Source organism: Enoplosus armatus, chromosome 13, assembly GCF_043641665.1.
Source record: "Enoplosus armatus isolate fEnoArm2 chromosome 13, fEnoArm2.hap1, whole genome shotgun sequence".
NCBI classification, from domain to species: Eukaryota; Metazoa; Chordata; class Actinopteri; order Centrarchiformes; family Enoplosidae; genus Enoplosus; species Enoplosus armatus.
In genome coordinates, this window is record NC_092192.1 from 11,771,402 (window position 1) to 12,012,406 (window position 241,005).

Sequence of the window (241,005 nt, forward strand, 5' to 3'; positions counted from 1 at the left end):
TGTTGCCCGCTGGTTAGCTATAGACTGGTTAAGCAGTCTCAGTGTGTGTGTGTGTGTGTATGTGTGTATATGTGTGTGTGTGTTGTGGTTTCCCGGTTTAAGCAGCGTAATTATTCCGCCGTCATAAGAAACTGACAATGAGAGCTCTCAGTCTTGACATAACACTCCCCTCCTCTGGCAGAGCTCATTTTCATGCCCTGGCTCATTACAGTGATGGGCCTTTTAATGGAGGAGATTGGCATCACATTTCCACATCATATTCCTCAGCGAAAGGCCCCTTTGATCCATGCCATGATCATTAAGTAAAGCATTGTTATAGTACAAAGACTGGACGAACAATTTGACCTTCAGACAGCAGAATAATGAGAAATATAGATGGATAAATGACCTGTTAGTTGTTTTTAACTTGTAATCACTACGCCTCACATTTTGATGTAGGTTGTTGGTGTTTTCCCCTCCACATATTAAGTTATTTTGCAGTTTTCTTTCTCTGATGCCCCTGCAGTTTGGCCCTGATGATTTGGCCTCCTTGGAGTTCTGTTGGTTGTCTCATGTTGCTTTGAAAATTTTCCTCCGTTAAGTGCTGATTGACAGCCCTCTTTTAGAGTCAATAAATGCTGCTAATTTGCCTTTAACCTAACATGACCCATCTTTGTTGCAGTTTTTATGACTGTAACAAAATAACTGAATAGACCTTTTCCATGGCGAGTTTGCGTTATTTTGTCTGGCCTACACACTCATACAGTACATAACAGATGGAGATGGAGAAGGAGAGCGGACTACAGAGATATCAACGTACAATAGGGAACAGATAGTAGTTTAAGTTTAATCAGCCTGAGCTGCCAATAAAAGTTGCAAACAGCCAATTATCTAACTGTATTCTGATGATCATGATGTTGTGTTCTCCCACAATGTTCACTAATCTGGCTGGATAATCACTCACTCTCTCTAAATGTGCCATCAGTAACCAGATATCACTGATGAGACTCATTTGACTGGGATTCTTACATTTGGATTGAATCATGGTCAGTTAATCAGCATCAGCTTCTATTCCTGCACAAGGTGATGGGAAAATGCCTGTTCAACATGGATAAACCTCAGCAGATTAGGTTGCCTTTTCATCTCTTTATCTTCCTTGTTTCAGCTGTTTTTGAACTAACACTGTGAAGATTCTCTGCGCTCAGGGTGAGAGACAGTCTCAGCTGTGATCCCTCCCAACAGGGCTAACACCGCTGGATGAGGGTGCTGCTGAGAGACGTCCGTCCTCAGCTGGGAGGATTCTCCCGGATGGTGCAGTATTTTAGAGAGGTGATGCTCAAACCCCCAGCCCATCTGGCCTCAGCCTGTCACCGGCAATACATCACGCTAATGAAATGGCAGCAGCCCAGTGCTATCTGTCGTAAGCAATCTGCATCTGCTTAGGGACTGAACGGAAATGAGGAAGGGGGATAAAAGCGACAGAGGAAGACAGAGGGACTTTGTGTCCCCTGAGCAGGTGCCATGTTTGTGTTTGTGTTTTTGTGCGTGTGTGTGTGTTGGCTCAGTTGCTCCTCTCAGCACAACGTGAACAGATATCGATTCTATCTTGAGAGGAGAAAATGGCCACAGCAGGCCGCCTTATCTCCCATCTCGGCTGGAGCAAATAGGTGAGGATATTTCATTGCTTCTGCGGTAGAACAAAGTTCCAATACATCTTATCTGTCACAAAGATAATGACTCACTGTCCCTTGCCTTTTTTCATCCTTCTTTTTTTGTATTTGTTCTTCCCAGCCTGTGGCACTTCTTCTATTTCAGCTCCACACTGCCCAAAGCTGTGAAGTTTTACACAAACGATTAAGGTGGAAATGTGCTCTAAACACCTGAAGAACAGCATACGAAAAAGATCCAGTAGGAAAATGACTTCATTATCTTTGACTTCATGATCTCCTGTTGAGATAAGAGCATATGTTATTGAGGCATGATGTTTGCCCTGTAAATACCAAAACCAATTCCAACCAATTATTGTCTTTCATGTTATCAAAAATACATTTTCCAAGTGTAATTTTGGTATTGGCCCAAGAGATGTATTCAAAAGGATTTTGAATACACAAGATTTATAGATTTATAGATTTTAATTTCACATAGTTTTGAAGATTACACAACAGTTACATTTTATGTTTTTCACACACTTTAGCCTTTATTGTAGTTTTACATTGTTTGAATAACATTAGGTCTATTATAGCATAGAATCATACTCTCAGACTTGCATTGTATTATTCCACTGTTAATGGAAGTACCATTATCATTGCAACTTTAACTGAATCACATTTTGTTTAGTGGTAACAAAATCATAGAACAAGGTGTCCATGTTGTCTGACATGATAACCAAAAAAGATAATGCTGTTCCCTCCGTTGTGCCGTAACAGTAGTGTTTACATGCATTTTGGCTCTAGTAAACATCATGTTTGATGATTTGATTAGATTAATCTCAAAGCGGAGGTATTATGGCTTTTAAAGATGTTGGCAACTGGCAAATCAAAGTAATATTCCTATTGGCCAACACTTTTTCTGGGGGTAACTTGGATTACTGCTTGCTAATAAACTCTCTGGGGGGAAAAAGTGCCTCTTAATGTAGACTGCTCTTGATGTTTGTTTTCCTAAGATAAGCGTATGGTGATTTCCTTAATGATGCGTTGAAACATTCAGTCAACATATCTGGGCAAGAATTAAGATGCACTAAACTAAACTAGACTAAAATCCTACTAAAGTATACAAAGAAAACATATTTTAATAAGAGATGAAGCGTACTATTCTGGTCAAATGAGGGAGGAGGGTAAAACATTGTACAATGATAAACACACAAATGAAAAACATAGTGCACAAAAAGTGAAGGAGCCTTCCTTCAAATACAGCCGTCAAGAGAGTGTGTGAATGATGGCTGGCTGAAGGTTCAAGAAGCAGTCTTCTGACCAAAAGATTGCAAATTGGAATCCTTGATCCCCTGTAGCTCCACTGGAGCTGCTCAGCATCAGCAGCAGGAGCTCCTGGGTCCTCCCAAGTTACCGTACCTGACTCTTTAGTTTGCTGCCTGTAGGTCTTGCTGTGTCTAAGATGTAATAATAATTATTACATCATCATAACAATAATATTAATAATTTCAGGCAACTTGGCATCTAAACATCCACTTGGTTTGCAGGCAAAGAAAGATACATACTACTTTGAGTAAGAGTCACTTTGTTATGTTAATCAGTGGAATATTTCACTGCTTTGCAACATCTCCATCCCTGAGGAGTTTGAGTGAGCAATGGTTCTGTGGTAATTTGTAAAATAAGATATACCATATGTCATATGGTTAGTTATAAATGTATCCAAAGTTAGTCCTGTTATTTGACTTGTTGGGGTTGTAGCCTCATGATTAGATTCTGTGTCTATATGGTTTCATGATCTGACGAGCCCTAAAATGTTTAACATAACAACATGTCAAATGCCGCTTGATGTACTGCATATGGAAAACATCAGACCATTATCACTGAAGAGAAAGCCTGCCATCTGATGGACAATGTAGAACTTGCAGGCACTCAGCAAGTTACTCTTCATTCAGCCAAAACAATATGTATGTTTTTATTTTTCTCAAATGTCTTGTCTATTTTACACTTTTATTTAAATGAGTAAACCTTGTTTCTCCATGTACTCTCTATGTAGTGCCACATTACAACAACTTACTGTTTACAACTGCTTTTCATTATACAGTTAAACTAATGATGGACCTGTTGTGACTTTGGCTGTATATTTTCTCTTAAAAGGAAATTACAAGGCCACCCTGCACCATCACGTATTTTATATTATTATATATATTTCAGATACACTTACACTAAGCTTATAAGAAACTGGAGAAATCATCTCTATGTTATCTATTGTGGATGTCAGTGTGTTATCCACTATCGATCTTTGTTTTCTGCTGTGTTATCTGTACCTATCTTTGGGATAGAAAATCATTACAACCACACAGCTTCTGCAACAGCAAAGACAGCACAAGTACAGTAAATAATGCAGTTCACAGTGTAACCCCAGCTGAGGACAAAACTGAAAGGAAGGAATTTAGCCAGAAGCAGCATTGCTTTTATCCTTACTGTTTGTGGTGTGTATGTAAAAACTAAAAACTGGAAATACCTGCAGTCAAGCACAAGTTATCATCTCAAGGAGAAATTACAGATTTGTGAGCGTGAACAAATCCCAGGGAAATCTATGATAAACTGCTTAAATAATGACATCAAGTACAAATCTCAGACACAAATCTTGGAGCCGCTCCCAGTGATGGAAACGGAGACAAACAGTGACGACGCTCTAGATTTGTGAAACCGACAGGACACAAATATAAATACATAGCACTCCTCTAAAACAAGCAGCTGTTTTGCTGCCTGGTTTAATATTTATTTAATGTTTATTTGTATAGGGACAAGTATGTAGCATACAAATACAGCTTCCACATACTCTACTTTCTGTACTTTCCTAAAATATTGGCCACATGTTTATAAGCAACGTACCATAGGCAGTTGACTTGAGAGCAGACTCAGTACTGTCACCACTGGTGTCACCAACACTAGACCAGCCCATGACTCATCCCTTCTACTCTCTATACTCTAAACTTAAGCCCGTCTCGTCAGCACTTACTTCAAGTGTGACACTGACATTCTTGCCCAACGACTCACCAACAGTCCATACATCATTTCATGACATGGTGACAAAAGCTCTCTACAGTGTCTCGAAAGGGACTCATAATAATAACAACCACACCCAAAATTCTCCATGTTTCTGTGCTGTTGTGGAAACACCCCAAACACGTAGCTGATTTAAACACCGCCGAGTGAATGTTTCCTGTCGGAATCATATTCAAAACCAAAGGGAAGTCACTAACATTGTGGCAATATGTATAAGAAAGACAAACTATACTTAGAAAAAAGGAAAATAAATAAATAAACAGATCTAATTTAATTAAAATGAATTGATGAAGATAAAAAAAAATAGTCAGAGGTATGATCTTAGTGAAATCTGGTGTATTGTGTGCGTGTTCCAGCTGACAATCCAGGGAAGACACAAAGTTAAAATACCGTATTCAGATAAGTATCTGATGCATTTCAATGCTTTTTCTATTCAGATTCTTTACATAAGTAAGTGTCCACATCCGTAAGAGAGTGTAAAGTGATAAGTGTAAGATTGGCTTTTGCCAATTTGCCAAGAATTAATACAATAGATTTACAATGAACTGAAGTTTGTAGTTATTGAGAGAACAGTAGAAAAATATATCAACATCCTCAATGTAAATCTTTCTAAAAATGTCTCAGTATATGGACAGCTAATGAATAAGTGTTCTTATTGCAGGGGTCTGTGCTTAAATGTGAAAGACACCTTTTTTTTTTTAAACTTTATTGGTGAGGAAACAGTGATGTGGTGGTGTGCCAACCATATGTGCCAGTTGACTTCATAGTGAACAGCCCATTTAAATTTAAAAACAGCTGCTGGAGTAGACTTCCTGTTCAACAGTTCTCTTACAACCCTGTTATTAAATCTCTTATCCAATTAGTCTGTCTTCTGATAAGTGCAAGCTGTGGAAAGTTAGTGTATCCACGTGAGGCTCTGGCTCTTCACATTATGTCGACTTAAAGTAAAATATCACTTGTACTTGAGGTTCTCATTCAAAAGCGTTGTCAAAACAGAGTCCCTATTAGTATAAATAGGAAACTAATTCATTTTACTTCATTGTAGCTCAATGAGAGATTCCTGACGCACGACGTCGTCGACTGTCAGCTGTTGCGTTCGGGCACGTGATTGGACAGAGGGTCGTTCGGGGGAAACAGCTGATCAGTTTTCAAGGCAACCTGAAGAAAAGTCCCCCTCTGAACTGACCTCAGACATCCAGGGAGCTGCTTTACGTCGCTTGAACGGAGCCAGAGGTCGCTGTTTGTCTCCAAAGAAGCGACAAATAAGAAAGTTACTGGTGATTCCTCCGTTTAGGTCGTCAGTGGAATGCACAGGGTTTTTTCCCCCCACCTTCCTAATTTAACGTTAAACTGTAAACTGCGTTGATCCTGATCATGGTGAGTTTACAGGAACAGATGATAGCCTGTTTAAGTTGTGATACTGTGATACACTGAAGTGATGCACTTAGTTTGCAGTTTTAGTTTTTCTACCTGTCCGTCTTAGCTTGCGTGTCTGTGATTGGTGGACATTGATAAGTCCGTGTAACCATGGTAATGATGTTTCTGACACCTTCAGAATTTACTATACATCTGTCCACCACAGCTCAGTTGTTATTTAGATACTTTTCAGTGGTCAGGGAAGCCATAAAGTAACTACCTAATCAATATGACTGACATATACATTACTGCTGCTGATTTCCAATTATTTCTGTCAGGTGACCCTTCCTGTAAAGCTATGCTTTCTTGATTGTGTATTGCAGGGTGCATATATCTATGTGTTACTGTGAGTTATGTTTCTTTGTCAGATTGCTTCATTTGAATAGGCCTGAAGAGCTCAAACAATCCAGTATTTCACAATTAAACAAAATGATTGATTTCTTTTTCTTGTTCGCTATCATTTTGATTATCTTGGGACCTCTCAGATTCATTTTGCAACCCCTTTTGGGATCCTGAACCCCATGTTGGGAACCACAGGCCTACTATACATACAGGGAACTGACAAATACAACATATGGTCCACCTTTCAGGTGTATATGCAATGATTTACGTATCTTTTACACCATATTGGCCACCTTTTTTCTAACCTTATCTTTCCACATCTCCTTGTATAAAGATGAACTTCAACACAAATGCCCATTGCGGCAGCAAAGAAAATATTCAACCTTCAAGCAAAATAGAGGCCTTGCATGTCCAGCAGGCCAAGCAGCGCACAGTGCTCGGTGTGTTGTCAGAGAATGAGCAGCGTGGTCGATCCCTCAGCCAGGTAAGTGGGAGAGGCACAGAGGAGAGAATTAAATTTTGTGATTTTCAATTCAATTTCCTCTCACAGAACATTCACATTTCAACTGAATGTGGCAATCATGTTGGCTAATTTTTCTCCACAGGGAAGCCAATTTTCCAAACACAGTTCGATCTCAGACAGCTCCCAGCTCACCTTCCTCGGCTGTCCCTCCAGTTCCGGCTACGATGTGTATGTCGAAGAAGCTTGTGAAGTTGTTCTTGTTGCTTCTGGTCAAGAAGTGGTCTCAGACGGCTATTATCTAGATGCAGAAACTGCTGCCCTGCAAAATGAAGGTTTGAGACTCCTGCTGGAACTGAGTTCAAGTGAGTTTGACAAATACAAAAAACACCTACCATATAAGACGACATTTTTCTTGTTCTTTACGCAACTGCTTGTTTGCTCTTGTAGGTTCATGCCAGGATGCTTCTATGCAGTCTGAACAAGAAGAATCCCTGATGTTAGAGGAGGTGCTGTGTGTGTCCGAGTACTCAGAGGACATTCACCGGCACTTGAGGGAGAGTGAAGTGCGAAATTGTCTGAACTATAAGCACTAAATAATTTCTTTCACATTACTTTGTTTGGGCAGCATTAAACACATTGTAGTTATGAGGATTTGCTCCTGAATTCACTAGAAATACCTCATGATAACTGCTTTTGTTTCTAATGCCAGATGAAGTTCAGGCCAAGGCCAGGCTACTTAGAGAAACACCCAGAGATCACCAACGACATGCGGGTCATCCTGGTGGACTGGCTGGTGGAAGTCATTCAGGAGTACAAGCTTCGCTCTGAAACTCTGCACCTTGCTGTCAACTATTTGGATCGCTTTCTCTCCTGCACGGCATATGTGAAACGGGGCAAGCTGCAGCTGGTTGGCACAGCTGCATTACTGATTGCTGCGTAAGATTTGATACTTCTCCTGTCCAATCCAGTCATTGATTTGTCAAAAAACAAAAAAAAACATTACCTGTGGTGGTGGTGGTGAGAATCCACCTCATGGAGTAGCATTGACTCAATGATTGAAGGCAATTTACAACCTGACGTTGCCTGATCTGTCACCTTGTAGAAAATACGAGGAGATCTTCCCTCCTGAGCTGAATGAGTTTGTGTACATCACAGACAGTACCTACACTAAGAAGCAGTTGGTCCGAATGGAGCATGTTTTCCTGAGAGTGCTGGCTTTCAAGATGGCAGCCCCCACCACAAACCAGTTCCTCCGCCTTTTCATGTCCATCCACTCTGTCTGTGCCAAAATGGAGAACCTTGCCCTGGTGAGCAAAATAAATAACTCAAATGCCAGCCAGGTTATAGGTTCATGCCCACTGCCTTTTAAGTTAGTTTCCCATGTCCCCTGATCATATTTTTATTTTGTGATGTGTTTTCTTCTGCGTCTAGTATGTAGCAGAGTTAAGCCTGCTGGAAATTGATCTGTTCCTACAGTACACCCCATCCATAGTGGCAGCTGGAGCCTACTGCCTGGCCACCTACACTGTGAACAAATCTCTCTGGGTAAGCTTGTCCACATTGTTGTCGTGAGTCCCTTTTTATGAGAATTTCTCTAGGAATTAGCCAAAATATGACTTTTTAGGCTCTTTTTTTTTATACTTTAGCCCGATTCCCTACATGCCCTAACTGGTTATACCATGGCTGAAATTGTGCCCTGCATGACTGACCTCCACAAGCTATACATCAATGCAGAGAGTCGCCCTCAACAGGCCATCAGGGAAAAGTACAAGAGTTCAAAGTAAGGCATAAGTTATAGTTTTTTATGTATTTAAAAATATATAGATACATTGATACAACCTTACAAACAGCTTATGTAAACTACAGGCTTTTGTGATCTTGTATGTATAGTATATAGTTTGTCTGGGTTGTTAATACATCCAGGACACAATTTTACATCTCTAAATGGATGTCTTTTATCCCTCCTTCAACAGGTATTGTCATGTTTCATGGATCACTCCACCTGCTGCCTTGACTTTCCTATGAGTCACTGCTCCACCCTTCTTCTGACGCCTCTGCCAGAACAAAAACAAACGCAACAGATTTTACAGCCAATGCCATAGATGCCATCCTCCTCTGGGCACTTTACTTTAATACAATAAATTATTTAAAAATAAAACCTTAAACACACCTTTAATACTTGCAGGTGTTCATGCAAAATGTTTTCAACACGCATAAGTCATCAGTTGTAATATATACTTCTGTTTTGTTCAGAATGATGTTGTCTTTAAATCATGAATTACAGCATCTTCCATATGTTTTAGAGTGATTCTAAAATATATAAGTTTTAAGACCTATGTGAGCTTTATTTTTCATATTTAATGTCTCACTGTAATGCTACATGTAATGTCCCTGAGTGATTACGTTAATAGGAAATTAAATTACTGCGGTGTTTTAAGTGTTTATTTATCTCAGATTCCTTCCAAATAAATTTTTTTCAATTTAAATTATTACTATTTTAAGCGACGCGTAGCCCATGGATTTTATTTTGAAAGTGTTGGCCGGAAGCCATTTTTGCCACCGTGGTTGTTTGACGCTGGTGTGTAGCTGCGGGGGGTGAGCCAGATTAAAACAGTAAGAGAAGTGAACCCATTGATATGAGAAGACGTTTTCACATCTACGAAAGTACAGAACAACTGTCGAACACTGAAATAAGGACTCTCTGAAACCACATATTTATTGTTTTTCTTTCTTTCCCGAGATATTAAAGTTACAGGCTGTCAAGGTAAGCCACATTTAAATTGTTGGAACTGTATCATTTGTCACCTAATGGTCAGACATGATGTCTGAAAAGGTAACAGGCATTTCCTGAGACATTTGATACTGAGCTGAAGAATAAATGTGTAAACTGGTATTTTCAGTGTAAATCTCCTGTCTAGAGAGGACTTCTTAAGAACGCTCACAAGCAGGCTTGTTCAGGTAAAACCTGATGTGTTAGCTAGAACAACAATTACATGACAGAGATTTTTCACACAAGAACTCCTCTACTCTGCCGTCGGAGTACCTATGTCAGTAAGAATGCCACCAGCATTTCTTTTTGTTTCCTTGTAACAGGTAGGCTACACACTTCTCTCTTTCTCCCTGATCCCTCCATGCTTTACTCGTGTTTTTCTTTTATTTCTTATAGTCACAGCTGTCGCCCATCCAACTAACTTGAGTGTTAAATCCATAAATCTTAAAAACAAACTGTAGTCCACCGAACCCTAACTCAATATATAATATTTGTGTGTGGTAGAAATAACAATCTACAAATGTTTACTGTAAAAAACTCTCTTTGCCTCCATTCTGTCCTCTCTAGTCTCAGGATCTCGTCTACTCCTCAGTATGGCTGAGCATGCTGAGCTGCTGCTCATCAAGGACCAGTACGAGTTGGCGTTTCATTCTCTGAGCCGTGGCCTGGCCGCTGAAGAGGCCGGGAACAGATCGGAGGCCCTGGTGTATTACAGGAAAGGGCAACAGCACCTTACGCAAGGAATGGAGGTTCCCACTGGGGGGGAGAGGCAGCAAGGAGCGATTTGGGACACGGGCAGGCAGCTTCAGCAGAGGATGAGGGACACTCTGAGGACTGTCAACACCCACCTCTCTGACCTGGAGACCTCTCAGCTGACAACAGGATGCCAGAGGGGCCGCCTGTTGGTGAATTTTCCTCCCAATTTGTATCCAGACCTGGCACCAAACAGTCAGCCTCCCCAAAGCTCCCTCCACCATCTGTACCCCACCATACCTGCTACCACTCAGAGCACAACCCCAAATCCCAAACCCCCCCCTGTCAGGCCTCTTTCCCCTGCTGCTCCGCACACACATACACTCTCTGCAGCTGCTCCAGAATCTATAGCCATGGCTAACCCCGGGGACCAGCCTCCAGCATACACACCACAGCCAACAGTCGGCCACCGCAGTCTGGCTTATGGTCCGGCTGGAGGCGGCCTCTGCTCAGGAAATCAGACCGGAGCAGCAGCAGGAGGAGATGGAAACGAGCTGCTTTTCATCCCCTCTGGGGTGCAGATGTTTTTTGTGGCAGCAAATGGGCAGGTCAGCTCCCTGTCTTATCCAGGCTACCTTCGCATCTTCACATTTGACAGTCAGCACAAAGATTCTACTGCTGGAAGACCCTCAGCATTTCTACATGTAAGTATAGAGCGTGTTATAATAGGTATATGAATTAATAAGTATCTGTATGCGTGTGGGTCTGTTCGCACATCTTATGATAAAACGTGTCAAAACTGTGCTTTAATGTGACTTGATTTGGACGTGACATTTTTCTTCTGACCTTTACTTATTACTTTCAATAGCCATGAATCTGATGATTATTTTCTTAATGCATTGATTAGTTGTTTTGTCTATAAAACCTCAGAGAATGGTGTAAAATACCTGTCACAATTTCCCAGAGCTCGAGGTGATGTCTTGAAATGTTGACCAACAGACCGTAATACAAATATGTTCAATATATAATATGTTTACAATGATATAAAACGTGGACAAGCAGAAAATCCTGACCATTTTTGGCATTTTTGCTTGAAAAAGATCAATCAATTATCAAAATATTTGCAGATACATTTTCATTTTCAATCTGCTAATCGTTTAATTGACTAATTATTTCAGCTCTAAATGTAGTTACAATGTCCTAATTGCCTTTACAGTCTATCTGTAGAAGATGAGACTGATTGGCCAGATGCGAAAATACGACAGTGTTAAGAATATACTTGTGAGACTTAATATACTTGCGGCTTGAATTGGTAACATTGAGCTGTCCCTTTGCAAATCTATTGTATTCATGTTTCTCCACTGTGTCTATATTCTAAGAAATGGATCTCAGTTACTTTTCTCCATCTTTTTTTCTGCTTCTGACCCTGTGTGTGTCCTATTCATGTGGAGCCCTGACAACCTGCTTGTTCTGTGTGATGATATTTGTATTGAGTCAATATAAAACTTATAACAACAAATTACAATGATGTATTCTGGCGCCTCGACAAAGCGTGCATTATGCGGCGCTGCATGCTGCAGTGCAACCCATGACTCTGTTTCCCTCCGGACCAGGCCGGTGGGCTGCTCTCCTGTATTCTGGTCCTGCTTTGTTTCCCAGCAAGACAATGGTCCCATTAACAGATGACTCCGCGCTTCTGTTGTGCTGCTGGTCAGTCAGTGTCCTGCGCCCTCACAGGGGTCATTCTGTCAGGCGGCATACCAGTGGCCCGATGCAACAGCAAGTCTGTATCTGTATTATGTCTGTGTGGATGACTGACATAAGTCCTGATGGGGCTAAAATCCTGTAATGTGTCTTTGAGAGGGGAAAACATTGGGTCAAAAGGACCCCGGGACACTGTTGCTTGCTGGGAAATGACACTACATTTTCCTGCCTTGACAGAGAAACAGGCTGGCTTAATTGTTTGGACCTCACAAGAAACCACCTGTTACGTAATTGGGAAAATAACATTGGAGATGGTTTTTAGTTCACAGTAACAAATAAGGATTCAACAGAAGCCATCATGTCCTGCTTTTCTGTCTAATTTCAAAGGTCTGAGGTTATTGAGAACAGTGGAAGTGAAGTGGATGTCACCAGTTTTAATTTAAACCAACAACCTGATCAGTCGGAATGAATGCAGCCTTTTGTTATGATGGCACATGGGTGACCTCTGATCTAGGGGCCTTCATCATTCCCCACCTCCTCATTTTTGTGTCATTGTGTTTTCAAGGTGTGTGACTGGCTCTACCCTCTGACGGCGGACACTCCAGTGCTACTGGCTAACTCTGGGATCTTCATGTTCCCTGACTCCTTGGCAGAGACGCCTGGGTCCTATGTGGGCATAGTGTTGTCCTCCGAACTACCTGCTGCTGACCAAGAGACGTTTAGGGACCTCCTATCGCAGCTCGCTGAACTCAGGGTCCAGGTGAGTCTTTACTGCCGGTATGGAGCAAATGTAAGGATGGGTATTCATGTGGGTAGAGTCTATGCTTTGGAGCAACATGTTTAGGGTGTTTTTTCTGTGTTTGTAGAGAAAAGGAGGGTATTGAAATTAAACAGTAGTTGATAATTGCACACCCTCTTGTAGAATCCAGTGTCTCATAGCGTAAAAATCTGTTCCTTGTGTTTTAAAATTCCTGACTGTTACACAAAATAGTCATGTTATGTTGTTAAAAACATTCTTAGCCAGCTGAGTCATGGCTTACAGGAATGCTCGTTACCTGCTTGGGTCTATGAACATTTCAAAACCATCTTACTGTGTTTCCTTTCATGATAACTGTTTAGCATATGACTTAATGGATTTTCTTGACAGGGGCCAGAGGGGCCAGGGTCAGAGGTCATCAACCTGAGTGAGAAAATCCCCCTTGGTCCCCCAAAAGAGCAAACAGGCCTAACAGTGCCAACAGGGGAGAAGGACAAACCACCTCTTCCTGGATGGAGTGAGAAGATGGCACAAGGAATCTTGTCAGGTGTGTTTGGTGTTGTACACAGACTGTGTATACAGTAGATGTTCCTCTGTCTACCAAAATCACCACTAGAGGGCATTGTTCACCACTGCAGCAATCTCTCCGGAACAAGATTGAGTACTGCAAGGAAACCACCTTTTCATTTGCCTGTCGTAGATTTTTTCATCCAACATTTTTCTGGTTTTAGGAGCTACAAAGTTCAGTCAAGAGTTTGTAAAAGGAGCAGAGGCCACTGGTAGGGCCATTCATAAAGGAGCAGCCAAGATCCGGGACCACATCACACCTGAGGAAACTCCTTCAGAGGTCAACCCCCGTGTCACCAAAGGTCTGCATGTGGCTAAACAGGCCACCGGGGGTGCTGTGCGAGTCAGCCAGTTCTTGGGTAAGGACTTATATATAGTACGACTGGAACGACTAAAAATAATCCCACACAGGATATAAACATACTTACAAACAATACAAGGCCGCATGCCTGAAGAAAACTCTGATATATGCTTGATTTTCTGTCATTTCATTAGTCTCCTGTACTGTATATGAATATGGCTTTGTACCTATATGTGTGTGCTTCTACTTTACTCTCATGGTGTATATTTACAGTTAATGGAGTGAGTACGGTGGCAGGACACGTGGCAGAGAAGGTGGCGCCCCATGTGAAGAAACAGGGCGCTAAGCTGATCCCAGAGTCTATGAAGAAGAACAAAGATGGCCGTGCTTCCAACTTGGATGGAGCTAAGTTTGTGGCAGCCAGCAGTGTACAAGGTGGGTGCCAGTAACATGGACAATTCAGGATCAAGCACAAAGTTATACTATCACATATATCTTTGTACATTGTCCTACACTGTTGTCTATCTAACATAAAATCTCAAAATATTTTGAAATGTGTTAGCATTTTAAATATTTGCTTAAAGATGTGTGATCCAAGTAATTTGGAGTACTCAAATTTCTTTTTCATTTACATCCAAACCAGGTTTCTCTACGGTTTGGTCTAGTCTGGAGACCGGAGCAAAGCTTGTTGGCAAAAGTGTTACAGCAGAGACTGTCATGACTGTGAAGTACAAGTAAGTTCTCACATTTTCCATTTCCTCTCTTCTATATAGCGATTTTCTGATCATTAATAGACTATTGTAGATCTTGTTTCCAGCCTGTTTCTGAATCCATTTGGTCACTTTAAGCAACAGTACTGTGCCGCTTTCTTCTTGGTACGTTGGGAAACTGATCTGCTTTCACACCTGTTTCTTTTCAGATTTAGGGGCTTAGGGAATCTAATAAACATGTCCAGCAACATATGACTTCACGGGGGAGTAAAGGCAAAGGCTTGTGAACTAACAACTGACCCTGCTCAACCCTGTCATGTACGCTCTTTCATTAACCCAGATCGAGTCAGAAAGTAACCCCTTAATAAAACATATTCCAAATCTAACACAGCAGCTGACACAGAATTGTGTTTCATCAAACTGACATCCTTTAATTAATTCATATCTGTACATATAAAGTATGTGATTTGGGTTCTTTTTTGACCTGATGCAGTTTAAGTCTCTGTTATATGGGTGTCTTTCTGGGTCTTTCTACAGGTATGTTAACTACAGCTAAATGCTTGTGTTGGGTGGTGCTGCTCTTGCTGTTCATACTATCTGTAGCCCCTGGTTTGTTACTAATAAAACTGCTATAAAGTGAAAAGTGACTGTTTTTCTTGACCTTCGGTGTGTTGATGTGAATGACAACAGTAGGAATATCACACGTCACATTGCTCCAGCATTTAAATTCTGTACACACGCTCATTTATTTTATTACATCAAACCGTTCTTTTCTAACTCCGCCATATTATCCGTGGTGAAGGTATGGTGACGATGCAGGCCAAGCCACAGACACTGCTCTCAAGTCAGTGGTCAATGTTGGTGTGACTGCGTACAATGTTGACAATCTGGGCATCAAAGCCCTCCTGAAGACGACAGGCAAGGAGACAGCAAAGGTCATGGTCAAAAGGCCGGATGGACAGCCAGGAGAAACTGAAGGGAAGGAGGCGCAGAATCAAGAACATCAAACAAAGACAAATGGGAATGAAGTGCAGAAGAAAGAGGAGGAGGAGAAGAAAAAATAGGATGTTAATGCTTTGCTTGAAGGTCTCTGTCAGTTTGATGGATCAACTCCTCATTTGTATATTTATACAACAAAATAGGCCACTTATTTCTGGTGTGGATATGCAGTTGTATTATTTATGAATGTAAAAATAAGCAGGAAAAAGAAATTGGAGTTAGCCTAAAGCAAAGTGCTATTTTACTTCACAAGTTATTAAAATACTAAGTTATTTATATCTCTCAAGGTCAAGTGGTTACATTGTTATGTGTTATATGATTGTAAACTTTCACACAAAAGTACTTATTTTTTTGTATTTTAGCCTTTTCACAGCCTATATTTATGTGTATGTATTTTGGATAGATACAAAACATACAGTATCTATACCAGTAAATGGTAGACTTATAGATTGACCTCCTGTATGTTGAGATCTGTATGGAATTGTCCATAATAATGTAAAGCACAGATGTTGTACATAAACCCCCCCATAAACTGCACTTTTTAACTATGATTATTAGAAATGTATTTTTAAATGGGATGTTTCTTGAAAGGTGTTCTTATAGAAGGACAAAAGCAACAAAAATGTATGCAAAACCTGCTCTTTTTTTGCTTACACACAGACGTATGCCAACAGCATGTTGTTTTTCAGTTGTAATTAGATACTCTGCCAGATAAATCAACTGGCATTTATAGGCCGTTAATGTTAATGTTGAATTAAGAGCTAACGTTACACTCAGGAAGTCATTTTGCAGGCCTAATTAAGCGCGAAATTAGCTTCATAAAATGGCTGCATGCAAAATGACTGTATGTGAAGAATACGTAATTTATGAGTTATTTATTCGTGTACCGTCATATCAAACCGAGGAGAAGGTTTTATTTTCAAACCTCCCGCTAATTTGCGCCTGCGCCATCACGTCCGAGGCCACCTGAAAAAGCCGGAAGCTGCGGTCTCCATGGAAACCCTGAGGAACAAACTTTTCTTCAGTTGATGTCAATTTTTCAGAAACATGACTGGAGATAGCGACTACAGCAAATACGATTTGGCACGACTGCAGGCGGAACTTGAGCAAGAGAGGGAATTGAAGTAAGTTTGTTTGAACTAATTGTATTAACTTACTAAGTTATCAAGGAGATGAAATGTTGTTTTCCGCGGCAAAGATAGCATCGTCTGCCTCTTGATTCTAGAGAAATGCTTGAGGAGTCAGTGTCTGACTTGCGGAGCACCATGTGTGAACTGCAAGAAAGACTGCACAGTGTTGATGGGGAAGGTGAGGTATATTTTTAGAATATATCTGTAGTTATAGCGACCCAGGGTTAGCTTAACTGCTATCCACTGGTTTCTATCAGCCCAGTCACTCTTCACTGTTGTCTGTCATGTGACTATAGTGTGACAGTTTTTCTGTTTATTCTGAGGTACCAGGAAATGAGTGGAAGACACGGTATGAGTCACAGATAGAGCTAAACGGACAGTTGGAGAGACAGATGTCACTCATTCATGAGAGACTGGAGGACCTGAGTGGAAACCCCATGGGTAAGTTCACAGGCTAGTGCCCGCCTTTAAAGGGACTTATGCTGGAAGTACATTTGTTAGTTTTTATTGGACTCCATAAACTTAAATCAAGCTTTACACAAGAGTTAAACACCTCAGTATGGTTTACTTTCTCCACTCAAAGAGTGGTAGCATTGCAATACATCTTCAGTACTACATTTAAATGCCAAAACCACTAAAATCACATGTGTTGGTGACATATCAAGAATATAAACATACTATATGCACAGTCAAGTGTGGCATGGCACATAAGACCATTTAATTCACAATGTCCATGTGTGAAAGATATACTATAAATTGTGTGTTATTACATTTGAACGGCTGCTGTTTGACAGACACTTCTCACCATACTCAAGTATGGGATGTTAGAGCTTACCAACATCCCATGAACGCACCGCTGTCTCTTCAAGTCAATCAATTTGAACTGTATTAGTGTATAAGAATTGCTCAAGTAAGTTTGTATTTCAATGCATGCACAGGTAATGCTCACACACACTTTCTTGTTCTTCACAGATCGTTTGGCCTCCATCCGATCTTACGATGACATGCCAGTAGTGAGTGCAAACATGTTCATTATCTATTGAGCTTTTTCTTGATCTGTTTTGTCGTATTGGTGTCATTTAGTGAGTTTTACCAGCAGAGAGAGCCAGAGACACATAATGAGGAGAGAGAGAGAGAGAGAGAGAGAGAGAGAGAGAGAGAGGATTGTAATGCCAGCTGGTCTCCGTCCTCCAGTTGATGCAGGCTGAACAAACCACAGTTTAATCACAGCACTGTAATCACAGGATTACAAACCATGGGAGAGTAATACACACTAATTACAATGCTTTAACACTCACACACACATGAAGGCACACCACACGCTGAAAGGTTGCGCAATACAATCTAAATATGTGTGTCTGTGTGCCTTAAGGCAGAACTAACAGATGCTCATTAGTGTATCCGAGGAGTGACTGTAAGATTGTGGACAAACTGTGAGCGTGACACTAAGATAGACTGTGAGAAGAATATAGATTATTTTTAATTAGTGAAGTGACTAAATTAGGACAAGCAATACAAGAGCATGTCACAGTGTCTACAGCTCCAAAGAAAGACATTTCTCTGATACATTCTGTAGCATCAGTGCTCCTGTCTACTCAGATACCACAACTTATACTTTGAATGAAATGCACTTTGGGTTAGTAAATGTCCGCTGCTGTGAAGAAAAATGTCTGTGCTATTAAGATGCTTCACATCCAATGATTAGGATGATTAAAATATGCATAAATAAACAGAATGAATGCACACATTTATGTATTTGCCCACATTCAAATGCACATGTATAACCTAACCTAATTAACTGTTAATAAAATACTCAGCAACCGGCTGATCCACAAGCACCGCACTGATTTCTTAGAAATTTATATAATGCTGCGTCTTTAAAACACACTGCTTACGGTGTTATTCAGTAAAGCTGACTACAGTTGCTTATTTTGGGGCACAGGCAGAAGAAAGAAACTGTTCCAGAAACCAGATATATACCAAGTCTCACTGCTCTGCTCTGTGCTAGAAATCTCATGTAGCCTTACCATGTCCCAGCTCTAATGTGTTTATTTGGTTATTGAATAATACATGAGCCTAATCCATTTTCCTGCTCATGTTTTCTGCATGGACTATTCTGTTATTGTTTGATCCTTGTAGATATCACGGTGTAATTCTAGTACAAATTGATTTGTAATTAGACATCAGCAGTATGATACCTTCTTATAATTTGTAGCTTTGTTAGGAATGTTGCTAATTAATGGAAACACTTTGCGACAGGAAACACTGAGGCAGCGCCTGAAGCTCCTGACTGAGGAGAAGTCTGACCTCCAGAGTCAGCTGATGGACTGCCATCTAAGAATTGAACAGGAGGGAAAGGTGTGTTCTGGTCGACAGAGCACAATTAGAGGGATTTTGTGTTCAGTGTTGTTGAGGGTCACAATGTCTGCTGGTCTAATTTTATTATTTCTCAGACAAGCAGCTTTACATTTTTCCAGGTGATAAATATTTGAATAACAAATTACCATCATTAGCAAAGGATTGAAAAAGATTTGGCTGATATTTTTGTTTTGCATTCTTAATTTTTTTAACAACCTTTGCTACAAAATTGAACCCTAACCTTTGTCCTGTATTGCCACGACTCGGCCAGTATGCTCTTAGTTTAGCAGCTTGGTTCTTTGTTTATTGTTCTGCTCAACAAACAGCTAGATATTAGTTGAATAAAGGTTTAACACGCAGCATGTGCAGCCAGTAATCCACACTCTAATCTGTTGCTCATTAACACTGAAGACCTCCTGAAATACGCTCTAATACACAGGCAGCAAACACAGAACAAGCACTACACCCATGAGCAGACAGATTATTACTGACAGTTAGAACAAGTTTAGTCCGTGAATGGAAACATGTGACAATATGGCCCTCTGTTTCTTTCAAATATCAGGCATTTCATAAAACCAATGATGAGAGGCGGGCATACCTGTCAGAAATTGCTAAGGTAAGCATTCCATTTCATCCATGTTAACAGTAGGGCTCATAACTACTTGCAAGTCAAGCAAGTAGCTCTCAAACCAAACCTATTGACTGCTAATCAGTGAATATTAAATATATGCCACACTGAAGAATAGCTGTCATGGTTAAGTGCTAAAAAAGGACAATACAGTGTAGAGAGCCGACTGGTGTACTCTCTAGCTCTTCTCTTTCAGGCCTAGTATATGATTTCTCTCCTGTTATATAATAGGTGAGTCTCTGTTCAACCAAAAAAGTGAGTCAAGGACTTTCTGCCTTATGCTGCAACAAAACTCGTTCCTGCAGGGCTGAAATGAATACAGCTGCATGGAAACTCAACTGCATTTCTCTCTCAACATTTTCGAAACAAATCTTTACATTTTACATGTAGCATGTGACAGTGTGTGGCTGGCTCATGCCTGCTGTGAACACAAAGGCACAAACACAAATGTTTATGTGTCTTAAGTGCACTTAATAAGTCATTACTCATGAATTGTCCACTGCCACAGCTGTCCTCCACCCTTGAAGCCCAAAGAAGACAGTACTCCACCCAGCCACAGAGGGCACCAGAGAGCAAACAGAGAAGGTGAGTGAGGCCCAACACTTCCAGGTGATCAGAATCAGAATCAGAATCAGAAATACTTTATTGATCCCTGGGGGGGAATTGTGATGGCCACAATAATAATGCAGTCCATCATTATAAAACATATACACACTAATGACATACAGGACTAAAACAAGATACATGACACACAAATAACGGAACTAAAATAATCAAATTAAAAAGAGCAAAAGTATGTACAGGGCAAATAAAATGCAGAGTCAGTAAGTACATGACATAGTTACTGCTTTTAATCAAATGTTTAATTCGACTTTAAAGTTAATGTTAGGACTGCAACACTTTGAAGAGAGCTGCAAGAGCTGCATTGAATGCTACAACCAAAGGGAACAGTTTTGAAAGATATTCTGGGGTGCCCTCAGAATGAAGGGAGACAAAGTCATATAGCAGAGGAGAAACCAAAACATTTAACATTTAATGCACAAGACGCACTAAAATCAGTTTATTGACCCCCTATGTGACTACATACTACAAACAGTACATACTGTGAGTACATATTTTGGAATTTCTGTGTAAATCGATTTGATTCAATTTTGCAGTTAGTGTACTGATTTGATTTTCTGCTAATGAAGTAATCATGCTGGACAAAGTAACTCAGAATTAATAAATGAATACTTTCTGACATGTATCTTCTTAGACTATAATTGTTGCAGGATTTGAATTGAGAAATTCAGTGTTTATTTAAGCTCTCTGGAGCGCTTAACTCGACACAATAGAAAACACTGTGTATCTGCTACTTGTGTCCTCTAAACTGACTATATTTTCTGATTGCATAGAGAGAAGCAGACCAGCAGGAAGGCAGAGGCTGAGTCTAAGAAAGTAAAAGAAAGAGAAGAAGAGGGAGGAGGAGGACGTGTGAAAGGAGGAGGTGGTGGTGGTGGAGCAACAGCAGAGAGGAGAGAAGAGCAGAAATCCCAAAGGGGAAGCAGGTTACCCACCCTAAAGTACTACTTGAAACACAACCCCTAACCCAAACTTGATGTTATAGCCCTTTTTTGCTCTCTTCTGGGTATACTGGAATGATTGCAGTAGAAAAATTGCCATATACTTATATTTTCAGTGCAGTTCCTGTGTAGGTTTTCTACCCATGTGCTACAATCAGTATTGTAATTCAGTGTTTATTTTACAATTGACGGCAAATACAGTGTTACGCTAATGGTATAAAATGTCCCGTTTATAATGAAGTCTGGCATTATTATTTTCTTACATGTTTCTTTGTTCAAGTAGCTATGGGGAGAAATGTTTAAGAGGGAGGAACATTACAGGTTTTGAGTGTAGTGAGGTCATCTCCTAATGTGCCAGAAGCCTGCTGAGTCTGACATTTCTGGTGTCACTGCAATTTTTTTTTCTTCCAAAGCACCTCCTACGACTTGCGTTACGTAAGCAGCACCACAATCCACCACTCTCTCCGTATGTGGTTCATCTACAGTGCAACCAGTCACCCCCGTTCCACCCACTGACCGCCTTCATAAATGTAGGTGTAAGAAAACTGTATCCATATGAGTTGCAGTAGTGAATAGGAAAATTGCCAGAGGCTGTTTCAGTTTTGTGAAGAAGTGTGGAGGATGGGCTCAGTTCTTGTCGGCCATCAAAACATCTCATTACAAAAGACATGGTCTTATAGGCAAAACCAGCGTGAATTCATCATTTTGTCTTGTCCCTTTAGCTTTATATTCCTTGTTCACTGATTGGTCCATAAGTACAGTGACGTCATATTAATTAGCTCATGGATTGTGACCTAAAATTGGGTTTTTTGAGACAAAGACATTACAGGCAAAGAACAATTCATAAAGGTGAATTATGCATTACCCGTTCCACGACTTTATGTCCAAGAGCGGCAAGGCAGTGTGTTGTAGTGACAAGGGAACTGGCCTTTGACTAGAGGGGCAAAGATCAAGCCCCCGGTGTCAACAAGCATCAGACCAGCTGAACTGTTCTTTAGCATGGCACTGAATGCTCAACCACCTTCAGCTAGCTGTGAAGAACATTTCCTTGCGTGAATTAATAAAAATATTACAGTTTTATATATATTATTATTATATAGAGTACCACTCCCTTCAATGTGAAGATTTAGACAAGCCTTTCCAATGCTGGACATCAGATTGTAGTGAAGATACAGACAATGAATGATGGACATGAGGATGTTTTACATATTTGGATGTAACATTACATATTTGGATGTAATGTCTTAAAAATTCCATGATCCCACAGAGTCAGTCACTAACATATTGCTCCATTCATTCAATAAACCAACTCCAAAAAGTATCACCTGATGACATCATCAATCCAAAGCCTAATGCTCTAATTTCCAGCTCAAGGAGTCATTTGTTTGTGTTTGCTGGTATTGACTTTACTGTCTAAAATCATTGGTACAGCCCAGTGTGAATTCTGTTTTAGGGTGTATTTTCTCATATCTCTGATATGGTTGGCTGAGTTGGTGTACAGTCCTAAATGTGCTGCAGTGACAGGTTGTTTGTCTTAGATGAATGACTTAATTTAAAGATAGCCGGCCCATGTTGCCTTATGAAAGAGTGAGCACATTTACAGCGCACCACTCTCTCCCTCTTCCTCCTCCTCCTACTCCTCCTCTCTTTTTCTCTCTGTTTCATGCACTAGCTCATTTCAGTGCAACTCACTGCATCCTGCCCCATGAATCACACAGCCACAGAGTAATCACTTAGATGTCTATCTGCTGACAGGTGAAACATGGTGACAAATCACTACAGTATCTGTCAAAACACCATGAATCACACTGCTGCTGCCTGCCCATGCTAACTCGGTTAGCTCTTCTCTCTGTACCCACCGTGAGTATCCTGCAAACAATGTAGTGTATGTGCAAGTGCATATGTGTGTGTGTGTATAAGAGACTTGAGTTAGACTGTAAGATGTGTCAGACTGACATACTTACATGTACGGCTGTCCCTACTTTCACACACCATACTGTGTTGTGTGAAATTGTAGCATAAAGATGCAGTGATTACTGACAGAATGGAAAGAGTATCTTTGTACAGTAGCATCTGTCAACAGTCTGAGTGGGTGGGTTTTTAAATGTCTCTCCTGGGCGGTGAATTAAGACGGATTTAATTTTCAGAATTATTCCAGATGGGATCCGCCACAATATGAATAATGAGTCCATCTATCCACATCTTAATGAGCTCCAACTTTATGTTTATTATCATTCACTTCAAAGAGGCAGCAGAGATGTGCTAAATTGTGCTTTTTTCCTTGTGTTTTTTCGGTGTCTCTGAAACAACTTTTAGAGTCATGAGTCTCTGAGAGAAGATAAAACAAGTAATCTCTGTACTTTTTTTATGAGGGATAGCAGATCATAAAACTGTCCGATCCACAATAAATGCTCTGTGTTGTTTAATTCACAAATCAAATAAAATGTGCCCGCAACGACACTTTGATAGCCATAGTCACAAATGCCAAAATTCTCCATCTCTTTATATACAAGTCAATTGAATCTCAGGAAATTGCTTAGTCATGCTTCAGGAGCAAAGATGACCTCTATGAAGAATTGCACCCATTTTATGACTCGTATGGAGGCGATATTCCCAAGCCTATATTATTCTGATTTTATTGTGGCTGGTCAGTAATTAGTCAGCTGCAATGCTGATACAAATGTGGATGCAAATAAACTTTTATATACTGTATGCTCCATTACTTTGAAAGGTGCAGTAACTTCAGAGAATATTTCATTTTTGCTATTTGAATACAGGTGGACATTGACAAATATCAGATTTGATTTGCAAATTCTTAGGCATAAAGAATGGAAATGAGACCATGGTTGTACTTGTAAGTCCTTCACCGTGTCCTCCATCTTTCTTGCGCTGGTCTAAAGACAACCCACCCCGACAAGTGCCCTGTTTCCCCAGGATTAATTTAGGCAGGAACACCTTGTCAGGACCTCAGTTTGTGACGCACACTGGGTCCTTCTGTGTGTCTTCCCAAAAATAGAAAAATCTGTGCTTTTTCTGTCTGTCACACATTCTGATGCATTCATGCGCATGTAGTAAAACAAGCAGGTCAGTGCACGAAAGCCATCACGTACTGTATTTGATCATTAAAATATCTGAATAATTCATGTAAATTCTGGATTAAATGAAGTGGATGGTATTATGATATGTGACCTTTTAAAACAACCATTAAACAAACGTCACAAATATTACATAAGTGCCACTGTAAATACAATGATAGTAGGACAGTATTTTAAGAGACTGGGAAACTTTCACCGTCACTGGCACAGATACATGCTGGGTAACACGCACACACACACACACACACACACACACACACACACACACATATATATAGTTCATTGGGGAGTGGTGACGGAGCAGAAATGGGTGGTCTGTGGATGCCAGGATGTAGGTCAGTGGTCTTTATCTTTTCCATTGCTCGGAGAAACTATTTCCTCTTGTCGCATGCAAACAAACTTCAGAGCTTAGAAGCAAGCTTATGATAATGAGATAGTAGCATCCTCTCCAGCTCTCAGCTCCCTCCCTTCATGTTGCTTTATGGAGTCCTGTGTAACTCAAACATAATGTATTATAATCATTTAAACATGTAATTCCTTCGTGCACGAATTTAATAGGTGGAATTGAGTACAAATCATACTTGTCACACTGCATTTGAATCACTGTGAAAGCTGCTCTGCATAGTTTGAATCTTATAGTTTAGGTTTTAGCTGCCCAGATGCTTCTAAGGTTTTAAGAGGGTTTTAATGAGATGTGATTAACCCTTACACACCAAAATATATCTTATATTTCTTGTTTTAATGAAAATGTATATCACATATAGCACCTGAAATTAAATGAAAATGAATACATAGATCAGTTAAGGCATGAATTATGATTCTTGTAACTACTATGACCAGAGACTTTTCCAGAAATGTATTTTTTGTCATTGAAAGGTTAAAGAAAACAACGATTTTCCTTCTCTTAATTGAGCATCAAAGTGATGTGGCTTTAAAGGAAAAGCTCCTTAATCTCCATAAATGAGGGAAGATCGACCCCCCAGCTGTCTCGGTGGGGGACGACCAGCAGCACCCCCAGCACGGGTGAGAAGCGTGGGTCTGCATCCTAATGAGGGGTGGGGGCGCTGAATGAAAATCACGACAGAGTGACGTGGAGGAGGAGAGAGGAGGTGGGTGAGGAGAGAATGGGAGGGGAAGCAGCTGCTACCTAGTTCATTTCCAGTCCAGCCTCAGCTTCTTGCTCACTACGCACACGCACACACACACACACACACACACACAGACACACACACACACAAACACACACACACACACACACACTGGTGTTTTGGTGGTGGAGCACATCAACCGGACAACAAAGGGACTCACGGGGGGGGGGGCTCACTGCAGCCAGGATAGGATCACACGTTACCACCATCCAGTGTCAGCGACAGGATCACTGAACACTTTTTTTTCCACATCTACTGGGAAATAAAGCATCAGTCAGACTGGAGGTGACCGTCACAGAAGCGTTAACTGCTCTCGTGGGTAAGCTTGCCAATTATCAACTGATATAAAAGTGATTCGTTCTTTAATGTGTCATGTGCACCATTGTCTTAAAACACACTTCTCGTTGTTGGTGTTTCTTGTCACGCCTCCTGATCTCACAGAAAGTGAGACACATCGTCCATGTTTTAATCACTGTTTCATGATCATTATTTCTGTGCTGCTGTTTGTCCGGCTGCGCGCGGAGCTTCTGAATAATTATACCGAAGGGAAATTAATAAGCTATTATCGATTCGTGACTGGCGCTCTCTCTCTCTCCCTCCGTCCGTCTGCGCCTCAGAACAACTCTGACAGACAGTGTTGCGTCGTCATGAAGCACGCTGCCCGCTGCTCGGCTTAACAGCACTTAATCTGTCATTAGAGGGTTATTTTCAGACCGCGCACCAGCCACGGACACCGGCTGGCTTTATCAGCCGTCCAAGCCTCTCCTCGGTTGGTTCCTTCCTTCCTCTGCACCTCTTTGTTTTTGTTTATTTGCTTGGTAGTAAAAACTTTTCACCGCAGCCTTACCCCTCCTGTTTTTTGTCCCCCCCCTTCCCCTTCTCCAGACAGTACAGCCGTACTTGTGAGCCTCGGCAGCGAGATGGAGATGGAGCATTTCGACGAGCGGGACAAAGGTCAGAGGCACAGCCGGTCCAGTGCGAGGATGAACGGGGTGCTGAGTCCCACGCACAGCGCCCACTGCAGTCTGTACCGGACCCGTACATTGAAGACTCTGACCGAGGAGAAGAGAGCCAAGAAGGTCCGCTTCTATCGCAACGGAGACCGGTACTTCAACGGGATAGTGTATGCCATCTCTACGGACAGGTTCCGGACCTTTGACGCCCTGCTGGCGGACCTGACCCGCTCCCTGTCCGACAACGTCAATCTGCCCCAGGGCGTCAGGACCATCTACACCCTGGATGGCTCCAAGAAGATCACCACTATTGACCACCTGGTAGAAGGTGTGTATACAGCCTTTCAGCACACTTAGGGGACTACACTTAAATGTGCAGGTTTAAGTGGTCCCAGTGCCTTGCAGGACTGTTCCTCTCATCCACCTGGACTCGTGGCCATTTACAGGCTGGCTTGAAATGAGGCTCAACAAGACATGTTTTATGGACACTGTTCGATAAAAATGTCTAAGCAAACTGCAGATTATTATTATGAAGCTTATATCACTCATTTGATGGCCATATGGTGACGCAGACGTATGTTTCAGCTCAGATTAGCTCTCTCTTGATCTGTTTTACTCTCTAAGAAGTGACATGGGAAGAGCTATAAGTTGTTGTCATCATCTTTGGCTGATATAGGATATGAAAAATATAGATATATGAAAAGTAACAAGGAAAGCAAGTTGCAAAAGCTGTTGTTTGGTTAAGAGATGTTGTTTAGAACAAAGTAGCCAGCCGATACTTCCTTTCTTTACCTTTCCTCTCTGTATTCTTTCACATTCTTCCCCATTTTTGCTCTCTCTCAGTAGAGATTCTCATCTCTTTTGTTATCTCTAAAGCTCATCCAATTTCTCCAAAATGGTTTTGTAAGTAATCTCTCCTTGCTTTCCCCCCTCCTCCTCCCGAACCCCAACAGGCGACAGCTATGTGTGCAGCTCCATCGAAGCCTACAAAAAGTTGGATTACACAAAAAACGTGAACCCCAACTGGTCGGTGAATGTCAAGGCCTCGGCCGCGTCCTCCCGCGGGCCTCCTTCCCTGGGCAGCACCATGGCCGGGGCCCCCGAGAGCCGTGAAATCAAGGACTTCATACGTCCAAAGCTTGTGACAGTGGTGCGGAGCGGAGTGAAGCCCCGCAAAGCTGTGAGGATCCTGCTGAACAAGAAAACGGCCCATTCCTACGAACAAGTCCTGACCGATATCACCGATGCCATCAAGCTCGACTCTGGAGTGGTGAAGAAGATCTACACGCTGGAGGGCAAACTGGTGAGGAATCAAGAAACATCATCATTGCTATCAGCCATTTTAAAAGCCTTGTTAGTGTTGTGGAGGGCAACACACACCTTTTCATGGTATTAGAGGACATCAGACATATCTTTGACTTGGTTTTTATCATGGCAGGCTTTGTTAGCCCGCAAGGTAGCACTGTTTCAAAATGTTTCTAAAGCTTTCAGTCTAAATGCTGTCTCTGGTAATACAGTCAGTGGGAGCTGATGTTATGTTGCAGGTGTCACACATGATGAGTGGTTCCATTGAGAGAAATAGACCATACACTGAGATAAGAGAGAGAGTTGGACATGGTTTTATGTGCAATTGAAGGATCCAGCTATCCTTTCATGAAGGTGGCCGTTTTGCATTGGTGGTACTTGAAGAGGGAAGGTAAGGATCAACAGGCTGATGGAGGGATCAAAATGGCTAAATATTTCAGGACCACACTCTCATTTTTCTTTCATGAGCCTTTTTATGAATGAAGTGTTCCCGTTCACAGCCGGAGCTGTGGCGAGGAAGAGCGACACAAGAGACCGAAAGAGGTCGAGAGAAGGTAAAGATGAGAGAAATCTATGAATGGAGTCTGGGTTTCTCACCCACGCTGTAGCAATGCTTGCCAGAGCTTTGCCTCCGAACACAGAAATAAATCTTGGCCCCCTTGATAGTCCACCCACCCACTCAGCTCCCTCTCTCAGCTGTGGAGGGAGACGCTATAAAAAGAACACGCTTTAAAGCAGTGCTCTACACATACATATGTATGCATAGACAACGCACATATTCTCCACTACAGCACTAAAATGGGGGGGGGGGGGTCTTGTGTGTGTGGAAACGGCACTGAACTTGGCCTGCTTGAATGAGGTCAAACATGTTGATGTTTGAGCGTACTTGTCAAAGGCACAGAGAAAGACGACATCTCTGCCAGCACGTCAGGGTTTCAGGTTATATTTGTGACATCCTTCAGCTCTCTGGTCTCTTCCTTGTTTGTCTATCATGTCACCTCTCCATCTCTCATGTCATCCCCCATCATCGTTGTTTTCTGTCTGTCTGTCTGTCTGTCTGTCTGCTCCCCACTCTCCGCCCCTCTCTCGGTCATGTTGCAGCTCCGAGTTATTGAATGTAACGACACAGAACCGCTTTTCCCCTGGCAGTAGCATCAGAATGACACCATTATTTTGAAACAGATTGTGTTTGACGTCAAGGGCGTCCTGCCATTTTGTGTCGTACAGCCGTAATCATCTCCTAAATGGCCAATTTGTGACTCATTCTCATGAATGTGCTCTTTGCCCTCTGGGCTTTTCATTCTTAATTGCCTTTTTAGTACCCTGTGTTGCCATTTATGCCACTTCTAAAGCGTAATCTTCATGTGTTGGCACTGGCATGTCGTCCTGCCTCTGAAGCCATGCAGTCTATTTAATCATCCACTGTTAACCTCGTAGGAACTCAGTCCAGATTTCCTGATCTGACCTGCTGTTAGATCCCAGCACCAGCCAATAAAATCCCAGGATCAGGTTTTCCTTGAGAAACCTCCTGCTGGGGATTAAACTCACGCTTTTGCACAATGCCCACTAACTCAGTGGTTGCCATTAGTTACGGTTATCTTGGAGATTACACAATATATGCTGCTCTCACCCAGTTCACCCCTCTGAGATTGGAAGTAAGACTGGTATGGTCATGCTATTTTTAGACACGATATTGATTGGGCCTGTAGGCATGGTAACACGCTCACTGCCAAATTGGCTGGGCTGGGCTGAGTGCAGCACCAACTCCTTCTCGTTTTTATGTGTGATTGTGTATGCACGCGTGGGTTAATGCATGTGGGAGAGTTTGTGTTTGTGATTATTTTATTAAAAGAAAAGGGGAGAATGAGGGATTATAAAGCAAGATGGGAATTAATGATGAAGAAACCATAGAACCATGGAAAGTGGTTAGTAGACTGGATCTTTGCATTGGATTGAGAGTGTCCATGTGTGGTTCATGCATGATTGGAAATCCTGGACACGACCTGAACAGCCTCCTGTTTCTGAATTGGTGAAAGGTCTCAGAAAACAGTAGATAAGCTTGTAGCAAATGTAAACCCCCTATGAAATGTGGTTTATCCATGTTAACTTGTCTATTACACAGAGAATCAGGCTTAGTGTAAAATAAACCTCAATACCATAAGAGCAATATGAGAAGATCAAACCTCTTTTATGAAATAATAATGAATTAACAATTACATAAACTATGTCTAGATATTCATATGAATAAAAATAACATGGATGAGTGAAGGTGGGAGGGATAGGATGACTAGTGAACAAACTGTATGTTAATGATACTTATTATATTATTATACATTATTGAATATCAGCTTGCTAAAGGTAATTACCTGAGTGCGCACCAGGATAAGGTTACTTTAAGGGTTAAGTAGAGTACGTGTGTGTGTGCAGGTGCATGAGTGTGTGCGTACATGTTTTTGTGTGTGGGCTGCTGCCGTCAGCTGATCCATGTCAGTCATTGAGCCTACGGCAGAAGTAGGTTTCTGGGCCTTGCTGCCAGTTACGTTGAGTCCCGGCAGAACTGCAGAGCCTAGAGAGAGAGCATCTGATAACCGGAGTTAAGGCTCCTTCCCTTCATTAACCCCCGTAATGAGGCCAGAGACAGAGGGGCAGGATGTATGAGTACATCCCCACAGCCTTAGTCTTCCTCTCTTTCCCTTTCTCTCCATTCGTTCTCAAAGACTGCATCAGCCTACAAGATCGTTTACATGGATATGTTTTTACATAATTATTTTTAATTAATTTCATTATTTTTTCCAAAGTTTTTCCCCAAGTTCAATTCGGTTAAATACTGCGGCGAAAGTGTGCTGAGATGAATAATAAATTATGTTTTTGGTATCTGAAGTTGGGCTAAGAGTTCAGCTGGGAGTCTGTTTTCAGCTACAGTCTGCTGTCAGTCATTTATGTGTGTGTTTATGTGTATTTATATTTGCATTTGCGACTGATTGTGTACTAGGGCTTTTCAATACCATTGCCAATATGATAGCTGAGTTTCGGCATTGCAAACAGTATTGTTTTGGTTCATAACAATAAGAGTGTATTTCTGTCAAACTCTTTTTTTATTTTACAAAGGGAACCAAACTTAACAAATATTAAATGCTGTCTAAACACAAGCAGCCATGTAAGAACCTTGTCCAAATAAAATACAAAATATAAAATTATAAATGAATGCCACCTTTGGGCACTTGATGGTTTTTCATGCTCATTGCTACGAGCACATTTCAGTCGGACCAAAGAAGTGTTGGGGTTCAATACCCATCACTGTTACAGCATTTCCTATGTGGCAGCTTTCTGGGAGAACGGATAATAATGAGATGGGGATAGAGAGGAGACGACGTGTGACAGGCTGTGGACGAGTCTCTGTGAGCATCTGATATGTGCCACATACTCACTTTGCCCACTGGGAGCTTACTCTACTGTGATCGTTTTGGATATCGCATTTCTGTCTGTAATACGAGCAACTGAGTGAGAAAGAATATATCAAGTTCCGCCCCCACTGCTGTATTGATTCAGTCTCAGGTCTCACTGTACAGTCTCTGATAGGTGGTATTTTTAGCTGCATCCCCTCTCCTTTGGGGTTACCACTACTACATATTTCTCTGCAAGCTCTTCACCTTGGCCAGTTTCTATGATGATTTGATCTAGTTGCCTAGGAACCGGCCGACCTGATGTGATGTCAGACCGCAGCACGGCGAGATAGTGTCGCTGGATTGGTCTGATCAAGAAGATAGACGACCCGTAAGTCGCTTAAGACACGGACATGGCTGGCCTATTAATACATCTAATCTCTGTTTACACACACACAGACAGGGGCACGCACACTCACAGACACTGTCGGACCCCAGCTGCCGGCCTCGAGCCTCGCAAGGCTCGCGCATACTTAGGCACCGATAGTGACATCCACTCTTTTTAATGGACTCATCTAGATTTCTGCTCATGCATCGCTAGCCCTTAACTGCAGGCAATTATCAACCAGTGCATGAAGTGATGCCACTTAGTCATCTCTAAGGTTGGTTGCATTCTGTTTGTGAGTATCTCATTAATGAGCTCTTTTAGTGTGTATCTCAATGGGTCAGCGGGGGCCAGAGGTATGATTCCCCCATTGACCGTCCATGCTAAAAATACAGGGCTTACACAAAACAATGTAAGCACTTTCAATTCATCCAAATGCCAAAACTTTTTTTCCATTTAATTCCATAGTGGTGTCTATGCAGATAGTTTGGGTTTTATTTGCCCAGTTTCTTTTTTTTTTAGAAATTCCATTTATACTGGAAGGTATAAATACTCCAACGATTCAGTGCTGCACTTCCATGAAGTTAGGAGACTCACAAGAGACAGACAAAAAAAAAAGAATGGACTAAATCAAAGCAGCAGAGGCTGAGATACCCTGATGTTTTTCCAAAAACACTGGATCCTACAATTTCCATCATACAACCCAATAGCATCTTTCATTAGACCCCCCTGCCTCCTCCTGTAAATTCCCACTTGTTCAAAGTGTTCAAAGTCTCAAACCCATCATCATAACCAAATCACAATTGCAATTAACTGTGTGCATCATATCCTGTTGTGACTGCCGTTCTAGTTTTTAGCCATGCTAGTGGGATGGCTCTAGGGACTATTAGATGGACTGGCATGACATTTTGCACAGACATTAATGATCCCCAGAGGATGAATCCTACTGACTTGTGTTGGATTGGATGAACTTTATTTTCTTTGGTTTATGACTAAATACCTGCATATAATCAGCCTCAGCTGTACTTTGTGTTTGGTGCTAATTGGCAAACGTTAGCATGCTTGAACATGAAATGTTGAACGTCTTAACATCACCATGTTAGCATTATCATTGTTAGCATGTTAGCTTGCGTTTATCTAAGCACTGCTGTGCCCAAGCACAGCCTCACAGAGCGACTGGCATGGCCGTGGACTCGATTTCTTTTTTTTTTGTATGTGCATATTGTCTGTGTATGAAGTATGTTGACAGGAGTTTTGAGATTTCTCCTCTCGACATATCAAATCCGGACTGATGCAACGGAAAATTGTACCAATGAATTGACTTTTTTGGAGCTGCTTACTCTCTGCTGTCTCATGTTGCTTGGAAAACTCAAATACTGAAATGCTTATTGTAAACAACTTCAAGGTTCATGTCCTTTTCTGTGAAGCATTATTATTTTTGCATTTTATTGTCCACCCCTGCTATACATGGCGCTCTGGCATACTGTGGCATGTCTCCATGCTAACTAAACGGCCATGTTAGATAGAGGTTATATGTAGGAGAAGAGTGTGGATGAACGACTTGTTCTCTATCTGCAGTGCAGCTCTCACTTCTCAAACTGCATTGTTGGCCTGTTCTTCTTGTTGGCGAAGCTGAAGAGCTTTTAATATCCTTTTATCTTCCTCTTTTCTCTGCAGCCTCCTTCTTCTCTCTCTGTCTCCCATTTTCTTTTCTTTTCATCTTCTCTCCACCCATTACATTTTCTGCTTCTCTCTCTTGCTGCGTCACTCTTTCTCCTCTTATATAATGTTTAGTTTTCTTCCTTTCAACAAATTTGTTCTCTTCACGTCCGTCAGCCATCCATGCTTCCTCTGATCTTCTTTCACTCACCGTCCTTTGCTTCATTTTTCTCAGTCTGTCTGTCTCTTGCTGTCAACATGCCATTGTTTATATGGCTGTTTAGTCCTCATTTAATTAGCACACTCGGCATGCACCCCCAAATCCAAGAGCTACAACATATGGCATCACTCTCTGTCTCGTCCTCTCTCCTCCCTCTTCCCCTCTCTCTGTCTGTGTCCCTTTACCACACCATCCCACCTTCATTTTTCATTTCTTTTCTCAGTTTGTGTCTCACTTTTTCCTAGTTTGGTTCCCTCCCTGTCTCCAGTCTTCTCTTTGGCCTGTATCCAGCTCTGCAGAGACTATAGAAAGGGTGCTACAGCAACGTCACTTAAAATGATTGCGTATTATGAAGTGCAGGGATTATTGTTCTGCTCATACACAAAGCATTTAGCTGTTTTTTAATCTTTATTTGATGGATTGTATGTTGATGATGCCACTTTCTGTTCTGCATAGGAAGATTGTGGGAAGCAAAGTCCATCTGCTCCTTCTGATGTGCTGAGTCACAGTTACTCAGCACAGCATTGTGTGTGTGTTGGGGTGGGGTGGGGGGTATGTGTGTGTGTGATTGTGTCATGCACCTAGTATACAGTGTATTTGCAGTAAGTGACATATATGATAAATGGCTTGTAGAGCATTCCTCAGCAGAAATCTTATGATTAAACAGCAGTTTTTGTGGTTAAACAGGTTATTTAGGACATTCAGATTTTCATTTTGGATTGTTTTTCTGTCTGTGTATGTGTATGTTTCAGTCAGTTAGCTTGTGTGTCTGTTTACCACCCGAGAGGGATTGTGGCAGATCTGGATCTGCTGCCAAATTAGGATCGATGGCAGACATTTCCAGCACTGGCAGACGGTTGAGAACCTAGTCACACCACACACACACACACACACACACACACACACACACACACACACACACACACTAATGCACTTCCTGACTCACTCACTCTCTAATCTGCATTTGAAAGATTGTGTCCCAGCTTCGTACTTTTAGTTGCTTTTAGAGAGCAGGACCGTCACATCTCGACTGTCAGAGGTTTTTGTCTAATCATGACTCGGTGAGGGAGGCACAGAGAAGCCAGGTTGTAAACATTAGAAGGAACAATGCTTCTCTAAACTAACAGAAAGGCAAAAGGGTTTGTGCTTTGCTAACAAATGCCTTAGATGTTGCACCATTTAAGATTAGAATGTAATTTTCTGTAAACTGTGTACTCTGCCATTTTGAACTAATATACAATATATATATATATATATGTATACACACATTTCAGAGCTGACCTTTGTTTGATTCTTATTAGAGCTGAAATGATTAGTTGATGAATTGATTAGTCGATCGTCAGAAGATTAATCAACTATTTTGATAATCGATTAATCATTTGAGTAATTTAAGCAAAACTGCCAAAAGATTCTCTTCCAATTCTTACCTCAAATGTGAGTATTTGTTGGTCTACTTTGTCTTGGACTGTTGAAGGTTAATCAGCAGAATAAATGATAATAATTGTTAGTTGCAGTCCAAATTTTAGTCAGTTAACTGAACAGAAACAAGCATATTAACAAACTCACTCCCTCAGCCTCCTCCTGCTCCTGCTGTCTCCTCATACAGTATATTATGTACGTCTATAGAACCTGTGTACTTACAGGTTCAGCTCCTTAATTCAGCACACTCATAATATATTTGTATGCACACACACACACACATACGCTCACGCATGCACACTCATCCTTGAAAATGGCTTAAAGCCAACAGACTGAGGGGGGGGGAGCGATCAATAAAGGGGGAGAAGAAAGAAACGAGTGATCTGAGAAGAGAGAGTCGGATAAAAGCAAGACAGAGATAACTTGACAAATCAGATGTTGAGTGCAACACAAGAGATGAGGAGACCCTAAAAAAGGATTGGACGAGGGAATGGGAGTTGAGGCTGATGCCATGTTGCGTCAGATTTATGTCCTTATCGGAACAGCGCTGCATAATTCCTTATTTTTTACTTTGTCTCCCTTTAGACACATGAATGACAGGAAAACACTCTGAGAGAAACACAGATCCAGCTCCAAAAGAAAGTTTGCTCATCCCCCTGTGGAGCGCAGAAACTGTTACATAAGTTGTTATGCAACAGAGCAGCCAGCCAGGCAGTCTGCTGCACTGGTTTTGAGGTGAACGCAGTAACACCAGTACCTACTCAGCCGGCTGCACAGTTAATTGCCCTCACGTCACCGCTGCTCTCTTTTCCTCTGTTCCTCTGTCTTTTTAGCTCTTCCTGATTTCCCTCATTTCCCGACCCTTTCTGTCGTTTCCCATCCCCTACCAGCCTGATGAAACGGGGCTGTGTGCAGTGTGCTGATTGAGGGGTCATGCGGCGTGTGAATCCTCCCTCGGGGTGCAGATGGGTTTATCGTCCCCTCTTGCCTCTTTCAGATCGATTTCTGTCTACCTTTCCTCTTGTCAGGCTGTCTGTTTCTGTGTCTCCCTTCGGCCTGAGAGGAGATTATTTAAATTCTCTTAAAGAGTAAGGAAATGTATTTTGGCTGTTTCATTTTGAGAGTGACAATGAGAATTTTCTTCTGCAGATCTTTTGTCAAAAATGGGCTCATCATACAGTGACCATACAGTTCTTTAATGACGAGTCAATATACAAATACTGACCTGTTTTAAAACAAACCAATCTCTGCTAATTTCTATAAAATTACTGTCATTTAAGAATAGTAAACAATATGTTTCCCCATGACATGAAAGACCTGTCTTTGTAAATGAATGTCAGACCTATGTAGTTATATTGATCATGGTCCCACCCCTAGACCACGTAATGCATGCAGTTCTGAAGCACTGATGATACCTGTTGCAGCTCCATCACACTGCTGAGTAAATATTCAAGCTACGTCAGTCTCTTTCTTTTTTTCATTCCTTTGCCCCTTTTTAGTCGTTCGCCTCAGAGGCTCTGCATTTTTGCAACAAATGCTTTGCCCTTTCCGTTTCTGCCTCCCTTTATCTTGTATCAATACATCCATCTGTCACTCTGTAAGTCCACCTGTCTTTCAGTATCCGTCCGTCTGTCTGTCTGTCTCCTCAGTCTCTCTGTGGTAAGTGTTTCAGAGCAGCACAGCATGCCCTGCCGGCCAGATGCAGTGGATTCAGCACTGCGGACAGCTCCTCTGGGCTAATCTCCCCTGGCAGAGGACAGCGACAGCTCGTCCCTCCGAAATGTGGTGTTTCTGTGGGCAGGATAATGTTGACCTCACTGTGTCCTCTGTGTAACCACTGTGAGTCTATTGTGGCACAGGAGATTAGTGGTTGAGTCTCCAATCTCTCTTTCTGTTGTGTCTTTTTCTGGCTATGTAGCCGTCTGTTTGTTTGTTTCAGTCTCAGAGAAATGCCTCTGTTTCTTATCAGAGAAAGATTTGATTGATTAATTTATTATTATTATTATTATTATTATTGTTTAGCCTTTAAAATGTCAGAAAATAGTGAAGCGTGTCCATCACATGTTCCCAAAGCCAGTGGTAATGTCTTCAAATGTCTTGTTTTGTCTAACCAACAGTTTAGCACAATATAAATCAGAGAAAAGCAGCAAATCCTCACATTTGAGAAGCTGGAACCAGGAAATATTTAGAAATTTTTCCTTGATAAATGACTTAAATGATTATTAAAATTGTTGACGATTAAATTTTTGTTTGTCAACTAATCAATAAATTTTTGCAGCACTAATTGTAGCAAACTAACTCTCTGTTACTTATTTTCTAGAGGTAAATTCGCTTGCATGTGGCCTCACACGTTTACATATCAGTTACCTCTGATTGGCTGTCAGAAACTCCCACTAAAAGAGCCAGGAGCTGACAGATGAGTCCTCAAGTAGAACTGAAATCTGACGGAGAGACAGAAATAGCCGATCTAAATGAGCAGAGTGAGCAGTGTTGTCACTGATCATTTTCTCCCAGCAGCTGATTCACGCAGGGGCTGCTGGCGAGAACCACACAGAAACACAAAAAGCTAAGATTTCACTGTACAGTGCATTTTCATTGTGTCCCTGGAGGCTTTACTGTTACAGCTGTTGGTCTCTTCCCACACGTTTCCCCTCGAGTCCCCGAGCACCCAAACTAAAAATCTGCACAGTAGCTCCACAGTTATCCCTCATGACACACACCAAACTGAGACCCAGATTTAAAATGTCTTAATCTATCTGCCGCTGTGGTCGGCTCATTCAAATAAAACCACATGTGGTTTTAAGTCCCTGTGTGTTTCGCATGTTGATATTTGAGCTGTCATGTTGTAGACAAAATATTTTCATTCATTTAATTTTCATGTAAATCAGAAGTTATCCCTTTAACACATATACAACTGTTTCTCCCTTTTTCTGTTTGATCCACAACTTAAAATCCAGGTGGTTAATGTGTCTACATCATCGGGCTCTATCTAACAAATTTACATCTAGCTTGTGTAGCACCCTGTTTTTTTCTGGTGCGTGGAATGGTTCGTAAATCTCTCCCCATCATGTGGTTATTAAACAGTGCCACCATGTGGTGTCAGTGATCGTCTGTCTCAGTTGGTGATCCACCTTTGCAGCAATGTTGTGCAGTCTTGCAGCGCCATATCTGACCAAAAGCAGCTTGTTTCTTACGTGTGATTTGTGTTTAAGCTCAAAGAAACAAAGAAAGAAAGAAAGAAAGAGAAGAAGAGCAAACAAGGGAAAGAAAGAGAGAAGCACACACTCTAGTAGGTGTTTGGTGATTCTACACTAGGTGGCGTTGTCACAACATAAATGGGTTTACTGAGAACTATTCATAGTGAGCTATCATTTGTTGTGTAAGACATTTTTGTGTAAGACAGGAGGAGCTGATCACATTTACAAGACGGTACAATCCTTTGATCATGGAATCTTTTTGAACAAGCCTCTATATGTAATTCTTCTTTGTTCTGTTGTTGTAGTTTCTGGATATGGCATAAATATCAAACAAATGTCCTTTTCCCCTTTTGTCATGTATAGCACCATGATACAGTAGATAATAAACTATCCTGTCAGTCATGGTGGCAGTGGACAATAAGGGAAGGGGATTGCAGGGCCTAGCTCCTGCAGTCTTGATTTTGTTTTGCTCTAAATCAAAATAATGCTTCAATAAATCTATGATGGAAATTTAAAGATCCTTTTAAATGTGAATAAGTGCTTTGATCATCGTGACCCAGTCTTAGAGCTCCATTTCTTACTTTAATAAATATGTGTGAGAGGTGATTGCAGGGTTATGAAATTGCTAATTTCCACACTCCTCTGCTCTTTTCCCATCATCTTATTTTAGTCCCTCTTTTCCTCTGCCTCTCTGTTTGTTTCTTCCTGTCTTCCTGTCCTTGTTTTAGCAGCGGTGGATGTTGTGTAACCGCGCTGGTTCTCTGTGAGAGCCGAGCACCAGAGACATCAAAGCAGCTTGTTTTGTCATTGGGCTCAGAGAAGGGCTCAGAGCAGCAGTCAGGAATAGATCTCCTCCTCTGTTGCTCGTTTCCCTCTGTCTGCTCGCTTCCTCTCTAACTCGGGGGATTTGGCGAGTCGGTTTCATCCTCCACTGTTTTTGTTTTTGTTTTTTTTCATCTCTTTCCACCTTTACCAGCTTCCTCTCCTCTCCATCATTCATCGGTCCACCTGTCTCACAGAGCGTTTCAGCAGAGCTCCTCTTCTTCTCAGCACCATCTTTTTTGAAGATGTTGTATGAGTATTTCAATATTAACCAGGCCATGTGCCACTTGCGTGTGTTTGTGTGTGGATTTGTGTGAATGACACAGTTCTGTAGAGTATCGTGCCCATAGTACATCAAATATGAATGATGGAGCTCTCTATCATAGTGTGCACATCGTTCAGTCAGTGGCACGCACTAATGCCTAGGGGGCATTATCACCATGGCGACCATACTTTTTCACACCCCTCTCAGTATACACTATGTGTTTGCATGTTGCTCCATATTAGTTTACCCTCAGCTTAAAGGTGCCCTCAGAGGCTGCCCTACATGAAGACTGTCCCTGTTTCTCCTCACGTCTCCTTTCTGTCCTCATCAGTCTCATTATGTTTTGGTCTTTCCTACAGAACAGTTTCTATCTTGGGATGAGCAGCCTCATTCGAGCAAACCTCCTCTTGGTTGACTCCAGCAGCAGCAGCAGCAGTTCTGGCCTAAGGATGTGGTCAGACTGACTCACAGCAGCAAACACACATGCAGCTGCTCCCATCCAACAAAAATCCTCTTTGACAGGAGCAAAGCTTTTAGCAGGATGAGTGTCTTGTGAATAAAAAGCACGGGCCTTTCAAAAGAACACAAACTTCAAACTGATGAGTTTTATCCCGAAATGTAAAAGAAATCATTATCATTCCATTAGAGTTGAAATGCCTAGCAGATTAATCGATTAGTCCGATCAACTGAAAATTAATTGGCAACAAATTTGATAATTGAGTAATTATGTAAGCAAAAATGCCAAACATTTGCTGGTTCCAGCTTCTCAAATGTGGGTTATTTTTTCTTTTCTCTGTTTTATATCATTGTAAATTTAATACTTTTGGGTTTTGGACTGTTGGTCGGACAAAATGAGCTATTTACAAATGTCACCTAGGGCTCTGGGAAGTTGTGATTTTCACTATTTTCTGACATTTCAACAGTTAATTGATGAATTGAAAAAATAATGATCATAAATATTTGCCTTTTTTTGTAAAACTGAGATGCGTTGATACAACAACCTGAGACAATATTTATGTTTTTAAATTGTTTAATTAAACCTTTCCTTTTTAAAGAGAGACACATGCATAAGAATGAACATTTACAGCATGAACACAAGCACAAAAAGTATGAATGTCCGAAACAACAAAACAGGTAGTTTGTTGGAAGATTTTAAAACATTCCTGCTAATGCAACTTTCATTAATAAGTTAATAGTTTTGTCTTTAAAATAATGAGAAATGCCTGTCACTGTTCCCCAGAGCCCAAGGTGATCTTCAAATTGCTTAGAGCCAACGACAGCTAACGACGATATTAATTGCAATCTCGCAAAACTTTAAAAGTAAAATTGTTGTGCTGAGTGGACGCTCGACATTATACAACAGCAAGCAAAATAAAATTGGAATGAAGATGAAAATAATGTGAAATAAAAAACAGTACACTTAGAGGTAGAAGTGGCCACCCATCTGCGCTGACACACTGGGGAAATGTTCACTGCACCAACATCTGTATCACAGCCATCTTGTTAGGAAATGTAGCCACTCGCCCCTGAAATAATCACCAACACACTATCAGGGGATATCAGGGAACAAAGCAATATGCACTCTGTTATGAAGCTAGAATGATACCGCTTCCACACACACACGCGCGCGCATCCATGCGTGCCTGTGCAGAAACGTGTGTTTTCATGTGACGGGTGGCCAAATGTTGGCATACACACACACACACACACACACACACACACACACACACACACACAGACACTGGGCCTTGATTTGAAAAGTTAAATGAAAACGATCCATACTCCACAGAGAGTCTGTGTCTGAGATTAAACTTGTTTTTTGTCTCCCTGTTGGCTCATTTAGAGTCTGTGGGGGGTAAAGCAGGATGAATCCCACACACACACACACACACACACAAACACACACACACAGAATAGCCTCTTCGCTGTTTATTGGGTATTTTGTTGATAATGCTGTTATGTCAGCTGTGACTTTCTTTTGGGGTGTTGATCGGTGGCTAATAGGAATCTAAATGGATTCTTGGATGTTAATTGCCATGAAAATGCAATAACGGTAGCTTTGTGTTTATGTGTTAACTCCAGGCGGTGCTAGACATGCATGCAGCTTAAATTGTAATAGCTCTTAATAGGTTTTTGGTGGGAGATTTGTCATAGTGGATGAATGAACTATTGTCTTTTCCCGTAAATCCCTGTCTGACTGTACTGTTGCCAATCGTGAAATAATTTGGAATATTAATGGCTCGGGATTGAAATGTGATGGTTGGCCCGTGGGGTGTAATTAAAGTTGTTTGAGTAAATCATGCAGAGTTTAGATCAGATATGAAATTAGTTGTCAACGAAATCAAATAGAATATAATAAGCAGCAGCGTGATTCTTTTTGTCATAATAACACCCTATTGCTGTTTTCGTCCTAGCAGAGTAAGCCTGAGTTTACAGTTTAAAAAAGCAAATAACATCTGTCAAGTCAAGTCAACTTTATTTACATAGCCAATATCAGAAATCACAATTTGCCTTAAGGGGCTTTACAATCTGTACAGCATCAGCATCAGCATCAGCAACAGCCTCGATTCAAATGAGGGACCCCCCCCCCCCCAAACAAAACCCTTTAACAGGGAAAAAATGAAAAACCTCAGGAAGAGCGATAGAGGAGGGATTACTTTCCCAGGACAGACAGACATGCAATAGATGTCATGTTTACAGAACAGATTAACAACAGAAAGTCATAGTATGTACAATTATGAAGACAAAATGTAGATTGTAAAACATCTGAGCATCTGAGCCACACCACCTCCTCTCCACCATAGAGACCTGGCCACATAAACACAGAAGAACATTTACACAGAGAAGAGAAACAAACAAACACACAGAGGGAGAGAGAGCCATGATAACATGCAAACTAGGGAGAGAGGGAGAGAAGGGGTGAGGCTGAATCTTCCCTGGGACGAAGATCCAGATCAACAACTGGATGAGGCACCAACAGACAGAAGGAACACGTGAAGAGCTTAAGTTGAAGACCAAAAAATGTTTTTTCTTTAATGATCCAGTTCCTGTTGTGTTGCATTTAGTGACTCAGTGTTGTTAAATCTGTGCCTGTCAGCATGTCACTGTATGTTTGGTATTACCTTCACAGTATGGAGTCTGTCAAAGAATGACTGACTCATCAAGACAGCTTCTTCTTCTTCTTCTTCTTCTTCTTCTTCTTCTTCTTCTGTGAGTCAGATACAAACTTACTCAGCTCTGTACGTATTCAACAGTAATCTCTATTTTCAACTTCTCTCTGCCTCTCACACTGCTATTTTATCTCTCTGTAGCTCCGATATGCACTCTCCCTCTCTTGTCTCGCTTTCTTACTTTAGTTAGTTAGATAGTTAACTCATTACCATTCATAAGATGCTAGTCTTCAGGGAACAGACCGCCCACTTTTGCTTCTCTGGATGTCCGGTGCACGTGCCGCAGCGCATCAGCAAATTAGTGAGTCAGCAAGGTCTCATTATAGTCTCTGATAGACTGATAAACTGCAGAAACAACACAGCGCTGCAGCCCAGGGACATGTCAGGCATGCACACACATATTCACAGACACCAATGAGCTTGCATAAAAATAAAAACAAGCACGCACAAACAGAGACCCCTGGTGTTCCTTAATCCGTCTCCTGGGCCTCAGTGCATGCGCCTTTTCAGCCGAGCACAGGAAGGGAAAGTTTGCGAGCATGTGCAGTGCAGAGCAGTGTGTTAACTGTGTGAGTATGTGAGTGTCTTCTACAGTGTGCAGTGTATATGTGTACACAGTATCAGTAGCTTAGAAGTAAGGAACCTAGACCTAGTCCTTTAAAATGCTGCAGACCAGCTGGGAAATTGTTGTTGGGAGAAACCTCTTCTTTCCCTCAACAAATAGTTGCCCTTGAACAAGGCACTCAGCCTCTAACAGTAGAAAGCTGTCATTGCTCTTGGCAGCTGCCATCTGTGTAAGTGTTAAACATGGCTGAAAGTGAGTGAGTGTGCTCAATTGACTTGGATAATAAAGGATATGGAAAAATAATAATTGAACTCATCTGTGTGTTTCCAGGTGTCGTGTCTGCAAGACTTCTTTGGTGATGAGGACATTTTTGTGGCGTGTGGACCGGAGAAGTTCCGCTACCAAGATGACTTGATGCTGGATGAGAGTGGTGAGGCGACTGACCTTTCACATTTTGCCCCTCTTATGTTCTTCCTTTCCTTCCTCCCTGTGTTTTCTGATTGTTTACAAGTAGTTTTTTGTGTGTGTGCTATTTTCTAGGGCTGAGCAATTTCTCATTCAGTGAAATCACATTGTGATAAAAGAGGAGTTGTTGTGATGCATTATTCTGTTGTTTCAATAATTCTAAAAATGAGGGAATAATTAGTTTCACATTGCTAGTATTACATTGCCATGTACAACAATTTGACTCTTAAAAGGTCGTCCAACCAGAGCAACTTCTCCAATGATTAATCTACTCTACAGTACCCCTTGTAATTGACATAATTATAAAATCACTAATTTCACTATTAACTAAGAAATGTGATTATTTTTGAAACCTCATTTCCCTAAAACCCTTTTCAGGGAAGCTGCTACTTGATCCCATAGACATCAAATGTGAGCAGAACACAAAATGGCATCCCTCGTGGACAAGTTGTAAAAATATGTTCTTTTTTTATTATTAAATATTTTTCTTTAATAGACAAGTGTGTTTATGAGTACAGTGTGCTAGCAAATTATATAACTATATATCAAGGCCAAATCAATGTCCTACCTTCTGTTTGTTAGTCAGAATACGGCTCTTTCTCTTATAAATAAATGAAAAACATTTGTTAAAAGGACAATTATTTAGCTCTCTGTCTTTAATAACTGAATTGGTTTTTCATTGTGACATGAATTTTCCATGCCACGTTGTACAAGGGAGCTTTTTCTTTTCTGAGATGGAGATGCATTGTCAATGCCGAAATGAAAAACTGTCCAATCACGGCTTAAGTTGTGTTGCTCTGCTGGACAACAGAGACAAATGCAGTACACCTCTTTTTTTCTGCGTTGTGATTTGATTTTAATGTGGCATGGAAAAGTCATGTCACAATGAAAAAACAATTAATTTGTTAAAGACAAAGAGCCAAACATATTTTTCATTTAATTATGACACAGCAAATGCATATGTAAAGAGAAATACATACATTTTAAATCTTCCATACTCTCCTAGTTGACTTCAGTCGTCAATCATCAAGTCTGTCTCTGTGTTTTTCCTCATTCATCGTGTCCTTTCAGTTGCACAGAACCCCCTGTCCTCCCTGTATATGACACATCTCCCTGGTTCAGATGGCAGAGGACTGTGTAGGCTGTCCATTTCATTACGCTCTGTTGTCTCTTGCCACTCCTCCTCTCCTCTTGGAGGAGTGGGTCCGCTGCACAGAAACCATCCCCTAACCTATTGTACCATTGTTCATCTTCCTCTTCTCTGCCTGTCTCCCCACCGCGGTCTACTGAGGATACATTGTGTCCTCACTTCACCTGCACATCATCTGTGCTTCGCTGTCTGTCTCCCCCTTCTGCATCTCTGAAGACTCCTGCCATTTAGCGCTCATCTGTATTTTCACCCTCTCATCTCCCTGTCTCCTACATGAATGAGTGTGCACTGGCTTTTATTCAAAGGTTTATTCAATTCATTTGTTTCCCCTGTATCCCTTCATCCATTAAATAATATCCATCCCACCTGGGTCGCCAACCTCCACCTCTTTCCCCCTTTTGTCTCTCTTTCTCTGTTTCCTCCCTCTCTTCCCCACTACTCTCCTTTCATTTGCAAATAATAATGGCCAGCTGCTTCCATTAGCCAGTTTCTTTTTGGTAAGAAAGACCACAAAACAACCTCCTACATGCATCAAGGTTTAAAGAACATATTTCCAGGGTATCTGCATTTTCATTAGTTACTGATTGTCTCCATTAGAGATTTGTCGTATGAACCAGCTATAGGCAAGAAGTGAAGCTAAAATTATATAAGGCGATAAGGCCTGTCGCATCTCAAAAGCTCCTCCAAATGTCGCTGAGAAATGTGGCATTCTTTTTTTCTGAATTCAGAGGAGACAACAGACTGTATTTTTTATGGCTCTCAGCTTCCCATAATCCATTGTAATCCATTGCATGCTGGTCAGCTGTTAGTGGTGCATTCAGGGGCTCCTCGCCAACTCATAAAGTAAGAAAAATATCACATGACCTTGTCGTATTTGTTTTGAATTTGGCTTCCAGGCTACAAATTTCACTTCAACTTCAACTGGAATCAGTTTTCAAGGCTCAAAATATGCCACGTAGTTGCTAAAACATGCTAAACTTTAAATTAGTAACACCTATTTGAAATAGGTAGTTCAGAGGTTTCAAGATGTGGCGACCAACCGTCATCATCTAATCACTCCTCATTGTTTGCTGATTGGTCCAGTTTGTATCCGTCTCAGTGGATGATTTAGATTTAAAGCTTGATGAGAAAACTGAGATGTAATGTAATACAGTTGGGGACATCAGATATAACCCTGCTCTACTTATTTCATTGCAAAGGACAAAAAAGCCTATAATATTATATTGCGTGAAACCTGGTTTAATTAAGCTGCATATAATTTGGGTGAAATTAGGGTTACATTTGTAGTTAAAACATTTTAAATCAGACTTTCCATCTGAATAATCTAAATGCTGTTGTAATACACTGATTTTGGCCATGATCAAAAATATCAGCTCTGCCTAGTCTCCATATATATCTTTATTTTCTTTCTTAAAATGAACTATTCGTTCTGTTTTTGTTGCATTGAGGACATTGTACAGACTTACACTCAGCCATAGTATGTAAATGCCAGACAACAACCTTAAAACTGACCTTCACCAAAAGCAAAGTCTTAATTTTAACGCTAAAGTAAATGCGTAACCTTGTGGGGACAAGGACGTGAGTTTCGCCCCCCCCCCACACTATAATTTGTTCTCTATCCCAGAAGATGGAAAGCCCAATTTGACGCCTCCTCATACCCTGGGAGACAGAGAGCAAGAGGCAGAGGGCAGGAGGCACGAGGCAGAAATGTACAGATGGGAAAGCAGAGCGACAAACGAAACAGACAGTCGGAGTCAGAGCTGCAGACAACTTCGCCTCCTCTCAGCATCACTATAATTATCGCCTCTGCCTCAGCTCTGGCACACTGTCATCATGTTAACGCTCTGCATTGTACATTAATCACTGGGCCACAACGACTGCCACGCAAGCAAATAACACACACACACACAAGACGCACACATGGCAGACTGTGTATAATTTCCCCTTCCCGCTGGTCTATAATGGTAATGAGCTATAATGGGGCTGGGTTAATGAACAGGAGAGGAGCAAAGTTTTGGGGATGAAGGAGGCAGGGAGGGTGTGTGAGTGCCATCACATGGCTCATTTACCAGGACTGTGTGTCTGTAAAATATCAGACCTGCGTGAGTCATAGCTGTCTCTCCTGAAACACCACAATAATTGCATTTGGAAAGAGAGCCCAGTGAAGGTCAGGACTCATTTTTGCAGGGGACTTGAATGTAAAACCAATTACACCTGTGTAGCCACATTTAGTGGTTTGGTGTTTTCTTTGCATGACTTGAGGTCAAAATCAATGAAAACATTAAAAGAAAAGACAAAGTCTCACATAACTGATGTGTGTTTCAAAATGCTCAGTTGTTATTGTGTTAAAGCTTGTCATTTAGATGTGTGTGTAACAACAACAATGTCATGTCATAGTGTCACACTCAATATTCACTCCTCTAGTGCATCATTTTGTGTGTGTCTCTTCCTTCACATGTAGTTCCATTGCTGCCTTGTCTGGATTTTTGTCTTTGACTCTTTTTCTAAAACGTAAATAAGTTTTGGAGACTATTTGAGTGGATCAATAAATGAATATGAAGGAATTTTATTGTTTCTGAACACCTCTGTCTGTCTCGTCTTTGTGCTTGCAGAGTGTCGTGTGGTGAAGTCGGTGAATTATGGGAAGATGTCTGGCTCTCTATGCCGAAGCTCCCCCAGGACTGCCGTCCAATCACACCGCAGCAAGTCCCCTGCATCCGGTAAGACAGTAGAATAAGTTTATTTCTTTTTTTTTCCTCTTCCTTTTAATGAACCCATTTGTTAATGGAATTTGGCATGGTGTCATTGTCCTTTCAGATATCTAAGCTTGCATCTGTGTGTGTTTGTGCATGAAGAGTGTGTGCAGTGGCTCAAACCTGATGGACACAGCTGGGAGTTGTTTGTATCCTAATACTTCCTCATGTGATTGCTTAGTATTTTCTAGCTCATTACTCAATCAGCGTCGCAGCAAATGAAAACAGTATGAATAAACACTGCAATGAAATCAGAGCTCTGCGGAGTGTCTGGCAGTGTTTACTGTGTGTGTGTGTGTGCATGTGTGAGCTGTGTCTCGTTGCATGCAGAATATAAATTCAAATGAGAATGATATCATAAGGGAGTGGAGAAAAAAAGGCAAACAGGGATGAGAGAGGTAAAAAAAAAGGAAGTAGGGGAGCGGTGGTGAAGATAAGAGGGAAAGAAGAGGGTTGGTGACTCAATCCTGCAGCTCCCCACAAGCCGTTCTTCACCTGACATACTAATGAAATGTAATGAAATGGTGAGAGCTTGCACTGGTACCTGCTGCATTGTTTGTGCCCGATAATGATGCTTTTATGAATGTCTCAAAACAAAAAAAAACATTTGAGGCAACAACAAAGCACAAAATTGATCTCAAATAATACAGGGTATTAATTCTAACACCTGAATGCAGCTTTCATTCATGCACCAGTGTGTGTGTGTGTGTGTGTGTGTGTGTGTGTGTGTGTGTGTGTGTCTGGCTCAAAGCTCGTGAGGACTTGGTGATTAGTTAGGAGCTTTGACGGATATCAGGCCAATCTTTTCCTGCTTGCACAGCTTCAGCTCTGGCTGTGTGTAAAACGCCATGTTATGCAACAGCACACTTGACTTTTCATCCTCCCTGTTATTATTTTGTGATTTGAGTGCTCAGAGACCTAGTTTGGTTTGGCAATTTGGGTTCGATGGGTGATGCAACATGCAGAAACTCCCCAGAAAGAAGTCGTTCCACCTGCTGTTGATGCACACACGCATGCATAGACACGTTTTGTTTTGTTTCTTTTACCTCAAAACAGCCATGTAGCATTGCAGAATGAAACCAACAGTTGTTGTGTAGCTATAATATGTTGAGGAAAGGTGAGGCAGAGGGAAAAGAGGGGGAAGGGAGGAGAGAAACAGCTGGGGTGAACAGAGAAAGTTCTGGATGCTGATGGCTTGAAAACTTTGGGAAAAAAGGTTGTGAGAGTGAGTCATACGCTATCTGATCTCGTTGGCTGAAGCGAGTCTGGAATGAAGGTGTATACTAATGTGTGTCTGTCTGTGTGTGTGTGTGTGTGTGTGTGTGTGTGTGTGTGTGTGTGTGTGTGTGTGCGAGAGAGAGAGAGAGAAAACAAGAGACAGAGACAGTGGGGTGGAAAAAAAAAAGACTGACTCGTCTTGGTTGCCATGGAAACATAGCACAGTAGGCGCATGTAGCTACAGACACAATAGCCTGTGACAGCCATATATGGCAGTGACTTCCTGCGAAATGGCCTGCAGTGGAGAACGGAGCTGACTGACGCTCGGCCCTCGCTGGAACCCTGAGTCAGACCTTCCCGACGCTTTTCACTTCTGAGAAATGTTCCCCTTCTGGCGCCTGCTTCCGTTACTTAACATCATTAAATGCTCTGGCGCTGCTGTTGACTGCTTTGTACCGCACTGTATTCATGCCCTAAAAACATAATCAGTTTGTACCAGAAGAGTTTAGAATGGAGCGACAGGAGGAAATGAAAGACAACTGATCGATCTGTTGTTTGACCCTGACTGACGCTCTTAATGTTCACAGTCCGTATCATCTCAGTCGTTGTTGTTTTTGTTAATTGAAAAACACAACATGCCCCCTTCCCTTGAGGACAATTTTTCCAAGAATTATGCTAACAATCAACAACAGCTGATACTGTGTGCTGTACCACGTGGCGTATAGAGGTGCCCACTCTGTTGTTATTCAGTGTGTTCACAAGAAAGCCTTACTGGGGTCCAGTCTCACCACTGATACTGAAAGAAAGGCACATTTCAAAATGTATAGATTCACCGTGTTGCAGTGGTATTGTGATTCGATGTGACATTGACATGTGTGATTTATTACGTTTAATAATTGAGATTTAATATTTTAGAAACAATACAACAATTGTCAGAACTAGTGTGTTTCCTGAACAGTATCAAATCAAGCTATTGCTGAAATGATTAGTCAATAAATCAATTTACAGAAAATGAATCATCGTTTTAATAATGATTCATAATTTATTCATTTATTAGCAGAAAAATGCCAATCATTGATAGTTTGATCTCATCTGGAGTGTGTGTGTGTGTGTGTGTGTGTGTGTGTGTGACTTGCAGATCGATATCAAGCATTCTTGATGTTTTTGTTCATGTCCTCCGGGGTTAAACCTTGTGTTTGAGTGTGCACAGCTTTCTGACATCAAGGCTGAAATTATGGAAATGTGAGATGTCTGTCATCTTAATGTTGTCTCATGGACCTTTGGCCTTACAATGCACTGACAACACGAGCATCTGCTGCAAAAAAAGAAAGATACTCCCCTTAATTGATGACATGACATCTCCAGCTAGAACAGTGCAATCTGGTTTGCATCACTGTATTAGTTGTATTAAATATGATAATAGTGTAGGGCTGTAAGCCCATTAACTCTGCAGAATAATGCATTTAGATGGAAGTTGATTAATTATTCAAAATGTTATCTTATGGCTGCTTCCGTCAGTTATTTAATTGCAGCTAAACTCAAAACCTTTTTATCTGAGATCTTGGCAATGAAATTAAAAGTATGGGCACCGAAGAAGAAAGCTCTGTCTATTTATTGATATTTAGATACCTGCGCTAGTAGAATTTTATTATTTTTTATCCATACTTGTAGAGAGCACAGTAAATAACGCCATTAATTTCAAACCCTGCTGCTGGTCTTCAGCTGTTTTGAAAGCAGCTTTGAAATCCTGTATTAATTTTCCATTCAGCCAACACAGGCATTAGTAATATTTCTTATCACATCTAATAATCTGCACAGAGAAGATGTGATAGCGTGAATTATGTCTGAGACAGTGAAAGAGAGTGAGACGGGGAGAGCGAGAGACCATGTAACACAGTACATGTGCTGTCAAACACCACCTGGTGTCCCTCTGTGTGTCTGGCTGCTTCTTGGTGTGTGTGTGTGTTTGAATAAGTATTCGACCCTTTAATCAGACGCACCTAAATCATCATTGGTGCAGCCAAATGGTCACCAAAAGTCACGTGATTTGTTAAATGTGAGGTGGGGATAGGCGCTATAGATATGTCAGCTTAAAATAATGAATCAATAGCTTTACAAGTTGAAAGACCTTTCCTTACCCATCTCAACTCTGCATCATTTTTCAAAGGTGATATGATTTTTTTTATTCAAAGATTGAAAACCAGATTTACTGTGCGTTAAAATTATTAAAATATTTAACCTAAAAACTAAAATTTTACATAAATAGCCGTATCTGAAGAAAATGAATTATGTTAGTAAAAAGTAATCACAATCATTTAATGTGTAAAGTAGCTATTCTGACCATTTACTGCATAACAAAGTGACATATAAATAAAGGAAAACATTTCTGTTGCAAATTGAGGATAAAATCCAGAAACTTTTTTGTCTGTTTTTTTTATTGCTTTATTAGAATAGACGAACACATTGTCTCGTCTGGTCTGCTTCAAGAACATGAGCCTTCTGAGAAATATGCTGAATCAATTTAGAAACGCAGCAATAACAAAACAACTTATCTTGGCTGCTTCCCGACGGATGGCATTGAACCCTCCTTCCTTGTTCTTACTGAAAAACATCAAAGCAATAGAGACGTATGTGTTGTCGGTATGTTTGGTGTGTGAATCATACTCTCGGTCTAACGTGGTCGATGAATCATAGGTCTTCGTCTAATGCTTCTCATCATTACGCAGTAATCAAATATTCATTTTGATATAAACAAGGAGCATCAGATAATGAAAACGTGGCACTAAGATGCATCATGTTTTTATGAATTTCAACTGATTAAATCTCAAGATACAAATTACATCTTGACTTTTTCTGACCGACCATCAATGATTACACAACTGATTACATTTCAACTACTAAGCACAACATAATTCACCTTGCAATCAAGGTAACAAAGACATCTTGAAAGAAATGGCAGGTATGGAGGGTCTGATGTGGTGGGTGGTGGGTGGGCAGGTTGTTATGTGTCGGGCTGACATTGTCATCACTCAGGCTTCATTCTGATGATGATCTCACAACCCCAGCTGAGCGCCTATACACACAGACCCAAAATAATGTGAGAGAACAATTTGCACTCAGACATAGTTTCTCTCCCTGTCTCGCCATCTGTCTCACTGCTCTCCTCTGATGCCTCATGTCAGCTAAAATTAACAAAGAGCTGCAGATGGTGTCAGCAAGCATCACTTCTGATACTTCAGGGTCTCACCTTTTGTCACCGTATGACGTGAGGGGCTTTATGGTGAAGTGTGCAGGGCAGCCCACCCGCAAATAAAAAACCCAGCGTATCTCCAGAGGATCAGCTGCCGGCTGTGACACTCCCAACTGTGATCGCATGATGTCTGCAGCCTTCACCACCTTTCTTGCTTTATAAAACCTACTCATGAAGGGGTTCAAATGTATATTCTGAAAAAGAGCTAAGCACGGGGAGCGTGACAAATAACAGAGACCAAACCAAGTAACAGAGGCTGCAAGAAAAACAAATTCATAGCCAGAGTAGTATTGATATTTGCACTAAAGGCAAGATAATGACATGCCTCCAGGCAGCTTTGTGTTTATGAAACAGCTTATATTGACACTCTTATGTTGGCTACTTTCAACAGTCAGAAATTTGTGATTTGTTTGACTGTGTTTTGCCCATTTTATAGCTGCAATTGTCCCAAAACATGTGTTGTGAGGCATATTTCCCAGAATACCTTTTGACAGCCCTCATGCATGAACTTCCATATGTTATTAGCTGTTAAGAGCCATATGTGTTTGTCATTATTAATAATCCATTTTTACTACACAGTATGTGTATGATAAGATGTGGTTCTTTAAAATAAAGGTGTGATGATATACACATGATAAGAGATGTAAAGGGAAGAATGTGATTGGCCAGTCATTAAGACCCATTAATCCATTAAGGCTATTATGTAGGAAGTCTTTCCCAAGATGGAGAAGAAAAAAAAATCTTAAATAGAAACTCCTGTATACATGCATTGACCCATAAAGCTTGCCATAGTTACAGCTTTTGTTTTTTAGTATTTAGTTTTCTCGCACGACAAGATGCATTGCTACCACATAATATAATTGTGCTGGCAGTGTTTCTGCACTGTTTTATCATGTTTGTGTTGCATTATGTTGGATTTTTAGCCATGCTAGCGTCTTGGCTCTAGAGATGGAAATGTTGGTCTGTCAGTCAGTCCACCACTTTGGTCCAGACTGAAATATCTCAACTATTGGATTGTATGGATTGTCATGACATTTGGTTCTGGCATTCATGGTCCTCAGAGGATGAAACGTTGGTGATCCCTTAAAGGTATGGGACCTTTAAAGGATTGTAGAAAGTGAGATTTCCATGTCTTTTTTGATTGTAAAGCAGGTCTAGGTGCTGCAGAGATACTGTGAAAGTATCAAAACGCTCAGTCCACGGAGAAATGCACGCAGCCCGTATTCAGAAAATGTGCCTTTAAAACGAGCTTCCCTGAGGTTGTGATGTCACAACAATACAGTCACCGTGCTCAGCCATGCCCCCAACAGGTCATCTGCTCCAGGTACAGCACACCCACCAAGTACAGGGACGCTCATCCACCCGCTCAGTCAGTCTTAGAGTTATTCGGCCACTCTGCTCCGGACTACTCTTCAAGTTTTTGGGGGTTGTTCAGTCTGTCTAAAACGGCTTGTTTCAGACAGAGGGTGAACTGAGGGGCTGCGTGAAGGGCCAGTAGCAGATAAATGACGACTTTTTTAAACTGTGAATCATGCAAAGCTACTCTAGTGGTGTCCCAGAATAAAAATATAGAGCTGAAATGAGCATAATGTGGGACCTTTAACTTTTTATCTACAGCCACCATCAGGTTAAAGTTAAAGTTGACAAAACAAACGACATTCCCATCAGCCTTAGATGTACTTTGTGTTCAGCGTGCTAATTAGCAAATGTGAGCTAATAAGCGCCACAGTGCCCATTACAGCCTCAGAGAGCCGTTAGCATGGCTGGAGTCTCTTGTTGTTTTCTACTTTGGCATTGAAAAAGCATGAACTGACTCGTAGGTCTACATGTAAAAGCCAAATAAAAATAGAAATATAAGAACAACTGTTAGGCCACTAGTTACCTAATTTTAGATGCACATTCCACCATCATTGTAAGGCTATGTTTTTGTTTTGTTTTTTATATTACAGAATGCAGCCTATGTATCATCCAGCACACCACACAGCTGGCAACAGGCAGACACATGAGGTGCTTTTCCATATTCATGCCAGCACAGCTTGCTTGTAAAGTTTTGTGCAACCATAGCGTTTAACACAGCAGGTGTGAAAGAAAGCTGAAACACACCTCGTCTTTTGTGGCTGCATTGCATTCTGGTCAAATTGGTATCTTGCTTCTCAGCCGATCTCTTCGTGTATGTGATATGTTGACCGTCGATGGAAGATGAATCTCGAAAGAAAGCATTGCTTTACATTCATCTGGCAGATGCTTTGGTCTAATGCGACTTGCATTCCGAACACACACATTGGGAGCAGGATGGGGTTCATTGTCTTGCTCAAGGGCATATGCACATGTGAACAGGACCACCAACTGGCTCTAACACTATACAGCCTCTACTGTATACTCTAACTGCAGCAGTAGGAGCAGAGCATGCTGCTGCTTTAGCTGCTGCTTTGGGTGAACGTTCAGTTCAAAAATAGCTGCATTTGTTACTTGAGGATGTTTGGACAACGAACAATAGAGCCTCCAGAATCCAGCCAGCCCTCCATCCCAGTCTAGGCTACTTGAATGACTCCCCTCTATATGTTATATAGTCCTCATTCTCTCTATCTGCACTGATGTCTCCTTCTCCCAGTTTGTCTCCCGTTTTCTTGGCATGGAAGTAAAAAAGGCAACGCCAAAATATTATAAAAATTATAGATGTCATTTCTCTCTCTCTCTCTCTCTCTCTCTCTGCCTCTCTCTCTCTCTCTCTCTCTCTCTCTGTCTCTCTCCCTCTGCCTCTCTCTCTCTCTCTCTCTCTCTCTCTCTCTCTCTCTATCCCTCTGCTTCTCTCTCCCTCCCTCTCTCTCTCTCTCTCTATCCCTCTGCTTCTCTCTCTCTCTCTCTCTCTCTCTCTCTCTCTCTGTCTCTCTCCCTCTCTCCCGGTGCGCGTCAGAGTTTGCGCAGGCAGCCTCTCCGCCTCTCCGTGTAGTACAGCGCTGCTCCGTCTCTCCCATTCACCACAGTTTACTATCACACTCGGACGGAGCGCGTGCAGAGGTGCTGTCCCTCTTCTTCTTCCTCTTCCTCTTCTTCTGCTGCTGCTTCTTCTTCTTCTTCTCTTTACCGCGCTTTGGATTATCACTGTGTTTTTCATCATGCTGGAAGTGGAAGGTAGGAACCCGAAACCACATTTGATTCGGCTTTTCTTTTTTTAATGTAAACGGCGTTTGAACTTTATTTGTTCCTGCTCGGATCATATGTGGACATTTGCGGGTTGTCTTCGATTCGAATGTGACTTTGAATATCATTGACTTTGTGACGAAGTGTCCTGTTGTGCTTTTGTAGTATGAATTTGTTGAGAGATGTCTTTAAATGCTCGTGCTTGTCGTTGTGTAACTGGGAGGAGTGTCTGTCCGCGTGCGTAACGCTGATGCTGAATTTCATCAATGAACATGTCCAGGAATCGCTTAAACAACAGCAGTTTCTTTGTTTCATATTGAAAATCCGACTTGTGTAATGCAGTGGCAGCCTGTGCTATTTTGGTCTGCTGTTGGTTTTTTACCTGCTTTGTCTTGAATTAATTCAGAAAGTTCTTTGATCTCGGCAGGGGAATAAACATTATACAGAGAAGGCTGGACCACTTCGCTCCCACAGGTTTCACTTCTGTGCTGCACAGAGAGGGATAGTCTCTGAAAATGTGGTTAGGTGGAGATATTGTCTACACGCAGCAATACTTACCAAAAAAAAGGCTCAGACATGGCAGTCATTTATAAGATTATGATTTTAAAAATGTGGGGAACTGGCAGAAAACAATGAATCTTTTTTAAATTATACACTTTTAAATCTTTTTAATTGATTTTCCTCGAAATACTATGGAAGAGTCACATTATATATTTTACAAGTTCAACCATCCGGCTGATCTTCGAAGCTCCTGATCGTCCTCCTCTCATAAAAAATGCCACATACCTCCAGTTGGACTCACTGGGGTTGAATCTCTGTTGAAGAATAAGCATTTTTGTATCCTCCAGATACTGCAGTTTCTGAAGCCTGTAGTTCACTTAGGTCAAACTAGCTGTGTCTTGTTGCCAGGAGACAATCTCCCATGTTTTCAGTAAGATGAAAGACAGGCTCATGTTTTGTGTGCAGGTTCATGATGATACTGTTAGCCTTTTTTCTTTTTTGAATCTGGCTTTTGCTTGACCACACACTCGGGTGCAGTGTTGATTAATCCAATGTTCTTGTTTAATGAGGTGATGCCGCTGGGTTTTTGTGCTGCGCTGCAGCTGGAAAAGTGGACCGAGCTGAGGTCACAAGTGCACTGAATTAGAGGATCTGGTTGCAAATGAGGACAGCCTGGTGTTGTATGTTTCCCTCCAGCCATCAACCTGAAACCTGGAACATGCTGAAATTATTCGGTGCACATTTGTTTAAAGGCTCGTTTCAGGGAGATTTAGAGCAACATTATTTGTTTTTGGCTGAAGTAAAAACAAAATAGACCAGTGTGGACTTGAGTGCTCTTTTCCTCTCTCTCTTACTCCCCCTCTTATCCTCCTCCTCCTCCTCTGCCTCATTCATGTGAATGGATAGATGCTGAGGGTGGAAGTGTGGGCTCCTGCTAGACACTCAGAAATATAACTGTTCTAGAAAACATGCATTCACATTTTAAAGGATCATCTTTCAATATTTCTCTCCGTCTCTTCCACCCTGCTCCATTTTCTCTCTCTCTCGTTCCAGTGAACGGGACGCCGGCCAGTCAGCTGTCCACTCCTCATTCGGGGAAATCTGCCAGCCCCTCCCCGACCAGCCCGGGCAGCCTCAGCCAACGCCGGGTAAGACAAGAATACTTAGACACCCACACATACATACACACACACACGAAAAAGTCAGCCATAAAATTTAGTGGCACTAAATCTATAACACATTCCTTCTATGTTCTCAGGAAAAGGACAAAGCCGTGACTGAGCATAGGCCGACTACATCTTAGAGTCTCTAGAATACGAAGAAACCGCAACATCCCAACATCTTTAGTGTCTCAGACAGGGGGTGGGCGTTGACCTTTGACCTCACTCGGTGCCGATCTGGGATTTCCAAGAATGGCAGGCTCATGTTAGGATCCTCTAATGTTACAAACTCTTATTCAGTGTTAATAGTTTTCAAGGGCAGTTCCTCCTTTCACGCTGATTTTCTGTCACGTTCCCACATAAGCTGACCCATAGCTCTTTGTTCCTCGTGGATAACTCTATCTGCCTCTGGTAGCTAAACAATAAATGATGCTATCACTGACTTTTAGAGATCTGTTAGTCAGTAACTTGTGCAATATCTGATCTAAAGATGGGACTGATGATTGGCTTTGTGAGCGGAGTGGCCTGCTCCAATCTCTGTTTTTATTCTGCAAAAAATGGTTTGGATCCTCTGTTAGCCACAGAGCGGTATGTTGCATTGCATTTTAGCATTAAAAAAAGACCCAATCAGTACAGACTGCTGATCCAGGATTAGTTTTTTATCCATGTCCTTTTGTGAAAGGAATTTAGAAACACATTTTATACTAGTAAATCAGATTATTTCAGCCATCGTTTTTTTTGGGTGGGGGGGGGTTTGTCATGTATTCTGTTATTGGCCTGGGTTTTTTTTTTTTAATCCCTGTTTAAACATCTGAACTGCAGAATCATAATCTGTTTCCTGTTGGTAACAGGGGAGAAAGAGGAACTGTGATGCAAACACACTGTGTACACTGTAAAGCTGGTAGTGAAAGTACTTCTTTGCAGAGAGGGAGCATGCAACTCAAATGGAAAAACCTTGAATTCCACATTAGAGAGGCTGAGTTTGTGTGCAGCCCTCTTACATTCACATACGTGTAAACATACATTCATATGGGCTCCCACCTGCACGTGTCTTGTGTTTATACTGGCTGAGACCTGCTGCTGCATGTGTGTACCACTTTTCTACCCGACAGCAGGAGTGTGGCTATGATTTATTTTGTAATTATTAAGCTATTTACTGGTGCAGACACAAAGGGTTTTTTAGGGAAGAAAAGGCCAGAATGTGGTCAGAGTCAATACCTTTTTTTAATAGGAATTATTCACGTATGAGTGACCGTATACGCAAAAATTAGCATAGCATAAAGAATTCATTTCTAGGGCTCAGTAGCTTCAGTTTTGTGCTACATTTGATATGCCAGGACGAATTAATGGATGGCGGAAAGTCTGGCCCTTAGGCTCCTGAATCCATCAGTGATGAGGTTATATTGATGCGATATGAAGGTCAGCTGGGGCAACAGGAACAGACCAGATTTGGGTTGTAGCTACCGAGAACAGAACAAGGTGCACCGGAGCTTCCACAATCATCTGAATAATGGAAGTGGGTCACCATAGATTTCAGTGTTGAAAGGGAAAGAGGTTGGCGAGAGCACACATTTATAAACTCTCTCCCTTTACTTTCCATCTCTCTGAATGAATACATGCGGGGTGGTTAACGTAGACAATTGCAGTGCTCAGTTTCTGCTGCCCTCTTCTTTCCTCCCAGATAATTTCCACAGTTTGAGAGAGAGAGAGATCCCGAAAAAGTCGAGGGCTTACCAGATGTAATGAGGAAACGGGGGATGAAAATAAAATCCTCTCCACGCTCAACCACGCTGCCCGTCTTTTTGCTTCCGTCCACTTTTCTCATCAAACATTAGCCTTCACAAATTAGCTTTGTAGTGCGATGTGATACAGCGGTTAAATTCTAGTTGTAGAGTTTCACAAGTTGAGTGTGTATTTCTCAGCGAGAGATTATTCCTGTCTCTGTGCTTGCTGACACTCTGTACTAAGCCTGCAATGGCTTGGCTGGAAGGAAGGGAGGAAGCCTCACAGGCCATTATCTCTCCTCTCCACTCTGCAGCTTCACACTCTTCAGCTATATGACGGGGTAATTCTCTCCTCCTCTTCTTACTTCTTCTATCCGCCTTGTGAGCGTTTCTCACTCTGTCCCCCTCCCTCCCTGACAGTTTCTCATTTCTCTTTCACCCAATCTCTCACCCATTCTCACTTACCCCCACCCAAATGGCTCCCCCCCCCCTCTCTCACTTCCCCCATATGAAAGGGTATTAACTTCACAGGGAGTAAATTATATTCCGTCATTTCCCTTGTAGATGACTTCTAAGCTTCTTTAAGAAGTAGGCGCCAAGTTTCTGACACTATATTTGCAGATTTTCTCTTCTTCTGTGTCAGTTCTATCTGTGTAAACGTGCATGAATAATCATAAAAGAGCGCGCACACAAATTATTTTATTGTTATGCTTACAAGCAAGCATGAGCAATGCATAACTCAATTTAACACAACCATGACTCAGAAATGACCCTTTTCCTTAAAATGAAACCTGAATTTTAACATCTTAAAAGAAGATGGGGGCTCAAAAATTTCAGCCAGTAAAGCATTGAAAGCTCCCATGAATCCATTTCCTAAGCAGCCACAGAGCCTCGCTGACCTACTACAAGTACTGCATTTAAATAGTTCACCTCACTGGACCCTGCATTTAAACACTTAGAGGCACTTTGCTGCCTGATGTAGGTTGCTCGCACAGCTCAGACCATCACAACCTATTTCCCCGAGCAGAATATACAGACATAGCCTTGCACTGTGGCTTTTTTCCCTTCCCCTTTCACACATGCATAGCTGCAAGCACACAGACGTGCACACATCTTCATAGCGATTGCACAGAGAATCACTTCATGTTGGCTTCAAAAAAACACACTTTTATACATGAAATCGCCATTTGTGCACAGACAGCAGACAATTAGCTTGTCGCACACGTTATGTGTTTTATACATTTAGTGCACGCTAGTATGACCCATTTTTATGAATTAGCAACAGAAGCGTGAAAGAATAGTCTACATTCATGAAGTCATCCACCCCCTTCTCCTCCTTTGCACTTCTAATAGTCCTTTCAAGGCCACTTGCCTCTCTAAGAGCACCCTAACTTTCCATATTCTTATAGCTTTAATAATTTATATTAAAACTACAGACACGGGTGTCTGCGCAGACACACGCCCTGCATTTGTTTTCTGTCAATATCCTCTCTAAAGCACATACAGATGACTCGAATGAGCTGGCGAGGTCACAGCTCTTCAGTCTCTGCTCCATTAGATGTGAAAAACACAGACAGGGAAATAAATCATTAAAAAAAAAACAATACGCAGAGAGTAGTGACCGACAGATTGAAGGAAAGACAAACAGAAGGTCTATGATGCCAATACAACAGCTGTGATATCAGGTAGCTGTCTGTGTGACTGTATGAGAGAAAGAAAGTGTTAATTGTCAACCGTAGTATGTCACCTACATCCTCCTCTCACCACTGAGTCATTTGTGTCCATAATCCATTGAATTGCATGCTCCATCTCTCATTCTTATTGTCCATATTTTGTGTTGGGTGATTCATATTTAAATTATGTGTGTGAATGTGTGTGTGAGAGAGAGAGAGCAGACTGAAGGAGAACATGTGTATTATGAACTTGTTAATTATTGTCTCATCTCATCCATGTGAGTGTGTCGTTACTAAAGATCGTATTTGTTATTTGGCTGTATTACATTTCTTATTTCATGTTGTGTTGATGTCATTAGATGGCTTGTCCAGTTTATGTTCCTGTACCTGCCAAAAAAGACTGGCTGCAGCACATGAGGAAACTGTGGAAGATGCAAATGAAGCTTAAACATTGTTTCTGGAACATTTTATTCCTTCAAATGACTCAAATCCGGCTAATATTTACATATCTTTAATGCATCTAAAAATTGGTAACATTACATTTTGGAAAGGGCTTCGTTTACATACATGTAAGATATGAAAACGTGAAAAATAGTCTGTGTGCTCTACTCACAGGCAAGATTTGATAACCAGCTCCATCCTCTACATCTTGTGATTTTGTCATGTAAGGCTGCCAGCTCTTCTTGGCTCATTTGTTTCTGTTTGTATTTTCTTTGCTTAATGTATTAATATCCATTTGTTGATGTTATCATTAAATTCATTGTCATTTCATTTTCATTTTGTGCTTTTTGTTCTTCTTCTCATGCTCCTCATTTGTGTTCATCACATACAAAAACAAATACAGAGATCATTTCCAGTAGGTTGAGGATGATTATGATGATGATGACTGTCAGCGGTTCTCCTTTGTTAAACTTATGAGAGGAAATTACAACACAAACGCAGTCCCAGAGGTGTATTCATCTCCCCTGTCCCACTGCTTCTGTTCTGGATGGTTTTTTTCTTTTGGGTGAGGCAGTCCAAGTCTCCGTCCCATTTTTAAAATTTTCCCTGAAGCATTTAATCATGTTCACACGAAATTCCCCGGGATTGAAGTCCTTAAGGATCGTGATTAGAAACCTTCCCTGCGTCCAACTGGCAGAGCAGCGGGACAGAACCCCCAACAGTGTTGATCTCTTCCGATGAAGAGTCAAGTAGATTATGTTTCCTGTCTGTCTAGACACCAAAATAAGAGCCAAGAAATATTATCTCCTGTACCTTGTGTCCTTATGAGAGGCAGAGTAGGAACTTGGGACAAAACAAAGTACCCTGTTTCTATCAAATCTTATTAGATTTTTCCAGTGAAGCAAACACCAATAAATCCTGCTTCTGCTAGATATTGCGTGACAGTCAAAGTGACAAGAAATGCTGCCGGAGAAGAGGTTTGGCTCTCTCAGCCAGAGGGACAGAGAGAAAGAAGGCTTTAGGATGTGTGTGTTAATCAGATTCAAACAGTACTGAAGTTGGTTTTTGGTGCATTTTTAATGCTGAATTCGACAGTTTTCAACCACAGAATAAATCTGCTTCAGAGATGACGCTCCACGTTTAAAGTCAATCATTGACATCCTGTTTGATTCACATTTATGCACTGATCAGTATTCAGCCGCTGAGTGTTGCCCTTGCGGGTTTTAAGAGCAGTGGCTGCAGCCATGATGTAAAAGGTTTGTCAGTGTGTTTTTAGCGGTGTGAGTCATAGCCAGAGCAAAAGTGTAGAGATGTAGAGCTAGGAATAGTGTGTGTCGTATTGTGCAACAGGGAGAAAGCTGGATGGTCTAACAACAACAAGACAGTTCCTGCCAAATTTCATGATCAATATCAACCAGACCAGACTCCATACATCTTTCCTCCTGTCTCTTTGTTCCCCTATCTGTGTCTCTCTCTGTTTCTCTGTCTCTTTCTAACTCTGTCTGTCACTCCATCTGTCTCGTAGTGTTTTCACACAGGAAAGAGAGACACAATGTTCATAGAAGGTTGAACCCACCTCCCTGCCCGCAGACAGGAAATGGCCATATATAGGCTTCTGTCTCCACACTGGAAGTCTCATAAGCTGCCTCTCTCCTTCTCTGTGAGCAGTTTCCATAGCAACAGTATTTTGTTTCCCTCGGTGGCAGGAAGAGAGAGATAGGAGTGCAAAATGAGAAAGTGAGCAGAGGACAGGGCTGGACGTGAGATAAGGGCACAAGAGGGGTAAATATACGAGAAAATAAAAGAGCGGAAGGAGGATGTTTTGCAGATAAAGCACAGGAGGGTCATCGGCTTTATGATCATTAAGTGGGTTTTCTTGTTCCGGGATGAGTGCCCGACCAAAAACAACATTACATAAACCAAATTCGGCCTGACTCACAGCTACATTCACCTGGGTGACTTTCAGGTCACAGCAGCGGAGATGAGTAAAAGAGCTGACAGCTACTTGGGCAACGATTTAGGGCAGGGCAGCTCAGCTCTGTAAATAGTTTTCAGATCTAAGTCATTGCGATGGGTTGCCTTTTCCCCTCTCTGCCAGGACAGTGAGCTCTCCGGGCCGTAACACAGTCTGACTGGACACCACAGAAATTAGAGGTTCACATGAGGTGAAGGAACTGAAATCAAATGAAAACTACTTTTATTTTGTGGAATAGTCTGCACACACATGCTGGATTATTGCACACACATTTTCCTTCACATGGCCAAGATAAGATGTCTTTTTACATTGAATAGATCTGCACTGTTGTTTAAAACCTGCTTTGTAAAATCAAAATCATCAAAATCAGATTTGATTTGACACAAAAGTTTTAAGGAGTTTTGTTTCGTGATGTTTTACTACGCCATGATAATGTATTGTTCATATTCTTTGATGCCTAATTTGGCCTCCTTTTACACGTGACCCTGTTGCAAATGCTTGCTTGAAATAACAATGACCAGCGTCCATTAATTCAGCAACACTTTTTAGATCTCACCACCTCTAATGAGTCAGGACGGGTTGATGTGTGAATTACACTACGTGGAATGAATTCATCATGAGAGAGCATCAAAACATGCTACACCTGCAGTGAAATGAGAGATGAAAGAAAAATGTGTCATCAGCCAGACAACATTAGTCAGAGGTGGTCGCCAACAAACTGCTGATGCAGCACTCTCTTTGGGTTCAACAAATTCACGCGGAGATGGGCTCATGCATCACACACATAGCGTAGACCATTTACAGCTCAAACCGCACTTGTTAATAATTCACGTCGGCCAGGGGGCTCCGCTTGTAGTTGTGAGAAATTCCGATGGCGTCCACTTCCATCGCTGGCCAGGCTGCATGTGCCAGCTGCACATGTAGAGATTTATTCCAGCGCTGGAAACCCACAAACCACAAAGATTTTTCACTGCTGGTGTCCTCAGGACTGACTGTGAGGCAGGAGAGTTCGAGCAGAGGAGGAGGAGAGAGGAGACTGAGGAAAGTGAGGAAAGCGAGGAAAGATAGATGTTGAACACTTGAAAAATGCTTGTCAAATGAAGAGACAGACCATCCTGACGGGTGCCTGCTAAGACAAATGAAGCATAATGAAGTTGTCCAAATGTAGTACAAGAATTTGAAACCAACTACAGATTTTGGAGGAGAGGAAAACAGAAAGATGGACAGGGGTGGAGAGATTCTCATTTACAGTCCCGACTAGATCCTCGCTCCGCACCCTCGTTGCTTCCATGACAACCAGACAGAAGGTTAGGAGGTGGAGGACGTAATGAGTTTTTGTCTTTAGATAGATGCAGACACTGCATCTCAGCCACTCTCTCTCCCCTTAATGACCTCCTACTTACCAAGCAGATGAAAGGCAGTATTCATCCGCCTTTATTAGTGTCACCAAAACCTGTGTTTTTATGTTTTATTAACAGTGGCAGGGAGGAGTGAAGGGAAGGTGCAATTAGATTGGAATTACTTTCAAGTTCTGTGAATGGAGAGGAGCTTATTGGGATGCCGTCGTCTGTCCAACGGGGACACACGCAGGTGCTTTGCTGAATGAGTTACCGGTTTATATTCAGCTCAGTAGCTTAAGTAAATCTGTTCTAGCTCCTTTTTGTGAGCGCAGTGTACACATAGCACTGGGCAGCACAATGCAACAGACAGACGTGCAAACACAAAGACAGACTTAAGGATGTTCTGAGGAGGAGACCAGTTGTCCTTTTGTCTATTTTTGGACATACATATTTGTTTAGGCTGGAATTGCAGCAAAAGGGGCTGTTTCATTGAGTTTTGTTGTCAACTATTTTGGGTAATAATTCAGATTTAAATAATTAAATAACCCCCTCTTGCTTTCCTGCTCTCTGTCTCCCCCTCTCCCTCTCTGCAGGGGTCCCAGGGTTCTTCCACCTCTCTGTCTTCCACTAAAGTTTCCAGCTCAGTGGAAGATGGGGATGGACCTGTTACTGAAGGTGAGGAAAATGATTGTTAAAAGAATTTCCCAACTGACCATCAGTGGGCAAAGGTGACACACTTGCTAATATCATGTCTGTCTGAATCATGTTCATGACCTTTGATGCATCTCTCTCTCTCTCTCCCATCTCTTGTGCCTCTGCGTTCTTCTGATTCGTACATCCTGTTCTCATCAACTCGTTTTCTCACACCTTTCCCCTCCTCTGGTGTCATTCTTCACCTCTCGGACTCCATAAAACCCTACACTACATAAAACACTACAAACAATGACGTGCTGGTATATTGTGTAAAGGTTGGTTATGAGTTGGTGACTTTGTGAAGGAAAACTCAACTGAACTAAAGAAATACCAAGAAAGTTAATCAGCTCTTTTAAGTTGACTCACTGCACTCTTTATTTACTTTAAGACGACCCAGAACTTTCTCAAATGTTATAAATTAATTAATATTTAACTGAACATTGATTGCATATATTTTCATAACTGATAATGATTCTATGTTTAAATCTACTTATAATTATTTATATATATGTATATATATATGTATATGTAAAATTATACAATCTATATATTTCTAAGTATTTGTGCTATCTGTATTATTTGTTTTTTTATCAGCCCCTTTACAATTTCTTTACATTCATTTATTAATGTATTATTTATTTGTAAATGATTTTATTAATCCCATGTTTTTGTCCTGTTAAATATCAATTCATGAGTTGTTATTAGCCATTACAGTTGCTGCAGTACATGCTTTAACTTACCTGTATGAAATGAATCCTTATCAACCTGAAAAAGACTGGAGGAGTATAAACTGGTTTACATTCTCGAGACCCTCAGCTGCTCTAAACCTCGTGCTTCCTCCCTGCAGCTGAGGTTCTAGTTGATGAGGTTCCAGCTGTGCCGTCCTACATATCAGACCGCTACAAGGTGGGACGCATGTTAGGCGATGGGAACTTTGCAGTCGTCCGGGAATGTGTGGAGCTCTCCACAGGACGGGAGTACGCTCTGAAGATCATCAACAAGGGCAAATGCAGAGGCAAGGTAAACTGCAAACTGTGACTCCAAAGGCAAAAGGGAACTGTACAAGGCTACAAATACTCTTGCTTAGCTTAAATGTTACTCGTGTAGAAAAAAGAGTAGTTGTATTGAAAACTGCTCAAGTATATGTACAGAAGTAGCTATTTTGAAGATGACTACAAACCAGTTAACCTTTTCAATATCAATAAAATTAAGAAAAAACGACCTTGTTATAAGCTCTGTTTAATACATGTTTTCTGTAAATACATTCAGTTTTAGTTGCCTAATACATAAGATAATTTCATCAAACCATAAAAGAGCATTTAATCCTTTATATTATCCTAAAGGCAAAAAATTGCAAAATTGCGCAAGTATCAAGTGTATCTGTAATGAGTTATATCCACCTCTATCTAAAACCACCCAGTAGGTAGCAACTATCTTTAACTTCTCGCCTTGCAGCAGTGATAGCTAGATGTGTACTCCAGGGTGTGTCAGTACGCTGTGACATCACTGTTGGGTGTGGTTAAGTGTGCAACAGAGTACACTTCTGACCACACCCATTTGACCGCAACAAACTTTAAAGATTTCAACCAGAAAAACACAGCTTTTCAGCCTGGTGTTAAGTCACTCTTCATTCCTTTAATGCATTTGTGTCACTTGGCTATAAAATGTAAAATCCATTTCAATTCTTATTCCAGGAGCACATGATCCAGAATGAGGTGGCCATCCTCCGCAGGGTCAAACATCCAAATATCGTCCTGCTCATAGAGGAGGTGGACACTTACAGCGAACTCTATCTGGTCATGGAGCTGGTCAAGGTGCGTGGCCATGTTTGCATACTGTAATTACATGTTTATTTTGATGTGCTAGTCAGGCTGGGATATTTGGCCAAATTAAGATAATGGATGGATGTGTTCTCTATATATGTTGGTGATCATCATCTCCAATATGAGAGTGAGGAGCAGGGTGGCAGAAACAGCGACAGAGACAAAGCAGTGAAGCTAATGATGAATCCCAACCAGTCACACAGTGCGGGATCGAGAGAATCGGTCTGTGGCCTCGAGCGCTCGTGTGTTCACATTCTTTATTCTCTCCCGCTCCCCCTGAGTCGAGAAATGTTTGTGCATAATTCAGGAGCCAGGAATGTGATCCATCTGTTCGAGTTGTGGTGTAGAGTACTACAGAATAGAGATGAGAGGCAATCTGTGGAGGAAACGTGTGTACGTGTGAGCGTGTCCAAAGTAGGAGGATCGAGAGGAGGCTGTGGATGAATGAGGTGGAAAGAGTCACTTCAAGAATGACAGGGACTGAGAGAGGGAGAGACCCAGATGGATGCATTAAAAGGGGAAGGCAAAGGGTGAGAGCAGCGAGAGAGATGGTACAAAATGCAGCCAAAAATATGTTATACGCATAGTTTTGTGTCCTTTTGCCTGGTGCTGTTTTGGGCTAGGACTCTTCGTTTCTATCTGTTTCAGACCCATAAAGAAATGTTTTTTCGAAAATGGTGTGGAGGAACTTAACTGGCTTGTACAGAGGCCTCAACCCCCTTAAATACCTTTGGGATGCCATCTGTGAGCCAGGCTTTACCACCCAACATCACACTTTCGGAATGAGATGTTCAATAAGTGTAATGTCCAATGCGTCCACATACTTTTGACCACATAGTGGAAGTAGAGAAATGTAAATGCATTGCTGAGCCGTGGCATTCGACAGCTCTCATGTTTAAATAACTGTTGCTGTGCAGGTCGGACACTGACAGTGTGTCTGAGTCTGTGCTGAGACAGAGAGAGAGAGAGAGAGAGAGAGATTCAGCCCTATTTTAAGCCTCTGTTCTACTTAGTCCACTCAGGCAGAGAGACACAGAGAGGATGAGAAAGAGAGAGAGAGAGGGAGGTAAAAGGAGGGTGAGATTCATACAGAATGAAATATGTGAGAAACAGAGAAAAAGCCTGAGAGAAAAGTGGAGAAAGTGAATTAAATGAATATATTAAAATGAAAGGGAAATATTAAAGACAGGGGGAGGAGATGTTTCAACCAAGGTGAGGAATGAGGACGAAGTTTACCCCTCCAGCTGCGGAGCAATTGAAAAACCCTCTGCTACCAAAATCAACTTTCTAGCCGGAAAACTCTTTTCAGCAGAAAAGACGAGCAACTGTGAGCAGAGTGGAATCTGTCTGGTTCTGTGTGTGAAAACGCCAAACAAACCCCCGTGACATTGTTCCTAACACTGACAAGCCGCCTGTCCATCACCATTTGTCCACAGGGGGGAGATCTGTTCGATGCCATCACCTCAGCCAACAGATACACGGAGAGAGACGCCAGCGGCATGCTCTACAATCTGGCCAACGCCATCAAATACCTCCACAGCCTCAACATTGTGCACAGAGACATCAAACCAGAAAACCTGCTGGTGAGTTCACACAGTATACAGTGCAGTACTGTTTACATGCTCATGTAACTTGCCGCAGTATAGCCTCCTTCTTTCTCTCTCTTGTCCTCCCTCCTTTCTGAATGAGCAGTGAAGTAATATCACTCACTCTGGACTCTCACAGAGGAGAGAGATGACTCATCTCTGCTGCCCTCACACCTCCCGCACACTCCTTCTCCAGCCTCCCTCGTTTCTGCCTTCCCTCCCCTCCCTCCTCCTCCCTTCTGTCGACCTCGTCGTTATCTACTCCTCCTCTTCCCTCAACTGCTCTCTTCATCCCCTTCTTTACCCCTTTCCACCATCCCGAGTCACTCATTAGAAGTGATGGTCTGGCCAGACTCAGACTTTAATGTTCCACTGCAAAACTAGTTGAGTGGCCTCTGTTGCCACATTCGCCCCTGCTGCCATAAGACGGGGTCATAGCCTCCACTCTGTCTGCCCTTCTTTGTTCTCCAACTGTTTCAATTAAATTAGAAGTGCTGAGGTTGAGCACGCTGCCAAAAGAGAAATTCTAGCCTTCTGGGTGCTGGCTCATTGTCAATGAGCTTCACAAAGATGTCCTTTTTCTTTATCCTTAAATGTCCTGATATGGAAATGAATCTTAAGAAGCAACAAGAACATGCTATCAAATACTTTTATTTACACATCACAGTCTATTTACACATCCAGCTGACACAGAGCAACACTAGCATTTATGTGGAGTCATGTTTCTGTCCACCTGGCCAAAGTAAGGCCAATCTTCACTCTCCTTTTAGCTCTTTTTTTGGTCTCCAACTGCTGAAGGAAATATCTGGCTCTTTAGCTGCTGAATGATCCGCTGCGTGGGCCAGCTAATCGCTGTTTGATTTGGTGCTGGGTAGATAGTTTAGGTTTATCCGAGCTTTTTTGCTGAAAAAACACTCTGAGAGTTGTGAAAGTAAAGTTGTGGGCCATAAAACCAAAACAATGAGCTGAAAGACTCTGAAGTGGGTGATAATTCTCTGTGGGTTCATCACTAAAAGTAGCCCCTTTCACATACATTTAGTAATTTGGCCAATTGTTAATGCCAAAATATGGATTATAGCAGCTTTAAGATCATAGGTCTTTAAGGTTTGTTTGCAGTTATATTAAATTACTATAATTTTGTTCACCACCAATTACATACACAAACATTTACAGTACATTGAACTACTTCTTCACCGGTGCAATTGTTCATTGCAAGTCACTGGAAGTATAACACCACTATGTGTAGGATTTGAACATTTTCAGATTTTGGCACCCCACAGTGGTACTGTCAAAGAAGACACTGTAGTAGACAGCAATGCACACCGCCACCCCCCAATCCCCCCCACAGACTTCTTCCATCATCCCCGGGATTGGTACATTTTTCTACAAACAAAAAGGGAATAATTTGAAAGTTGCTATAATCACATCTGATCTCATTGCAGCCATTTAAGATCCTACTTTTAACAGCATTTGTTGTATGTGTATTTTCTATGTGCTCAGGTGTATGAGCATGCGGACGGCAGCAAAAGCCTGAAACTGGGGGACTTCGGTTTGGCGACTGTGGTGGACGGACCCCTCTACACTGTCTGCGGGACCCCGACATATGTAGCACCTGAAATCATCGCAGAAACAGGGTAAGAGCATCAGTGGCAGAGGTTACAGAGGAATGACACACAGCCACGGCCAATGTAGAAGTAATGTCTTAATGCAGTTAGGCTGCAGAAAAGTCTTTTGTATTCTTGCTAAGAAATGTACGAAAGGAACAATTCTGCTCTGCATGTGCACAATAAACTTGAACTTGAAGTCATCACATTTCTTTGTCTCTGTGCAGGTACGGCCTTAAGGTGGACATCTGGGCAGCTGGAGTCATCACCTACATCCTGCTGTGTGGTTTCCCACCCTTCCGAGGGTGAGTGAAATTCCACTATATCTTTACTTCTGTGAACTATGTTAATCAAAGCAGTATTTTATTTACATCGACACATTCACATGGAAATGTTTTGTTTGCAGGAGCAGCGACGATCAAGAACTGCTTTTTGATCAGATACTAATGGGGCAGTTAGAATTTCCTCTGCCGTACTGGGACAACGTGTCCGAGACAGCCAAGGTGAACATCTGTGTCTGTTTGTGTGTATTGTGAACAGATCCATGTGTTGTAGGAAGGTCACTTTATATAGCGGGAATAATAACTCACCCATGTTTGTTTGCTGCTGAAGGAGCTGATTCGATCCATGCTGGAAGTGGAGGTGGATCAGAGATACACTGCCCTCCAGGTGCTGGAGCACCCTTGGGTCACTGTAAGTACAACGTTAATTGAGCCCACTGGGTGCCTCACATTTAATGAGTTGCAGTATTTTTCCATAAACATTCACTCTTTATCCTCTCCTCCCTTGCTCGATACAGGATGAGGGTCTATGTGAGAATGATCATCAGTTGTCAGTAGCAGGGAAGATAAAGAAGCACTTCAACACTAGTCCGAAGGTCAACGACACCACTGCAGGAGTGTCAGTCATTTCTGTAAGTCTCACTTCCCACTAGAAGATACACTACCCATAAACCAACTGGTCTGACAGATTGTAGCTATCACACCAAGTTGAATTGGTTTATACACAGGTCTACAGTTTTTCAGACAGATACGACTTTCTGAAGTTTGTGTTTTGTGGTGTTTCTGTTTTTCAAATGAACTGGTGTTTAGATTGATAGATTGATGTGCTGGTTTCTCTTTGTGTCCAGTTGGATGACAGCTTTTCTATGCAGAGATCTGGGTCGTTGGATTTCTACCAGCACCCGGCCATGTACTGGATAAGGTACGCCAGGTTTCCATAGAAACACAAGCGGGTAGATGGTCGTAAACCAGCGAGAAATCAAAACCAACCAAAATAGTGTCTCTGAAATTGATGTCTCCCTCCTCCCTGCGGGCAGCCCTGCTGACTGGCTGCTGCTGTGCTGCTTTGACAGCTCCATGTTGTCCCTGCTCTGTGGTCTTTGTGCTTGGCTTTTTGCTCCTTTCCTTTCATCCCTCGCTCGCTGTGAACACAAATTTCACACCGTACATGCCTCGTTACCGTCTGTCTTTTGCCAAAGACTCTATGTTGTGTCACTGTATATCAGTCTCCTGGATTTCTGAATGTGTGAATAAGGAAGTTACCCTTAAAATGACCCTTGTGAATGTTCCTCCTAAATGTCTCTGTTGAACATGTACTACAATCATAACAAAGTAAACAAACTGATTGCTGCCGGTGGCTGAGGCTTTCACTGAGTAACAGTCACTTTTTGTTTACACATTTTCTTTGTGAATGCTGCCTTCCAAAGAAATAACCCTGTTTCTTTGTGTGTCGCCGTCAGTTTTAGAGATTTTTTGATTGATGTCGTGCTCCCTACCTGGCTGCCTCCTACTAACACCAGGGCTTGCAACTCCTGCTGTGTGACTTTATTGATTGACCGTTGATTTATGGAGGGCCGAGAGCTTCATGGTTATAAACGTTTATAGTTATGAATTCACTGGTTGATATTTACAGTGATTGGATGCTGACAAGAATTATTAACAGACTTGAATAAATGCATAACAAATGAATGCAATGATAAACACAACAATTGTCTGTGTTCATCTAGTGTTAAAAGGAGCTCATAAATAACAAAATGAAGCTATTAATATAATTAAAGATAGATTGCTAACATTAGCAACTTTAAGGCACTGGTCATACCAGACCATGTAACGCTGTGGGAGCAAAACCCCCAAGTGTATTGAACTGAGCAAAAGTGTGTTTTATTGCTCGTGGATTTAACTGGAAATGGAAAAGTGAATGCAGAAACAGTAGAATATAATTAGAAATAAAAATGCTAATTAAAAATGATTAAAAACCTGAGATGATGAATTGATTTATTTAGTTGTTTATTGACCTCTTTATTCATTTACTGTTTTTGCTTTTGTTAATCCCTCTTCTGATTCTCCAATTAAATATCAGTTACTAGGTAACTTAATGAACGTTTCCAAGGCTCTCCTGGTCCTCCATACTGGATTATCCACTGTGCTGCTGGATCCCTGCCTCTGAGGATCTAATCATAATGTTCTCCTGTTCCTCCCTCATTCAGGCCACCCCTCTTGATAAGGAGGGGCAGATTCTCAGACGAGGACGCCACCCGGATGTGAAGCCGCTGCTTTTGCAGATGATGCCGACGGTGACAACAGTAACAACATCAACAACAAAAACTCTACGGGCGGAGCCTCCCAGTTGCCTCCCTGGCCTGCCTGTGGCCCCTCCCTCTCTGACCCCTGACACTTGCTCTGACCCTTCCCCGAACCCCAGCCTCCCATCTGACTCTGATGACATCTCCATCAGCTCAGCCAGTACAGCCTGCTCCCCCAACTCGCCCTTCTAGAAAGGAGGCGGAGGGGAGGAGGAAGCGAGGAGGGAAAAATCCTCATCCAGCTCCTCCCTCTATGTGGAGGAGGAGGAAGAGGAGACGTTAGCTTCCCCACAGCCTCTCATCTAAGGCTGGGGGTGAACAGGGGAAAAACTGTGGAGGGAAAAACAAAAAAAATCAGAGAGAACTTTTAGCTTTCCTGAATCCATCTTTCCAAACCCCGGAGGAGAGATTGAACAAAGGGTGGATAGAGAAGAAAAGAGGGTAGAGAGGACGGGAGAAAGACTAAAGAGGCAACAAGAAACAGATCATGAGGAAAAGGGAAAAGGCTTTTCAGACTTTTCATTTAATTCTTTTTTAACGTTCTCTCATCTGAGCACATGTTGCAGAGCTCAAGGAGCGACAAAGGGCAACAGTATTGTTTACCCTTCAGTGATGATCCGGGCTCAACATGGAAACTTCCTTATGGTGGAGCAGCTCTACAAGGCAATATGAGAATATGGACCAATGTTCATGTTTTATTGAACCTTATTTATTCATTCTGCATTTTTTGATATGTATTTCCCTTTTTCATAAAGGATAACTTTTTGTCGACTTGTCCTAAGAGCTTGGTGGAAAGAAAAATAATGGGAAAAGTGTGTAGAAGTAGAGCTCAGAAGTTTTGAAGTAGGCTACCGTAGACTTGACGAACAGTGTAATGTGGGAGAATGAGAGCCACGGGATGTAGAGAGTTTTTCTTACAAATGTGTAAAAAATAGTGTTCATAAAGATAAATGACAGATCAAAGACAGCACTTGTGCTATAATTCTGTGCCCCACACAGTACTGGCGTTGCCTTCCTGTAATGTTGGATTGCAGTATTACAGTTTACGTTTTACACAGACTGCTATTAAGACAAAAATGGTGCATTTGATTCCTCCTTGTAATTGTGTTAACTGCTTCATTAATGACATCATGATACACAAAAATTCAGCAGCATTCGGGTGCTTGTGTAGCAAACTCAACATTTGAACCATTGTTTTCCTCCATGCGTACATTTTCACAATCATTCTGTACTGATTTCATATTAATCCTGATATTTTGTGATTCTCATGTACAGAAAGGAAGCCTTGTTTACACTTTTTTTCCCAACACTAAAGGCATATTTCATCCACATATTCCAGCAGTAAAGAAAGGTATAATTGTTGCAGCCCAGTTGTACCACTTGTATGGGTTTGGAGAAATGTTTTAGGTGGTAAATGCATACAATTAACAGTTTATGAGGGCTGCCTATTTGCACAAAGTACTGCCGTCTAGGTGCAGTCAAAAAGGTCTGAGAGAAAGACAGTATGGATGCCAGAGAACCAGCAGCACTCTTGGAAAGCAGTACAGTTAAAAGGATGTAAGAAGATTTATTTCAGCTCTGTACAACCTCATTCATGGCTTCATTTATTCAGATGAAAGCATGACACACATACAGTAGCCTATTCTTAGAAAAAATGGTTTCGTGATGAAGTATTGTTTATATGTTATGTAAATAACATAATTTCATTTATTTTGATAGTTCACAATACAGTATATTTCTTTACCAGTAGTAAGTCTATGAGAACTGTAAAAAAAACAAAAACAATCAGTCGTATATGTGTATCAGTCAGTCAGCAAAGAAAAAAATAACCTAGAGGAGATCATCAGGTCGAAAGGAAACAGTTGAGTTGAAGAAGACTATTTTGACCTGACGTTGTACCAGCTGGGTGAATCTACAAAGACAAATCTAGAGAAGAAGAAGAAGAGACCACTGTCTTTGCTTCTTGTCAGACACTGGGAATGATGTCATTTCCTGGTAAAGGGATTTTCCAGTAACTGATGCGAGAGAGGAGAAGCCAGAGGAGTGAGAGAAATTTCAGTTTTTTGGGGTTGTTATTTTTTTTTTACAGATGATCTCCCTGCAGTCATCACACTTGTCTGTAAGTTTCTGTATTTATTCTCATCATCACACATATACAGTAATGTGCCGCCATATTGACCAGATCAGTATGAATTTGTCGTGCTGTTGAAATCCACTCTCTCCAGCACATGGGCACATGTGGTTTACCAAAGTGCTCTCACAGCTGCACCAGTTTTAAAATCTGTTGCAATACCAATACCTGTACCTCTGTTCAACAATGGTCTATCAATAATAATAGTAATAATTAAAATATGTTTCAAAAATAAATTGTCTGTGTCTTTTGTAGAACTTTTATGTGAAGCTGTAAGATTTTAAAACCTATAGAGTCTATAGAAAAGAGAAAAGTCTATAGAGTTTAGTGGCCTTGCAGTCCTCTTGCTGACAGACATACAGTACACAACATGGACCATCAAGGATCTCAAAGTCTGAGTTTGCTGAATACAGATTTATTTAACTGCAAATATGTCCTATTAATTAAATGCACATCATCCCACAAAGGCTTTTTTGTGCTATTGTTAACTGTTTTTTTGCTGGGGTGGCACTTAACTAGAGTGGTACTTCATATGTTGTTATGAATCCCACGGCAGTTGTGGCCAGAGACGTGGGATCCAAAATGTTCTGTACTTGACACGGCAGGTGCTCAGCGTACAGGTGTTATAATAGAGTAGAGTGAACATTTTAAGGCCCATTTCTCCATGGAAATGTATTTTGGCTTGCATTAGAAAAAACTCCAGGGAAGCTGCATGTGGCATTAAAAACAGATAATAAAAACTTCTTTGTCCCTCTATGTCCTATACTTCCAGATGAAGGAAGGAAGGAATATAAGGAACTCTTCACTATATGCTTTACGGTTTTCTGCCTGTTACAGGGCATACTGGCTCTCAGACAGCTGTCTTTGTGATATTGCCAGCCATATTGCCAAACTCTGACAGTTTATTTCTATTCTTATCTGCAGGAACAACCAAGTGGAGACATTGTAGGTCTGCCAGCACTTTCTGTGACACTTTGGTAACTGTAAAGTATCTCTGCCTCCAGAAGAGCTGCCCACCTTTCTAAACTTTCAGCTCTCTCAAATGTTGCACTTCTCAAATCTTTTTGAGAATGTATCCAGTCATGTCCTTGTTTCAGTGGTGGCTGCTGGCACTGTGATGAGCCTAAACAACATGCTCGTCCTGCATCTGACCACTGCCTGAATAACCAATAAACACTAATAGATGTGTCGCTATTGGTTTGGTATTTATTGTTTGGGTTATAATAAGAGTAATTAAAACTCACCAATATAACGATGCATAATTTCTCCTGTCAGATTGTAAAACATTTTATTACCATTAAAACAGCCTATTATAAGGAGCATGCGTTTATCATTCTGACCACTAGGTAGCAGTCTAACACATGGAACCAATGCAGCGAAGAAGAAAATCCCCGTTACCGAAATGCAGCGAGAGCAGTGACAGGCTAAACCTGTGGAAGTGTCACGGTAGCCGGCTAGAAATCATAAGATTTATTTCCCAAATCACAGTGTATTTATGACATACCGCCTTCACAAAGCTGTTAAACGCATACTAATATAGGAAACTGGTTGGGCAAATGTCAACTAATAGCTGTATTAGCTAACTAAGGCAGCTAACGTGAGCTAAGTGCAAAGGGATGGTAGTTTGCTAGCTTGCTAGCTTGCTGCTGTTACCCTGTATTTGTTCACCGCAATCATGAGCGAAGATGACAATTCATCATCAGCAAATAAGGACAAAGAGTCGACTCTCCTGCTCACTAAAGACGGACAGAGGTACTACGTGAGTAAGAGCGGAGTAGTCGACAGCAGAAATGTGATAACGCCGCACGAACCAGAGAACAACGTCTCCTCCTACGACATGGACGATCCGGACGAGGAGAGCGACGTTCTGGACACCTCAGATCCCAGAGACAGCGCCGCCAGCCCGGAGGAGCTCAACGACGAGGAGACCTCGGAGGGTGACAACGCTCCCAAACAGTGCACCTATGAGGGATGCACGGAGACCACAACGCAGGTGGCCAAGCAGAGGAAACCGTGGATGTGCAAGAAACACCGCAACAAGATGTACAAAGACAAGTACAAGAAGAAGAAGAGCGACCAGGCCATGTCCAGTGGAAAACTTGATGTAAGAGTAAGCTCTTTTATACTTAGAGGCATTGATTTGACCGCGTCATGATATGGTGGAGACGTTTCATACAAACCCTTAAGTAGACTTTTGTTTCTACATGTCGATGACAGGAGGAGAACCTCACTATATATTGCAGTTTAACTTAACTTATTGGTGATGTGGTTCCCTGGCTCTGCTCTTCCACACTTGACTGAACCACAACACAAACAAAACTCCCCCAGTTAATTGTTTGCTTTTGTCTCTGTGTTTTTGTGCACATCAGGAAAACTCAGAGGAGCGGCCTGTGTCTGTGAACAAACAGCGTCTGGGTGCCATGGGGGACCGGCCAGCCAGACCCTCCCTGATAGAGCAGGTCCTCAACCAGAAAAGACTGGTAAGTCATAGCTGGTGAGATTGTGCCATGATGAAACTATAGGTGGAGACAAATTAAAGGTGGAAAAAACAACATAAAGCATCTTTGTAAGGGCCACCACGATGCTCCAGGACAGTTAGAGGTGCTTGCCATATGATTTACATAATTTTCATACTCATTTAAACTATTCAGTGACACAAACCATGCCAGGAAAATGAAAAAGAAAGCATCTGCATTTGTTACTTTTCCCCTCTCATTTATTCATGGGTTTATTTAATCTGTCATCCATCTGTTGTCTGGGAACCTTTAATGTTAGTGTTGCTCTACATTGTAGAGCATGGCTGAACAGTTGCAGATTACTTGCATGCATCTGCTATGTATCTAAAGGAACAGGTTTGACAGCCATTGTTTCTTGTGTCCTTCCACCCAGACTGGGAGACTGGGAGTTTTTAATATGTCAATAATCTTTGATACAAAGCCAGGAAAAGACGTTTGCTCTACAGAAATATTTGTTGTTGTATTGTGCTCTAAAATGTGGATGTGTGTGTCCTTCAGTCACTGCTCAGGAGTCCAGAGGTGATCAGCTTCCTGCAGCAGCAGCAGCAGCTCCTGGCCACACAGGGCCGCAGCCAATCACAGCAGCAGTTCCAGGGCTGCTGACGCCGGCCGGTCGATGCATTTGTGATATATAGAGAACACTGAAGGAACACTGGCACCTCATGCTGACATGGATGGTAACCGTACACTGTAATCATGAATTTTCCCAGCCAGACGGTCATGCAGAAGAAAGAATAACATGGTAATCAAGGAGTGGTGAGACTGGTGGACTAAACTAGATGAACTGATCTGAATCCCTCAAAAGGCGTGAATTTGTGAAGTAGCAGACTGACCATGTAATCAAACCGTGCTTTGTGCTGTTTAGGAAATATAATTTCCTAAATACAACATTTCTTTACATGTTTCCTTATTGTGGATTTCCTTTTTGGTTACTCTGCCAAATCCAATTCTCTCTCTGAGTTTTCTTTCATCATGTGGCAGTAATACTGAAGGCATTCAATTTTGTGTTTCAGTATTGCTATGTGATACTTTTCAAGCTGTTTTGATGAATTATTGATCTTCTCTGTGCTTTTAATGTTTTCTCTTGAACATGTGTTGTTACATGTGACAATCAATTGTGTAATGCATGTCTGTAGCCTCTTCTCCATCAGGTGGGGCTTTCAGGACTTGTTTTTTAACACAAGATTTACATTTATATCCCTGTTTATTTGAACTGTTGCACAGACAGTACATTTTAACTGCATCCAAAAAGGAACACAAATTCAGTTTGGTGGGATGAATATTGGTCATGCTGGCTCTGTTGCCTTTGTGTTGAGAAGTGGCAGCAAGTATGTAGCATGTACTGTATGTTGTTCCTGTGTTTTTCAGAGTAAAATTATGATGCCAACATTGAGAAATTTCTCATGCTGTGTGTTTATATTGCAACGTGATGGTTTGTTCTTTAACATGAGGAAAAATGTCTGTATAAATGCAAATCTTGTAAAAAAAAAAGTAAAGTAGATTCTTAAAGAAAAAACAACTTTAATGGAACAAGTAAAAAGCAACCAGTACATGAAGACATCAACACATGGAAATACAGTACATACTACCATAATAACATTTACAACACATAATAACACATAAACATAATAAGTCTTTGAGTACCTGCAAATATATCCCATTTGTTCTTGTTTTGGAGTGCAGTTAATGTCCCAGTGAAAACAGAGAATAAAGGCTTTATCATAGTCTTACTGAAATGAAGTAACGCTTGATCATTTAACTACATGAGCTGTAAATTAACTAAATAAAATTCAGTCAGTTGTGTGGCATGTTGTGACAATGCTGCAGGTAACAGATATCTTTGTTAATTAGTTTGAGATGTCAAGAGAGGGACCATAGGACAGAAAACCTGGACATGGCAGAACATTCAGAATCTATGACTACCTGTGTGAAGGACCAGCAGCACACACTGAAATGTGTGTGTGTGTGTGTGTGTGTGTGCGTTCATGTTATGACACTGAAGAGATAGGGTTGTGCGGAGAGCCCATCTGTGTGAGGACCTTGTCCAGCCACTGCAGGGGCCCGTGCAGATGTACCTCGATCCAGCAGGGGGTGCTGGTCACATCTTGACGGTGGTATTCAGCACCCCAGCCCTGAGGAGAAGACACAACCATAAATCTCAGCTGTGGCATGTTGTCAGTTCAGTTAGCTATTAAAATGAATGGGTGCTAAGTGAACAAGTGTATTCCCAACTTGTGTACAGTAGGATTTGACATGCTCAAGCACATTAAAGTCAAAATAACAGCATGTTAAGTTACAGTGAGAAACTTTAAAGAGGATATCCAGCCCTTCAGGTATCAAGCAGAAATGTGGGCAAAAGGATGATCATCAACTGCATTTCTGCTGCAACAGTGTCATGTATCCCCAAATATTTAATTTTACAAGAAAGCTTAGTACCTTAACAAAGCTCATGCGGATGGTACACATCTTAGTGAGCTCATAGACGACCTCAAAGCCGTGGTTAACAGACTGGGCGAGGAGCTGGGCAAACAGCTGGTTGTTAAAGATCTTGAGGCTGCAGCCGCTGGGGATCTTACACACGGTGGTGGCGTGGAAGCCGTGCTGGAAGTTACAGTTACGGCTCTGGACGAAGATGCTGCTGTCGCTAAGACACTCTGCGTACACCTCGCCGCCCACATAGTACAGGTGTAAACCTGAGAAGAAAATCAAATAGTCTTAAATGATAAAGAAAGAAAAAACAACCCATGTGGTGCAAATGCTAAAAATGTCACAGCATGTCATAAAAAAAAAGCTCTTTCATCCAAGAAAACATAGCAAACATATAATCAAAGATTTACATATTATTCACTTCATTGCAAACAGACCGAAAACGCTGTGTTTTTCTCATATTCTGCCAGAGGAAAACCACAAGGGCATCTATGCTTGTAAATGAGGAATGTCTGAGTAGTGTCAGCAGTGTCTGTGAATTAGGGACCGACTACCCTCAACCCTTTGTGTCACCCCTATCATTCAAAACCACACACATCCTCACAGTGCATGATTTACTGTAATCCAGAGGAGCTTGATGTCTGTCCAACAAGCGCAGGCTTTTACCATGAGAAAAAAAACCAGCTGAGAGACCAGCTGACTGTAAAGGCTGAAGTGATGTGATTGCTTACAAAAGTCACATGCACACACTGCTAATCTATGAAACAAATTGTGTGCGTTTTGCTTCCCCTCAGTATGTTCACTTAATGTATGTTGGGTACGGTCCACTTCAAACCCATTAAGAAATGGTTCCGTCGTTCAGCCTACCTTTGCCTATGTGCCTGCGCGTGTGTTCGATGGTGGAGTTGCGGTTGACATTGGAGAGCAGGCCGAGGCAGAAGCGGTTCTTGTTGTTGGACGGGTCTGTGAATCCATCCACCAAGACGCTGCGGGACGACGCGTGGAAAGTCTCCCCCACCCGGTTGTTGAGCTCGTAGTAAGCTACAGAACACCAGTACTCTGGTTCCTCGTAACACACGGGCCGTAAATCTAAACAGGAGCGCATCACGGATAAAATATTCTATATTACATGGTATATCTAATTTTAGATACTTTATCTCCGGTTGTGTGAACTTACCTCTGTGCGGCGCGGAAAATGTGAGTTTGATGGTTTCTGTGGAGTTGCTGGGCTTCACATCATCTTGAGGGCTCGTCTCCATCATGCTATACGGAGGTGGGGGAGTCTCAGCTGGAAAAGCACGTCGCAAACCGCAGGAAGAGGATGAATGGAAAAAGTAATAGATGTAGAGACATCATGCATACAGTCAGAATCTGCTTGCGTGACGGGTGTTTGAATATTTCACACAGACTCTAACACTTTAAGTGTCAGCTTGCTTGTTTTGATTCCCACCTGTGATGTGATACGGACTGCCGGGCTCTGCAGAGCTGTTGGGGGAGTTGGGGTAACTCTGTGAGGTGGGAGACTGGGCGAGGGAGGAAGAAGGGGAGGAGGAGAAGGGCAGCGGAGGGAAGGAGTCTGGGTAAGTGGCGTTCTGGGGCATCAGAGGCTCACTGTGCAGGGAGGCGTTCCTGAACTTTGCCAATAAACTGTGTTGAGGGTTGAACTCGCTGTGGCGAGGGACCAGAACTGGCGGCAGCACTGAGGGGAGACGAGAGAAAGGAAAGAAAAAGGTAACAGGGAGGGAACAGAGACAAAGACAGGCCCAGAGCAAGAGCCAGATGCTGTTATAAAAGATCATATTACTGCAAATCCTTTTGGCTTGGGAACACTTTATTAGATCAGACGTCCTGGAACCCACAAAAGCTTTACTATGATGATATTAAAATTCAACAATGACCTTATTTTGTACAGAAAATTTAGAAGATGTTCTCTTTGTGTACCTGGGGTCTCCACGCGCCTGTAGTGGTAGGGGTTGACACAGATGTCCTTCTGCTTGGAGCCAAAGGGGAACTCGCAGCACTCCAGGGCTTTCAGCTCGTGGTGGGACTGCAGGTCCGGCCAGCGCCACACCCTGCAGTAGATGACGTGGGGCAGACCCTTCCTGTGGGACACCTGCAGCCTCCCGTCCAGCGACCGAGGAATCGTCACGCACTTGCCTGAGGGATTCAAATCAAACAGCACGGACCTCAATACAGCCCGACGAAATGGGCAGATTGTGTTGTGTGTTTAAACTTCTGTTGTTTGAAGCCTCAATCATGATGAGACACATTTGTTACCATGGTGATGAGACAGATATGAGCACTCAGCACTTTGTCTTATATTTCTTAGAGTAAGAAAAGTATTTCTAATACACTTACTAACTCTTGTGCACTTTTAAAATGGAAGTCTGCAAGCTGTCCAACAGTGTTTACTACTGTATCTATGTTCAGCTAATTACTGGGATGATCATTGACTTAACCTGATGGTGCTGAATATGAATATAAACAATAAATACTGAGAGGCAGTGTACGTTACTCTAGATAAGATCATTTTTGAAACATAAATGATAAATCAGACAAGTATAATTTCACACTTCAAGTTTTTAGCAATAAGTTTTTCAGAACACCTCAAAGTAGTGGTTGGGCAGGTTTCTGGGTCTTGTGCAAGAACACATTGAGAAATGGCATCTGTCGCAATAAAACCTGTGACCTCACAGGTATGAACCATCCTCTTTACTGATGAGACCAGTGGTTCCCAACCAGACGATGGGATCACACCAGCCGTTTCTCCCTCTAATTGTTTAATTGGAATACTTTTTAGAGGCCCAGAGAAGTAGTAGAAGTATTATGTTTTTCAGAAAAGACAAAAGTAAATCATCTTAAGGCCTCTCAGGTTTATCTTGTGACCCCCTGGATGGGTTCGACCTCCAGATTGGGAATCACTGGACTACACTATAACTGGGTTAGGTTATGTTTGATGTTATACTCACTGGGCTGCCCAGGGCAGCTGAGGGCTCTCTCCAGCTCCTCCATTGCCCCTTTCGTCTTCTTTAGTTTCTTCACAAGAGAGTCCACTGCCTTTTCCGCCCACTTCTCCTCCTCATCCCCTTGTTTCCAGCCGAGCAGGCGCTTCACCGCTGGGCTGGTGAAGGAGAATAGGGACGTAATGGAGGCGGAGGAGTTCATTATGAGATGGATAAATGGGTGGCGAGATGAAGCGATGGGTACTGTGAAAGTGATTGAAGTTCCCTTGAGGAGCGAGGAGGCAAATAATGAGAAGCCAGTACAGAGGTAAGGATAAAAGAGGTAGTGCGATGAGTCTGTGTAAACAGAGGCTGTTTGTTGTATTCCACCGTTATATCCGAGCAGCGCTGGTGGAGGAGTTGAACTCCCGCCAGTGCAGCGCAAACTCTAAATCCCCTCTCTGTGTTGGCACAGAAGGCAGCTCTGGATTGGAAGCCTCCTGCAGGGAAGGTTATTCCTCACACAGTCAGAAATCCAGGTCAAGTTTCAATCATCTGGCAAGAGAAGTGAGAAATAGTATTAACAGTTAATTTAGCTGAAACAGTTGGAGAAAGACTTCAGACGTTAGGTAGAAAAGAGACCTTGGGATTTCATTGTAAGGGGAATTTAACCACTAAGGTGATAAGCTGGTCTGGAGTGAAATCAAAGACTGAACACCACATAAGCAAAACCTGCTCATATTTATCAATCTGGGCATTAGAGGTGGATTTCCATGATAATGAGGCAGCATCAGCAGGACACAGAGATACAGTGACCATGCCTGCACCAAACTGATCCCCCACAAGCTGAACAACAAGGTTATTATTCTCTATGGAGAAAATGAAATCCATATAACAAAACTGTCTCAGAAAGCAAGCAGGGCAAGATGGCCACGCTCATTTCTAGATTCACCAACAATGAGGAATGTCCTCTCTGGCCTCTGTTTCTATGATCATGCCACTGACGCCCAGGAGCCATACTGTCTGGCCAGAACACATCACAGGACAGGAGGGGGAGAGGGGGAGGGAGGGAGGCAGACAGAGAGAGAGAGAGAGAGAGAGAGCTGTCCTTGTTTTTGTGTTGGTCTCTTTCAGTCCATCTAACTAGAAATATATCGTCTATTACACTATATATATTTAAATAGTGCCGATCATCCTTTAGTGCGCATCACTCCAGCAGCACCATCTTACTGATAAACCACTCAAACTTCTTCTCGTATATTCATACAGTGTCAGACTCAAGTTTATAATGTTGATCTACCTGTTTTATCTCCGGTAGCAGAACATCCTGTTCCATCCATCATGTTTGACCCATGTGGCAGAAACGTTTTTGTGGTAAATAATTCTCGCATGTCAGATTATAGTCGCTCGTTGAGCTCTTTAAGCACGCCTGTTTGTTTACGCGCATCTCATGCAGATACAAAAAAACAAAAAAACAAACTCGTGGCAGGCAAAGAGTCTATAAAGGTGAATTTGAAGCTCTTGCAGCTTCTGGCTTGGACATCCTGTCATTCTAAAATACACAACAGAACCACATTAGAGTTTCTTCTTTAATCTTGGACAATAAGATGGACCTCGATAATACACACTGGTAATAAGCAGTGTGCATCAGCGTACCTACATTATGTCCTAAGCTTGTTGATAGAAATGAGAGCGACACTGGCTTCCCGCAGACAAACAGACAGCTGGGGGTTTACAATGACAGCAAAAGCGCACGAGCTCAATGCGGCATGGAGTCTGCCGCTGCTGCTTTATGGAGGCTGGCGTCACTCAGTCTGCAGGCTCAGATAGGCTAATTACCTAATGCTTTATCACCCCTTCCCCAAAAAAAAAAAAAGTAAACACGCCAGCTTCCTTTCACTACTACCACTACTACAACGAGTCATTTTGCAGATACAGAATCCATGTTCTGCCCGAACCTCTAAACTCGCACCTTGACGGTACAATATGTGATCAGAAGCTTTGGCACCCAAAATCATTCTTGTCATAGTTTGATAACAAGTCACAATTTCAACCACTCAATCAAGTACATGGAGCCTATCAAAGACAACCCTAATTACTATTTTTTTAAATAGCCTATCCTTACATTTGTGCTCAAAATAGTAGATCTATTGATTACTGATCTATACTCAGCTATAACATTTCTCTAACGCTGTCATGTCAATACATGGTAATATTAGAGTATTTCATCCAAAAAAAAGTTGCTCGACTGCTCCAGTGAGCACATGATTACGAGTATTTAACAACTACATAAAATATTTAACTGGGCAACAAATCCACAACAACATAGGATCTTTAAAAAAGCCGATTACAAAAATATACAATAGTTATTTATTCTCTCACCTCTGTTGTGATAACAAGTGCACCGCAGACGGCCGTGTGCGTGTGGAGGCTTCCCTGTCTGTAGAAGTTCAGGCCAGCACACTGTGGCAGCGAAGGTGTGTTCTGTCAGTATGTGTGTGTGTGTGTGTGTGTGTGTCTGTGTGTTCACGGTGAAGTGTCAGATTAGCGTCAATACACACTGCATCCAGTTGTAGCCTAGGTTTCAAAATAAAAGCGTAAACGAAAATAAGTATAGGTAGAGATGTTCATCCTATAAATACAAAAGGATAAAACAAGTTTAGTGTGATACCAAAAAGGCTAGACCACCAAGTGCATGTTTCTTTAAATACTTTTTATACTATAGAAACAATATAGTAAACTATGTATTATGAGCTTATATTATGGAGAAATTATTGGTTTTGTGAAATGTTGCAGTTAATATGGAGTCTAGAGAATAATTTACGATTTATCAATAGCTAAGTATAACCAAAATAACAGACTGACAAATCATTTTACAATCTATATTCTTTAGATTAATTATGCAATTATTATTGCTATATTTTACATACACAGTATGTATTAGCATGTCTTTAAGAAAAAGGTGTAAAATAAGCATTAACAGTTTCAAATACAATTCTGCTTTCCTATTAAATTTTTAGATTATATTGATTTTAAATTGAATCACAACGTAACTTTAAAACAACTTTTAATTTTTAACTGTTATCTGTGAATAAAATCAGTAAATCGCATATTTGATAATCAGATTTTTTGTTTTGTTTTGTTTTACCGAATTTCCGCTTTTATTGCGAAGGTACAGTCACACTAGCTTCCGGTGTTGTCCCGCAGTCAGCTGCGTGGTTGACGCAGGTCTGAAGAGCCCGGAGCCTCCACTCCTCCAGCAGCCCCAGCCGAGCGCCACACAGCCTCGGCGGCGTCAGCCTGGCTGGAACCGCAGCGCCTGCATGTAAGATCCCTCCGCCTTCCCCCTCCTGGAACTTTCCCATGATTTCAAGGATTTCAGATTCAGGCCCCGCAGCAGCACTTTGTATGCGCGTGCGTGTCTGTGCGTGCGTGCCACCTGAGCCAGCCCCCAGTCAGCCATGGTCTAACTAATGGAGACCAGGGGGACAAACAATCACACCTGTTTCCCTTTTCCAGACTATTCTAATGAATGGACGGACAAATGCTGTAGTAGTTTTGTAATGTTCTTATAGCGTTTTACAGTGTTTGTATTATACCTGTAGCATTCAGAAAGTTCATGTCTGTCGTTTGGTATTCCTCCGTCCTGATGTGACACGCGCCCCTTGAATGAGTTATTCTTTGCCTTTAAAGCAGGTTGCATCTGTTTGCCAGTGATGAGCAGCCTTCATTACAGGTGCTGGGAGCCTGTTTAAATTAGTTTACATTATATACTTGTTTATCTTTTATATTAGCGTGTTAAGTTAAATAGAAATTCCAGCTGGGACCTTGGACATTTTGCCATTAAGTAACTATTCGGCTATGATTACTTTGATGTGCACGCGCGCACACGCACACACACTGCACCTGTAGCCTAAACAATGCAACAGTAAAACATCGCCTGGAGGAGGGACTATGCGCAGTCTTCCACCGCGGATTCACTCATGTTGTGAAATCAAGCGTCGTGTTTTCCCCCTCTTAAAATCGAAGTTGTTTCATCATCTATTGTTGGGAGCCACACAGACGTCTTGCTCATTGCGGATGGACACGATCCTTCATTGGGAGTGCCGTGACTGGTCCAGTTAATGACGCAAGCCCGGCTGGCGACAGAGAGTCTACAAGTTTGACATTTTCAGTTTACAGCAACTGCTGCGGAACGTAACAATACACGAAGTGAAACCCACTCTGGGGACCCTGTCAAAAAAACCCTCATGATTTTATTTTTCCCCCCAACCACCAGGTGCATCATCAAAATGCAGCGCCAGGATAAGCCGCCGGTGTGCCACAAATAGGTAGTGATTATCAGAGCCAGGGATGTCCAAAATCTGGTCCGGGGAACCTCAGGGAAGCCGCGAGGAGTTACCAGGGTAAAACGATAAACAAACTGTTTGTTCAAGCTTTAGATATGAGCATAGGAAGAAAACAGCCAAACAGTGACTGGTTCAATCATGTGGTTAGCGTCCACCCCACCTGTAAAACATATGTTGGGAGTCATGCAACAAATATGCTGTCAGAGAAAGTGGGTTCAGGTCTTGCAGTTTACAGCAATATGTTTTTTGCATCACATAGAAGTCAAAGTGAAACCTCTTTTTCTCAGTTAAGGTAGGGTTTGAGATTAACATGACGAATAAATTCCTCCTTTTACTCGTCACCTTTTCACTGAAGAGCTGACTGCTGAGGGAGGACACTAGAAAAGAGCAGCCAGATTATGATTCAGTGGCTCTCTGTGTCTTGTCTGGCCGCAGAGGGCAGACAGACAGGCAGGAACAGGATGTGCTCCCCGGGGCTCCGGGAGGCCCCAGAGACATCCGCATCAGCGGGAAACCTAGACCTCAGGCTTGCATAAGAAAACAGCACTATGAAGAACTTCATTTGCTCAGACCGCAAAAACGCTTGCTGGACTCTTTCCAAATCCTCTTCATGTCCACATGATGTTTAAGAGACAGGCAAAATGGTTGGCTCTCTTTCATGTCGAGAAAAGGCCAAACTCATGTAATGCTGCCCTCCTACCCCCCATAAAATTTCATACTGCTGACCCCAGCTAACTTCATCTGAGGATTTCAGCTGTTAAATCTAATTTTATTCCAAATTAAATAAACTGTAAGTGGAGTCAGATCCTGCAGATTTCTAGTAATAATATTTCACAGATATTTCTTCTGAGCACAGTTCGCTCTGGAGGACGCCTGACAGAGACCCTGGTCCCCAATTTGGGAACTAGTGACCTAAGATGAAAGCACTCATGCATTGTCACACTGCGCGCATCTGTTATCTGTATCAATTTTGCAGTAAGATATCAAGCACAAAAAAGATTACATTAGCAGGGTGAGGCTTTGTGTGTAACCATGCAAAGAGACAGAAACTACTATAGAACACTACTGTAATACTACTTAACTATATTAAACAGTGTAAAAAGTCTTCAAGTTACGCTAGATCCTAATGCAAATGTTGAGCTCCATGAGAAATCAAAGGTTCGGTCCTGCTTTTTTACAAACAAGTAACACAAGTGAAAGTGCAAGTGACGTAAAGGAAAAAGACGTCAGACTTTACCAGCACATCTTCTTTAGCTCACTGGTCCAGAACTCTGCAGCAAGGAATTTAACGAATACAAAATGTGGATCACACAGTACACCAGTTTAAGCTCTATTGGTTTCCTGTCACATTATGATCGATTTCAAAAACCAACATACAAGGCATTACACGGTCATCATCTGTACTCTGGAGTAGTTGTGCCCTCTGACTGCTGGTGGGAGCCTCAGGTCTTTACTCCATGGATTTCTAGCTATTCCTACATAAAAGGTGGACAACTAGGTAATCGTGCTGTTGCCGATGTTGCTCCTCGACTCTCAAACAGCCTCCTGCAAAATCTCCGACAAGCCAAATTAGTGCACTTTTTAAAAAACAAGTTGAAAACCATTTCTTTTCTTTTTCTTGATTTTATAAGTTTATATTTTGTGGTTTGTGCATTTTACCTAATTGTTTTTATATACTGTTTTCTTTATCAGTTAGTTATTTCTCTTTTCTTCTTCCTGTTAAGCACGTTGTAACTTCTGTTTATTGTATAGTAGTAGGCCTACAACTAACGATCATTTTCCATTATTGACTTATCTGATATTGTCTTGATTATTTGATTGTTTGGTCTATAAAAACATCATAAAACAGTGAAAATGCCCATTACAATACCCTCACGCTCAAGGTGACAACATCAAATGTTGTTTTGTCCGACCAACAGTCCAAAACCCCAATATATTAATTTTACAGCAACATAAGACCAAAAAAAGCAACAAATTCTATCATTTGAGAACCTGGAATCATCAAATGTTTGGAATTTTGGTTTAATCGATGTAGCTGTAGATACTAGCTTAATAATGATTATCAAATCATTAATCATTGACATTTTTTTTTATTTTGTTTCAAGTCATCCAGCCCATCAACCCACAGCCATTTTTCCTCAAAAATACAACCCCTCCCTTTTGAAAGTCTCATATAATAACATTCATTCTTAGATCCTCCACATTTCACTACAAGTCTTTCTCACTTACAGCTGATTGGCCACAAAATAAACATGAAGTAACTTAGTACACGGATCAGTCATACAGACATTCTGTAAGCCGTGGCACCAGAAGTGTGCGTGTAACGGTGGCCATCACAAGCCAAAATCCAGATTTAAAAAACACAGGCAGGCATGAAGAACTCACAACTGTGTCATTACTTCACATCCAGTGACGTCTGGAAAGGAAAAGCATGTGATGTGCTGTACTCTTTGTTCTTGATTACAGTGAATGATGGACACAGTTGTTAATCCCACCTCATCCAAAGGTTTGATGGCCCTATCTCTCTCTCTCTATGATACCAGGGCTTGTCTGATTGGCTAGTCAGTCTTGTGTGGTGACTGCAGCGTCCAGGCTCCGGTGATGTAGCGCAGGCGAATGAAAATCAGGTCTCGTCCCATCTGCAGCCAGCTCCAAAACGGGACCAGCTTGGACCCTGGCAGAGCAAACGCACAGGCACTTAATTCCTCAAGTGATACTTTTATAGGACAGAAAATAGAAATATGCCAGTTTGCTGACATTTACTGCTGATAGGAAATGCAATAACTCCACCAGAAAAGACTTCATCACAGCAGCACCAAGTAGGCTTAGGTAAGCAGTTGAAAATACGTTTAATAAATTGAGAGACGTGTCGACAGGAAAGCAACACTCGCACAGTAAATATGTCAGTCAAAACACGGACAAATGAAGCAATCAAGGAAAGAAAACAGAAGAGATTAAAACAGACAACACGAACAGCTATAAACACCTACAATGTGCAATTATCAACACGATGTTACAATGAAAATAAGGAATAACTAGAAGAAATCTAAAAAATATCAAATCAGCCAATCACAGACCAACACATCCAACTGAGATATTTATAGAACAACAGATATGTGGCACAGTGAGAGGACACATGGCCCCACAGATTCCATGAAAAACCCACCTTCTATTTCAGTCCAGTTGACCGCCACCTCTGCTATGGGGATTTTAAAACACTGTGCAATATACAGGAGCTCCACGTCAAAAGCCCTGAAAGGAGAAAGATAAAAGTTTCATTAAAATGTATGTTTAATTGCTGCTTCAAGTAAGTACTGAAGTACTGAAAACTAGCATCAAAGCTCTGGTCAGATTTGTAGTATTGTTTACTAGTTCCCAACTTAAATCAATATGTTTAGGCAATCTTATTTATATAGCATATTTTATTACAAGACTGTAGTAGTTAGTGCTTGTGTTTAGAAAACACATTGCAGTGCGAGTCTTTACCATCGCTCCACATGGAGAGAGGAGAAGGTCTTGAGCGCAGCTTCACGTGTGAAAAGCTTGAATCCGCACTGTGTGTCCTTGATCCCTCTCACACAAAGGAACCACACCAGGAAGTGAAAGCCATACATAAGGAATGTACGAAACACAGATCGCTGTGGCAGAGACACAACAGTGGTTATTTAATGGTTAGGCGGACATATAGTCTGCAATACTCTGATCTCCAACAAGACAAAAAAGACAAACAGACACTGTTTACCTGAGCCACTGAGTCTTTCTCCAGGTGAGCCCTGGAACCACAGGAAATCGCCATGTTCTCCTGAATGTACAGACAGGCATGTTTAGGATGGCCACATACTAACCGCCTTCTATTGATACATGTATGTGAGGGAGAACGACAAAACATTAACACCGCCGCACCGGTTTAGGGCTGAGGTCATTAAGTCCAGCCTCCACTTTGTCAATGTCAGCAAACTTTGTGGCTCCGTCAGCATCTGCCATCAGAATGACTTTCCCTCTGGAGCTTAGAGTTCCCTTTAAGTGAGACAAAAAAACACATGTAAAATCAACACAAAGTCAATTCCACACGGTTGCTTTTGTGCTTCATTTAGACATTCTGTAGTTTGACATCTACAGTCTCACCATCCGCACAGCTCCTCCTTTCCCCCTGTTCTTTACCAGTGTCAGGACCCGCACTTTATCTGCCCCGTACTTCCTAGTGTACCGCAAAGCAACCTGGCAGGACATAACAACAGAGTTCAGTCACAAAACAAAGCTCTGTTGGTATTACTTTGAAATGTTGAGCTAAGCGAAAGTGAGCAGAGCAAGAATAGAATTCTTGGTAACATCTTCAAAAAATGGTTTAAAATGATCACCTCTGTGGTTTTGTCTTTGCTGCCATCGTCAACCACAATGACCTCATAGGTAAAAGAGGGGTGCTGTTTCTGCGGGAAGAAAATAACATGAGGGATTTGTTTCACAACAGGCACTTTTCAAGCTGAATGTCGCCACCTACTGGCCCCTTTGAGAATAACTGATCCAAACATAAGAGCTTTCTTTTTTGAGACAACCTCACTTTTCAGAGGATGACAAAACTTATAAAATAAAAAAACGAATCTTTGTAGATCATTCATTAAATCATTTTTTACTTTAATTATGTCCCTTTTATCAAACTACAATACAATTATGATTAAGATTTGGTTTAACACTGCCCATATAAGGCTGAGCACTTACCTGTCTGTTTTCCAAGTACTCCGTAGCTTCATCCAGCATCACAGGCACTGTAATGACACACAACCATAACACACATTAGCAACTATAACCTACTGCAGGTGCACAGTGACGGGAAGCCTGCGAGAACAGGATTATGAGATTTAAACTGCACCAACTAAATGTTTTACTAGTCAATTGTTGGTGAACAATTTGACATTCAATACAGAGTGAATTACAAATATTAGGTCCTTAAAACACACACTTGTAATGTATCTATCCCATACACTCTACATGTATCCAGTAAATGTGGAGTGTAATGCAATTGCATAGCTATTTCCCAACTGGGTTTACATTACTTTTTACAGTCTGCTGTGTCTGCTTTCAAGCAAAGCTGAACATCAACAGGTAAAGTCAGTCACTGCACAGAAGTCCACCCCCCCACTCACTTCGGAGCTCCTCGTTGTAGGCCGGGATCACCACAGAGAGCTCCCTGGAATGGGGATCGTGCAGGCTGGGGAAAAGCTCCTTCTCTCCTGTGGCTGTGAGGAAGTATTTCTCCTTCTCGTGGCGTGTCAGGTTCACCATGCCGGCAGTGACGTGTGCTATTATGAGCACCTGAATAGGAAGAAACATGAGAATGGCACTGTAGTTACTCTTGCTATCACATTATTTTAGGTTTTTAAAAACTTTACAACTTTATTTTTAAACAGAATGTATAGATATAGAGAGCTGTTTGAATATATTTAATATTTTAGAACATGTACTATGTACAGTATATAATCTACAATGTGCAATATCTCTGATAACTAAATCTGCATGTAAGAAATTCTACTAAAATCTGTAATGTAGCAGAGGCATAACAGTCTCGGTTGTTTCCATGATTTGGGGCAGGGCCAGAAATACTTTTAGTGTTTTCATTCAATTTTATGCCTTATGCCTTCTTTTTGTTACATGCTGTGGTGACAGCCTCTGACTCTGTCAGTGCTCCTCCTGCTGTCGTGCTTTTTTTCCCCTTGCAAGTTGCCTGCAGGTAGAGATGTGCAGAGCCATCTAACCTGATGTCTTGTAATGGGCAGGCTGGGCCTAGTTTATTTAGGCTGGCTCCTCATTCACTATCTCATCATCATCATCAACCTTTTGTTTTGATTATCTTAGATCACCGACTTTATGTTTTTCTTCTTGTCTTTTTTTGGACAAGTGTGTAACATAATATATGTCGTTGAAGTACAGAATCAAATTAAATATCAATTTTTTTCATTATGTAAATTATGCTAGGTTTTACAACTTTTGAGAATTTTGTTTTGATGTATTTAAGTCATGACTTACTCAATTTTAACATTTAACATTTTAGTGTTTAGGAACAAACGCTGACAGAGTCAGGGGAAGTTCAGTATAAATAAGGCTAAAAGTTCACAACTGGTCTCAGCATAATACATTGTTCAAGGGCTTCTTAAATGGAAAGAGTACACAGAGAAGGAAATGCACACTGTCACTGATACTGTCGATCAGTGGGTGGTTTTGTTTCACATTACAGATACACATTTTTAAACAAGCTACAGACCTCTGCCAACACAATATTAACTCAATATTAAAACTACTTACCACGATGAAACCTAGAGCTGCCAATGCGACCAAGCCTTGAACTATTTCACAGAGGAAATCCATCTTCCATAAGTTACCCTGCAGCCACTGACAGACCACCAGTCGAAGTGGCTAGCTTGCTTTCTCCTTGCTCTGCTTCGTGTCTTTTGCCGGCACTCTGACTTCCCAGGATATACAAGAAAATACAAGCTTACGAGATTGTTTAGAAGGTGGAAGCACTAAATAAGAGCTCTTATGTTTCCATTACTCTGTGGGCTGTTCAGTGAACTCCACTTCCAATCACAACTGAACACAACGGCGACGCGGAAGCGACAGCTTTTTCTCGACACATCATCAGTATGAGTCAAGAGAACACCGAGCAGTCCAGCGGCAGCCTGCAGTGACACACACACTGCCATCTAGTGGACAGGAGGGGAATTAACTGCAAAAACTCAATGATTGGTTGAAATACTAAAAGAGGAAGTCTCCTTATAAAGCACAAACACATTCGTTTTGAATGATCAATTATTAACAATTAATTAAGATAATAAAATGTGTAAAGCCTCCCTGGAAAATTGACAAAAATATTTAATTTCAATTTAAATAGGTTATATAGACTAAAACAGGTTTTCAAGACATTGTAGTCTTGATGGCTTTCATTTTTTGTCCAAGTGTTTCATAGTAATGTACGGAAGCCGAGTACGACCATGCTTGAGAAGAAAAATCTTGTTATCAAATTGTCATATAAAATTGTTTTATTCTTAAACTTGATAATTATGTGCCAATTATATGCCAAATTAATTATTTTGAAAAAGGGGGAAAAACATATGTTTGTGTATAAGAAACAACATAAAAGAGCCTGCATGTGGAAATTTGATTAATGAAGTGGGAGTTACTTACATCAAAATCGCATTTCATTCCCCGGCGCGTTTACTCCTACCGGCTACCGTAGTACGTACCCAAACCCACGTGGTTAATCAAAACATCATGGCGGCGGGGTTCAAGTAAGACTGATTAGACTGTAGCTATAAAACACTTTTTATAGGTTTTATTTTCTGTTATGAAATTAAGTTATCAGTAGCGCTGGATCAGATGTGACCATTGACTGCTTTTAGAAAAGTAAACCTTTAACAGCGCACTTCTTGCAGACCTGTTAGAGAGTTGTGTCCTGTTCTGCTCATCAGTGCTGTAGTTAGTTAATATATTGACAGCTTACGTATATCTGACTGCTGAATAGTTGGCTAGTACACAACAGAAGCAGTAACTAGCCAGTTTAAAGACGAATTTCTCACTGTCCTGTTGTCATTGGTCTGATCACCATAACCGACTTCTGAATTACAGGTTAATAATAAGCAGATCTGTCATTGCGGATACATGTATGTTTTAGTCTCTGTAAGCCAATAACTTCTTACCACTTCCTACCGTTCTTGTAAACGTGACCACTTCCAGGATTGCTGAGCCTCTGGAGTACCACAGGAGCTTTCTGGTCAGTGATGAAAACACAAAACTGATGTCCACATTCAGCCCACAGTTCACACAAGCTTGTTCTGCTGAGTGACTGGTTATGACTTCCTGTCAGTGTCTGCAGTTATATTTAATCATCTAACACTCAAACTTTTCCCCTTTTCAGAAAGAAAACTGTCGACCTGATGGCCGCGAGCTGTCAGAATTCAGACCCACAACGCTGAACATAGGTGAGACACAGCGCTGATTCTTACCTGCAGCATACATTATGTATTACTGTGTTTGTCTTTAGTCTACATGGGCTCATTGTCTCTGTCTGACTGCTCTGTTCAGGATCCATATCCACAGCAGATGGCTCAGCCCTGGTGAAGGTTGGAAACACCACGATTATCTGTGGGATCAAAGCGGTAAATGATCATGTACACAGCTGTTAAAAATCTTACTTCAATGAATCTGGACCAGGTAAACAAATGTCCTCTGATTTCTTGTGTTTCTTCATCTGCAGGAGCTGACAAACCCTACAGTGGAGGCACCTGGTAAAGGTTACATTGGTAAGTACAGTGTAAAGGTGTCAAGTGTTGATTTAAGGCAAGGCACAACAGGTGGATATGTATTAAATGTCATCAGTTCAGTAACTGTTTTGACATATTCGTATTTACTCTGTCAAAGTTTCTTCTTTAAAATGAGTGGGTTTAATAGCTGGCAATTTATTGTTTGTTTTGTCAGGTATAAAAGTCTGGGGAAAAAATGTTTGGATTATTGTAACATTTTATGAATATACAGTAGATGTGAAAATCTCAAAATTGACATTTCCTGGCCTCAACTTGAGTAGATATCGAAACTAGTACATATACTTCGGTAACAGGTCAGTAAACTAACGCTATGTTGTGGGCAGTTTACATTGCCCAAAACCACACAAACAATCACTGACGACAGCACCCTTTCCTCCTGTGTCAGTGCCCAACGTGGACCTGCCGCCTCTGTGCTCCTCTCGGTTTCGGCCGGGTCCACCGGGAGAACAGGCACAGGCTGCCAGCCAGTTCATCGCTGATGTAATTGAAAGGTGTGACGGACTCTAATACACATTTCGTAGTTTTCATTCACAGCACCGTCAGATGTGTTAACTCTCCTAATGCCTGCCACTGCTTTGACTGACCCAAGTTTGTTTTATATGGGTGTTGCAGCTCTGAAGTGATACAAACAGAGGACCTGTGCATTGACAGAGGAAAGGTAAATCATACACTGGTGCTGTGAGATTGTGATTGTTGTAAATGTTGGGTCATTGGTCCTGATTGTGCCGATTCTGGTTGTAGCTCTGCTGGGTGCTCTACTGTGACATAATGTGTCTCGACTACGATGGGAACGTGCTGGATGCTTGTATCATTGCCCTGCTGGCGGCCCTGATGAACAGTATGTGCTGTCAAAAACTGTAGAGATATATCTGTTTTGTAAGCTGTTTTTTTACTATATTAACTTCAGTTTCCCTGCTCCCCACAGCTCAACTCCCAGAGGTCACCATCAACACCGAGACGTGTACACCAGAGGTGAATTTAGAAGAGAGACATGGGCTGCATATTCACAAACATCCAGTTGCTGCCACTTTTTGTGTCTTCGATGAGTAAGTGAACGATAATAACAATATTCTGTGTTCCTTAAGTGTGAGGTGCTTCTTTTGTAACCCTGGCCTGCTCTCTGCGCAGCTCCATACTGATCGTAGACCCCACAGCCGAGGAGGAGAGTCTGTCGACTGCTCAGCTCACTGTGGTGACGGATGAGGAAGATCGACTGTGCGCTGTACACAAACCAGGTCAGAAACAGTCTGTAATGATTCGCCTCTCCCTGTGTAGCTAATACCCTGTTCGAATCCAATTTCTTATTGATTACACAAAAGGACAACTCATTAGAAACTCATTGTCAAACATGCAGGGCTGAAGAAACCGATCTACCCTCCAGTTTTTTTGTTTAAAAATACAAAGGTTGTATTTGAATTTCTACAATTACTCCAGTTAATCTTGGGATTTATTATACAGTTCAGCTGTATTTTTAGTCAGACATATAAAAAAAAAAGACTAAATCATAGGTAAATAGCAGCCAATACAGGTTAAAAAGCAAAGTAAAGCTGTTATCTAAGTAGAATTTATTGTCCACTTTCAATAATTAGTATCAATTTAAATGTATTGGAAACCTTTTATAGACTAGATTCCCACTACTTTCTATTTCTGTTAAAGGTTATTGGCATTTCTCTAGATTTATATGAAGTAAATGACACACAAAAATCACACACCAAAGAATTCAGAGTTTTGGAGGTAGCAGTGTGGTCAAGCTATTCTCACTAACATCTTTAAACACAATGTGATGTATTTACTATGAAATTTAGTTTTGCAGGTTTTTTTGTTGTTAGCCAGTTTGTTGTTTCACAGTAGACTATTACTGACGTTTTAGCTCAACTGAAACATTAGAGTCAGTGTTGGCGTCATACATTTTGCATGAACCTAGCTTTAACTTTTGTGTGATCAGTAAAATGAGAGAGAGTCTACCTGTACTGCTCTGAGGATTGCATCCCAGTTACAACCGTAAAACTGACAAGCAGTGCATGAATGGAAGCTCCTGCAGAATGTGGGCATAAAAAAAACCATATAAACTATTCTATAGGTTTGAATGGAAAGAAAACAAACATCGCTGCTAACAATCTTCCCCTCAGGTGGGACGTCACTGTCGGGAGAGAAGCTGCAGGAGTGTATCAGCAGAGCAACAGCGCGACAGAGAGAGATCCAGAAACTCATTGACAAAGTCATACATAGTGTGAAGCCAGCAAAATAAAGAGCCTCAGACAATGCTTTTTTTATCTAAAAGCTGTATTTTCCACTGTCAATATATATTCTTCTTTTTTTTTTTTAATAACAATAAAACTGCTGACAAAGACTGCTTAAAAAATTATTTCTCAGTGTCCAGAAATGTCTCACACACACACTCGGTCTCGTAAGAATACGCTCATGGCTCCTGAACTCATTAAAAGGAAATGCCTTTTCAAAATGTGCTGTACAAAAGCAGGTACACCGTCTTGCATGTTGATCTTGAGTCCCCGGTCGAGCCCTGCGCCGAGATGGCTAACTGAAGAAAGACTTCCAACAGACTGAGAGGTAGAGAGCTGCCCCCAGGCACTACTCCAAGATCAAATTTGCATTTTCACATGTAATGGTTATATGGAGGATTTGGTGTCAATAAGCTCAGCTGGGATCCGTGCTTAAAGGGCAGTTTCTACCGGGGTCAACCAAGCAGAGGCAGGCTCATGAGGAATCCTCTGAGAATGTGCGTTCATGATCCTCTCAGTTCACAGGGCCCCCATAGAGATACGTCTTCCTGAAGGGGTGATGTGAAAGCCCACTACCTACGAGAACCATCTTTTTCTGTTTCATCAAAAAAATATCACTACGGTTCTTTAAGTGTAGGGGCTCCCAGTTCTAAAAACCCAATCCTCAATGGTGGACACAGTTTTGGTTCTCCAAAACCGCTGACAACCATTACATACAAATTTGTCAGCTAGAAAAAGACACAGAAAGGACAAAAAGTCTTTTTTTGTCTGCAGTCTCCACAGTGAGGCAGACAAAGAGCACAGCATGGATCATTCACGTCCTCGTGTAGCTGGGGGAAGGGGTTTTTAGTGTGATTTTAGTCTGTCATGTCTTAGGGAGGGGCTGTGGCATGCTCCTCTTCCTCTTACTTCTTGGTTGGCTGGCGGTATGTTGCCGTGGCGCTCCCCCCTGAGGAGCTGCTGCTCCCATAGCCATTTGCTGCTGCTGCATTTGGTGCTGCAAGAATTGCAACTGTCAAGTACAGGAGAAAGGTGAGAAACAAAAACATATCAGTGTGTTACTACAAGCAACATAATGCATGTGTTTGGTCAGTGGATCTAAAAGGTATGTGTAAGCATCTGCAGCATGGTACATTCACTGGCACCAGTGTTGAGAAGACTCCCTCACTGAGACTGGAATCAAATTATATCTTAGATTACCAGCAGAATGCTTTGTGTCATGTAAGTTGCATGGGTTAGTGAAGCTGAGCTAAAGCCTGCTACGACATACAGGAGGAGTGTGCGGAGAAACACAGAAGAGTGGTTAATGGGTTGCAGAGGGGAGGGAGAAGAAGGAAGAGATACAGATTCAGGGCAGGTCGGGGTGTGTTGGGGAGTGAGGCAGGATACAGTCAAGCAGCACCAGTGGCGTTCTGGAGACACAAATTATTGGCTGTGATCCTGGCAAAAACAGACATGCAGCTTAGCAACCGTGCTTTCTGCTCAGAGTAAGTCAGCAACTTCAACTGGGCAAAAAATAAAAATCTTTTAACCCCTTACCATTCATGCTTACAGTGTAAAAGCCTATCACCCCTAATCTGTCATGAAGCAGTCAGCAACATTTCAACAGTAGGAACCCCATGACAGTATTTCAGATCCTGTCGCTAAATGCCTTGTAAGAACATGCCTCCCAGCTCGACACGCTGTTAGTTGCTGCCATTGGAAGTGCCACAAGCTCTGGTGTGTGGGTTTGCTGGGAGCACTGGGACTGCTGTGATTTTTGTCAAACAACATATTAACCAAACATACAACACAAGATGGAGTGAATGGTGTGGATCTACAACAGAGAAAAAAAAAAAGGCTTCTGATGGAAATCAGACCTGGGATGACATAGTTTGACAACTATTCATTAGAAGTAAAACAAAAGTAGTATAAAGAATATATTCCCATTGTTTAAGTTTTTTAACTGTATAAAAAAGCTAAATTTAAGAAAACATTTACACTACAATATGTTTTCATTAGTCTTGCATGGTTGGTTGTACCAAAGGTTTTCAAATGTTCCAATCTCAAAATATACTTTCACTACTTTGACATACAGAACACAATTGTTTTGTAAAATCCATTTAAATTTTACCCAGGTCTGATGAAAATGCTAAAGTTATGTGTAAAGAAATGTGTATGTAGATGTTAAAGTTGCTGTATTACTTGGATCTGTGGCTGGTGCTGCTGCTGAAGCCTTGGAGAAGGCAGCGGGGGCCCAGACCCGTCCAGCCCACAGCCCAACTGGGACAGCACTAAGGGGTGGGGGGGGGGGGGAGGGGTAGGAGGGAGAGAGGGAGCCCCAGAGGGAAGGGTGTGACGGCAAGAGGGAGAGAAGCAGAGGAAGGAATGGAGTAAAGTATGAAGAGAGAAAATGCACATACAGGCAAAAAGGGGGGCATTGACGAGTGGTTTCAGTGATGCGTAACCACACACAAGGAAAGAGATGACAAAAAGAGGGAACGTTGCAGGGAGTGCCAACAGCACAGGTAAATGGCCGTGTGCAAGGACATTTTGAGTGGATTATGGGCAAATAGCATGAATGGAGTGGAAAGGTGTGAGTGAGCAGGGCAGGTTCAGGAGGACAGGAGGACAGCACAGGAGGGAAAGAAATAAGGGTGGGGGCAAAAAACAACAGAGGGAAAATAAAAAAAGAGAATGTAGCAGAGAAGAAGGGGAAGTTGAGACTCTCCTGTCAGTTGTTACATGCTCCAGAGAGAGGAACAATGGCTAACTACAGTAAAATGACCATGTTTAGTTACAGACCATGAGTCCGAATGTACAGTAGTTACAATAATGAATACATTAGTAAATCTTATTATTAGTACTAGTTAGTGGCATGGTGTCAATTTGTTTTGATACAGGTTAAGGGACTGAACAAAGAGAAATGTTCTGTGTGGGTTTAATGTGTATTTGTGTGTCTGTGTGCATGTGGGTTGTACCTGCGGCCTGTGGAGACATGAAGCCTCCAACTCCCAGGTTGATGACGGCTGTTTGCTGGTTTCCTAAACTTTGATCTGAGCCCTGGTCACCCTGCAAAGAAAGTCAAGGGCAACACAAGACAGTGAGGTCATCACAGACAACTGCCACCCACACATCACGGCCATCACAAAACCATACGACTACATAGACTTGAGCAGTAATGTTTGCAGTGCCTCACCACAACATTCAACACTTTATTTAACAGTATTGCATAGCACAAAAAAAGTTTTAAATTATAACTTCCACATTGCTCCTGCTCCTATATGTGCAAGCACATCACGTTCTATTTTAATTTCAAACCTTTTTACCTACCCTCTGAGCACACCACTATCTTTTTAGACTCAAAGTTACAGAGGACTTTACCATGCAAGACACTGCTGAAACATTGTTCAAAGGAAACAAAGTAAAAGACAAAAAGAAGATGAGATATGCACAAAATCAGAAGTAAAAAGACAAATAATACTATCAAAACTATGTTTTAAAAAGAGGTTTTAAAAGATGATACTGATTTTGCTAGTTCTCATCTGAGGGTCCAGAACAGCGAGGGTCCAGTCATTAGGTGGTTATGAAGTGTTTTGGCAGCGGTTACAGCTTCTCCTGCAACATTTTCTTGTATATGTCAGTATCACCTCAGCACTGCTGGATTCTGGGCTTTTCTCCCATTGTTTCTTGCAGATTTGTTCAAACTTGCTCTTGTATGATGAAGAGTGTCTCAGCAGCCGTCATGAAGTCATTCCACAGATTTTCCACCGTGGCTAAAGTCTGGGCTTCGGCTGGGTTACCAGAGCAGTTTCAAATGATTATTCTAAAGTGTCTTGGATGTCTGGCCACTCTGCCATGTTGCCTTTGGTTTCGTCACAGGGTCCTTGGCTCATTTATCACCTTCCTAACCTAGGTTGCTCAGTTTTGTTGACAACAGAGTCTTGGTAATTACAAATGTTTAAGTTTCCCTATGAAATAAATTGCTTTTCTTTTGTGAACTCCAAACACTTCAGAAATGTGGTCAAATGTTCCCAAGATGTATTCCTCCGGACACTTCATAGTTAAGTTTCTGTTTTGACATGCTATCGTGTGCCATCTCCCAACCTCTGAATGAGGGAATCACCAGATTATATTGATATGATTCGACTGACTGTGTGTGTGTGTGCGTGTGTGTGTGTGTGTGTGTGCGCGTGTGTGTGTCTCACCGTCTCCCCCTGCTGTTGAGGACTGGAGGTGGCCGACTGACTCTGCTGTGGGGAGAACTGAGACAGCTGCTGCTGCTGCAGAGAGTTAAAGATGAGAGGACCAGTGGGGATCTGGAGACGTATAACACAAACACACACACCAACAAACAACAGACGAGGATGGAAGGGTCGGAGATGGAAAGAGGACAGGCAGAGGGAAAGGAATGATGCACATGTAAGCAAAAAGGGACAAGAGCAGAGGGAAACGGGAGAATTAACAAAACAATCAAACAACACAACGTGACGAAAGGTGTTCACTACATGGTGTATGCAGTGAGGTGCAGGAAAATTAATTGAGCTTTGCAATTGATTCACACACAGCTCAACACTATTCCAGGTGTGGTGACACAGGTGCAGGGTCAGGACAGTCGCTATGGCAAACAAATACTCAGTGCATGCTGCAAACAGTGTTAGAGTCATACCTGCAGTAAGTTCAGTGGTCTCAACCCAGCACTGCTGTTCAGGCCAAAAGGACTCCCTGGAACACAAATTAGAGTTACATTCAGCAGACAGAATAGTACATACAAACAGAGAAATGAACTTCTGGACTTTTTCCATTTGACCCACTGGATGTGAACATACAATAGCTAAAAGAATCAAGATAATAAATAAAGTCTCTTAAGTATAAAGTCACATGTTTGATTCCTGGAGCAGCCAGTGTGTTTTCTACCCTCTCAAAATGTCCTTGAGCAATATAGTGAATCCTACTTTCTTCCTCGTGAGTTGCAAATAGCTGATTGTACTGTAGGATCCCGTTTGGTAAAATGGGGTCCTAGTGATTCCCCCCTCTACAGTGAGGTCAGAGATCAAGGTCAGCATCCCTGGAGCTGGAATACACTATTATACTCAAGGACATGTCAACAGGTTAGATGTGGGGAGTTCATTTGGAGGGTAGTCTCCACCTTGCTGCCCTGTTTGTCTGCAGGTCATACAGAGACTGACTGCCAATAACTGATTATGGTAATACAGAAGGGGACATGATATTGAAATTTCTTACCAGTCTGTGCTGCTGACTGCATAGTGGGCATCAGCCCTCCAGGAGGCAGGATTCCACTCAGGTTAAGGCCTGGACCCAGCATGGGGTTGGAGCCACTCATCAAGGTCTGAGGACTGCTACACAAACAGTCGAGGGTCGTCATGAAACGTGACAGTGACCAGCAAGAAACAGTGTGGCATCAGAGACTCTTTTCTTACCAGACGGAGCTGACCACGTTGATGAAGTTGAGCCCTGCCGGGTTGGCCATGACCTGCGACGAGGTGGTTCCCGTGGTGATGGACGTACCCATGGTGGGTAGGGGAATGGTCATGACGGGCAGGGGCTGGCTTAGAGCCAGTTGCTGCTGGGTGAAGGGCGTGAGGAGGGCGGGCTGCGACTGGCTCTGAACCATGGGAGGGTCTGAAGGGGTAGGGGTCAGCGAGAGAGGAGCAGAGAGGGAGTCGGCAGGGTGCGGGGTCGAGCATGGCGTGTTGGTGGGTGTGGGAGTGGATGGCTTGGGGGTCCCCGATCCTTTAGCACGTCAAAACAGACAAAACAGTTAAAAAGAGGAGAGAGAGAGAGAGAGAGAGAGAGAGAGAGAGAGAGAGAGAGAGGTAGTTTTCAGCCAGTGATACCTATAAAGTTTTGTAAGGAAGAGCTCAACATGACAAAATTATACACTCATTCCTTCAATTCAGTGTTTGACTACATGATTCATTGTTTTGGCACTGCAAATGTACAACAATGGCTATTTGGCTAAATGAAAGCTAATCTTCCTGAATTACAGCTGTAAATTTAATCAAAATCATGAGGCTCTATGACCCCTTTTCTGACAATTTGCACAGCAGGTGGTTTTGGTCAGAATAAACAACACTATAGGGAAAAGAGCTTGTATTGATGCAATATTCCATGTGCTTGTCAAGTTTTGGATACATTCCTGTAGTTTTATGCTTTTTCTTTGTGCTTTTTTATTTCTGAAGGCCTGGAACCTTGTCAAGTTCATTATTCATAATTTGACAAAAAAAATTCCAGATGTGGAAAACTTGTAAGGCTTGAGCTGATGCAAGACGTTCCGGTACAGCGCATTCTCACAACTGTGACCGTTGAAAGCAAGCAGCCCAACAGTTAGTCTGACTCAGCTGTACTCACTCTGTGTGGAGCCCATAGGGGAGAGGGAGGCAGGTGACAGCAGGCCCACCTGACCCAGCTCCATAGAGTGTTTCCTGTTCAGAGACTGGCTTTTGGCTGGAGGGGGCGTAGGACACTTGAGTAGACCACTGGTGGTTTGTGAACTATATGGATTACCTGATGAAAAAAGAGGAGTGAGATATTTACTGCAGCCTTTTCATAATCACAAACAGGAGTATTGAATAGATCTGCATCCACCGTGGTTAGGAGGCAATTTTATACCGAGCCTGTTGCATGGAATTTCACTTTATAACTGTATAACTGTATAATTTCCTATTTAAGAATTTTGTGGTCTCGTCCAAGTTGGTATTTCTGCATTTTGTGCTTCACACCCAACTGAAACAACAATATATGGTTCACCCCTGAGCTTGACCCTTACCTTGACCAAGGGGGTTGCAGGGTCAATCCTTCCCCATGTACCTGACCTCAGTTTCATCCAGCAGTCTTAATGCTAGCCATGAAAGGAAATATCCATCTCCAACACTTCCGTGCTGCTAGAGTTAATCCAACTATGATGTTTGATACAGTCCAGAGGTTTTTTTTGTTGCCGTTTAAGGTTTGGTTGCACCCTTTTTCCACCAACCTGTCTTGTCTACTTTGGTTTGTGATTTTCTACAATTTCCAGAATCCCCTTAAACTAACACTTTTATTGCCAATTTTTCCTTTCTTTCTGTGTGGTTTCTACCCCACTGCTCTCAGGGATCATGCAGGGCCAGCACATGTTTGCGCTTTATCTTCGTCAGAAGTAGCAGATGTACCTGAGGAGCTGCTGCCTGATCCTGAAGGCAGTTTGATGGGAGGGGGTCGGTGCTTCACCCCTTTTCCCAAAACAGACGTCTGGACGAGCGGAGAAATACCATCACCCTGCAGAGGACATTTAAACCAGTCTGTTAGCCACAGTGCATCACAACAGTAACACAAAAGTCATTTTCTCACCAATGCAGATTGCAAATTACAACAGCACAGTCAATCCTCAGAGTCCTCATTAAGCTCAACATACTCCAAAAATGTAAAATGGTTTTTATATAAAATCGGCAAATCAGTTGCAACAAAGTATTCAAATGTTTCAGTAAATTCAAACTTTTCTTACAACCAAGCAAGGCAGTGCTTACCTCATCTTTGCTGGGGGAGGGAGGCCCCTGTCCCACGCTGCCTGAGTTATGGGACATCTTGACCTGACACTTCACATCTCTCTCATACACTCCTTTGTACTGAGTAAGAAACCTATGAAACAGACATAACACAAAATGTATACCATGCTTTCCAACAGCATATATACAGAAACTGCCTATTTGACAGGATTGGATTCTCAACAAAAGCAAACATGGTGACTCACCGGTCTGCATCTATCTTTGAGCCTATGAGGAAGCTGTGAATGAGACAAAAGAGATGAAGACGAGTAAATTCAGACAGGCATTTCAATTTTAGTCACGCATACTGAATTCGTCTCACACACTGTCCTTACGGGGGATGTATGAGTTTTAGGTCAGTGCTGTCCTCCTCTGCTTTTGGTTCTTTAGCACAGTAGATCTTCCCATACACCAGTGGGTCTCCCATCGACTGGAAGATAGACACCTTGGTCCTCTGGGCTTGGCCCCCCACCTCACACTCAAACGTGTAGTCATCTACAACTTCCTGTGTAAACAAAGTGGACAAAGACAACTGAATGAAAGAGATCTGTATGACATGCGAATAAAGTTCAGGGGTGTGACACCTGCCAAACTGTCTCGGCATCCCTTATAACTGAGCAAATTAACCAACTTTGAAAATGAAACATGTTGTGTGAAACGAAACTGTCCTATTCTGTGCCTTCCAATGTCACAGTGAGAGGAGAGGATTTTTGTATTTATGTTCAGCTTTTCCTCAAGAAATTAGCAAGTAGCTTTTTTATATATCACGTTTTACTTATTCATGTTGGTACATTGCCTAATGACTAGTGTTTTTGGTTCCGGTGGTGAGATAAATGTTATAGATCTGTGGCAGTAAGTAAACAGACTGTGGTGACTGAGCACATCAAAGATGTTGGAAAAAGTATTGCTGGCTTGGTTTCCATGAATATTTTAACTGATATCTAATATTAAAGAAAACATCTTAAGACAGGGTGAGAAAAGGCAGAGGAGGAAGGGAAAAGCGAGGCAGGGTAAATTGTAACCGCACAGAGAAAGGTGAACTATAGTTTGATGTGTAGTCACAAAAATGAATGTTCACCTTAGCAACTGGCCTTGCCTTGAGACCTTGCCTGTGCCTAGCACCACCTGTTTTATGGCCAAGCACCCAGAAAATATTGCCCTTTGTCTCACTGACTTTCATAAGGGATGAAGTATGTTGGAAATATGTGAAAAAGAGTCCAGCACCATTTATGGACAGAAACAATGTCCTTGACACGGTCCAACTGCAGTCCAGTATGGTCTTTTTTTCCCAGAATAGCAGAAGCATGTGTGAAATTCAGAACTGTTCCACATTTACTGCAGTTTTGTGGTTTACAAAAAAGAAAAGGTTGTTCACCCATTTGGGAGACATCTTTTCTGAGATCACACATTTTCTCATTGTTTACTTTAAACAAAACCATTTTTGAGTGCAAAACCAAGAGGCTGTGTGGCAACAAAGTTCCATTTTACTTGGTATCCTATGAAGCATTACACAATTACACCTACCTACTCCCTGCTTATTACTAATCGCAAACAGCCAACATTGATCTGTACCCTCAGAGATTGTTAATGCACCTTACCTCAGCAGGCCAGATCACAGTAGTGGGCTGAGAGTCTTCCAACTGCAGAGATTTCTCAACCACAGCATACTTTTCCACCTAGAGCAACGCAAAAACAAATCCATTTGGTTTGTTATGCCCTACATTATAACAGCCAGACTACGAGTTGAGTGGGTTTTAAGTGGTGTTGGCTCAAGTGTTGAAGCGACAGTGTTATAGAGGAGCTACTTACATCAATTTCCTTCGGTACAGTTAGCTGGCAGTTGCTCTGCTTCCACATATCGACACACTGCAGGTGATGGCAGCCGTGAAGCCAGGACGACAGCAGCAGAGAAAAACAAAAAGAGGTGTGAGCAAAAACAAGTGCTATGCTGTAGTAGGTTAAGAGACTTTTGTCAACAGTAAACAGAAAAAGAGGCAGAACTGAATCATCAGCTTGTTTTCACCTGTTATTTTAGCGACCCCCTGAGGGAAATTAGACTATATTCTGTACAGTGAACCCTCGCTATAACGCGGTTCACTTTTCACGGTCTCGCTACTTCACGGATTTGCATCGTGCATTGTGTTCTGCATTCTGATTGGCTAAACAGTCTCTCCGCTTTACTCTACCTGTGCGTCAATAACGTTGCGGTTTAATATGTACACGTACGTAAAACAGCTTGCCAAATTTACGTTACGTACGTGCAAATTCTCTTGCAATTTCAAGTTTCTCTAAAACCCATAATGTCGACAAAACGTTCTGCACCGACAAAGGCACCTGCGGTCGGGCCCAAAAGGCAGGATGCAGCGGCTCAGTCAGAAGAGCAGTGAAATACACGTGAGTCACTATTTGTCCGACTGTACTTTGTATTTTTTTTCATAATCATTTTTCATTTTCTCCCGTTCGAATCCAATTACTCGGGTCGCGGTGGGGCGGTGCTGATCTCCGCAATTTGAAGCCTTCAGTTCACATTGATGATTAAAATTATTATTTGACAGTACAGTAGTTATTTGTAAAAAAAAAAACCAAACGTTTATACAGTACTTTTATTTGTTAAACAAATGCTTGGGCCTGTAAAAAGGGTTTGTTCTTTGGTTTCAATGTATAATAGAGTATTTAATTGTATAATAGGATATTTAATTGTATAATAATTGTAAAAAAAATAAAGGTTTCTACTTCACGGATTTAGCCTATCACGGGTTCTTTTTGGAACGTAACCCCCGCGAAAAACGAGGGTTCACTGTATTCTATAATCGTGGGAAGCAACATTTCCTCAAGTTTCATTTCAATGTGATTAGTGTAGTGCTGGACAGACAGGTGGGTGGACAAAAAGGTAAACAATTTTCATCATGTGGGAGGAGCTCTACCCAATAGTAAACTTCATCTTGTCTGTGCATGTTTACAGTGCATGCATGTTTGTCAAATCGTGGGTACTTACGTTTCCAATCTTCGAGATCTTCAGGTCTATGACAGGAGCAGGTTTCCTCTCCTTCCTCCTCTGTAGGTAGTCATAGAGTCGTAGCTGTGGTGGCATGGGCAGATGGGACAGCTCCTGCTGCCTGTTCAGTGCAGCTCGAGAGTGCCTCTTGAAACACCTACGACGCACAAAGTATGTGTCTTAAAATGATCAATGATATATAAGCATTTTTTTCTTAGCATGACTGAATTCAAAGCGGGCTGACTCCAACCCTGGAGAGTGCATTAATGCATTCTGTACCGTTTCATGGAGCGAGTGTTCATTTTCTGTTTGTTGTAGAGCAGGCGGTTGGCTGTGCAGGTGACAGAAATGGAGGGATCCAGGCACAGAGGTTCAGCTGTGGCCAAAATCAACTGACTCTCCAGCTGTAATTTGTCATCCTAAAGCAGAGGAGAACAGACGCTACAGAAAACACCTGTGCAATGTGCTGATGCTAAAAGGACTCAAGACACACAAGGATTGCCTACTATTATGGTTAAGTCAATTTGTAGTAGCTAAGGCAGTGTAATGTATTTCACTTGAATAAAAATTAATACATACTAAAAACATTCAAGATAATTTGAATTTGAGGCAAAAAATACAGCATCTAAATATACTGTATATGAATAGATACAACAAAATGTTTCAGGCTATGTTGAATGAGAACGTGTGTGAATTAATAGGGCAAAGAAAGGGCGAATCAAGAGAGTGAGGAGTCACATGAGGCAGGATAGTTAACATGACACTTTACCTGTGTCCACTTGTGGTGGTCACTGGTCATGGCATGGACATCACAGATCAGAGTCTGCAGTTCAAAAAGACATATATAAATTTGTCAGCTTTTTTATATTAAAGATCAACTGTAAATTAAGACTGTCACTCTTTAAGGTCATACTTGCTCAAATAGTATTAGAGTGTTTGCTTGTATAAGACACTTTGTTTTGACCTATGTGAAAGGCGTTTTCCACATATTCCATTGGTTTACCTGCATGGTTGGCCGCAGCAGGATGTGTCTGCTCTGATAGGTGGGCATCTTGGTATTACCAGACTGCCTGTAGTCTCTCACCTCTACTATTACACAGCCACAGTGGAAGATGTTCACCTGAGACATAGCACATGGCGGATGTCAACCAACAGATGATACAAAAAGGGAGATTACCAAGCAAGAAGCAATAAGAAACGATTCAAAGATATAAAGAATAGAAACCCTGCATAGCCCTGGTCTCTTCATACATTTAAGACAGAAATATGAAACATGTCTGAAGCCTTTGCATATGCTTCACAATACCTGCATTACTGTAACCTAACATTCAAGTTATTTTCAAAATCTACTAAATGATTTATGCATATATACATGTGTATATCTTCACACATACCTGTGATTTCTCCAACAGATCCACCAGAATAGGAGGCAACTCCTCAGCATCCAGGTACTCCAGCAGTTCTCCTTCTTCATATGGCAGACGGATGGTTTCAGAATCTAGAAAGCGACACAAACTTGAATTTTACAAATGAGACGATTGCGGAAAAAAGATCAGAGAAACACAACTGGCTGGACTTTGTATAATTGGTATTTGTATAATTGTCTTCTCTTACCAGATCCATTTTTGCCCCTGAGCATTAAAGAATAGCCTTCATTCCCAGGGTACAGGTTGACCACCAGACATGATACGGACTCCTGAGATACCAGCTTCTCCAGTAGATTCACATTTCTCCTCAAATTCTTTAAAAAAGATGAAAAACACACAAGAGACAAATCCTCCATATTAGCAACAAAAATCTTGCACATTTATAACCATACCAATTCAGTGAGAAAAGTATGTTATTATTGCTTTCCACCCACATTTTGATTTAAGTTAATTCTGTTAATTAGTGGTTTAAAATGCTTTTCTAGAAGACAGACAAGGCCATTGTTTAGTTTTATAAAATCAAATATATGACATGTATTTTCTTATGTACAAATAAGTTGGCTTATTTTGAAGCATTTTATTTTAAACAGCAGAAATGATTATTTATAAGAGTTTAGTGGATGCGGATCTTATTGTTGAGGCACAGTATTGACAAATGATAATTTGGGCAAAGTCTGGGTTGATTAAACACTAACTTTACCAATCAGCATTATTGAACATAAGAAATACATCTAGATCATTTTAGATGCCTATTGCAGTTAATAAACAGTAAACAAAACAGGAGATAACTTTGAACATCCATTCTGAACCCACTGAGTTAAAAAAAAAAGACATGATGTTGAATGCTGAATGTTGAATTGCATCTATGCAACTGACAGTATAATATAACACAGTATAATGTCCCAAAAATCAAAATGTTCCCGCTCTTTCCCTACAAATTGGAATGAACAAGGTTTTAATGCATGCCCATAATTACCTCGTCATAACTAAGAGTCAAGTTGCATAACACAAACCTTCAACTCTGGCTCTTTCTCACATTCCTCCATGTACAGCTCATAGAGCTTCTGATACAAACTCTTCCTCCCACCGGATGAAATTCTTCTTTTGGCTGGTCGTTGTCGAGCACTTTCAACAATGTACTGAATAACAGATAATACACTGCATTAATGAATGATGGGGCAGATAGTGCATTGTGCATGTAATGGGTGCACAGAGATGCATGTGAGTACAAGCTATTCGTTTCTCTTTAATACAAACACAGAAGACGGAAATAACAGCTTTTACCTCGGCTCGATCCAATGCATATTCCAAAACTTGTTGCTTTGGGGAATAAGAGTAAAATTAAACAGATCAGTCACAATGGGAACTCCCAAATTGGTAGAGAATAGAACAAGCTGTGCAAGTCCTGGTGAAGGTTTATCTGCTATAAAACATCACTGTGGATGTCCACTGAATATGTAGAAATAAATGACCTGAAAGAGATTAAATTTACCATTGTGGTCCACCGCCAGCTGCAAGGCGAGTGACGGTAGACGATGCTGTCCTTTCTGCCCCACACTGTCACCTTCCTAGAGTGACCATTCACACCCTGCACAGCAGCACAGCGGACGTAACGTTATTGCACGCAGCGCGGCCAAACAAACGCAGATGACAGATACATGAACACAGATACACTCGGTGTGGCTGGCAGGTTACAAAGACAGTACCAATGCCAAATAGCCTGGCTGGCACTCAATCAGATGCCACAGACAAACAGCTAAGAAGACTGACGAGCGAAACTGTTTCATCTAAGTTGTTTCATCCTTTGCTTATGTTTCAAATGCTCCAGCAAAGTAAATACATGCACAATATGTCTCAGAGTCGATAAAACTGTGTAGCTCAGGTTAGTGAACTCTGATGACTGTGAGCCCAGTCAAGAGAGTGGCTGAATAGCAACAAGCTCGTTGATGCCTGACCGTTGAGGCTAACATGGCTAACGTTAGCATGCTAGCCCGTTCCTAGTGGGCAAGCTGTAAGTTACTAGCTACGCTAATGATGTTACGTCGCCTGAGACACAAACCGACAGAGCGACGTCAATCTCAACGAACAGGATGGACTTGCCTTCTAGGTTGCATAGCGGTCGACTGTAGCTCCAATGCGAGAAAACGAAATGAAATTGAAATATCAGTGTCTTCATTGAAAAAAAGTCGGAGCAGCAGCCATTTTCTTCCAGTGTGACAACAACAGCTAAACTTCCGGTTTGGGCAGCAGTGGGCGGAGCCACATAAAGTGCCTACTTTACTACTGATGCTTGATACATACCTGATAAATGGAGACAACTTTCTGCACACTTTCACTGTGAGATACGTGCTGGCCTCTTTCTCAGGGAGAATTACCACATTTCTACACTATTTTCAGATTATTTGCTCAGCAACTGTTTTTGAAATGAAGCAGCTGACCCTTAATTTTAAAAATAAAACAACTTAACCATTTACTGTTATCTTACATCATGACAGTATTCGATGTTCACTTTGCTAAATAAAATTAAAAAAACCCTAACAATAAAATAACTAATAACTACTCAGTAATGAGTGCTTCAAGTAGTATACTGTGTGACAAGTAGTTTATGCTAATTTAATTAAAAGTTTGAATGGCAATGTGCACCACTAAAGCACAATAACAGCTGACAATGAAAAGGGTGGGTCCTGCTTTATTACCCAATCTTGAGGCCCTGTCTTGAAGAGGGTCTGTGTGTCAAAATAGTTTCAGGACCTTTATCTCTACGCTGATATGCATATTCAAATAATGTATTTAATCATATTGCCACACAGCCAATCTGGGGACAGGTAGTACTCCAGCATAGAAAAACTGTAGACATTGTACAGAGAGCAGGGGGAAAGGGCCATAGCAGAGTAATCTAGTTATGCTTCACCTTTACATATGATAAAGGCAACTGGAATTCTTTTCAAAAAGTATAAATATTCTGAAGTGCACTTTTACTTTTTTTTACATTTTTAAATCACACAGAACAACAGGGAACATGCCTGAGGGCAAGTAATATACATAAATACCCACACCATTATAATGTAATGCATGTTTTGTTACAACCACTCCGATGTTCATCTTTTGCTCTGTGCCTGCGATGCTGTGTGCACATCGATACTTTCATTTTTTGAAAGCAAGGGGCTTCTGGTGGTCTTCATGTTGTTTCTCCTTGGGTCTGTTTGCGAGCTCTTTTGTTTAGTGTATTTGACATGCTACCTGGATTCACTGTTGACCATAAACAGACCGCCAAAGGGAATTCATTGAGATAGCTTGGTTACAAGAGTTTGAATAATGATTAATATGCAAATATTTAGAGGCTGACTGGACTGCTTACCCTGAATTAAAGTAACCAAGTCAGCAGCATGGATATTATAGCCTAGTAAAGAATCCAAGACCAGTCAGCTCGATTTTAACTGCTGCATAAACAGTTCAGATATTACACTTCACTAACGATTACAGGATAAATGACTAAATGGAACTGATGTTCACATTCTGCATCTTAATTAGACCTGATATGTAAATATAAACCAGCCAGTTTTGATTAGCCAGTACTGTTGATATACAGGCTGTCAGTAACAGCAGGGTCCTCTGCCACACAGTGTTATAGTAATGCTGTTGGTTTTAGTTTTGACTGAAGGGGAGCAATTAATAAAATAAATGAAATAAGAACAAAAAGTGTCGGAAGGAATGTGGTAAAGATTGATAGCTATTGTTACAATGTGTTACATTTTGTTAAGTGTGTAAGCTAAGTTTTGGGATATTTGAAGAAAACAACTGATAAAATTTTTTACTAAAATTTACTTCACTACTAACTTCACCCTTTAGCATATATATTGTGTACATATTGGCAGGTTGAAGTCCCATACTTGTACAGTAGGGGGAAGAGCAGGATAGCAGATTCATTAGGCTGAATGCCACAGTCGAGCAGTCCAACAGCCACATAAAGGACAACTGGATTCAGGAGGTTTGTAAGAATTGTAAGAAGAAAGAAATAAGAAACAGACATTGACAGCAGTTTTTTCATCTTCAAAAAAACCTCATCCAGAGAGCAGAGAATATATCAGGTTTACAGGTTTAGATGACAGGATACACTTTTGACCACTTTACCTGTTGTACTTGTTGTCCCAAACATTTACTATCACTTCAGAATTTTACTTTAGCCCAAGTGCTCTGACTTCCCTTTTCATCTGTTGTTATACACCACAAGATCATTGACCACAATGCTAAATACAAATTTGAAAGTGAAAAATAAAAACAAACCACAAGATTAATAAGTGCTAAGAAACTTGTTAATTACGACATTTTTTGAATTTAAAAAATCAACAGAAGAGGAATAAGACGCTATTTAAGCAAGTGGATTTCACAGAACAAGTTACATAAATGGATTGTAACCGTTATTGGTTTCAGCATCAGAGAGCCATTTTGTTTTTTCATCTGACTGTCGTCTCGAAAAGTGTTCTTTCAACATCAGCGTCTCAACAGTAAGAATTTCCTTTATGCGGGCAGAAAGGTTCTGGGTGGGGCTCAGTTAGGACCAGTCCTCACCTGCTGCACACACACGCACACACACACAGACATCCTTTCTTTCAAGTGCGAAAAGTCCACATACATGACAGGGCTTGCTTGGGGTCAGTCACATTTCAAAATGTAAGCCTGTAAGAGCTTTTCTTCTGTACATAAAGGACAGTATTCCATGTGGCCACAGTTAGTTTGAATCCACATGTGTTGCTGATTAAAAAGGTTCGGATTGCCTGCAAGTTTCTCTGTTGACTCAAATCCCAGAACTTGCTTTATTAAGTGACTAATTGACTAGAAATGAGGCATCACTTGTTTGATCATACAAACACCCCTTTTTGGAAAGAAATCCCATAATCAAACCGATGGGTGTCTGACTACTTTTGTGTATAAAGAAAGAGTCAGTTTCACATCGGCCAATGTGCACCATATCTGCAGCTTTCTACCCTGACTGGTTTTCATCCAGAACATTACCAAAGACCCAGGCTGTGGTGTTGAACTGACATGCATCCTCACAGTAACTCATTCTTTATCACTAATGAAGACTGTGCTTGGATGGAACTTGGAATGAATACGCATATAATGCTGTACAGCTGGAGAGTTGGATATTGTATTAAAGAAAACCATAATGGAGAAAAGACAAAAGTAGAGATGAGAGACTGAAATGCATGACAGTATTCCTGAGAAACATAGTGTCTGCATTCAGTCTTCCATACTGGATTTAGATCATGTGACAGGCAGTTTTTTGAAGGCAGTATTACAAGTGAGGTGGAGTCCATTTTGATAATGATGATGACAATGAGGATTATGACTCCAGACGCTCTGTGAAACTGTCTCCTGTGGATGGAAGTGTTTGGCAGGCTGTCAGGTGCGCAACAAGGAGGTGGAGCAGGTCATCAACTAATCACAGGGTTGGGGATTCGATCTCCAGCTCCTTCTGTCAAAGTGCCCTTGAGCTGAACCACAAAGTGCTCCAGATGGTCAGACCAGCACCTTGCATGTTAGCTCGCTGCCATTGGTGTGTGTGTGTGAATGGCAAATTGTAAAGCACTTTGGATAAAAGTACTAGATAAGTTCAGCCATCTATATATTTTCTCTTTTGATTTTATTGAATGCCATTCCTTAACTGCAATTAACATCCTCATCAACAACAGAAAACACTTGAATACACTTGAAAAGGCAAAGGGGAAAATCGGTCTGCTCCACTTTTTGAGTACTTCTTCTTAATAGTGCAGAAGCTACCTTGGACAAATTAACATACTGATGAAAGCATCAATCTGCATCAAAGAGCTGCACTCAGAACAAGGCAATGCATGGGGACCAATGCTGCTCTCCTGACAAATCAAAAATGACAGTCAAATAGTTATGAACCCTTGACCTAATTCCGCCATTGCAGCCATGTGGAGAAACATACAGGATTTGAGGGTTAAGTAAGCTTTTCTTCAAATTAGGACCTGCAATCAGTTATTCAACTCATCCAAGGTGCATTACGGCAAGGTAGAGGTGGCAAGTGGCCAGGCCTGATGACTTACTGTCTGGGACATCTATGTAAACAGCATTTTGATTGCAAAGTAAACAGCTCTTGGTTTTCATTAGTGCATCCAGAGTCAAGACCTTGGGGGGACAGGAATTGTCTATTTTAGTTTGCATGGGCATGCGTAGATAGAGAATACATTAAGTGTGTGCAGTGATTATTCAAGTAAGTTTTCCATGTTTCTTTTTTAATGCATACCAAATTCTGTCTGTTGCCATTATTTCAATCAAATTCTCTTGTGTTTTTAACACTTTGAAATGGCCTTGTTTGTAGCAGTCTCCTCTCTTATCTGCTGTGGATGTTGTGAAGGGTGCGTGAAAATAAAGGTGCCTAAATCGAATATCGTAAAGATCACATATAGGTCAGTAAATATTCTCTTAAATAATAAAAATTAATCATTTTTGCCTTTTCATTAACAACTACGCACAAAACAAAAATGTTGCTCTGGATTTGGGCGTCGGCTCATGGTTTAGAGGTGAAAGTGAAAGATGGAGTTTGCTAACTGGCTTTCATTCATCTTTACTTTCTTCTTCCTTGTATTTGTAATAGAAATATATGAATCTAGTAATCCGACTACTCTCACTATTTATAAATTTGATTGGTGCTCCTACAATAATTTTACTGGACTGGTAACTGGAGAGGTTGAGAGGTGATCCTTTGTACTTCTGCACCTGCCAACATTTGCTTCTGATGAGTCATAACACTTGTGAATAAAAACTTTATAGAGGAAAAAGCTAAATTGTTAATATTATCATAGATTAGTGATGAGAAGCAAACCTGAAGGGAAAAATAGAATCAGATGACTTTCCAAATTCCTGTCATGTGGCAGGCTTTTTAGGCTAAGCTGTTGGAGGCTTTCAAATCCAAAAAGTGTTGAGGCATGATAGATCACTCAACATTAAAAAAAACCTTTCACAATAAGAGCCATGCTGTTTTGTTTACGGAGAGGACAGCAGGACTTTATCCAGATGCAGTAATTACTTTGCTGTGCCACAAGCTCTGGTCACATTTTTCCAGTCCAGCATGAGCTGTGAGTGAAAAATACACACTCACAATATGTAGCAAGGGAGAGGGGAGATGACATAAATGAGACATTGGGATGTGCCTATGGCTCATGAAATATAGCAGGGTGTGTCCAGAGGGAATGGCAGAAACACACACTTTACACAGTGACAAGCAGTTGGCATAATCATAAATATATTACACCTACATCTTACTCTCCTTCCCTGCACTCTTTAGTCTCCCCTTAATGCATCTCTCACCTTGATGGATGTGGGACCTGGAAGCTGTGGGAGAGAAGACTTTTCCATCTCAGTCTGTTTTCTCTCTCTCGAGTGAAGAGATGAGGACTGCAGCTGTGTGGGAGTTTACAACCTCAACCTCGGCCCAAGGGAAGGGGTGCCATGATTTTCCAAATCCAAAACCCGCTCAAAAGCAGCAGAATATCAGATAAAGTAATTCTCTGGTGGAGGTCACATTTCAAAGTATAGGAACTAAACATTTACGATGTGTTGTATTATTTTGTGTTGTTGAAATAAACATCTGCTCTTAGCATAAGTAAATATCTAAAGTTAAGGAGATAGAGAGGTTGAAATGAAACATGGAAACAATTTAAATATAAAACTCAGATCATGCAAATAAATATTGAACAGCTACTTTCTATTAATTTACGTGAACAAAAGACATTACACCTCCTGAACACATGAAGCTCGTGTAATTTCCCCGCGGGGATCAATAAAGTATTTCTGATTCTCACACAGTGCATATAAGCCAAAACAGTCAGAGAGTGTGGGTTGGAAATGGCTCATTGTTTACATCCCTAAAAGTGACAATATTTGTAGTTTCTATTCCCATTCATATCAGCCTGAGAGGCTTTCATGATCTCATCTGTCAAATTCACTTCTCATCATGTCACATTGAGATTAAGATTTCACAGAGAAAGATATAGATTTGGTTGGAAATGTGGCCTTCAAACAAACAAAAAAACAACAACATGTTGAGATGTATATTGCTACTTTATTACTTTATGATTGTGGGAAAAGCTAACCACTCACTAGTTTATGGGGTCCAGTTGTGGTCCTGAGGGGATTATAGCTGCATACAGTGTCTGGACGTTGCACTCTGTGAGCTTGTGACTCAGCTATTGTTCCAAACAATGAGCTATTCTGTCATGTTGTATGGGATTTCAGTGCCGAGGAAAAATCTCATGATTTCACATGGGAGGGGAGCGAAAGACCCACACAGAGTTGGCCAGTAGCTGCAGTGAGACAAATGGGTTTCTCTTCATGTATCTGGTTGAAACGCAGCCTATATCATCTATTGTGGTTAGACAAAACAGCAGCTCTTTTGTTTTAGTTCACTGTCTAACTTTGAAGGCACTTTTTTCCAATATATGGGAATATGTTTTAAATTGTGTATTCAAGCAGAGTTGTTTGACAACACAGAGAAAGTAGTGTGTTGTTAAGTTGTAATTATGTACCACACGGTAAAACAGAGCTCTAAAGGCTGTTTTCAATTATACAACTGATCGTCAGCTCAAAGGCCTCTGTTCCTGTGACATTCTCTAAACAAATACAGAAATGTATTCAGTTTTTCATGTTTTTCTTCGGCAGCAGCAGTCTTTCTTTCGGTGAGGTCTAAGCTGACCTCATCCATCACAGGCAGGAGGCAGTGCTGAGAGGGGGAGAGAAAGAGACGAGGTCAGAGAGAAAATTTCTCTAGTAATTTTCTGCTTTACACTTCCCCAAAGGCTCACAAGAATTCCAAACTTGTCGTCATTACGTCTTTTGTTCGGGATAAAATCTGGGAGATTTGGAGGAGGAACCATGTCGCAGTCGGGTTTTAGTCCCACTGAGATCACAGCTGGATCTGTCATGTGACCTGTATTTACTCAATCTTCCATGTTTTTGACCAGAATCCGGGAAATTAAAGACCTTGGAGACGTGTAAACAGTTTATATGAAGTAGATGACACCAGTTACTGCGGCCAATGTTTTGCCAAGTTTTGTGACTCCGTCACGCTAACCGCTCCTTTGATCAATGTTGCTGTGTTCCCAGATCTCAGAAATTGGTTTGGTGTGTATCATTAAAGATAGAAAGGATGGCAAAAGCTACGGAAATAGCACCCAAGTTGTACTAAACTGTAACTGTCCTTTAATACAGTTATATTGGTGTTGTGTGTGTTTATTTGTGGCAACAAGAGGACAGCGAATGAGCAGGAGCTGAAGGCTTCACCTCTGAATTTTTGGGAATGATAAGAACAACCTCATGGAGTTTCACTAAGAAACACTTAAAATCATAAAAAGAACGAAACTTGAATTTAAGACCTGAAGCTCTGGCAGCTACCCCTCTTTACTTGTAATAGCTTGGTAGCAGACTGTGTGTCTACATTTCAATAATGTGACCTTTTGTGACTCCTTGGCACTCCCTGTGGTTAATGGCAGCTTCATATGCCGGAGTCCAGCGGTTTCTCCGCCAAAACGGGGTGATTCACTTCCAGAGAAGCGGCACAAGAGCTGCTGGATGAGTGTGAGCGAACCTCAATGTTGGACATCATCCCGAAACAGCAGGGACCAAGGAATATGTGGGTAAGGGGATGGAGGTGTGAGGGGCTGAGGGGAGAACAGAGTGAGCGATGGATAGTGCTGTCCAAACCAGCAAACACTGTGTCGTTTCAGTGGGTTAGCATGTTGTGGTTATTAGTCTTGGATGTATTTCCCCTGTGGAGCCTTAATAAACAACAGCCTTGATTGATTTAATGTATAATGAGGTCTTCACTGGCTGGGGGAGCAGGCGTTTGTTTCTTTTTGTTTATTTCACTTTCGGAGCTATTTTGCAATCAAAAGACATGAAGTACTTACTCACTGCACCACTTATCATCCCGATGGTTTTCATTTCTTATAGAGTTTATGGAATAATCTGTGATGAGAGAGAAACTACAGGGAGTTAAGAACAAACGCTATAAATATTCAAACACATGGTGTTATATAAAGAAAAGAGAGAAGGAACAGGAAATATATGGCTGAAAACTTCTGACCTGGCACCACTGACGACACTTCTACCTACGTCTTCCTGGTGGGCCAATTATCAAATCAACAAGTTGAAATTGCGCCGTGTTAAGTAGGCAGCTCCTCTCCCTTCATCTGAAAACAAGCTAACTGGAAGTGAGTAAAAAAGAGATTTTCAGGAAATGAGCGGATACATTTTTCCTCTTACTCTCCACTCTCTGCTGCTGCTAACACAGAACTGAGGTATTAATTATCTTCGTCAGGAGTGGACACTTGAGTTTTCTGCAATATTTTCTGACTGCCAGTCTCCCAAGAGGTCCAGCTCAGTTTTAACTGCCAACATGTTGTCTACAGACACATGGTGTGTTAATGCACACACAGGCAAGAGCAACTGGTCACCATCTTTCTCTGTAACATGCATGCATGACTCACTTTTTTTGGCTGCATACAAAAACTCAAAAAGACAAAAAGGGCAGATTACACACACACACACACACACACACACACACACACACACACACACACACACACACAGAGAGCTCCTGTTTTTTTTCTCACAGATAAGCAGCTGGACGGGTGTTTGGGTTGGAGCAGGGATTAACTGGCCTCTAACCTCGCCAGCAGCCCAGCAGCCCACTGGAAACTCACCAATGGGATAAGGGTCACATGTATGCATAAACATTCCAACCATGGTGGGAACACATGCATACACTCACACACAAACATGAAAGCAAGGAGGAGAGACAAAATGTAAGCCAGCGAATATATAAAAAGATGGATGACGCGGTGTGACTGACATGTTACTGACAGACCACTTTGACGCTGACATGTTGAAAAACGGCACACACAAAACTACAGACTGAATATCGAGGAAGTGGTCTGTGAGGGGTGAAGCTGGTGATAGCAGCCAGATAGTGGACAATAAATTAGCTTCTGCACGTTCATTTTTTCAGCTAGCTAACATGGGATGCAACTAAGTGACACTGAAATTTATGTCCTGAAAAAGTGGAGGTGAACACAGACATAACCTCTTATGTGACTGATTGACCAATTTTGCAGAACCATCTCTATTTGCTTCAGTGTCATGGACACAAAAACAACACCACCAGCAAGAAATTAAGTAAATGGAAGTGGTGAGTCTGCAAGAGAAGAGCAAAATTGCTCATCATCAGCTTTTTTATGGAGGGTTTAGAAGATGTTTTTGATTTCCATAACCTCATTATAATAATTTCCTAAATGAGAAAAAATAGTTCTTTCTAGGATAAGTGTGATGAGTCATTGATAGTACATGTGGAGGACAGAGGTCAAAGGGATTATTTAAACTATAGTTAGTTTGGTATTAAAGGAGGATGACAAACAATGTCAATTTGGCAAACATGGAAAACACTTTCATAAGGTGTCATGAGCCAAAACTGACTTGGAGTGGCCTGTCGACAAACAAAGATGCTATAAAAGCTGGAAATACAAGCCCAGGCAAACTAGGTAGTTGTTCCTTAGGCGAGGAAAATTAATTAGCAGTCTGTTCTGTCAGCAGTGATATTTCAACCTCTGAAGACTGAACCTTCAAATCCTATTATAGATTAAAGTGTTTGGAACGGGTGTCAAAAGTTTCAGTCACTGATAACTTGAATTGTGATGAATGGCAGCTAAATAGATGTGCACGCCTGTGACCTTGAAGGTACACATCTGGCAACACCAGACCAAGTTATCAGTAAATCACTCTGAAGTGTGAGCTGACTCTCATTATAAAGTGCTGCTCTGGACATGACTCACGTTTGCTCTTTGTTTCCCTCAGGTCAACGTTTGCCAGAGCACTACATCTCTTAGCATGTCCTAAGGCTCTTGCTGAGACTTGTTGTGATATCTAATTTATACATTTTATCTATTACTGTAAATGCTTATAACAGGATGGTTTTAATAAGAGATTTCCCCATAACTGATTGTATCTCTGCATGGACAAACCTTAGACTTTGTGTCAACACATTGCAGCATTTCTCACACATGAAGCTGGAAGCAGAGCCATGTTGTGTACGATAGTGTAGACTTGTATGTGTGTGTGTGAGAGAGAGAGAGAGGAGAGAAAGCCAGGAATCATTTCAGACAGGAATGGCCTGATGGGACAACGCAGCACGAGGTCTTGGCCAAGGGAAGCACACAGTGAGCCAGTGAGCGAACACATGTCCTCTATTTTCCAATGCAGTGACAAGTTTACTCCATTACCACTCTGCCCACTTTCCTACTACAATTGTCTGAGTGGATTAACTGGACATTCGGGGCACACGCTTGTAGAACAACTGCCTCGCACTCAACAAATGGAAAGTGCTGTCATGTAACTAAAATGGCAACAAGCGCTGGACTATTAGCTTCACTGGTAAAAAGGTCCAGAAACCTCAAATCATCATTAGTACCTTTATAGGTGGGTGGAAGTCATCAGGTTCAGAGCTGTACATGAAAGGTATGGAACTGTATATTCCGTTTTCACTGTATGAAAAATACATTGATTATACAAAGCGATTTAGCTAAACAGCAGCCTGGCAGACACTGCAGGTCCCTGTGCAGAACATGGGCCTTACATTTCTGCATGACTATATCATGGCACAAATTGCTGGGTTGTGTTTTTCTAAACGTCTTTCACAATTCAGTTCCTACTGGCACAAATGTTGTGAGGTTGGCCAAAACACACACACAGACTAAATGGCTCCATAGAGTTAAAGCAACTGACATTGGTTCGGCACGCTGGCTTCAGGCGTTTCTGAGACTTATTTTAGTTTACGTTTCAACATTCGTCAGGAGAGAATTATTTAGTTTCCTTTGATTTAGTTGCCTACAGGTTGACGGATTGATAAATTTGTTGAAATGCCCACTGAATTCATGAACTGGTGCAGTTGCTTGAATTTTGACATAATTCTGTGATTAGGAAAGTTGAGAGTAAAAAAATGTGTTAAAGCTAAATCCAGAAATCTTTAGTCATCATAGGCAAATTTACCTTCTAAACTTCTCTTAATTACATGTACCAACAAGTGATTCCCCACCTTCAGGCACAACCAAAATTGTCTTTGCTTTTTTTAAAGTAAATTTGTACTTGTATTTGATCCTTTTTTGACCAGCCCTTCTCATACATGACTGTGCCAGTTTCCATTGTTTGTGTAACAGAAGTTGACAGTTTTACAGTAAGTGATTCACAGTACTTTTAATATCCTGTTTTGGCATGTTGAATACCAAATCGCAACTCACTTTGCTCTCTTGTCTTTGTCTGCCCCACAAAGTCACTCATGGTGCAGGAAAAATATAATCAGGCAGACAAAACATCTGCTGAAGTCAATGTGCACTATGCGTTCAACTCTTATTATTCTCAGATTTTCAGAACCCAGATAAGGTGACCATAGAGTGGAAAGTCAAGGAGTTTTTTTTTACAGGACTTTGCTCCACACTCTCCTCCTGTAGCAGTGTCCTCACAGTGAAATCCACCAGTTCTGTTTATATTACTTGTGTGAAATTTTGTTTGCAGCATTTGTTACAGTAAAATGCATTTAAGGTAAAATACTAAAATAGTAATTATCATTAATCCTCTCTAAGACTAAAGCAAATCAAATCAACACTAAAGAATTAAAGCTCTAACTCTGTAACATCCCTATATGAAAACAATGTGGTTTGCTTGTTGTGATGACGCTACAGAGAGTTATCTCTGCAGCTCCCCTCAGCTTTACTGAGTTTTATAGAGTTTAAGCTCATTGTTTAGCTGTCTGGCTTGCAACTTTACTGTTTTGATTCACTCTCACAGCTCTCATCGAGTCATTTTCGGTAAACAGCAGGCAGTTGTTTTCAGCATGAAAGCTGTAAAAACCCACTGTACACTACCTGCTCAGCACCGAACAGCAGACAGACACAGTTAGCAACTAGCTGCTGAACAGCTAGCTGCTAAAGAGCCAGATATTTCCCGAAGCAGTTGGTAAAGACCAAAATAACAGAGCTAAAAGAGAGAGAATATTGTGAATGTATCAATATGTGCATGTGCAAAAATGGCAGTAAAGGCTTGGCTAAAAACACAGATTTCACTGGAAACACTGAACTATGAAACTTCATATATCATGGCAGTCGAGCTTTTTGGCTTAGTGTTTGTGAACCAGTTCAAGGTTGGAGGTTATATCAGGAGAACTCCACCATCATAACTGAGGAACTTCAATGCCTGTCAAACATCCAGGCAGCTGGAGATTTTAGTGTTTCCTCCGTCTGTCTGCCTTAGACATGTAGGTCGTATCTTGTTGTGAGACAGGATCTACAGCTGCCTGCGGCTGCTGGAAGCCCAGCAGTTCCTCTCACCCAACATTCATAACTCTCTGCTCTGTGAACCCCTTCATCAATGATTGTTGCTTTCATGTCTTGTCCAAGAATACTGCCGTCCTGCTGATTTACTGCTCTGTGATGGGGATAAGCTTGAAAATGTAAAGGAGGTTTAGCCTGCATTGTATTGAATTACAATCACTGTGGTACAGTATATACAGATATTATTATGGTATCAGTTTACCATATATGACACATTTATTTAGAGGTAAATTTGCCTTAAACTATTAGAAGCAGGCCAATGTTATTATAAACATTTACCCTAATTCCCCTGATCAATGCTAGACAAAAATCACACTATAAATGCCCTGAGAGTTAATGTGGGAAAAAGCTCAGCCAGTCGTGGAACCACAATGTCAAAACCAGACTGAGCCAAGTCTTATGTGACCATTCATCAATGATACACTCATTTTTCTTTATCGATATTTATTTTTCTCTGATAGCCTTGGCTGTGCTGTGCTCTTCCCTGGGTGATGGCAATGTGGAAGCCGAATTGCCGGTGTGGGATTCAAATGTGTCTGTCCACAAATGCATGTTCAGTCGCACTCACAAACGCACACATTAAACACGCTGCCAAAGTCATTGATTGTCTACCACCCTGAATGGAAAGAGTGCTCCGATATCTGGAAATTGGAGTGATTTTACTGGAGTAAACAATGAATTACCTTTAATCACTTGTGGGAAAGAAACACAGAAACTGGAGAATGGAAAGAGCTTACAGTGAGATCAGTGAGATTATGATCAAAATTAAAACGTAAACGAGACGGTTATAGCTTAACCGCTGACCACAGCGTCACATACAAGGATCACATATAGTTTGAATGACCTCAAGATGTTGCACTTGTTAATATGCATTTGTTCAAGCATCAGCATCCTCCTGAGATAATGAGATTAAAGACAATGTTGGCCTCAAAAGTGTCAATGCAAAAATTGGTCCTGCATGGTACAATACCTTTCTATACAGAACTGTAACTCCAGTCCGGTCCTTAATTAATCAAAAGCTTATTCAGAGTTGGAAAGTAACTAATACATTTATCCGAGTTTGTAAGTTGTGTTCTATAAAATACTGCATATTTACTTAATACTGCACATTTACTCTCTGAATTTACAGAATACAGGTTTCCAGTCGAAACTCCCAACAAATTAGACCAAAACAACAGTAAAATACCTTTACCTAGGTTAATGCACCAACTCTTTAAAATAGTAGTTTTGATTATTTTGATGTGCTATATTTTACTAATACTTCTCTCATATTACTTAATGTAAGAAAAGGATCTCTTTAACAATGTTGAGGTATGTTGAGGTGACATTAACTGATCTGTGAAACCTTGATGCACTCACATTTCCCAATAGCCTTCAACTGCTGAGATGTTGTCATTTTTGCACAAAAGCAGAGATTCTGTTTGACAATCTTGCTCCATCACTCACAGAATAAAGGTCAATATCAAGAGAGTAGAGTGGAGACTATGGAACAAAGTTTTTCTCTCCCAAATATGGATTCTGATACCTCAACTCTAGGCATCTGCTGAGACAGAGTACTGATCTGATACCAGCACTCTCTTTTTTCCCAACTTTAAAATCTGTAAACTTCACTGAGATTGGAAATGTAAGATGCATGAATCAAGGTATGGCTGTGCCACTAAAAACCGAGTCATCTACATGTGACTGTAACTGATAGTGGAAACACTGAATTTTATAACGACACTGACAAATAAACTAAATCGGTCACATCATGATTGACACCCAATCCGCTTAAAAAGGTCAGTATTGGTAATGATGCCAAAAAGGGAGTATTAGATTGGTGCTTCCTTAGTGAGGCCTAGATAGATAAAGTGAGAATAGAAGCAGTGAACATGTGAATGGAGGCAATGTGAATGAGATGACTTATGGTTACCTCCCTTCTGTTTCATTTTAAAAAGCCTGAGTAATAGTATCAAGAGGACTCAGCAGTCAGAGACTCTCAGTTGGCCTACTCTGCCTTGGCCTGGTTCTTGCATAACCTTGTACAGTGGGATCCAGTGGGACAAGTGCCACAGAGAGGAAGAGAGCGACAGCAGGGATGCAAAAAACCCAATGCACCCTGGAGGAACAAGAAGAAAAGATATACAAAGCTTTTTATAATTGAAACTGAAAAGCAGGATGCTTTGGCAGTGTTTGTTGCATAAGCTTAGTTTCACTAATTCCCCCAAAGGAGAGATTTGTCTTTTTTGGTTGCTCCCTCCAAGGAGACCAGGGTCAGAAACAGAACAGTGCTGGAAAGAGCCGCTATCTTGTTTAAGGACAGTTTGGCAGCATGGATGATTTCTGTCACGATGCCTGTTGGTTTCACACAGCTGCTCTGCTGCTCTGGAGAAATCCTTGTTGTAGAAAGTGGAATAGTTAACTCTTGCTGAGCCAAAGGCAGGACTGATCGATTGATCGAAGTGTCATTTGGGAGAAAAATTCACATATGAGATACGAAGTATTCTAATATGCACCATAAGAAAGCACTGACAATTTGGCAAGAAAACCATTATTGGCTCGAATACAGTCTGTACTCATGTATTGAGTTTAATTTTCTCCAGAGTTCTGGAGTTACAGATTCACAAGATTACAATGAGCTGAAGTCAGGGCTTTTCAGGCCGCTATACTCAGCACCTCGCATTGCTTCTTCACATTTTGACACTTAATTGTTTCTCATCTGGTTTATATTGGTTGCAGTTTGCAAACAATTTGGCACAATGCAAAGTGCAGCCAGTAAGACACCGCATGAAGCGCTTGATATTGCTCTTGTGGGGTGTAGAAATGAATGATGAGGAGTGATGATGATATTGCTGATAGTGCCGTTGATAGCCATTCGAATAAAAAGACACAGCTTTGATTTGAGAAACACATGCTACCGCACACATGCACGCACACACAAACACATACACTTGGATGGGGAAAGTCCCGAGTGTCTCAGACATGATAGAAACCCTCAGGTTCCCATCACTGTCTTTCACTTCTTGCACTTTGCCATTTGAACTCAGTGACACTCCATTAGCATTCCACCTCTGTCTCTCACTTACTGTTGCCAAACATAAATCTTCGCAGGTTTGTGTTTGAGAGGGGGCTGGCTCAGGCATGAATGTAACCTGCAGCCGTTTGTGTGTGTGTGTGTGTGTGCGTGTGTGTGTTTAGGTTTATGACAGCGAGCCTATCCCTTTGTTTTAAAGTTACACTTGAATAGTTTTGGTTGGCCGGCATGAGGACTCCAGCTAACTGTTACAGATTAGTTTCAAAACAAGTTTCATAACAGTGATGGCATTTTGATTAAGGGAGAAAATCAAAATGCCATGAGCCATGAACGCTCATGGGCACAGAAGGAGATGAGAAAAAAACTCACCTCTAAGCAATAAACAACCGCAGCCAAACACAAGCAAGAAAAAACTAAATAAAGAATTCAAGAACACAATAAAAAGCAATAAGCTAATCAATTAAGCAAAAACAGAGGAGTGTTGTGTGTGTGTCTCTCACATCTGTTCCCTTTGTGTGTGGCACATTGCTCACTAGATCAAACAGTTAAAACATGCTGTAGTAATGAGAAGGCTCTGTTTGCACTGTAAATAAACCTTGAACCCCTCAAACACTACACTACCTCTGCTGTCACATGACCTCACTGGCCAAAAATGTCATGACCGCAGCCACACTATCTGCCACAAAACCTGGTGTGGCATAGATGGAGTATGATATCTGGCATGTGCATATTTGCTTGTAAAGCTGAAAAATGGGCTGTGTTTCTCCGTGTTTGGTCACTGCAAGTATGATGACAGGGGTCATGAACTAACATGTGAAAACCTCTTAGCACATGTTGAGAAGCCATTTTTCTATTATTTGGCTCAATTCAAATGTAAATGTACTTTTGATAAACAGTACGAAGAGAGAGAACATAGGGGAACAAGTGATTTACAAACTAAAGGTCACAATGAGCTAGCCAGGAGTCAAACCTAGAATCTTCTGATCCGTAGTCAGACGCATTATCCATTGCGCCACTAGCCCTGCACACACATATGTGCAGAAAGAAGCAGCCAGGGTCTTCTACTTACTAGAAAAGTGTGGAGAAGGCTGGTGCAATGGTTGGTCCAATGGTTGTTCCAGTTGGAAAATATGGGGCCTCACGCAGGAAAATGAGCTTGGGCTACCCACTTTCAAACTTTGTAAAACTGAAGCAGACTACCTTGAAACAACAACATGAACAAAACACAGCTTACAACTGTTGCCGTGACCCGAATTAGAACCGGGGTTGCTGCGACCACAACGCAGAGTACTAACCACTATACGATCACGGCCACTTGGTTTGGGGGGTGTCTCCTTGTTGTGATAGGATATTTTGAGCTCTGAATATCAAATGTGCTACCATTTTTGTATGTCCTTCAGGGACAAATTTTGTTTTTCCAAATAAGGAAAAATAATGATCATTAGCAAGTAACACAGGACTGCTGTGAGTGACTGAAAGCGAACGGCTGAGACACCTCTTAACAGACGCTGACAGGCCATTTTTCTATTATTCGGCTCCATTCAGATGTAAATGTACACAGTACGTAGAGAGAGAACATAGGGGAGCAAGTAATTTACAAGCTAAAGGTCACAACGAGCTAGCCAGGAGTCGAACCTAGAATCTTCTGATCCGTAGTCAGAAGCGTTATCCATTGCGCCACTAGACCTGCACACACCTGTCTGGGGGAACAAGCAGCCAGGGTCTTCGACTCACTAGAAAAGTGTGGAGAAGGCTGGTCCAATGGCTGGTCCAATGGTTGGTCCAGTTGGAAAATATGGGGCCTCACGCAGGAAAATTAGTTTGGCCTACCCACTTTCAAACTTTGTAAAACTGAAGCAGACTAACCTTGAAACAACAACATGAACAAAACACAGCCTACAACTGTTGCCGTGACCTGGATTCGAGCGGGGGTTGTTATTTTGAGCTCTGAATATCAAATGTGCTACCATTTTTGTGTGTCCTTGAGGGACAAATTTTGTTTTTCCAAATAAGGAAAAATAATGATCATTAGCAAGTAACACAGGACTGCTGTGAGTGACTGAAAGCGAACGGCTGAGACACCTCTTAACACATGCTGACAGGCCATTTTTCTATTATTCGGCTCCATTCAGATGTAAATGTACACAGTACGTAGAGAGAGAACATAGGGGAGCAAGTAATTTACAAGCTAAAGGTCACAACGAGCTAGCCAGGAGTCGAACCTAGAATCTTCTGATCCGTAGTCAAATGCGTTATCCATTGCGCCACTAGCCCTGCACACACCTGTCTGCGGGAACAAGCAGCCAGGGTCTTTGACTTACTAGAAAAGTGTGGAGAAGGCTGGTCCAATGGTTGGTCCAGTTGGAAAATATGGGGCCTCACGCAGGAAAATGAGCATGGGCTACCCACTTTCAAACTTTGTAAAACTGAAGCAGACTACCTTGAAACAACAACATGAACAAAACACAGCCTACAACTGTTGCCGTGACCCGGATTCGAGCGAGGTTGTTATTTTGAGCTCTGAATATCAAATGTGCTACCATTTTTGTGTGTCCTTGAGGGACAAATTTTGTTTTTCCAAATAAGGAAAAATAATGATCATTAGCAAGTAACACAGGACTGCTGTGAGTGACTGAAAGCGAACGGCTGAGACACCTCTTAACACATGCTGACAGGCCATTTTTCTATTATTCGGCTCCATTCAGATGTAAATGTACACAGTACGTAGAGACAGAACATAGGGGAGCAAGTAATTTACAAGCTAAATGTCACAACGAGCTAGCCAGGAGTCGAACCTAGAATCTTCTGATTCGTAGTCAGACGCGTTATCCATTGCGCCACTAGCCCTGCACACACCTGTCTGGGGGAACAAGCAGCCAGGGTCTTCGACTTACTAGAAAAGTGTGGAGAAGGCTGGTCCAATGGCTGGTCCAATGGCTGGTCCAATGGTTGGTCCAGTTGGAAAATATGGGGCCTCACGCAGGAAAATTAGTTTGGCCTACCCACTTTCAAACTTTGTAAAACTGAAGCAGACTACCTTGAAACAACAACATGAACAAAACACAGCCTACAACTGTTGCCGTGACCCGGATTCGAACCGGGGTTGCTGCGACCACAACGCAGAGTACTAACCACTATACGATCACGGCCACTTGGTTTGGGGGGTGTCTCCTTGTTGCGATAGGATATTTTGAGCTCTGAATATCAAATGTGCTACCATTTTTGTCTGTCCTTGAGGGACAAATTTAGTTTTTCCAAATAAGGAAAAATAATGATCATTAGCAAGTAACACAGGACTGCTGTGAGTGACTGAAAGCGAACGGCTGAGACACCTCTTAACAGACGCTGACAGGCCATTTTTCTATTATTCGGCTCCATTCAGATGTAAATGTACACAGTACGTAGAGACAGAACATAGGGGAGCAAGTAATTTACAAGCTAAAGGTCACAACGAGCTAGCCAGGAGTCGAACCTAGAATCTTCTGATCCGTAGTCAGACGCGTTATCCATTGCGCCACTAGCCCTGCACACACCTGTCTGGGGGACTTACTAGAAAAGTGTGGAGAAGGCTGGTCCAATGGCTGGTCCAATGGTTGGTCCAGTTGGAAAATATGGGGCCTCACGCATGAAAATTAGTTTGGCCTACCCACTTTCAAACTTTGTAAAACTGAAGCAGACTACCTTGAAACAACAACATGAACAAAACACAGCCTACAACTGTTGCCGTGACCCGGATTCGAACCGGGGTTGCTGCGACCACAACGCAGAGTACTAACCACTATACGATCACGGCCACTTGGTTTGGGGGGTGTCTCCTTGTTGCGATAGGATATTTTGAGCTCTGAATATCAAATGTGCTACCATTTTTGTGTGTCCTTGAGGGACAAATTTTGTTTTTCCAAATAAGGAAAAATAATGATCATTAGCAAGTAACACAGGACTGCTGTGAGTGACTGAAAGCGAACGGCTGAGACACCTCTTAACACATGCTGACAGGCCATTTTTCTATTATTCGGCTCCATTCAGATGTAAATGTACACAGTACGTAGAGACAGAACATAGGGGAGCAAGTAATTTACAAGCTAAAGGTCACAACGAGCTAGCCAGGAGTCGAACCTAGAATCTTCTGATCCGTAGTCAGAAGCGTTATCCATTGCGCCACTAGGCCTGCACACACCTGTCTGGGGGAACAAGCAGCCAGGGTCTTTGACTTACTAGAAAAGTGTGGAGAAGGCTGGTCCAATGGTTGGTCCAGTTGGAAAATATGGGGCCTCACGCAGGAAAATGAGCATGGGCTACCCACTTTCAAACTTTGTAAAACTGAAGCAGACTACCTTGAAACAACAACATGAACAAAACACAGCCTACAACTGTTGCCGTGACCCGGATTCGAGCGAGGTTGTTATTTTGAGCTCTGAATATCAAATGTGCTACCATTTTTGTGTGTCCTTGAGGGACAAATTTTGTTTTTCCAAATAAGGAAAAATAATGATCATTAGCAAGTAACACAGGACTGCTGTGAGTGACTGAAAGCGAACGGCTGAGACACCTCTTAACACATGCTGACAGGCCATTTTTCTATTATTCGGCTCCATTCAGATGTAAATGTACACAGTACGTAGAGACAGAACATAGGGGAGCAAGTAATTTACAAGCTAAATGTCACAACGAGCTAGCCAGGAGTCGAACCTAGAATCTTCTGATCCGTAGTCAGACGCGTTATCCATTGCGCCACTAGCCCTGCACACACCTGTCTGGGGGAAGAAGCAGCCAGGGTCTTCGACTTACTAGAAAAGTGTGGAGAAGGCTGGTCCAATGGCTGGTCCAATGGTTGGTCCAGTTGGAAAATATGGGGCCTCACGCAGGAAAATTAGTTTGGCCTACCCACTTTCAAACTTTGTAAAACTGAAGCAGACTACCTTGAAACAACAACATGAACAAAACACAGCCTACAACTGTTGCCGTGACCCGGATTCGAACCGGGGTTGCTGCGACCACAACGCAGAGTACTAACCACTATACGATCACGGCCACTTGGTTTGGGGGGTGTCTCCTTGTTGTGATAGGATATTTTGAGCTCTGAATATCAAATGTGCTACCATTTTTGTATGTCCTTGAGGGACAAATTTTGTTTTTCCAAATAAAGAAAAATAATGATCATTAACAAGTAACACAGGACTGCTGTGAGTGACTGAGAGCGAACAGTTGAGACACCTCTTAACAGATGCTGACAGGAGAACATGAACAAAGCACAGTCTACAACTGTTGCCGTGACCCGGATTCGAACCGGGGTTGCTGCGACCACAACGCAGAGTACTAACCACTATACGATCACGGCCACTTGGTTTGGGGGGTGTCTCCTTGTTGTGATAGGATATTTTGAGCTCTGAATATCAAATGTGCTACCATTTATGTATGTCCTTGAGAGACAAATTTTGTTTTTCCAAATAAAGAAAAATAATGATCATTAGCAAGTAACACTGGACTGCTGTGAGTGACTGAAAGCGAACGGTTGAGACACCTCTTAACAGATGCTGACAGGACAACATGAACAAAGCACAGTCTACAAATGTTGCTGTGAACCGGATTCAAACCTAGGTTGTTGCGACCACAACGCAGAGTACTAACCACTATACGATCACAGCCACTTGGTTTGGGGGGTGTCTCCTTGTTGTGATAGGATATTTTGAGCTCTGAATATCAAATGTGCTACCATTTTTGTGTGTCCTTGAGGGACAAATTTTGTTTTTCCAAATAAGGAAAAATAATGATCATTAGCAAGTAACACAGGACTGCTGTGAGTGACTGAAAGCGAACGGCTGAGACACCTCTTAACACATGCTGACAGGCCATTTTTCTATTATTCGGCTCCATTCAGATGTAAGTGTACACAGTACGTAGAGAGAGAACATAGGGGAGCAAGTAATTTACAAGCTAAAGGTCACAACGAGCTAGCCAGGAGTCGAACCTAGAATCTTCTGATCCGTAGTCAGACGCGTTATCCATTGCGCCACTAGCCCTGCACACACCTGTCTGGGCGAAGAAGCAGCCAGGGTCTTCGACTTACTAGAAAAGTGTGGAGAAGGCTGGTCCAATGGCTGGTCCAATGGTTGGTCCAGTTGGAAAATATGGGGCCTCACGCAGGAAAATTAGTTTGGCCTACCCACTTTCAAACTTTGTAAAACTGAAGCAGACTACCTTGAAACAACAACATGAACAAAACACAGCCTACAACTGTTGCCGTGACCCGGATTCGAACCGGGGTTGCTGCGACCACAACGCAGAGTACTAACCACTATACGATCACGGCCACTTGGTTTGGGGGGTGTCTCCTTGTTGTGATAGGATATTTTGAGCTCTGAATATCAAATGTGCTACCATTTTTGTATGTCCTTGAGGGACAAATTTTGTTTTTCCAAATAAAGAAAAATAATGATCATTAACAAGTAACACAGGACTGCTGTGAGTGACTGAGAGCGAACAGTTGAGACACCTCTTAACAGATGCTGACAGGAGAACATGAACAAAGCACAGTCTACAACTGTTGCCGTGACCCGGATTTGAACCTGGGTTGCTGCGACCACAACGCAGAGTACTAACCACTATACGATCACGGCCACTTGGTTTGGGGGGTGTCTCCTTGTTGTGATAGGATATTTTGAGCTCTGAATATCAAATGTGCTACCATTTTTGTGTGTCCTTGAGGGACAAATTTTGTTTTTCCAAATAAGGAAAAATAATGATCATTAGCAAGTAACACAGGACTGCTGTGAGTGACTGAAAGCGAACGGCTGAGACACCTCTTAACACATGCTGACAGGCCATTTTTCTATTATTCGGCTCCATTCAGATGTAAATGTACACAGTACGTAGAGACAGAACATAGGGGAGCAAGTAATTTACAAGCTAAATGTCACAACGAGCTAGCCAGGAGTCGAACCTAGAATCTTCTGATCCGTAGTCAGACGCGTTATCCATTGCGCCACTAGCCCTGCACACACCTGTCTGGGGGAAGAAGCAGCCAGGCTCTTCGACTTACTAGAAAAGTGTGGAGAAGGCTGGTCCAATGGCTGGTCCAATGGTTGGTCCAATGGTTGGTCCAGTTGGAAAATATGGGGCCTCACGCAGGAAAATTAGTTTGGCCTACCCACTTTCAAACTTTGTAAAACTGAAGCAGACTACCTTGAAACAACAACATGAACAAAACACAGCCTACAACTGTTGCCGTGACCCGGATTCGAACCGGGGTTGCTGCGACCACAACGCAGAGTACTAACCACTATACGATCACGGCCACTTGGTTTGGGGGGTGTCTCCTTGTTGTGATAGGATATTTTGAGCTCTGAATATCAAATGTGCTACCATTTTTGTATGTCCTTGAGGGACAAATTTTGTTTTTCCAAATAAAGAAAAATAATGATCATTAACAAGTAACACAGGACTGCTGTGAGTGACTGAGAGCGAACAGTTGAGACACCTCTTAACAGATGCTGACAGGAGAACATGAACAAAGCACAGTCTACAACTGTTGCCGTGACCCGGATTCGAACCTGGGTTGCTGCGACCACAACGCAGAGTACTAACCACTATACGATCACGGCCACTTGGTTTGGGGGGTGTCTCCTTGTTGTGATAGGATATTTTGAGCTCTGAATATCAAATGTGCTACCATTTTTGTGTGTCCTTGAGGGACAAATTTTGTTTTTCCAAATAAGGAAAAATAATGATCATTAGCAAGTAACACAGGACTGCTGTGAGTGACTGAAAGCGAACGGCTGAGACACCTCTTAACACATGCTGACAGGCCATTTTTCTATTATTCGGCTCCATTCAGATGTAAATGTACACAGTACGTAGAGACAGAACATAGGGGAGCAAGTAATTTACAAGCTAAATGTCACAACGAGCTAGCCAGGAGTCGAACCTAGAATCTTCTGATTCGTAGTCAGACGCGTTATCCATTGCGCCACTAGCCCTGCACACACCTGTCTGGGGGAACAAGCAGCCAGGGTCTTCGACTTACTAGAAAAGTGTGGAGAAGGCTGGTCCAATGGCTGGTCCAATGGTTGGTCCAGTTGGAAAATATGGGGCCTCACGCAGGAAAATTAGTTTGGCCTACCCACTTTCAAACTTTGTAAAACTGAAGCAGACTACCTTGAAACAACAACATGAACAAAACACAGCCTACAACTGTTGCCGTGACCCGGATTCGAACCGGGGTTGCTGCGACCACAACGCAGAGTACTAACCACTATACGATCACGGCCACTTGGTTTGGGGGGTGTCTCCTTGTTGCGATAGGATATTTTGAGCTCTGAATATCAAATGTGCTACCATTTTTGTGTGTCCTTGAGGGACAAATTTTGTTTTTCCAAATAAGGAAAAATAATGATCATTAGCAAGTAACACAGGACTGCTGTGAGTGACTGAAAGCGAACGGCTGAGACACCTCTTAACACATGCTGACAGGCCATTTTTCTATTATTCGGCTCCATTCAGATGTAAATGTACACAGTACGTAGAGACAGAACATAGGGGAGCAAGTAATTTACAAGCTAAATGTCACAACGAGCTAGTCAGGAGTCGAACCTAGAATCTTCTGATCCGTAGTCAGACGCGTTATCCATTGCGCCACTAGCCCTGCACACACCTGTCTGGGGGAAGAAGCAGCCAGGGTCTTCGACTTACTAGAAAAGTGTGGAGAAGGCTGGTCCAATGGCTGGTCCAATGGTTGGTCCAGTTGGAAAATATGGGGCCTCACGCAGGAAAATTAGTTTGGCCTACCCACTTTCAAACTTTGTAAAACTGAAGCAGACTACCTTGAAACAACAACATGAACAAAACACAGCCTACAACTGTTGCCGTGACCCGGATTCGAACCGGGGTTGCTGCGACCACAACGCAGAGTACTAACCACTATACGATCACGGCCACTTGGTTTGGGGGGTGTCTCCTTGTTGTGATAGGATATTTTGAGCTCTGAATATCAAATGTGCTACCATTTTTGTATGTCCTTGAGGGACAAATTTTGTTTTTCCAAATAAAGAAAAATAATGATCATTAACAAGTAACACAGGACTGCTGTGAGTGACTGAGAGCGAACAGTTGAGACACCTCTTAACAGATGCTGACAGGAGAACATGAACAAAGCACAGTCTACAACTGTTGCCGTGACCCGGATTCGAACCGGGGTTGCTGCGACCACAACGCAGAGTACTAACCACTATACGATCACGGCCACTTGGTTTGGGGGGTGTCTCCTTGTTGTGATAGGATATTTTGAGCTCTGAATATCAAATGTGCTACCATTTATGTATGTCCTTGAGAGACAAATTTTGTTTTTCCAAATAAAGAAAAATAATGATCATTAGCAAGTAACACTGGACTGCTGTGAGTGACTGAAAGCGAACGGTTGAGACACCTCTTAACAGATGCTGACAGGACAACATGAACAAAGCACAGTCTACAAATGTTGCTGTGAACCGGATTCAAACCTAGGTTGTTGCGACCACAACGCAGAGTACTAACCACTATACGATCACAGCCACTTGGTTTGGGGGGTGTCTCCTTGTTGTGATAGGATATTTTGAGCTCTGAATATCAAATGTGCTACCATTTTTGTGTGTCCTTGAGGGACAAATTTTGTTTTTCCAAATAAGGAAAAATAATGATCATTAGCAAGTAACACAGGACTGCTGTGAGTGACTGAAAGCGAACGGCTGAGACACCTCTTAACACATGCTGACAGGCCATTTTTCTATTATTCGGCTCCATTCAGATGTAAGTGTACACAGTACGTAGAGAGAGAACATAGGGGAGCAAGTAATTTACAAGCTAAAGGTCACAACGAGCTAGCCAGGAGTCGAACCTAGAATCTTCTGATCCGTAGTCAGACGCGTTATCCATTGCGCCACTAGCCCTGCACACACCTGTCTGGGCGAAGAAGCAGCCAGGGTCTTCGACTTACTAGAAAAGTGTGGAGAAGGCTGGTCCAATGGCTGGTCCAATGGCTGGTCCAATGGTTGGTCCAGTTGGAAAATATGGGGCCTCACGCAGGAAAATTAGTTTGGCCTACCCACTTTCAAACTTTGTAAAACTGAAGCAGACTACCTTGAAACAACAACATGAACAAAACACAGCCTACAACTGTTGCCGTGACCCGGATTCGAACCGGGGTTGCTGCGACCACAACGCAGAGTACTAACCACTATACGATCACGGCCACTTGGTTTGGGGGGTGTCTCCTTGTTGTGATAGGATATTTTGAGCTCTGAATATCAAATGTGCTACCATTTTTGTATGTCCTTGAGGGACAAATTTTGTTTTTCCAAATAAAGAAAAATAATGATCATTAACAAGTAACACAGGACTGCTGTGAGTGACTGAGAGCGAACAGTTGAGACACCTCTTAACAGATGCTGACAGGAGAACATGAACAAAGCACAGTCTACAACTGTTGCCGTGACCCGGATTCGAACCGGGGTTGCTGCGACCACAACGCAGAGTACTAACCACTATACGATCACGGCCACTTGGTTTGGGGGGTGTCTCCTTGTTGTGATAGGATATTTTGAGCTCTGAATATCAAATGTGCTACCATTTATGTATGTCCTTGAGAGACAAATTTTGTTTTTCCAAATAAAGAAAAATAATGATCATTAGCAAGTAACACTGGACTGCTGTGAGTGACTGAAAGCGAACGGTTGAGACACCTCTTAACAGATGCTGACAGGACAACATGAACAAAGCACAGTCTACAAATGTTGCTGTGAACCGGATTCAAACCTAGGTTGTTGCGACCACAACGCAGAGTACTAACCACTATACGATCACAGCCACTTGGTTTGGGGGGTGTCTCCTTGTTGTGATAGGATATTTTGAGCTCTGAATATCAAATGTGCTACCATTTTTGTGTGTCCTTGAGGGACAAATTTTGTTTTTCCAAATAAGGAAAAATAATGATCATTAGCAAGTAACACAGGACTGCTGTGAGTGACTGAAAGCGAACGGCTGAGACACCTCTTAACACATGCTGACAGGCCATTTTTCTATTATTCGGCTCCATTCAGATGTAAGTGTACACAGTACGTAGAGAGAGAACATAGGGGAGCAAGTAATTTACAAGCTAAAGGTCACAACGAGCTAGCCAGGAGTCGAACCTAGAATCTTCTGATCCGTAGTCAGACGCGTTATCCATTGCGCCACTAGCCCTGCACACACCTGTCTGGGCGAAGAAGCAGCCAGGGTCTTCGACTTACTAGAAAAGTGTGGAGAAGGCTGGTCCAATGGCTGGTCCAATGGTTGGTCCAGTTGGAAAATATGGGGCCTCACGCAGGAAAATTAGTTTGGCCTACCCACTTTCAAACTTTGTAAAACTGAAGCAGACTACCTTGAAACAACAACATGAACAAAACACAGCCTACAACTGTTGCCGTGACCCGGATTTGAACCGGGGTTGCTGCGACCACAACGCAGAGTACTAACCACTATACGATCACGGCCACTTGGTTTGGGGGGTGTCTCCTTGTTGTGATAGGATATTTTGAGCTCTGAATATCAAATGTGCTACCATTTTTGTATGTCCTTGAGGGACAAATTTTGTTTTTCCAAATAAAGAAAAATAATGATCATTAACAAGTAACACAGGACTGCTGTGAGTGACTGAGAGCGAACAGTTGAGACACCTCTTAACAGATGCTGACAGGAGAACATGAACAAAGCACAGTCTACAACTGTTGCCGTGACCCGGATTCGAACCTGGGTTGCTGCGACCACAACGCAGAGTACTAACCACTATACGATCACGGCCACTTGGTTTGGGGGGTGTCTCCTTGTTGTGATAGGATATTTTGAGCTCTGAATATCAAATGTGCTACCATTTTTGTGTGTCCTTGAGGGACAAATTTTGTTTTTCCAAATAAGGAAAAATAATGATCATTAGCAAGTAACACAGGACTGCTGTGAGTGACTGAAAGCGAACGGCTGAGACACCTCTTAACACATGCTGACAGGCCATTTTTCTATTATTCGGCTCCATTCAGATGTAAATGTACACAGTACGTAGAGACAGAACATAGGGGAGCAAGTAATTTACAAGCTAAATGTCACAACGAGCTAGCCAGGAGTCGAACCTAGAATCTTCTGATTCGTAGTCAGACGCGTTATCCATTGCGCCACTAGCCCTGCACACACCTGTCTGGGGGAACAAGCAGCCAGGGTCTTCGACTTACTAGAAAAGTGTGGAGAAGGCTGGTCCAATGGCTGGTCCAATGGTTGGTCCAGTTGGAAAATATGGGGCCTCACGCAGGAAAATTAGTTTGGCCTACCCACTTTCAAACTTTGTAAAACTTAAGCAGACTACCTTGAAACAACAACATGAACAAAACACAGCCTACAACTGTTGCCGTGACCCGGATTCGAACCGGGGTTGCTGCGACCACATCGCAGAGTACTAACCACTATACGATCACGGCCACTTGGTTTGGGGGGTGTCTCCTTGTTGTGATAGGATATTTTGAGCTCTGAATATCAAATGTGCTACCATTTTTGTCTGTCCTTGAGGGACAAATTTAGTTTTTCCAAATAAGGAAAAATAATGATCATTAGCAAGTAACAGTTGAACCTAGAATCTTCTAATCTGTAGTGAGACGCGCTATCCATCGCCCCAACAGCCCAGCACACACCTATCCGGGGGAACAAGTGTTTAAAAATATGGGTCCTCAAGCTAAAGGTCACGACGAGCTAGCCAGGAGTCGAACCTTTCAAACTTTGTCAAACTGAAGCAGACTACCTTGAAACAACAACATAAACAAAATACAGCTTACCACTGCTGCCGTGCCATGATATATTCTTACCACTGTAAGTGCTTTGTGTAACTGCGTTTCAACTGAATCCTTAGTAATCAGTAAGGTGAAAGCTGAGATTATAACATCAGACCTGGCCACATGCTTTGGTTGTTCTCCAGATGTAGACTTATGGTTCCCCCTTCTGCTTCATTATCCGGAGTGACTGTGTAATGATGCTAAGCGGGCCCAGCAGTTGAAGTCTGGTCTGGGCCAGTCTGTTTGGCCCCCTTGCCTTACATAACCATCCTCAACTGTATCCAATGGGAGTCAATCTTCAAACAAACAACCGAATACAGACTCAATGACATAGACAACAAGAAATGGCATCTGGAAGGCAGTGAGCAATTGCCCAACAGATTCTCAAGAAAGTAGGAAAAACACCCAGGAAGGTCAAAAACGGCATTCTGGGATATTAGCAGGGAGTCACCACAATGGAGTGTTTAAAAAAAAAAAAATCAAATCTGATGTGTTATAGACTTATTCAGCAGAGCGCAGTGGCCCCCCCACTGGTCTACAAGTTTTGTGAAATGTTTTGCATATTGTTACTTCACCTGGATGTTTGAGCTTCACTATGCAGAATGATCTATGTGCAGAGTTTGACACTAGAAGGCTATTTCCACATTCATCTGCTGAAGGGGGAATGTTTTTCTGCGCTCACCTCAAATGTGAGGTTAACACGTATACATACAAGCATGATTTGTGAGAGCAACAAGTTTGGAAGATAATCAGGGTCCAGTATGACTATAAATTGAATCTTGTATCAGGAAGTTAAACTTTTGAAATGAACAATATTTGCATATTCATAGATTCAGGATTGGATGCAATTTTTTAACAAGGTAAACAAAATAAAAAAACATCATGGACACAAAGGATTAATCCAAGCAGAGTATTCTTATGTCTTAAAACATGTCTGGAAAGGATCTTTAACTCAGTATTTGCCACAGTTGATCTGATCAAAGTACTAATAACACCATATCGGAACAGGTTTTTCATGCATTCACAAGTCTGTGTGACTTGTGTGTATTTTGATGTACATCACTGGTAGCCAATCAAATCCAGAAATGAAGATTAAATTTAGTTGAATGCAGTACACTCCTGAACAAAATCTTAAGGCCGGGGGGAAATCAAAACAGACAATGAACAGCCTGTTTGAGTTTAAATGCAGTTTGCAATGAATTGCCTACTCTCTATTTTTTGTCTCTGGCTCCTGTTTCTTCTTTTTGCATTTTGAAGCTCTACTTACAACCTGCTTACGATCCACCAGTGCGAAATGCGAATTCTTGTAATTTTCCCCCCGGCCTTAAGATTTTGTTCAGGAGTGTACATGTACATGTAACTATAAACCAGATGTCCAGTTCCCCATGTGTTGCGGTCCTGTCACTGCTTACTCTCACTGTTGGCCTGTGGAAGGTGTAGACGTCAGTGTGTCCCGTCCGTCTTCTCTAATAAACACAGACTCATCAGCCACTTCTTTGTGAAAAATTGCTGTTCATATACTGTATTTCAGCAGCACTTTTAAAATCAAAGTAATTGTACTCGCGACCACCACTGATCCCACCAGACAGTTGTGTAAATGCTGTGTATTGCTCCTTGAAAATGTATTTGGGTTTTGATATACAGTGTTGATGTACATTTTTCTGCACATAATATTTGATGTGCACTGGCAATGACGGCACTGTCTCCAGATATATGTGACCACTGATGTGAATTAATCAATCTAACTAGCTAAGAACAAAAAGTATGGTATCTTTTTGTTCTAAAGTGCATAATAACTGCAGCTTGTTGTGTTGCATCTCCAATGCAACTTCAGTGCTGGAGTGCTTTTCTGCCTTAAAAGAGTTAGTGAAGAGTTACCCTTTTAAAAGTTTTACATGTGATGTTTTTTGTAAAAAAAAATTGGAGCAAACACATTGTTCATTCACTATCACATTATCTTTCCATCTGGTTTTTACAGTATTTGGTCCCTGTTAGTCATGCTGGGAACTTGCTCCACTGCACAAGACAGAATCCAGAACTGATATAAAAAACCCCTGTAGAAAGCCAGTCTGATGGAAGCTATGACTCAGACATCACATGTTGTGTTTCCAGTCTGTTATGGAGACATCATCTGTCAATCCACCTGTCAACACAAACTCTACAACTCCTTATTATTACCTCAAGATACACAATTTCATTTAATTTCAAACCTTAATTTAAACTCGAATAACCATTGAAGTTGACCTCATTTACAATGATGTCGAGTTACTGCCTTCATTTATTCATGTAGTATTATATATTACGAGTAAATTATGAGATATGAGTAATTGATAGGTTGATAGCATGTGAGAAACAGCTTTTTCTTTGATAAATATTTTATTCACACGATCGTCATACTGCTGTGAATTTGTCCAAGTCATATTCCTGCCAATTTAAGGCCCCCTTTATGGTTTTAAAATTTAACCCAATCATATATATTGACTGAATTATTTTTTTAAACCATGCATATACAAAATGTCAACTTTGCTAAGATAAAATCCCTGTTATCAGTGCATTTTTCAGATAACCCAATTGTTGGTTTAACTACTTTAATTAGTAGGAACATTTTCTCACCCCATAAAGAAACACTATTACAGTATTCAGTTTATCACAAAAATTAAAACAACTGAACGTTTTCACTCGACAGCAGTAAAAATAAAAGAAAAAACAAATAAACAACAACCTAACTTATGTCGGTCACAGACATACACATTAACATTGATTTTCATGTTTTCTTATTTGACTGTCACTTTATGTTTCTGTGAACGTGCAGCTTTGAGCGAAAGCATCAACGCTTAAAAAAAAAGTTGAATTAAATGTATTGAGCACATCACCATATTGTACAAGCTGCACGAGGGATTTGTTAGCCTGCACTGATTCATAAAAACTCACGTGTGTAATTATTGTGGTCACTGATCTTACACTATCAGTGGAGTAAGGTCAGGGACATTGCGTCAGGGTTGAGTGTTGTAATGTACCTTAGATTCACACTTTCTGGTCAGTAAAAAAATCCTGAACAGTAGGAAAGTACAAATGATTTGAAGAATAATGCAAACACACTGGTCATCTTTTATTTGCACTTTGTTTGCAACAATTGTCATGATTCATGCTACATCACTGCCATCCACCCTCCACAGGAAAAATAAGCTCTCACATCCTGTCAGTGCTTCTCCAAACACCGTCCGGGAAATACGAACGTGTCTGTCATCAGAGCAGAGGTGGGGTGTGCAGCGTATTGGCCAGCAGCCAGTTGGCACCTCACCAGAGTTAGATTGACAGTTATGAGGTGATGAAATGCTACTCTATCCATAAGGCTAAGCATAAGGAAAAGGGTGCCACTGAATTTGGATTTGGCCAGAGTACAAACTTTGGTAGAGTTAGGGTGAATAAATGGTTAAGACACTTTTGACTGTGGAAAAGTGGCATCACAGACAAAATTAATTGCCCCCTCAAGCCAAGTCCTCCCTGATATTACAGTTATCACACTATGTTAGAGATTATTTAAAATACAGTGTTTTTAAGCAGATTAACCCCTGAGATAAGGGTGGAAAACAGCACTGAGACATGTGCTCTTGTTGCTTTTGTTATTATTATCACAGGGAATGGTGCTGAGCGTGGGTGTGGGTGTAAGTTGACGCTGGATGCGGATGTTCAGCGTGTGTCAGAAGTTTCAAACCAGCCCTCCGGAGAAACCTCAAGAGCTGTCAGTCCACCGCTTCTATCCCAACCCCAACAATGATGAGGGGGATTAATTGTGAATTCCTTGCCTTTAAACCACTCAACAAAACTGTCAAGTGGATGGGATGCTGGAAAAACTGAGAAAGAGGAGTCACAAAAGAGTCAACAAGGGGAGGGTTGTACATTATTGTGCATCTGTTCAATGACATCACTGGCGATGCCTGTTCGAATGGAGTGTCGATGTCTGATTATTCTGTCTGCAGTCAGAATAATATTCCAGAAACAGCAGGGGTATTTCATGCTTTTTTTGGTGCGTTGGCTGCAAATTCAGACTGGGCTGACCACAAAAAATGGCCATGGTAATTTGATAGATGACCAGAAAACTCAATAAGTTTGCACACTGATGGAGGCCAGTGTATTAGAACAATGGGTCTGCCCACTGAAGAGAATGGGATACAATATATTGGTGTTGTTAAAGACAAACGATAAATAGTGACGAGACAGAGCCAGAGGTTAACACAGCCTCTGAGATACTGTAAGAGCTTTGAGTGTGTGTGTGTGTGTGTGTGTGTGTGTGTGTGTGTGTGTGCAGCTCGGTTCAGGATGAAAAATGAGACTTAGTGAATTAAGCAAAAGGACATTTATTGACAACAAAAAGAGAATAGTGCCGCAAGGATAGGAAAAACTCTGCTTCCTCATTAGTAATGTTGATGCAAGTTGTTTCAAGTTGAGTAAGAGTGGTTGAACTTACTTTGGATAAGATAAGGTGGCAGTTCCTCTGTCTGGTCTATGTCGAGGAAAGTCTAATATGTCACTCACTGCCCCTAAAACAGCACTTCCCCTCTGGAAACAGAGATTCAGCAAACTCCTTTGTCCATAAGATTGGGTTGATATAAGTTGAACCTTAAATCTCATAATTATTATACAGTGCTACATTACAATATGTGTGTGTACACGCATGGGTGTTTGAACATGCATTGGCACAGCAGAATATTTCTATTAGTTGTGGGTCACTTACGTAAGCAGCTTTTATTCTGTTTCGTGAACTGTGTGGTGAGCTTCTAAAAACAAACTCTGGGCCAACAAAGAAGACAAAAAAGAAATTAGAGCCGGCTGTATGAGACGCAACATTAATTTTACTGACTATGAGTGAATGGAAGTAGACATGATTTTGGAAGGAACCTTTCTTTGCTTTTCCTTGGCACATCTCTGTGCCACTGACTTACAGCTAAATAATGGTCACACATTGGCCCATGTGTGGTTGAGGTAAACACTGGCATGAGTGAGCGCACCAGTGCCTGCACATACACACAGAGGGAGGCAGGGAGGTGTGTAATCATTTTTTCTTCTAACTGCTCTTTTCCATTAAAAGAAAGATCTTATCATAACTGAAACTCACTGTGGAAGACGAGGCAGACGTTTTCCTTCTCTTTTCTCTGTGCACAAGTAGGGGACTCAATCCATTCGCTGTGTATTTGAGAGGCAGACATCAGTTGATGCCTTGATATTGCAAATTGTTTTTCAAATCAGTCCATCAATTTCAAGGCAATTTTGTGAAATCGTGATGAACTTCCTTGAGTTGTCTTGCTGTTTTTAAACCCAACACTAAGGCCAGGATAATATTAAGTTTTAAATTAATTAGAAATAACATAAACTCCAGGTTTGACATCACAGTTGTATAAACCCAGACTAACTGCATGGCCTAAACACATAAAAAACACAACATGTAAAAGAAGAATAAAAAAACTGCACTGGTTTCTGTTTTGTGTGTATGTGTGTTGTGGGAGGTTGTGTGGACTGTCTGGAAAACAATTTGAGAATGAATACATTGATATCTTTTTGCACATTCCATGTTATGTATTGGGTCTGGGATTACAGGGGCGTTATAATGCATTGAAGAAGGAGTTGAGACTCCTTTTGAGTGGGAGACAGATGTTTGGCTTTAGCGCGGGGCTGGAAAGTTAAAAGGCGGTTGACTGGCGTCCAGGCTATGATACAGTGTGGACGACACTGGGGGTGGGAGGAACAGGTCTGAGTCTGGGGCCTTGGGACGTCATTACATCTTAAACTGATCCTGAGTGGGATTTTAAAGTGGGCGAGTACAGAGCATAGGTAGTGTAGATTATGTTTCTCAGACTGGCTCTGTGTTAAACTACTCAGCAGTTCATCTGTCCAGTATTTGGAGTCTTTGCTGACGAGGGGTTACACATAAAATGCATTTAAAACTTTACAAATTACTAAAAAAGTAATTAAATATACAATATGGAAAAGGCATATTGTTTGGATTCAGAGGATGCAAATGTTCATATAAATTCAAAAATAACTGTATTAGTGTATATGGAACCTTATAAAACAAGTCTACAGCCACGCTAGCAGCTCTGTGAGACTGTGCTTTGAGCTAAATGCTAACATGCTCACAATTACAATGCTAACAGGCTGATGTTTAGCAGGTATAATGTTTATACCATGTTCACCATCTTAGTTTATCATGTTAGCATGCTAACACTTGCTAATTAGCACTGAACACAGTACAGCTGAGGTTGATGGGAATGTCATTAGTTTTGCAAGTATTTGCTCATAAACCAAAGTATTAAACTAATTGAAATCTTGCCCAGATGATGGTGATATTATTTGTTAGTTCCCCTGCGACTTAATAAATTTTTCAAAGTTAGACATAATGTCAAGTGTAGTCAAGGCAAATTAAAACTCCATGGTTAAAATACGATTGTGGTCTTGGTTAAATGTATTTTTGTCAACTTCATTTCTGCTCCATTCCGCTTAGTCACTACTCACATAAATTGACATATTTGAATAAATCATTTGTATATTTACTTTTTCAAAACACTGCAGTTAAAGGTTTGCTTCTGCTGCCTGTAGAGGTGGTGGTTTTGGTGTGTGTGTGTGTGTGTGTGGTGGTGGTGTCATGAGCTTATTTCTCCACTGCTTACATCACGCTGTGACCTTAACCTTTTCACTGTTTATAGATATTTACAAAAGACTCTCCAGTGTAAATGTTAAGCATTAGGAAGTTATAGAGGTCTTTGAACTAGGTATGACTGAACTATCCTGTGTTCTGCATGAACTCCACATGCCTAAACACAGGCCTGTTGCAAAACATCATGCAAAACACTTCTGACTATAACTTTAGATTCTGTAATTGGGCCTGACCCTCTGGTGCCTAAACACACACTCACAACATACATGATTTTTAGCCTGAGCTCAGTTATTGTGAGGTACAGATTCCCATATTGATTGGTTTATATCCTAAATGGTTGTTTATGTGGCTATAAATCTCTCTCTCTCTCTGTATATTATATACATTGAACAATCTTTCTTCTGGCTGTAAGCACAGGAAATAGATATCAGGTATCTCCCTTTGATAAGAGTGAAGAGTGCATGCCCTCTCACATACTCCAGCCCATGAACAGAATATTGGCATATTAGACAAGTGAGGACAATTTCTCATCCTCAAACAGTGGAAAACAACCAGCTGAATGCACAGCAATCAGTAGAGGTATAACAATCCACACAGCTTACTGTTGTGTGCAGTGCATAACACAGCGTTTTAAGGTTTGATCACATCTGACAGCTGGAGCGCTGCAGAGTTTTCAAATTTGGCCTTCAGAAAAGGATGCATTTAAGTGATTAAAGTGTTTCAACAAAGTGGAATTTTGCCAGTAAGAGAAAAGGTTATTCCCATGTGGGATGACGTGGGTTGACGAGGGTTCAATGTTGTCTGTGAAGATTATGGTACAAAATGACAACTGGCCCGGTTTGCTTTCTTTAAATGGGCTTGTGAGGGCCATTCGTCTGATCAACTCTCAAGTTTTTGTTACCTTACAATAAGCTTGTTGTTTTCTAGAAGTGAACGTTTGACTCCTACTGCACCCAGAAACATATTTATTTGCATATTAATTAGGGGTGGACAGACTTCTCTACCACTACAGGTTTACATCAATATAAATCAAGTAATGTGATACTATTTTGTGCCATTATCTTGTCCTAAACACATTTTAATTTGTAATGTATTTCTGCCTGCTAATTAAAGCGAACATGAAATCTGTGAAAAACAGTATTCAGTGATTACATGCTGTTCATTTGCAACATAAGGTCCATCCATCCATCCATTTTCAGCCAATTATGTGGCCATGTCCTCTGGTTCTTCCTGGGGGATTCTGAAGTGTTCCTTGGCCAGATGGGATATGTAATCCCTCCAGTGTGTTCTGGGCCTGCCCCATGGTCGTTTGGATGTGCCAACATGAGGCCTTATAGTCTGTGTCATATGAATACTATTCTTTCGTTGTTGCTTAACACTCTCGCTTTAGTTAAGAGATCAGGACTTCTCAGCGCAAAGCTAACGGCCTGAGTCTGCTTGAAGAACTACTGTCCAACTTGAAAAAAAAGAAGAAAAAAGAACGTGTCTGATTAGAAAAATAAGATATCAGAAATAACAACGCATTATCAAACCATTCATCTGTACTATGTGTGTGTATGGGCATTTAAATGTGCGTGTATGTGTGCACGTGTGCGTTCGAATGCCGTTTCCAGAGAGCTGTCAGTGCTACACTGATTCTCTCCATGTCCAGAATGGAAGACAGATTGAGTGTTATGGATGGAAAGAAATAATCATTGTGTTCACACGTGCGAGCAACGTTGCACTTGTGCGCACACGTGCAGGGGGACAGGTCAGTGAGGGGCCCGCACACAATCCTGTCCAGTGATGAAGATGGCGAAATAGAATCATAAATCTTGAGGAGTTTTTGATCTCTCCCAGATGATTGAACTGATTTCATGGTGCAGAGAGTAAAGCAGAGGTCAGTGTCGTTAAAAGCTGCTAAACTTTGGACCTCGTTGGGAATGGAGTGGATGTTATGCATTTGTAGTTAATGCTAATAATGCTTCATTGAGGGTTTTTCTTTCTTTTCTTTTCTGTGGATATCTGCAACTGAAATACATTTAGACTCATCTGTCAAATATGCTATATGTCTGAGACAGCCAGTCAGTGAGCCAAAAGCAACACAGATATTGCTTTGTATCAGTAACTTCCAGACTTTATAGACTGTAAACGATGCAACTGGCTCCATTGCTGTGTGGGGTCTTTATATAAACAGTCCAAAAGGCCATACTGTTGCATACAGTTGTTTATGTGTATGACTTTATGGTGGATTGCAGCACAGGCTGTTTCTACCGTCTTCAGTCAACAGGACAGGAAATCTGAGAAGCTGGTAACAATTTGCGTTTGCATGGGTAAATATGATGGCTACATCTGTTTGTTGCATTAGTGGTGAAGGTGAATATGTCATGCTATCTCATGCAATCTCCTCTGTTCTCTTTAATGGATCCATATTTTCTAATCAAGTTATCTGTTTGGGATACTAAATAATAAATAATGAATGAAACATAATGACAAGGTTCTCTGGCAAGACATGCTGGAAATATAAGAAAGAAAGAAAGAAAGATGATTATTAAAGTTTCTGAAGGTTCATTTTGTGATGAAATATGTCCCCGACCTTAGAGAGCAGATTAAAGAGGCATTCTAATGTTTTTGGGGGTTTTGCATGCATGTTTAACATACTACAAATCACACAGACTTTAGTTTACTGCCAGCCATTATCCAAATTGTACTACAGGTTTTTAGATTCTATTCCTTTCGGTACTGTCAGTGAATTTATACATATATATATATACAGGTGACTAAAGTGCCCTGTAAGTCTTTGTATGTTTTATTAAGGAATAAAATTAAACAAATGATCAATCACAATGGAAAAGTGGTAGTCTATTCCCCTTGTGGTGAATTTGTATATCACAAACATATGGTCTACACAGACTACATTTGCGAATGATATTTGACTTGAAATGGCAATAAAGTATTGAATCTTTATTTCATCAAGGAGCAAACATTAATTTTGCTGTGTACCTCGTACAACAAATTCAGTCACATTTTATAAATTGCCTGTTTATGTAGACAGTGACAGATGTCATTATATCCTTGTGGTGATCTGGGATGATCCCATTTTATTTCATAATAAAACAGTTGCATGTATGAAGTTCGCCTGCAAGGTGTAATTGAAATAAGCACCCAAAACAAAGAGGGGACAAATCAAAGGCATTTGGCTAAGATGGAGCCTGTAATCAGCTTTATATTTTGTCTAAGAGACCTGTCCTTTAATTCAGGCTGCGTATGGAAAACTAGAAAAAAGAGGTCAGTTTGCTTGTGTGTATTTGTATGGGCGCATATGACTAACAAGAAAGAGGCCTCCTTTTAGTCTGTACTCCTGAAGAGAGTGTTTTTGTTCACAAAGGACAAAGACTTTGAAATTTTTCCTGAGAAACTATCCATCACTGAAATACTGAGATTGCATGTGCAGTCCGTTCCTTCCTCGAACAGGCTGGCACATGAGAGAGAAAGTTCATCAGGGTGTATCTTGCAGTTGTGTTTGTTTTTTAAGGTTTTCATCTGTCAGTTGCAGGATCCTGCTATAGCACACTGAGATCATCATCATCTCCACCCCAAGGAAACTTGAACTGCTCTATTCCAAACACACACACACACCCACCCACACACACACACACACACACACACACACACACAGTATGTCACCATAATGGGAGAGTCATTTGGCAAGTGTATACCTGCTCTTTCTCAATGTGAAAATGGAAAAAAAGGAAAACAGGAATGTGTGAGAGCTTGCTCAACAGAGGTGACATTGACCGAGGTTCCCCTTGTTTGATCAGATTGATGTGTGTGTCCACTTTAAAGGGGCAATAAGTGATTTTCCAATGAAGGTCCCCTGAAGGTTTTTCCTAACTCATAAAAACAAAAACAACAGTCCATCCAGTGATGATTAATTGAGTCAAACATTTTTAGTTTGGTCCGTGACCTTTCCATCAGAAAATTCACAATTTGTCAATCCAAACACCTTTATCCATCCTCAGAGCCTTCCATCTCGAAAAGGCTAAAACCTGCCCCCAACATGGAAAAAGAGCATTTTGCCCTCACCTGAGACTCCAAGAACTATGTGATCTAGTCACAATGAAAAGTCAGCTATTACTCTGTATCTGACCTTTAAGGGCGAAGGTTGTTAAAATTATTATTATTTTTTTTTTAAATCTTTAGTTGTTTTACTTAACTAATTATCTCATTATTCTGAATTTAATTTTTTTTTTCTTACAGGAACTACAAAACCAGATATATTGTTTAAGTAACAGTGATAGTCATAGATTAGGCTGCCATTTTTGGCAAGTCTTGAATACTCCATGTGTTGGTATTAGCTTTTGCCTCTAGCTATGGGATTTGATGTGCAGTGTTAATTGATTAATAAAAATCACAGCTTAACATTTGCTGAAATTGCTCATCTTTTCCACTTCATCTGTCGTTGCCAGTGAGTTTCCTCCCTCTCGAGCTTTTGGAATCTGGGAAGCTTCTGTGCGCTTTTGCTCTTCTCAGATGGGGTTTCTGAAAAAGCTGCACTCCATTCTTTAAGTTCGCCATGAAGTTCACCCAACTCTGCCTAACATACTAACATTTTGCAGATGCATCAATTTTTTCCTTCATTCATACTTTTCCCACTCCCACTAATATCCCAGTCGGTTGTGTGGCAGATAAACAATCTCAAAATCATTGTCTAAGCCCATTGATTTATACAGAAATGTGTCTAATTTGATGTGATGTGTGTGATGTGAAAACCCTGCCTCTCTGTTTGTACAATTGTTATTAAAACAGTTTATTATAGCTTTATTATTTTTTTGTTCTTTTGATTAGATTCATTTAGATTAGATTACATTATTGCAAGGTAGGTTTATTGAATGTAATAGAGGTTTTCAAATGACACAAAATTACAATTCAAAATTTTAATTGTTTTATTTCTGTGACTTTTTGCAGCTTTAATAACCAATCACAACTAAATACAAATGTGTTTTATTTATATGTTTATTTCAGTGTCCTTAAATATTCCAAATGGAAGACTTTATGACTTTATGTTTTTTATCAGGGACATTACAGATTCATTTACATTGATGTGATTTAAATGAATGCCAAAAGGTAAGTTTCCCTTTGCAGTCCCTGGATAGAAACATTTACAAACTAATTTAACACAACTTGTTTCATAAAAAAAACACTAGATTGCCAGTGCTCAAGATGGAAGGAAAAACTAAAACAGGAGCTCTAAAGTGAAACTCAGATACAGAGCGAATGAATGGAGGTGACTGAATAAACAAACTGCAGGTGAGAAACTTCTCCTCATTCATTTGTCCATCTGCTCCCATAATCGGAGCGCTCCGTGGTTTCAAGCTGTTTCTCATTCTTCATGTGTGGAGCTGCAGAGACCCCTCACTGATGCATGAGTCAGACATCCCGGGGTTTCCACATAGCCATTATCCTGTCCAGAGCCCTGCTGACAAATGAAAATGGCTTGTGCAGACTGTAACAAAAATAACCCCTCTGATACTGTAATGGTAACTTTTTATTTATTCAGACTTAAGCTGTTACATAAGATATATGGCACGGCATACTTCTGTAAGCATGGCCGAGTAGGTTTGTGCTTTAATGCTATTTTGATTGTTTACATTTCACTGTTAATCATTTTGAAGTGAATTATTTGACAGCTGATGATGAACAAAGTCTGTCAAACTGTGTAACAGGTTATGGTCTGGTGTACAGGGTATGTTTGACTTCCTTGATATAGTTGACTTCCTTGATATAAAGGAAACACCTGGAAAAATAAGGAATACAAACTATAAAATCTGATGGGGAGCAGTTTCCTGTGATGTCTGCTCAGTGCCCTTGGGGGCAAGTTAAACACCAAGTATACACAAAGTGATTCTGAGCTATCATTTTATTCTCATAGAGCATGTAACTTGTATGTATTTTAGTGTTTAAACATCATGTCCCAGAACACAGTAATGAATCCTTAAATCAGCCCAAGTAAAAGTAATAGATGTTATCACGAGTGTGACAGCTATTTCTTTTGTTGTCTTAGTCACAACATCTTTACCCACTTCAGCTGTATGGGAGATCTTGGTACACTGTCAGTGTTTCCTCAATCAACAAACCACTAGATGATGGAATTTGTCATGGAAGAAATTATCACCCGTTTCATCTTCCTCCAGCTGACTTGCAAGCACTTTCTTAAATCATACATGGGGAAAGCCTTCATTTTTACTAAACCCTATGGTGAAATTGATTTTCTATGGGGACTTAACGGAACGAAGCAATTGCATTTGCCAATTACTGTATGTGAGATCAAGGGTGGGAAATGAGTAATTCCATATGTCACGTGTACCATCTCTCTTTCTGTCAGTGCGCATTAGAAACATGAATGCTGTGTGTGTGTGTGTGTGTGTGTGTGTGACAGGTGACAAGTGTGGATGTTTAGGTTGATGATGTCTAGAAAAACCCTCTTCGTTTCCCAGCCAATGCAAGAAATCCTCATTAGGTGCCATCAATGGGTAAAGAAATGTTTATTGGCGAGGCACTGCACACACATATGGACACCTACTCCACCTCATGTGGAGATGTATTGTTAAAATCTGGTTTCCACCAACCAAGTTGCCACAGACTAAACAGTCACCCGCTGCTCCGATTGTTCCATGTAGATGTAGATAGATTTTCAACCAGACTGTGACGCTTCTAGATAACTATCAAATGTTCCATCCTTGAAACTACCTTCCTGTCAAAATACCTTAAACTATCAGAAACGACTTTTCACTGGGGTCATTGTGCGCCTGCTATGAGAGATCTTTTCCCCCTGCCTCTATATAGGCATACGCACCTTATATGAAGTCCACAGTAACAAGACACCAGAAAAAAAGGACAGGCAATAGGACCCAGCAGAGACTGCACAATGTGTGCATTGTTTTTTTTCCTGGTAAAGAAGGTGGTTGATTGTTTTTCTCCAGAGTGTGTTTGAGGAAGCCAGTGAAAAACCAAGGAAGTGGACTCAAGAGGAGAGAGACACGGTATTGTGAAAACTGACACAGAAGCTATGCAGTTTATCTTTAAAACACATCAGCACAGTGTAGAGACTCTCATTACTATCTGAACAGAAGCATGATCTGTGCAACTAATTATGAAAATGTGATCTGATCTATTTATAAGTATTCATTTTCATCAGAAATGTATTTTACAGACTCTAAAAAGATACTTCCTGGTCTAGAGAATGATAACAGCACATCAGAAACTCGACTGCAGGAGCTGCAGTCCTCTGTTCACAGTGGATTCATTCAGCCACATTACTGCTGTGCAGAAGCATTTTAACAGCAGCCCAACACACAGACGGTGAAACACAAGGTGAACTATTTCATCTTTTTTTCACCTCAAAAAAAATCTGGCCACGTAGCAGCACCGCCGGCATCTCCATGAGTTGCATTACTGAAATATGAGGAGCGTTTTCTCCTGGGTGGACTTAAAACGTTTGAGCCAGTGCAGAGGTTCATGCCATAAATGTCGCAGTCAAATAGAAATATGATGCTCTTGATGGACTCATCCTAGTGGTGGAAAGTGGTGGTTTACTCAAGTACTGTACTTTAGTAAAAGTTTTAGGTACTTTATATTTCTACTCCATTTCAGTGGGAAACATTATACTTTGTACACCACTACATTTACCAGACAGCTTTAGTTACTAGTTACTTTACAGATTTCATGTACAAAACACATTGTAGTGTCCCTCCGTAATAAGGCTATGAGACATTATCTGGTTCCGCTAGCAATTTATTAGCGAACAGTACAAAGGCTACTGTGAGCCTTAGCCCATGGCAAAACAACAAACCTGTTATCTTTGCTTTTAGCTCTCTGCACTAGTCTCACTAACTCCTGCGTCCCAAACTACCAGGAAGAACCACAAACATTCCTCCCTAACACTCTGCCACTCACAAACATGTCACCCAGTCTGTTACAGTATGAAGAGCTTTTAAAATATGATGCATTGTAAAAAAGTAAACGACCCAACAGTATAGAGCAGAAATGATTCATTGACTGGTTGTGTAGTTGATTATCAGAAAATGTATCTCTTTTGACTCTTTTGATACGTGATTGTTCATTTAAGTCATTTTCCATGAAAAACAATGACAAACATTTAATGGTTTCAGCTTCTCAAATGTGAACATTTTCAATGCAGGAATTTTACTTGTAACTTGAGTATGGTTAGTTTGGAGACCTGTAACCTACAATCAACTGGCAGCTATATTTGGCACAAACTGTAGTAAACAAACTTCCAGGTCAAAAACTTGGAGAAAGCATGATAGCTTATTCATGTATCCAGGAAACCCATTCGTGTTTTCTCCAGGTATTAATTTGCACTTTTAACTCATATGGGCCAACATTACACAACCCACTCTAATGATCTTATGAAAGAGGTCACAGGTTCTTCTGATGCAAGCATTGGTCTACCGTGAGAGAGAGAAACACACTTTCACAAAACTGCACTGCACAGGATACTACCAGCAGTTTAACAGCATTTCTAAATGAAGCAATACAACTATAATGACGTAACAAAGAAGAAATAATTTCTTTATTTGTTCATTTGTATTTGCAGAACATTCATGGCAGCCCTATAGCTTCATGTGACACGTGCCACATGTAACTCATTTACCTGTGAAAGGGCTGATCTTCTCTGAGACTGGAGTTTGAACTCAAATGCATAAGTATTCCTTTAGATTGACTGTCAGTCTGCCAGCAAGTAGGATTACTGTTGCCACTCTTGACCATGGGTAAGTGAATTTCAGGAACATTATCATGTTGTGGTTGGTATCATCCTGTGTTCTCTCATCAGAACCATGAAACTGGTTCAAATACAAAACAACCTGTAGATGTAAATTTGTTTTACCAGCAGAAACTGTATCTTTACATTGTTTTTACCTGAATAAAACTTAAGCACATTTCTTCTAGATCATATGTTGAAGCTGAATAGGTCTCTGTAGTGGGAAAATACAACACATTCCTTCTCTACCCTGAAGAGTTCATTTATGGTCACAAACATTTGCTTTGTGCCCTTTGACCATAGTAAAAGGACTAAAGCTTTCTTTAAGTTTTCTTAGCTGTGTGTTATCAGTTATCTGGAATTACCTTTTAATGTGGCTTCATTTCCTACAAGGTAATAATTGTCAAAGAGAATGATATACACTACTCACAAAAAGTTAGGGATATTCGACTTTCGGGTGAAATTTATGGAAAATGTAAAAAGTTCCTGCTACAGTGATATTATATCATAACAGTAGGGCATTTAAGTAGAAGCATGCAATGGTAATTTCTTCATCTCAAACAATTTATTGAAACAAAAGCTAACAACAGTGGTGGGTATACCACAACAAAAATGTCAGTGTCTCAATAACTTGTCATGTGTCCTTGAGCATCAATTACAGCTTGACAACGACGTCTCATGCTGTTCACAAGTCAGCTTATTGTCTGCTGAGGCATGGCATTCCACTCTTCTTGAAGGGCTGCCCTCAGGTCATTGAGGTTCTGGGGTGCGGGGTTACGACCCTCTACACAACGACTCAGCTGAGCGGTTTTCTATGGGATTCAGGTCTGGAGAAAGTGCAGGCCACTCCATTTGAGGTACCCCAGCCTCCAGCAGCCATTCCCTGATGATGCGACCTCGATGAGCTGGGGCATTGTCGTCCATTAAGATGAAATCAGGCCTGTGTTGCTCATGCAGAGGCACAATGACTGGATTAATGATGTTATTCAGGTAGTATCGGCTTGTCACAGTACCATTCACAAGGTGTAGGGCAGTTCTATTGACACATCTGCCCAGACTGTAACACCACCACCTCCAAAGGCTCGTCTGGTGACAACAGTGGCTGAGGCATAGCGTTCTCCTTGATGTCTTCAACAGCGTTGGCAGCCATCATTTCTGCTCAGTGTGAATCGACTTTCATCAGAGAACAGCTCTGAGGCCCACTGGTTCCTCGTCCAGCGCAAATACTCCCTGGCCCATGCAAGACGATGACTCCTGTGCCTGGTGGTGTGGTCAGGTACCCTTGCAGGTCGTCTAGCACACAGACCATGCTGATGTAAGCGGTTTCGAATGGTCTGACGTGACACTCGGGTGCCTCTCACCCATGCATGTTATGCAATAAGTACTGAAACATTGAACAGTTGGACATGTGCATTCAAAGGTTTAGAGAAGGTCAAATTAAGTTCACCTGTAAAGGCTATAGTGCATTTTAGGTGCATTCTGAAATCCGAAAGCCAAATATCCCTAACTTTTTGTGAGTAGTGTATGTCTTACGAGTGTTCACAGTCCTTGCTGTACATGCTGTATAAAAGCAGACCACTCTGAGATGCAGTACGGTCAGCCGGGCAGGAGCGACTGAGTTGCCGTCGGGCCGTCCGTCTGCAGGCGTGAATAAAACCACAAGAACTACTCCCTTGTTGCCAGTCTTCTGTTTTCCTAAAATTCCCACGACAGTCTCTCATGTTATTATTTCTCTCTCTTACATTTTAGGAACCATGCCTTTGCATCGTGTGTGTGGAATATTTGTATTCCTCAGTGTATGTCTGATTTCTTTCACACCACCTTGCAATGGAGGAAACATCCTGGTGTTTCCTGTAGACGGCAGCCACTGGATCAATATGAAGATCCTGCTAGAAGAACTCCATGCGAGGGGACACAGCATCACTGTTATGAGGGACTCCCAGAGCTGGTACATCCCAGAAAAGTCTCCTCTCTACACATCCATTACCATCGAAATCGATTCGAATGAAGGTTTAGAGAATTTCTTTGATGTGTACCTACAGGAGAATATGAGGGTAAGTGATTATGGACTATGTATTGGGTCCCATGTGGGTCATTCAGTCATTCAAGTATCAAGATAATCCCCTTTTCACCACTTTTTTCCCCTAACCTTTTTTGTTCCAGGCGCAGAGAGAGGGGGCTTCAGCACTTACTTTCTTCAAACTCACCAAAGATTTCCTTTCCATGATTTTTAAGGCCCATGCGTTGTGGGCCAATGCCCTCGTTCAAATCCTTGAAGATGGAAAAATGGTCAAAAGCTTAATGGATTCCCAATATGATCTTGTTCTCACTGACCCAGCCATAGCACCAGGGGTTGTACTAGCCAAGTATCTCAAACTGCCCATGGTGCTCAATGTTCGCTGGATCACCAGCGGAGAAGGCCACTTTGCAATAGCCCCCTCACCACTCTCTTATATCCCAGTACCAGGATCGGGTTTAACAGACAAAATGAATTTCCTCCAGAGGGTCAAGAACATGCTTTTCTACAGCATTGTAGTGTTTCAGCAGAAATTCATGGTGGGCCCAAGCTATGATGCCCTCTGTGAGAAATATATCGAGGGTGGATGTGACATCATCTCGCTTCTTCAGGAGGCAGACATTTGGCTGTTCAGGTCAGATTTTGTGTTTGAATTCCCTCGGCCCACAATGCCAAATGTCATCTACATAGGAGGGTTCCAGTGCAAACCAGCCCAACCTCTGCCAGCAGACCTGGAGGACTTTGTTCAGAGTGCTGGGGAGCATGGAGTGATCATCATGACTCTGGGAACTTTGGTTAACGCTTTGCCCAGTGATGTTGCAGATGAAATCGCCAGCGTCTTTGCTAAGATGCCCCAGAAGGTAATATGTACTCAGTGATTCACTTTTGCAATAATATGAAATGTTTGATCCAGAGAGGGATATTCATTCTGCAATGAATCTGTCACAAAAGCAATATTCATTTTGAAATTATTAAAATTATAATTGATTAAAAACTAGAAATGAACAAATCAGTCCTCCAAGGAATATCAGAATCAGAATCAGAAATACTGAAGTTACGGGTGCTCCCATTCAAGAGTAGAAAAGTAGCATAAATTTAGAATGAGCAGTATGTACAAATAAAGATAAAGATATAGAAAATATACAGTATATATATATATATATACATTTACAATATTTAAGGGAAAAATGAAAATGAAAAATATATACAATAACAGTGTATATACATATATATATATATATTTATATATATATGTGTGTATTGCACTGGTAATACACAAAAAAAGGATTCATAGCCCTGTGATAGACGGGCAGCCTGCCCAGGAAGTCTAATGAGTCATAAGGAGTGGGTACAGAAAATGGATGGATTGATTTATAGAGGAATTAAACATAGATTAATGATACATAATAAATGGTGGACTGTGTAAACCAAGGACACTTTTCACTGCACTGCACAATGTTCAAGAAGTTAGGCAAAACTCACCTTTTTAAAACTTTTATTTTCACAGTACTCTGCGCTTGTATTGTGTTCTAATGTTCAAGGTTCTGTAAAGTGTCTGTGAGTATCTTGGAAAGTGCTCTCTATATATGTGTATATGTATATTATTACATAATTTACAGTTGTGTGGTAAGTGGAGACAGGGTGCAGTGATGGCAACCTCATTAGATTGTATATCTGCTGGTGTACAAATAATTCATAATGATTCTTTTTGTTTTCTGATCAGGTGATATGGAGGCACAAAGGGGTGCGTCCTTCTACTTTGGGCAACAACACCCTGATAGTGGACTGGATGCCACAGAAGGACCTCCTGGGCCACCCACAGACCAAAGTCTTTGTAGCGCATGGAGGAACCAACGGAGTCCAGGAGGCCATTTACCATGGGGTCCCCGTGCTTGGCATACCCTTGTTCTTTGACCAGTATGACAACCTTCTACGTCTGCAGGAGAGAGGAGCTGGAAAGATCATTCAGCTAGGTGATGTTAACGGCCGCATTTTTGAGAAAGGTCTTAATGAAGTGCTCCATCACGACAGCTACAGAGAGAACATGCAAAGACTGTCACGTTTGCACAGAGATCAGCCAATGGCACCCATGGATCAGGCCATCTTCTGGGTGGAGTATGTGATGCGCCATAAAGGGGCTCCTCACCTGCGCACAGAGGCCTATAAGATGCCCTGGTACTCATACTACTGTTTAGATATACTGCTACTATTGCTGTCTGCAGCGATGGCACTGCTGCTCTCTACTTTGGTCATTTTCAGGTTCCTATGCTGCAGAGGCAGAAGAAAGACCAAAACCAAGCTACACTGATTAAAGCCAAATCTATTTAGAAATATATTACACAATGTGTTCTCCATAGAATTGCATTTAGACAAAAACAGACATCTTAAGGTATCTCATTTGTATCTCTTTATGATTTATGAGGCCAATTGATTTAGCCATATTAAATATAAATACAGTGAAAGTAATGTAGCCCCTTTTCTGTTTCAAAATGAATTGCCAAATGTATTTGGACAGATTCAGTTGTAAAATGCCCACAAATCATTGGTGATGGTCTGACCTTCTGCTCAACATGATTCTGTAATTTTGCATCCACTCGTATGGACGCATGGATCCACTGACTCAGTCACACTGATCATGATCATCAATGTCCAATGTAACAAAACCCTGAGCACTTTCTATCTTGGAGATTTTTTCAACATATGTTGACTGACTTCTTCTTGAACTTGTTTGCTCCAATAAAATTAATTTTTTAATTAAAGTAAAGATCAGTACATTCTTATTTAAAAAGAATTGCTTTTGTTTGTTGTCACTCCTGCAATAGTTGATTTTCTGTACGAAAATCTTACTCAAGGAACACAACACTGTAACATGATAAGTATGATATTAACATCCTTTCTTAACTGTCCATGGACTAACTTTGGTCTGGCCATCTGTAACTCTTTCATTTCATATATGTGTGGACCACACGTGCCCACATTCCAGCAGAAAAAAAACAAATGCCCACACTACATGCTAGACATTACATTTTTTGGTAAGGCTATGAGGCCAAATTTCCACTGGACCAGAGGGCAAATCATACTGTAACTAATGTGCTTGTTGAAGAGATTGAAAAACCATAGAGAAACAGATGCAGCTGGGATCCATACAATAACCTGTTATGCGTTTAGAAAGACAATGCAGTGTGTCTTTGAGAAGCCCGTGGTATATGACTGTGTGAGCAACAGCAAAGTAAATCTCAATATCAAGAACATATGTATGTATGTATGTATCGCTACCAGGACGCCACAGGCAATCTGTTTTTATGGAAAACTCGATTATGTCTTCCTTGTTGTTTGTATTTATACCAATCTGTGTAAATGACATCATCTTCTAAACTAAAATCAATGCCAGTTAGAAGACAAACTGAGTATGGAAAATCCTCTAATTTTAATAGATCGTATTAAAACCATTTCCCTTTCCCAAACAGTCCAAAAACAGATGCCTTGAAACAATCAGTGGCTGGAAAGGAAAGCTCTCCTTGATAAAGCATAAGCTCATATGGCTTTGATTTATAAGATGAGTGAGGTTGTCTTGGTGAATCCAACTACAAGCTAAATTACATTTCACTTATCATTCGGTGATTCGCTGCCTGAGAGTCCTGAGCTTGCTGATGAGGAAAGCAAATCTGTGAAAATGTTCCAAGGTACGAAGGCAGCAAGGAGATTTATGGGGGCTGGAACCACATTAAGTATAACATTCAAAAGAAACACAGATGAAGAAAGTAACAGGAGAAGAGTTGTGTGTGTGTGTGTGTGTGTGTGTGTGTGTGTGTGTGTGTGTAGGCTTGCATACCTAATGTGTGAGTGTGAGTGTGAGTGTAGTGGCATGTGTGCACAGTCACCTGTAATTCTAATGTCTTTAACTGAACTTTCAGGTCAAATCTTAATGTAGTTTTGTTATTATTAGCATGACCTGACCAAGTCACATTTATAGTCATAAATAAATAATACAATACATAAGTAATCCATGATAGTCAATCAGTGTTATGCTTTTCTACTCTGATGAGACACTACTTTGTAGGGGTGTCTACCTATGTTGGTCAGATGATGAATTATATATTCATTAATTGAATATATTCTGATTTCTACAATGCGTCTTTCATTGACATGCCAGTTCACATAAACACACATTTTTTTTTAAGCTGTATTTTGAAAAAAATGACAACTGTTTGGAACAACACTGAGCATATATACATTGGAGAGGAGGATTAAGCTGCTAAGGTGGCTTTAAGAGTTTCCTGGGACATTTTGGTTATCTTCTTTCCACTGTAATTTTTCACCACTGTAAAACATTGTGACCAACATGAATTCAAGCTGACCACAGCTGCTATTTTCTAAAGCAGCTCTAAAGGGGCTTGAGTGTTTGATAAGCATTCTGTGTGGCATATTGCTGCAATGGTAAATTTGAAGAGGCCATAGAGACAGCGCTGTGAAAAAAACTGAATGGAGAAATAAAATGGAAGAATTGATGTAATTGTTTCTTGAGTGCAAATCACATTTTAATGACATGGAGAAGCAGGCCAAACCGATTAATGTAAATCAGTCTGTTTTATTTAAACAAATTTGAATCTAATTTGACTTGGTTAAACAACATACTCAAGCAGACATTAACAGGTTTATTTTGTCTCTATGTTGAAATGCCCTTGATGAATTCCTGTGGAAACATTCCATTTTTTGTTGTGGTCTTGATTGTCTCAGAATAAATTTATCATCATGGTCAAGGACAAAACTTAAAGTGAACATTTACTGAGACCCTACTTGTGTGCGAAATCCATGTAATTCTGATTCACTGCATTATTTTTCCCTGAGGGACACCTCTCTGCTAGTCCAGACGGAGGGTCAGACACCCTAACATCTGCTGTACGAACAGCCAACATGCATACATAAACCAGGTGCTGTGCATATCTCTGTCTCCTCACTGGTATCAGGAACCGTAACAGTGAGCACACAGCCTTCCTCCCTTTGTGTCCTCATGCCTCGATCTGTTTTCAACTTTGGCTCTGTTCCTGTCTTTTGCACCCCCCTGTTTCTTGCAAAATCCTTCCTGTGATCATGGTTGGTATTGGATGATGTCACTGTACATGTTCTGTGTTAGAGTCAAGGTTGTGAATGCAGGGGAAGCAGATCCCTTCATATGATTAAATGATAAGTGAGTATGGGTTTAACTTCACCAATGACTAGATTCTACACAAAAAAAGGAGGAAAATAAGGAATGAGAAAAAAATGCAGTGAACGGTAAAGAATCTGGGAAAATATGTCTCATTTTATGGATATTCTGAAACTGGAAACAAAGAATTACAGTTGAAATTTGACCTACAGACCACCTTCATTTGCCTGGATTCTGGGCTGCATCAAACCTCAGATTCTTCAGCGTAAAAACACACCAGGGCCTAAACTGACACATCTATTTATTGACCTCACTGTAATGAGCTGTACTGAATATCACTTTTGACTCAGATATTAAGAGCCCTTAATATTTGACTTGGCAGCTTGTGTTACTAGAAATCTAGACATCGCTGACAGACTCAATTTTCTGAAAGAAATAAAACGGAAAAGAGAAAAACTAAAATGTTCATAAATTAGCTGATACTACACAAACACTAGACTTTAGTGCTGAAATATGGAAAAACCAAGTTAGTGTTTTTGTCTCAAGGCTTAAGGTTAAGGTTTGTGTGTGTGTGTGTGTGTGTAAAATACATGTTAACTATACAAAGCTATCTTGCTCCATACCTCTTATCTTCAAGCAACAAGCATGCACTTGCAGTTTCATGTACCCCTTTCTCATCACTCAACACACACACACACGCACACACACACACACATACACACATTCAGTCTCTTTGGCTTGTGCTCCCAAAGGGCATCTGCAAGGCGTGACATCATTCTCTCCACAGACACACAGATCACATTAATTGCTCTCTCTGGGGAAGAACTACTGGCCAGAAGCACAAATGGATCCTCAGACTGCACAGCAAATCCTGCTCTGCTTTGGTTGGAGCGTTTGCACGTGTTGCTGTCTGTTGGGTCTTGGAAATCATAGTCATACTTCAGCGATGTGAAATTCTCCCAGACAGACTACACAATGTTCCATTCTCCAAAATCTGTTGGATCATATGGTTAAAAACATTGCGGCACCTGCAGTGTTTGTGACATTTTTCAGCAGCTCATTTGTAACAGTGAAATATTATTGTGGAAAACTTATTGTATTATCAAGACAATGATTGCAGAAGATAGACTGTAAAGGTAAAGATAGGCTCTAAAATGTAAATAATGTGCTGTATGTGGACATACAGTGTCTGGGCACAGGACGCGTAATAATAATAATAATTTTTGTTGTCTCTGACACTGTGGATACCTCTCAGACAAAACTGAAAAAAATGTTAATGTTAATATTAATGGATTTTGTCACGCCCATTATCATGAATGTAAGTTTACATTCCCCAATGGATTCTACAACTTGAGCCCTGTTTTTTTTAGCCTATATTTATTTTCATTTTGGCGAATTGGCACCATCAAAAGTTGCCGAATTATCTTTTAACGGTTCCTGTAACAACAAATGTACACACAACATCAGTGAATTACTTTGATACAGAAGAAAATTAAAAATGTGATCATTCTCTGGCAAGTTCTGGAGTTAAAAGTAGTGTCATTTTTCTATGATATCCAAGCTTTCTGGCTTTATTTATGGATGTTCATTTGTGATTGAATAACTATTCCTTTTGGTTCTTTTCAGTTTCTCTACTCTATTATATCTACTATATAGCCCTCGAATCAGAGTTATTCAGTAACTCATTAACGCCTCATTAATTATCAGGTTGTTCCTTACTCGTTCCGTAGTGACTACTCACATTTTTGTGTACCACATTGTTAAGTTTTACCATGAATTAGTATATAGTTAGTATATTAGTATATAAGCGCAGATCTATCAGAAGGACACAGATTGCAGTAAATTTAAGTTACCTCCTCTGTTGTCTTGTCCCTCTCAGTTGTCTTGCATTTTAATTGAACTGCTTGTCTGCTATGCAGGTATGTAGCAACAGTTGATTAAAAAACACACAAAAGACAAAGAATAAAACAAAGTATATTACTACTATTACTGCACATCTTTCTTTTTACCTAACCTGCTATAACATACAAAGTCTAAACACGTTTCCTGAGACCAGAAGAAGTGGCACATTTGGAGTGGTTTGGAAATGCTTCTCTGTCACAGTACATCCATCATGAAGTGAATCCTGGATGGCACTTTGCTCTTGTCTCTGCAGAGACTCCCCTCTACCTTCATAAATTTTTGATCCATAGCTGTGGTCAGCTGGTTTTAATTTGGAGCTGGAGGACAGACAACAGAGCTGTTTGGCACTGAGCTTGGGGAGGAAGAGCGTACTAAGCCTTTGGGTCAACCCTGGGAGGGGGATACATTGTAAGTTTCATTATAGTAACATTTGTCCAAAATGTGTGTTCATCGGGGGAAGCAGCAGCAGTACAGGAACTATTTTTCCCGAAATACATTTGTCAGAAGGGCGCAGCAGGCCACTAAGAATAATGATCATATTTGTATATTTATCAAGCACTGTTCAGAAACAAAGTTTATAGCTATTTGCTTTGTATGATCAATAAACTGAAGACACAGAAACAAGGCTACACAAAAAAAACCCCAGCAACCTTATTGAAATTGCATCTTAAGGATCAATTGATGATCATGTGATTCAGATTTTTAATGCCTGTTAAAATGATGATGTGATGTAGAAAAAGATTTATGTGTGACATAAATTCGACAGACACGTGAACATGGAGATGAGAAAAATGTTGTGTTTCTTTTCTCAAAAATCTGAACTATCAAATATTTTTCTTTTACTAATTACTCACAGTAATTAACTACTTACAGTAGAGGCCAGAACGGCATCACAGACCTTGGATAGTGGCTATAATATAAATATAAAGTATGTTATTCATATTTGAAGATACTGTGGTCATCTTTTTTTCTTAAAAAAAAACTTTATAATCAAATGAAATTTACCATTGCTTTTAAAATAAAATAAGCTAATAAATGAACAATGTCTTAATCTTTCACAAACATGATGTTTTCAAAATGAAAGTTTGGGTTTTTTTTGTGCGGTGAACTCTTAAAATTGTGTTGAACAACGAAAACATTGCAGTGAAAACAATCTATAGTCTGCGTCACATGGAGCAGCCAACAGTGGTTTAATTCTCTAACTACTAAATGATGCTGAACAGTTATGGCAGTAGTTTGTCAAGGACATATTCTCACTTCTATTATAACCAATTTACTTACTGACATCACAGACTATTTCAGTGCTAATTTCCATTTTTTTTATGTACTCTAACTTTATTATTGAATAAATCTGTGGAGGACTCTGAGTTCATAGTTGGCCAACTGTAGTTTCTGGACCAAGATGACAAGATTTAAATCATATTCATGATTCTGGACCGAATGCGTCTCTGTGAGATTCATCCAACAGCTTTATTTTTTCAATTGCTCATGACAGAGTGAAACAATAGGGCCATTCTGTCAACCCCATAGTATGTTCATGGAGAGCCACTGGTTTCACTTAGACTCCTGAAGCGACTGTTCATGTGATGTTGGTATTACTCAAAACATGTTGTTTCTGTAAACATTGAAGGGTGGAGTCTGAGCCAAGGACTAACCCAATGTTTAGCAAATATTATCTTTTGTATAATATAAAATATTTAAATATTTCTCCACAGCTGCAGTTGAGACCCTAATGCTTTTCCAGTTTGGCACCTGGTCAGCCCTCCGCTCCAAGTGGGCTGACAACCAGGTGTTCCTCTGGACTCATGAAATAAATTAATGTCAGCTATAACTTGCTGTGTCATTGTTACCAACATCAATATGTGAAAACATATTTTTTGCAAGATACATACTGTAGCTCAACTCTTTGTAGTAAATAAGTAAGTAGTAAGTAAATGTAGTAAGTTTTGTAGTGAAATTTAACATGAACAACGGAGATGGGCAAGAGAGAGTTGGGTTGTTATGTGTCACTCCGAGCAGTTGCCAGGCAACCAGCAAAGTCACTGTACCTGGATGTGAAATAGTCTGGCACATAACCCACTGTAAAACAGTAATTTTTTATTGTTAAACAAATGACATGTAACGTGTTAATCAGTGAGCTTTAGGCAGATTTTGTCACTACTTCAGAGCCACGCTAGCCGTTTTCCTCTGTTTCCAGTCTTTGTGCTAAGCTAAGCTAACTTGCTGGAACCGTATATTTAACAGACTGATATGAGAGTGGTATAAATCTTCTCATCTAACTCTCCGCCAGGAAGTGTACTTCTCAAAATGTTGAATTATTACTTTAATGAGCAAACTGAATGCCTGTAATGGCTCAGATAACACTATAGGTCTGTGATGTGTCTCATGACGGGTTTGAATTAGGGCTATAGTGAGTCCAGCAGTATGGCTGACTGTTTCTGGATGAAATGATCAACCCAATGATGAGTTGCGTCTTAAAGCAGCCTTTTTGCTTTACTGTGTACCTTTTTAATGAACCTTTTCAATTGACACACAGAAATGTTGAAAATACCAACAATGTCTAATTTATTTTCAAATTATCCTTTTGTGTTGGAGAAATGTAATATTGACTGCAGCACATAATGTGTTTCAGATTTGTCGACATGATTATACATAATTATGATTATAACAATAATTTCCTGACACAGTTTTCCTACAGCAGTACCAATTTATCACCTGCATGCAGTTTAACACCACAAAGTGAAATAGTACTGTGGAAAATACATTTTCAGTAGTAGTACAATGAACTTAACTCCATGATCCCATGCTATCCCATTTTCTGTGGATATGATCATTTTCTACCTCAGTGTTGCAGAAGTAATTGATAAACTTCTGTGGAAACCCGGCTTTACATCTGGGTCTGGAGAAGTCAAACGTTTGGTTAAAAAACTGTGGTATGGCTGTGTGTTATTAATTGATTCAAACTGGTTGAGTTTTACTCCAATAGGCTCTAATTTCTTTAATGTCACAACCTAAAGTTAGTGGTGGGATCAACTGTAAAAACTCTCAACAGTTTTAGATGGTTGTTTAACGCCAGATAACCAAACACAGGAAATAAGAGGGCTGGTTCTTAATCCATTATCTCCATCTACAAGTTGACATAACAAAGGTGAGAGCAGGCAAAGAAGAGCAAACCTTTTGCCTTTTGCATGCGTACATGCATCTGTCAGTGATGAAATATTAAGAATAAAATTTGTTGACCAAAAGGCAGAAACATTTTTTTCAGCCTTATACGTGTTACCACGATTGTTTGTATATAATACCTCCAATTTAAACATGAGAGAAATAGTTTGATTGATAGATGATTCTACTACTACAAGTAGTACTACACACCTGCTATGACTACAAGCATTAATAGAAATGACTGACAGTAAAAACATCACTAAATGTCAATTTGGAGATTGAATGGAGAATGCCAATTTGCATTCTTAAGGGGACAATGGATGAATTAAGACTGAAATAAGGCTGTACTCAAATAATAAACCTGCCAAGATACAATCAACAGATTGTAAGTAATTAATAATGTTTGTTTTGACTGTTTCCTTAGCTGCTACCGTGATCTACAATTAGTTTTATAAAGAAGTGAAACAATTCCTGACATTTGACAGAAGATTCTGTGGTGGATTTGATTAATGGCTTAACCGTGTGTGTGTATAATTATCTGATCATGTTGGGTCAGGATCATGATCTCATGATATCATGATCTGAAGTTTGGTATCGCTTCACAACTTCCACATTGTTGGATGTGTGCTCCTCATATACAACATGCAGTCGTGTCATTGTCAAAACTGATAATCCATTTAATTTCACGCCAGTGGTCCAGGGGTGCAGCATCATCACACGTGTGTGCAATTAAAAATATGCAAAGAGTCTGAGCTTTCTGTGCTGCATGAGCACACCTCATAAGCTAACATTTACTATCATGATCCGCCAGCTTGTTATCAGCACTCTGTGACGTTAAGCCTGCAGACCTTGTGAAAACTTTAACTCCCCCCCGCTGCTGTCGACTCCCCTCAGCTGCTGCTGCCCTGGACAAGCTGCCGTAGATTATTTTAATGATGTTGCAACAGAGCTACACCACACATAGAGAACTATTTCATAATTTCTAGCTGACTGTCCCAAGTTCATTTTCTTCTGAGAAGGAAAATATGATGTACTGCGGGAAAATATGAGTCCAATAGATATAGCACACTCTAATATTATAGAGTGTAATATTACTGGTACATGTGCTACAGCATTGTGTGACTATTATGTAATTCCTTAAATCTGGTATGTTTTTGTGTACAATGTTATTGTATATATTCTCACCATGCAGAATCTGTATTAAAGAATTAAATTAAATTAATTTAATTTATTGAGATCTGTGCACAATGTACAGCTTTTCAGGACTTTAGTCAGATGAAGTTGATTAGATTCATGTGGCAGATGAGCCATGAGAGGTACACAACAAGTGGCGGCCCAAAGCCAATGAGACATCTGCAAGTGTAAATACTCAAGAGAAAGAACTTTCTCTCTTCTCTGCTTGACACACCCTCATGTTATGAATGTTGGTGATAGTCTTGAAGGTGCATATATGTAATAGAGTTAAATGCTGATTAAATAGCAGCAACTAGGTACATTGTAAAGGAGTGATTTAGAAAGAGGGATAAACACAAATATACTGTTTTGCACAGATAGGTTTTTGTGTGTGTGCATAACTCATAATACAATACAACCTTGGGTGTTAAGCACGGTCATTAGTAGCCTGGCATCCCCAGACCAATTCGCAAATGCAAATTGGTCTGAAACCTCTCAATTCATTTTTGTTTTCCATTGGGCGTTATCAACAGCCGCAGACCAAAATGCCTCTGGACGCGACAACTAATCAGAACAATGAAACGTGTGACATAGTGCGTGTGGTAGGCTGCTAGGTTCAGAATGTTCCACATCAGCCACAGCCATCTTGGTCATTTACGAAAATGCCTCAACGACTCTTAAACCCGTTCTATATTAGATCAACGGTTGGGATGGGCCCGACCTGAATCAGGCTGGATTGAAATCTGTCTGAATGGGAGGGGGGCCAGACGCATCTGCCAGAGCAAATAAAACATGAGCTCGCAGATGAATCTGGTTCCCAGGCTAGCTCATTAGTATCTGGTCAGAAAAACATGTAATGACCATAAAAGGTGGCACGCTTGAGTAAACAATTTGTGCAGGCTTGAGTAAATATGCTAACACCTTAGATAATGTGAGAGACTGATGCAATGTAAGTGATAAAGAACGTGATAAAAAATATGAAAATGTTTTTGAAAAGCTATGAAACTTGAGAAAACCTCTCAGGACTCAAACACATTTGTGAAACCACAGTATACAGTATTCTGTTATGTTCTGTATTAAGCTTTGGTTTAGGGTTCATATGGAGATAAAAGTTTGGGCTTACAGAAACTTGTGGCTGATGGTGGGATTTTGAAGCTTTATCATCATCTGCTTTTGTGTTGGTAAATTACATGACATAATGTGGATTTTAGATTAACTAATCTCACTGTTAGACACAAATATTGTTCAGTTTTACATTTTCATGTTTTTCATGATGCATTTTCAGTGACTTTTGTTTGGCTCCATTGTCAAGAAAACATTTTTGCTGTTAGCGCTTTCAGCTCTAAACAATAGAAAGAAAAGTCATTTTATATAAACACAGAAATCCTGCAATAGTACTGTGTGTTGGTATAAGATGATGAAGACATTTTTTTTAATGCAGTGCTACAGCTTCTTTTTAATTTGGCCACCACGTCCATTTCAATTTTATTGAAGCAGGTAGCAATATGGAAAGGTGACAATACTGTAATGAAGATTAGCTTTGTTTGGACATGGAAATCAAATAAAAGGAAAATAGTATTCTGAAGTCACTATGCACATTTTATTTGAGGTAAAAACAAAAATCTGATTGTGAAGCCTGGTTGTAGAAGAACATGCACAAGTCAAGCTCACACTCAACAGCATGAAACACTTTGGTTTTGTGGAATTTAAAATGACTGTAAGCTGTATAAAAATTCACTGTATTTTTTAATTACCATGTGATCATTTACAGACGTACAGTACAGCATCTAATGGTAGCAAAACACTGTTTGACACTGTTTCATTTGTCGTATTCATTAAAATGCATCCATCGTACAGAATGCGAGCACCATAAAAAGCATACAAAAATCTTCCCAAGCCATCTGTTTACAAAGTGACATGATTAAAAAAAAAAAAAACCTTTTAAAAAAATCTCTCAGTGGTAGAATATATCTCACCTTACACACCATCTACCCCACGGCAAAAGTTCATATTTTCCTCGCACACTTACATTACTTACATGAAGGGTTTTCTAATGTCATTGCATTGCTATTACACATCATGCCTATCACATACAGTATGGTCCAGATGGAATAGTAAACAATCATTCCTATTGGTGGTTTGAACAAAGAAATAGCTGGATTGATCTGATTCTCTCTATTGGTCCACAGTTTTTAAATCCTCCAGCACTCGACCAGGAGCACTGGAGATGCATTCAGTCTCTGCGGTGAGCCCGAAAGTGTCTTCGTCTCTGCTGGATTCACTCCCTTGGCTTGTGGTGACGCCTGACCAGCCTGGCTCTCCTCCTCATTCCCGCTGTGAAAGAAGAGACAGAGTTAATGGAGGGGAATCAGAGGCGTGAATGAAAACAAGGACAAAAGAAAACATGTCAAGGAGGAAAGATATGAGACATGTGAAGAATAGGTGGAAGGACTCAAAGGTAGATAATGGAAAGGAAAAAAATGAAAGGTGAAAGGAAAATCCAACATTGACAATTTGCGGTGAGATGGTTGCTATGGATATTTTTCTGCTGTGATTATGTGTTTTTTGGCAAACTCTTTTTAGTCTGATCCAACATTAGTGTTGATGAATGTGTCATCAAGAGTGGTGGAAACACTTACTCAAGTAGTGCACTTAAGTACAATTTTGAAGTAGTTTACTTGAGTATTTCCAATTTCTGCTACTTTATACTCCTATTCCACTGCAATTCACAGGCAAATATTACACTTTTTACTACAATACATTTATTTGATAACTTTAAGTTAAGCAGATTCATATCAATAATACAAAATATAATCTACAAATACATTTCTTTTTGGGGTATACTGCAAGATAAATACTTTTGCTTTTGGTATTTTAAGTAAAATGTGATGCTAATATTTTTGTATTTTGATTCAAGTCAAATTTGGAGTATTTCTGTACTGTGGTATTGCTACTTTTACTTAAGTAAAGGTTCTGAGTACTTCTTCCACCACTGGTCATCAACTAACTGTGCTCTTACCTGGAGCTTTCCTGGCAGCAGCGAATCTACCTCCCTCTGTGAAATGAAGAGACAACACAGTCAATCACTACATTTGGGCACACACATATGCAAGTACTACTATACGCAAAATCTGTGCAGACCTGTGGTTCTGAGTATTCACCTTTAATGATTTTGGTGATTCTCTCTGATTCCTCATCGATCAGATTTGGGTTGCCGTGGATGGTGGTGATCTTAGAGAAGTCTGGGCCTGAACGTTCAAAACAAAACCATCAAAACCAAAACGCAGAGCAATTTGTCCCTCACATACAATATCATGTATTGAGTTACACCAGTTTTAAAAATGCATTACATTCCCCTTTTCCACCTTGAAGTAACCACTTATCTTGCATATGAGTGAATACAGATTTGTAAGCATGATTACTTCAAGGAGGAAAGGACACAAAGATTTGAAATGAACCTGTTTGGTGTAAAGAGTTTGTGTAAGGAGACCCTACCCTCAATGATATAAGGCTCGTTCACCGTGGTGTGTCTGGATCCACCTTCAGACGGGCAGCGGAGAAGGGTGTTGAAAGTCACTTAACGACTTAGCAACTGTTCTGACTGACAGACGGACAGACTGACAGGTACATATGCCCCGTAAAACACCTCCTCCGCCACCGCCAACACAGAGTCAAATACAGATGTGTAGTATTTATAAACATACACACACTTGCACACAAAAGCACAGGGTACAAAGTACAGGTGTGCAGGGGGGCACTCAGCTCAGAAGAAGAGAGCAAATTATTTTTTCTTAGCCCATAAACTAAGCTGCAAGACACCAGTGAAGCAGTTGTGAAAACAGTTTAAAGCTCACCTGCACCCACACAAGCCAATGGCCCAATGGTCTGAGTTGGGCACCCCAAAATGGCACATTATATTTTGCACACTGCTCACACATACACAGCTGTATTAGACAGAGAATAATGGGTAATGATGGGACTGTTGCCAGAGAGAAGAACACTGACGGAGAGATGAAATCAGATGGATAAGTGGTGAGATGGACAGACATCCAAATCATGGTGCACCATGGGCAGTAGAGGAACATGAAGAAAAATGTGGCTTTATCTTTATGTAGTTATGTGTGCCCAACCAGGAGACGGGCTGTAAAAATCAACCTCCTTCCTCCGTAGCATCATTACTAAGCCTATACAAACATCATAAACCAGAATGAACTTGTGATGTTTTGAATGGTGGCTGGCCAAAGCTTGTCATAATATACTCTACAAACCTCAGGAACACAGCGTTCAACAGAGTCTTCTCTGTGTGAAACATATCTGGCTCTACATTATTGCAGCATGTTATTACAGACGATTTGTAGTTCTCCCCAAAAATGACAGCAGCAAGGAAGCAACATAAACTGCTCCGGCTATTAAACATTCATTGGCACTGTTTTTCTGTCACTGGCCTACTTCATGAGCCTGACTGTGATGGAAATATAGTTAAGTAGTACTGTTTAGAATAAGAAACTGAAGCAGTGAATTGGTGGTGGTACGCTTTACTTTTGAACCTCTAGATTTGCCTTGATACATGGATAGATGGGTCCAGCCTCCAATAAAAGTTCTGCTGGGAAATCCGACTTTGCTTATCTTCATTAGCAGCCAGTGTGGAGTTGATTGTACAATACAAAATTAGTTGTTTTTGTCTTTGTGGGGTAATAATGTAGCCATGTAAGCAGCTTTACACATATCTCATGATGGCAGACAGATAAATGTGAAAAGCTCTTACTGGTTTTCAGCCACTGCCTTTAGTGGATGTGACCATGTCCTTTTTGGTTTGCTGCAAACTAGCTAACAGTGAAACTTTGAGAAACTGAAGGCTCAGGCAGCAACAGAAACTCTGGCTGGCACAGAAGCACAGGACGTAAACCATCTGGGTCTTTGGTTTATCTTTGAACCACCAGTGGCAAGCCAAACTGCTAGCCTTAAAGACAAAGAAATAGCTGGAAACCAACATTGGTACCTAAAACAACCAAGTCACTATGCTGGTGACTTTAAGGAAGCGCTTGTATGATTGCTAAACATGCTTAGTGTAGCTTGCCTTTGAAGCTAAAATGGTGCACACCATGAAAATGATGTGTCTGATGACTTAATTGATGATCACCAAGGAAACGTGAAATGAAATTCACATTAGATGATGATGCTCAGTTAACTGCGGTCAACAGGACCTTAGATGGATTTGTTAAAAGAGCCATGAGAAGATGCATGAAAGTTCTTAGATCTAGACTATCATGCTCTCCAAGGGAGTGTTAAGAGAAACTGACCTGTGATTGTCTTTCCATCTGCATCAAGATGTCCACCTGCAGTGAATAAAATGTGTCATCAAATCCACGTCGAAACCTTTGAGAAGTCCAAATTTGATCATTTTCACACAAAATGTTCAGGAACTTACCGTCGATAACTCTTGTAATCTTGGTAATGGTAGGCTGTCCTTCAATGACCCTGGTTAGTTTTGTGGACGAAGCATCTCCCTCGATGACTCTGGTTAGTTTTGTGATTGAAGGATCTCCCTCGATGACTCTGGTTAGTTTTGTGACTGAAGGATCTCCCTCGATGACCCTGGTTACTTTTGTGATTGAAGGATCTCCCTCGACGACTCTGGTTAGTTTTGTGACTGAAGGATCTCCCTCGATGACCCTGGTTACTTTTGTGATTGAAGGATCTCCCTCGATGACCCTGGTTACCTTGGTGATCACTGGCTCCCCCTTGACAACCACCTTAGTGACTACTGGTTCTGTCTCGATGACTCTTGTTACCTTGGTGATGGTCGGATCCCCCTCGATGACCCTGGTAACTTTTGTTACGTCAGGGACTGTAGACAGGGAGAGGTAACATGAGCTGAGGCTGGAGCTACAGTATGTGAAGTTATCAATGCATGCAGAACAAATAAAGACTGATGTGTGTAGGATATTAGATTGCATCACTGAAAAGAATGGCTTTAATAACTGTTGCTGTTACGCTCCATGGTCTAGTGAGCTGCTGCCTATGGACAGATTTATTTTTCTACTCTATTTGTTGAGTCTGAAGCGTCACATTGCAGACATGTTTATATTACTATTATAAGTTTTGGTATTTAAAGAATCTTGTCTACTGATTTGGAAATGATGACAAAAGGAGAAAATGTGACATGCTACATAATCCTTCAACACATTTTTCTCCATTCAATGAATTCACATCTGGGGCCAGATATCTCTGTAAAACCCCACAACTCCTCTTTTGAATCAGCTTCAACAGAAACTGCTGCCAGGGACATTCTTTCACTTTCACTTTTCTTCTCCTGAGTGATGATTTTTTTATTTAACAGTTTTTATATGAGCTATAAAGAGATGAAAGTGGACAGATGTGTGTTTGTATCAGAGGGTCTCTAATCTTTGATACATGGCCTAGTCTGGTAATCAGTGACAAATTTATGTCTGTCTTTCAAACAATTAATTAATTAAGAGATTTTAATTTATGCTTAAAACTGTGGCTGCTTTGCTTTGTGAGTATATACTACTACAAGGATATACATGACCTAGATGATAGGTTATTCGACCTAAATTCGACCTCTAAATGGTTAAGATAATAAGGGCTTAGAGTATGAAATCTATTAATACAATGCCAAGTATAAAATATAAATTGTTATAGCTTTATCAAGTATAACGAATCCCCATACATTTATAGCATCAAATTGCAACCCCTAAAAATGAAATCCTCTGGAGGTCCAGACCTTCAGCTATATAGTCCAATGTGCCTAATTACCTTTGAAGAACAGGAATTCATCTCTCCTATGTTACCCAATACGTCAAGGCATGCTCCCATCTGTGTGGAAGTGCACTCAATGTCCAACATCCAAGAGTCCTCTATGGTCTCTGACTCCGTTACGCTTTGACAGCCTAATTACCTCATTCCTAAAGGAGCTGATTAAATATGCCAAGAGGTCCGAGTGGACTTAAGCAATAGTGAGAGTGGATAATGAGAGGAACAAAGAAGGAACCCATGGAAGAGGCCTGAGTGGAGTGATGATATGCATTTAATATGTCTGTGGCTGCAGGTCTGATTTCACTTTAAGAAGAGATGCTCATTTTTGAACAAGGAACATGAATTAGTTTCAAAGGCAGTCATGCCTTGTATAATCACCACTAATGATAACTATATTGTACAACCATGACAGATTCAAAATGAGTCTTTTAATCCCGTGGTTAGTAATAGCGGTCTTACCTGTTTCAATATAATGTGTAGTTGTGATGGTCCTCTCTGTGAAGTAACACAAGTAGTTTTAAGTAGTTGCAGATGCAGTAATATTCACACATCATACAGTGACAGTGGCACTAAGGAAACTTACTGAGGAAGGTGAGTGGGATCTCAGCATAAGAAAATCCAGAAACAAACTAAAGAACAGAAAGCAAAACAGAATTGAAGATATCAGACAAAGGACACACAATAAAAATATGTTTGATCTGTGCATATCCAGACATATGTGTATTTTCTTTCTCTCTACCTTTATCTGGATGTACTTTATTAGCTTCCTCAGGAGGACCAGGAGGTCCTGGCGGCCCACAGGAAGGTCTGTAAGTAATATGCATCATCAGAAGAACATAACATAATGTATCCCAGCACAGAGTGCACATTGCATGAATGTACAATAATGTATGCTGTTCTCACCTCCAGGATAGAGAACATTCTTCACCACATGGATCACACCATTTGTTGCCATCAGGTCACTGTCTGGCACATCCACAGAGTTGACATGAATAGAGTTGTTTACCTGGGAAAAGCAGGACGACAATGTAATCATATCTATTTTTAAAGGGTATCAAAAAACACATTCTTATTTTGTGAGCGTCAAATACTGTACTAACATCTAAATTCACACTTTTTCAAAGCGGTTAGGCGTGAGTGGTTTTGAGGTCAGGTAAGACTTAATAGGAATCCCAGGCAGTGTGCTCCATTGTTGGAAGTGAGATCTGGGAATTATATTCATGATTCATTTCCTGCAATTGAATTGTCTCCATGGAGGTGACTGAAGGTGGACATGCTGAATAAGTAAGGCATAGGTTTCCCTTCTCTGCTTCCTCTCTCCCCCTCTTACTTACTGAATTGAGCCACATCACTTTCAGCCTTACGTTTGAAAACCTAACCACATGTTTCCATGAATCACTGTCCCCTCTTTGTCTTTTGAGGCCTGAATAGCCTGCTCTCCTGTTGGTTAATTTCAAGGCCTGATATGAGACTGATAACCTGATAGCACGATAGAGAAAGAGAGAGGGAGGCAAAATTTAGGTAATGGGTGAAATGATGATAAAGCCGACATGAAGACTGATGAGGAAGAGCAAGGCAGACGGAGAAATGGCAGGTGGGGAGTGGTGGGTGAATACCGAGAGTGGGTGAAGCCAGGTCTTATTATTTCTGGCCTTTCTCCAGGGATGTCCAGCTTTGAAGTAATAGATTAGCACCGGCTCTTTGATGCTATTGTTTAAATGAGAACGTGGGGAAAGATTGAGTTTAAGTCAAACAATGGAGGCTCTGATAAAAGGAAAAAAAAGTGTTTATGTGTGGTCATTGAAAACTTGATGCCATAATACAAATATGCTCCTAAAGGAAGAATCAACCCTTGGATATTGTCTCCTCTTCTTCTTTACCAGAAGGCTTTTTTTTAAAGTGGGCAGTGATATATATAGTGAATAGCTATAGTGAATAGCTGGCAGCCAACTGGTCTGTGGGGTATTATCTTGGTTGCATATTTTATAAAAACCCCCACAACATTCTTTATGTGATGAAACAAGTATTTCCTACAGTGGGTTTATCCCTGCTTTTCAATGACCGAACTCAGTCCAGATGGCTGATTGTACGTACAGACATAACTTGCAGGTTGTTGCCCTGTAGGGTTTTGAGCAGATTGGTAACTCCTCCCTCTAATCCTCCATTGATGAAGATGCCATTACTGAAGTGATACAGCAGAATGATCCTCAAAGCACTCAGATCACCTGTGAATGACAACACATGGCAAGGCAAACATGAGCTACATACTGTACTGGAGCGAGCATTCTTGATATTTTCCTCTCCTCATCCCTGCATTATATAACTTTAAATCAGTACAAACTAATTTGACAGCAATCCCCAATCATCAAAGGGAGATGCATGAAAGGATGCGGGTATGTGTTCACTTCAGTGGAGTACTCACTTTTGAGCAGAGCAAAGTCCTCTCTACTGAGGCCATCAAAGGCAATGTCAGTTGGTGCAAAGATGGTGTAGGAGCCTTCCTGCTTCAGCAGATCAGTCAGACCTGCTGTCTCCATCAGTGACAGGAAAATCCTACATTTGTTCAAATAAAATTAAAGAAAGGAAAGAAGAGTCAACAATTCACACAATCAACATACAGTACTGGAGTGAAATGAAGCCTAAACTTAAGAGCAATGTGGAGGTTGAAATTTTACACTTCTGAGTTCATGGAAATGATAATGTTGATATAAAAATAGAAATAAAACAGAACAGAAATAAAAAATAGGTATTTTCAGCCTCACCCGTTTTTTTTTTTAACATAATGGTCAGTGACATCGCATAAGGGATTCCCTGACCCTGCCACAGTGCTTTGCAATTTTCAAGTTTTTCATCATGATGAACTACTGTGTACAGCACCAAGAAACCAGGAAAAGAACAACTCTGACTATAATGGCAGAATGAGCTGTGAGGAGACCAGATTATATTTCGCATTTGGACCAAAAAGCGGTCGTGTGTTGCTCATTTTAGACAGGAGGATTATAGTTTTGGCAATGTGATATGTATGGAGTTTATGTTGGGATTTGTGCGAGGCTTGTGCACTTGTGTGGTCCCATTGATCCAAACATCTGCTTTCCTGAGTTATTCATCATCAGCCTCTACTGGTGCCAATATCTGTCATAGAGCCATAAAATGTGAAATGTCTATGGTAAGGCATTGCCACTAACATTTGCTAAATTTATTGTGAACAACTCAAATTCTCACTTTACTTTTTAATGTCTCCTCACCCTCGACATTCCCAGTCCCTTATATAACTAGCAGGCTCATAATTTTAAATCTGTGTTCTATCAAATGTGTGAGTGCAAATGTTAAACCTCTTTGGTGTCCACACTGGCTGAGTGTCTTTATCATTGTTGTACTTAAACCGTGGTTGACCCCTTTCTGTATGTAATGTCCCTATTCCTCCATTACATACATAAATGTATATAGAGAAACTTATATATATATTAAATCTGGTCTCTACTTCATTTTTCACACACGGATACATATAGCATCGTATAATATGAAAAATCACATAATAAGCTACAACGTATTAATCACCTAATCGCTTCAATCATTCAAAAGATTCTCTTTTTCAATCGCTTTAAAGACACCAATCATCAACTGACTGTGAAACAAGTAGAATGGGACCCCAAGCACGAAACATCAGACAAGTCTTCTGGTGAGGTAGTAAGTGTTTACTTCTTGTTTCAGTATTGTGATAAAACCACTGAAATGTTTATGTTGTCTATGCCATGGTAAAATATTGTGTTGATGGAAAACTTATAAATAAAGTTGTTTTAAAAAGGTTACGTAGTCTCTCTTTAACCTTACAAATGTTTCAAAGTCAGGTAAGCAAATATGTTCAAAACAACAAATAAACAATGGTTACATCCAACCTGATTAATAATGAATGTAGTTCTTACTTGAACCGTCCGTCAGCAATCAGGAGCTCGTAGATAGTTTTCTCGGCAGGTTTGATGAGGGACTTCATAACATGGAGGGCACCATTGCTTCCCTCTTTACTGCCACGCACCATACATGAATTTTCTATGCACACAGCCTAACAAAGGGAGCACATTCAGACGGCAGGGTTACAGGCCTAAAAGTCACCGTGCAAATCTGGTAACTATTTAGGTTGGGGTGGGGGACTGTCACATTGTCCTGTCAAAAAGAAGAATACAAACGTTTCTGTGAGGAAATTAAACCCAGTTGTTTCTAATATCTGAATCACCAGAGCAGAAACACACTACATCTGCCAAGAGCTGGACTAATTAGCTGTTTTATTGCATTTGTTTACAGTTCAAAGCCGGCAAGATCATGTTAACACTTGGTGAGAGGCCCAGTAATGGCTTTCAGATTTCCAATATGGAAGCCGTTGCTCTCCATTGTCTTTCCATCACTTCTTATTTATCTTTTTTTCCTGTTGCTTCCTGACTCTGTTTGACTCTGATATAACAATACACAAACACAGACACACACACACAGACACACACACACACACACACACACACACACACACACACACACACACACACACACACACACACACATAGTTCTCACAGTGCGGTAAATGAAGACTCTGAGCAGTTTGCCAGCCAGTGTTTCCAGCAGCTGTCCATTGTAGAGTTCACTCAGTGTAACTTTCAGCTTCAAGATGTGGTTTTCCAAAATGTATCTCAGGAGACTCTGGTCTTTTGACATCACCTCGTCTGACAAACACACAGAGAAAAGTTACAGATCTAAAATGACTCGGATAATGATAGATGCCAGTCCTGATAAAATATTGAAAATGAAATGAGTATGAAATGAGTTAGCATATCTTTGATCTGGGAAAGACAAAATATGAATTCTGAATTCTCTAAATCACTGTGCCACATTGCTACCCATAAGAACTTGTTTGGAGATCAACTCACTAGTGAAGGCAGCGTTGAGAGGAGCAAGGAGTGTATACTCCGTCTTCGGACCCATGGCAGCGGCTAAGTCCAATTCCGACACCATGTCGCTGAAAGTGCTCTGGGAGTCTCCCATCAGCTCTATCCCTTCCTTGGCTGATATGAATCACATAAACATGACATGTTGGTGATCATAGGAAAACGATATAGTCAAATAATTTAAACAAATGTTAATATTTATTTAGGGAGAAGTTGGATTAAAATTCAAGATGTGTTATACCTGAGTCAGGGATGAGCACCTGGTCGATGAGGTGGATGACACCATTGGTGGTGACAATGTCCTTCTTCAGCACCATCTTGATTCCATTGACTGTCAGACTGTCGCCGTCACAGCCGATCTCTATGGTGCTGCCTTCTGCTGTCTCATACACTGACCCTGCCATGATTGCTTCTGAACACTGGACACTGTTCAACAGGTGGTAGTTCACCAGGGCTGAGTAGGTGGGCCGAGGTTGTGATGGAGAAAGAGGGACAAAAATAGAAAAAGTTGCTGATCAGATTTCTCACTTTTACAGACTTTGAGGGCTGCCTGTAGTTATTTTTGTAATCTGGTTATGCAATCCAAGGTTTACAATTATGGCCATTACTCAACACACGGACACACACACACACACACACAAATTCTTTCAACTCTGTTAGAAATATTTGGGCACTTCTATCAACATTTAGATATGGGATTACTGTCAAGCTAAGCAAGTAAAAGTGGCCTGCAAAAGCAATGCAATGACAACATGAAAAACCTTTCCAAACCCACAAAATTTCTAATGCAATCAGTCTTGAACTGCAGGCCAAATTACTCTGTGGTCAAGACAAGGCACTAGGCTCCATATCAGCTTTACTTTGGAGGCTGTTCTTACGTGGTTGGTCAGCAAAGCCTGTCTGCCAAGTGTCTGAGAATTCATCTGAGGTTATATTGTGTCCCCAGAGGGGACTCACTGAGGACACCGCAGACTGGCTTCATATTAATAGACGTTCCTGGAAGGCCAGTGACTCAGCAAATAAGCAGATAAGCTGCCACTGTGGAGACATGAGTTTCACGCTTTCATTGTGTGGTTTGTGGAGAATTTGATGGGTATATAAGTTTAGACATACCTTTGGTAGGAATTTGCAGAATGGGTAGATGGTTTCAGTGGTTGACCATGATTGCCATCATAGTTTAGCGTGTTAGCATGCTAACATTTACTAATTAGCACTAAACACAAAGTAAAGATGAGGCTGATGGAAATATCATTAGTTTTGCAGGTATTTAGTCTTAAACCAAAGGATTGGATAAATTCAAAGTTGAACCTGATGATGGGGCTATATGAAAGGGGATGTCCAAAGTAATTACAATTCATCCCAAAGAGGACATAGATTTCATGGCAATCCATACAATACTTTTATTTAACTATAAACCAAAAATGTGATGTCATGGGATCACTACAGTCAGTAAGATTCATCCTCTGGGGACCATGGAAGTCTGTACAAACTCTCATTGCAATCCATGCAACCCATCCAATACTTGTTGAGCTATTTCAGTCTGGACCAAAGTGGTGGACCAACCCTAGAGCCGTCCCATTTTAAGCCACCTTGGCTAAAGATACTCTCTGCACACCTAAATCAACCAAAGGATGTTATGCTAGTAGTTTGTGTCATCATTAGTGTATCAGATGTACAATGTACCTGCAATAACAGCTTTGTCTCCCATGACACGCTCCAGGTAGCCTGGGCTCAATCTGTCAAAGGCTTCATTGGTTGGAGCAAACAGAGTATAGTGGCCAGGCTGGTCCAGCTTGTCCATCATACCAGAAGCCAACGCCGCAGCCTGGGTAAAAAGACAGTGTGTCTCACATGTAACATTTAGTCATACTGCGAAATACTAAACATCATTAAACATTTTGCTAAAAGCATTGAGTTTCCCACTGATACTGCTTTTAAATCGGTTTTATCAGTTTTTTCACTTCAAGCACGTTAGTCAAATCTATTGTTGGAATTGTAACCCATTTTCAGAGATCAGCTTAGAGTGCTGTGCATTTTACATACATTGAAGGAGGAGAGCTCATCTGTGACATCCAGCACGTCCTTGATGTTGTTGCCCACAGCAGTGATGACCCGATCAATGACATGCACCACACCGTTTGTGGCCACCTGGTTACCATGGATGATCCGGGCACAGTTCACTGTTACAATCTTCACAGAGAGGAAATTTAAAATTAAGCCAAGACCATTACGGGGATCAGACATCATCGGAAACGTAATTCAGTCATGGATTCATGCAGTCTTATGCATTTCTACGCTGTGCATAAACTGACCCCATTTGAGTAGTGGTTGATGTAGAGCCCCAGGTCACTGTACATGGAAGTGACAGTCATGTCGTTCTTCATGTCTTTGGTCAGAAGACGGCGGTTCACCATGTGGAAGTGAAGAGCATTGTACAGCTCGATGTTCACGTTGCTCACCAGAGCAGACCGTACAGTCTGGGTAAATCACAACATCAGTTAAATGAAAGTAAGTATGGGAGTAATTATTGTATTTAATTGTATTCCCCCAGAAAATGTTATAAACCTCCAGTTTACTTACGGGGTCCAGCTGATCCCAGGCTTCATTGTTTGGTGCAAACATGGTGAAGGAGCCTTTGCCTTCAATTTCCTCTCTCAGCTTTGACATGTCAGAGTATTGCTGTGTGGTCGTAGCCTTTACGAGCCCCAGCGTACCATACACATGGTCAATGGGAGCCACTAGAGTGGAAAGCAGAGGAATTGTTCATGCACAGAAACAGACCATAGTACAAATTAATTACAATAAAAATAATGTACATGGGATATTAATAATATTAGACCAAATAGGGGCTGTGGTGAGAGCCACCTACCTGCAGGGCATCCTCTCATGCCCTCCAGCTTCATGTACCCAGGACAGCACTCATAAAGGACGATACTTCCAAAGAAAAAGAAAAGCAAAAACATGTTAGACTCATGAGTGATACAGTAGATTTAGCTGATCATGAAAAACATAAATTAATGTCATTCAGGTACAGAGGAGCTGTACATTATAATGATTCACTGTTTTGCAACAACCAAAAGAAAAATGAAACGTTGCAAGATGCAATGTGAATGTAATGCAAGTTGAGAAAAGCAAATAATCTTGCCAGATCAACAAAGCATATGAGAGGAAAAAAAAACAACCTCTGGAGCTGTGATGGGAGAGGATGACGAGCGCTTGGATTGAGAACGATGGAGACATTTGAAACGGGAGAACAAGGCTACATAAAGAGGGGATTTTACTCACCAAATAACAAATCCATAATTGGGCAGGGAACATTTGAAAATCAGAGAAGAAGAGGTGATGGTGTAAGAAAACATCCATAGAAGCAAGCAAGTCAAGGAGAATAAAAAAAGACAAGAAAAACACCATTAACATGAAAGTGGTTCATTAAACACTTCCACAAGAAAACTGGCAACAACTCCCAGCAGGCCAAACACAGAGAAAAGCTGAACTGGACTCAGAAAGAAAGACTGGCACAACACACTTGCTTCAAGTGAGCCAGGCAACATCATGTCCAATATCTCATGCAACAGCAGTAAACCCAACACATGAAAAACATTAGACCAGTAAGCAAGCCTCTAGCTCAACAGCTTCAAACTATTTTGTTCTCTCTCTTCAAAATTATTGTTCAACAAAATATGTAAAGTCACATTAGTCAAATCCAACAGCATAGAGACTCACGGCTACCACATTCCTACAGAAATCAGAGCTTTACAGTATATATTCATGTAGATACTGTATGTTAACATGAAAACCAGACAGGGGTGTCTGCTTCCCCCCTGTCTGGTTCTCTTGGCCATTAATCTAATTCGCAAGGAAGTCTCCAAGAAAAACAAAATCTTGATATACAGTCGACTTCTTGTGCCCGTGTAATAGATTTAGATTTTTGGGGTGGAAGGAACAGCTTATGAACATTTGTGAAAACAGAGCTCAAGGAAGTAGAAACATCCTGGCAGGAAGCTGAGAGGACCTGCTAACACCAAGCAAAGGAGCTGTGCAGCTGACCCATGCTCCTAAATCAGTCGTAGGGTTTACGGGAAATCAATTTATTCTAATCTTATGGATGACAGAATGAGTTGTGAGAAGAGTGTAAGTGTGAGCCACAAGTCAGTATTCAATCAAATTTAGGTTGAATGGAGGAATAAATTATGATTTTTACTGAAAATGAACTATGAACAGTAATCAAAGCAGACATGTGATTGGGACTCATCCCAAGTAAACACAAGTCTCCCAAGATGCAAACAAACTAGCAGTGAGTCAACTTTGGATGCTCAACAGTGATCCACCAGAGAAACAGCCACGGAGTTCCTGAACGCTGGAATACGTTTAATTGGGGTTTAACCCGAAGCACTTAATGGGTTCCAGTTGGAGCTGTCAGTGTGTTTGCTAAAGAGGTTTGCTTCGAGAGCTTATTACACATTCAGTGCATTTGGGGCGGTGGTTTCCTGCTTTTATGTTTTCCCATGGAAATACTATGTTTCTATATGAACTCTGTGCTTTCTCCACTGGGTTCACATCCAAAACAAATAACTGTTTGCTTTCCTTTCACAAATGAACGGTAGTGATATATTATGCAAGAGCAATCCCTCCCTTCGTAGCCCACTTCAAACACACACACAAAAAGCAACATCATTCACTTTCTCCGTTCAACTCAATGACTCACATGTTTTGGCAAACCTCTCTAATCCACTTTAATCAGCATTTGTGTGTTTATGGAAATGTGTGTGTTGATATTGAATGTTGTGAATTTGCTATTTTTGTGCACACGGCCATGTCGCGTATAGAGCAATCATTCTATGCTTTGACGCTAATTGTCATAATGTAAAATACATAAATATCCATGCATAGCTGGCTGTCAGGAAGGTATGAAGTCATTGCTCCCCGGCGAGCTCTGACAGGATAATGGATGCAGTGCAGGCCAGAGACAGAACTAGCCAGCGCACCGCAACCAGGCCTCTGGCAGTGTCACTGCATGAACCGGCTCAATGTGGCTTCCAGATGAGCAGATGTGCAAACACAGGGCATGAGAGCACACGCACACACATATACTGTGCACACACAGGAATACTAGGTGGGGTTGTCTGGCATCAGATAAAAACAGTTTTTTCCTGTTATGTAATCAGCAATCCACAGTCTCTCTCGTGTCCTCATCAAGTGTTTTTTTTTCTTCAGTGCCAGCGGCTTCCTGAATACTGAATACCAATGTTTTCCTTTTTTTTTTTTTTTACAGAAGAATGGACTAACTGTAAATTAAGATATTATAGCGTTATCACTTCTCTGACATTATTATGGCTTATTGTCAAATTAGCTTGATTTGAAGCACTGGTCCTCTGCTCCCTGCATGTTGTGTCTGTCACCTACAGCACATCACTTTGAAGAAAATTGCTTCCACCTGAACCTCCAGCAGCTCACTTCAAGAGTACTTTGAGAAAATTTAAGCATTAAGAAAACCCCATGGTATCATTTAACTCCAGAGTAGATAATTAGAAGAACAGGAGATTCAGTCCAGGTATTACTGCAACTGCTGCACCCTCAGAGCTTGTTTAAACTCCAGCTTGTGCCGTGCACCAGCCTGCAGTGAACACTAGAACGTCAATAGCAATACTGTAGACCCAAACACCCCCTCCTAATCTCTCATCAGCACCAAATCCAACTCAGACATAACCACAGCTGGGTGGATTTCCTCCACTGCTGCAGAACAATGTCCCCACTGTGACCACAGACAGAAGGAGAGAGAGAAGCAAGAGTTTTCTGGCATTGCTCAGTTTTTTGTCTGTGTCTGTTCTATTTTCTTTTTGTTTTACAAATGTTTATATATTTTTTATATATTTGATGAATCTATGTATGGTTAATATGGTCTCATAAATCATATATGTTTCTCCGTTTGACTCTCAGTTTGCTAAAAGTCAAAACAGTGAAAATGGATGAAGTCATGTTTCTGTTTTCTTTACAGTTATGTTTTGTTCGTCTGTTGGTTGTTTCTGAAGGCAGACATTTTACCTTTAACATGATTAATTTTTTCAGTCACATCTTTTGGCTAACTAAAATCTTTTTCATATCAAACCTTGAACTTGATAAACTTCTTATCAAGTGAACAACAGATTAATGGGATTTGTTAAAGATAATGTATCTTAAGCAGACCAAAAGACAAGAACAATTAAACTTGTTAGGTACTCAGAAACCCTCATTATCTTCCTGTTATGTTCCCTCATGTTATATTGTCTTTTTTTTTTTGTTGTAATTTCTGGGTGGTGCCATGTAATGTTATCTCAGTATCGGAGTACTGCATTGGGAGAAAATGACTCACTTCTGGACTAAATCACTCTTTTATCCGTTCTCCCTCTCATCTCCTTATTTTCAGACTTATTCTAACACAGCAGCAGGTGTTACATCTGATTGCACGACCAAGAGAAGGTGTGTTTGTTTGCATGCATGTGTGTTCTTATATGTGCACGTGTTTGTATGATAGAGAGTAAGTGAGAAAGAGTGTGCAGTTTTTTTTTCAATCTCCCACCACAATGCAGTCACCTACAGGGCAGAACAGCTCCAGCCGAGCCTTACACTCCATCAACGCAGCAGTGGTTATATTTCACATAACAACATGATATTCAAACACTCTATTCCTTTTCTGGTAACCACAACATTTTGGATTATTAATATCTTCAAATTTTTATAGTTTATCACTGAAATCTGAAACAACTATGACTCCCACTGTGGGACAGAAAACTCTCCACTTAAACCAGCAGTATCAAAATAATCTTAGTTGTGCTTCTTTACAGGTCAGAAGGAGGAAAATTTGCCTCAAAATAAAGAATAATTTAATTTCAAAACTCACTACCCACTACCCATGCCAAGAGCCCAAATCTGTTGAAACTAGAGCTGCAATATATCATCCATTTCACCAAACTGCAGATAAACACTAGAAGCATATAGAATGATTTTTTCCTGAGCACCTGAAACATGTCAGAAGAGAAGTGGGGCATCAATCACTGTTTAGTTTACAATATCAACTGGCCTACAATAGAGCAAACCCCTGGCCCGCAGGCTACACAGCATGCCCAGACTTGAGAGGAGGGGAGGGATGGGTGAGGGCAAAGAGAGATAGTTATACTGTATATATAAAGATTCCATGTGTAGGAGAGCTTGGAGTCTTCTCTCAAAACTCTCAAAATCCTTGAAAAGACACCTTTAAAATGTTTGAAATTCCATCTTCGTCATAGTCATGAACAAAGAAGGTTCAGGTGAAGAAAGTGAGACAGCTACGCATTCAGGTGACTCCAGTCAGGAAGAGCCTGAGGGTCCAGAAAACTGGGGTCATACAGAGCTGACCTTGGCTGTTGGAAACATAATAAAGAGGCGACTAGGTGAGTACTTAAGTACTTAATGTTTGTCTGGCTTACTGCCGTCTACATGCAGGATGTGTGGAAGGTGGGAGTGGTTTGCAATTTGTGTTCTGTGCAAACAAAATAAAATAAATAAATAAATAAAAACATGTAGTTATTCAATCCATTCAATCTTTTGGTAAAGACTTACGCCTTCTTGCCACAGATGGAGCCTTTGTACCAGTTCCTACATGTGCTGAAGTACTTCTTTTTAGTCCCAGGGAGCTGCTGCAGAGCGCAGACATTGGGTCTGCAAGAGGAGGGAGGGAGGGAGGGAGGGAGGGGAGCGAGTGACAAAGAAAGTGAGAAGGGGTGGGAGGATGGGCAGGTGAGGCAGGATGTGGGAGAGCGTATGAGGGTGGAAGAGGGGGGGGGGGCAGACAGGTAAGGTGATGAAGGAGGGACAATGAGATGAGAGGAGAGGAGAGGAGGTGAGGATTGTTCAGTGAAGGTATGACATGTAATTAAAAACATAATTTATACATGCCAAGGCTCATGTACAGCGTACACAATGAATACTTTCATTTTGTTTGAACAACCAACAATCTGAAGCTTATACTTCAAACTCTTATTCTGTCTAAATCTGTCTTAATAGAAGTTAATTTCACAAAGCAATGGACTTCCTCAAACTTAATTGAACATTTTTCATTCATAATTAATTTCAAACACCAAATTGGGCACATTATTAACAGTAGAAGAGTGAATGACTGTGAGAGGCAATATTGAATTTTCCATTATGGCTTGAATCAATATTTACATCAATGTGGCTGACCTGTTTCTCGACCTAGAGTGAGCGCTCTGTGATTTTAAACCACCTTAAAGCATAGCACAAATACAAAATCTGACACGCATGGCACGTCACCTTGTTACTAAACATGCAATGTATGTTCTCACATCTGCAGACAAATGCAAACAAGTTGATCAGGATTATTAAAACCACCAGTTATCCCCCCATGTCCCATGTGCTTACCCTTCCTTCCTGGCCCGTATGCGACTGTGGGTGACTATCTTGTCATAAGCTGAAGAATCCACGCTCCCTAGAGAGCAGAGTGCCACCAGCACTAAGGTCACCACCAGCAGCTGATGCATCCTGTGGAGTTATCCGTCCTCTGTACTGCAAGGGCACAAGCACACACTCCTCTTGTCTTTTAAACACACACACACAAACACCCGCACCCCCCAAAAATACACAGGAGATATGGGAGTGTGAGTGAGAGAGGGAGCTTTTATACCAACAAGTCTCTCTCTCTAACACACACCCGCACCCACCCACTCTCTTTTTACTCCCTCACTGTCTTTTCCATACCGCTATGTCCTGCTCTCACCCCCACACACCCTTCTCCTCAGTCAGAAGTCCTCCCTCCACCCCTGACTCGAGCATGAGCTTATTGTGCCCCCCCCCACCTTCCTCACATTGTTTCACATGACTCTCTCATAAATTTCTCATTTACCACCATCACACCCCAGTGCACCGAGGACACCCTGTAACTCAAACTTTACATTGCTCTGCACTCTTTAATGACAGCTTGTCTTCCAACTGTGGATTGTCCTTTGAACGTTTATTAGACTGCTAAGTAAAACAGAGGTTTTGACCCATGCATTTGAGATTGATCGAGTACTTTGAGAGGGGAACACACTTGGAGCTCCCATTGAAAGATACACAAAAATAAACCTTAAAACACCAATAAATACACATAAAGGAATGAGTTATAGTGACCAATTAAAAGTATTTCAATTCCACATTCACGCCTAAGCACACGCACACAGGCAGTAAGCACACCTCTAATATGTGCCCTTGGGCAACAAAATATGGGAATTAAATTGACTGAAATGTTTTTAATAGGCTTGAAAATAAGGTCGTAAATCAAACTCAAAGACCCATGGTGATGAATCTGTGTAGATGATAGGTTTACACTTTGCTTGACAGAAGCCTGACTGTGTTTTTATCATCTGTCCCCAGGGATACCACTCTCCTCCTCATTACTTTTACGATGTGGATTCATCATTTCCACCAGCCTTTCCTCCCCTGATCTCCCGTTTGCGCTCCAGCTCCTTCTTCTCCCTTCATCCTCCCTGCTGTGATGTTCTTCGTTCATCAGCTCAACTCTTTCCCCCGCTTCCAACGTTTCCCTACTGCTGTCTCCGTGTTGAAGCCAGATCTGATACAACTTCAAAGGGGAAAATCCATCATGAAACCGCATCGTCATGTACGGTCTTGACTTGTGAACATGAACAGGTATGCTTCTAAACTGGAGACATGCAGGTCAGCACTCCCTTGATGATGTTGATTCATTGTATTAAGAGCTAAATCTTATGGTTTACTCCACAAATGTGACCACAGACACAGTGCCCAGGTATAGGTAAATGTTTTGTTTCCTATTCAATAAATGCATATGATGCAGTAAAACAGCTTATCTCGTTCAAAAATAATAAATAAATAGCATGTGATCAGCAAAATAAAGAAAGCAGATTCGACTGAAACCACATAAACTCACAGCACATCGATTTACTCACTCGTTATGAACTCACATGACCTCTCTGATCCCAGGGAGGACAGCAGCATGCAGGAGGCTGAGCCGTCTCCAACAAGGCCTCCTCCCTTTGGAGACAACTTCCTGTCCATGATGCTATCTTAGCATTTAAGAAAAAAAAGCATACAGACAGACTGAGGACACACACAATCAGCCCAGTCTGCAATTTACAGCAATATAAACCTTACCAGCTATTGTTTTCCTTATCGTTTCTTCCCCTGCTTGAGGCTCCTCTAAGATCCCCCCAAACACAATACACACACACACAAACACACACACACACACACACACACAAACCTATCGTACATGCTAGATTATCACTTTGATTGCAGTTCAAAGTAAATGAAATGCCTCTCTTCCATTGGTCTCTGTTGCGTCAGCTTTCCATCCTCTGAGACAAACCTTTAAGAGGAATTTAAATCCTGTTGCTGCCCACAGGACTGCGGCACAGTCCTCTCCAGGCTGCAGGTGGTTATTTTGGATCTCAGATCAGGCAGAGGTATTGACAGAGAGGAAGCAGAGAGCAGAACTCCATCCTACAAAGACATCTCCCCCTAGTGGGAAGTACTTGTCAGTACAGTCGTGTGAGGCTTCTGTAACTTCTGTAACACGTTTTCAAAATGGCATTAACACATGAAGCAACAGGAGAAACAAAAGCTTCAATTGGTCATTGTTAAGAAAATAAAATTATTGATAAAACAAAGTTCATATCAGCATGCCTTGATCATCTATTCCTGGAATCTGATTTCATATATATTTTTTTTCAGATAATACATTTTGTTCCATCACATGCACTCTCAATTTAGAAATGTCAATAAAGAATCACATTCATATCTAAATGTTAGTAGGAGAAACAGAACTAATCAGTTCAATCATAACTGAAAGTCACACATCAATATTTTGAACTAATATGTAGCATTACATAATACTAATATTACCGAATAAGATCCAAGCATTTAAAATGTGAGTGTGAGAATGTATAAATGCTAGTTTGAGTGCTTTCTAGTCATTCTGCATGACAGCCTGGCTCAATGCAACTGGAAGATCCATCACAAACCCGGGAGCATTTCGGCACAACCTTTTGATCACACATGGAGCGCAGTTTCATCATCTGTTGAATATTTAATCTCTTTTTCACTTGCTTGGTCACTTGTCGGCTGATAGAAATTACAGGCCACAGAGATTTACAAATAGGAAAGCGACAGAAAGCAGCCAAAATATCAGTTCAGAGAAAACAAAAATGTCCATGTCTGTGGGAGGACACACAGGACAGTTGACTCAGTTTTGCTTTCATTAAACAGTGGGAACGCATCATAAAGTTGTTGGAACCTAATATTTATGCTAGGCTTTTACTTCTTCTTTTTTGTTCGGAAGAAGAAGAAGAAAATGTCTTGTCTTTCTCCACTTACAGAAAGTCATTACAAATGGTTTGGATGCCTGGATTGAACACTCATTTCCGAAAGAGAAAACAAGTCAGTCTCACAATGTAATGTAATGTAATGACAGTACACATTCGATTAACAAACTCGTGCTGCTCATAGGACCTACAGAGTTTTCAGTGGCAGTATAAGACCAGTTGCTGAAGTGGTGGAAAACGTGCTGGAAGATAAATTACACATTTACATGTTTTGCTGCATTGACTTTTTAACACTCTTTTTACAGAAACAACAAGAGGGATGAAAATAACTCTCTAAAAAATGTATGAATTTATAAATATTTCTGGTCTGACAGGCGGATCACTAAGCTGATGCTGTGCCCATGGAGAATTTATCATCCCCCCCCCCCCCCATAAGTTCTGATAACCTTGGGCTTGTACCTCAAACCACAGACTGATCCAGAAGCTCTGAAGCTCATTACATGTAATGTAATGTGTGCGTTTTTAATTAGGAGCCTCAGGAGTGGAGTGACCTTGTGGACAACAGTTTTATTATGTTGAGTGAATCATCACGTAATGATTGAGTGAATAAGGGACTACAAAGGACTCAGAAAACATCATTATTGTTAAACAGTCTGTAAACACCTTTGGCAGCTATCTAATATAAAGTATTGCCAGCAAAAAGTAAAATCCTTCAAAACATAACTGCGTCGACACATCGACACTGAACAAAAGAAAAAAAAAAGCCAAATAAAGAGTTTACTTGTGATCTATTTTTTAATCGCTATAACATGATTCATTCAAACTAACATGACATCTAAAGGTACCAGTTAAAAACAGCAAATTTGTTCAAAATAACAAGTTTATTTTCTGTAGGAGTCTGTAGGATAAAACATGAATAATATGTTGCTTTAAATGGTTGATAGGCTGTGTTCATATTGTATATCTCTCAGTATACTTTGACAGTCGGCCACGCTGTACCTTACGTAGTCATGAATTGTTACCGTTAAATGTACCATCGTCCTCTTCAGAATGATGAGAGTCACAATCCCAGGTTTTTGCATAGAAAAACATTGACAGAATTGTTGTTGCATGATCAGAGCTTGACACGTCTTTGAGATACTGTATGCCAGTGTAAAGTGTGTAAAGTGCAGAAACAGACAGAGTAAGGCAGAGTCTAAAACAGAACACATCTATTGCTCTAGTGAGATAAGGATGGGGGAGTTAAGCAGTGTAGAGATAAACAGGAAAGGAAAAGAGGTAGAGAGAGGTTGATGAAGCAGAGAGGATGGTGAACGATGGGATAACTTGAAAAAAGGGGCACATGTCAGATTAGGGACAGAGAGAGGGGAGGTTAAAAAAAGAGAAAATGATCAGGAAATAATTTCTTTCCTATCATCTGTAGGGACGAGATAAGATAAAGTGACTTTATCCTAAAATCTAAATCCTTGCTTTGCTCACACAGAGCTCCGTTTACCTTTGCTGCATCTCCACTGCTAATATAACGGCATTTAAAACACTTCAACCAAAGGCCTCCCTGAGTCTCCACAGATCAAAGTTGATCATCAGTTCAGCAATAACCTGAAAAGTTAGACTCTTTGCAAAACAAACAGTAACCTCCTCACTTGAAGCTCACATTGATTGTCAGTCTCTCTGTCTTCAGTCCAGCTTTACTTGTACCTGTAGTTATATTCATGTATCGTCACATCTTATTCTTCTTCTCTGGATGACCCTGACAAAAATCCACCAGCTACTGAGTCACTGCAGGGTAAACTCTCTTTGTCCTTTTCCTCTGTTTGTTTTTTTCCACCTTCATCCAAGCTGTTGTTGGTGTTCGAGACCTCGCTATTTTCATTTGCGGCCTCATTTACTGCAGCGTCTTCCTTCTTTTCTGTCTCATGCTTATATCTTGCTGCATGCTCTTTGTCTGGCCCCTCTGCGTCTGAGCCCCCAGACTCCCCGGTTTCCTCTGACAACGAGTACATCTTTCTGGAAATCTCTCCTGCACTTGACGTGGCTTCATTGCTGCCCCGGTGGTGTTTCTGGAACAAGCCAAAGTCAGTGATATCTTTGGGGAAATTTCTCTTCTGGCATGACTTTTCGCCGAAGCTCTCATCAGAGGCTGCGGACAAGAGTCCATTAGGTAGTCCGTTGGAGGCTTCAGGCGGCCTGGGTGAAGCTGTAGAACTGCCCTGCTTGAGGATGGATGTGATGAGCTTGAATCGGTTGAGTTTGCTTTTCACCTGGCTGCTCTGAGGGCAGGGAGAAACCTCTAGCGAGGAAGTAGAGTAAGCAAGACTGGAGTCCATTGAGCTGCCACTGGCCTTTGCCCCCTGTAGAGCAGGCTTCCCTGTCTTCATCATGCCCATCACCTCATAACGAAAACTGGAGATGTCTTGTTTCAGCTCCTGGGAGAGTAAAGCAAAAAAAGAGCTCCCCTGGTAAATTAACTAATGCTTTTCATTTAATTATTAGTCCAGGTTGTTGGTATCTGCAGAGCACTCCGCAGAGTATCGATTCAATTTCAACTCGGTCAATACTAAGTGGATAAAGTGTAATAGCATAAAATAATGATACAGCACATTCTTTTTCTCACGAAGCATAAAATAACTTTTTTATATGGGACAGTTTTTGGAGGCAATAACATGTTTTGGAAGATCATAATCACAGCTGATAAATAATTGACAATATACCTTAACAAGTCCAGAGTCAAAGATTTGGATCTTCTGTGGTTTTAACGGGTCCAGTGAGCTCCTCCAGAGCTAAAGTATAGGTAGGATTCACCTCTAGGACACCGATGATCAAGTTATGTTTGTCTTATATATAAATAATATAAATAAATATAAATAATATATATATATATATATATATATATATATATGATTGGTTTAAAGAAAAAAAACAAGCCAGAGTGTTTTTTCCCTCTATCCCACAACAACGATGGGTTGAGCTAGACCTTTCTCCAGAGTGCGGCGGTAGGTCTGGCTATGTGAGACTAGTGTCCACCTGATGAATGTTAGTACAATATTCACTTTCCTTTTAGCTCAGTTTTTGGTCTCCACCACCCCCTGAAAGAAATATATGTCTCTTTAGCTGCTAAATGTTCCATTATGTTCACCAGCTAGTTGCTAACTTTGCCTGTCTGTCATCTGATGCTGCGCATGTAGCAAACAGTGGGTTTCTAGCTTTTGTACAGAAAACGACACTGTTCAGAGAGGTGTGAGAGAACCAAAACAGAAAACCAAAACAATGAGCATAAAGGTGCTCTAAAGAAATTGGGTTTTCTGTGGTTTCGTCACTTTGAGCTACCCCTGTCACATACACATAGTCATGTGATTATAGCCGCTTTAAGTCTTATTCTTTGCTCTGTAGAAACTATGCTTACCTTGAAGTTCTCTTCAGTCAGGCCTTCCTCTGTCTTGGCATCTCTGATCATGGCGGCCACATAACGTTTCACTAGGTTCCTCAGTACCTCCTACGTCAGTGAAAAAAAAGTCTTTGAAAACAATACCATCTTCTAACATTGAATGAAAGTGTTGCTTCAATACAAAACTCACAGTCAATCAGTCAGAAAAAGATGACAAATGTAGACGCACAAAAGAAAACCCATTTCAAGCTGCAGCTATACAAAATACTACAATAACCACCTGCAGATATGGACAAATGGGAATCATTTACAGAGAATGAAGATGAACATCCCACTGTGTATGAGATAAAAAAGCATTCTATTGACAGATTAAAAATGAGAGTGCAGAAAGGCAGTAATAGAGCAGAATATGTCACTCTCTCTCTCTCTCTCTCTCTCTCACACACACACACACACACACTAGCAGATGACAGTAATCAATTTCAGCTTGCTTTGAAAGACACTACATTTACCTGATACTGATGGTTTATCCTCAGGTTCTCTGCTGCCCGCCTCTGCACAGACATCAGATGCCAGAGAGGTTGAGTTGAGAAAGAGTGGGAGATGAGAGGAAAAAAGCATATTTGCTTTTTCTTCACAGTATCACACATTTGTATTAAACTTTGCTGTCTGTGGGTCTCACTGCATGTGCCTCCTGTGTGTTGCAGCACAAAACCATAAAGACTTCTGCTCTGAAATTAGATTTCTATTGTCTGAAAAAAGATGGATTCTACGCTTTAGGGCTGCAACTAATGATTATCTTTAGTAGTGATTAATCTGCCACATATTTTCCCAGTTAACTGATAAAAACTGGTGTCTATAAAATGTCTGAAAATTGTGAAAAATGCCCAAGTTGATGTCTTGAAATTCCTGTTTTATCTCACCATCAGTCAAAACAAAAAAGATATTCAGTTTACTATCATATATGATGAAGAAAAGCAGTGAATCCTGACATTTGATGAGCACAGAAAGTTTGGAATTTTTGCTTCAACAATCACAGACATAATGAAACGATTATCAAAATAGTGTTTCTGCAGATTGACTAATCGTTTTAGCTCTACTACTCTAACAAAATGAGTGACCGCACAAATAAGAACAATGGTGGGTTTTAAGAAAGGTTTTTGTGTCCGGTTGACAAAATAATAGCACATCTTCAAATTAGATTATTCCCACCCTACTGCTTCTGAGGTTCACTCTTCAACCAGACCCTCTTCTTTCTATCTCTGTTAAACTCATATAAATGTGTGTTTAAGTGTTTGACACCCGACTTACTCCGAGAGTTCCAAAAGTTTCGGGGCGCTTGGAGCTTGTCCTCTTGCACACTTGCCTCTTGATCCAGCACATGAGGTACCAGAATGATTTGGGACTGGGGACGATGTTGAACGGGGCCGGCAGAGTGGCCCCTTCTTCAAAGTAACTCATCCACAGCTTTGTCCTGGCAAACTTCCACTCAATGTCTGCATGATCCTGAAACCAAGATCAGGGCTCATGAAAAGCATTGCCAACGCAAACATTTCGTACAAACTCATGTGGCTTTTTGAGTGCAGTGTGTTTGATTTGTGCTCACTGCAATGTGCTGGTAGGAGTTGTTCATCATGGCTATGAGCATGTTGAGGAGCACCACCAGTGAGATGATGTTGTAGGTGCCGAACATGGTGGCGCCGACAAACTCAGTGAACTGATGGTCTGCATCCACATTGGTCACATACAGGCTGATCAGACCAAAGATTGACCAGAAGAGAGACTGCAGGGTCTCAAACAACCTGCAAGGGAAAGATACATGTTACTCAGATAAATATTATTCATTGTCACTGTTAAGGATTTCCCATAAAGGTGAAGAAAATTGGTTTTAGGAAATTCATCAAAAACATTTTGTTTCTCTTAGCAACTGAAAACTTTTTGAGAGTCTTCACACATTTTGCAACCATTAATAGCAACATACACACAACTCTCTCTTTCATTGCCACCCAATATTGCAACATCACACATCTACACTACACATGCGGGCAAGTTTGGATTCATGTGAACTCACGTGGAGAAAGCGTTATTCTGCTCCACACAGCGGATGCCTTTGCATTTCCCGTCTGAAGCCTTGGTCTCATAGTAAAAGTACAGCTGGTTCAGCCCGTTAGCAAAGGCCAGTAGGACCTGGAGAGAGAGAAGAGTGTGTGCAAAGTGGATGCAATTATTTAAGCCAACCCATGTGTTTGTACCTTACTTGTATGCATGTTTATATTCCTGCCTGTGGGCAAACATGTGTGCGGTTACCAGACAGTAGATGAAGAGGAACTTCAGGATGTCCAGCAGCATTCTCCCCAGTGAGATCTGCAGTGGCCCCAGGTGAGAGTTAGCTGTGAACAGCGAGATGAGGCGCAGGGAACTGAAAATGTTCGCTATGGCAAACACTGCCTCAGCTACTAGTGTTGGGTGCCACATCTCCCACTGGTTCCTGGGTTTACTACCACTGTACTGAACAGGACAGAGGATGGCAAACAGATGAAGTGAGAACACAGGAAAGTTACACCACACCTGTTTATTCTACTGCTATTCATAGATACGTGGTTACCTTAGTGTAGGCTACAATCTTGAGGGAGATGGTGGCCAGGTATAGAGAGTTCATGACAAAGTCCATCAGGTTCCACCAGTCATGGACGTAGTCTTGGAAACCACCATCCCACATTTGTTTGATCTCTGCCCAGATGAATCCTTGAAAAATAGAGATTGTCTGATCTACTGTTCATTAAACATTTTTTAATATCAGGAACACAGAAAATAATGTGGCCTGAACTGTATGTTAAAATAGTTTGTTATTTCGGGCACCCAGGGTTGGGCAAATAAAAAAGTCCCGCTCATTTTCTGCATAGCACTTCTAGCTTGGATGAGCATGAAACTCCCCTGACTGGACCAGTATCTCTGTAATATCTGTAATATCTGGTTATTTCATTAACAAGACTAAGAGTCTGCAGCCCTGTGACCCTGTATTTAGGCACAGTGGTGCTTTAGGTTACATGCTAAAAGTCAGCATCCTAACATGCTCACAGAGACAATGCTAACATGCTTATATTTAGCAGCTATAATTACCATAGTAATGGGAGCCATTGACCAAAATTATGGAAAAAACATGATCTTTCAGGACTAAAGTTGGGTGATGAGTTGCACATCTCTGCTCTTTTTGCCTATGTTAAGAGGCCATGGTGTTATTTTCCCACATCAGGACACCCACTTACAACCATGCTCAACTACAAACACCCTCAGTCCTCCCCCCTTTTTACTCACCCAGCACCCAGGGCAGGATCATCCACTCCACAGTGGTTGGTGCAGGGCCCTGCCTGTCCTGCCTGTCCTGCTCTGTGGTGACAATGTGCTGGGAGGCGAGGAGCAGCAGGAATAGAAAGGTCAGGTAGGACGCTGTGTGGCAGATGAACTTGATGAAGGGCTTGCGGATGAAGAGGCCGTAGCGACTCTTAGGAACGATGAGGTAGCAGAGAGCAAACGCGGGGTAGAGGAGGCCGATGAAGACGCAGGTGAAGAACTTCCCTGCCCAGTGGCGACGTCTCCAGCCGGGGAACTCATCATACCACCGGGATGCCAAAAGCTGCTGGCAGTTTGGCTGAGCTACAAACTTAAAGAAATAAGAGAAGGGAGGGGAGAGTTACACTTTTCATGTGTTTGATTTACAGAGATAAAAATGACTGAAAAGAACACTAATCGAAGATATGACTGGAGATAAGATGTGACTGGAGCATGCTAGCCTGCTGGGAGACATCATCCTCAGCCTGAGGCTATTTAGTGGTTTTACAAAGAACATAATGCCCTAGTAAAAACCACGTGCCAGAATTAGCACCTGCAGCAAATTCCCGTTTAGAACATACAAACGTGGGAGTAGGATGTATTGGTGGTGTCAAAAATTGAAGGCTAATCATCGACACACATGGATATTTTAGAAGGAAATCATGTAATGGCTGTCTTGACACAGAAAACCCCCCACAAAAGGGAGCCTTACACAGTCTGTGAAGTCAGTAAAAAGGAATCTACATGTTGTCAGAAACAAGAGGATCATGTTTTTAGATGACTGCGTTGCGTTTCTTGAAATACTAACATAGTACTCCTTCCTTCCTGAGATTTATGAGTTTAATCTTCATGTAGCAGACTACATTTTATGGATCTTATCCACGACAGGAATGATTGAAAATGTTTGGAACATAAATCAACATGTGGGAAATATTTTGTCTTCTTTTTTGTTTTTGTTGTTTGGTTTGTTTGATGTTTTTTGTTGCTGTGGGAATAATACCTTATGTGAATGCAAAAGTGAACTAGGGAAATTTTGTCTAAGTGAATGCCATCCTCCTCTTGGTAACTGAGTACAGGTTTAAAGTGATCAGAGAGGCCAAAATATTGATGCATCAAAACTGCAGCTGTGCTGCGGGACTGCCTCAGCCAAATGGGCTGAAGCATCAGCAGCATCTGGTGATAATCTAGAGGTATCTGGGAGACATTTGCGTAAAAAAACAAAAACATCTCATACTGTATTGTATAACAGAGTGCTGATAACAGCACAGGCACGCATGCACATGCAAACACACTTACGCAGATGCACACTGTGTTGTGAAATATCACGTTGAGCCTCTATATCAGAGTCAAAGTGTCGACCGGCACCACTAGGTGCCAATTCAACAACTCTGCAGCCTCGTTACCATGGGAACCAGAGATCCCTATCTGCATCGGGGTCTGAAGTAGAATGGCCCATATTTCCATACTTCAACTACAGTATCGGCACAAAACTTGAGAGGAAATGCAGAGAGGGAATATAGGAGGGGATGAATTCCATGGATGAGTTGAGGAGAAGAGGAAGTTTCTTTTTCCAAGAGAGAGAGAGAGAGACAGAGAGAGAGAGAGAGAGAGAGAGAGACAGACAGAGAGAGACAGACAGACAGACAGAGAGAGAGAGAGAGACAGACAGACAGACAGACAGAGAGAGACAGACAGAGAGAGACAGAGAGAGAGAGAGAGAGAGAGACAGACAGAAAGAGAGAGACAGACAGACAGACAGAGAGAGAGAGAGAGAGAGAGACGGAGACAGAGAGAGAGAGAGAGACAGACAGACAGACAGAGAGAGAGAGAGAGAGAGACACAGAGAGAGAGAGAGAGAGAGAGAGAGAGAGAGAGACAGACAGAGAGAGCATTAAAATAACGGGTGATCAATGATATGGCTTCAACTCTTTGTGTCACCAACATATCAACATATTCTGATGATGCAAGAATAAAGGTATAGAAAAAAGCCCCCCTGCTGATTTTCTTTTCATATGACAAAATGGCTAACCTCATTAAATTGCAACCACAGTCTGAAGCAGACCCATGGGTGCAGGCTAAGTCTTGTAATGAAGTACTTTAGCCAAGAAAATAGTAAAATAAAAAATGAGCCATTGTTTTAAATTCTGCAGCAGCAATTGACAGAATTGTTCTGTCTATTTAAAGAAAGCTTTGATCATTTTTCCCAAACTGTTTTGTCACGAGTATTTGGACTTTTGGGGGCACCAGTGGTCCATTCATAAACAAAGGAGGATTTTTGATCTTTAACTGCTTGTCAGAACATTATTCATAATTAATGATAGTAAACAAGAGGTACTTGAGCTGCCTGATGTCTCGCCTTAATCAGCATGATATATTAAACACTGAGAGTGATGCTAATGAGGTCAGAAATTAAGCTAATTAAGGTTATAATTAGGAAATGTATCCATGCTAATATCTGTCCTAGCACATGAGCTTTAATAATAATGTAACAACTCTATAAAACCTAATTAACTAGTTTATAAGGACAATCTGTGGTCTTAATAAGACGTTTTTATTTAGTTATATTGTTCACACTATATAATATTACAGAAAGACAGAATAATCAGTTTAGTGAGCAAATGTGGAAAAGTAGCAGGTGAATTGCACTGTCATCTTTTAGATACAGTGAGTTAGAAAAAACAGCTAAGCATAGTAGCATATAGTACCTTCCCATACATTCTCATATATTGGCCTGACTGGCAATAGAAACTGAGACAGGCTCATTTGCTTAGTTTATTTCCTTTATTTATGCTGCTGTAGTATTTTGAATCCCCACCCAAAATCCCCTTGACTTCCATTCATTATATATACATTATACATATGTACTATATAAGCTACTTTCTTATACAAAACTTCTCTTCCTATTCGCCTTCCCTTCCTCTGTCAACGTAACTTCAAAAGTCAAGTGTCATATTTGCCTTAGGTGGCTTGTTGACACAACTCAACCAGGATGCCTTCTGATTTCAAGTCCAGTTGGGAAAGTGTCCCTCTACAACCTTTCCTGCCCCTCTCCAATGTTAACTGTCCAAAAGTACCAGGAAAGTGCTTTTCAGCGAGTGAGGGTGCTTTCTAGCTCTGTGAAGGCAGGGTCCCCTGCAGCTTTACCAACATAAAAGGTCTGCTGAAACTCCACTTTCACAGAGTCTATATGGATGGATGTGATGATTTCAAATATTTTTCAAAGAAAGAATAAAGTTCTCTCTCTGTATAGTATTTCGTCTACAAACATACTCAAACCTCTCCATGATGTGAGTGAACTCCCAGATGACAAACAGGACCCACACACTGATGATCACACTGTGTGTCATCCTTAATGCATCTGAACTGGTCTCACGCTTTTAACAACAGGGTGTTGATCAGCTTTACATGACACCGCCAAAACAGCACCAACATGTCACACTTTCAAAATGTGCCCCTGCATACGTGTACATTTATAATATAAACTGAGTGCTGCAGTAACAATCAGCTGGTCAACTGGTTATTCAGTTCGCAAGAGAAATAAAATGTGGCTTTAGTATGAGATTATTACACCTGTTCCAAATATAAATAATCTTGCGCCAGTGTTTTTCAAACTGCATTGGGAGCATGTGGAGTTATCTCTTTCTCTACACTTGAAGGCTGAACATTGCTCAACACGGGAGACTGAACTGTGATATCTGCCAATGGTCCTTCACTAAATAACACTTATTCCTGTTAGTGCAATTTCATCTCCATTTAATGGAGACATTAAAAACATCTTGAAATACTGAATTGCAGTTTTTATGAGATATCACAAGGGGGCAACGTCAAACTACAGCATGTAAAATTTATAGGTTTCCCATGGCGCCTTTGAGATATAAGACGAGTCTTTTTTGCTCACACTGTGAATCTTCAATGTACTCACCTATATTTTTGCAAGTATATTGGTACAAACGAGAGTAATCCCTTCAACCCTCAAGGAGGTGGAGGAGATAATCTGCACTTTAATGTGCGCATGTGTTACTGATCATATTTATCTGATTTGGCCTCCTACTGCATCGAAGCGCAGACTGCTCTGTTAGCTCAGCTCTTTAGACGGGGGGCCTGTGGAGATTTCTCTTCAGACCATTATAAACTGCCTTTCTAAACCACGGGAGCACAGCAGCAGCAAAGCCGAAAAACACACACAGATGCAAAGACAAAAACTTAAACGAGCGTGCACACACACACACACTACAGTACACACATAAGAGGGTTAAGAGGAGAACTGTCCTTCAGTTTGTTCCGTTGAGGGTCAAAAACATGCACCTCGTGACTCACTGCAACTCTCATCAACAGCCACTACAAAAAAATCACACATGCAGGCTGAATGTCATGCCAATTATAAGAGCTTCAGCGCTTGTCTGCGCGGTGATCACACCACAGACAAAATGCCCTGCAACAATAACTCCTCTCTGCAAAAAAAAAAGGCCAAACTATGCCTTTCCAGTCCGACGAAGTGTCTACTTAACCCTCGATGCCTCACAGAGGGCAAAACCCTGTCTGGCTGAAAGATCATCTGTCACAGGTACAAAGCAATCACTATAAATACTTCTGTGTGTGTGTGTGTGTGTGTGCACATACATTTACTCTACAGATTTTCCCTTCTCAGGAGGCTGCAGCAGAAGACATTGTTACATTGCCTGGTTCAGCTTAATGCTTTCCACTGCAAATTCTCGTTTGAGTAGCAATTCCATGGTCAAAATCTTGAATGCTGTGTGATGCTTCAGACTTTTTATGTTTTCTTTCTCTGAATCAATGAACAGTTTACTAAAGAATGTCTGAAAAATCCCACAAAATGCTGCACCTTATGGCACAGTGCTGGCACAGTAACAGTTGTTACTGTTACTGGAATATTTGCTTGTGTGATTGAATTAATATAAAATCCAGTGTCACACAGCTACGTCTGCAAGACTACTATATTCTCTCCACACGCTTCAACTAGTAGCTACATAAGTGCATTACTACATATTCTATGAAAACAGTAAATCAAGACCAAAACAAGTGAAACAAATCTCTCAATGTAGTAAGATTATTGTTTCCAATAGAAAAAAACGTATTTCAATAATTTTGTTGAGAAGTGAGGGTTTGAGTTTTGAAACAAGAAAGAATAAGGCAGGTGGCTTCATTAGAATGGAGAAAAATGTAACTTTAGTTTAGAAAATACTTGAAACTAATTTGGAAACACTTTGAGCTAATGTAGGTTAAGATACTTTTGCTGCAATGGCAGATTTTCAGTTGTTTCAGGAAAATAGGACTTTATGGGCTCAATTACAGACAAAAATGACTTTATATGAGATCTTTTCGTCAAATACACGACAGCACTCATAATAATTTCTTGCAACACACACACACCGCCACAATACGAGCATTTCCAGCAGAATAACTTTACCTTGAAATGACTGCTAATCAGTCTACGTAGCTGGGACATTAGTCATTTCAAAAGGGCAGCTGGGTGGATTGTCACCTGCATCATGAGACACTCTCCTCCATCAAAGTCCTTGTGCGCTTGAAGAGTGTTACTGATAGGATGCAGGAGAAGGGCATATTGGGACATCTCCTGGATAATTAAAACACTCCTGGGGAGAGGAGATGCGTGGAAGAACAGTTGTGGCAGAGGCAGCAGGAGGGGATGTTTGTATACAGCATGCGCGATGACAGATTTACTGCCAACAACAGAGACGTTGGGTAAGATGACAGGGGACTGTCCATCATCATGTCCACCTATGCACATTCACTACTCCCAACTGTCCTTTTGTGACCCAACATGCTCATCTGCCAACCCGAGTCTCGACGCAAAACAACTGGATGGATGAAGGAGGAAATGGTCGCTTCATAAATCAGCCAGGCAGAGCTCCCAGCAAAAGACAGCCAAATGAATTATAAGACACTCCTGGGAGTAATGTGTCTGCTTCCTCATCATTTTGCTTCACCTTTATATTCAGCGGAACAATTCTGCAGTGTAATATCTATTTAACCCCTGAGGAAGCCTTCAGTCATCCCATAACTTAGGAGTGCTATCAAAACCAGGCCTCCCTTATCCTCCAAACATAGCTCACGCATCAAAATATGATTTTCTGGTAACCGTTTTCTATTCACCAACAGCACTAAGCTTTTCACAGGTAAACATCCGGTTAAAGTGAATAACTGTAAAATGATTACAGCCATAACTAAGTCATTATAAAATAATTACATAAAAATTATAATTATCTAAACCTTATCTTTGCTCAGTTACAACTATAACATAACATCTTTGGGGAGTCAATAACCAGAGTTTGCCACCTAAATTTGAAGGGAAAACACATAGCAGTGTTTACATAGCAGTGCCACACATTTAATGATATATTTTAAAATCTACCTTTTAATTAGCTTTTTTCCCACACTAATTGTTCCTGGCTCTACCTACTGAGAGGACGCTCATCACATAATAGAAACAAAAGCACAAAATCAGTGGAGCCTAAAGGGAAAATTGCTGTGGAGCTATCAGGTTTGAACCATTTCCCTCATAATTATTTATGTGTTCAAAATGTAATTCATGTCATACAAAGTTGTGGAATAAAACATCCCAATTTACTCACTAGTTCCAGGAAACTGAAACTGGACTATGAAAGTAATCAACATTTAATTACCACCTTTTTGTTTGTGCATTAAAAACAGATATACATACACACTATCGATACATATTGTGCATTAAACATTACACACCCTTATAGAGCATGTCTGTTTAACTTGATGGCAACAGGTTATTGTCTTTTCAGTGACATAATGACTTCACATGAACACCATTTTGTGTAGCTGTGTATGTGTTCATTCGAGGGAGTAAACGTCCTAAATTTAGAGCCACAGTTGCAGTCTTAATATGGAATCAAGCATTAACTTGCAGCTGCAGTGCTTAATGAAATTCAAGCTTTGCCTATTTGTCATCTGTGTAAGCTGCCAAAGCGAAAACAGATAAAATTCTACCCAAACCAGCGTCTGGCAGCATCAAAAAAAGAACCTGATCCTAATCTAACAACATTACACCAGTTCATACTGGCTGGTAGTGACACCTGTGAGAAGACATTGTCTTGGTGCAGCAAAAACTCCAGGCTAGGCACTCTTCCCCAGGCAACATACAGTGAATGTAGCCTGGGGCATGTGGCATTGAAATCTAACAACAAACTGTGGAGTAGATAATGTAGAAAACAATACAGAGCCATTGAAAAAAGAGTACATGAGGGAAAGCGTGAAAAAACAAGATATGATTTCTTCTATATTACACAATTCAAAAAGCTACATTGACTGTGATATTGCAGTCATATCTGACCCACACAGCTCTCCTTAGGTGCACTCAAATGAGCGGTAATGTGTGTGTGTGATCATTTTGTTGATAGCCAACATGATGATATTCCCTGCTTCATTCTCATTCCTGCAGCCTCCAAGATAAAGAACCATGAAGAAGAAGCATGTGTCTTTCTAGTTTTGTTCCTCAAAGACTACTGTATTCTTGTGTTTTAATTGTTATGTAATTTCCGGGTGAGTATCAAATTAACTACAGATTTCAAACTATAGCACTCACTCACTCACTCACACTGCAATTATTTTCACAGCTTTTGCCATCCGATCCACTCAGAAAGCTGTGGATTAGTTTAATCATAAACTGAATACCTTGTACTTAGGGTAAAAGTGAAAGCAAGGCTGATAAATGATCAATTGGTAACATTACGCACAAATATTTTGTATCATGCTTACCTCTTTTTGGTGGTACTTGATAGCTAGCTTAAGTCTTGCCAGGTCACTGTTGCCCTCCTCCTCCAATAAGTTGATGTCGTCTCTGTAGTTGAGGATCATCTCCAGCTCCCTGGAGCTTCTTGTCTGGTCCAGGAGGTCTTTGGCAAACTGTTTACACTGCTGTGACAGCTCCTCATACTCTGATTTGAACTCGTTCTCCACCTTTAAATGAGCATATACAGAATACAGAGAGTCCTGCAAGAACTTGGCAGCTGAAATGTAAGGCAGTATATTAAGGAAAATCAGGGAAGTGTAGAAAGTGGTGTTTCTAAATCAAACTTTGCCTCCGGATATTGTGTGTCAAGAAGCTGTCTCATACATGTTTACAGACATTTATTAGTTCACCTCCATGAGCCATGTTTCTTTTTATCTTATTTATCATTTGGAGGTTGTTTCATCTAACCAACTAAAAGGTGATGAGTGCACACGTGCTAAAATGTGTAAAGTGAAAGTAAACTGTATTTAATTAGTCTCGAGGAATACCTTCTGCAGCGTGATATGAAGAGCATCTATTATAAAATATTTCAATTCAATGAAAGTATCTGGCATCTCTTGTTGGCTATTTAGCTTTACTAAGCTTTTTTATATTATTTCATGTGGAAATATCATGAACTATAGCAGGCAAGGATCCAGTTTTTGTAATTACAAGTTTCATAGCTGACCCTGGTGTATTTTTCCTTCCTTTGAATCAAATGACATTTACTAAGACCAATTTACGTCAATGCTTGGTTAAGAAATTGATTAAACGTCACACGATGGCATCATGAAGGGGCACATCGAGGTTAATAAATACAACATACAGCTAATATTTCAGTTTAATCCAACCAAATGATGTTCCAGCTGCACTACTAGCTGGCTCTCTTGTCCGCACCTTGCTGAGCTCCTGCAGCTCCCAGCTGAGCCTGAACGCAGTGAGGAAGGGGTCCTCGCTGGAGAGCGCAATTAGTGAGGGACTCGACAGCGCTTTGTAGATGTTGAGGCGTGAGCGAGAGTGCCGCAGGCTGTCCACGTCTGAACTGGACACACACTCCACACAATTACAGCGCACCTGCAACATCAAACAAAGCATGGGCACATTTTAATGAGGCTTCCCTGAGTTTAGTAATAGATCATGTTTTGGTGTAGCAATGCAAGCACTGTATGCACCATTTCAACCACGTACTGTCATGCCTGTATATGTTATTTACACGTTAAAGGCCCGACCTTATAAATTATGTGAACATTTACACAATGTATTGAAGATTTTCACTTACAGATGAAAAATTAGCATTTTGTTTGTTTCTTAACTGATCATAATCTAAACTAAACACATGCTTACAAACATCACTCATGTAAACAAACCAGCAGCATCAAAAAACGTAGATTTATTAAACGTCTATTATTTGATTATATCTTATAAATAAGATTCTATGTCAAATACTTTATATTTGATGTAGTGTATCTTCTGTATCATCTGAATTGATTCTATTGATTGACTCATGCAACACTTTCATAATCCCACTGGATAGTGTCAAAATTGCACTTTAACCAAGCTGCACACAAGACTTTCTGTTGTTCCCTGGTGAGCTGCTGACAGTTGGAGATATGGGGTTTCACGCAGATGATAACAACAAAATACAAATGCAATTGTATGGTTTACCCACCTCATGTGGCTGCGGCATAGACACGCCTTTCTGCACCAGAAGCTTTATAATTTCATAGTTGTTGGTGTGTGCAGCGAGGATGATGGGCGTGATATCGGGAGTGAAGTCAGAGAACTGCTTGTCCAATAAGATAGGAGGAACCTTTCAGGGGAGAGGAGGGAATAGATGCTTTAATCAAACATATTGAATGAAGTACTCAAAGCAGCACATTTGGCCTTGGTCTTGTGTGATCTATTGCCAATTCATAGACATCAGGTTTAACTGTCGTGCTCAGTGCACAGTAGGAGTAATTGGTTTGGTTAAACACAGAGTCTGAAAGATCTTCTGTTCGCCTCTGAGTGCAATTCAAAGGTCTTTATTAAGTGAGAATAAGTAGGATCAAGACAACAGTCTTTTGGCAGCTGTAGTGAAAACTGTTCAAATATCAGAAAGAAATTATGCCCTTGGTCAAAGTCGCAGACAGAATGCCATCCATATCAAGACCGCTGTAAAGGCTATAGGCCACAATGTAGTAAAAAACATCAGTATTTCACATATTGCAGAGGGAGTCATTATGCTCAGAAAGAAACTCATTCCACCTATTTCTCTTATCACCCACTCCAGCTAAGTCCTTTCACTGTTCCCATGATATTCAGTGGGATTACAGGGTTGCAGGCTGCCGCAGCGTAAGATGGCCCTTTTCACTTCTTTTAATTGAAGGCCTATTATCTGATTCGGAGATAGGGAGGAGAGAAATAAGGTCAGAGAATGGTTGGGGAACATGCCATAGGTAGGACCTACTTAGCAACCTGATGCAGACAGAGGACAGATGGGAATAAGGGGGCTCTAGTTCTGGTGAGAGAGCTTTACGAAGACTAATGTTAAAGACACGAGAGACTGGTTGCTTACGCACCCAGTGTTTACAAACAAAATGTGGTCTTTCAGCCGTCATAAAGTATCATAAATCAATCTATAGATTTAAATATGAAGCTTAAGCACACCAAATCTTTCAATTAATCAGTAAAGGGGGTGAATTAGCTTCAGCTAAGGGTTGCTGGGGTTATCTCACCAGCTAACCATATGTATCGATTCATGCATCAAAATTACACCGTATATTGCGGGAAGTTACACCGTATGTTGCTGGCAGTTACGCAGTAACGTGCGGCCTGAATTATAAAGTGTTACTCAGTATACTCCTGGATCTCTGCGAGGCAACCGGGTGTTCTCATCTGATAATCTGATCTGAAAATCCAGTAGCAGCACGAAGCTTCCCAATGGCAGCTTTCTACACTTTCTACACAGTAAAACACAGTGACAGGCCGACAAGTGAGGTGACAAGGGACAAATACTATGTGAGTTCCTCTATAACTGGATTTACAGCAATATTTCCAAGTCAACTTTCCTATAAAAATAATGTGGTTATGACTCATTTGTAATGTACTTATAGAGAAATACATTTTAATTTGAAGAAATTTGAATTGCTTCCCTCAGCTTTAGGCGCTTTAGACTGCCACAAGCCTCCAAAAATATCGACAAGAAAACATTTGTCCCAAGCGCAGTTAAGTGTGTCACACTTAGGACACGATCTGAGATGTACTGCACTGTAGGTTATTTTAGAAATGTTTCACTTTAAAGAAGTCTATTAAGAGTAGAAACAGATATAGTATCAGTGACTCACTGGTGTCATGGCTACAAAATATGAAGAATTGTTTGGCGTTTTCTCAAAAGTGTTTCATCATCCATATTGCACATAGTGCATTTTATCATGTGGACACTAATTAATTGTGTAGTTTACTCTCAGAGATGTCAGTGCAGCAGCAAATCCAAAGAGTGGCACAAAGCCATGTCTGAGAGTTGTCATACTTCGCAGAGGAGGGTGATCTAATAAGCTATATACTCTGTTCTCCACGTGGGAGGAGGAGGGACATCAAATAATCTACATCAAACAGCTTTGGCCTGTTCTCAAGCACCAAGCAGGAGGAGTGCAGGCTGGTAGATGTGAAGTTATGATAATAGTGGAGAAAAGGAACTGAATTATAGCCCACTTGTCCGTGTAATACACGTGTTACTCATATTAGAATGAGGCATCCACCACCAGCATATAAAATGCAACATTAGCATCTGCGGCACAGTGTGCTTTTGCTTTTGTTTTCACTGTGCTCCTTTTCGAGCCTCCCCACTGGTACCTGTCATCTTCCAACATTGCAGACGTTGTTTAGATGAAGCTGGTATAAAATGGGACACTGAGCAGTTATGTTTTTGAATGACATTGCGAAAAATAAGCTCAAGGCTTTGTGGATTCAAGCAAGCGTGATTGTGCTTATTTTACATCATGTCGTGTGTTACATGTAGGAAGAAGAGGGATTTACGTTACTTACGTTACTAGCTATATGTGCATACGATATGCAGGTTGCACAGAAACCCCCAAAAAACAATGAGCAAAATGTGGACTGTGAAAAGACTGACAGACAAATAAAAAACAACAAAACACAGAAGCGCCCGAAGACCCTTTTAATTGAGAAACACTGTGAGCTCGAGTGTTTGTGCCTGTGACTGATGCATATCTGTACTCAGAGGATAATACATGAAGCTGTTTAAAACGCTGATATCCAACGCGCTCCTCTGCGGAAAACAAATAAGCCACAACACTTGTGAGATTATTACGAACACATCACTCAGGCAGCCTGCAAAATAGAAAGACAAATACACACAATTCCAGCAAAGCATAAACTGAATCTCCTTATTAATAAATCTCAGAGAACACACTAGCTACAGATAGGATGCTCTTTTCCCAGACAGCCTTTTAATATAATCAATGAGCTTCTCTTGGGGAAATTTGGTAGCGCTAGAGTGATCTATTTTCACAACCTACTCATGTGATGGGAAGAAGCACTATCTTACAAATGCATTAAAGTAAAGAGGACTGGAAACTACTAACTACCCCCCCCCCCTCGAACATCCATTTAACAAATAAGCCCTGATCTATCTAGTGTGCTTGTGCTCTCTTTTGTCCCCTAATATAGTCTATTCCTTCTTTTCCTTTCACAATTTTACTTCATTCTATCACAGCCAAATGTATAGTTTCTAACAGGACACAACAGGAACAGCAATAACATATCCCCTTCAGTTGATCGATGAAGCCAAAAACATCTGTTCCTTTGTGGTCTACGGTGCATCACTGCTGAGAGGCAGAAGAGAGGAGGTACGCATGTGTGCTCCAGTGTGTACAGCACATGTGTCGCAGGAACAAGTAAAAGAAAAGGCTCCTTGAGTGGAGAGCAATCAGTGCAAAGGGGCACCAATCTGAAATTAATTAAACTATATTTGTTTTTGATTACAGTAATTAAAGCTCTTAACAAGCAGTTTTCATCCACTAGAAGACTTGGTTTGTTTATGCAGCAGTGTTGCATTCTCCAACTAATCTGAATCCTTACGCGACTAAAAGATGATTATGAATACACTCTAGCTTTTGTCAAAATATACATAATATTTTCTCTCAGTGAACAGAATTAAATTTCTTTCTGTAAGACCTGTTCCTTCCAAAAGACAGAAAAAGGTTATGAAGACATCTTTTTGAAGTGTCAGCTTTTGTTGTTGCAAACAATACTGGCTCAATTATTTCGGATGGTATAAAAAGCTCCAGGCAACCGCATAACAGTATTTTACTGGCTGACACTGCACGCTACCATTCATTAAGATCCAAAGTTCCTCCTGTGATTTGACACATGGGCCACTGTGATCAGTTTTCTAGGGATTTAAACACAGCGGGGCTGTGGGGAGTTTTTGTTATTGATTTGGTTTTGTGCAATTTATGATAGACAATGCATAAGGTGTGAGTTGTGTATGCGTGCATTTGTACAATGTCATATTCTGGATACTGGATTCTTGGATAAAAGCACAGTGCTTAAATAAAAGCTTGCATTTCGTTATACAACCCTGTGTTGTAAAATGATAAATAAATGAACCTTGAAAAGAACCGTGTATTTTATCAGCTACAAAAATATAGAAATAAATGAATGCTGAAAGTACCAAAACACGACGGTTGCAGGAAAAACTGAAAAAAAAAGCAGGAGAGAAAGTAAATGTCAACATTCCTAGTTTCTCTCCTGATGTCACCTCAGCTTTATCAGCAGCTCACTTTCTGTGCACTGACACACTTCTACCTCATGAATAACGCACTCTTAATTTGAAACTCCTTCCATTCCCCTCCTCACCTGCATGCCGCCACTGGGCTTCTTGTGATTCAGCAGCAGCTCCACAGCTCCCACCACTTCCTTGCGGATAGCGTGCAGCAGGGCATCGCCGACGTAGACGTTGAAGCTTAACAAGAGCTCAATGATTTCCAGGTTCTCGTTCTCAATGGCAATCAGCAGAGCTGTGCGGCCGAGAGGGTCGATGCAGTTGATGTTGATCTTGAAGTAGATCTCTGCCTCCTGATAAAATAAGGTTGTGATTGGAAGTCAGGGTGTGTTTCACAGGTGGCTCTGGGAGTTGGTTTAAAAGAATATCATTGATTAGAAAATAACACTAATTAGAAAATACTCATTAACACGGAATTCACATTGCTTTTTAAAGGAAATATAAACTCTTCACACCTTTCAGATCTAATAGAGTAAAGTCTACAGAGCCTTTGCAGCACTGATGACCACATCCTGGTAACCTACCAACAGCCTTTTTAGGCTGCAGAGGGAGCTGCGTGAAATCTGATAAATTGCAAGTTACAAGTTTGAAAATGAAAAAAATCAGGAGGAGTTTGAGAGAAGTGAGGTTACCAGACCTCTGTGGCTCACTCCTCATTTCTGCTTGAGGCTAACAGCTCGAGGCTATGTTAGCCACTACTAGCAAAAAAATACCTGAATCCCCGATTGAACTGTCGGCGGTCGAGTTGCATTGTGGGTAATGTAGGCACCAGGTTTTGACAGGGAAGAATGTGTGAAATCAAAAAGTTGATATCTCTGGTTCTGCTGCAGTGATTTTGAGTCCAGCAGTGTTATAGGAATACTATGCTGAAGTGTTGGACTAATGAAACTATGATCAGCATATTGAAGCTTTTAGGGTTACTGCATTGTGTTGTTAACTGCATTGCTATGTGACAAGCTCTCTGTTTCTTTTTTGTTTTGTTTTTTTACTTCATTTTTTACTTCACAGGTAATGCGGGAATACCAAACAGCTGGTCTCTAACAATATTTTGTGTCTGTTAAAGGTCTGACACTTGTCAGGGTAAATAAAGGCCCCAGATGTTATTGGAAATGAGTAGAAGATAATCATGGCTGCACATGTTACCCACAAATCTTTTAATCTTTTCTAAATCAATCCAATTAGATTAAGGCTTTAATATCCATCTATTCATCCATCCATAATTTAGAGTTTCAGTGGCTGTATTCAGTCATCCATTTACCGATCAAATTATCCATTCTTCCATGTATCTATACATACACACACACACCTCCAGAGCCTGTTTGACACTAGCATAGTCCCCCTTCTCCACAGCTCCGAGGTAGGCTTTCTCCAAAGGCGACAGCTCCGACTCGGACCGCACAATTCTCAGCGGGATGCGGTCCCGGTACGAGGAGCTGTCAGTCCGCCGGTAGTAGAGTTGTGACATCTCCCCGGGCTTCAGCTTACTAGCACTCTGCTCACACTGCTGCAGCTGCTGCCAGGCTGGGGGAGTTCACACTAGAAGAGACAGGGACAAAGGTGTTACAGGAAGAAGACACTTCCTGCTGGTGGTATTGACTTTCACAAGTAAGAAAAGATGAGAAAGAGAGGAAGAGGAGACGGGGATAGAGGTGAGAGGATTATAAAGGAAGAGAGAGATGAAGCAAGTAGTTAATCCCTGGCCATTCATGACATGATCTACCTATCCAAGCATCGCCTCATGTTAAGTCTTCACCTACAGTTTATAGAAGTATAAAGGAATTTCAGTCCCCCAAACTGTAATTGACACAACATTTATGTCACTGAGGACGCATTTATTTGCAGTGAGAAGTATGTTTTAGCGAGCTTGGAACATTTAGTGCATTGCTTTTGATCTCCAAGTGCCTCACATTTCCCAGAATTGCATCTCTTGCATGCCAAGCACGTAATGTTAAACTCTGAGCATAGAAACATCTCATGTCACCTCATTGTTTTCTCTGTTTTTCTTTCAGGTAAATCTTAAGAAAATAGAGGAGAAGTTGGCAGTTGTTGCTGCTGCTACTCAACCTGTTTCTCCAACATGAGACATCAACATGCTTGAAGTCTTGCAGCTGAAATGGATGGTGAGATGTTTAATTCTTGATTTACTAATGGCTTAAGTTAATGTCGTTAGTGATGCTTGCTAATTGATCGACAGCAGCTGACTTGGCGGTTGCCTAGTGACAGCAAAATGACGCTTCCAGCAACTTTTGGCTGCGCAGCTTCACAGAAATGAGCCTTCACACTGACACAGTGACACTGCACAGTGATTTTCTCCTAACAAGGCGACGGTCAAGCTCTCTAGTATTTCTCTGGAATCTGGCAGTGGTATACAAATACACTGTATTAATGAAATACAAACAGATGATGAGGAAACAGTGTTCACAATTCCACAAAAAGTAACATTAGTAAACTGTTTCTGTGATAAGTTAACAGTAAAAAATTACTTTATTTTAAAATAAATTAAACTTTATTTGGGTGTGCATCTCCTCAGACTATGCAACCATAATAATGACCTAATTCTAAAACTAGTTTCAGTGTTAATAATAAGTTGACTACAACCACTGAGCAGATACACAAAGTGAATATAAACACAAGGGATTGGCTGACCACAGGGGACTGAGAGGACAAGAAAACAGGGGGTGCAGGAGATGGAGAGGCTGAATAATAAAACAGGAGAGTTAAAACACTAACAAGATGAAGTGAAAAAGGTTACATGTTACTAAATATAAAAAAGAAAGGGGTAGCTAGTGCTTAATCCCCCCCCCTCCTCTCTCAGGACAACTCATTACTGCTATGTGTCTCTATTCAATGAATAATGAGTGGATTAACAGACTCACAGCAGCCCAATTAGTTCATAAGAACAAGAAGACAAGCAGCAATTTCTTTTATAAATATGTGTAAAAGTATGTGTGTTGTGCTCAAAGCTCTAGCCCAAAATAGCACATTTAAAGGAATAGTTCAATATTTTGGGTAATGCGGTTATTCTCTATCTTGCTATATGAGATGATCGATGCCACACTCATGTCTGTCCTGTAAATATGAACCTAGAGCCAGCAGGGGTTAGCTTATCTTAGCACAAAGACTGTAAAACAGCTTGCCTGGCTTTGTCTGAAGGTAAGATAATCCACATACCAGCAACTCTAAAGCTCACTAATTTACACATCATATCTTGTTTGTTTCAACCAAATAGTAAAAGCGACACATTGTGGTTTTCCGGAGGTTATGTGCTTCACTACTTCTTGGCTGAGGTCTCCACTGGTTGCCTGGCAACCTCATGGTGATGACAAGACTTCACAAAGTTACTCCCAGCCAAGAAATAGTACGGTACATAACCTCCTGTAAAAACACAACGTGTTGTTTTTACACTTTTTGTACGGATTAAACAGACAACTTGTACTGTGTTAATCCGTGAACTTTAGAGGTGCTGGTAGGCAAATTTTTGTTACCTTTGGAGAGAAGTCTTTGTGCTAAGCTAAGCTTACCGGCTGCTGGCTGTAGCTTCATATTTAACATAAGGACATGAGAGAGTTAGATGAGAAGATTGAGAAGGAAATGTCTATTCCTTGAGTTAACATGATACATTTCCAATTTGTACGATATCATGAAGTTTGAGCAATAATTTTCCAAGGCAGGTGGCAAGCAACCACAATGTGATTGTTCAGGTTTTAAACTAGCAACCCTCATTTTCTCACAGCCTGATGTGCTGCAGGAGAAGGAAGTTGAGATGGCTGAAAAGCACGTTTTTAGTATAACATGTAATTTACTGTCTGCTGGTGTTTCTAATCAACATTATATCAACAACTCTTTTTTTACATTATGTCACCTGTCATCTCCTCTTACAGCCAAGGTGACACTTCACTGCTGTAGAAATGCTCCCCATGCCCTCTTAATTTCCTTCCATGAAGGAAAATAACTAGCCATCATAAAAACAAAGATTTGCTCCACTGAGCCCTTTTGGTAGCAGGTTTTCACACTTCATTTGAGATCCTGGGCATTAGTTTAATATTGCTCTGACCCTTTGTGGAATATTTCACTTCAAAATACCTCCATGAGAGACTAGAGTGAAAATCATGCATGAAAGTGTATGTTTGTTTTTGTTTTTTTGTTGACTTTTCGACACTTAAGTTATGGTCTCAATAGTCTATTTGACTTTTATGTGTGTCTCAGTTGTGATTTTGGTAGTCACTGTTCCACTGAAGGGTATAAAGGCTGAGAAAGAAGCATGTTTTAGTGCTTCTTTGACAGGTGTCTTCGATATCAGGTGACATCACATACTGCACTATATGGGTGATGTCACCTCAGCCAGGAACCTGGGACAGAAATTGCCACAAAATACAGCAGCTACAAGGCCATACCCACCAAGCAGAAACACAGTACAAGAGAATCTGAGGATGGTCTGCTGATATCTCTGTGTGCTATTACTGAAACACACACACACACACACACTCAGAGTTCTGTGCAGAGGGGTTTTCTGGAATCAATACATGATTTAGAAATAGAAAATCTGAGCTGTTTTGTAACACTCAAGTGCAGTGGCAGGGAATATGTTCAAAATTCAAAATGTATTTTACTCTGAAAGTTGTATTGAGTAGACAACACATACTGCATAGATGGGCTCTCCAGCAGCCCATCTAGAGAGGCCTGCCCTGTGTTTACAATGACAAGTAAAACAATCATAAAATGGTCAGCATTCACTAATTAACGACAACAGGTCTGTGTAAATTGGCAGACTCTATGTGCCATCTGTAGTGACTGGCGCCTGCGTACACTCACAGGTGAGATTTTGACATTTTTATTTCTGTGTTTGTGTGCGAGAAAGCTTCCAGAGTAACATGGATAAAAAAGAAAAATGAAAATAAGAGACTACTCTTCTTTGTGCCCACTGGGGTTAGTTACAAGCTGAGGGACCCTAAAGGCGCTCAGTTATATCTCTTATCTTTACAGTCTACTCCTGTCTAGCGTGAAAATCCTTTTATAGTAAAAAAATAAATGTGAATTTTCAAGTACATTGGAGCAAATAACTAACCTCTGGGGTGTTGGACATTGGGACTTCGCTCATGGAGATCAATGTTCTTCCTTTGGAAAATATCCCGAGAGCACATGAGGACTAATAAAACATGCGTAAATCTTTAAAAGAAATCATTCGCCTCAACTTCTTGAATCTAGCGTCCCCCAAATGTGAAAACTGCAGTGAGGATCTGCATGAAGACTCTGCTTGTTAGTGCCAGTCCGTCTTCCTCTCGGTCTTTAGTCTAGTCTGCATTCTCCCCTCTCATTTTTGGAGACAGTATTTCCACTCTTCATCCAGATTCGGTCAGTTTTGATCACGACTTCCATTCGGTCTTATTAGGGGGGAAAAAAACGCAGACGCCGGCGCACACCGCAGTCAGCTCACCGCGAAACAAATCCTGGAGACGAAAATAAGCGAGAGCGAAGTTTCCTCGGTGGATTTCACCTGGTTCAGCAACGCGTCCAGATTTCCCTAGGGCGTGTTTTCGCCGATGTTCTTGCCCGCTCGACTTCTCCACCTGTTGGGGGGTGATTGAGCAAAAAAGTAGCGCCTCCAGAAATAAACGCAGAACAGCCAGATGCCTGGCAGGCGGTCTGCGGAGCGCTGCTGCTGCAGACTGGTCGTGCGCACTTGGAGACGCATTGAACACTGTGTCACTGCAAGAGGGAAAAAAATCATCCAAACAAGCAACTCCGCCAGACATTCAGCCTCTCTTCAAACAAATGAAACTCACACTTAACAGAATTAGATGATTCCAGTTTCCCACTCAGCTTTACTTGTCTCACGAGTGACATGCAAGATATAAGACACAACAAGGCAGTTATATTGCGGATTATTCTAACGGCATCATGAACGACTGGAGCTTTTTGCATTGGAAACCAGTGGAATTATTTTAAAATTATCATCTGTCTAGTTTGAAACAGATAGTAAGACACAAGCATGCAACTCGTATGTAAAAGCATTATAACAACAACACACAGGGAATACAGTAAAGACAAACATACTGTAGCATATTCACAAGGTTTCTTATATTATTTTAACATTTAAGAATCTGTCAAGCATTACAACCTGAAACAACAGGTTTAATTCTCAGCTGCACTTGATGCTATGATACAGTATGTGATGATATGGCTACTGTGACATGACATTAGTTTTTTATGCGTTCATCACTTAATCAGGCTTCAAGCAAGTCCACTGTGTTATGAATGACAGTTTATACTGAATATGGAAGAGAAGTGACAGAAGACATCCGTTCTAACATATTTATCAGTGGGCTGGACACACTACACAAGCATGGTGTTGGAGTCAAGTTATATTTCATGGGTTGCCCATCAATTTCTTCCAACAGCTTATCAGCTCATTGATCATCAGCTCAAACACAAATGCCATCTCTCTCTCTCACTCTCTCTGTTTGGCTGACTTATAGGCCTGTTGATGTTGTAAATTCTTCCTAATAGTGTGTAATGCTGTTGAATGTCCTCTGACATGTTTATAGAGTCTCCAGGCCACACTCATTCCTTGTGTCTGTCCGTGTGTGTGTTTGTGTGCGAGTTTATGTTGGCAGAACTTGCATTTAAACTGTGGGTAGAGTCACAGTAAATGTCACTGGGGACAGGTTTTGGATATGGAGAGCCTTTGATTACGCGGTGCTTGCTTCTGTCAGGATGGAGATACTGGGGCATTTGTTTCTGTGGACAGAAGATGGATTTGTGGGTTTGTACTACTCATCCATCATTGTTTTTTCTCATTTCAAAAGCACATAATCATGTGAAGCATTCTGAGCTATATTCATAAGCATTACTGAGTGTGAGTAATGCATACATTTCTAGCATGTGGTGCTTTTGTTTCCTCGTGGCATTTCTAGATACGAAGCCTCTCTATGAGCTGTAGGTGAAAGTCACTCACTCACAGGATCATGATTAGCTTGGCGCGCTCCAATATGTTGTTTGCAGTCACGTGATTCTGATGACGCTGGAAATTCAGAATGAGGCAGGAAGTGAAAAGCAGAATGGACGAGATGGAGGAAAGCCTGCACTGTGCTAGTTATTGTTTACTCATTGTGTCGTCCCAGTCAACGTGTGTGAAATCTGGAATGACCCAATTCGTTCTTAAATTATGTCTAAAAACCTATTTTGAGGTTACATTGACCTTTGACCTTTGAGTCAAAAGTGTCACCTATCCAGTGTCCGACCAACTGTGAAATATGGTCACAAACTCCCCTTCTGTTCCTAAGTTACGGTGTTGAATAATGGTAAAAAAAAGTTTTTTTTCCTGGACATTATGTGAACCTTTTAACTTTTGGGTAAAAAATGTCATCACTTCATTGTTGTATGGCATTAAACATCTGTGTGACATTTTCATAATTACTGAATCAAGCTTTTGAGTTATGGCCAAAAACGTGTTTGTGAGGTCATAGTGACCTTGACCTTTGACCTTTGACCACCCAATTTGAATCAAGTTGTCCAAGTGGACGTTTGTGCCAAATTTGAAGAAATTCCGTCAAGGTGTTCATGAGATACTGCATTCACGAGAACGGGTTGGACGGATGGACGGATGGACAACTCAGAAACCTCTCCTTCTGTCTTTGCACTTTTGGCTGCTTCTTGAGGCATTTCCTAATTAAAAATCATTTATGGCTTCACGTCTCTGGTGCTGCTAATTTCTTTGATGTACTTGTACTAAAGTCAAATTAAATGGCTGCACCTGTGGGATAACAGGGTTCCCTGAAACTTGGCCTGAATCCCACATGGAGACTTCTCTTGGGCTGCAACTCTCTCAACTGTGTCTGTCTGTCTTTTTTTTTTAATGTGGTTCCCTCAGAATTATTACCATATATTATTATGACATAATAGAGCACTCCCCTTTTAGGGTCAATAACTACATTAGTTCATCCAAGCAAACTGATTTAAGAACACACTCACAGACATGAGAAGCAGCAATTAATTGATCATGACAGGAAGGTAGGAAATTGAATTAGATTGAAATAAATGTGACATATTAGTGATGTCTTTTGTACCAGTGGACATGCACCAGTGGCACCAGTGACCCAAGACATTATAAACAACAGTCAAATGAGGTAATAACTCTCTGCTGGTTCCTGTTCTCACAAGCAAGTTTTCAAACAAAAGCTAAAGTAGATTCAGGAGTATGTTGAGCACATTTAAATAATCTCCGTTGCACTGCAGAACAGAGTCTGTATAGCTGACAGGTCAGAAATCAGAAAATATCATTGGTTCTAAAAATAGTCCTGGAGCTAATTCTTCTCCCATAAAAGGGCCTATAAAGGGGATTGATTGGAACGGACTATTAAACAACATTTGATGCGATGTGGAGAAGGAAGGCTAAACAGTAGATTCTACTTGCCTCACTTACACTGATTTATTCACTTTTAGAGCTTTTTAGACCCTTCCTTTGTTGTAACGACGGCAGCATTGATAAAATCTAGCATTGAGGATAAGCACAGTACGACCTCTGCAGCAGTGGGATTTAAAAGCAGAAGGCTCCTTTTCTATTTTTACTTAACAGTCGCCTGATGACGGCAAATTCCCCTTATCAGAAATGCAGCGTAGTTTCACTTGTTAATAAAAAAGTTACAGCATATTGCAGAGTGGGCATAAAGGCAGCGTTATTGCTGTGCTTGACGTTATTTCACAAACTATTCTGCTGCTGCAGCACATTTTGAGCTTTTGGGGTGTTTGCTTCAGTCCTCTCAGTGCTTCATTGTAACTTTTCACACACTGAAAGAATATCTTTGCAGATGCCCGTTTATGAACAACTGGAGAGTGGCCTTGTTGCACGAGTTTTAACAGATGATGCTGTTCCCATCAAGGTAGAATGTGCGGCAGAACATCTGTGAGATGTAACATGCCCACTATTCCAATATGAACATCCAGTTGGCAGTGATATGTCCCTTTGCAGCCTCCCCTCTGTTCAATCTGTCTCCTCTGTCTTCCCCCTTTCTTCTCGCTCCTATCTCGCCCTCGCACTCGCTCACACAGCCGCAGGTTAAACCCCCTTTTGTTGAAAGCTTGACAAAGAGTTGGACTGCTCTCTGTTACAGAGGTATGCGTGTTCCCTGACATCTAAAAAAAACTTGCGCTCTAACCCAGAGTTTCTCTTTTATCTCCATGGAAACGCAGCGCCGTCCTCATGCTGTCCCACGCTTCTGAGAATAATCAGTCACCCTTTCATGAAGTTACACCATGTATAGAATTGTTTTTTTTTGAAAAGGCAGTGCCCCTGTCAACATCATGATTATATAAGTCGCGGGTTTTCGTAATGCCTCTTTTCTGCTGGGTGCATCCGTGGGAGTCATTTTGTATCTGTGGCTCTCTGGGTTCCCTGAGGTTAGTGTGGGCATCTCAGCTGTTTAAATCCCCATTACCCTCATGCTCTCTGAGTGGCTACTGGGTAATTAAAATTGATCTGTCTCTGTCCTCCCTGGAGATGCACTGAGGCTGAGACTGCCACCCCGGCTCCCTGACACACACTTGATATTTGTGACAGCAAAAATGAACAAAAAGAGGAAGAAAATTACCTCAGCAACGCACAGTGAAGGGCAATTATTTACTTTTGTATTTCTTTGTATTGTCATGGCACCCTGTCATTGCTTGATACGTCCACATAAAAAATCCCTTTAACTAATTTGCTTTGCCAAATATCTTTTGTAGGAAACACAAATTACTGCTTGGATTATGGTTGGACTTTGACATAAGAGACCAGGGCTCATGTCCCAGATATGGCAGTCTCAGGCTACACAAACACTGCCGAAACACAAAATTAATAACATTAATAATGGTTTAGTTGCCAGAGGTGAATAATGTCAGGGAAACAAATTACAGAGGCTGACACTGAACATTTTGCAGGTATGTTCAATTTAACATGTTGTTATGTTGACAACAACTGCAATCTGGGCAGCATTACATAAGTATGTAAATGTTGATTGGAGAGCAGCCATGGCAAACGTTTTGTCATTGTACAGAAATGCACTGGTGGCATTTTAATGCATATGACAATACAGTCCTTGAATCCTTGAATCTACCCTACGAAATGTACAATACTTAGTAATACAAGTCTTTAGGAAACACAGTTGTTTTAAAAAAGTGAGCTTGTTTTATTAAATTTTAATGATGTACTGCACTATTCAGTTCTGGCAATGAATTTAATATTGTATTTAACACATTTTAATGGCTGCGTGTATGATATTCTACATAAAGCACCATTTCATGTTAAGTCCTACAAAAACAGATGCCACAATTACACTACTAAGAATTTAACAGCAACATTTCATTAACACTTCTTGGATTTGGGTTAAAACTAGGGTAAAGTATTTGTCATACTTTTGTTTAGTTTCAGGTGAAAATACAACATGGTTAAGTCTAGAGCCTCCAGATATATAGTATAAAATCCAGTAAATTGAAAGCTGTTTCCTGTGTAATGCTGAAACACTTATTATTGTTATTTCACAGGAGTTCTCCGATGTGAGTGATGCCAAGGACTGGTAAGCAGCTCTTCCTGAGAAACCACAGTTTGCAGCAGCAGAAATGGCTCGCACTGCTGGACTATCACTCTCCAGACCTCAGAGAGAATAAACAGATTGTCTCAGAGTACACACACATGTCCTCTGTAAGCACGTCCTGAAGCTCTGCGCTACTGTGCTCGATGTTCACCAACGCTGACCCTTATGAAAGAACAGCTTTGACTCGGCTGCAGTGATCAGTCAAGGACATTGCGGTTATCTGCTGTTATCTTCGGCTTATGTAACTTTAAATGCAATGCTACAGTTTTTTTCCCCCTTACTTGTATGAAAGCACAAAATGTTTCCAGAGCGCTGTATGATTTCTCTTTGAAAGACCACCACTGAAGAGTTTTATGTGGGTGATTAAACTATGACAGACGAGGGGCATAAAGACAGTCTAATATCGCCCGTTCAAAGAAACATTTTTATGTCCAAATCCTTTAAAGGCAATGAAAGATTATCTTTTCATCTCACTTGGCTGCTCTTTTGGTTTTTGCAGTAACCATGCTTTTATCATCAGGACTCAAATGAAAGTGTTTGCCCTTGAAATCTTAATAGTTTTCAAAACAACATAATACATCTATATGCTCACTTCCCCTTTAATAGTCCCCCTCAGCTGTACCTTTGACAGAGTGGAATGGCCTTCTGCTAAATTGAATGTCTACTGTCTGCTTTTAAAGCTACTTTACAAAAGAAAAGGGGGCTGTGTTTTAACATTGGTTGCATTTGCAAAAGTGAATCAGTTTTCCAGCCTTTCCCAGTTGACAGTAAAATAACTTAAGGATGGTGAATAATAAAAGAACAGCCTTTACTCTGAAGAAATGCTTTGGCATACCTTCATACGCTGAAGTGCAACCGAGTGCATCACTTCACATCTACAAGAGAGAGCCGCCAAGATAGTAGTGATTTTTTCATCGAATGTGATAGAGTGTCATATGACAGCCTGAATGTTTATTAATTTTATCACTGTAGGGTTTTAACACTCCAGTTCCAGCACACCTACTTGTCAAAGGCCATGTTAGAAGAAGGAGCTGTTAGATCTTTAATTAGGTTGAACTGTATTATTTTAAATCATAGTGGTTTTCTTTTTTGCTTTTTAATCAAAATGTTTCCTTGCACATGTTTTTGTATTAGTAAATGTATGAAAAGGTAGGCATGCTGACCAAGAGGTCAATGTAATTGGTTGCAGAAGCCACACAATGTCTGCCTTTGTATTTTGCATGATTTGGTTTATAGTTGGTATGGTTCTACTTTTCAGAAAGCCAGTTATATGCCCTGATTCACAATTTCCAGATAAACACAAACACTACTAATGATACTGTAAGAGACCACAGCATCAGCCGTTTCACCAAATGCCCCAAAACAACATGTTTACATTCAAGAGACAAAGTGGCCGTAGTAATTTTGACGGTGGCAAACGGCAGCAAGAGCTGCTACTTTTACATTGTCGCTTGGTATTCTTCAGTTCAGCATCCAACACAACATGAGACATCCTGACTTTTAGTCCCCAGGACGGGTCAAGATCGAAAAATTATGAAATCTACAATCCCTGTAATGCAACTTGATAGTGTCGTCCAAATAACCGTCCACGTCCAGTTTTTAGGACAGACTTTTTGCTAATATTTTGAAGTCTCCAAGCCCAAGCCAAGGTAACTGTGTCGACATTTGATTCTTTTATCAGACCCCCATTGAGAGCTATCATATAACTGTCTTCATGCCTCCTCATGACAAATTCACTTCTTCCACATTTATTTCCAACTTCAAAAACTGTCAGGATTAATATTATGTACAGTATGTAGTTTCAAATTGCACTGTCAGCATTTCATTGGCACAATCCACCACTGAAAATGCTTCCAGATGGTGCCACTGTTTGGGTAATCATGAAAAACAGGACTTGACACCAAATGTATTTCTCTGGTGGCACAAATCTCTGCTCATGTCCAAGCTTTTGTGCGGGCTGCTTTCACATCAGCATTCGACCGATTCAGCATGCGACCACAAGAGCATTGTAACCATCCCAACTATGTGATAAGTATCAGTCAAACTTTCCACTTTTCACACCACAGAATTGTTTGTTGCAATGCAGAGTTATTGGACAGTTTTCAGCTTTAATCGTGACGTTTCAAGCAGACACTATGGATGAAACAACTACTCACAAGATTGATGTATAGTAGTTTCCAAGTTTTTTGCAAGTATTAATTGTTCAGAATATTGAAAAGAGCCTGCTGTTTTGCTTGTTCAGACAAATCTAAGAGCTATTTCCGGCCTCACTATTAATCTGAAGTTTTGTCTTTTGTCTGATACTGTAATCAATAGTCATTTGTACTAAGTGAACAGTCCGTGCAGGGTCTGGCCCAGTTTGAATAGACATATGGCTACCGACATACACACTAGCCTCTGCTGGTATCCAACCCCCATTAGACATAATTTACTGCGCTTCCTTACTCCTTCTGTCTGTCATCAATTTCTAGTGGGTCTATCATATATTGCCCATACAAGGGGACAACCAGACAGGAACAACTACACAATCAAACACACTTGCATCAAGCCTGTTCAATGCATTTTCAAGAGGAAAGTAATGAAACTGTTTAGATAGTTTACATGAAATCCGTCCAACTGGGTGATTTAATAGACATGTTGTAATTAAAAGAAATAAGGTGGCTCAGTGGCTTTATTCCCCTCCTTAACTCCTCACCATTTTCTGGTGTTCTTAAACAATCAAAATGCAGCTTATTGGCCAAAATATTTGTTTGTATTATACATAAAATAACTGCACCAGACGTATGTACGTGTGGCTTCTGTTTCTCGTTTTTGATGTTATTTTCTGTTAAATACCACCACTGCAGATGTGCTGTCTATTTTCTTCTGCTGTTGATTTCCTCTTTAATATCAAACACAGGCAAATCAGTGGGACACCCAACTGTAATTATCTGTCAGTGCCATCCCTTTAATTGACAAGCAAGCCAAAGCTTTCCTTTTCCTATAGTGCAACAAAAATTCAAGGATAAAATGATAAAATGATGTAAAAGATAATGAAGTAGAGTTAAAAAAAAAAAAAAAGCAGGGGATCACTTGGAGATCTGAATGGCTCATGGCTCTCTGATAATTACAAACAATTACAGACACTTATGAGATATTGTAAAATCAATCATCAGCTTAAAATTTTAAATTCAAGCTGCACAAGCACGATGAAGAAATAACTTGTGTGGTGTAAATGTTAACCATGGAATTTGTGCAAAAATAATGTATATCTTAATTGACCACATTTCAAACTATTGTTTCCTCAGTTACTTTGAGTGTGATTTATAAGCATGTGTTCAGAGAGAACGTAAAAATGAGGGGAGACTGTTGTCCCTCAAGATGCAGCCCAGTGTGTCAGTGTGTGTGTGTGTGTGTGTGTGTGTGTAGCTCTGAGGGTGTGCCCGTATGTATGCTCTAAGCATCAGTGTGTGTGTGCAGTTGATGTCATGACAGATCCGCTCACTTCAGTGAATTAATGTGAGTCTCTGTGCCCCGAGGGAGCTGGTGGAGAACCAGGTGTTGCCCCCTGCCTGACCCCCTCTATCAAGGGGGGCGACCAGATGAGGAGTCTCAAAGCCTTTTTGGGAAGCAATGCTACTGAACGATATCCTTGAGCCACTCAGACACCTACACAGAGATGACAAAGGGTGAGGGTGTTGACAAGTCTGAAGTGAAAGTGTGAGAGGAGGGATTGGAGTAAAAAGCTCTGTGTGAGTTCTCTTTACTTATATATACCTATACCTATTCACCTTCCTCCAACAAACACTACAATTATAGATTTTTGTGATTGCCCTCTTCCCACCTTTCAGCTTGTCGACTCAGATTTTAAGACAAGATCTCATTCTATTTTTTAACATCCTTCATTTTACAGTCACTGGACACTGATGTACTCCTATCCCACACCCCGAAGACCAAACAAAGCGTCACTTTACCCCACGAAACAGGTGATTTAAGGGAACTGTCTGAGTGCACTCTTTTGATTTGGCTTGGTTGACTGTCTGCCAGGCTGTCGCTCACAAGGTGTCTTGTATTAGGCTGGAAATAGAATAGCGTAGAGTAGACGCATTCTCTAAATATGGTACTAAACCCCTTTCATTGAAAATGACTGACCATTTTTCAGCTGATTATTCTTACAGTACCTGCACATGGCAAAAACAGTGGTCATGGTCTGGCAACTAAAATACTTGGTATTTCAGGAAGGTTCAGGAATCATCATGGTTACATACTGCAGAAATATTGATTGCAACACACTGCACGCCCATCCTTGAAATAGTGTCTACAGCCATGCTAGCAGCTCTATGAGCCTGTACTGATAATAATTCATCATCTGGGCACCAAGGATATCGGTACCAAACTTGGAATTGCTGTTAAGACATTTCACTCAAAACCACAAGTGTTAACCTCATGGTGGCGCTACATGAAAATTCAGGGGATCATCAAAGTCAGTAGAAAACATTGTATGATTGTCCGTACAAGATTTGGCGCCAATCCATGGACTAGTTATTTTTGAAAACTTTGACCTGCTGGTGGCACTGGATGAAAAGTCTGAAGAATGTTGTCAGGATTCATCCTCCGAGGACCGTGAATGTCTGTCTATATCCATCTAACAGGATTTTACAGACATGCTGAGAAAGAAATTCCTACTAAAAATTTACAAAAACAGGCGTGATATAATTTGGAAAGAGACTCTTAAACAGCTCTTATTTTGTTGCTTTGCTCACATCAGGTCTTTCCCAGCATTGCATTTACGGACGCTTGTTCCAAATACCTGTTCACTTTAAAAACAAAAGCTATCAAAGCCCTTTTTATGCTGGAGTCAGCAGCTACTATTAAGTTGGAGGGAAGGAACTATGCTTGGAGAAAATTAGAATATAAATCAGTTTATTCAAATTACTTCTTTAGCTGCTCATGATTACATTTTACAACAAAAATACAATTAATTATGTTTATACAAAATGCTGTAGCTGGCCTTGCCGGAGGTGTTGTCACAGATCTCTGTATGCATGACTGGCTACTAACACAAACATTCATTAAGGCTCTAGTTTGCTGTTGAGATGTGTGTGTGTGTGTGTGTCTGTGAGGAGGTTAAGAACAGACGGACAAACCTCCTAGGTTACAGTGAATGTTTGCTTTTATGAGACGCAATTTCTCTTGTTTTTGCAAACAAGCAGTTGCTGCCAAAATGTTCCCATAATTGATGCTGCAGAGAGCTCCTGCTGCACATTTCTGAGAAGGAACTTTGTTCAAGAAGCAAAAACAGTGCCCTAGTTGCAGGCGTACAGACACATCGCTTTGAATTCTGGTCCTTCTGATATTAGGTTCACAACTTTTCCGAACTTTTCAGGCAGGGAGGTAATTGGACAAAAGTGAAATATTCATGTCTGATATGTTTAAGGTTAAAACATGACTTGGTTACTTGATTTCATTAAATAAGGTTTTTTGAATGTAGAATTCTGGTGGACACATTTTCATATATATCAGCACTCAAATAACACTTGCCTAACACACACACACAGGGTTTTGAATCATTAAGGTTTGAGATATGTATAACAGTGGAATATTTGTGGATGTAAATGCAGCTCACAGTCTCACAAAAAAGGGTTACGGTGACAGCTCATCATAGTGACCCCAACTTCCATGACATGTACTATAAAAACCAGAAGGAATCTATCTTTGTTTTATTTTTTCTCTACTTCCCCTGCATGTGTGGTCCTTTGTCACTGTGCCACTGCTAAGTTGTTTAAATACAAATGCATTTGTCTACCTCATGTCTTCCATAGATAAAACATGACTCAACATTCTGCTTCCCTGTGATGCTATCCCTCTCCTGAACCTCCATCAAAAAGTTGCATAATTATCCATATTTTGTCAGATGGGTCGTACACATTGCTTGTAAACATGATACACTGACTTGAATAGGATTTTCTTCCTATTCAAGGAAACATTTAGTTGTTAGTGGATGCTGATGACAAGTGAATTTCTCTCCTGGGGATAATAAATTGGGAGAACTGACTTGAAAAGAATAAATGTGATGAAAATCAGATAACAAGTAACACAAGTTTAAACTGACACTACGTCCCATCCCTAGCACTGCTGCCATAGGGTTAATTAATAAATCCACTCGCAGTCAGCTGCAGTTACGCACTGTGAGATATCTAATCATTTGAGACAACAGCATAAGAAAGATTTGAGCTTCTGTTTTTTTCCTGTTCATGTGGTCACCCATTCTTCTTCTTGTTTCAAAGTATTGATTTCCATAGGAGTAGGATTAATAAACGTTGTATTCACACTCCTCTGTTTTGTCAAAATAAATTCTTCCATTTACTTGAAAATTGCGACCATACACAAGTATTATCGTCAGCCTCTGTCAGTTAATGGAAACGTCACAAGCTGTGATACTGTGTAGGAAGACTGTCAGTTTAAGTGGTGATACCACAAATTTGCGCACATCAAAGTTAATCATGGAAAATGGCATACATGCAACAAGGAGCACGGAGAAGATGCCTCAGTAACAGTCTGTCAGAAACTGTTGCTTTGTTTCTATCTTCTTCTTCCTCATAGTATTAATAATATTCTTATTATTATTGTTATAATGTACATGCCCAATTGGATTGTAACCAAAATGTGTGGTATTTGTCACTGTTTGTTGCCTCAGCTTTTAGAAATACATGAGGCTGTTCTGGTAATTGGATTATGGTTGCGATTGTGATCTGTCCATCACACACACACACACACACACACACACACATTAACTTTAAGACCAGTGATGCTTGTACTAATGCCTTGGGAGGCTCATGGTAATTACCCTTATCGACCTTCCCATAGGTATCAGAGTCATGGGTTATCAGACAAGGGATCCAATCACAATGCAAATAAAGGTAAGAAGAGAAGACTGATGGAGGTCATGTTTCATGTTTTATTCCTTCTCCCTCTTGCCTTGGGTGAAGGAAAAAAAAACAGATAAATCCAATTATTAGCTCAAACTGCATTGATTGTGTCCTCCCTTAAAGCCACAGAGAAAAGGCAGGTAGTGTCTACAGGAAAAATAATAGCCTGTTCTGAGGATGTGGGGAAGACTTTTGTGTAACAACACATTGCTACTAGGGGCTTTGTCATATAATCAAACAGATATTCTATATTCTCCAGAGCCTCACAAACCTGCACCTTTGATTATCGTTCAACATTTGAACCAGCTGTGGAATTAGACCTGCAAATCACATACACCATGGGTGCATGTTTTCTGTATGACACACATGAGGAAGGAAAAACCATAAATGAGTCTTAAATGAGGTTTTGTGACATGTGTGCATTCTGTAGTGGGTCGCCAGCAACGATAACAAGCCCTGTGTTGACCACCCACATCAAACACAGAACCCATGTAGAAATCAAATGCACATGAATGAGAAACTCCAGCTACACGTGTGCAGGATTTCAATCAGTTCATCATGACAGCCTGCTATATATGCATCTGTGTGAGTATGGGCAGAGGGCAAGAGAAATAGGATACAGTAAAGAACTGAAGAGGAGACGCCATGAGGAGGAGGAGATATGCATGTCCACGGAACAGGGATGGAAAGAGCACTAAAGGGGAGCTATGTATGAATCATAATGTCATATGATACTATTACATTAAAGAACATCTTTAGGCTACAAGATATAGTGCATGGACATGTTACACTACATGTATACATTAGTGGAACAACATCACACTGTCTCCAGGTGTGAACTGCACCACCAAGCCCACATGTCCAAACCAACACAAATTCTATTTTCTATAGATGGACATTTGCAGCCAGTACATACAGGGACAAAACTCAGACAATTAAACAAAAATTAGAAATAAATAAATAAATAAGAACTAAAAAGAGCTATGGACAGCGCGGCGGTGCAATAAGCAATATTAGGCTACACAAATTAAATAACCTGCCACTTTAACAGCAGAATAAAGCATCACCAAGGCAGCCAACACAGGGTTGTACAGACACTATAAACAGACAGCAGCTACAGCCCACAAACACACACATTAAAGGGAAAAGAGAACTGCGCAGTTTTTACACACAAATTATGTTGCTAGGCAAAGCAGCGGGTGTTGATGTCCTCTGTACAGTGAGTTACAACAATCAGTGAGTTTGTTGTTGTACTCACCTGTCTGAACATCATTTTGTTAGTCTTGTGCACTGTGAAGTCCTCCTCAATGTGCTCTACGTTCAGCTTCTCTGCTCGTTCATTCTCAAAGCATAATATAACCAGTACACTCAACCTCTCAAAAACAATAGAATGGCCTCACACACCTGACTGGAGTTAGAAGTTCCTAAATAAATGTCGAGGTCAGTGTATGCAGTGTGTACCTGTTGGTCACACAACATCTTGGGCGTGTTTGATTTGGGTTAATTAGCATGCTGGCCGGGAGGGGCAATAAATCGGTGATTAACTAGGGTAGATGCCAGCTGAGTGCAGACTGTGGACATGGAATTTGTTACTTCCACTCCGCCATATACATGTATACAGACACGTAGTCTGCTGCTGGCAGGAAATCTGCTGCTGGCTGCCCAGCTAGGACAGATAAAACTATGCAGAATGCTCTGTAGTTAACAATGTTCTGGGTTCAAATCTTTTTTTTTTTTTTTTCCACGAGGGTTTCCTCCAAATGCTCTGGCTTCCTCCCACAACAAAAGAAATCCATGTTAAATACATAGCAGACACCGGCATCAGCTGGTCCTCTGGTGCTGAAGAATGACTGCACACTTCCGTTAAATAGGTCTGATGGGGCAAATCCAAATGATGAATTTCCCCACCGGGAGCAATTAAGCACAACTGCGTTGAGATTACAGGGGTTGACACCGTGGCATTATGGTACTGACAGACTTTACAGTTCCATTTAGTGTTATAAGTTTCCCTCTTACCATAATGAATTATGCAGCAGACTGTAGTCCCAGGCTAACTGAGTGGAAAAAAACAAGCGAGTAAAAACAGCTTTGGATCTGCAGGTCTGCACTAAAGGTGTGGGTTGGACTGCATATGGCAAACCAATCATTAAAAATCAATCATTGTCAGTTTCTTTGTATGTCTGGGAATCTTTCACCATCTGTCATCTGTTCGTCACTTTGATATTGTATTTAATGTACCATAAAGGATTATAGCTTTTGCTTTATTCGAGGAACGTTTCTGTGTTTCACATTCGCACCTGTTGTCTGAAAACAGCTTGTAGCACTTCACTGGTCTCTTGAAATTCAGCGGTGGAAAGTAACTAAGTACATTTACTCAAGTACTGTACTTAAGGTACTTGTACTTTACTTGAGTATTTGCACATTGTGCTACTTTATCAATAATAAACAATTGCTGGTTACATAAGAGCAGATGGGAAGAAAAATGCTCTAAATATAATAAATCAAGGCAGAGAACTGAATAGAAAGGAAACTCAGGAGTCCTTGAATGACTTAAGGGTGAGCAAAAACCACACCTTCATGCTAATGATTCAACCTTTTTTGTTGGCTGTAACTAATTTTCAGACAAACTGATGGAGCATGGAGACAACATAAAAACATTTAACAATATCACATCTGCATCACTGCATTACAGTGACAATTTCAAATAGGTGCATGATTGCAAAAATCTCTGTTTAACTTATCACAGTTATAAAGACTTTCCCTCCTGAGTCAAGGCATGCCCTGCTGGTTTTACTCCTTTCCTTCACGCCTCTTCCATTAAAGCGGCATGTCTTTCTGCTGATTCAGTGAGAGTTTAGGTACCATTAAAATAATCCCGCCGCTGGATTTCTTACTTTTCATTTTGCCCGATAGGTAGCTGGTTTTACTGTGTAATTACTGCAGATGGTAACAAAACAACAGCAAAATGTTCAAAAAGTGTAATCCAGCACCTTGGGAGGAGAGCGCTTTCTAAAGCCTCTCAAAGGACACCATCACCATGGAAATGACCAGTCTCTGAAAATAACAGAAATTACCAGTGCACTCTAATTATAGGTGTAGAAACATGCTCTCCATTATTTATTTGTCCCTTTGTTTTCTCTTCAGAAGGGCTCTGCATGTATGAGTGGCGAGTAAAAGAAAAGGATAAATCACAAAGTACTTTACAAGAATAAGAACATGAAAACAAGACAAGCATAATGTCCTATTATTTGATTCTGTATAGCTTGTTGTATCACTTCTGGTTTTCATCATTTCTTTGGCCTTTCCTTCCTTTCTTCTTCAGTTGCTGAGGAAACGATCACCAGACAATAGCAGCACTATTCACAAGTACTTGCTCCAAATATATGGTTCTAGAAATACATCATAAAACGCCATCAGGACCAGATCTGATGAGCGAAGTTATCTTGAGATGCAGTTTTTGTGATTTTGGTTTACAGGTCGATGTTGCTGTAAAAAACTCTACAGTCCTTTGGGTCCCTGTCACTTCTTGACAACTATAAGCAGCATCCTGAGTAGCCTGTCGTATGCCCCTGACCATTATATCAGTGTCATCCCTATTTATCTCCAGGAAGTTATCCACCCAGTCAGTCATGTCAGCGATGATATTTGTGAAGCACTCAACTGGGTGAAAAGCATCTGGTCTGACATACAGAAGGGTGTCGTCTGCATAACAATGAAAACTGATGTTATGATTGCTGATGATGGCTTTATTGACACACTGGAAGCGACGTAAAAGGCAGACAACAGAGGAAAACGTGGACTGAGTACATCATGCCTTTTTTTATGGATGATTGCTTTGGCTACTGAATGAAATTAAATCATGCAGATGAAATATTACAATGATCCTACTCTCATTGGAAGTCAGTCCGCTGTCGCCAGGACTTTTGACAGTTTCATCACATCCCTTTTTGTGGTTTCCTGATAGCATGTTATAGGTAAAACATACACCTCTCTGTGCAGAAGAGGAGGTAACGGCTCACAAGTTGTGGATATTTATTTAGTGTTTTTATTTATTCCTTAAAATGTTTCTCAATCCTAAAGATATTGCCTGTTTTGTATGTATGTCTTTGAAACCAAACTGACCGAAGGGGGCATTGAGGCTTGACTCTTATTACCGGCCAAAGAGATCCTCTGCCCCCCAGGCAATGCTAAAAGGTCACTCTTATCGTGGTTACCCTTTTATACCTGCAGATAGAAAGTGAGTGAAGGTGATTACAGGGACAAACCATGTTTACATTATTCAACTGTTCAAATAGAAAATTCAAACTATAATTGAGATATACTTTCAGGAAATTACAATGACCATTAGGAAATGATATGTTTATCATGATGACCACCAATGTGATGAAAATGATGGTGATGGTGAAAATGCGTAATTAAGTGCGACAGTGATTTGATTATTCTTCACAGAAGCTGAACTGGAACTTGTAGCAGTGTCACTCCAAAGTGCTATTAACATCGGGTTAATGGACTTGCCTGCAGGAAATTTGCGGAAAGGGTGAAGAGGGGACAAATGAAAGTAACTGCGAAAAAGACAGCAGCTGAGTAAGGTCAGACTAAATGTCTACAAGGCTTTTATTTCTTCAGCTTTAAGAGGGAAAGAGAACTCTTAAGCCCATGGGGGATTAGTCAGTGAATGTCATAGCATTTAGCTACACATCCACACACACTGTTAAATGCACATCCTCTGGCTTTTTGTATACTGTCTGTGAACAGTCTGGTCTGTTAAGTACAGGGTAAAATACACATTTCAGTCAAAGAAACAGTAAAGAGAAAACAAATGGAAAGGGGAGATACAGTACAGTCAATGTGAGATTCTGCTCATTATAATATAATTTATAGTCCAATCTGTTCTGTTTTGTCCATCGTAAACACATTTCTATTTTTCCTTCATATGTATTCTTTCACTTCATCTGTGGCATTAGCATGTGGTGCTGTTCTTGTTACCTCGATGGACTGGAGGTGTGAGAGTGCTTTGCTCTGCTCACTGACCCATATGGGACCATGGTCAAGTTAAATGGAAAACAGCAGATTAAGTGAGTAACATAATGGATTTCTAGAAGATATAATGCATTTAAGCATATCAGGGTAATTGGCCTGTGTTCACAAAGGGTTATTCAAGATTATTACAGTGACATAGAGTTTGTATCTTATTTGTACTAAATGAAGTAATTTAGATATTATAATCACCTGTAAAATGGAGACACTGAGAGAAGCAATCAACTGAGGGAGAGAAATTATGCTGTTTGTTATCTTCTGGTTTAATTAAAAGCCCTCATAAATGAAAAAGGTGACTAGCTGTAGCTCTAAGTAGAACATGAAATGTTGTCTCAGTAAAACACACACAGACACTCAGAAAACTCCATTTGGAGAGATGAATGTCCATTTATGTCTTATGTCAGATTTATGTTATTCAGATACACAAAAAAGATGGAGAGAGAGAGAAAACTGACAGCTTTGCTAGATCTATTAAGGCTGAAAGCATTTCAGTCAAGGGACCGAGGCATTTACTCCACCATAAAATGAACAGTGAGGGGCTGTTTGACTGTAACTTACCTTTTTGAACTCAACACAAGTAGTCAATTTAGAAATCAGGGGAAAGAAATGTTGAAGGATCCTATTGTTTTATTGTTTCCGGGAATCAGAATTGCCCGTTTATGACTCCAGTCACTGAGTGGACACATTTGAATCACATTGGAGCTCAGAATTTGACAGCCAAGTAGCTCCATGTTTTAAACTGGGTGTTTTAAAGTAAATTAAATACTGACATTACAGAGTGTAATCCGAAATGTTACCAGCATGCATCTCTCAAACATTGTGTGTAAATGCCCATTTTCTGATGAGTTGTGAATACTACACAGAAGCTGTTATAAAGAATGCTTTTACGTGGTGTAGAATAATCAAGAGATACTTCATATGCTGGAGCATCTCGTGGCATACGGTATCAGTCACTCAGCGGGCTCTCTGCGGCATTTTATGTGACAACTTCAAGTTTTTATCCCCAGCACGTTTGACTCCGCATGTTCAACAACACTGAATAATAACAATGGGCAAAACTACAGTGCTGTCACTTGGCATCAGCTGTATGAAAAGACTGTTTTGACTCACCCATTGTTTGCAAATATTTGTCAACAATTCAGGCTTCTAAAAATAAACAGAATGTTTTCATTTATTAATTCATATTTTCCACTATCATACGTTTCCTTGATCATAAATGCATATTTCGTTTAAAGGCCATCAGTTTACTTGAGTGGCATCAGGGACGGGCGGGGTTATTAAGGCCTTCTTATCGACCTTTCACTAAGTGAGTCTGGTTGCTCATTTCTCTCAGGCACTAAAGTCTCTCTGTGTGGCTAATGGCACAGCAACATTAGCTGGCTCTTGTACAGCACTTCTATTTAATTGTCAAGACCATGTTTCAAATTAGCCTTTAAATTCAGTTTGTGTCAACGCAGACACACTGTGCTTCTATGACGCGCCAATCACCCTGACGGTAATGAATCACAGTCAGTGCCGTCCAACATAACAAGCTCTGGGTGCTTGTCGGCATTAAGTCTTGACTGTGTGAAAACATCCATCTTCATGCGTCATGGCAAAAACAAATCCAAAAGAAAATATTACTATAGGTGGGGTGCTAATATTTTGCCCCAATAACAGTTACATTTGACAGGAAATCGATGTGAAACAGCACTGATGACTCAAACTCTGATTTACCATTTACCAGCCTGTATGGTTGGTTATACAGTACAGTGCTCTCTCGGAATAGATAATCAATAGGTCAGCTGATGAAGAACATGGTGGACACTTCTAAAGAGGATCTAGGAGCAGCACAGGACCCTGACGTCTCTGAGGTTCAACCAGAGTGATTTAATAGGACGGCTTTGCTGTCTTCCTAACCTCTCCCCTCTTAAACAGCACAAACTGCTATCAATTCTCACAGTCGTTTATCCAGAGATCCTGACCAAAGTGTCATCCATCATATTGTCTGCATTTCTTTCATCTTTTTTTTTTTTACTTCCACTATAATTTGATCAATACTGGAACCGTCTCATTTATCATCTTCAGGCACTCCCCAGAGGCTTTTGATAAAGCTGTCACTATTTCCTTCCAGCAGCTTAAGATGTTTTCTTTTTTGTTTTATAATGACAAAAGTAAGCAAAACAGACAGTTCACTTTGTATCTTTTTTGATGATTTTGTATGAAGTTCTTTGTCTGAAATGTGTTATTTTTATTGTCACAAAAGCAAATCATGGATTTGGATTAAAAGTACATCAAAAGTTTCCCAGAACGTGCAAAAGCAACACTTGGTGGATCATTACAATTTTGTACAAGTGGGTTACTGTATATTAAAGCCTCCTGAACTCGACAGCTCTTAGCTTGGCCACAATAACAATACTGGTCACTTTCTTCTTTCTGCACAGTTACAATTTGCCATGCACTTTGACACATCCATGAATTAGTAATTTAATTATGTAATTATTTGTAATTCCAACTGTAAAAAATACAGAAATAAGCTATTATTTCTTCAAGGCCAAGGTAAAAGTTTTAAAATATTAATAAATGGCAGTGATATTTGTTTACTTAAAACAAATTTTAGATGTGCATGATTAAAACTAACTAGCTTGAGATAACATGGCATATAATGGTAGATATATACTGTGGTTCTGGTCTCTATAGAAGACATGGTAAGACCAGGATTCAATGTGCCTTTGCAGATATGTGGGAACAAAGTCATTCCAGCGCAGACTTTGTTCAATACTCAAAGTAAAGGTTTGCCTTTTCATGCACCAAAGACCGGCTGGTGATTGAGTGTGTGGTTTAACGATGAAAGAAAAGGGAATATAGAAGGAGATGAAGAGACTGCAGAAAAATGCAGTGTAGAAAGACTTTAAAGTTAGAAAAGGCTAAATGATGGTATAAGAGCTACTTGCTGGACATACTCGATCTCCCGTCCTGTGTTTTCTAACATCATTATGGGATTACAGATGACTGGCTGCGTGTAACTTGAGCCCAACCACTTGGAAAACATCCCCTCTGGTCTGAAGAATAAAAACCTCCAGTGGAAATAATGCCTTGAATTAGATTTGCTCTCCATCCGGCCGCAGCATGTTTTAACTCAACACCACCAAGGCCTATTGTTCGAAACAGCAGGGAATCAATTTTACAAGAGATCATTAACTTTTTGTGTGTCTTTGTGTACTTATGTGTGTTTCAGTGCATTAGTTGTGATATCCACAAAAACATCTCTCCACTTGCACTAATTACATTGTGCTGCTCCGTCGTCATTTCTCATGAATAGATTAGAAACCTTTGACACTGCTTTCAAAGAACTGTCTCATCAGAAGATACTGTAAGTTTTTTTCACAAGGTATGTCCCAGTCCTATTATAACACTTCTCTGAGCCACAACACTTTAACATCATCCCCTATGGCTATAATTGCTTTAGAAAATACCCATAATTTTAGATATGCACTGGGGAGAAACACCCCTTTGTGAGGATGCACTCAGCTGAGCCAAACCAAAAGTGCATGCAGCATGATGTCCGGAGAAATGTCGAGCTGCCACTGGATTTAATGAGTTTACTCCCTTTAGAAGTGAAAATGACCCTTCGCTTTGTGTGAGGATAAACTTACTTTGGGATAAGAGTTTAGGGATAAACTCTATGAACTCTGCAAGGAAAATGAATGCAGTGTCTCCACTAACACCACACAACAAGACAAAGAGGCCACAGCCATGCTAGTGTCTCTGTAAGGCTGTACTTACAGTAGGCACACAATGATTATGTTAGCATGCTGATGTTTAGCAGGTGTCATTTTAGTATGTTCTCCATCTTAGTTTAGCGTGTTAGCAAACAAAGCAGGCTGATGGGAATGTTATTTGTTTTGCAGGGATTTGGTCATAAACTGAAGTATTGGACAAAATATAATTTTGGCGGCGGCGCTGGATGAAAAGTCAGGGGATTACCAAAGTCATTATGATTCCTCCTCTTGGGATCATGAACATCTGTACCAAATTTCACATCAATCCATCCATCGGCTAGCGTGGCTGAAAATGCTTATTTTTGTACTTCAAAGTTAAACATTTTGATCACGGAGTTACTTTCATATCCACTTTTGTGTTTATCACTGCTCTGCTAATGGCTTAACAAGTGTTTGATAAATTATGAAAGGGCCAATTTGAACAGCTGGAAATTGATTAAAGGTTAAGAGATATTGTTGGAGGTTGTTATTGTATTTTATGTTATGTCGATAACATCATATGTTGAACGATTCTGGCTTTAGCACATATTTAGGCAGATGAGAAAACGTTTTCATCATCCAAGTTATTTGAAAATAAGTAGTGTATTGTGAGAGTATTGTTACACATATCAACATTTCAAAAGGTCTAGTAGCTAAACAGAGCATCAATTTCCAACAGCAACCATACATTTGTAATGTCAAATTTAAATAACTGTTAACTTAAGATGGCATCAGCACCTACTGTGACATTGCATTGTTAAGGTGACCTTTGATAAAGTATTTTTTATTAAACATCAACTGAGCTGGAAGACTGATGTTATTTGGTGTTTCGCTCGAGAGGGAATAGAGTTCCTCAAAATGTCCCGTGCTAATAAATATTCAGCCGGTGACATTTCGGAGCTGATGCCAGGCACCTAGAAATCCATCATATTATGTGGCTGACTCCAAAACAATAAGCCAAACAAATGATTGCTCAGTCTAAAGGTGAGTTAGATGGCCCAATATGGAGAATTCTACAAACAACATCAACAGGTGCTCATTATACAGAGAAAAATAACATCAGTCCTAGAAAAGGAAATGCTGTGATTTGTTTAACAGTCATAATTTTCTTTCTTCTGAAGCGAGCAGGTGTATCATTCCAAAGAAGCTAAGTGAGCAGGTGTGAGCTCTATTCATCACTTTATCTGTGAAGTCCCTGAGGTGAAGAATGAAACTAAGCGCCCTATAATGTTCCCTTCTGTTGTGTGCCACCGCTTGACCACATCAAGGTCGATTTACTTCACTCAGATACGCTCCTTACATCTTCAAGTGGCTTTTTTTATGCATAAATTTGCTGTCATTGCTGCCCATGACAGAAAGGTTGTGACATCCTTAGTATCCCTACTAATGTCAATGGGCAATAGTCAGCAGACTGAATAGGTCATGACCAGAAACACACATGCTCTAAATCTCACCTCTCAGAGTGAGTGTGCTGAGAGATGAAAATCTGAATGAACAATTTGAACAAATGGATGTAATGATTTCTAGTGGAATATAGCAAGAAAATCATTGCAGCAATCCCTGGGGGGGTATTGCTTTTTTTCTTTTTTTTTTACATCCTCTCTGATCCATCAGCAAGCTGAAAAAATGTGAAGTAAATTTGATAAATTTGGTTGAGTTTGGAGGAGGGGCAATGAGCTGGCTGTGAACAAGTATGTGTGTGTGTTCGTGCGAGAGTGCATGTCATTTTGATATTCAATTTTCATGCAGTATTTATAGCTTTAAAGATGTTATAGAGCACAAACTGATGGGTGTGCTTCAGTCATGAGTTGGTGCCAGATGCGGTTATTCACTGCACTCTGGAGTGCCCTTCTCTTTGAGACGAGGGGCCAAGATGGGGAACCACCTCCACCCTGGAGCTTTATAAACTGCCCAGTCTATGTATCATCAACATCTTTAGATAGTGAAAACACATTACTAAACCACCCTGATAAACTACTGACTCACCGGACACGTAACCAGTTCCAGTGGGTGAGATGTGGCTTGATATGGTTAAACAGCACATAACCTCTGCACTGCCTTCAACCTACACTCTCTTGATGTAAAAGTATCTTCAGTACAACATGGGTGATAATGATTCTTGACTCTGTGAAGTCATGTCTTTTTAATTTCACATATGAGCTATTATGAAAATTAAAATGTCATAGAATTATTATTAAATTTGCAGACACCTCCCATTTTTCCCTAACCCTAACCCTTTTTCCATTTGCGTACTTTGTTTTTAAAAAATACAAACACATTCAACCAGTAGTCAGCAGTTTCATACATATGGTAACATATCTTCAGATCTTCAGATCAGATCCGCAACATGTCTGCAGCCCCATAATCAAATTTAAAGGAATACATACACAGATATGCTTCAAAGCTATATCAGTGTCTTCATGTGAGAAGCTGTATTGATCTGTTCTAACTGAAACTAAGTGGTGCACTGTAACCGTGCACCATTCATTGCACTAAAACAGCACTAAACACAATTTGACTTCCAGCCCATCTCCCCTTCCTATAGGGCAGCATCATTGGAACCTCAGACATCTCAAAGTGTTAAAATCATTGGGCTTAAAAATTACCAGCAAAAATACTGTATATTTGCACTTTATTTTCTGAATAATAGTTCTAATACAGATTGTTCTTGTATTGTCATTCACTTATTATTCATATACATTGAGTCCTATGTACTGTATATATACAGCCGGTGAAAACATATACTATATGTAAATTATGGTTCCAGTCCGCCTCTATGAGTTAAACATGTCCATGCATGCAGCTGTGCAATGATGCCCATGAGGACACATGATGAAAAGTAATTTTTACATAATTCAGAGATTTCTTTAGTTGACCTAGATTATTCCTTTCACGATAAAAACTACTGATGTTACAAAAATGACAGGTGTTTCCTTGGTGATATATGGTGAAAATATATATGAAAAAGTAATTTTTTACATGGCACGTCTGGGTCATTTTTTATGTTACCCGCTCATCAAAATATTAAATTTGTGTGTATGACCTCTATTCCACGTAGGTTCCGAATAGTGACAGTGCGCTGCAGTATCTCTAGCACAGGTGTATCTCCTTTATGTGGTCAAATTCTGAAATGGTATCTGTTTTGTCAGACATTTCCAGACAAACGTAGCCTGCATGACTCACTGCGATGAGTTTGCAAACTATCTTTCCCTTCTCTCACTTCTCATCCTATTCTCTTTCATCTCCCGGGGTGGCCACTGAATATAAGGAAACATAATTCATCCTTAGACAATGAGCCAAAACTTGTCTCCATGGTTACCAGGTGTGCTACAGATGTCAATAGCTGGCTGGTGTGTAATCTCTAAGCCGTCTTAATCGTGTGACCCCCCCCCCCTTCTTTTTGTCTGCCTCTCTCTGCCTTCAGCCACCTACAGGGTGCAGTGGTATGGGTGCTCAGTGGGTAGATTATGGCAGATATTGTGGTATCGATCATGTCTGACCTCTCTAAAGTGCAACCATGCATATTGGTTGTATGATGACTTATTACTTTGTGGAGGTGGAGCCTCATGAAGGCCTGAGTCTGTCCATAGAAGGGATTTAGGATGGTAAATGAGCTTTGTTCACAATCCATACTGCCCTCTGCCTCTCTATATCTACATTATCTACTGCAGTTTCCATTAACCTCTAATCCCTTCTACAAACACGGGCAAGCACACGCATACACACACTCCCTGATCTGTGGTTTCTCTCAAATCGTTATTAGCCTTCCCACGGGGC

At 40.9% G+C, this 241,005-nt stretch overlaps 12 protein-coding genes and 24 non-coding genes across 42 annotated transcripts; 7 read left to right on the forward strand and 29 right to left on the reverse strand.

Annotated features, from left to right (window-relative positions):
* Positions 1-6,789: 6,789 nt before the first annotated feature.
* Positions 6,790-8,943, forward strand: ccna1 (cyclin A1). The gene is made up of 8 exons (XM_070917572.1): positions 6,790-6,939; positions 7,061-7,280; positions 7,366-7,481; positions 7,628-7,854; positions 8,021-8,225; positions 8,350-8,463; positions 8,565-8,698; positions 8,892-8,943. Exons 1-8 carry the CDS (start codon positions 6,790-6,792, stop codon positions 8,941-8,943), a joined length of 1,218 nt encoding a protein of 405 aa, XP_070773673.1.
* Positions 8,944-10,281: 1,338 nt separating this feature from the next.
* Positions 10,282-15,630, forward strand: sparta (spartin a). Its single transcript, XM_070917945.1, has 7 exons — positions 10,282-11,085; positions 12,651-12,845; positions 13,233-13,389; positions 13,574-13,768; positions 13,984-14,145; positions 14,354-14,444; positions 15,223-15,630. The coding sequence occupies exons 1-7, from the start codon at positions 10,282-10,284 to the stop codon at positions 15,482-15,484; spliced, it is 1,866 nt and encodes a 621-aa protein (XP_070774046.1). The 3' UTR covers positions 15,485-15,630.
* An 836-nt stretch (positions 15,631-16,466) lies between these two features.
* On the forward strand, positions 16,467-21,122 carry ccdc169 (coiled-coil domain containing 169). Its single transcript, XM_070918077.1, has 8 exons — positions 16,467-16,543; positions 16,645-16,727; positions 16,880-16,990; positions 17,522-17,562; positions 18,809-18,907; positions 19,470-19,523; positions 20,044-20,120; positions 20,930-21,122. Exons 1-8 carry the CDS (start codon positions 16,467-16,469, stop codon positions 21,120-21,122), a joined length of 735 nt encoding a protein of 244 aa, XP_070774178.1.
* A 5,126-nt stretch (positions 21,123-26,248) lies between these two features.
* Positions 26,249-71,956, forward strand: LOC139294924 (serine/threonine-protein kinase DCLK1-like). 3 transcript variants are annotated; one of them, XM_070916927.1, is made up of 18 exons: positions 26,249-26,621; positions 27,247-27,596; positions 43,014-43,113; positions 46,911-47,018; positions 47,188-47,196; positions 56,215-56,309; positions 57,618-57,632; positions 64,077-64,149; positions 65,015-65,187; positions 65,862-65,981; positions 67,427-67,573; positions 69,077-69,210; positions 69,408-69,485; positions 69,587-69,683; positions 69,793-69,873; positions 69,980-70,093; positions 71,669-71,727; positions 71,809-71,956. In XM_070916927.1, exons 1-18 carry the CDS (start codon positions 26,261-26,263, stop codon positions 71,954-71,956), a joined length of 2,262 nt encoding a protein of 753 aa, XP_070773028.1. In that variant the 5' UTR covers positions 26,249-26,260. The 3 variants fall into 3 exon arrangements, with proteins under 3 accessions (XP_070773028.1, XP_070773026.1, XP_070773027.1); XM_070916925.1 differs by lacking the exons at positions 47,188-47,196; positions 57,618-57,632 and adding an exon at positions 43,527-43,595 and having other exon boundaries at positions 26,261-26,621; positions 64,068-64,149; positions 71,669-71,956; XM_070916926.1 differs by lacking the exons at positions 47,188-47,196; positions 57,618-57,632; positions 71,809-71,956 and adding an exon at positions 70,310-70,383 and having other exon boundaries at positions 26,261-26,621; positions 64,068-64,149; positions 71,669-71,726.
* Positions 71,957-75,508: 3,552 nt separating this feature from the next.
* rfxap (regulatory factor X-associated protein) lies at positions 75,509-77,808 on the forward strand. The gene is made up of 3 exons (XM_070916856.1): positions 75,509-75,999; positions 76,265-76,375; positions 76,910-77,808. Exons 1-3 carry the CDS (start codon positions 75,571-75,573, stop codon positions 77,012-77,014), a joined length of 645 nt encoding a protein of 214 aa, XP_070772957.1. The 5' UTR covers positions 75,509-75,570; the 3' UTR covers positions 77,015-77,808.
* A 110-nt stretch (positions 77,809-77,918) lies between these two features.
* Positions 77,919-84,246, reverse strand: smad9 (SMAD family member 9). The gene is made up of 8 exons (XM_070916855.1): positions 84,163-84,246; positions 81,808-82,335; positions 80,780-80,995; positions 80,289-80,537; positions 80,016-80,126; positions 79,706-79,927; positions 78,848-79,104; positions 77,919-78,543 (listed from the first exon to the last, which is right to left on the reverse strand). Exons 2-8 carry the CDS (start codon positions 82,001-82,003, stop codon positions 78,400-78,402), a joined length of 1,395 nt encoding a protein of 464 aa, XP_070772956.1. The 5' UTR covers positions 82,004-82,335; positions 84,163-84,246; the 3' UTR covers positions 77,919-78,399.
* Positions 84,247-88,205: 3,959 nt separating this feature from the next.
* On the reverse strand, positions 88,206-92,683 carry alg5 (ALG5 dolichyl-phosphate beta-glucosyltransferase). The gene is made up of 10 exons (XM_070917062.1): positions 92,427-92,683; positions 91,271-91,439; positions 90,846-90,892; positions 90,488-90,556; positions 90,255-90,347; positions 90,033-90,146; positions 89,872-89,931; positions 89,616-89,767; positions 89,296-89,381; positions 88,206-88,803 (listed from the first exon to the last, which is right to left on the reverse strand). The coding sequence occupies exons 1-10, from the start codon at positions 92,487-92,489 to the stop codon at positions 88,688-88,690; spliced, it is 969 nt and encodes a 322-aa protein (XP_070773163.1). The 5' UTR covers positions 92,490-92,683; the 3' UTR covers positions 88,206-88,687.
* A 709-nt stretch (positions 92,684-93,392) lies between these two features.
* On the forward strand, positions 93,393-96,796 carry exosc8 (exosome component 8). Its single transcript, XM_070917063.1, has 11 exons — positions 93,393-93,409; positions 93,855-93,891; positions 94,036-94,099; positions 94,203-94,276; positions 94,375-94,420; positions 94,827-94,932; positions 95,054-95,099; positions 95,183-95,279; positions 95,367-95,487; positions 95,570-95,676; positions 96,571-96,796. The coding sequence occupies exons 1-11, from the start codon at positions 93,393-93,395 to the stop codon at positions 96,687-96,689; spliced, it is 834 nt and encodes a 277-aa protein (XP_070773164.1). The 3' UTR covers positions 96,690-96,796.
* Positions 96,700-110,196, reverse strand: supt20 (SPT20 homolog, SAGA complex component). Its single transcript, XM_070917060.1, has 22 exons — positions 110,116-110,196; positions 109,908-109,943; positions 109,637-109,762; positions 108,811-108,937; positions 108,591-108,694; positions 108,200-108,316; positions 107,966-108,019; positions 107,476-107,615; positions 107,197-107,353; positions 106,011-106,067; positions 105,800-105,877; positions 104,561-104,706; positions 104,408-104,482; positions 104,184-104,295; positions 103,830-103,935; positions 103,033-103,188; positions 102,102-102,414; positions 101,905-102,020; positions 101,330-101,385; positions 100,869-100,979; positions 99,642-99,732; positions 96,700-97,693 (listed from the first exon to the last, which is right to left on the reverse strand). The coding sequence occupies exons 1-22, from the start codon at positions 110,116-110,118 to the stop codon at positions 97,587-97,589; spliced, it is 2,388 nt and encodes a 795-aa protein (XP_070773161.1). The 5' UTR covers positions 110,119-110,196; the 3' UTR covers positions 96,700-97,586.
* Positions 110,197-128,239: 18,043 nt separating this feature from the next.
* On the reverse strand, positions 128,240-128,312 carry trnar-acg (transfer RNA arginine (anticodon ACG)). Its single transcript has one exon. It is a non-coding gene; the product is annotated as a tRNA-Arg (tRNA).
* A 500-nt stretch (positions 128,313-128,812) lies between these two features.
* On the reverse strand, positions 128,813-128,885 carry trnar-acg (transfer RNA arginine (anticodon ACG)). The gene has a single exon. It is a non-coding gene; the product is annotated as a tRNA-Arg (tRNA).
* A 230-nt stretch (positions 128,886-129,115) lies between these two features.
* Positions 129,116-129,187, reverse strand: trnah-gug (transfer RNA histidin (anticodon GUG)). Its single transcript has one exon. It is a non-coding gene; the product is annotated as a tRNA-His (tRNA).
* Positions 129,188-129,489: 302 nt separating this feature from the next.
* trnar-acg (transfer RNA arginine (anticodon ACG)) lies at positions 129,490-129,562 on the reverse strand. The gene has a single exon. It is a non-coding gene; the product is annotated as a tRNA-Arg (tRNA).
* Positions 129,563-129,759: 197 nt separating this feature from the next.
* trnah-gug (transfer RNA histidin (anticodon GUG)) lies at positions 129,760-129,831 on the reverse strand. The gene has a single exon. It is a non-coding gene; the product is annotated as a tRNA-His (tRNA).
* Positions 129,832-130,133: 302 nt separating this feature from the next.
* Positions 130,134-130,206, reverse strand: trnar-acg (transfer RNA arginine (anticodon ACG)). The gene has a single exon. It is a non-coding gene; the product is annotated as a tRNA-Arg (tRNA).
* Positions 130,207-130,706: 500 nt separating this feature from the next.
* Positions 130,707-130,779, reverse strand: trnar-acg (transfer RNA arginine (anticodon ACG)). The gene has a single exon. It is a non-coding gene; the product is annotated as a tRNA-Arg (tRNA).
* Positions 130,780-130,997: 218 nt separating this feature from the next.
* On the reverse strand, positions 130,998-131,069 carry trnah-gug (transfer RNA histidin (anticodon GUG)). Its single transcript has one exon. It is a non-coding gene; the product is annotated as a tRNA-His (tRNA).
* Positions 131,070-131,304: 235 nt separating this feature from the next.
* On the reverse strand, positions 131,305-131,376 carry trnah-gug (transfer RNA histidin (anticodon GUG)). Its single transcript has one exon. It is a non-coding gene; the product is annotated as a tRNA-His (tRNA).
* Positions 131,377-131,985: 609 nt separating this feature from the next.
* On the reverse strand, positions 131,986-132,058 carry trnar-acg (transfer RNA arginine (anticodon ACG)). Its single transcript has one exon. It is a non-coding gene; the product is annotated as a tRNA-Arg (tRNA).
* Positions 132,059-132,276: 218 nt separating this feature from the next.
* trnah-gug (transfer RNA histidin (anticodon GUG)) lies at positions 132,277-132,348 on the reverse strand. Its single transcript has one exon. It is a non-coding gene; the product is annotated as a tRNA-His (tRNA).
* A 609-nt stretch (positions 132,349-132,957) lies between these two features.
* Positions 132,958-133,030, reverse strand: trnar-acg (transfer RNA arginine (anticodon ACG)). The gene has a single exon. It is a non-coding gene; the product is annotated as a tRNA-Arg (tRNA).
* Positions 133,031-133,260: 230 nt separating this feature from the next.
* trnah-gug (transfer RNA histidin (anticodon GUG)) lies at positions 133,261-133,332 on the reverse strand. The gene has a single exon. It is a non-coding gene; the product is annotated as a tRNA-His (tRNA).
* A 609-nt stretch (positions 133,333-133,941) lies between these two features.
* Positions 133,942-134,014, reverse strand: trnar-acg (transfer RNA arginine (anticodon ACG)). The gene has a single exon. It is a non-coding gene; the product is annotated as a tRNA-Arg (tRNA).
* A 218-nt stretch (positions 134,015-134,232) lies between these two features.
* On the reverse strand, positions 134,233-134,304 carry trnah-gug (transfer RNA histidin (anticodon GUG)). Its single transcript has one exon. It is a non-coding gene; the product is annotated as a tRNA-His (tRNA).
* Positions 134,305-134,606: 302 nt separating this feature from the next.
* trnar-acg (transfer RNA arginine (anticodon ACG)) lies at positions 134,607-134,679 on the reverse strand. The gene has a single exon. It is a non-coding gene; the product is annotated as a tRNA-Arg (tRNA).
* A 218-nt stretch (positions 134,680-134,897) lies between these two features.
* Positions 134,898-134,969, reverse strand: trnah-gug (transfer RNA histidin (anticodon GUG)). Its single transcript has one exon. It is a non-coding gene; the product is annotated as a tRNA-His (tRNA).
* A 235-nt stretch (positions 134,970-135,204) lies between these two features.
* trnah-gug (transfer RNA histidin (anticodon GUG)) lies at positions 135,205-135,276 on the reverse strand. The gene has a single exon. It is a non-coding gene; the product is annotated as a tRNA-His (tRNA).
* Positions 135,277-135,885: 609 nt separating this feature from the next.
* On the reverse strand, positions 135,886-135,958 carry trnar-acg (transfer RNA arginine (anticodon ACG)). Its single transcript has one exon. It is a non-coding gene; the product is annotated as a tRNA-Arg (tRNA).
* Positions 135,959-136,188: 230 nt separating this feature from the next.
* Positions 136,189-136,260, reverse strand: trnah-gug (transfer RNA histidin (anticodon GUG)). The gene has a single exon. It is a non-coding gene; the product is annotated as a tRNA-His (tRNA).
* Positions 136,261-136,495: 235 nt separating this feature from the next.
* Positions 136,496-136,567, reverse strand: trnah-gug (transfer RNA histidin (anticodon GUG)). Its single transcript has one exon. It is a non-coding gene; the product is annotated as a tRNA-His (tRNA).
* Positions 136,568-137,176: 609 nt separating this feature from the next.
* trnar-acg (transfer RNA arginine (anticodon ACG)) lies at positions 137,177-137,249 on the reverse strand. Its single transcript has one exon. It is a non-coding gene; the product is annotated as a tRNA-Arg (tRNA).
* A 218-nt stretch (positions 137,250-137,467) lies between these two features.
* trnah-gug (transfer RNA histidin (anticodon GUG)) lies at positions 137,468-137,539 on the reverse strand. The gene has a single exon. It is a non-coding gene; the product is annotated as a tRNA-His (tRNA).
* Positions 137,540-138,148: 609 nt separating this feature from the next.
* trnar-acg (transfer RNA arginine (anticodon ACG)) lies at positions 138,149-138,221 on the reverse strand. Its single transcript has one exon. It is a non-coding gene; the product is annotated as a tRNA-Arg (tRNA).
* Positions 138,222-152,477: 14,256 nt separating this feature from the next.
* On the forward strand, positions 152,478-159,043 carry ugt5d1 (UDP glucuronosyltransferase 5 family, polypeptide D1). Of its 2 annotated transcripts, none has more exons than XM_070916700.1 (4): positions 152,478-152,533; positions 156,022-156,326; positions 156,436-157,149; positions 158,013-159,043. In XM_070916700.1, the coding sequence occupies exons 2-4, from the start codon at positions 156,027-156,029 to the stop codon at positions 158,595-158,597; spliced, it is 1,599 nt and encodes a 532-aa protein (XP_070772801.1). In that variant the 5' UTR covers positions 152,478-152,533; positions 156,022-156,026; the 3' UTR covers positions 158,598-159,043. The 2 variants fall into 2 exon arrangements, with proteins under 2 accessions (XP_070772801.1, XP_070772800.1); XM_070916699.1 differs by lacking the exon at positions 152,478-152,533 and adding an exon at positions 154,224-154,282.
* A 10,207-nt stretch (positions 159,044-169,250) lies between these two features.
* LOC139295007 (periostin-like) lies at positions 169,251-187,983 on the reverse strand. 4 transcript variants are annotated; one of them, XM_070917054.1, is made up of 25 exons: positions 187,775-187,983; positions 186,956-187,054; positions 182,250-182,314; positions 181,961-182,118; positions 181,693-181,857; positions 181,424-181,570; positions 181,064-181,205; positions 179,622-179,834; positions 179,363-179,497; positions 179,010-179,158; positions 178,373-178,509; positions 176,872-177,002; positions 176,544-176,674; positions 175,353-175,455; positions 175,189-175,256; positions 175,033-175,078; positions 174,909-174,944; positions 173,465-173,520; positions 173,174-173,392; positions 173,101-173,134; positions 172,973-173,008; positions 171,168-171,212; positions 170,834-170,920; positions 170,692-170,727; positions 169,251-170,006 (listed from the first exon to the last, which is right to left on the reverse strand). In XM_070917054.1, exons 1-25 carry the CDS (start codon positions 187,891-187,893, stop codon positions 169,951-169,953), a joined length of 2,613 nt encoding a protein of 870 aa, XP_070773155.1. In that variant the 5' UTR covers positions 187,894-187,983; the 3' UTR covers positions 169,251-169,950. The 4 variants fall into 4 exon arrangements, with proteins under 4 accessions (XP_070773155.1, XP_070773157.1, XP_070773156.1 ...); XM_070917056.1 differs by lacking the exon at positions 173,101-173,134 and having other exon boundaries at positions 172,973-173,013; positions 173,301-173,520; XM_070917055.1 differs by lacking the exons at positions 173,465-173,520; positions 174,909-174,944 and having other exon boundaries at positions 173,101-173,403.
* A 4,436-nt stretch (positions 187,984-192,419) lies between these two features.
* Positions 192,420-212,440, reverse strand: LOC139295460 (short transient receptor potential channel 4-like). Its single transcript, XM_070917655.1, has 14 exons — positions 212,282-212,440; positions 211,050-211,268; positions 206,857-206,997; positions 206,085-206,261; positions 205,175-205,375; positions 197,393-197,738; positions 196,683-196,822; positions 196,385-196,585; positions 196,149-196,264; positions 195,684-195,879; positions 195,389-195,583; positions 194,590-194,631; positions 194,096-194,185; positions 192,420-193,118 (listed from the first exon to the last, which is right to left on the reverse strand). Exons 1-14 carry the CDS (start codon positions 212,438-212,440, stop codon positions 192,420-192,422), a joined length of 2,922 nt encoding a protein of 973 aa, XP_070773756.1.
* Positions 212,441-241,005: the final 28,565 nt, after the last annotated feature.

What these genes read in the sequence shown, in the direction of transcription:
- supt20 (XM_070917060.1), bottom strand. An exon ending in GCAGTCAGCAGCACAGACTG is followed by an intron (nt 101,386 to 101,904) that starts GTAAGAAATTTC and finishes TTTGTGTTCCAG; the next exon opens with GGAGTCCTTTTGGCCTGAAC. An exon ending in CTCAACAGCAGGGGGAGACG is followed by an intron (nt 99,733 to 100,868) that starts GTGAGACACACA and finishes CTTTCTTTGCAG; the next exon opens with GGTGACCAGGGCTCAGATCA.
- sparta (XM_070917945.1), top strand. Translation starts at nt 10,282, where the DNA reads ATGGCTGAGCATGCTGAGCTGCTGCTCATCAAGGACCAGTACGAGTTG. An exon ending in GGCACAAGGAATCTTGTCAG is followed by an intron (nt 13,390 to 13,573) that starts GTGTGTTTGGTG and finishes TTCTGGTTTTAG; the next exon opens with GAGCTACAAAGTTCAGTCAA. An exon ending in GGCAGCCAGCAGTGTACAAG is followed by an intron (nt 14,146 to 14,353) that starts GTGGGTGCCAGT and finishes CATCCAAACCAG; the next exon opens with GTTTCTCTACGGTTTGGTCT.
- exosc8 (XM_070917063.1), top strand. An exon ending in ACCTGGTAAAGGTTACATTG is followed by an intron (nt 94,421 to 94,826) that starts GTAAGTACAGTG and finishes CTCCTGTGTCAG; the next exon opens with TGCCCAACGTGGACCTGCCG. An exon ending in ATCGCTGATGTAATTGAAAG is followed by an intron (nt 94,933 to 95,053) that starts GTGTGACGGACT and finishes TGGGTGTTGCAG; the next exon opens with CTCTGAAGTGATACAAACAG.
- LOC139294924 (XM_070916925.1), top strand. Translation starts at nt 26,261, where the DNA reads ATGGAGATGGAGCATTTCGACGAGCGGGACAAAGGTCAGAGGCACAGC. An exon ending in TATTGACCACCTGGTAGAAG is followed by an intron (nt 26,622 to 27,246) that starts GTGTGTATACAG and finishes GAACCCCAACAG; the next exon opens with GCGACAGCTATGTGTGCAGC. An exon ending in ACGTGTCCGAGACAGCCAAG is followed by an intron (nt 69,684 to 69,792) that starts GTGAACATCTGT and finishes TTGCTGCTGAAG; the next exon opens with GAGCTGATTCGATCCATGCT.
- ccdc169 (XM_070918077.1), top strand. Translation starts at nt 16,467, where the DNA reads ATGACTGGAGATAGCGACTACAGCAAATACGATTTGGCACGACTGCAG. An exon ending in CCTGAGTGGAAACCCCATGG is followed by an intron (nt 16,991 to 17,521) that starts GTAAGTTCACAG and finishes TGTTCTTCACAG; the next exon opens with ATCGTTTGGCCTCCATCCGA. An exon ending in ACCTGTCAGAAATTGCTAAG is followed by an intron (nt 19,524 to 20,043) that starts GTAAGCATTCCA and finishes CCACTGCCACAG; the next exon opens with CTGTCCTCCACCCTTGAAGC.
- rfxap (XM_070916856.1), top strand. Translation starts at nt 75,571, where the DNA reads ATGAGCGAAGATGACAATTCATCATCAGCAAATAAGGACAAAGAGTCG. An exon ending in TGTCCAGTGGAAAACTTGAT is followed by an intron (nt 76,000 to 76,264) that starts GTAAGAGTAAGC and finishes TGTGCACATCAG; the next exon opens with GAAAACTCAGAGGAGCGGCC. An exon ending in TCCTCAACCAGAAAAGACTG is followed by an intron (nt 76,376 to 76,909) that starts GTAAGTCATAGC and finishes TGTGTCCTTCAG; the next exon opens with TCACTGCTCAGGAGTCCAGA.
- LOC139295007 (XM_070917053.1), bottom strand. Translation starts at nt 187,893, where the DNA reads ATGCATCAGCTGCTGGTGGTGACCTTAGTGCTGGTGGCACTCTGCTCT. An exon ending in AGACAAAGCTGTTATTGCAG is followed by an intron (nt 179,835 to 181,063) that starts GTACATTGTACA and finishes CCACCTACTCAG; the next exon opens with CCCTGGTGAACTACCACCTG. An exon ending in AATCACCAAAATCATTAAAG is followed by an intron (nt 170,728 to 170,833) that starts GTGAATACTCAG and finishes TTCATTTCACAG; the next exon opens with AGGGAGGTAGATTCGCTGCT.
- alg5 (XM_070917062.1), bottom strand. Translation starts at nt 92,489, where the DNA reads ATGGATTTCCTCTGTGAAATAGTTCAAGGCTTGGTCGCATTGGCAGCT. An exon ending in CTACAACGAGGAGCTCCGAA is followed by an intron (nt 90,893 to 91,270) that starts GTGAGTGGGGGG and finishes GTGTCATTACAG; the next exon opens with TGCCTGTGATGCTGGATGAA. An exon ending in AGTACTTGGAAAACAGACAG is followed by an intron (nt 90,557 to 90,845) that starts GTAAGTGCTCAG and finishes TTCTTCCCGCAG; the next exon opens with AAACAGCACCCCTCTTTTAC.
- smad9 (XM_070916855.1), bottom strand. Translation starts at nt 82,003, where the DNA reads ATGAACTCCTCCGCCTCCATTACGTCCCTATTCTCCTTCACCAGCCCA. An exon ending in CAGGCGCGTGGAGACCCCAG is followed by an intron (nt 80,538 to 80,779) that starts GTACACAAAGAG and finishes GTCTCCCCTCAG; the next exon opens with TGCTGCCGCCAGTTCTGGTC. An exon ending in ATTTTCCGCGCCGCACAGAG is followed by an intron (nt 79,928 to 80,015) that starts GTAAGTTCACAC and finishes GCTCCTGTTTAG; the next exon opens with ATTTACGGCCCGTGTGTTAC.
- LOC139295460 (XM_070917655.1), bottom strand. Translation starts at nt 212,440, where the DNA reads ATGTCACAACTCTACTACCGGCGGACTGACAGCTCCTCGTACCGGGAC. An exon ending in TCAAGTACCACCAAAAAGAG is followed by an intron (nt 197,739 to 205,174) that starts GTAAGCATGATA and finishes TATTTCTTTAAG; the next exon opens with TTTGTAGCTCAGCCAAACTG. An exon ending in GGATAAACCATCAGTATCAG is followed by an intron (nt 194,186 to 194,589) that starts GTAAATGTAGTG and finishes TCACTGACGTAG; the next exon opens with GAGGTACTGAGGAACCTAGT.
- ugt5d1 (XM_070916699.1), top strand. An exon ending in ACCTACAGGAGAATATGAGG is followed by an intron (nt 156,327 to 156,435) that starts GTAAGTGATTAT and finishes TTTTTGTTCCAG; the next exon opens with GCGCAGAGAGAGGGGGCTTC. An exon ending in TTGCTAAGATGCCCCAGAAG is followed by an intron (nt 157,150 to 158,012) that starts GTAATATGTACT and finishes TTTTCTGATCAG; the next exon opens with GTGATATGGAGGCACAAAGG.
- ccna1 (XM_070917572.1), top strand. Translation starts at nt 6,790, where the DNA reads ATGAACTTCAACACAAATGCCCATTGCGGCAGCAAAGAAAATATTCAA. An exon ending in GCTGCATTACTGATTGCTGC is followed by an intron (nt 7,855 to 8,020) that starts GTAAGATTTGAT and finishes GTCACCTTGTAG; the next exon opens with AAAATACGAGGAGATCTTCC. An exon ending in CTGTGAACAAATCTCTCTGG is followed by an intron (nt 8,464 to 8,564) that starts GTAAGCTTGTCC and finishes TTTATACTTTAG; the next exon opens with CCCGATTCCCTACATGCCCT.